This window comes from Salmo salar, chromosome 04, assembly GCF_965601325.2.
Source record: "Salmo salar chromosome 04, fSalSal1, whole genome shotgun sequence".
Classification (NCBI taxonomy): Eukaryota; Metazoa; Chordata; class Actinopteri; order Salmoniformes; family Salmonidae; genus Salmo; species Salmo salar.
In genome coordinates, this window is record NC_138294.1 from 16,374,107 (window position 1) to 16,609,106 (window position 235,000).

Below are 235,000 nucleotides of genomic sequence, written 5' to 3' on the forward strand. Positions count from 1 at the left end.
GGTGCTCCTATCCGCCAGTCAGGGTTGTGTATGTAAATACTGTATATTAACATTTGTATCAACACGCCCACACGATCAGACTGAGCATTTCAATGGCAAAAGGAGGCTCAGGAAAACTAATTATACAAAAATATATCTGGAGTTTTTTACATTTGAAAATAAAATTAAGAAGACTGCATCGGGGCTTTAAATTGTACTTCCTTGACCTTCCCTGGCACAATGCAACCAATGGAATAGTCCCAAAAGTTCAAATCCAACCAATCTAGCACCCTAGACAGACTCAAGCAAATGAGCAAACATTTCAAAAACTATTTGAACCCAGGTCTGCTAATAAGACGATAAGGTGACGGTGACAATGAAAGGACCAGGGAGAGAGGCGACCGTAGCTATACGTACTGAGGTCCAACATGGACGCAGGGTAGTTGCAGGCTCCGTGATAGGCGATCAGGTTGATCTCCCTCTGTCTCTGCTGCTGCTGGACACGCAGCTTGGCCCGCCTGTGGCGGTAGGCACAGCAACAGCTGAACAGAATCACAATGGTCCACAGCAGCCAGAACCCTGCAGAATACAGACACACAGAGACACTGTCAATACTGAATTGAATTCAAGCAACTTTATTAATCCCAATTATTGAACAGCCTCTGGTAGCTATACTGTTGCATAATCACCTTGAAAAAGCTTTTATAAATTGTAATTTATTATACCATAATAAGACAAACCGTATACAGTTTGATCGGAGGACCAGCCTTAAGGGCTTGCTCATGTTAAACTCCCGATCTGGTCTGGTTACATACCACAATGCATCAGTATAGCTGTGTGACAGCAAATGCTGACAAGACAAGCCTCTTGGCTGGTACTCGACTGGTTGTTACTCACACCACAGCTCGTAGTAGTAGGTGCAGCATCCTGTCTCCCCACAGCAGTGGCCGGTCTCACACAGGTAGCCTGGGTTATTGTTGACACCAGGGCAGTACTTATGACTGAGCATGGGCTGGCTGCCTGAGCCAGCTTGGTCCTTCACCCCCTAGTGGACAAGACATGACATGACAACAACGTACATGGTAAACAACAACAACGTGGTTGTTTAGCTTGAGCAGGGTGTTTCTCAAATTTCCAGTTGTGGGGTTGGAGACGAGTACCCCCCAGGGTTGCACTTTTTTGTTCCAGCCCAGCACCATGTCATCTGATTTAGCTACTTAACTAGTCATCAAACCCTTGAATAGTTGAGTGGGTCAGAAAAATGTATTCATTACCTTTACTTAACCAGGTATACACAGCGCATTCGGAAAGTATTCAGACCCATTCCGTTTTTCCACATTTTCATACGTTACAGCCTTATTCTAAAATGGATTAAATAAAAACATTTCCTCATCAATCTACACACAATACCTCATAATGACAAAGTGAAAACAGGTTTTTAGAAATGTTAGAAACGTATAAAAAATATAAAACAGAAATACCTTATTTACATAAGTATTCAGACACTTTGTTATGAGACTCGAAATTGAACTCCGGTGCATCCTGTTTCCATTGATCATCCTTGAGATGTTTCGACAACTTGATTGGAGTCCACCAGTGGAAAATTCAATTGATTGGACATGATTTGGAAAAGCACACACCTGTCTATATAAGATCCCACAGTTGACAGTGCATGTCAGAGCAAAAACCAAGCCATGAGGTCGAAGGAATTGTCTGTAGAGCTCAGAGACAGGATTGTGTCGAGGCACAGATCTGGGGAAGGGTACCAAAAGATGTCTGCAGCATTGAAGGTCGCCATAAACACAGTGGCCTCCATCATTCTTAAATCGAAGAAGTTTAGAACCACCAAGACTCTTCCTAGAGCTGACCGTCCAGCCAAACTGAGCAATCGGGGGAGAAGGGCCTTCGTCAGGGAGGTGACCAAGAACCCGATGGTCACTCTGATTATGGAGAGTGGCCAGACAGAAGCCACTCCTCAGTAAAAGGCACATGACAGCCCGTTTGGAGTTTGGCAAAAGGCACCTAAAGGACTCTCAGACCATGAGAAACAAGATTCTCTAGTCTAATGAAACCAAGATTGAACTCTTTGGCCTGAATGACAATCGTCACGTCTAGAGGAAACCTGGCACCATCCCTATGGTGAAGCATGTTGGTGGCAGCATCATGCTGTGGGGATGTGTCCTTGGGTGGCCCAGCCATAGCCCGGACTTGAAACCGATCAAACATCTCTGGAGAGACCTGAAAATAACTGTGCAGCGACGCTCCCCATCCAACCTGACAGAGCTTGAGAGTATCTGCAGAGAAGAATGGGAGAAACTCCCCAAATACAGGTGTACCAAGCTGGTAGCGTCATTCCCAGGAAGACTCGAGGCTGTAATCACTGACAACGGTGCTTCAACAAAGTACTGCGTAAAGGGTCTGAATACTTATGTAAATGTTTTTATTTTTAATAAATTAGCAAACATTTCTAAAAACCTGTTTTTGCTTTGTCATTATGGGGTGTTGTGTGTAGATTGACGAGGGGGAATAACTATTTAATCCATTTTAGAATATGGCTGTAACGTAATAAAATGTGGAAAAGGTCAAGGCGTCTGAATACTTTCCAAATGCACTGTTTATTTTATTGAGAAACAGGAGATAGCAGACATAAACAGAATACATCTCTAACCTTGTTGATGGTTCCCATGTCTGAACCCTTTGGAGACACAGTCGTCTGCAATGAGAAAATAAACATTATCTAGGAAATCTGGTCTTTCCACACATTCATCATCGTTGACGTGTAATGTAAAACCGCTGAATCACTAGGCTACTGGTTTGACCACTTTGACCAAAACATCCACATGACCGTGGGCTAACAGGAGTGAAGACTGTGGGCTAGAAGGAGTGAAGACTGTGGGCTAGCAGGAGTGAAGACTGTGGGCTAGCAGGAGTGAAGACTGTGGGCTAGCAGGAGTGAAGACTGTGGGCTAGCAGGAGTGAAAACTGTGGGCTAGCAGGAGTGAAGACTGTGGGCTAGCAGGAGTGAAGACTGTGGGCTAGCAGGAGTGAAGACTGTGGGCTAGCAGGAGTGAAGCACTTAAAGGGATACTTCAGGATTTTGGCAATGAGGCCTGTTAGCTAAACCATAGTGGATATCATGCTGAAGATGCTCGTTATAGGTACATAAGTCAGAGGCTGGTTTACGTGTTAATTCAAGGTTAGTTAGCGTGTTAGTGATACCAGGAGAGGGTTTTGCAGTATACACACCCACACCTTTTCACAGGAGCTGGACAAACAGCAGATCCAATATGTAGAAACCCTGCAGCTTTGAGAGCAGGTAGCAACACAGTGTGAGATGGACATTCCTTGTTTTTTCAGAATGCTTGTTAGCCCTCTAGTGTCCTCCCATATCCCTTTCTCTCTTCACCCCTCCCTCTCTCTCTCTCTCCATCCCCCTTTTTCTTCATTTTGCTTGTTAACCCCCTAGTTCTCTCCATCCTCCCTCTTTTTTTTGCACTCCCTCCCCCCCTCCCTTGTCTTCAGATTCCTAGTTCATCTTCAGTGTTGTACTGTTATTAGCCCCCTATAGTTCCCTCCCTCCCCTACCCCTTTCCACCTCCCTCTCTCTCCCTCTCTCTCCCTCTGTCTACCTCTCTCCCAACCCTTTTCTTGTTAATCGTTTTCCTTGTTTGCCTCCTACCGCTAGTTCCTTTCTATGTGCTGTGTTGGTTGTTGTGAATGAATGACTGGGGATTGAAAGGTTAGACTCCTCACCTTAGCTGCTGGTCCTTCCAGCCCCTGCAGGGAGATGGTCATCTGGAGAGAGAACAGAGGGGGGGCAGAGTTAATACAGCTGACATTTACACAGGCAGAGCCAGACTGACTGACAGACAGGCTGCACATCAGAGAAAGAGAGGAATGGGAGAGAGAGAGAGAGAGGCCAACCCTTCGTTCTGTATTTACAGTTTAGCTAATAAATCGAATAAAACCTTGTCCAGTTCACTTAACATCTGTAACGCCTATAAGCCAATATTTAGTAGTCTGTTTTTTGGGTATATGGTCCCCCCAGTGCCAATATTTAGTAGTCTGTTTTTTGGGTACACGGTCCCCCCAGTGCCAATATTTAGTAGTCTGTTTTTTGGGTATACGATCCCCCCAGTACCAATATTTAGTAGTCTGTTTTTTGGGTATACGGTCCCCTCAGTACCAATATTTAGTAGTCTGTTTTTTGGGTATACGGTCCCCCCAGTACCAATATTTAGTAGTCTGTTTTTTGGGTATACGGTCCCCCCAGTACCAATATTTAGTAGTCTGTTTTTTGGGTATACAGTCCCCCCAGTGCCAATATTTAGTAGTCTGTTTTTTGGGTATACGGTCCCCCCAGTACCAATATTTAGTAGCCTGTTTTTTGGGTATACGGTCCCCCCAGTACCAATATTTAGTAGTCTGTTTTTTGGGTATACGGTCCCCCCAGTACCAATATTTAGTAGTCTGTTTTTTGGGTATACGGTCCCCCCAGTGGTACTATACACACACATTGGTTTATGTTTTGTATGTCCATTCTGTGAGCCATGTGGTTTGTGATTTTGCATGCAAATGTCACATCCATAACGCTGGAATTGCCCGTACCTGACCCCAATTCACCTGTGGATGTTCACCCATCCAGACAGCCTGACTGTGGATGTTCACCTATCCAGAGCCTGACTGTGGATGTTCACCTATCCAGACAGCCTGACTGTGGATGTTCACCTATACAGACAGCCTGACTGTGGATGTTCACCTATACAGACAGCCTGACTGTGGATGTTCACCTATACAGACAGCCTGACTGTGGATGTTCACCTATCCAGACAGCCTGACTGTGGATGTTCATCTATACAGACAGCCTGACTGTGGATGTTCACCTATCCAGACAGCCTGACTGTGGATGTTCACCTATACAGACAGCCTGACTGTGGATGTTCACCTATACAGACAGCCTGACTGTGGATGTTCACCTATCCAGACAGCCTGACTGTGGATGTTCACCTATCCAGACAGCCTGACTGTGGATGTTCACCTATCCAGACAGCCTGACTGTGGATGTTCACCTATCCAGACAGCCTGACTGTGGATGTTCACCTATCCAGACAGCCTGACTGTGGATGTTCACCTATCCAGACAGTCTGACTGTGTCAGTCTCTGTGTTAAATGTGTGTTATTTCTGTTACTGGGAAGGGAGTCTGGTAGCAAGTGTACAAAGGTGGTATGTGGTCTCCAATCAGCAGGCAGTAATCAGTATGCCCTATTTTCACTAGGTTCTCAAGGATACTCGCAGGACAAAAACTTTGTAACAGAAACTCTCCCTCTCTCTGTTTCTCTCTTTCTTTATCTCTCTCTTTCTCCATCTTTCTCTCTCTCCATCTTTCTATCCCTCTCTCTCTTCTCTTTCTTTATCTCTCTCTCTCTCTGTCTCTCTCTCTCCATCTTTCTCTCTCTCTGCTCAATAGGCCCCTAGTGAGATCCCAGACAGACAGCGCCTAAAAGATAAACTCTACAGGGCCACCACAGTCAACCCCCGACACACTCTCAACCAGATACACACAAACAAACAACCACTCAGTGTCCCTGCAGTGAAAGGGGACAACAAGGTACCCTGAGTCCAAAACAACCGTGATGTAATTTTCAGGTTATCATTTATCAATTTCCCTGTCTGGCGCCTCCTTACAGACAGACAGACAGACAGACAGACAGACAGACAGACAGACAGACAGACAGACAGACAGGCCCTTACAGACAGACAGGCCCTTACAGACAGGGTTATGTTCAGTAGTAGAGCACATTTTGCAACGGAAAATGAAAATCTGTTCTTATTGAGCAAGTTTAGTTGGTACTAACTTCACTGATTGACTACAGTTAAAATATTTTATTCCTTACTGAACACGATCCAGCATTCACATGAACTGTGGAACAGGACAGTTCCTGTAAAAAGGATTAGTCCATAATCAAGTCAAAAGCACATATTGGCTAAAGGATTTGCATAACCAAAAAAGAGCAATGCGATTGTGATCACTTGTAAGCGTACTATCATCCCAGATACCAGAGTCCATCTGCAATTGAAATCAGTGAGCGAGCCCACTTCACGCTTACAATCCCCAGTTACAATACCTCCATTGTACTCGGCACGTCCACCTCAAACACACAACAGAATGCAACACAACACAACGCCTGTGTGTGTACATTTCAGACAGACAGGAGGACGGTTGCATAACAGTAAAAGAAAATGCCTACAGTGAGGGAAAAAAGTATTTGATCCCTGCTGATTTTGTACATTTGCCCAGTGACAAAGAAATGATCAGTCTATAATTTTAATGGTAGGTTTATTTGAACAGTGAGAGACAGAATAACAACAAAAAAATCCCGAAAAACGCATGTCAAAAATGTTATAAATTGATTTGCATTTTAACCTCTATGGGCTAGGCGGGACGAATTCATCCCACCTACGTAACAGCCACTTGAAGCCTGTGGCGCGATTTTCAAAACCTTAAAAATCCTATTACTTCAATTTCTCAAACATATGACTATTTTACAGCTATTTAAAGACAAGACTCTCGTTAATCTAACCACACTGTCCGATTTCAAAAAGGCTTTACAACGAAAGCAAAACATTAGATTATGTCAGCAGAGTACCAAGCCAGAAATAATCAGACACCCATTTTTCAAGCTAGCATATAACGTCACAAAAACCCAGAAGACAGCTAAATGCAGCACTAACCTTTGATGATCTTCATCAGATGACAACCCTAGGACATTATGTTATACAATACATGCATGTTTTGTTCAATCAAGTTCATATTTATATCAAAAACAGCTTTTTACATTAGCATGTGACGTTCAGAACTAGCATACTTCCGGGGAATTCGCTAACATTTAACTAAATTAGTCACGATAAACGTTCACAAAAAGCATAACAATTATTTTAAGAATTATAGATACAGACCTCCTCTATGCACTCGATATGTCCGATTTTAAAATAGCTTTTTGGTGAAAGCACATTTTGCAATATTCTAAGTACATAGCCCAGGCATCACGGGCTAGCTATTTAGACACCCGGCAAGTTTAGCACTCACCATAATCATATTTACTATTATAAAAGTTTGATTACCTTTTGTTGTCTTCGTCAGAATGCACTCCCAGGACTGCTACTTCAATAACAAATGTTGGTTTGGTCCAAAATAATCCATTGTTATATCCGAATAGCGGCGTTTTGTTTGTGCGTTCCAGACACTATCCAAAATGGTAAAGAAGGGTCGCGCGCATGGCGCAATTCGTGACAAAAAAATTCTAAATATTCCATTACCGTACTTCGAAGCATGTCAACCGCTGTTTAAAATCAATTTTTATGCCATTTTTCTCGTAGAAAAGCGATAATATTCCGACCGGGAATCTCCTTTTCGGCAAACAGAGGAAAAAATCACAAAGACGGGGGCGGTCAGGTCACGCGCCTAAGCCCAGAGTCCCTTGATCGGCCACTTGAGAAAGGCGATAATGTGTTTCAGCCTGGGGCTGGGATGACGACATTCAGGTTTTTCCCGGGCTCTGAGCGCCTATGGACGACGTAGGAAGTGTCACGTTAGAGCAGAGATCCTTAGTAAAAGATAGAGATGGCAAAGAAGTTCCAGAAATGTATGTAATAAGTATGTAATAAGTATATGCATATTCTAGTTACTGGGTAGGAGTGGTAACCAGATTAAATCGGGTACGTTTTTTATCCAGCCGTGTCAATACTGCCCCCTAGCCCTAACAGGTTAATGAGGGAAATAAGTATTTGACCCCCTCTCAATCAGAAAGATTTCTGGCTCCCAGTGTCACGATCTTCGTCGTCGGACGAAACAGAGAAATCATCGTCTGAGAAAGTGGACCAATACGCAGCGGGGTTATGTGTACTCATCTTCTTTATTTCTGGATAAGAAGGCAAACCGTAAACCAAAAACACGTACACAAGAAAATAACAAAAACAAGGACGAACAGTTTCACAGGCTATAATGACAACAGCAGTGTGAAATAAACAACAACCCACAAACCCCAGGTGAAAAACACACTCCTAATATATGACTCCCAATCAGGAACAACGATAACCAGCTGTTCCTGATCGGGAGCCACACAGACTAACAAAGAAACAGACATACTAGAAAAACCATACAACACAACCCTACTGCCACGTCCTGACCAAAATCTAATACAATTACTCCCTCTGCTGGTCAGGACGTGACACCCAGGTGTCTTTTATACAGGTAACGAGCTGAGATTGGGAGCACACTCTTAAAGGGAGTGCTCCTAATCGCAGCTTGTTTCCTGTATAAAAGACACCTGTCCACAGAAGCAATCAATCAATCAGATTCCAAACTCTCCACCATTGCCAAAACCAAAGAGCTCTCCAAGGATGTCAGGGACAAGATTGTAGACCTACACAAGGCTGGAATGGGCTACAAGACCATCGCCAAGCAGCTTGGTGAGAAGGTGACAACATTTGGTGCGATTATTCACAAATTGGAAGAAACACAAAAGAACTGTCAATCTCCCTCGGCCTGGGGCTCCATGCAAGATCTCACCTCGTGGAGTTGCAATGATCATGAGAACGGTGAGGAATCAGCCCAGAACTACACGGGAGGATCTTGTCAATGATCTCAAGGCAGCTGGGACCATAGTCACCAAGAAAACAATTGGTAACACACTACGCTGTGAAGGACTGAAATCCTGCAGCACCCGCAAGGTCCCCCTGCTCAAGAAAGCACATATACATGCCCATCTGAAGTTTGCCAATGAACATCTGAATGATTCAGAGTACAACTGGGTGAAAGTGTTGTAGTCAGATGAGACCAAAATGGAGCTCTTTGGCATCAACTCAACTCGCCGTGTTTGGAGGAGGATGAATGCTGCCTTATGACCCCAAGAACACCATCCCCACCGTCAAACATGGAGGTGGAAACATTATGCTTTGGGGGTGTTTTTCTGCTAAGGGGACAGGACAACTTCACCGCATCAAAGGGACGATGGACGGGGCCATGTACCGTCAAATCTTGGGTGAGTACCAACCTCCTTCCCTCAGCCAAGGCATTGAAAATGGGTCGTGGATGGGTATTCCAGCATAACAATGACCCAAAACACACGGCCAAGGCAACAAAGGAGTGGCTCAAGAAGAAGCACATTAAGGTCCTGGAGTGGCCTAGCCAGTCTCCAGACCTTAATCCCATAGAAAATCTGTGGAGGGAGCTGAAGGTTCGAGTTGCCAAACGTCAGCCTCGTAACCTTAATGACTTAATGAAGATCTGCAAACAGGATTGGGACAAAATCCCTCCTGAGATGTGTGCAAACCTGGTGGCCAACTACAAGAAACGTCTGACCTCTGTGATTGCCAACAAGGGTTTTGCCACCAAGTACTAAGTCATGTTTTGCAGAGGGGTCAAATACTTATTTCCCTCATTAAAATGCAAATCAATTTATAACATTTTTGACATGCGTTTTTCTGGATTTCTTTGTTGTTATTCTGTCGCTCACTGTTCAAATAAATCTACCACTAAAATTATAGACTGATCATTTCTTTGTCAGTGGGCAAACGTACAAAATCAGCAGGGGATCAAATACTTTTTTCCCTCACTGTATCTGTTTAGTGTTGCAGTGGGCTGCGTGGGTCCAGCCACAGAGGACACAATGCTCGCATGGATGGAGACAGTGGGCTTTTTTTTACACCCGACTCAGTCTGACCGGATGGCATGTCACCAAAAATGCAAATGAGCAGTCAGCCTTTTGTCAGCTGACGGTGGGTCTCTGTTGGCCAGGCTGCACTGGGCACTGCATCTCTCTCCCCAACACTGCATCTCTCTCCCTAATACTGCATATCTCTCCCCAACACTGCATCTCTCTCCCTAATACTGCATCTCTCTCCCCAACACTGCATCTCTCTCCCAACACTGCATCTGTCTCCCTAATACTGCATCTCTCTCCCCAACACTGCATCTCTCTCCCTAATACTGCATCTCTCTCCCTAATACTGCATCTCTCTCCCAACACTGCATCTCTCTCCCTAATACTGCATCTCTCTCCCCAACACTGCATCTCTCTCCCCGACACTGCATCTCTCTCCCTAATACTGCATCTCTCTCCCTAATACTGCATCTCTCTCCCTAATACTGCATCTCTCTCCCAACACTGCATCTCTCTCCCTAATACTGCATCTCTCTCCCAACACTGCATCTCCCTCCCCAACACTGCATCTCTCTCCCCAACACTGCATCTCTCTCCCCAACACTGCATCTCTCCCCAACACTGCATCTCTCTCCCCAACACTGCATCTCTCTCCCCGACACTGCATCTCTCTCCCTAATACTGCATCTCTCTCCCTAATACTGCATCTCTCTCCCAACACTGCATCTCTCTCCCTAATACTGCATCTCTCTCCCTAATACTGCATCTCTCTCCCAACACTGCATCTCCCTCCCCAACACTGCATCTCCCTCCCCAACACTGCATCTCCCTCCCCAACACTGCATCTCCCTCCCCAACACTGCATCTCTCTCCCCAACACTGCATCTCTCTCCCCAACATGGCATCTCTCTCCCTAATACTGCATCTCTCTCCCCAACACTGCATCTCTCTCCCCAACACTGCATCTCTCTCCCTAATACAGCATCTCTCTCCCCAACACTGCATCTCTCTCCCCAACACTGCATCTCTCTCCCCAACACTGCATCTCTCTCCCCAACACTGCATCTCTCTCCCCAACACTGTTTGAACTCACACATAGATTTGGTACTAGGCCTATCATCCGAGCCTGCACTGTATTGGAGTCATCCCATAATCACCCATAAGCACATTGCATAATGGAGCCCCAATCGCATACTAGATCAGGGTTATTCAACCTAAACGAGGTCCAGAGCCTGCTGGTTTTCTGTTCTACCTGATAATTAATTGCACCCACCTGGTGTCCCAGGATTAGAGGGGAACAATGAAAAAAAGCAGTGGAACTGTCTTGAAGGTCCAGAGTGTAGTTTGAGGGTACTAGTGCAGGCTAACAGAAACTAGTCAGTAGCGAAGGACAATGACTGATTTCAAATCAGTTAGTTAGGGAAATCCTCCATGTTAACCTTCACACAGTCAAAACTGTAGCTACTCTACATGTCTCACTACTACACTTAAATGTAAATGTACACCCTACTACACCCTACTACACCCTACTACACACTACTACACACTATTATAAACTACTACACACTAATACACACTACTGCACACTACTACACATTATTACAAACTACTACACACTATTACAAACTACTACACACTACTTCACACTATTACAAACTACTACACACTATTACAAATTATTACACACTATTACACCCTACTACACCCTACTACACACTATTATAAACTACTACACACTACTACACACTGCTGCACACTACTACACATTATTACAAACTACTACACACTATTACAAACTACTACACACTACTACACACTATTATAAACTACTACACACTATTACAAACTACTACACACTACTACACACTATTACAAACTACTACACACTACTACACACTATTATAAACTACTACACACTACTGCACACTACTACTACACATTATTACAAATTACTACACACTATTACAAACTACTACACACTACTTCACACTATTACAAACTACTACACACTACTACACACTATTACAAACTACTACACACTATTACACCCTACTACACACTACTACACACTATTACACACTACTACACACTATGACACACTATAACACACTACTACACACTATTACACACTACTACACACTACTACACACTATTACACCCTACTACACACTACTACACACTATTACACACTATTACCCACTACTACACACTATTACAAACTACTACACACTATTAAACACTATTACACATTACTACACACTATTACCCACTACTACACACTATTCCACACTATTTCAAACTACTACACACTACACACACTATTACACACTACTACACACTACTACACACTATTACACACAACTACACACAATTACAAAATACTACACACTACTACACACTACTACGCACTATTACACATTACTACGCACCTCGACAAACTACTACACACTATTATGCACTACTACACATTACTACACACTACTAAAAACTAGTACATACTACTACACATTACTACACACTACTACACACTACTACACACTATTACACCCTATCAGGGTTGACCCAGAGTCCTCCTAGTAGTCTCCATCCATCCAACTCCTGCTGCTCTCTAACAAAGTGAGGCACTGCAGCAGCAGTAGAGTACAGGGGGAGGACAAGCAGCTGGCATCTGTGCCAGGTATTGATCAAACAGTAGCAGAGCAACACACACACACACACACACACACACACACACACACACACACACACACACACACACACACACACACACACACACACACACACACACACACACACACACACACACACACACACACACACACACACACAGAGAGAGACACACACAGCAGTAGCAGAGGAGTGTGAGACTAGTTTGGGATAAACATTACACAGGCAGCTCCGGACTGGAAACCTCACTCCGTCAACGGCAGGACCACTAACAGCAGATGTCAGCCCGGTTAGAGGAGTGAAGATAGTAATGTACAGTTACTGGACAGTGTGAACGGAATACCAGAGATTTTACAAAACATCTAGATAATCTTGTATCCCGTTGTTTGGTCACACTTTATTTGGATAGTTCCCTATATGTGTTCTACAGATCTATCAACAAACTATCAACTGTAACTCTGTTGATGGTCAACAGTTTAAAAGTTATGGTTGGGGTCAGGTTCAGGGTTAGAGTAAGATGTATCCCAACACATTGGAAATTGTGATTGGCTGAGAGAGGGAAAAAGAAGAAGAAATGCTCTTTAGGCTGGTTGCAACTTATACCAGTCCATCTTGACACAACAAGGATGAAGACTGCAGTATTGACAGTTTGATGCGATTAGCACTGAGAGCAAGAGAGATGTTGTCAACAGTGTCAGCAGGACTGTCAACTGGTTGCTGTAGAATTGAGTATAAGACCTACTGTATCTGACTGGGAGTATGAGACCTACTGTATCTGACTGGGAGTATACGACCTACTGTATCTGACTGGGAGTATGAGACCTACTGTATCTGACTGGGAGTATGAGACCTACTGTATCTGACTGGGAGTATGAGACCTACTGTATCTGACTGGGAGTATAAGACCTACTGTATCTGACTGGGAGTATGAGACCTACTGTATCTGACTGGGAGTATGAGACCTACTGTATCTGACTGGGAGTATAAGACCTACTGTATCTGACTGGGAGTATGAGACCTACTGTATCTGACTGGGAGTATGAGACCTACTGTATCTGACTGGGAGTATGAGACCTACTGTATCTGACTGGGAGTATGAGACCTACTGTATCTGACTGGGAGTATACGACCTACTGTATCTGACTGGGAGTATAAGACCTACTGTATCTGACTGGGAGTATGAGACCTACTGTATCTGACTGGGAGTATGAGACCTACTGTATCTGACTGGGAGTATGAGACCTACTGTATCTGACTGGGAGTATGAGACCTACTGTATCTGACTGGGAGTATGAGACCTACTGTATCTGACTGGGAGTATGAGACCTACTGTATCTGACTGGGAGCATAATTCCTACTGTATCTGACTGTGAGTATGAGACCTACTGTATCTGACTGGGAGTATGAGACCTACTGTATCTGACTGGGAGTATGAGACCTACTGTATCTGACTGGGAGTATACGACCTACTGTATCTGACTGGGAGTATAAGACCTACTGTATCTGACTGGGAGTATGAGACCTACTGTATCTGACTGGGAGTATGAGACCTACTGTATCTGACTGGGAGTATGAGACCTACTGTATCTGACTGGGAGTATAAGACCTACTGTATCTGACTGGGAGTATAAGACCTACTGTATCTGACTGGGAGTATAATTCCTACTGTATCTGACTGGGAATATGAGTGCTACTGTATCTGACTGGGAGTATGAGACCTACTGTATCTGACTGGGAGTATGAGACCTACTGTATCTGACTGGGAGTATGAGACCTACTGTATCTGACTGGGAGTATGAGACCTACTGTATCTGACTGGGAGTATAAGACCTACTGTATCTGACTGGGAGTATGAGACCTACTGTATCTGACTGGGAGTATGAGACCTACTGTATCTGACTGGGAGTATGAGACCTACTGTATCTGACTGGGAGTATACGACCTACTGTATCTGACTGGGAGTATGAGACCTACTGTATCTGACTGGGAGTATGAGACCTACTGTATCTGACTGGGAGTGATCGGCAACAACAACTCAGTAAATGCATTTCACTGGCGAACGGAGGGGATTTCAGGCAGACAAACAGTCTTATCTACAGGAAGAGAAGTCTTGTAATATCACAGGCCTCCACTCTGCTGTAAAGTTGAGAGTCTGTGGTTTTGCCCACCACATCATACATCATACATTACTAGATCTGAAGAGGTCATTCAATCATCCCCCGAGACCATGTTAAAAACCACCAGACACCTCTACTACAAGTTGTAGATGTCTCCCACACTAACACCTAACCACGGCGCAAAGCCACAGACAGACAGCGAGACAAACAGCTTAACACACTTCCTCACTTCCTGCCTGTTCACCAGTGTGTGTGTGTGTGTGTGTGTGTGTGTGTGTGTGTGTGTGTGTGTGTGTGTGTGTGTGTGTGCGTGTGTGTGTGTGTGTGTGTGTGTGTGTGTGTGTGTGTGTGTGTGTGTGTGTGTGTGTGTGTGTGTGTGTGTGTGTGTGTGTTGCTGGGTTAGATAACGGCAGCGCTGGCCTTGTGAGATATGATGGTCCTGTAAAGAGAGTAAGAAAACAAGCCAGACTGAGGGGAGACACAGTTAACCCAGGCACCTCTTACACAATAGGCTATACACTCAGAAACAAAGGTGCTATCTAGAACCTGAAATGGTTCTCTGGCTGTCCCCATAGGAGAACCCTTTGAATCCATGTACAGAAAACCCTTTCCACAGAGGGTTCTACCTGGAACCAAAAAGGGTTCTCCTATGGGGACAGCCGAAGAACCCTTTTGGAACCCTTTTTTCTATTAGCTAAAGTGACCGCAGGAGCATCCTGGACAGATATAAAGGAGCTGGCAAAAGAGACCATTAGCTAAGACCACTTAAACAGTGACCAATGGAAGTTATGAAGAAACATTGTCCTCCTCAACAGATATATTATTATCATCAGAAGGTAAATGGTTAGGAACGTTCATAGCACAATGCCTGATGGACAGTCGACAGGGGGGGGGGGGGGGGGGGGGGGGGTGTGTGTGTGTGTGTGTGTGTGTGTGTGTGTGTGTGTGTGTGTGTGTGTGTGTGTGTGTGTGTGTGTGTGTGTGGGCAATTCAGCTATGATAGTAGACACCTACAATATCTGAGTTTTCTTCTTAGTGAGTGTATTCAATAGGATAACTTTTTTAACATACACACTAACAGATGAATAATACCCGCTACAACTAAGCCTACAATCAATGTAAAGATCATCTTGAGAACGGTAATTGCACATATTCTTGTAGCTGAATTGTTCTGTATATACAGTGTGTTTAGCCATGCAGGGAAGACCTCTAGGCCTATACAGGGCCGGATTAAAAAATCATAGGCCCCGCCGCCATCCTACCCATTGCCCTTCTATGGATTATATGTCTATGGTCACATAGCAACAAGCTGGAGCTGATATTTGGTGCGAATGTTGCCCATACTGTGGTTTCCCGACTGTAGGCATACCGGTAACTGCCAAAATAAAGGAAACACTTGAGTAAATAAGGGATACAGAATATATGTTATGGTGTTGGTTTAGGTCCACTTGTAGAATCTATGCCAAGGTGCATTGAAGCTGTTCTGGCTTGTGGTGGCCCAAAACCCTATTAAGACACTTTATGTGTCACGTCCTGACCATAGAAAGCTTTTATTTTCTATGGTAGAGTAGGTCAGGGCGTGACAGGGGATTTTGTCTAGTTTATTTTTTTCTATGTTGATTCTAGTTTATTTTTTCTATGTTGGGGGTTTTGTCTAGTTTATGTATTTCTATGTGGGGTTCTAGTTTCTGTATTTCTATGTTGTTTTTTGGGGGATGATCTCCAATTAGATGCAGCTGGTGATCGTTGTCTCTAATTGGGGATCATATTTAGGTTGTTGTTTTTCCCACTAGGTTTTGTGGGAGATTATTTTGAGTAAGTGAATGTTGCACCTCTTCGTCACGGTTTGTTGTTTTGTTTATTTGTATGTCTTGCATAGTTTCACAGTTATAATAAAATGTGGAACGATACACACGCTGCGCCTTGGTCCCATTCTTCAGACAGACGTGACAGAATCTCCCACCACCAACACAGGACCAAGCAGTGTACCCAGAAGGTAATGGCATCCTGGTCTTATGAGGAGATTAGGAGGAGTATATCCGGGGCTTGGGATGAAATAGTGGCAGGAGACAAGAGCCTGCCAGGGAAGCAGGTGGAAGCAGAGAAGGAGGGACAGCTACGAAGTCGGGAAGGAAGGCCACAGAAACTCCAATAATTTTTTTGGGGGGGGCACATGGAGCAGTCGGCGGAGCCGAGGAGTGAACCAGAGCCAATCCGGGAGAAGAGGGAGAATTTGGAGAAGAGAGAAATGGGAGAGTTGTTGAGTTGGTGGAGGATGCACACATTTTTCCCAAAGGAACGTGTTGTCAGTTTGGTGCCACCTGAGTCAGCTCCCCGTACTCGTCCTGAGAAGTGTGTTGAAGTTCCGGAAGAATTGATACCGGCTATACGCACCAGGTCTCCAGTACGTCTCAACAGCCCGGTACGTCCTGTGCCTGCTCCTCGCATTCGCCCTGAAATGTGTGTCACCAGTCTGGTGCCACCTGTCCCGGCTCCACGCACTAGGCCTTCAGTGCGCCTGCCCAGTCCGGTGTGTCCTGTTCCTGCTCTCCGCACTGGCCCTGAGGTGCGTGTTACCAGTCTGGCGCCACCTGTGCCAGCCCCACGCATCAGGCCTCCAGTGCACCTTCCCGTTCCAGAGCTTCTGGCGACAGTTCCCAGTCCAGAGCTTCCGGCGACAGTTCCCAGTCCAGAGCTTCCGGCGACAGTTCCCAGTCCAGAGCTTCCGGCGACAGTTCCCAGTCCAGAGCTTCCGGTGACAGTTCCCAGTCCAGAACCTCCTGAGACGGCGGCCTGCAGTCCGGAACCTCCTGAGACGGCGGCCTGCAGTCCGGAACCTCCTGAGACGGCGGCCTGCAGTCCGGAACCTCCTGAGATGGCCGCCTGCAGTCCAGAGTCTCCGGCGGCGGTCTGCATTCCAGAGTCTCCGGCGATGTTTCACGGTCCGGTGACACAAAAGCGGAGGGATCAGCTGGCGGAGCGGGGGCTACGCCCCGAACCGGAGCCACCTCCTATGCTGGCGGATAAGCAGGATGTGAGGGTTCTTCGTCCCGCACCAGAACCGCCTCCGATGCAGGAGGATCCGCGGGATGTGAAGGTTCTTCGTCCTGCACCAGAGCCGCCACCGACATTAGACACCGACCCTAACCCTCCCTGTTTTTTTGTTGTTGTTTAAGGTTGTGCGTTCGGAGTCCGCACCTTTGGGGGGGTACTGTCATGTTCTGACCATAGAAAGCTTTTATTTTCTATGGTAGAGTAGGTCAGGGCGTGACAGGGGGTTTTGTCTAGTTTATTTATTTCTATGTTGGTTCTAGTTTCTTCTTTCTATGTTTTTTTTGGGGGATGATCTCCAATTAGAGGCAGCTGGTCATCGTTGTCTCTAATTGGGGATCATATTTAAGTTGTTGTTTTTCCCACTAGGTTTTGTGGGAGATAATATTTTGAGTAAGTGTATGTTGCACCTCTTTGTCACGGTTTGTTGTTTTGTTTATTAGTTTATTTGTATGTCTTGCATAGTTTCACAGTTATAATAAAATGTGGAACGATACACATGCTGCGCCTTGGTCCCATTCTTCAGACAGATGTGACATTATGTTGGTGTTTCCTTCATTTTGGCAGATACCTGTATGTGCTTTATTGAGATAAACTGTTGATTCTCTGGGGCTAAATTATGCTCTCTGGTGTATTTTGAACATTGAGAGTAGGCTCCTGTGGTTGTATAAAAATGACATCATTTGTTTTTTGTTGCTGTTTGTTTTGCCTCTTGGGCCACCTATGATTTTGGGCCCAGACCATTATTCACACAATTGACCAGTCACATTTAATTATAATGCAGTTTACTTAAATGTACATAATAATCAGTTACCCAATCAAGGCAGGGCCCCCCAGTTACCCACGTGTCCCCCTACCTCCTGTCCTCCCCATCTGATGATTAGCAGAGTGGCAGCAGAATGCAGCAGGCTGTCCACACTCATTGAGAGTGGGCTCCTGAGTCTTCCTGTGGTTGGCGGTTTAAGAAATACACTACATATATAGTGTATACAGTGCATTCGGAAAGTATTCAGACCCCTTGACTTTTCCCACATTTTGTTAGGTTACAGCTTTACTCTACAATTGGTGATTTTTTTTCATCATAAATCTACACATAATACTCCATAATAACAAAGCAAAAACAGTTTATTTTGCTAATTTATAAAAAAATTAAAAACTGATTTACATAAGTATTCAGACCCTTTACTCAGTTCTTTGTTGAAGCACCTTTGGCAGCAAATACAGCCTCGAGTCTTCTTGGCTATGACTCTATAAGCTTGGCACACCTGTATTTGGGGAGTTTCTCCCATTCTTCAAGTCCCGGCTCTGGCTGGGTCTCTCAAGGATATTCAGAGACTTGTCCTGAAGCCACTCCTGCGTTGTCTTGGCTGTGTGCTTAAGGTCGTTGTCCTGTTGGAAGATGAACCTTCAGCACTGTCTGAGGTCCTGAGCACTCTGGAGCATGTTTTCATCAAGGATCTCTCTGTACTTTGCTCCGTTCATCTTTGCCTTGATCCTGACTAGTCTCCCAGTCCCTGCCCCTGAAAAACACCCCCACAGCATGATGCTGCCACCACCATGCTTCACCATAGAGATGGTGCCAGGTTTCCTCCAGATGTGACGCTTGGCATTCAGGCCAAAGAGTTCAATCTTGGTTTCATCAGACCAGAGAATCTTGTTTCTCATGGTCTGAGAGTCTTTAGGTGCCTTTTGGCAAACCCCAAGTGGGCTGTCATGTGCCTTTTACTGAGGAGTGGCTTCCATCTGGCCACTCTACCATAAAGGCCTGATTGGTGGAGTGCTGCAGAGATGGTTGTCCTTCTAGAAGGTTCTCCCATCTCCACAGAGGAACTCTAAAGCTCTGTCAGAGTGACCATCGGGTTCTTGGTCACCTCCCTGACCAAGGCCCGTCTCCCCTGATTGCTCAGTTTGGCCGGGCGGCCAGCTCTAGGAAGAGTCTTGGTGGTTCTAAACTTCTTCCATTTAAGAATGATGGAGGTCACTGTGTTCTTGGGGACCTTCAATGCTGCAGACATTTTATGGTAACCTTCCCCAGATCTGTGCCTTGACACAATCCTGTCTCTGAGCTCTACAGACAATTCCTTCGACCTCTTTGGTTTGATTTTGCTCTGACATGCACTGTCAACTGTGGGACCTTATATAGACAGGTGTGTGCCTTTTCAAATCATATCCAATCAATTGAATTTACCACAGGTGGACTCCAATCAAGTTGTAGAAACATCAAAAGGATGCACCTGACCTCAATTTTGAGTCTCATAGAAAAGGGTCTGAATACTTATATAAGTAAGGTATTTCTGTTTTTCATTTTAATAAATGTGCAAAAAAATATAAAAACCTGTTTTCGCGTTGCCATTATGGGGTATTGTGTGTAGATTGCTGTGGATTTTATTTTATTTTATGCATTTTCGAATAAGGCTGTAAAGTAACAAAATGTCAAGGGGTCTGAATACTTTCCGAAGGCACTGTATTTCCTTCATAGTTGTAGTTTTTTGTTGCCCCTGTGGCCCCCCACGGGCCTGGGCCCAGGGGCTTCAGCCCTGGTAAACCCCTACATTATCCCGGCCCTTGGCCTATAGCTCATTGAATCAGCACTATAGTATTTCACCATTGGCAGAGGGGTTATAAATTACCTTTATTATGCGGGGTCGGGAGCTAAAAGCACTTTTAATTATGGGCTGTGTAAAATTGAGGTCATTCTTTGGTGCATTACAGCAAATTAATTTCCAGACAAAGAGATGAGGAAATCAACTTTCAGATATCAGCAACACATCTTAAATTAAAACATAAATGAAAGGATAAGCATGTGTGCTGTACAACAAGTCTATTTATGCTCAAAAAGCCTGATTTAGAAAAACTTGAACTTCAGACTGCCCATAAAATCTTAGTCTTGTGAAGCCTAAATATTTGTTGCAATATCAATTGAATTATTTCCAACAATAACAGATATCCACTGAATCGACGGTATGACAACAAATCCGTGCAATCTAGGAACATTGCTTAGAAAACATCACAACGGCATACACAGTAGCATAATACCCCTGCAGTATAATATTGCCCAGTTGTTGACAAAATCACCATAACTCACAGCAATCATATCAAGCGAAGATGTTGATAATACAAAATCTGTAAGTCAACATACCGCCTCTGCTTTGAGTCCTAGGCAGAACGTCAACGTTTTCTCTGGATCCATGGCCAGGGGAAGCAGAGATTTAGAACGACAACAGAGAGAGAGAGAGAGAGAGAGAGTGGAAAACACAGAGGACTGGGATCTATTTTATTGTGCTAAGCCCCCATCTCTCTCCCACACTGAATCCACAGCACAGCAGCCTGCTGCTCCGCCATTCCCCGCGCGGAGAGAACGCCCCTCCCCGAATCCGATACTATCGGGGATACCGCCGCGGCCAATCCAAAAATGGTACAGGCAGCGCGATATCGACAAGGGAAGGGAAGCGTCCCAATGGCAAACGGCGCTCAGGTGTTTTCTCTTCCAGCTCGTGGGAAGATGGAGGAGTGAGGATTCAAGTTTTCTTTTTTTCCTCGTTAGTGGTACGGGGGCGCTCTTTAAATGATGTCATGTAATTCCAGCCCTCTCAAAGTAGGAAAAGAGGAGAGGGCTGTGCAGATGATTGGACGTCGCCGGTCTATCTCCGGTTCCTGGCAACAGCCGCAGAGGCTGAGAAAGCGATGGCTGCTTAGTAGAGCTCCGTTTTAAACGACTTTTATTCCAAATGCAATGTTCTTGCATTGTGTAGATTTGCAAGCAACGTATTTTCTATTTATTTTTATAGGGGCCTAATTGTTTCAGCCACCATGAGGGGTAGAGATGGGGTAGGGATGCTTGGCCAAGGTCATCCGATAAAGACATGCATGTTGAAATAGATAACGTTAGAGGGGGACGTACACATTTCATTCCGAGTGAGACAAGAAAACAGAAGTGAATATACACGCTGTACATTGACTGAGACAACAATGTGTTGCTTATTACTGTCATGTTACATACCCCTACACGTGTAAAGTGTACAAAACCCCTATGTGTGTGAACTGCAGCTGTTTTATGTAGGACAGGTTATCCTATCCTACCATCAAATCCATAAAAAGGAAGTACCTTACATAAGTACTTGGGGAAATCCACAGGACAAACGCTGCAACATTCCTATTGTCCACAAGGTGGGCGCAGACTATTGGAAATGTAATGTTGGTGCCCTACTTTTACAGCAGTGATGAAAACCTTTACAATTTGAAATAATCATGCTTGATTTGCGGTAAAATTCCCGAAGTGAATATTGACAGAAATAATTGTCAACATTTTCATCTCATGTAATGGATATCCATCATTGAGCTTAACGCTTTTATTTTCACACATTTCTACAATTATTTCTGCCAATATTCATTTCATTTTACAGCAAATCAAATGTTGCGGTAATTTGAAAGGTTTTTATGGTCTCAGCTAACGATGCTGTGTGCTATGTGCGCACCTGGGTATGTGTACATGCAAGAGTGTGTGTGTGTGCAGTATGTCATCTTCCTAGTGAGTCACTGGGTATTGGTGATTGGGCATGGCCCTGGTTAGCACGATGGGGTATTATGACACTCCGCATGGAAGAGTAGATGAGCAGAACAGGACTTACCACCGCCACTAATCTTGACATTAGCAACATTTATTATGCCGTAGGTTACCAGTTACCACACCCCAACCCTCACACACCCCTGCCCTCGCACACCCCTACCCTCACACACCCCTGCCCTCTCTCTGTCATCTCTGGTGTTAAAGCGTGATCGTGATGCATTGACTTCAGTTCTAAACAGGGATAGGCCGTGGCCTAAATCCTGAACTTTATATTTTAGAGGCAAATGTACTTGTTGTATGAGATGAGCCAGATTAAAGTTAGGAACATGGTGTGTCTCTACTATGAAGCGTTGGATGTAACCACCAATGGGTGTTAGTGAGACACAAGAGAGTCAAGAGGATGTTTTTTTAGGAGCCTGTTGAAATGTTGCGTAATGACCCTCTTTCGTACTGCGCCAATGAGTCGCGTGCAGCAGTCGTCTGTCTGGTATTTTGTGCGTGTGTGTGTGTTTGCCTTTTTAACTCAGTCTGTTTAATCATGAATGCACTTAGAAACTGATCCCAAATCAGTTGTTATGGGGAGATTAACACTGTCATGACATCTGAGTCACAAAACAAAGTGTTGTACACACCCAGAGAAGAGGGCCTGGTCAGCATGAACTAAACTCACACTCACACACACTCTATGTACTGGTGACACCCACACACACACATACACACACTGTATCCACTACATGTCGTCCCGGCACGTCCCTCTCTCTCTCTCTCTCTCTCTCTCTCTCTTTCTCTCTCTCTCTTTCTCTCTCTCTCTCTCTCTCTCTCTCTCTGTCTCTGTCTGTTTCTCTCTCTATGACTCAGCCAGAGGGAATGGGACTGTTCCAGGAGGGTGTAATGACAGCAGCCCTGCATTCCTCTCACAGTGTTCCTCTCTCACTCACACGCCAGGGTCATCCCCTCTCTCAGCCCCCACATTGGGAGTGTGGCTCCGAAACAGGAGCGGGGGGGGGGGGGGGGGTGGATTTCATAATCATTTCATAGGAGAACTTTATGAATCATTATTGTCATGAAGTATCCAGTAACATCCTAAAATACATGTGAGTAGGGAAATAACCAGGGGAAAAAAGCCACTAGTGCTGAGCAATTAAACGAAATGTAGGTTATTTTTCGGTTTTTAAACAACTAATTGACTGACTTCGGTTTAATTATTTGAATTCCATTTTATCCAGTTTATTTCTGTGAGCTCAGTGCACACATTGCACAGTTTCTCTAGAGATAAATCAGATGAAGCCCAAACTGTGCGATGTAGTAGGGAGTTGAAGTTTCCAACAGGCCAATATTCCACATAGTTTAGCTCAGAAAACATGGCAATTAACTACAACGACAATAACCCATTGCGCGCCTACTTTTCCGGTGTGTGTGTTTCTTTTACACCTGCTATGTAAAAGAGACAGAAGAATGTGCGATGGATAGAGCAAAAGAGAGCAGTTGCTTTTTGAGGTATCTCTACCTGAGAATACATGAAATAAATGATTGATAGTTGATATTCAGCAGTCATAAAAGTATTCCTTGTTTATTTTTGAAGAGCTACTAAAATTGTGATTTTGTCAGACAGGATATAGTGATGAGATGATGACTTAGAATGAAATAATAAAGTCATCTAATAAAACAAATGTACACAACAGCTGAAATATTTATAAAAGTCACCTTGTCTGAGAGAGATTTACATGGTTATCAAAACGTCACACCAGGGTAAGCCTACACAAAACACAGACCTTATTTTAAGTGTTCATAAAATACCCTATGGGAAAAATGAATGGTGGAAAAACAGTTGGAACCATTTCCCTGTTTGACCGCTAGGTTTTCTGGGTATTATGACACCCACTCTGGGGCTCTATTACAGCAGGGCACAACTCACACACAGGGAAGTAAATTCGGCCACGAATGCACACACACACACACACATCTCCAGAAAATGAGTGTGTCAGTCAGTCCATGCCAGCCGGTGACAGCAGTGTGAGGAATGACAAAATGTTGTCTTTGAGAGATGACATGGAGAGGCAGGCTACAGGTCTGTCTTTGAGAGATGACATGGAGAGGCAGGCTACAGGTCTGTCTTTGAGAGATGACATGGAGAGGCAGGCTACAGGTCTGTCTTTGAGAGATGACATGGAGAGGCAGGCTACAGGTCTGTCTTTGAGAGATGACATGGAGAGGCAGGCTACAGGTCTGTCTTTGAGAGATGACATGGAGAGGCAGGCTACAGGTCTGTCTTTGAGAGATGACATGGAGAGGCAGGCTACAGGTCTGTCTTTGAGAGATGACATGGAGAGGCAGGCTACAGGTCTGTCTTTGAGAGATGACATGGAGAGGCAGGCTACAGGTCTGTCTTTGAGAGATGACATGCAGAGGCAGGTTTGTAAATTGTCATAAAAAAAGCCCTCCAGATGACGTCGGAATGTTTCAGTTGCCATGCCGTTGCTATGATGTTATTTTGAAAAGCTGTCCTTCAAAAGTCATGAGCCTGACTGATGATGTCACTGTGGAAAAGAGAAGGAAAGGAAACCCAAACACTCACACACACAGACAAGGCGCAACGCTCTGAATTATGGACTTTCCATTTGACTCGAGGCATTTTCTAGTGACAGAAGGGCAACACTGTAGCGTGCTGTGCAACAGACGCAGGGTGTTGCAAATGACATTGTAGCCTAACACAAATGGCAAATTTGTATCTGCACTCAACACAACCTCACATCCTACACGTTATCAACATCGCTCTGACGTTTAGAAAAATGTCACATAAATACTGACAGTACATGGCAGCCCCAGGCCTGGCCCCTTGAAGGGCAGAGCTGATGGATGGAGCCCCAGAGAGGCACTCCCACGCTGGGCCCCCTCACCCCCCTCGGCCCCCTATAGCCCTGAAAGCCATGTGGAGGCCCGCGGGGCTTATCTGGTTCTCTGCCCCCAGGGTTGTCCATCATCATGGGGCCACTACAGCAGGCAACGGCAGAGAGGATGCTCCTCGTCCTCCACCCTTTCCTCCAACTTTCCTTCTCCAAGTCTGAACGTCCCATTGCCAGCCTCCCAGTCAGGCTACTCAGTTAACCAGTTTGTTGTATTCAGTTACTCAACAATACTACACAATCACATACAGCCATATGACTTTGCTGCCTAGCCCTAACGATTTTTTGTCACGCTATGGACAACAACTTCAGAAAGACTTGTCCATAGTGGTGTCTTTACTTGGAATGGTAAGAATGGTACCAGTACTGCCCTACCCACTAGAAGCCATACCATCCATCCCCTGGCTATCAGCCCTGTCTGTCTGGTCTACTGTACAGTCACCTAACCTGCTCTACTGTACAATCACCTGACCTGCTCGAATGTACAGTCACCTGTACCTCCCAGTCACGCCACTCAGAAGGAAACAAGGCAGGGCGAGCCAAAGGAGGAATCCCCGAGACTAGCAGAACCCTACCTACTAGATAGACAGATACTGACAGAGACAGACAGAGACATCCTGCTGTTGTCATTGGGCAACACAGATCTGAGTCACTGAACATGTTTGGTCACCACGACGACGCTGGCTGAAGAGTGCCCAGCACCTCTAAACATCACCATTAACCTGATTGTAATACATAGAGACGCGCATCAGTGTTTACCGTATGTTCATACCCTGAGTCGACAAAACATTAGGAACACCTTATGTGGCACACACACACAATCCATGTCTCGATTGGCCTTGTGGTTAGAGCGTTGGGCCAGTACCTGGAAGGTTGCTGGATCAAATCCCTGCGCCGACAAGGTAAAAATCTGTTGTTCTGCCACTGAGCAAGGCAGATAACCAGCTGTTCTCTGGGCGCCATGGATGTCGATTAAGGCAGCCCCCAGCACCTCTCTGATTAAGAGGGATTGGGTTAAATGGGGAAGACACATTTCAGTTGGACAACAGACTAGGTATTTTCCTTTCAATTGTCTTATGGCTTAAAAATCCTTCTTTAACCTGTTTCCACCCCTTTATCTAAGTGGATTCAACAAGTGGCATCAATAAAGGAACATAGCTTTCACCTGGATTCACCTGGTCAGTCCATGCCATGGAAATAACAGTTGTTATTAATGTTTTATACACTCAGGGTATATAAACTAAGGAATGCAGAAGAACGAGTCGTTCCAAGTTCAAATGTACTTCCTGATCGGGGAAACAGCCAGGCCGATAATATGGGTGTTCTTGTCATTGCCATCCTTTTAATACAGTTGCCATCCTTTTAATAAAACCAGTATAAAAGTCGAACAACACACACAAAGTCGAAAAATAAGTTTGAATTGTGCCGTCAGTCAGAAATAGAGTAAGTGAGTTGATTGTCAAATAATTCCTATTATGTTCAGTGTTTTGTCTTCCTTTAAATGAGCCACTAAAAGGATTGGTCCATATAAGAAAGAAATGGAGTCATATAAAGAAACATTTACAACTGGATGACTCCTCTCTCTAGATTATGTTTCCTGGTCATGTGATGTTGACAGGAGTGGAGCCTGCTGATCACAGTCTGTCTCCAGAGAGGTGTGTGTGTGTGTGTCTCCAGACAGGAGAGCAGAAACTGTGGTGTTTGTTATGAGTGAGTCATTCTCTATGGGGAGAAAAGTGTGTGACCACGTCTTCCTTATGAAGACTATGTGCTGAGTTAGTATTAGTGGGATCTCTCTACCTCGCTGAGTTAGTGTTAGTGGGATCTCTCTACCTCGCTGAGTTAGTATTAGTGGGATCTCTCTACCTCGCTGAGTTAGTATTAGTGGGATCTCTCTACCTCGCTGAGTTAGTGTGTGGGATCTCTCTACCTCGCTGAGTTAGTGTTAGTGGGATCTCTCTACCTCGCTGAGTTAGTATTAGTGGGATCTCTCTACCTCGCTGAGTTAGTGTTAGTGGGATCTCTCTACCTCGCTGAGTTAGTATTAGTGGGATCTCTCTACCTCGCTGAGTTAGTATTAGTGGGATCTCTCTACCTCGCTGAGTTAGTATTAGTGGGATCTCTCTACCTCGCTGAGTTAGTGTTAGTGGGATCTCTCTACCTCGCTGAGTTAGTATTAGTGGGATCTCTCTACCTCGCTGAGTTAGTGTTAGTGGGATCTCTCTACCTCGCTGAGTTAGTATTAGTGGGATCTCTCTACCTCGCTGAGTTAGTATTAGTGGGATCTCTCTACCTCGCTGAGTTAGTATTAGTGGGATCTCTCTACCTCGCTGAGTTAGTATTAGTGGGATCTCTCTACCTCGCTGAGTTAGTATTAGTGGGATCTCTCTACCTCGCTGAGTTAGTGTTAGTGGGATCTCTCTACCTCGCTGAGTTAGTATTAGTGGGATCTCTCTACCTCGCTGAGTTAGTGTTAGTGGGATCTCTCTACCTCGCTGAGTTAGTATTAGTGGGATCTCTCTACCTCGCTGAGTTAGTATTAGTGGGATCTCTCTACCTCGCTGAGTTAGTATTAGTGGGATCTCTCTACTCGCTGAGTTAGTATTAGAATATCACTTAGTAATGCCTCATGATGACAAACATAGACAACGGATGTGTATTTGTTACAATGCAAAGGGGAAGAAAATGTAACCAACCTTACCCATCTCCCATCTTCCCTAATGCAATATATACACACTACACACACACGCATACACGCACACATGCACCAACACGCACAAACACGCACACATGCACCAACACGCACACACAAACACACAAACACACATGTATTGACACACATGGGAGAGAAGGCACATGACTACTACCCCTACACTAACCTCTCCCCCTCTGCCACACACACAAACACACTGGCAGAAAAACATGAGTCTGGCACCTTAGGCCAGGTCTCGTGACAAGTCCTGGCAAGTCGTTCTCAGTTAACTCGATAAGGAGGGGAGAATAATGTACCTTTACGCATCATTCGCGCGCGCGCACACACACACACACACACACACACACACACACACACACACACACACACACACACACACACACACACACACACACACACACACACACACACACACACACACACACACACACAGTAATTACATTGTTGTGGAGTAAAACGTATTAAAGTCAAACATCTGGAGCTTCATGTCCTGTACTAAACAGTAGCACAACCAGCTGTCATACGGCACAGACTGGTTAGGTAAGTAGATTCATTAGGAACCAAGGCTATGTCCCAAACGCCACCCCTTCCCCTATATAGTGCACTATGTAGGAACAGGATGACATGTGGAATGCATTCCAAAAGGGCCCGACTTGTTCCGTTCTGTATTCTGGCAGCATGTCATTTCATATAGTTATACAGTGATTGTGTGGTTGGGTTGTGATGTCAGACTCGTCTAGATAAATGGTCTTCACATGATTAATGGAGGACAGGGAGGATCGGGCTTTTTCAGCAGCTCCCACCCCCACGCCACCCTCCCGGCCCTGGGAAGACACTCTCGAGATGCGTCCTGATGTTTAAGCGGGTTCACTATGTGTGTGTGTGTGTGTGTTTGTGTCTGTGTTAATCAGTTCCTCATGTGGGTCTTATTGCATTCCAGAGCCAGCACACTCCTCCGGGTTTAACCTCCGACCCCTTCTGATACGCTCACGCCAGATGAAAACACACATGTGCACACACACACACACACTCTCTCACACACATTACACATTCATACGCTCGAGCATGTGGAGTCACACACGGTCTTTTTCACAACAAAAACACACTGTGAACACGCACACACAACTCACCAATGTATTATGTGTATACACTATGTAAGAACCCTGGTGTATGACCAGCCCTGACAGTGACTAGTGGACCTTCCACCCACCATTACTGTAACATTCTCCTATTATCCCGTCCCAAATGAATTATGCAAGTTATGCAAGTCGATTCATTACGGAATTGTGTAGGCGGGAGGAGGCCTAACCAAGCCAGAGAGAAAGGGAGAGATGGGGGAGAGGGATAAATAAGAGACAGAGAGAGAGGGAGAGATAGAGAGCAAGACAGAGAGATACAGAGAGAGAGAAAGAGAGAGGGAAAGAGGGAGACCGAGAGAGAAAGAGAGCGAGGGAGGCCCTCTGTAATTCCAACCCTCTCTCTCCAAGTCTTCTCTCTTTCTCTCTCTGTGCTGCTGACACAAGGCCTTTGTCTCTGCCTCCACAAAGCAGGAGAGCCCCAAAGGAACCTGGGTAAAGCCCACTGAGGCCTGTATCACAAACAGGAAACCAGCTCCTCGGGGAGAACATCCGTCAGGACAGGCGGCACTCTTAACTTCAGCACAACATGCTACTGTAGTCACAGAGACAAACAGATGAGACACGCCAAGGAAGTTTCTCTGATTTTCTGTGAGAGGCTGATTTACAGGAGTGGAGGAGACGTGATGAATAAGCCCTGCGTTACACATGCAAGTGTTTTGGTTGTCAGTTTGAGACTGACAGTCAGTGATACACAGCCAGAGGCTTTGTGATAGCCAATCCAGACAACTCTAGATTCTATAGCTCAAACGTTGATTGACTTCAACTGCATGTGTCAACACTGTGTCAACCTGAATGTCAACACTGTGTCAACCTGAGTGTCAACATTGTGTCAACCTGAATGTCAACACTGTGTCAACCTGAGTGTCAACATTGTGTCAACCTGAGTGTCAACATTGTGTCAACCTTGTGTCAACCTGAATGTCAACACTGTGTCAACCTGAGTGTCAACATTGTGTCAACACTGTGTCAACATTGTGTCAACCTGATTGTCAACACTGTGTCAACCTGAGTATCAACATTGTGTCAACCTGAGTGTCAACACTGGGTCAACCTGAGTGTCAACATTGTGTCAACACTGTGTCAACATTGTGTCAACCTGAGTGTCACAATTGTGTCAACACTGTGTCAACCTGAGTATCAACATTGTGTCAACCTGAGTGTCAACATTGTGTCAACACTGTGTCAACATTGTGTCAACCTGAATGTCAACATTCTGTCAACACTGTGTCAACATTGTGTCAACCTGAATGTCAACACTGTGTCAACCTGAGTATCAACATGGTGTCAACCTGAGTGTCAACATTGTGTCAACCTGAGTGTTAACATTGTGTCAACCTGAGTGTCAACATTGTGTCAACACTGTGTCAACCTGAGTATCAACATTGTGTCAACCTGAGTGTCAACATTGTGTCAACCTGAGTGTCAACATTGTGTCAACCTGAGTGTCAACATTGTGTCAACACTGTGTCAACATTGTGTCAACCTGAGTGTCAACATTGTGTCAACACTGTGTCAACACTGTATCAACATTGTGTCAACACTGTGTCAACATTGTGTTTACAGAGTGGAATCTCAACTTGATATCTGGAACACAAGCGTCCTCTCTGCAGCACCACAGAAAAGCAGTTGAGTCGCGTGTCACACATGACACCTGCTTTTGATGACATGAAAGCCTGTGAAAGACAGACACGTCATGCAAAAAATGGGTTGCTCTCTCTCTCTCTTTCTCTCTCTCTCTGCTCTCAGTCTCCCTCTCTCTCCCTCTCTCTCTCTCTGACTCCTGAAACAGTTTCCCCTCGCATAACCCCGATCTCTGAATCCCCTGTCCTCCCTTTCCCTCCCCCTCCTTCCTCTTGATTTCTGGCTGCAGCACACTTCCATCCAATGAATTCCTAAGCAGTGGAGTAAAAAGCTGGACCATCTCTGCTGCCCCCCCCATCACTTTTCTCGTTTCACTCTCGTTCTCCCTCTTTCTCTCTCTCTCTCTCTCTCTCTCTCACACACTCTCACGCACATACACACTCTTTGTCTCTCTCTCTCTCTATCTCTCTCTCCCCGGGACACAGTGACCCACTTTCAGTTCCTTCTTCCCTCTGTAACGGAGCGGAGTGTGTGTGTGTGCTGAAGTTAAATAACGGCTGAACTTGCAGGTCTGTTGCCCTACCAGGCCTCTCCCCTTCTTCGGCTCTCCACTCAGCCGCCCTGTCCATCGTCCAGGCTGTGCCCAGGAAAGCAGCCTCCTTTGGAGGGAGAAGAAGGGAGGTTGGTGGGTCAGTACAATAAGATCCCTGCTTCTCTGTCTGCTGTTCCTCTCCTCTGCGTTTAAGGAATGCTGCCGCGGCACGCTAACTTTAATGAAAGGATCTGCTCATTGAAATGCAGACAGCAGAACTTTAGGAAAGTTTGAGTGACCGCAGGCAACAAATTTGGAAAATGTTGGATTTTCCAAGCCACTGGTGCAACACAAAGTCCATCCAGGAAGAATAGATGTTGGTCAGGAATTGTAGAGAGATCTCCATTCGTTCTTTTTCACTGCAGATGTGCACAGCTGCACTTGTGGGCTGTGGAAACACAATCGCAAGGCACGCCAAGGGCTGTGGCTGCCTCGCATTCTCTCTCAATCACACTCTCACTCTTTCCTCAATATTTAACGCTCTCTCTCTCTCTCCCTCTATCTCTCTCTCTCTCTCTCTCGCTCTCTCCCTCTCTCTTCTTCTCTCTCCCTCTCTCTCCTCTCCCTCTCTCTCCATCACTCTCTCTCTCTCCCTCCCTCTCCCTCTCTCTCTCTGTCTCACACACACACTCCGTCCTCTCTTTTTCTGCCTACCCCTTTCCCCCTCTCTGTCAACTCACATGTATTTCCTCCCTCCCTTTCCTTCCTTCCCTTGCTAACTCTTCATCTCCCTCCTGTACTTTTTCATAACAATATCACGCTCTTGTTTAGTTACCTGAATCGTAATTGTTAAGTCTCTTTCTATTCTCCCTTCTCATCTCTCTCCCTCCTTCTCTCTCTCCCTACTTCCTCCCTCCTCTTTCTCTATCCCTCTCTCTCTCACCCATTCTTCCTTTCTCTCTATCCTTCTTTCTACCTCTATCCTTCTTTCACTGAGGGATGAGAGAGTCTGACTCTGGCAGTCAGAAGGTCCGTGGTGGGTTCTCTCTCCCTCTCTCTCTCTCTCTCTCTCTCTCTCTATCTCTCCCTCTCTGTCTCCCCCCCCCCCTCTCTCTCTCTCTCTCTCTCTCTCTCTCTCTCTCTCTCTCTCTCTCTCTCTCTCTCTCCCTTTCTCTCTCCCCTCTCTCTATCCCTCTCTCTCTATCCCTCTCTCTCTCTCCCTCTTTTCCTCCTCCCTCCCTCTCTCTGAGAGAGTCTAAATGTGGCAGTCAGAAGGGCCCTGGTGGGTTCTCTCCCTCTCTCTGAGAGAGTCTAACTGTGGCAGTCAGATGGGCCCTGGTGGGTTCTCTCCCTCTCTCTGAGAGAATCTAACTGTGGCAGTCAGAAGGGCCCTGGTGGGTTCTCTCCCTCTCTCTGAGAGAGTCTAACTGTGGCAGTCAGAAGGGCCCTGGTGGGTTCTCTCCCTCTCTCTGAGAGAGTCTAACTGTGGCAGTCAGAAGGGCCCTGGTGTCACGTCCTGACCATAGTAAGTTGTTATTTTCTATGGTAGAGTAGGTCAGGGCGTGACAGGGGGTATTTGTCTATGTTTTGTATTTCTATGTTCAGTTTCTTAGGGTGTGCCAGCCCTAAGCTCCAGACCTCCAGTGCGCCTCCACGGCCCAGTATACCCTGTGCCTGCTCTGCGCACCCAGTCTCCTGTGCGTCTCCCCAGTCCGGTGAGACTGGTTCCAGCTCCACGTAGGAAGCCTCCAGTGATGATCAATGGTCCAAAGCCTCCAGTGATAATCCATGGCACGAAGCCTCCAGTGATGATCCATGGCCCGGAGCCTGTAGGGGTGATCCATGGCACGAAGCCTCCAGTGATGATCCATGGCCCGGAGCCTGTAGGGATAATCCATGGCACGAAGCCTCCAGTGATGATCCATGGCCCGGAGCCTCCAGTGATAGTCCATGGCACAAAGCCTCCAGTGATGATCCATGGCCCGGAGCCTCCAGTGATGGTCCATGGCACAAAGCCTCCAGTGATGATCCATGGCGTGGAACCTGTAGTGATGATCCATGGCCCGGAGCCTGCAGCGACGGTTCCCAGTCCGGAACCTACAGAGACGCTCTCCAGTCCGGAGCCTCCAGCGACGCTCTCCAGTCCGGAGCCTCCAGCGACGTTCCACAGTCCGGAGCCTCCAGCGACGCTCCCCAGTCCGGAGTCTTCAGCGACGTTCCACAGTTCGGAGTGTTCAGCGACGCTCCGCAGCCCGGAGTCTTCAGCGACGCTCCGCAGCCCGGAGTCTTCAGCGACGCTCCGCAGCCCGGAGTCTTCAGCGACGCTCCACAGCCCGGAGTCTTTAGCAGCGGCCCGCAGCCCCGAACCTCCAGCGAAGATCTACAGTCCAGTGGTACAGAAGCAGAGGGATCAGCGGGTGGAGCGGGGATTACGCCCCGGACACAAGCCGCCTCCTCCACGGGGGGATGCGCTGGATAAGAAGGTTCTGGGTACTGCACCTGAGCCGCCATAGACATTAGTCACCCACCCTACCCTCCCTTTGTGTTTTTTTGGGGGGGGGGGAGGGGGGGGGGGGGTGTTTGGGGGGTTTTTGTTGTTTTGTTGTTTTGTGTGTGTGTAAGTTGTTATTTTCTATGGTAGAGTAGGTCAGGGCGTGACAGGGGGTGTTTGTCTATGTTTTGTATTTCTATGTTCAGTTTCTAGTTTTGTATTTCTATGTTGGTTTTGTTTAGTATGATCTCCAATTAGAGGCAGCTGGTCGTCATTGTCTCTAATTGGAGCTCATATTTAAGCTGATGTTTGTCCCACCTGTTTTTGTGGGTGATTATTTGTGAGTAGTGTTTGTTTCTCCTCTGCGTCACGGTTTGTTGTTTTGTAAATTTCAGTTATTTGATGTATTGCATAGTTTCACGGATTAAATAAATATGTGGAACGAACACACGCTGCACTTTGGTCCGCTCCTTTTGACAGCCGTGACACCTGGTGGGTTCTCTTCCTCTCTCTGAGAGAGTCTAACTGTGGCAGTCAGAAGGGCCCTGGTGGGTTCTCTCCCTCTCTCTGAGAGAGTCTAACTGTGGCAGTCAGAAGGGCCCTGGTGGTTTTAAAGACGTCCAGTAGAATGTAGGCCATCAGCCGGTACTGAGTTACCAATGAGAAACAGCTGTGCTGCCGTTCCGCCATTCACTCATTGGTTCCTTAGCTGGCTGGCTGTCTAGTGGGGCCAGCCATCCCAGTTCTGAGATAACTCTTTATTGTTAGCAATAGCACTCACACACACACACATGCAAGCAAGAACTTACACATATGCACACACACACACATCACACAAACTCCTCCCCTTGTTCCCAAAAACCTCTCCACTCTACAGATGTATGATGTATGATCTTAATTTGAACCAGTTTGCTACAACAGGAAAATAATCCTGCAGCAGAAAATGTGAATTATTATGTGGATTTTAAATAATGGAAGGGTTTTATGTAGGGGTCGATGCAGTTTTCGTTAATGGAAATCAATCGATCATATTTATTTATAAAGCCCTTCTTACGTCAGTTGATGTCACAAAGTGCTGTACAGAAACCCAGCCTAAAACCCAAAACAGCAAGCAATGAATGTGTAGAAGCACGGTGGCTAGGAAAAACTCCCTAGAAAGGCCAGAACCTAGGAAGAAACCTAGAGAGGAACCAGGATATGAGGGGTGGCCAGTCCTCTTCTCGCTGTGCCGGGTGGAGTTTATAACAGAACATGGCCAAGATGTTCAAATGTTCATAGATGACCAGCAGGGTCAAATAATAATAATCACAGTGGTTGTCGAGGGTGCAACAGGTCAGCACCTCAGGAGTAAATGTCAGTTGGCTTTTCATAGCCGATCATTCTAGAGACAGCTCCTGCTGAAAACAGCAGGTCTGGGACAGGTAGCAGGCAGAACAGTTGAAACTGGAGCAGCAGCACGGCCAGGTGGGCTGGGGACAGCAAGGAGTCATCAGGCCAGGTAGTCTGAGGCATAGTCCTAGGGCTCAGGTCCTCCGAAAGAAAGAAAGAAAGAAAGAAAGAGAGAAAGAAAAAGAGAGAAAATGAGAGAGAATTAGAGAGAGCATACATAAATTCACACAGGACACCGGATAAGACAGGAGAAATACTCCAGATATAACAGACTGCCCTAGCCCCCCGACACATGAACTACTGCAGCATAAATACTGGAGGCTGAGACCGGAGGGGTTGGGAGACACTGTGGCCCCATCCGACAATACCCCCGGACAGGGCCAAACAGGCAGGATATAACCACACCCACTTTGCCAAAGCACAGTCCCCACTCCACTAAATCAAGTCTGAAATGTTATGGTGGATATTACAACATTAGAAGACTTTTTAAACCTCAAAAACACCACAATCTTGCATTTCCTGCTTTGCAGGAAAATCCCTGCAACAACAGGATGATCAAATTAAGATACGGCATCTGTACTCCACTCCACTCTACAAAAAGTGATGAATAAGGGAATAGCATGAGTTCTGTGGTCAGCTGTTTACCCAGCGTTGTGCGTTGTCTAGGGTCTCGATTCTTAATAAAGATATGCTACGATTCGTAAACTCGCTCGACCTGAGACAATCCCACTGGGTCTGGTGCAAGCGGTGAAGAAAAGCGTAGCTAGTGTTTTTATTTTCTTTCTTCCCTCCTTCTCCCTTGCTGTTTACTGTATGTGTCTGTTTCTCTTTCCCTCTTTAATAACACCCCAGGAGGTTCATTGCTTTTACACAGCCGTAAGACTGAAGTAGACTCAAATAAAATGTGCCATTTTTATCTGCGGTTGTGTTATTGTTTTAGAATGAAAACATTGCTCTACCTCAGCACGTGTTTCCCTCCTGCGGCTCCGAACACACCTCAGTGTTTGGTGTGTCTTTACTAATGAACGCCTGAGCTGAGTGTGTGTGAGGAGAGTGTGAGAGGTTTCAAAGCTCCTGAAGGTCACACACACCAATACTAGCATGTCTGGATTAGCCTTGGTTGCCCCCCCCCCCCCCCACCCACACACACACACACACACACACACACACACACACACACACACACACACACACACAAACACATACACATATGTCACAGACGTGTACACACATATATACACAGGCACAAAGGCATGCACAGAAACACACACACTCACACACACACTCACACTCACACAAACGAACGCACGCTCCCACCTGGGCGCAATTACCTGTGTGTTTGGACTGGAGGGGGAGAGCGGAGAAAAGGAGGAGGGGAAGAGAGGGGAAGAGAGGGGAAGAGGGAGAGAGGGAGAGAGGTGAAGAGGAGAAGAGGGAGAGAGGGGAAGAGGGCGAGAGGGGAAGAGAGGGGAAGAGAGAGGAAGAGGGAGAGAGGGGAAGAGGGCGAGAGGGGAAGAGAGGGGAAGAGAGAGGAAGAGGGAGAGAGGGGAAGAGGGCGAGAGGGGAAGAGAGGGGAAGAGAGGGGAAGAGAGGGGAAGAGGGAGAGAGGGAGAGAGGTGAAGAGGAGAAGAGGGAGAGAGGGGAAGAGGGCGAGAGGGGAAGAGAGGGGAAGAGGGAGAGAGGGGAAGAGGGCGAGAGGGGAAGAGAGGGGAAGAGAGAGGAAGAGGGAGAGAGGGGAAGAGGGCGAGAGGGGAAGAGAGGGGAAGAGAGAGGAAGAGGGAGAGAGGGGAAGAGGGCGAGAGGGGAAGAGGGAGAGAGGGGAAGAGGGGTAGTGCGAGTGAGGGGAAGAGAGGGGAAGAAGGAGAGAGGGTAAGAGAGGGGGACGGGGTAGATGGGGAGAGGGGGAGAAGGGGAGAGGGCAGCTCAGATAGCAGGACAGGGGCCCCATTTCTAGAACTGTAAGGATTCAGCAAGCATGCACAGACAAACGCAGTCTGTCCCACACACACATGCTCAGCAACTTCCTCGTATCTTTAACACTCATAATCCTATTCAGAGCTACGTATATACTGCTTTGATCCTATGTGAATGCATCACATTAACACAAAGAGACCTCTACAGACGTGTTGTCACGATGTCTTTGTCTCAGTGTTTCTGCTGGTGCATCAGGTGAGAAGAGTTTCCTAGACAGTGGAACAGTGGAAAACAAACAGGGGGAGGGGTGGACAGACAGCTCATCAGGGTCCAGACTTCCAACACAACATAAAAGCCCTTCTGTACTTTGCAGCTGTGTGTCGAAAATACCACACTATAAATGGTCCAGCTAAAACACACACACGGTCACGTACGCACACACACCCACACATACACACACACACACCCACACATACACACACATATACACACACACATACACAGTACACACACACGTATGCATGCACAGACAGACACACACACACACACACACACACACACAGACAAACACACACGCGTCACGTGCATCCGGGCGCCCCCCTAGGGACTCCAGTAATGACAGGGATGTTGTGTGGTATTTGGGACGGCCCCTTGATGACTTAGCAGCTAGTTGATGAAAATGTCCAGCCAGACGTTTGAGTAACGCAGGGCGAATGGCGTAAACATTCAACACACACACCAGACACACACACCACACACACACCTGACGCCCAAAACACAGGCAGATGGTGGTAAACACACACACAGCACATTCTGTCCGTGGCCTACTCACATAAGCATGCTCACACACACACACACACACACACACACACACACACACACACACACACATTTTTTACCTGTAACACTCATAAACCATAAAACTGAAAGTCATATGTGTATCTGTTGCTTAATTCACTGAACAGTCCATTAGTATGTAAATAGTAGGGGGCAGTCAGGTTAATATACAAGGGGTGTGTGTATGCAAATCACAGCATCTCCACATTGGGTCAAAAGAACCGGGCCTCGATTCAGAAAACGTCTCAGAGTGCTGATCTAGGATCAGTTTAGCCTTTCAGATCATAATGAATATGATTATATGGACAAGGGGGACCTGATCTTAGATCAACACTCCTACTCTATGAATACGGTCCAACATATGTAAAAAAATAAAAATAATCAGAAAGGCCTGAGTGTTTGTATTGATTCCAGGTGACTGAGAGCCACGGGGCTCTAACAGTTCATTCATCCGTCATCAGAGGAGAGCCATAATGGTGGGTGGTCCCCCCAGGCTACCCTCTCTGCTCCCCACTGCACACCCACCCACACTAGTCATCGGGATAGGCCTGGTTTACATATTTATAGGGAGGATGTTTGTTGTCAGAGAACTCACTGTTTGGGTCTGTAAATTGGCTTAGGTTTAGCAGTTGCCATGGCCACGGGTTTGGTCGTTTTATTTGAGTCTGGGGGCACCGGTCGTCCGCCCCCACACACATACCCCCGCCCCCTGTGGATGGTCCTTGTTTTTCCACCCCTGCATGGGTTTGCTGTAAAATGTGTGTGTGTGTGTGTGTGTGTGTGTATATGTCTTTACATGGGTGTTTATAACTCTGTGTGTGTGTGTGTGTGTGTGTGTGTGTGTGTGTGTGTGTGTGTGTGTGTGTGTGTGTGTGTGTGTGTGTGTGTGTGTGTGTGTGTGTGTGTGTGTGTGTGTGTGTGTGTGTGTATCTTCCTGTCCTGTCTAGCCAGCGCCTCTATACAACTAAATGAGACATAACACTTTACAGACCTAAACACAAAGCACAGGGGATGTCACAGTCACAGTCACTATGACAGGACAGGACACACACACACACACACACACGGCAGGACAGGACACACACACATACACGGCAGGACAGGACACACACACACGGCAGGACAGGGAAGGCAGGAAAGGTCCAGATACACCAACCTTACAGGGGGATATGGAACATAGAGCAGCATCCGTCAGGCCTTAAATATACATCCCAGTCCTCTGTTAAATAATGTCACTTCTTTTGTCTGTCGTGTCTGCAGGACTGGACAACATCTCAGATTCTCCAGTCCTCTTGGTCGACTGTTTTTTGGGGTGGATTTAGAGGAGCTACAACAAGAGCCATAGGTTTCTACATGGTTTCTACATGGTTTCTACAAGGTTTCTACATGGTTTCTACATGGTTTCTACAAGGTTTCTACATGGTTTCTACATGGTTTCTACAAGGTTTCTACATGGTTTCTACAAGGTTTCTACAAGGTTTCTATATGGTTTCTACAAGGTTTCTACATGGTTTCTACAAGGTTTCTACATGGTTTCTACAAGGTTTCTACAAGGTTTCTACATGGTTTCTACAAGGTTTCTACAAGGTTTCTACATGTTTTCTACAAGGTTTTTACATTTTTTCTACAAGGTTTCTACATGGTTTCTACATGGTTTCTACAAGGTTTCTACATGGTTTCTACATGGTTTCTACAAGGTTTCTACATGGTTTCTACAAGGTTTCTACATGGTTTCTACATGGTTTCTACAAGGTTTCTACAAGGTTTCTACATGGTTTCTACATGGTTTCTACAAGGTTTCTACATGGTTTCTACAAGGTTTCTACATGGTTTCTACATGGTTTCTACAAGGTTTCTACATGGTTTCTACAAGGTTTCTACAAGGTTTCTACATGGTTTCTACAAGGTTTCTACATGGGCCTTCAGTTAAATGAACTAGAGTTAAACATCTGGTGTCTGTCCCCTCTGCAGGACTGGACAACATTTGCCAGCCCTCTCGGTCCGCTCATGCATCCCTAAATACCGCTGGAGGTCCTGGAGGTCCTGGAGGTACGTGGAGAACATATGCTTCAGAAACATGGTGTCGTCATGTGTGCCCGGTTATGGTGGAGGGGTGGGCTGGGGCTACTTGAATCCCTCACGGTTACACGCACACATATACTTTCACATAGGTACACAAACACACACAAACACACACACAACCACAGAGTGGCCAAACCAGGAAACTGTCACCCAGGGGTCTGGAGGAGGGCCAGGTGGAACAGCACCTGACACAGCTTGCCTCCATCTCAACAGAAGCCTCCCTGGTCTATGTAAGGTGTCCATGTACGTCACTGGAGAGCCTGCCGCTGGTACCGCTACTGGTGCAGCAGGGGCTCAGGAACTGAACACAGACTGAAATATCACTGTCACTCTATGGCAGCCAGGGTTTACCCATGTAGGTCTAATTCCCCTTCTACCTCTGTGGTGTGAACAGCCGTGGGCTCCGTGGGTTTGGCTGCAGTGTGCTGGGTGTGGGGAGGGGGAGAGGGGGACACAGATGGGAGAGGTGGGGGGGAGGCGACCAGGAGGAGAGGTAGAGGGCAGAGCCAGATGCCCCTGGATCTGGAGAGGTTCCACACACTGCAGCAGGCAGGATGTCAGCCGGGCCCCCAGGGGCCACAGGAACTAACAGGACACTCGAGGTGGAGGAGACACACTTTAGTTTTTATTCGTTTCAAAGTCCCATTGAGGTCAAGTTGTAGAAACACACCAAGCAGTCTTCTAATATTCTCAATCTGTCACGTAAGGGTTACAAGGTACAGAATATCTAGAGTCCCAGAGATATACATCAACTACATGAACTATATATGTGAACATATATTGTGGTAGTGTGTATGGCTAACATGGAAAACCTCTGGACAGATGAAGCTGTTCTGTTAGTGCACATCTGACACCCCAAAACTGACTGAGCTAATAGGTCTTTATAATCCTATATTCACTCTCACACACACACACACACTCACACACAGACGCATACACAGACGCATACACACACAACAGCAATGGTAATGTCCCAGCCTCTGTCATGTCAGTGTTTTTATCAGTGTGTTGCAGCCTACCTTGCAGACACAGAGAGAGAAGATATGTCAGGGCTGTTATTAGCTTGACATCACAGCCCTGCCACATCAAGCTGTGTGTGTGTGTGTGTGTGTGTGTGTGTGTGTGTGTGTGTGTGTGTGTGTGTGTGTGTGTGTGTGTGTGTGTGTGTGTGTGTGTGTGTGTGTGTGTGTGTGTGTGTGTGTGTGTGTGTGTGTGTGTGTGTGTGGGAAGACCTGTTTGTCATCTTCGTGATACCAGTGTCGGGCTGAAAGAGAGCCCACAGACTTCTGAGGTTTGAAAGCAGAGCGGCATCAAAGGTCGTCTGCCTCATCACAGATATTCTCCCAGCATTCTCAGGCTCAGAGAGAACTTTCAGTACGAGCCACACATGCTCCCAACTCTGCAGCAAGAGCCGTCCTGAAATCATACATTTTATCCAAGCTAAACACGTCTAGCAAATTATCCTCAGGGGGCTTAGACAGACACAGACAAACAAGCATTCCATATTTTTGTCTGTTAATCACAAATAAAAGAAACACAGTAAAACACACTAGACTTGTGATCACTTCAAAGTGTTTCTGTGGTGGATGTTCACGTGGGTGGAAGTAACACAGCTATTGCATGCGATCTCCTGTTCAGTTCAGTTCCCATTAGCTGATGACTGGATCTTTCTTTCCTCTTCAACTACCTGTTAGTGCGTCAGATACACACTCTGCCGCACCCTCCCAGGGTTCCTTTCCAGTTAGTTACACCAAGCAGTCCTTTTTTGGGAAGATCACCAGTCATGGCACACAGGATGTGTAGGAAGCGCTTTTAACCACAGTGGGGGGAGGGTGGGGTGACGACATCGGGCATGTTCTGTCATTTCGTGCTAAGACGTTTGTGTTATTGTATAGCTATGCAATCAAGGGGGTGTCTTGCATGGCGACAGAGAGACAGACAGAGACAGACAGTGGATGGGGAGACTTGAAACTGCAGGTGTGTAGTTTGTCTTGTGAGAGAACAGAAGGTTGGCAGGGACCTCTGGAAGCACATGGGGAAATCTAGAAGTCACACACACACACACACACACACACACACACACACACACACACACACACACACACACACACACACACACACACACACACACACACACACACACACACACACACACACACGCACCAACACACACTCACACACATACACACACTCACTCACAGTCACGGGATGCAATTAGCCCAGTGAGCATGAGATCAGGGCAAGAGAGCAATCTAACGGTTATTCCAAGTCAGGATGAGGAGGCCGTTGTTGTAATAGCAGCTAGAACACTCTCATACCACTACATGGTGACTGAACAGTGGGACATAGGACAAATGCAGGCCCAATACAGATGTAGGATCTTAAATTGAGCCAGAAAAGAATCCTGCAGCAACAGGAAATGTGAGTTATTATGTGGATTATAATTCATGGACATTTTTGTAGGTATTGGTACATTTTTCATAAGGGAAAATCATGTCGGAAATTTCAAAGTGGAAATTACAAACTTCAGAAGCCGTTTTGAACCTCAAATACAGTATATGTTTTAACATTTCCTGCATTGCAGGAAAGTTCTCCTGCAACATGGTGATCAAATAAAGATCCTACATCTGTACGTGGTCGGCCAGTAGGCCGCAGAGATATGTGTGACTTGTGTACTAACTTTCTAGTGTTTTCCATAATGCATGTATGATGGTGTGTTGTGTTTGTGTATTTGTATGCTGGGTTCACAAAGTGAATAAAGTATACTGTATGGTACACTGGGTTGAACAAACAGAACCCTGATAGTTCATCTGGCTTGATAACGGGATTTAATGCTGGGCTATATGATCATGGTCTTAGAGGCTTGAATCGCAATCGACTTAAAAATCCACAGAGCTTGTGTGGCTCTGGCTTGAGATGTGCTGTGAAAAATGTCCCTTTTTTTTTTACAACCGCCCCCAACAATAATCTGATACATAGTCTGTTTATGGAAAACGCAGAATGTGTCTGTGGACTCTTGCCCTTTTTACAGATACACTGGAGTGTAGCAGCTGGATTAGCAGACATAATCCTGATTATTACATGGAGAACCTAAGTGCTGTGGTGGGCCGGACTATTGCGTGTGTGTGTACTATCTAGCAAACAGGAAGTAGGAGAGGCGACAACATCAATCAACTGTTAACAACAGACAAACCGTTCCGAGGCTGCTACCCTTCCTCATCTCTCATCACTGCTTTCAATTCTTCACTGACCGTGTCCAGAGCAATGTGAGGCGCTCTGTCATGTGCTGTACAACCACAACAGAGCTGATAGCCTGCCGTTGTCAGACGGGTAAACATACACTCTTACAAAGCTGCATTGTCTACACTCTCAGAAAAAAAGGTTTCCCGAAAGGGTTCTTCGGCTGTCCCCAAAGGAGAACCCTTTTAGGTTTCAGGTAGAACCCTTTTTTGTTCCAGGTAGAACCCTTTTGGGTTCCATGTACAACCCCCTCTGTGGAAAGGGAACCCAAAAGAGTTCTACCCATAAGCAAAAAGGGTTTTTCAATGGGCTATCCTATGGACACAGCTGAATAACCCTTTTACGTTCTAGATAGCACCGTAGAGTCATCTTGTCTAAGAGGATCCCTATTGAATTAGCCTTATCCCAGATCTGTTTGCGATGTCTTGCCAACTTCTTGGCACTCATGAGGCAGAAGTTCGAGAGGGGTGACTCAGACTACACAGTAAGGCTGCAGAATTGATTGAATTTTTATCGAAATTGCAATATTGACATGTGCAATATCCATATTGCGAGAAGCTGCAAAAAAATGTAAACGCCATGAATGTAACATTCAAACGTAATAAAGGTCCACTGGGAATCTCTTACCAACACTTTGGTTCCTACCCTGTCATTACAACTTGTACTGTACCTGGCTTTTTCATTAGTTGTCATGTCAAACATCACCAACCATAGGATCAGAATACAAATTTTATTTGTATGACCCCGAGTGTTTTGATCTAAATCCCAAGTAAAATCGCAATTAGATTATTTGCCTATATGGTGCAGCCCTACATCCCAGGGTTACTGTAAACACACCGGAGGGGCATCAAGTTCAACAGGCAACTTGGGAAATGCTACAATTTGCATATTAGATTGAATAAATAGACAGCGAATCCCTAAAGCGGAGCAACCGCGGTCCTCTGTCCCAGACTTTGGCATCCTGGCACTGCTCCAGCCCAGTGATTGTGCTCGGCTCCAGCGCTGCACCCCATTTAATGCAGAAAACACTTTTATGAGCAACTAACACGACTGTAAATGCTGTGAGACTGAGGTCTCCCTTGTGTCGAGAACCACAAATAGCTCCCAGCACACACACACACACACACACACACACACACACACACACACACACACACACACACACACACACACACACACACATTGAAAGAACGTAGTTAGTTATGTGCCGAGCATTGATTGGAGGATTATCTCTTTACGAAGAAGTGTTCTCTCCATTGCAGGAATTGCAAGACCAACATAATCTCATTAGAACATGTCAAAAATAGTGTCATAAAACAGTGTCTGTGATATGTCTGACAAGATACATGTTGCTGATATACTTAAAGGAGTCATCTGCAATCTGCAGCACAAGCAATAAAAAAGTGGTCACCCCGCCACTGATTTACAAACAATGGCGTATCAAATTAAAATGTCAAATGTCAAATGTCAAAATCAAATCTTATTGGTCCCGTACACATATATAGCAGGTGTTATTGCGGGCCTAGCGAAATGCTTGTATGACAGTTGAACTAAGCTCATGAGGCCTTTATCATTTAGATTCTTCATGAATCAATGGGCATGTATTAATCATTTGAAAGTCTTAAAATGGATGCAGCAATCACATATTGCCCCTTTAACAATAATTTTGTTTTTGTTTTTACCCTCTCAAACAGTGACTGAAAGATTAACGCTAGGCTAAGCATTTTTGAGGTTTAATTCGATGCAACTTCACATGGTGTTTTATGGTTTTATGACAATGGATAAAAACATAAAAATGGCGATGAATGACAGCTAATTATAGAGGCAAATGGTGCACTTTTCACCTTCCTCCCGTGACCATAAAAAAATAAAAATGAAGCCTTGGTTTCGCTGATACTAAACTCTGCACTGTGCTCACATACACACACACACACGATTTCTCTTGGAGGAGCTCGCTGGTTTCGTTGCCCAGGCATTGGTGAGCCATCCATAAAAATCTGATCCCCAAAACAAATGATCCTTCCACAGCAACACTAGTGATCAAGAGGAGAAGGAAAGATCAGAGGAGATTAGAAGTGCTAGTGCTGTAGCAGCCTCTCCTCAGAGAGAGCCAGAAGTTACATTATGGCCAGGCTGCACGGAGAAAAGCAGAAGCGGTGCTATTTGGAAACAAAAAAGCTAAGTGTCAACCTAGGATCCACATTTGCACAAAGATATTAGATATCTACTGATACACATGGGAAAACGCAGGCCTAGATAGTATTATAGTATAGGTGGACACAAGTGGACAGTCACAAAAAACACAAGCCCACTTTCATAACCTGTACAATGCAGCATAAAATAAACACAAACATAGGGGAATTTATCTCAGTCCAAACAACCATTTCCCTGTGTTGTGTTGTTGATATTCCCTCTCTCAGGAGAGGTGTTCTGGGTCACTGCTCTGGTTCCAGTCACTGATGGTGATGGCCCATGGCGCTTTGCATGAGGTCTGACTGAGGTTGGGACTGAGGATGAGGCTGGGGCTGGGGCTGAGGCTGAGGCATGGATGGCTGGTTATATGAAGTGGAGACAATATTGGAGATAAAGTGGAGATAATATTGGAGATAAAGTGGAGATACTATTTCTGTATGATTAACTGACACGTTAGAGCATTCCGTTAGAGCATCCAGACAAAAACGAAGAATAAAAACACTTTTTTTAGGGTAAATGTATCACCACAATGGTAGCATTACACACAATGTTATACACAATGTTGCCTCAAAACACGTATTATTTGAAGCACTTTCTATTTAGCTGTATGTACTGTAGGCCTTAGTCAGGTTGGCCACAGTACAGAAAAACACATTTTAGTCTCAGTAGGCTATGTGAATAACGGCTGTATTTGGTGTTGATCGCGGTAATTATTTGCAAACTTAACCAAAATTTAACAGAGGATTAACACTGATATCCACAGTACAGAATACAGCTGTATAGGCACTTTACAGAACCAGATGTTACTGTAGCTTACTCAGCAAGTTAATATTGCAGTCTGATTCACTTAGGGATGTGTTCCAAGTGGCACCATATTACCTACACTTTTGACCAGATCCCACTGGGCTACCCATAGGGCTCTGGCTAAACGTAGTGCACTAAATAGGGAATCGGGTGCCATTTGGGATGCACAGGACTATGTGTGTAGCATCATACCTCATTTGGCACCATTGCCCATGACAAAAAGGTATAACCTATTTAGCTTTTCTCAAATCATGACTTTTAAAGCGAAAGTTTGGATTTTGGCAATGAAGCCCTTTATCTCCTTCCCCAGAGTCAGATGAACTTGTGGATACCATTGTATCTCTGCGTCCAGTATGAAGTTAGAGGTAGTTTCTCAAGCCAGTGCTAACTAGTGTTAGCGCTAGCGAAGTGCAAAGACTGGAAGTATTTGGGTACAGCTAGCAGTCTTTGTGCTAAACTAGGTAGCATTGGTTCTTCGAAGCTACCTCTAACTTCCTTGGCAATTAAATAAAGGGCTTCATTGCCAAAATCCCAAACTATCAGTTAAACCTCTGTTATGTATCTAGGATTGAGGCCATGCATAATACACTTATCTGTCACGTCCTGACCATAGAAAGCTGTCAGGGCGTGAATGGGGGGTTTTCTAGTTTAGTTTTTCTATGTTGTTATGTTCTAGTTTTGTATTTCTATGTTGGGTTTTGTTTGGGATGATCTCCAATTAGAGGCAGCTGGCCATCATTGTCTCTAATTGGAGATCATACTTAAGTAGGTGTTTTCCCACCTGGGTTTGTGGGAGATTGTTTTTGTTTTTGAGTTAGTGTATGTTTCAACTCTGCGTCACGGTTTGTTGTTTTTTCATTCCTTAGTTTATGTGTATGTATTGCATAGTTTCACAGTGAAAATAAAATGTGGAATGACACACACGCTGCACTTTGGTCCGCTCCTTCCTACGACAACCGTCACATTATCGCATTTATCTTTAGCCAGCATGGAAAATACTGGGTTCAATCCATAGGGCTTGAAGAGGCCAATAATTTCACCTGGGACTCCAAGCAAGGTCAAGCCCTTCGTAATCTCTGTCACTGATAAAGGACGCACACACCACATACACACTGATAACAGACGCAGACGTACAGAGTTCAGTTCAGTTCAGTTCAGTGGAACAGCAGCTCAGTGAGTGAAGTCAGTACTGCATCGTGGGACCGCCTACAAGGATTTTAAAAAGTGCACCCATTGCAAAAATCTATCATTTCCACATAAATCGGCCTAATGAGGATGTGATGATCGTCAGGACTGAGGAAGTGTGGACGTAATAGAAGGTTTGTACGCCGGGCCTGCCTGGAAATGCAGTTGTAACAGTTGTTGTTGTGAAACAGACTGCAGCCTGGTCCCAGATCAGCTTGTGCTGTACAAATTGTTTGGCATGGCAACGACCATAGGAGTTGGCTACACAGCACAAACAGATCTGTGACCAGGCTACTATACGTGTATTTCGGCTATTACTACTACCATCTGCAATGATGGAACCAACTGCAGTATGTGGTATTGAAAGTATGAGTGGGTGGAGACAGTTGGGAGCGACATTATCAACTCAAATATCACACTGCATCATAGATGAGACTCGTCTTAGTTTCAAGTTGTATTACTTTCAGGTTCCTTGTCGACAATGCAACAACAATAAGAAATAATAACAGATAAGAATATGAACATAAAGTAAATAGCTGAGTAGAATAGAAGAAACATTTTAGCATAAGTATAATACAGGAAGGCACAATTAATAGTCCAATATTTATACGTGCATTTGAGATGGGGGGCAGTGTATAAACTGAGCAGTATAGTAATAGTCTGGAAGCAGCAGTTGTGATGTTTGTGTAACATGAATGTATACTGTGTGTGTGTGTGTGTGTGTGTGTGTGTGTGTGTGTGTGCGTGCGTGCGTGCGTGCGTGCGTGCGTGCGTGCGTGCGTGCGTGCGTGCGTGCGTGCGTGCCTGTGTCTGTGTCTGTGTCTGTGTGGGTGTGCTAAGGTGTGGAGAATCAGAGCAGGTGGTAGGTCCAATTCAAGTGTTCAGCAGACTGATAACTTGTAGATAGAAAATGTCTCTGAACCTGTTGGTATCAGACCTTATGCTCCAATACCATGTACCCGAAGGTAGGGGAGAGAACAGCTCGTGGCTGGGGTGTGTGGGGTCCTTGATGATGCTGCTGGCCTTCCTCAGGCACCGTTTTGAGTAGATGTCCTGGATGGGTGAGAGCATGGTCCCAGGGATGTACTGGGCGTCTTCACCACCCGCTGGAGGGCCTTGCAGTCGTGGATAGAGCAATGGATGGAGCAATTTCAGGCCGTGTTGCAACCGGTCAGGATGCTCTCGATGGTGCAGCGGTAGTATGTGGAGAGGACCCGGAGCTACATGCAGAACTTCTTCAGCCACCTTACGAAATAGAGATGCTCTTAGTGCCTGCTTGACAAGAGTGGTGTTGTTGGTCCATGACTAGTTCTCAGTGATGTGGACGCCGAGGAACTTAAAACTCGTGACTCTCTCTGCTGCAGTCCCGTTGATGTGGATCGGGGCATGATCACTCCTCTGCTTCCTGAAGTCAACAATCAACGTGTTTGTTTTGCTCACGTTGAGGGAGAGGTTGTTGTCATGACACCACAATGCCAGTTCACTTATCTCCTTCCTATAAGCTGACTCGTCGTTGTTGGTTATCAGGCCTACAACCGTGGTGTCGTCAGCAAACTTGATGAGGGAGTTGGTGTCGTGCAAATCCACACAGTCGTGGCTGAACAGGAAATAGCACACAGAAACACCACCTGCCTTTGGGTTAACACACACCGACCTACCAGTGTTTATATAGGCCTATAATATATCAATTGAAATATGAACATATATAATAAATGGTTTCATTAACACACATGCATGCACACACACACGCACGCACGCACGCACGCACGCACGCACGCACGCACACACACACACACACACACACACACACACACACACAGGGACAATGGAGAATTGGCTTGTTAATAATAGCGGTAGAAACATTCACAGAGGCAGAAGTGTACTGCAACAAACAAGTATCAGGAAACAATAAAAAAAAGGCATGCATATGAATTCAGCTAAACAAAGGGCAGGCCACTAGGGACAACTATTCTTGGAATTAAGTCCCCTGGTTTCAGTTGCAACTCAAGGTGATTCATTTAGATGGTTTCTATATTGTCTTTGATCTGTTTGGTAAAAGAGTGGTATTCAGTGATATTTGCAATATTCATTTAAACCATCAGTGTCATTAGATACACACAAACACACACACACACACACACACAAACACACACACCCAACCATAGCACATCTGGGGAATAATTCAAAATCCTGACAAACAGTCCTTTAGCTTAAAAATGATCAATAACTAGTTTATGTTGATCCCTACATGTTGCATCAGTCCAGTCTCACCCGTCTGTTGACATGAACTGTACACAGAGAGAGTCAGCATACGTATGGAGTGATTGTGCATACAGACATTTCTCTGATGTTTCAAACACAGCCAATGCTTTCTTGGTCACTAGAAGCATCTGGCAATCACTTTTATCATCTTTGTTTTTATCACTATCTTCCTGAGACCCTATATTACTTTCTCTTCCTTTCTTCTTCTCAGTACATTGCCCGGCTACACCTAAAGACTGAGCATTTTGGTGAGGTTTTAGATCAAGTTTATAACGCTGATTGCTTATCTTTACGTTTATCCTCGTTGATAATGTTGTCACGTAATAATGTCTTTGCCACTTCATTATCTCGGGTGTGTGTTCCTTTTGTGTTCTTTTATTTATCCACCACTGTGGTCTTATAGTGAGTGTGTGGGTGAGGTTGGTTGACTTTGGTAGCCAGCTGTAGCCTGGCAAAACCACCCTGAGCCATTGTGTCACCAGTGAGTGGAACATTCAGTCTGGTCTAACCAGGCTAAGCCAACTGGGCCATGTTTTACAGTCATCTGAAGACAGACTGACATATTGCCTATCATAAGGCTAGTGAGCTGAAAAATAATGATGTGCAATTACAATAAAACATAATAAAAGTTTACAAGATTACTATTAGGACATACAGGGCAACGTTTTACTGCCATAACTAGATTTGTATGTGATATAGCATGGTAATAATCATAAATATCACTTTATAACCAATTACTGTAAAATGCTTATAGTAACAGTGAGGTAAGTTTTGTTTAACAGTATGGCCTGGTTCTATGATGGTTACAACATAGCAGTGTGTTGTTGCCTTGAGGGACAGCAGCACAGCTAGGCCGACACACTGTGACCCTGCTGAGAGTGTGACCTCATCACCATAACAGACTACGGCAATGTGGAGAGGAAGCTATGGGCTTGTTGTGTGTAGTTTTTATTTTATCGTCTTGCTTTGCACCATTTTGGAGCAAAATGCACACTACCATAAAAAAAATTAATATTGTGTGTCCACAACAGAATTATATAATGACATTTAGCCAATTTATATTTACCCAAATTCTTGTTCAATATCTTTCTTCTACAATATCCACACAACCACCACCAACGTACATTTTCTGTTGATCTACCCTTCATGACACTTTAAGGTAAACACTGAGAAATGTCACCTGGAGAGTCATTTTGACACTCACTGACTGACATTGAGGGCTATTTCCATAAAATGTTGCAGTTGAGGGAATACTGGGCTATTTCCATAAAATGTTGCAGTTGAGGGAATACTGGGAAAATTACCCGTGGAAATGTGCAGACAGCTTGGTAAATACCCCCGGCACCAGGCATGCAGGCTCTCTCCTGAAGAAGGATTTGCAATACATTGTTCTTAATAATGGTCATGTATCTCATTCTAAAATGGTTAATTTTATAAAAAATGTATCTTTAGTATTTCATAATAATCCTGCCCCTTAGCCCCCCCCCCCCCCCTCTTAACTGCATCCTGTGGTTGCCAAATGCTATTATAAAAAAATCCCCCAAAGATGTTTGCTTTTACTTCAATCATGTGTAACTGCTGGATATTTAGCATGATAATAAAGTGTAAGTATAAAGTGTTAATATACCATTTTAAAAGTGAAAGTATCATATTTTATTAAAGTGAAAGTATCATTTTTTTTAGACAATGTCATGACAACATAATTGCAGTTTTCCTCTATTCTAAAGCACACCAGAGCTGAAACTTTTCTGAAATAAGTTGTCTAATTGAAGCAGTTGGCTCAACAAACACCAACGTGACTTCGAACACGATTCAAGATACACTTTTTGACTAAGAGCAAGCCCACTGGCAACCCAGACAACAGCCAAGTTCAACGTTCAAGAGGAAGGAAAAAGACACGCCCAAAAGTACCCCTCTGCCAATCAACTGCCAGTTATCTAGATATCCGACCAATGAACGATTACGGGGCTGGGTCACACGCGTTGTTGCTAGGGTATAGCTTCGACCTTGTTACTATCACTGTCAAGCCAATCACAAGGCAATTCGCAATGTATGAACGTGCTCCTGGTAAACCCGTCACTGAGCTTCCCTATTGGCCAAGGCACGTATTCAGGGACCGCCTATGTGGACGTTATTATTTTCTAATTGGCCAGAACAGCCGTCCTTTACTTCGCAGGTTTTTAGTTAGGTGCAGTTTATATGAATCTGGCTGGGAGTCCCAAAGACTCAGAACTGAACATAGACGTTCGTATCGACCTAACACAGTTTTAGTTTTTATTTCATTTTTGTCTCATATAATTTTTTTTTACATTAGCTGTACATTTGTGTATATAGATTTTATTTTATATTTTTATACAAGTCAACAAGATGGAACTTAATTCTCTTTTAATTCTCCTGGAGGCTGCAGAATACTTGGAAAGAAGAGACAGAGGTATTTCCCTGACAGAATGTCAAATGGCTTTGACTGGGTTAATGACCGTATTTAATGTTAGGAAAATGAAAACTGTTTATATTCTATCTTATGTGAAGTTGTGGACGTGCACTGCCATAGCGCAGCTATGATGTCACTTTATGAGCAATGAACATACTGTGCTGGTGCGGTGATGTTATTGCAGACCGACCGACCTAGATATAACTTGCATATAAACAAACTAGTCAACACATTAGGAAAAGTCTTTAAATATAACCTATTTGCATTTGTAGTTTTGCATTAGTATGACCAGTCAATGCTTATAACCTGTTTTATCTGATGGCTATAGCCTTGTTTAAAATTGGTTAAGATACAGTTTCTTATCAAAATACATGATGTATATCATGTTTATTATAAATGGTTATGTAGATAAACTCAATATTAGATTGTCCTGAATGTTGTGCTTTGCTCCAGCATTGTCAACGAGTTTATCTACGTAACCATAACCACTTTTATCAAATAACATGTTTTGCTTAGGCTACGTCATATATGGCATTGACAGTTCTATTATGTGATAGTCAGTTTATATCCCTTGTAACGTTTAATTTATTAGCCTACATGTGTAGATATTAACCCTGTTGTTTTTGTTTACTTTGTCAATAGAAGCAGAACATGGTTACGCGTCTGTTCTACCGTTCAATAGCGACTTTTCCCGAAAGAAAACGAAAGCTTCACCAATTTCAAGAAAAACTCAGAACAATAGGTAAATATACACATTTTTTCTATCGATATATCAATAGTTCAATCGATCTGTTTGTGTTTATTCGTCATTCATACAAACGCCATTTTTCTTTTCACTGTTTAGATGTCGTATAAACACTGCCACGCGTACAGCATCACTTTGGTGCTCACTTTCTTTTTCAACACCCATGCTTCATTCTGACATTAACCCCATTTTCTCCAATGCAGTAGCGCATTTATTTGAACATGCACACTTCTGCTGCATTTGCAACGTTTTGGAACTTGTATTATGTCACTCCCTCCCATGACCCATATGACACCGAGCGCGTCGTCATCTCGGTAGGCTACAGTACACGGCGTTCTGACATAGATAACACAAATATCATGTTAAATGTATCGATTCTCCTGTCGTGCTGAGCCTGCTTTGTACGGCTGTGCTTCAGGAGCATTTAACATTTTTGCAATTGATAAAAAGATTACACCACTTTTAAGAAATGTTTGTTGTTACTGCGCTAAATGTACTGTCCATTCTAGTTTTTTTATTGGTTGGTTGGCATATCATATGATAGGTCCTGTGCACTGCCCTCAAAACTCTTTTTTAGAAGCAGTCTCACGCTTTGATAATTAATTTTTCCTTCGTAAATTCAGCAAATTATTTTAATTTCCTTGTATGAAAAAAATATGCAGGATAGCAGCTAGTTCAAATTTGTAGGAATAACATCAACATATGAGATGTCATATGACCCCACCCTCACCAAAGAGGCTCATTTTATAAACCATATGTTGTGGGAGATATATAGGATCTGTCAGTGGCCTATATTTTCAAGTCTTGTGGTGCAGTCACAGTGTGTTTTCTTGGAGCAAAACAGTGGGGATGTGGCACACTCAGGTGGGTGTGGTGGCCAACTCAACTTAGCTCACACAGATGTCCACATAACACAGTGCCCCACAGACGCAGCCTTAGCAGACCCTGCCCCTGCCTGGGCGGAGGGCTCAGTTTACAGCTGGTCTGGCTGCAGCCTGAGTTTCTCTCTCTTTTCTGGTACCAGTTCATTGCTCTGCACACTACAGCTATTCTTTCTGGTACCAGTTCATTGCTCTGCAGACTACAGCAAGTCGTCAGTGCAACCCCATTTCTGCATTCAAATCAGTGGAAGTTAGTTGACACATGGAAACATGGTTTTTGATCATTTTATTTAGAAGCCCTCCATACATTTTTAGATTGAATGTATTAATATTGTAGTGCAATGTTATGCCTTTTACACGACACGTGACAGAGGCAAATCGGTATAATAGAAAGGAGAACCTTGGGGTGAGTTTCCCTGTTTACTTTGAAGCCCGAGGTTAAATCGGGACACAAACAGTAAATGCAACGGCCACTGTGTTGTAACCGATGTTCAGCAGTCCCCGGGCGTACATGCACACAATTATAACACTACATCCTTGAACATGTGCGTCCTCAAAACAACAAACGGATGCATAGAGCTCCTCATTTTGGTTTCACTGCGTTGCTACCAAACGAGGACATCCCAGGCCTTCATGTAATATGCATTTATAACCAGGCGACTGTTTTCATCCGTCCCCAAAATGGCGGCTGATGTAGGCCTTATTTACACACCAGTCCTGTCCCGACTCTAGTGATGATTTTTCAATCTTATACTGACAGTTTATATGACATTCAAAGTCATGTGTCTGTTGTTGCTGTATGAGGCAAGTCTGGTGTCGGACTGTGCCTCCCTGCCGGGCCTCTTTGGGCCTCTTTCACCCGTGCCTCGCTTAAGGAAACCATGGAGTGTCGCCTCGTGCTTTCCCTGTCCCCAATTTGCACATGTTTCAAATTTGAATAGGACTACTTCCTTATACAGGAGATAAAGCATTTCCTCTCCCGTGGCGTCGGATGGTGAAAAGGGCTTGTCAGCAGCGTCTGTAGGCCCGAGCCCCTCCCCCTTCCACTGAGCATGGCCAGTGAGAGGCCTAGGGGCAGCACACACAACACAGTGTTATGTGCAGATGGGTATCATCATTAGGCACCAAACGGAAGAAAACTGACTAAAACCAGGAGAGACTACCTGGACTTGTCCAGTCAAAAAGGCAAGTTGTTCATTGCAAAATGTTTTTCAAACGTTTTCGGTTGTGTGTCCTAGTGAACACCACCCTGGATACTATGACAATGGGTGACGGCGCACACAGGATAGGCTAGCATCAGCTCAAGCGTCTCATGCAGTGAGCAATGGGGCCTACGCAGATTCAGGTCATCTTCCCGTTCCCATCCCTCCACATCTGTGGGAACCACGGCTGAAGTCGCCAGTACAAGGGCACTTAAGAGGGATTGGCTGAAAAGAGTGGTGGACTCGACGGCAGGGGTCTTTGTGTTAGTGTCTTGGCTTGTTATTTCCTTGGCATCCTAGATGGTAGTTTCAGGGTATTATTGGGACAAGAACCAAGGGGTTTGTTTATAAAGATGAACTTCAGTGCTCTCATTCATTTCCATTGGCGGGTCGTCCTAATAGCCTTCCCAGCTCCCTGGCCTTAATGAGTATGCTGCAGGGTCTGCGCTGTAATGGAAAACTGTAAATTATACGGTAATTTGGGGTATCATCAACAGGAAAATATTTTAAACATTTTACTGCAGCATACTGTACATTATGGTGCATTGTGGGAAAATATTGTGGGCGGGGAAGTAATTGCTGTATTTGGAATGGTACTGTAAAACCTTTTGACCACTAGTGGGTGGCAGGTAGCCTAGTGGTTAGAGCATTGGGCCAGTGACAGAAAGGTCGCTAGTTTTAATATCGGAGCTGAAAAGGGGAAAAATATGTCGATGTGCCCTTGAGCACGCCTAAAAATATGTTAATGAGCCTGAAACAACAACATCATAGCATATAGTTTTTGTCAGATGCACCGGATAGGTGCAGTGAAATATGTTGTTTTACAGAGTCAGCCATAGTAGTACGATGCCCCTGGAGCAAATGAGGGTAGCATTTACTTTTTTACAGTATAATAAAGTCAATTTGATGGTATTGTCATTACACAGTACTTGCTTTGATACCATATTTATATTACTGTAGGTGCACTGTAATATGAAAGACAGAGTTGCCACCGAGCTGCCCGTAAGCTACTGTCAAATTCACAGTAACCCCTTTACAGTGTAGGACTGTTGACGTACACATACTGCTGTCCGGTCTAGTGTGTGTGCATGAGCGTGTGAGTGTGTGCGAGTGCGTGTGCGAGAGCGTGTGTGTATGTGTGTGTGTGTTTCTCCCTCTCACCATGGACGACCATTTTTGTCCTCCGTTGAGAGCTCTCTGACAGATTTCATACACACACACATCGAGGGAAGAGGATTTAGTTTTCCACACGATGACGAATGCAGAGCTTTGTACAATTTTTAAAAATAATAATATATCTATCTATCTGATAAACAGAAATGGAGGGGAGCGAGCGAAGGCCTTCTTCTTAGTATTTAGCCTTTTTTCTGAATTTCCATTGCATTGTCCCAGAATGCACAGGTTGTTAACCTTCCGGCTTATGTAAAATAAATGCTGTATAAGGCTGTATGCCTTATCTAATACCGGGAAATTTGTTTCACCATTTGTTACACAAGAGTGCTACAGCTCTCCCCTCTATTTTTGCATCCTTGCAGTGTTTGTTTGAGCGGCTGTTTTTACCTGACTGGCTCTCCTGGCTCTGCCTGGTGGTTTAGTCCAAGAGCACTTTGACGAGCTGAGTTGCAGTCAGACCACAAAGAGGGAAACTCTCTCTCTCTCTCTCTCTCTCTCTCTCTCTCTCTCTCTCTATATATATATATATATATATATATATATATATATATATATATATATATAATCACATTTTCCAAGCATCAGCCTCTTGAATCTCTCCAAGCCTGATTAGGCCTGCAGAGACGCTGTGTGTTATTTCCAACAAATACTAGATGAACATGCAGAAATAAACATGAAATTCCCAGGGGTCTGTAGCTAGTTTAGCTTATGAGACCTTGACACAATCAAGAACTCTATGACCCTGTTACGATATCCACACCAGCATGCCGCTTAGAATGAAGCAATGCATGTGGCCTGCAATTTAAGTAGAGTATGTTAGTAACATTGGAACTTATCCTACGTGTTCAAAGCTGCAGAGCCACACATATAACAGCAAAGGAAGGACAACTGGGAAAGGGCTTGGGGCTTTCATACTTTGGCCGACCAACATCCTCTTTTTAACACGTTATGTAGGTCACACGCTTCTTCTACCCTTTACGTGTCCATTTCATCTGTCCATCCGCTTTTCCAAACCGTTTACTAATATCAAGACGTCCTCTCTCTGTCTGTCTCCTGACCTTCACCATGGGTCATGTTCATTATGTACCAAAACGGAAGAAAACATACTGAAACTGGGAAACTCTCCATCAGAAACGCTCATCTTCATATCCCATTGAAAAAATGTTTTCAAGCGTTTTCCCAAATGAACACAACCCAAGTGCATATTCCCATCCTGCACCCTGGTCATGAGACGGTGTGTATTAATGACAGTGTCCAGAGTGTTACTACAGAGTGTTACTACAGAGTGTTACTACAGAGTGTAACTACAGAGTGTAACTACAGGGTGTAACTACAGGGTGTAACTGCAGTGTAACTACAGAGTAACTACAGTGTGTAACTACAGAGTGTAACTACAGAGTGTAACTACAGAGTGTAACTACAGGGTGTAACTACAGTGTGTAACTACAGAGTAACTACAGGGTGTAACTACAGGGTGTAACTGCAGTGTAACTACAGATTAACTACAGTGTGTAACTACAGAGTGTAACTACAGGGTGTAACTACAGGGTGTAACTACAGGGTGTAACTACAGGGTGTAACTGCAGTGTAACTACAGAGTAACTACAGTGTGTAACTACAGAGTGTAACTACAGAGTAACTACAGAGTGTAACTATCAGTTCCCAAGGCACTCATCCATGTCTTTGTGTATTTGCCCTTTCAGATCGTCACACAACGAGCTGGAGAAACACAGGTAAGATGACAGACAACACTGTGCTATATAGCCTGGTCCCAGATCAGTTCATAGCCAATTCCTATAGGTCTATTAGACTCAGCACTAGCCTGATCCCAGATCAATCAATCACATTTATTTATAAAGCCCTTTTTACATCAGCAGATGTCACAAAGTGCTTATACAGAAACCCAGCCTAAAACCTGAAAACAGCAAGTAATGCAGATGTAGAAGCACGGTGGTTAGGAAAAACTCCCTAGAAAGTAAGGAACCAGGCTCTGAGGGGGGGCCAGTCCTCTTCAGTTAATAGCCAATTCCTATAGGTCTATTAGACTAGGCGCTAGCCTGATCCCAGATCAGTTTATAGCCAATTCCTATAGGTCAATTAGACTCTGCTATACAACACAAACAGATCTGAGAGCAGGCTTCAACTTCCCCTACCCTTCTTCCTCCCCCTCTGTCTCTCTTGTTCATTTCCCTGGAGGAACTGTATGTCTCTCGCCCAGACAGTCCCATGGTTGGCTTGGAAGGACTCCCTGTTCCCTAATAAACAAGAGGTGATGGGGTGAGGACTGTTGGTAAATGTCAGATGTATTCTTGTGGAGCTGAAGTTTCAAAAGCACAGAGTGGACTGAAAATATCAAAATGTCCGGCCACTTGTTCGTACAGTCCCCTCCCTTCACCTCTCTCACTCCACCACCTCAGATAAAAGATAAAAGCACATCAAAGATGAGGAGCCACCCTCCTCCATGTGCCTTGGGCAGACGGATAATAATCGGATTTCCAAGGCAACCTCAACCTAGACTTTGTGTTAGATTTGTCTGTCCCTCCATGTCTGTTCATAGGGAGAAACTTGTTACCATGTATGGCAGGGGAATCCTGCCATTAATGTCATAATCCAGTGGCGGGTGGTGAAAGGAGGGGAAGGAGGCCTCGCCTGTCATGTCTCTCAGCTAGGCCTGTTGAGTCGCCCACTCACGTCCCAGAATGCATTGCGCCTTTCTATCTCTCTCTCTCTCTCCCTCTCTGTCTAATACTTATCTCTTCCCCCATTCCCTATGGTTCTCTGACTCTCTCTCTCTCACACACTCTTTCTCTCTCTCTCTCTCTCTCACACACACACACACACACACACACACACACACACACACACACACACACACACACACACACACACACACACACACACACACACACACACACACACACACACACACACACACACACACACACACACACTGGAGCCTGCATGGTACAACAAAGTGTCATATTGCAAAGTGAGGGATGTAGAGGGATGTTTGAGGAGGGTAGATTAAAGCAAAAAGAATAGTGTGTTTTTGGACCTCTGTGTTTAGTTTTTTTTTCTTCTCCGACCCAGCTGATTTAGTAGTGTGGTGTTTCTTCTGTTCTATATAGAAAACAGACTGACTGACTGCTGCCTGGGCTTAGGACAGGACCAATAGAAAACAGACTGACTGACTGGTTGCTGCCTGGGCTTAGGATAGGACCAATAGAAAACAGACTGACTGACTGGCTACTGCCTGGGCTTAGGACAGGACCAATAGAAAACAGACTGACTGACTGCTGCCTGGGCTTAGGATAGGACCAATAGAAAACAGACTGACTGGCTGCTGCCTGGGCTTAGGATAGGACCAATAGAAAACAGACTGACTGACTGACTGCTGCCTGGGCTTAGGACAGGACCAATAGAAAACAGACTGACTGACTACTGCCTGGGCTTAGGATAGGACCAATAGAAAACAGACTGACTGACTGCTGCCTGGGCTTAGGATAGGACCAATAGAAAACAGACTGACTGACTGCTGCCTGGGCTTAGGATAGGACCAATAGAAAACAGACTGACTGACTGCTGCCTGGGCTTAGGACAGGACCAATAGAAAACAGACTGACTGGCTGCTGCCTGGGCTTAGAACAGGACCAATAGAAAACAGACTGACTAGCTGCTGCCTGGGCTTAGGACAGGACCAATAGAAAACAGACTGACTGACTGCTGCCTGGGCTTAGGACAGGACCAATAGAAAACAGACAGACTGACTGCTGCCTGGGCTTAGGACAGGACCAATAGAAAACAGACTGACTGACTGCTGCCTGGGCTTAGGACAGGACCAATAGAAAACAGACTGACTGACTGGCTGCTGCCTGGGCTTAGGACAGGACCAATAGAAAACAGACTGACTGACTTGCTGCTGCCTAGGCTTAGGATAGGACCAATAGAAAACAGACTGACTGACTGGCTGCTGCCTGGGCTTAGGATAGGACCAATAGAAAACAGACTGACTGACTGGCTACTGCCTGGGCTTAGGACAGGACCAATAGAAAACAGACTGACTGACTGGCTGCTGCCTGGGCTTAGGACAGGACCAATAGAAAACAGACAGACTGACTGCTGCCTGGGCTTAGGACAGGACCAATAGAAAACAGACTGACTGACTGCTGCCTGGGCTTAGGACAGGACCAATAGAAAACAGACTGACTGACTGGCTGCTGCCTGGGCTTAGGACAGGACCAATAGAAAACAGACTGACTGACTTGCTGCTGCCTAGGCTTAGGATAGGACCAATAGAAAACAGACTGACTGACTGGCTGCTGCCTGGGCTTAGGATAGGACCAATAGAAAACAGACTGACTGACTGGCTGCTGCCTGGGCTTAGGATAGGACCAATAGAAAACAGACTGACTGACTGACTGGCTGCTGCCTGGGCTTAGGATAGGACCAATAGAAAACAGACTGACTGACTGGCTACTGCCTGGGCTTAGGATAGGACCAATAGAAAACAGACTGACTGACTGGCTGCTGCCTGGGCTTAGGATAGGACCAATAGAAAACAGACTGACTGGCTGCTGCCTGGGCTTAGGACAGGGCCAATAGAAAACAGACTGACTGGCTGCTGCCTGGGCTTAGGACAGGACCAATAGAAAACAGACTGACTGGCTGCTGCCTGGGCTTAGGACAGGACCAATAGAAAACAGACTGACTGGCTGCTGCCTGGGCTTAGGACAGGACCAATAGAAAACAGACAGACTGACTGCTGCCTGGGCTTAGGACAGGACCAATAGAAAACAGACTGACTGACTGCTGCCTGGGCTTAGGACAGGACCAATAGAAAACAGACTGACTGACTGCTGCCTGGGCTTAGGATAGGACCAATAGAAAACAGACTGACTGACTGCTGCCTGGGCTTAGGACAGGACCAATAGAAAACAGACTGACTGACTGGCTACTGCCTGGGCTTAGGATAGGACCAATAGAAAACAGACTGACTGACTGGCTGCTGCCTGGGCTTAGGATAGGACCAATAGAAAACAGACTGACTGACTGCTGCCTGGGCTTAGGACAGGACCAATAGAAAACAGACTGACTGGCTGCTGCCTGGGCTTAGAACAGGACCAATAGAAAACAGACTGACTAGCTGCTGCCTGGGCTTAGGACAGGACCAATAGAAAACAGACTGACTGGCTGCTGCCTGGCCTTAGGACAGGACCAATAGAAAACAGACTGACTGTGCCCTGTTAGAGTGTGCATGTAAGAGGTGGAGTGTGTGTGTGTGGGTGTGTGTGTGAGCTGTCACTCGTGCTGACTGCTGAGAGCCAGCTCGGTGTTTGCCGGTCACATGACTAATGTGAGCGAGTAATAATTGACCTCTGCCGACAGCTCAAAAACATGTAAAGACATATTCCTCTCTCAGAGAGAGAGAGAGAGAGAGAGAGAGAGAGAGAGAGAGAGAGCTGAACCTGAGTATAGGTCTCTTGTTGTTGAGATATTACTGGAGAAAGAGAGGGAGATGAACCTGAGTATAGGTCTCTTGTTGTTGAGATATTACTGGAGAAAGAGAGGGAGATGAACCTGAGTATAGGTCTCTTGTTGTTGAGATATTACCGGAGAAAGAGAGGGAGATGAACCTGAGTATAGGTCTCTTGTTGTTGAGATATTACTGGAGAAAGAGAGGGAGATGAACCTGAGTATAGGTCTCTTGTTGTTGAGATATTACTGGAGAAAGAGAGGGAGATGAACCTGAGTATAGGTCTCTTGTTGTTGAGATATTACTGGAGAAAGAGAGGGAGATGAACCTGAGTATAGGTCTCTTGTTGTTGAGATATTACTGGAGAAAGAGAGGGAGATGAACCTGAGTATAGGTCTCTTGTTGTTGAGATATTACTGGAGAAAGAGAGGGAGATGAACCTGAGTATAGGTCTCTTGTTGTTGAGATATTACTGGAGAAAGAGAGGGAGATGAACCTGAGTATAGGTCTCTTGTTGTTGAGATATTACTGGAGAAAGGGAGGGAGATGAACCTGACCATAGGTCTCTTGTTGTTGAGATATTACTGGAGAAAGAGAGGGAGATGAACCTGAGTATAGGTCTCTTGTTGTTGAGATATTACCGGAGAAAGAGAGGGAGATGAACCTGAGTATAGGTCTCTTGTTGTTGAGATATTACTGGAGAAAGAGAGGGAGATGAACCTGAGTATAGGTCTCTTGTTGTTGAGATATTACTGGAGAAAGAGAGGGAGATGAACCTGAGTATAGGTCTCTTGTTGTTGAGATATTACTGGAGAAAGAGAGGGAGATGAACCTGAGTATAGGTCTCTTGTTGTTGAGATATTACTGGAGAAAGAGAGGGAGATGAACCTGAGTATAGGTCTCTTGTTGTTGAGATATTACTGGAGAAAGAGAGGGAGATGAACCTGAGTATAGGTCTCTTGTTGTTGAGATATTACTGGAGAAAGAGAGGGAGATGAACCTGAGTATAGGTCTCTTGTTGTTGAGATATTACTGGAGAAAGGGAGGGAGATGAACCTGAGTATAGGTCTCTTGTTGTTGAGATATTACTGGAGAAAGAGAGGGAGATGAACCTGAGTATAGGTCTCTTGTTGTTGAGATATTACTGGAGAAAGAGAGGGAGATGAACCTGAGTATAGGTCTCTTGTTGTTGAGATATTACTGGAGAAAGAGAGGGAGATGAACCTGAGTATAGGTCTCTTGTTGTTGAGATATTACTGGAGAAAGAGAGGGAGATGAACCTGAGTATAGGTCTCTTGTTGTTGAGATATTACTGGAGAAAGAGAGGGAGATGAACCTGAGTATAGGTCTCTTGTTGTTGAGATATTACCGGAGAAAGAGAGGGAGATGAACCTGAGTATAGGTCTCTTGTTGTTGAGATATTACTGCATGGTTGTATCTAGTGGGGTTGGGTTACTAAAATAGTTGCAGTCAGTTTCACATGCTGAAATGATAGTTGCAGTCAGTTTCACATGCTGAAATGTGCGAGTGCTGGGAAGCTCTTCCATAATCACTGTACTCATTTCCCTTACGATCAAATGTGGCCACGAGTTTCTGAAAAGTTGTCTTTTTTGTTGTTGTTGAAGTGACGAACTTCCAGGTTTATGAATGCAACCTTCAATGTCACCGATGCAATAGATTAGAACAGGAGGATAAGTGGTTAAAGAATGGTCATTTAGTTACTTCCTCTTGAAATGCACACTGCAGGTGTCTTTTCTTTAAGTGAGGGTTTTTAAAACCTGTATAGCAGACTGCAAACATGGTTTAGTTGTAGATACAATCAGGGAAGCACTGCTAAGGTACACAATGACAGGTCGCTGTAGATAGAAGGTCCTCCTTGGTGAAGGGGTTAATTGGGCTTAAAAACAAAAAGGAGAACTAAGGAACTCTTCATATAACTAAAATGCCAACTAAAAGTTGCCGTGCCTTTCGACCTCTCTTGTCACAACGAGACAGTTGCCATAGAGAAGAAGAAGTGAACTCGGGGTCATAAAGGGGCGCCGCTGTTTTCTTTTGTAGCTGGCCGCTGACGCTGTTGACTAACTACCGTCCTGCAACGCTATGGCAGCGCTGTGGCACCGTGTCCCACAGGGGGAAGGCCTCGGGGACAGCGTCGAGACAACGTTGAAATGTCGTCTGTCGCGGTCCCAAAGCCTCAACTCTGGCTCACTCAACCTCATTTCCCTTCAAAAACAATCTCCTTTTTTCCCCTCCATTTTTGATTCCCTTGTTTTCCTGTTCCCATGTCAGGGGGAAAAGAGGCCTGTGTGTGTCTGTAATGACAGGCTTTCAGGGAGAGGGGAGATGTTGTGTGTGTATGAGGGTTGGCGATGCGTCGAGAACATAATGCACCGTGGATCCCCAAACCCTGTCCAGACTTGTGTCCTCAAATTACATTATGGGAACACATAGGTGTTAAAATGTGGAGGTGGTTCAGTTTCCTACTCCCTGCTGGAATAGCTCATTATTGTAGTGAAACTGTGGGCTCAAGGCATTGTCGTGTCTCCATTTCCTGTATCTTTGTTGATGTTACGGTGATACCCTATTTGAGGGTTTTGCAAAAAACTACAATACAATTATTTTTCATTCCGGGCCGTAGCCAAAGGAATTTAGCGAATGCTTGATTAATCCTGAACCTTTTCAATTATTCTCTGTGTTGGTGGATCTCTCTGGGAGGCTGATCCCTGTCGACCCACGATGGAAGGAACCCTATAGTGCTCAGCCTCTCAGCTGTCATCCTGGTCCAACCCTTTTAATGACAGTATGACTGGGACTTAATCTGAGACAATCCCTGTATCGGCATCCACATAGCTCAGTGCACACTCCCTCACGCCCTTAGGGTGAGGCTGTAATGGCACCCTATTCCCTATGGGCCAAAATGAGTGCACTATATAGGGAATAGGGAGCCTCGGCTGTGGCCAAAAGTAGTGCACTATGATAAAGGGAATAAGTTACCATTTTGGACAGAGCCTTAGACGCGATTTTATGTTTTGGTCTGTCCTGTACTCCTAGCTGGTACAGGCTGTTCTTCATTGCCCTACTCCTTCTCTCTCTCTCTGTGTGTGTGTGTGTGTGTGTGTGTGTGTGTGTGTGTGTGTGTGTGTGTGTGTGTGTGTGTGTGTGTGTGTGTGTGTGTGTGTGTGTGTGTGTGCCCTGGCTCTGTGACAGGGAGGCCCATGCAGTCTGTGCTGTTACCAGGACACTGTTGGCTGGGTGACAGCAGAACAGTCTCACTCAGACACACAACAACTCATCCCTGCCCTGAAACAACCTGCCATATAGGGCTCTGGTCAAAACAAGTACACTATATAGGGGATAATGTGCCATTTCAGACACTATCTATCTGTGTGGATAGATAGATAGATAGATAGATAGATAGATAGATAGATAGATAGATAGATAGATAGATAGATAGATAGATAGATAGATAGATAGATAGATAGATAGATAGATAGATAGATAGATAGATAGATAGATAGATAGATAGATAGATAGATAGATAGATAGATAGATAGATAGATAGATAGATAGATAGATAGATAGATAGATAGATAGATAGATAGATAGATAGATAGATAGATAGATAGATAGATAGATAGATAGATAGATAGATAGATAGATAGATAGATAGATAGATAGATAGATAGATAGATAGATAGATAGATAGATATGGGGGGATGGGTAGGTAGGTAGAATAGATAGATAGATAGATAGATAGATAGATAGATAGATAGATAGATAGATAGATAGATAGATAGATAGATAGATAGATAGATAGATAGATAGATAGATAGATAGATAGATAGATAGATAGATAGATAGATAGATAGATAGATAGATAGATAGATAGATAGATAGATAGATAGATAGATAGATAGATAGATAGATAGATAGATAGATAGATAGATAGATAGATAGATAGATAGATAGATAGATATGGGGGGATGGGCAGATAGGTAGATAGATATGGGGAGATGGGCAGGTAGGTAGATAGGTAGATAGATATGGGGAGATGGGCAGGTAGGTAGATCGATATGGGGGGATGGGCAGGTAGGTAGGTAGATAGGTAGATAGATATGGGGAGATGGGCAGGTAGGTAGATAGATATGGGGGGATGGGCAGGTAGGTAGGTAGATAGGTAGATAGATATGGGGAGATGGGCAGGTAGGTAGATAGATATGGGGGGGGGGGGCAGGTAGGTAGAAGCCTCCAGGGTTACACTGCTGTTTCCGTAATCTTCTCACAGGCCACTGACACTAGTATGCTGCTCTGCTAACCGCAGCGCTGCCGCGTGGTTGGTTGCTCGGTCGGCCTCTGTTGCCATCGGCTTTCTCTCTCTCTCTCTCTCTCTCTGTCTCTCTCTCTCTCTCTCTCTCTCCTCTGTCTCTCTCTCTCTCTCTCTCTCTCTCTGTCTCTCTCTCTCTCTGTCTCTCTCTCTCTCTCTCTCTCTCTCTCTCTCTCTCTCTCTCTGTCTCTCTCTCTCTCTCTCTCTCTCTCTGTCTCTCTCTCTCTCTCTCTCTCTCTCTCTGTCTCTCTCTCTCTCTCTCTCTCTCTCTCTCTCTCTCTCTCTCTGTCTCTCTCTCTCTCTTTGCCCTGTTCAGACTGACTACCAGTAGTTTCCTTTTCTAGGCAAGGCCCAGGAAACCAGTTTTTCCTTCATCCCCACATCATAGGCTTGCACACCACACACACACACACACACACACACACACACACACACACACACACACACACACACACACACACACACACACACACACACACACACACACACACACACACACACACACACCTGCTGACTGGAAAAGCCCATCTGACATTGCTGCTCTCTGCTCGTGATCAGACGTTCACATCCCATCACTTTGGGAGGAGTCCTGTGGTATGTTTGCCCTTCCTCGACTGAGAAAGGATCATCAGGTCTATTTATGGTCCTAGAGTATGTAGACAGAGACAGTCTACCTACCGGTGCCAGGCAGCTGTTGTTTTGTGTCCCTCCCTCTCAGTTTCATTTATCTGTTTCACATAAAGTGAGTCATTGATGGAAAATGATGACTAGGCATTGGTTAGAAGTGAAACACAAACCAATCTGGCCTGTTACTCAGTTCAGAGAATCACCTGGCTGATGGTTTGGTGATGAAGCACTTTAAAAGTATTATTGTAATGAAAAGTGTCATAGAAATAGACAAGTGAATGAATGATGATTATTATTGATAACATGTGGTCTGATTCTGATTGTGGCCCTCTTTGAAGTGTTCTCGTTGGCCAGGGGAAAACACCAGACGGCCGACGGTAATGTACAGATGGAGAAAAACAATGTTGCTTTTGAGTTAAGTTGATGTTTTCTGCTGTGTTGTGATTCAGCTGGTCAATTCACCAGTAACAAGGTTTTTGTAAAACCCCAACTAACTATATACTGAGTAATGTTCTGACAGTTGGAAATAAATAGACCTGTCATTATCACAGGGAGGTGTTGTGTGTGTGTGTGTGTGTGTGTGTGTGTGTGTGTGTGTGTGTGTGTGTGTGTGTGTGTGTGTGTGTGTGTGTGTGTGTGTGTGTGTGTGGTGTGTGTGTGTGTGTGTGTGTGTGTGTGTGTGTGTGTGTGTGTGTGTGTGTGTGCACGTAGATAGGCCTTACTACTCCCTGTCTGATCTCCTCTCCGATTCCATTCATCACAGTGTCCTCCTTATTTGGCTTATTCAGAATTTCCCCTCGATAGCCTGGCCCCAGATCTGTTTGTGCTGTATAGCCAACTCCTGCAATATAATATGTTTGGCATGATAACAACCATAGGAGTTGGCTATACAAACAGACCCGGGACCTGTTCTCCCATTGTAGCTAGAGGCCAGCCCCTGGCTGGGGCTGGAGCCAGAGTAGAAAGAAACACCAGTCTGTAGTGTGTGATATGTCAGACTGGATGGTAGGGGGGAGGGGGGGAGGCCAGGCCTGTTACTTCACCTCTTCTGCTCCCCTCTCTCCTTCTCTCTCTCCAAAGAGACCACATCTGTGTCTTTTGTTTTCATTCTTTTTTTTCTTCTTACTTTGTTTCTCTCTCTCTCTCTCTCTCTCTCTCTCTCTCTCGCTCTCTCTTACTGAGTCAGCAGAAAGCTGAGGAAAAGAGGAGGATGAAAGCAGATGGGGAGGAGGGGTACCTACAGAGCCCCTGCTCACAGTGGACCCTCCTCACTCTCTCTCTCTCCCTGCTAAAACGCCTCTCTCCTCCCTCCTTCCCTCCTACCTTTTATTTGGGTTAGGGGGGCTGAGTCTTTTGTGACAGGAAACTGTATGAGAGAGAGTCCCTGGCTGGCTTGCCCTGTCTGAAATGGATCTCGCATCTGAGTGAGAGGAAGTCATCTGATACAAAGACAACAGGGTTGTGGTCATTAGGCAGCGAACAGACAAAAACATACTGAAACAGGGAAGGACTACCAGGACTTGTCCAATAAGAAACTCTGGAAACGTTTTCCGTTGCATGCCCAAATGAACAAGACCCAGGCTATGTGGGGCCTGTGATGTGGAACATGATGAGGTTTTAAAGGCCCAGTGCAGTGAAAATGCTATGTTTTATATCATATTGTACAACAGCTGATGAAACTAACACTGTAAATGTATTAAGATATTTTATTTCTTGATAGTTTCTGGTTTGAAAATAAAATCTACACAGGATTTTCTAATCAGCAGGTTTGCATGGGCAAACCTCTCCACCAATAACAGCTCATTGTCAGTTTCCCCCTCCCCACTCGGACCATTCCCAGACAGTCCTAGCAAAAGTCTTGCTTGAGAATTATTTTTGTTGCTAAAAAGCACATTTTGCTCATTTGAATTGAAATGTATTACGTATTACTGTTTCCCAGAGAGATTTGATATTGATGTAAAACAGCTGTGTTGGATCTTTAACTATAACTATGATATACTGTAAGGTCATAGACACAGAAACACCACATTGAATTGATGACGGGATGTAATTGTTATGTTCAGTGCCTCTGTTATTGCCAACCATTTCTCTCTTTCTCTTTCTCTCTCTCTCTCATAACTTATTAATCCTGAGTAGGTAGATAGGACATGTTCTGTGTTGAGGACATGTGACCTTCATGGTTCTGGCCTAACCTTGGTCACACCGTGCTGCCAAGTCACTCTGTAACATTCCACATAATGAAATAGTGATCAGTGACTCATTGGGGATGATGGGGAAGGAAGGCGCCACATGTCAGTCTCTCAGTCTGTTGGACTGTGCTGTCATAATGTGTGTGTGTGTGTGTGTGTGTGTGTGTGTGTGTGTGTGTGTGTGTGTGTGTGTGTGTGTGTGTGTGTGTGTGTGTGTGTGGTGTGTGTGTGTGTGTGTGTGTGTGCGTTGACGTAATCGTAGGTGTGCATGTAAATGTATAGTAGGCGTGAAGGTAGGTTCACATGCATGCCAGTAAGCTGGACACCTTCAGTCATCTACAATACAGTACAATTCAATACAATACATTACAATACAATTCAATACAATACAACACATTACAATACAATACAAGTCAATACAATACATTACAATACAATTCAATACAATACAATTCAATACAATACCACACATTACAATACAATACAAGTCAATACAATACATTACAATACAATTCAATACAATACAACACATTACAATTTAATACAATACAATACAACACATTACAATACAATAAAATACATTACAATACAATACAATACAATACTGTACATGTGTGTATTCACATGTGTGTCCATGTCCTGGTGTGTCAGCATGCTTGTTGTTTATGTGGTACATGTCTGCTTTAGTGTGTGTTTGTTCATGTCCATGTGTGGTGTGTGTCCGTCTCACGGTATGTGTGTATGCTCACGTAGTCTATGTTATGCACATTTCATACGTATGTAGGTATACCCCTCCTATACCCACATCTCAAGGAGAAGGTAATCCCACCTCCATCTCAGGTGTTGAGCCTCCAGGTCCGTCGGTCCGGGCACAGTTCCCTCTGTCACTAAATCATTTTCAACTGACGCAAAGTAGCTGATCAAATCAAATCAACGTTTATTTGTCACGTGCGCCGAATACAACAGGTGTAGACCTTACACTGAAATGCTTATTTACAGGCTCTAACCAATAGTGCGAACAAAAGGTATGTGTGTGTGTGTGTGTGTGTGTGTGTGTGTGTGTGTGTGTGTGTAAGTAAAGAAATAAAAATACATTTGAAAATAACAGTAGTGAGGCTATATAGACACCGGTTAGTCAGGCTTATTGAGGTAGTATGTACATGTAGGTATGGTTAAAGTGACTATGCATATATGATGAACAGAGAGTAGCAGTAGTGTAAAACAGGGGTTGGCGGGTGGTGGGACACAATGCAGATAGCCCAGTTAGCCAATGAACAGAGAGTAGCAGCAGCGTAAAAGAGGGCTGGGGGGGGGGGCACACAATGCAAATAGTCCGGGTAACCATTGGTTACCTGTTCAGGAGTCTTATGGCTTGGGGGTAAAAACTGTTGAGAAGCCTTTTTGTCCTAGACTTGGCATTCCGGTACCGCTTGCCATACGGCAGTAGAGAGAACAGTCTATGACTGGGGTGGCTGGGGTCTTGGACAATTTTTAGGGCCTTCCTCTGACACCGCCTGGTGTAGAGGTCCTGGATGGCAGGCAGCTTTGCCCCAGAGATGTACTGGGCCGTACGCACTACCCTCTGAAGTGCCTTGCAGTTGGAGCCCGAGCAATTGCCGTACCAGGCAGTGATGCAACCGGTCGGTGATCAGGCCTACCACTGTTGTGTCGTCTGCAAACTTAATGATGGTGTTGGACTCGTGCCTGGACATGCAGTCGTGGGTGAACAGGGAATACAGGAGGGGACTGAGCACGCACCCCTGGGGGGCTCCAGCACCTCGTAAAAAAATAGATTTTAACAAGACATGAAATCACACTGTGCCTGGAGTGGACTATGGAGCTGTGTGGCCGTGAGATGGAGAGAGAGAGAGAAAGAGAGAGGGAGAGAGAGAGAGGAGAATAATAGCATGTTCTTTCTAGAAAGGTTGTTGTTTGAGTTGTGAAATATGACAGGACAGCCAGGGGCGCAACTTTCACTCAACATTTTGAAATTGCATTTTTGTTCCCCCCCTGGTTTTATCATTGGAATGTGATACAAAACGAGGCAACGGTGTGCTTTAGGACCATGTGGACGCCTCCGAGCAGTCGGGTAGGCTGTTTGGAGTGTTTATCCGACTAGATAAAAAAAGAGTTATGTCCCCCCACTTCTAAAACCGAAGCTGCGCCCCTGAGTACAGAAGCACACGGAAAACAAGTGAGGAACAGAAAGCGAGCGAGGCTGGGTCGACTTGACTCTGCCATTCCTAGAAAGTCAGGCAAGCACGGGTGTTGTTTGTGTTGTGGAGGGGGTGGGGGGCTGTGGGGGTTCCTCTGTGGCGCTGGAGGGTAGGGTGGGAGGGCCCCCTGACTTCTACTGGAGGACGCTGGAGGTTAGGGTGGGAGGCCCTCCCGACTGCTACTGGAGGACGTGGCTGGTGTGTCGAGCACAGCAGAGTAGAGCAGATTGAAAATGAGGTCAGCTCTGCACGTAACACACACTCACACACACACATACGCTGGAATGTTGAGTTGTGTAACAGAGGCGGGTAGGGGAAAGAGGAGGGTGACACTCCAGTAGAAATAGTCCTAGTAGTACTAGGAGAATGTTCTGCAGGCTAGCAAAGCCACGTCACCACTTCATGTAAGACTGGAGTTGTTTTGGTTTGGGAACGTGGATGGCTACCTACAGCTAGAGAGAGAAGTCTGTTTGAAGAGTTCATTTCATGCATGGTGTTGTGCACACACAACACACACAACTGAATCTGAATTCCATTTCAGATAGTCTCTCTGTTTCCATGTACACAAGGTTTGGTTCTGGGTGTTGAGATTCAGAGGAAAGAAAGTAAAACATTATGTTAAGCATTCTCTCTCTACCCTCCTCCCTCTCTCTCTCTCTACCGCCCCCTCTCTCTCTCTCTCTCTCTCTCTCTACCCTCTCTCTCTCTCTACCCCTCTCTTTCTCTCTCTCTCTCTCTCTCTCTCTCTCTCTCTCTCTCTACCGCCCTCTCTCTCTCTCTCTCTCTACCCCATCTCTCTCTCTCTCTCTCTCTCTGTCTCTCTCTCTCTCTCTCTCTCTACCCCCTCTCTCTCTACCCCTCTCTCTCTCCCTCTATCTCTCTCTACCCCACCTCTCTCTCTCTCTCTCTAGCTCTCTTTCTCTCTATCTCTGCCTCTGCCTGACATCGTAGGAGATTGTGTACCCATTGTGCAACCCACACAATACTAGTCCGATGATATAATATCCATGGAGCGCCCACCACCTCTTTCTCAGAAACCCATTCTTATACTGACGCTGAAGAGAGGAGAGAATTGGTGCTTTGTGCCAGTGGGTTATGTGTTATTGGGTGTTAATCATTGACATCGGTACAGTGTGTATGCAGACCTGTAGGCCCATTCCACCGTGTCCCTAGGTGGAATGTGTTTATTGAGTTCACACCGCCTGTCCCCACTAGTCTGTCTGTCTGTCCGACTCCAACCTTAGCTGTCATGCAACTCAGGACAGGAGGGACATTTCGAGCGTTTCCTTGCACTTCTTGTATAATTACATTACAGACTGTTGTTACAGCTTTCGAAAACGTGCATATTTAGTTTGGGCTATCCTAACTTTGAAATGATACAGAGATGCACACCAAACCGTTCTTTAACTTTTAGATGTGTGTATTGTTGTGTATTGTTAGATACTACTGCACTGGAGCGAGGAACACAAGCATTTCACCATAGACAAGCATTTCGCTAAGCCTACCATAACAACCGCTAACTATGTGTACGTGCGACCAATAGCATTTGATTTGATTTGAACCACATCATTTCATAGAACACACAACTGGCGATCGATCTCCAAGCTGACATTTGATTTCTCACACACCTTTACTCTCACTCGTCTCCTATTCTCTATTCTCACTCGTTCTTCTTTTCTGGCGCTTTGTACACTACGTCTGATTTGTACGCGACAGAGGTACACCACATGACCAAAAAGTATGTGGACACTTGCTCGTCGAACATCTCATCCACTTATTTAAAGGGGTGTCCATGAACTTTTGTAAATATATCGCGTGTTTTTAATGTGACATGCTTTAGTTTCAGTCACCCCAGGGCTAGTTTCAGTTTTGGAAAGAGACAAATGAAACTAATTGCAACAAGGCATTCCAATAGACATGGAAATTCCAGTTAGACATGGAAATACTACCAACGAGTGAACAACAATAAACCTGTTGTTTTCTATGGCAACAGAGACAAATCAAAAAGTGTGTGGAGACTTAGGCATTTCCTGCTGAAGTAGGCTAATTCAGCTAGCCACGTTGACCGTTGTCGCTCACTCCTTGGCGTACACTGTGTTGTTTTGCTAAGTTGCTGTGTTTGACGCAGGTTTAGGTCGCTTGCGTGCTAAAGACGGAGCCTCGTGACTCATAGCCCTTGTTTCTGTGGCCAGGTCTATGTGTGTGTGTGTGTGTTGATGGGGCCTATTGTGTCTCTGTCTCGCCTCACACAGTTGTCACCATACACTCCACACACACACATACATTCTCTCAGTGGGTGTGTCGTCCCTCGCTGACAGAAAACAAATAAAGCCTGACTGTCTGTTCCAGAGAACTGACATTTCATATCTGAAAGGAAATCATCTCCCTCGGTCTGCCGGGCTTTTATCTCTCTCCTTCTTTCTTTACATCTCCATTTCTCTTTCTTTCTTTCTTTCTTTCTTTCTTTCTTTCTTTCTTTCTTTCTTTCTTTCTTTCTTTCTTTCTTTCTTTCTTTCTTTCTTTCTTTCTTTCTTTCTTTCTTTCTTTCTCTCTCCTTTAGACACCCTCTCGCTCTCGCATTCTTCCCCTCTCTCTATCTCTCTCCCCTCTCTATCTCTCTCTCCCTCTCTATCTCTCTCCCTCTCTCTCCTTTCTCTCTATTATCATACAGTGCATTGCGTGCAGTGATGTTGTGGTAAAAAGTTGATGGGTAAACTCTTATCGCCAGTGGCAGTGAGTAAAGCAACACACCCTATACTTTCAATGTGTAAACTGTCAAGCAAAAGAAACAAGTGTGGAAACTGTGTTTACTTACGTCTGCCCTCCACTACACCACTGATGGCGTGGGCTGTGTATCTCACCACAAAGCCTGTTTCACATGGGGACGACTGTCTCTCTCTTCTTGTTTTTCTCTCCGTTCCGCTGTTTTTTGAGGACACTGCGGTCGGGCCCATCAGATCTCTTCTTCTCTTCTTTCTCGTTAATGTAAACATGTGTGCCTGGGCAGGGCTGAGGACCAGAGGGTGACAGAGAGAGAGACTGATGAGGAGAGGAGGGCTGTGTTCTGTGTTGTGTTCTGTTTCTGCTAGCCCCCAGGCTGAGACTGGATCCCTTCTTGTCCCACTTCCCCTCTCTCTCCTTTCCTCTCTCCTTTAGACCCCCTCTCTCTCTCTTTCTCTCTCTCCCCTCTTTCCCTCTCTCTTTCCCCTATTTCCCTCTCTCTCTCTCTCTCTCTCTCTCTCTCTCTCTCTCTCTCTCTCCCCCTCTTTCCTTCACTCTCTCTCCCCTCTTTCCCTCTCTCTCTCTCTGTCCCCTCTCCCTCCCCCTTCAGTCTGTCTGTCTGGTTGCCAGATGTGGAACCATTCACCATGCATGGCAACCCCAAAATTCCCACCAACCCACCATGGCGATACGATACAGGCGATCCAGCTCAGGCCCACTTTCACCACTTACCCCTACTTGAAGTAGAGTAGGCTAACACCACGGGGGCATTTAGAACTACTTAGGTTAAACGTTTTGCGGCTTTTAAATGAAGCTTTTAAGAGGTTTTTTTTTTCCAAAGTGCGTCGTAATGTCATGACCCATATCTGGTAAACAGCTTAGTATCAATTTAAAGGGAATGAGGCTTCCATTTTTTGTCACCAGATGAATCGGGGGTTCTGTTTTTTGAGTTGAAGTGGTCAGAATTAGGAACAAAGAGGATGGTGGAGTATATTTTCCAGAGGCAGTCAGACTATGTTCCCTCCTGTACTGGACGTTTAGCTCATGTCTTTCTCCTCCTCTCTTATCCTTTGAACAATGTGGGACGTCTCTCTCGGTCTCTGTTCGGAAGTCAAAACAGGCGCGTCAGGCACGGCAGGGTGGGTTTTTCTCCTTCGGCCAAACATGACGAACCGAGTTAGCCTGGCGAGCGAGGGGAAACATCGCAGCAGTGTTTCTGCTGACCCCTGACCTTTACTAGAACGAACTGGCTTGGTCCAGCGCCAGGCGCAGGCGGGCTGCTCGTTCCTCCGCATCCACGGGTCGGTGTGTGTACGTGTGTGTTGTAATTTATGGGCTGTTGTCATTAAAAAAGACATAACGTAAAGCAAGCAAAGTGAGAGGACCTACCAGCACGGTAGGGTTAGGCTAGTGGGGTTATGTTGAGTAGGACTGATTAGAATGTGGACACAGTGTTCTGAAGGAAGGGAGTAGGGTTAGGCTAGTGGGTTATGTTGAGTAGGACTGATTAGAATGTGGACACAGTGTTCTGAAGGAAGGGAGTAGGGTTTAGGCTAGTGGGTTATGTTGAGTAGGGACTGATTAGAATGTGGACACAGTGTTCTGAAGGAAGGGAGTAGGGTTAGGCTAGTGGGTTATGTTGAGTAGGACTCATTAGAATGTGGACACAGTGTTCTGAAGGAAGGGAGTAGGGTTAGGCTAGTGGGTTATGTTGAGTAGGACTGATTAGAATGTGGACACAGTGTTCTGAAGGAAGGGAGTAGGGTTAGGCTAGTGGGTTATGTTGAGTAGGACTGATTAGAATGTGGACACAGTGTTCTGAAGGAAGGGAGTAGGAGATCGCTTTTTCCCAGTGAGTGCTTTGTGTTTGGCATTAAGCCTATGCTTTGTGTTTGGCATTAAGCCTTTAAGTGTGTGTGTGTGTGTGTGTGGGAGTGTGTGTGTGTGTGGGGAGTGGACGGAAGGGGTTAGTAAAATTCACAAAATGAACCATCCGACTGAGCCCAATCTCAGCAGTCAATGACAGCGGTCAGGTGGCTTCCTCATGGACGTGACCATGAATGGACCGCGCCTCTCGCCGTCACAACAGTCCAGAGAGCCCAGCTTTACAGTCGTGTTACCTCAAACCCTTACAATCCACCAGGGCCCAACAGTAGAGGGACTATAGTCTATCCTAGAGACCTACAGCACTGCCTGGAGGCTAATAACCATTTATGAGCATTTATGAGTCTTTATAATCCATATTAGAGCCTTATGTCACAAGCCCTTAGACTCACTACAATGTCAACCATAGATATTTTGACATATATATATATATATATATATATATATATATATATATGTTTCTGATGTTAATACAGCCGTGTCTGTATGCTACCATACCTTGATATGTTTCCATTCATACAGGTCGTTAGGGGGAAGTGGTCCCAGACCGGTTTGGCCTTAGGTAAATATCAGCACCCTATAGTGTGTTCAGATCAACCAGTTCTCTGTCATGTCTGCTGTCTGGATCATCAAAGGGTCCTATTCACAGGAACATAAAAGGGGATACTATTTTCAACCCACCCTGATGAATTGGAATGAGAATTGTGAAGGGCATCCTTTTTCAAGGACACTATTGTGTGTGTGTGTGTGTGTGTGTGTGTGTGTGTGTGTGTGTGTGTGTGTGTGTGTGTGTGTGTGTGTGTGTGTGTGTGTGTGTGTGTGTGTGTGTGTGTGTGTGTGTGTGTGTGTGTGTGGTGTGTGTGTGTCAGTCAGCCAGGCAATCTTGATAAATATTGAGTGACCAGGGTCTGGTTTAATAACAAAACATAAGTAAGTAGCAGCAAGGATTTTTCAGGGAGGGGACACTCACACACACACACACACACACACACACACACACACACACACACACACACACACACACACACACACACACACACACAACACACAGCGAGGTTTCTGGAAGCGAGGAGACCAGGCATGAGAACAACTGGTTCATAGCCTCTGACATGCAAGGTTGGGGTCAGAAAGAGAGGGAGGAAAAGTAACATCTAATAATCATCTACTTTTTTAAATGGGGGGGGGGGGGGGTAAAATTAGACATTTATTTGAAGAATGACATAGCGGCAAACTCCATCCATCATCTCATCCTAAAATACTTTACTGATGTTTCTCTCCCCCTCCGAGCTAGGTCTGTGTTTGCCTGGTATGAGGTGTCCAAACAGAAAATCTCTCTGTTTCACTGCTGTTGTAATAGTGGTAAACAGAACCTGGTTTCAGTTCAGATCACTTAGGACAGTTAGGATACTAAAGGCCAGGTCTCTGTGCAGGTGTGGATCTGGAGCTGACTCCAGGTAAATAAACAGTGGTAAATCTCCAGAGGAGTGGCGGAGGGGAGTATGGAGGGGCTACGCCTTGTTTTTTGCTTTTTCATAGAGCCAAGATGGCCGCCCATTGGCTCGGGTTACGCTCGGATGATGTGTTCGCCGAGCCCTGCCTAGTGCAGCTGAGCACACTGAGCGGATTTTTCCAGCCAGAGGAGAAAGTAGTCTTACACCACCACCAGATCGGACCCCAGCCACGGCCCTCGGCCTCCTTCCTGCCCGCTTCCTCTGGCCTCCCCTGGCCTGGGTCCAGCTGCTTCATGTGGGCTGGGGAGTGGGGAGAGTGGGGTAGGTTGGAGGTGGTGGGGTGGAGGCACCCACCCCTGATCCTCCTCTGAAGACACTTGTTCTCATGTGGGGTGGAGGGTGAGGAGGGTGTGTTGGTGTTGGCAGCCAGGGTGGGGTAACGTATTAGGGGGGGAGACGAGGGGGGTAGGTGCCCCCTTGGGAGAAATAGGAATGAAAGCGCTGGAGCACTTTCACACGGCCCTTGTTTTCAGCTGAATTCCTGTCTGCACCTGCAAGATGTTTTTGCTCGACTATTTTTATAGAAATGTTGTACGTTTTTCTGAGGGTCTCTCTTCCTATAAAACACAGGCAACGCCCTGCCGTGAAAAAGAACAACTAGCTTGGGATAAGTACAAGGACCCCGTGTGTGTGTGTGTGTGTGTGTGTGTGTGTGTGTGTGTGTGTGTGTGTGTGTGTGTGTGTGTGTGTGTGTGTGTGTGTGTGTGTGTGTGTTTGCAAGCGTTCATGTGTGTGTGTGTGTGTGTGTGTCTGCGTGCGTGTACATGCACCTGTGTGTGCGTGCAGCTGTGTGTGCGTGTTCACAACAGACCCAGGTGTGCTGGGCTCCTCAGCCAGAGAGCTAGCAGCCTGTCTGTGATTAGACTGATTGTAATGGAGGGATGACCTGAGGACAGACTGGAGGCAGTCTGCAGTTAGAACCAGTTTATTGTTCACATGGAGAGAAGCCTGGAGCTGGAGGAGAGGAAGGAAGGATGCCTAGCTAGGACAAAGAAAGGCTTCATGCATTATCCTAGAAAACATAAGGCATTTTATTTATTTTTTATTTCACCTTTGTTTAACCAGGTAGGCCAGTTGAGAACAAGTTCTCATTTACAACTGCGACCTGGCCAAGATAAAGCAAAGCAGTGCAACACAAACAACATAGAGTTACACATGGAATAAACAAACGTACAGTCAATAACACAATAGAAAAGTCTATATACAAGTCTATATATTTTAAGGCCCCTTTTTGGACAAAATGGGATAAAAGTAGCTATGAAAAGAGTTACACAAACTGACTATAGGAGTAGTATAGGATAGGAGTGGAGGATCTGATCCCACTAGGACATAAACTGACTATAGGAGTAGTATAGGATAGGAGTGGAGGATCTGATTCCACTAGGACACAAACTGACTATAGGAGTAGTATAGGATAGGAGTGGAGGATCTGATCCCACTAGGACACAAACTGACTATAGGAGTAGTATAGGATAGGAGTGGAGGATCTGATTCCACTAGGACACAAACTGACTATAGGAGTAGTATAGGATAGGAGTGGAGGATCTGATCCCACTAGGACACAAACTGACTATAGGAGTAGTATAGGATAGGAGTAGAGGATCTGATCCCACTAGGACACAAACTGACTATAGGAGTAGTATAGGGTAGGAGTGGAGGATCTGATTCCACTAGGACATAAACTGACTATAGGAGTAGTATAGGATAGGAGTGGAGGATCTGATCCCACTAGGACACAAACTGACTATAGGAGTAGTATAGGATAGGAGTGGAGGGTTTGATCCCACTAGGACACAAACTGACTACAGAAGTAGTATAGGATAGGAGTGGAGGATCTGATCCCACTAGGACACAAACTGACTATAGGAGTAGTATAGGATAGGAGTGGAGGATCTGATCCCACTAGGACCCAAACTGACTATAGGAGTAGTACAGGATAGGAGTGGAGGATCTGATCCCACTAGGACCCAAACTGACTATAGGAGTATTACAAGATAGGAGTGGAGGATCTGATCCCACTGGGACGTAAACTGACTATAGGAGTAGTATAGGATAAGAGTGCTCGGATCTGATCCCACTAGGACATAACCAGTGTTGAGTCAATAACAGTAGGTTTATTCAATTTGCATCATGCAGAAACCTCATGCAACTGGTTTCTGTTCTCTTCTGCTGCAGTAACACGCCACGCTATCGGACACAGCCCATATCCAGTGTAGCATCAAGTAGTTTTACATTTGTTAATTCTACCACACATCACTCAAACGACTGTCATCAAATTATCGAGTGCTTTTCTGTGTTGACTGGTGTGGCTGTGGTTAGGTGGTCATTTTGGGGCGTTGGCATCTGGAGCCCCTTGGGTCAATGGTTTTTTCTCTCTGAAGGTCGTACACTGCAGTACAATATACACACAGAGCAGCCATTTTGGTTCTAAAGATGCCTTGGCCGTGTGACGTGCCCCTCAGTTTTTGGGGCGGTCGACTCACGTTACGACGTCTTTCTGAGAACACCTGTGTGGGTTTTTCTTGGCCAGCGTTGCCATGAGTCTGGCAGGAGGAGATATAGCCTGGAGAGAGTAGAGGAGACAGTAAAGGCATAGGCCCTGTGATATTTAGGTCAGTGTGTCAGGCTGTCAGGCCCTGGATATGTGTAGCCCATGTCGTGACTGGTTTGGGACCGACACTGTAATAGCAAACCAACCTGCAAATAAACTGGACATAGATTAGGCCAAGTCATTTGTAAGCTTACGACCGTAACATACATCAAGATACGATCTGTACTTCACTGTTGTTTAAAACATGCATCCGCCATTTCTTGGTTGCAAAAATTCTATAGGTTCGCCTAATTTCAGTTTATGTGACAAAACAACCTGGTATAGTGTAGGGAATCATTGTACCATCTAAACCGCTGTGAAATATATTTTCTATAACCAAAAATATTGTATTTCCAGCTGTTTGAAGCTGCTGTACAAAACCAAAAGGGAAGCATAGAAATAGTGCACATTGAACAAATTTACCGCTTCTTAGACTTGCTTTCAATGAGAATGACAGATTTATAACTCCCATTTCTAAGTGAATTTTGTCGGGGCGCCAAAAAAGTACAATTTTGCAGCTTTAACTGTTGATTAAAACATGCATCAAGATAATATCTCTCCTTAACTGTTGATTAAACATGCATCAAGATAATATCTCTCCTTAAATGTTGATTAAAACATGCATCAAGATAATATCTCTCCTTAAATGTTGATTAAAACATGCATCAAGATAATATCTCTCCTTAAATGTTGATTAAACATGCATCAAGATAATATCTCTCCTTAACCGTTGATTAAAACATGCATCAAGATAATATCTCTCCTTCAATGTTGATTAAACATGCATCAAGATAGTATCTCTCCTTAACTGTTGATTAAAACATGCATCAAGATAATATCTCTCCTTAACTGTTGATTAAAACATGCATCAAGATAATATCTCTCCTTAACTGTTGATTAAACATGCATCAAGATAGTATCTCCTTAACTGTTGATTAAAACATGCATCAAGATAATATCTCTCCTTAACTGTTGATTAAAACATGCATCAAGATAATATCTCTCCTTAACTGTTGATTAAAACATGCATCAAGATAATATCTCTCCTTAACTGTTGATTAAAACATGCATCAAGATAATATCTCTCCTTAACTGTTGATTAAAACATGCATCAAGATAATATCTCTCCTTAACTGTTGATTAAAACATGCATCAAGATAAATTCTCTCCTTAAATGTTGATTTCATGTTTTATGGTGGTGGAGCATCATCTCTAGCATATTGCCGAAGCCTCGTTCATTCATCCCTTTATCCCTCCATCCTCTCTTCATCACTTGCAGGTCATAAATGGTCAGCTTGTATTCCTGCACCACCTCTCCTCCTCTCCTCCCCCCATTGTGAGACCAAGGCCCCCACATTATTGATGTTTGATTACCCTTTTCAATTTGCAGTTTACAATTAATTTTGGTTGCTCGTAGCGCCACCGTTTGCTCACGGGTTGAAGTAAAAGGCCCCGGCCTGCATCCCAAAATGGCACCCTATTCCCTAGATAGTGCACAATGGGCTCTGAAAAAGTAGTGCACTATCTAGGGAATAGGGTGCCGATTGGGACGTAGCCCATCTCTTTGGCTCTCCTGCTACCAGAGGCAGTGCTCAACACAAGCATATTGTCCTCTCTCTCTCTCACTATCTCTCTCTCTCTATACAATGACATAATGTGACAGAAAGCACACTCACACACTGCGGCTGTCGGGGCTTATGCAACCTGCATGGCTGTGTTGTTTGGACAGGCCATTAAACCTGCAGGTGTGTGTGTGTGTGTGTGTGTGTGTGTGTGTGTGTGTGTGTGTGTGTGTGTGTGTGTGTGTGTGTGTGTGTGTGTGTGGTGTGTGTGTGTGTGTGTGTGTGTGTGTGTGTGTGTGTGTGTGTGTGTGTGTGTGTGTGTGTGTGTTAAGAGCAGTTGGGGAAGCTGGGTGTTATAGAGTATAGGACGTTCACCGTACAACGTAGAGAAAAAAGGAGCAATTCAAGAGGGTGCAACAAAATGAATGTCAAACACTAGTTTTCTTTTCCCTATGTCATTATACAGTACATAGAATGAATCATTAGATTGTTCCCTACAATATTAAAACATTAATATACTTGTTCTTGACAGTGTTGAAGAAGTAAGAGGGTTAATTTGCTGGGACAGTTGCTAGTTTAGACTGCGCCGCTCTTGGTTGTATCTCTTCCATATTTGGTGTTGTGGGGTGGTACCATTTGGAGGTGTTGCCGCTGGTTGGACCAATTAAAATCAACTTGATATCCTTGGCTTTCATTGTCTATATTGGCGATCAATCTATGTTGACAGGGGATGTTTCTATGTGTCACGAACGTTGTTGTAATGATCGGACCAAGGTGCAGCGTGGAATGGTTTCATCATCTTTATTCGAGTGAAACGCACAGAAAACAATAAAGAGCAAACCGAACCGTGACGCCAATGTAGTGCTCGCAGGCAACTATACATAGACAAGATCCCACAACAAACAGGTGGGAAAAGGCTGCCTAAATATGATCCCCAATCAGAGACAACGATAGACAGCTGTCTCTGATTGGGAACCATACCAGGCCAACATAGAAATACAAAAACTAGAGTACCCACCCTAGTCACACCCTGACCTAACCAAAATAGAGAATAAAAAGGCTCTCTAAGGTCAGGGCGTGACACTATGGAAATTTAAAGGGAAATACTCTTTGTAAATAAATATATATTTATTCCCTATTTAGTTTTGTATTCAGCGGGCTTCATGTAGAAAAAGCCCATGTTTTCACTCACGAACCTGCAGCCGCTAGTTAGCTTGTCAGTTGACGAGCAACGTTAGCGCGGTTCTGCCCTGGAGCAGCGCCACAGAGTTCTATGGAGCAGTGACCACTTGTTGATCATGCCTGTGCTGACATTCCCTTCACCGTAAACATGCTACATTCTCAGAGTGAATCGTCTGTAACGTTGGAACCACATATGGTAGAGACATGGGGTTTGGACTATTGTTTTTCTGACGGAATGAACATATTTGTATAAACCTTGAATGAATTGATTATTTTATGGGTGAACACCCTATAGAGTGCTTACGGAATATGAGACTCTGCCTTTTGTCATGCATATGGAAAGGGTTTGCATTGCCAATGCGCTAGGATGTCATTTCTCCGCCCCGGATTTGACAGTGGTTGCAACCAGGATGTGTATGCTCCCAGCGTGTTTCACTTTGACATGACCCCCCCCCCCCCCCCCCCCCCCCCCACACACCTGATAAGCATTGTGGTTGAGTTCCAGATGAAAGTCGGACATGAAAACCAACAGAACGGTCACGTGATTCGGATCGCTCTCTAGCGAACCTCTGCCATCTACTCTCCCTTCCCCATCTCCTCTCAGTCTCTGCGTGCATTTGTGCCCTTTGTGTTTCTACCACACAGATGACTTCAAAAGGATCTCTCTACTTCACCTGTGTTGACCCTGCAGTGTAGGAGCCTTTCCTGTACGTGTTGCTGACTCAACTCACCTCCTCACCACTCTCCACCTCTGGTTGTTTGTGTTACAGACGTGCCAAACTACGGCTGTACCTCGAGCAGCTGAAGGAGCTGGTTCCTTTGGGTCCGGACAGCACTAGACACACCACACTGAGCCTGCTGAAAAGGGCCAAGATGCACATCAAGGTACCACGACCACACAGAGACACAGCCACAACCAGAGCCACACTGAATGTTAAATGCAGCCTTCTAGAATTCTAGAATTGCCGTATCAGGGACATCAGTGTCGATGTACAATTACTAGAATGAACAAAATATGATGTCGCCAAACTTGGTGGTGTTTTGGAAGATCATTCTATCGTTTGTAATTCTACGGGCCACAGACATAATCTTATTCTGTAATTCCAGAACAACGGAAACTGAAAGTTCTTGAACGTCAAATCACAAAACCACAGGCCTTTGAAAGGGAGTACTGTAATCATAATAAGTCATAATTATGCCACTGGGCCCAGTCGGACTCCAGAGGTGAATAAATTATTGCATTGGAGCTTTTCCTTTTCTTTTTAAAGGACCCCAGAGAGTTACCCACTGGTAGACAGACAGACAGGAAGTAGGTCAGGAATGTCTCCCTGTCCTCAGGAAGTACCTCCTGATCCTACCTCAGAGGCTCAGAGCTCAGCTGCTGTTTCCTCAGAGAGTCTCCCTGCACCGCCAGGCACTTACTCTCTCTCTACATCTTTCTTTTTAAGTCTCTTTCTCTCTCTCTCTCTCTCTCTGTCTCTCTCTCTCTCTCTCTGTCTTTCTCTCTCTCTCTCTCTCTGTCTTTCTCTCTTTCTCTCTTTCTCTCTCTCTCTGTCTCTCTGTCTTTCTCTCTCTCTCCCTCTCTCTCTCTGTCTCTCGATCTCTCCTAAAATAAGAAAACATACTCTAATCTTTCAATCAGAGCCGTTAAGCCCTAAAAAAAATGGCTAGCGTGCAAAAAGTTGCATTCCCATTCCCCAGACCAGGGAAGAAAAAAAGCCCCCTTGCTCGTTACAAATGATAAGTCAACAAAGAGAAACTTTTAGAACATGGAAAAAAATCTGGAGTCAGATGGGGATGATTTTCAGATATGCGGTCGAACGTTATAATTGGATTTGGGGTTGGCTTTGGGTCAGCCCCCTCTACAGTTCATTACTTGTTGCAGCTCATGTACACCAAGTGACAACCCACTGGGCAAAAACGGATTGAATCAACATTGTTTCAATGTCCTTTCAACCAAAAAATGGTGATGACATTGAATCAGCATGGAAAACTGACTAGATTTGAAAAAAGAATTTAGTATTTTTCACCCAACTTTTAACCTAAATGCAATGACATGGGGACATTTTTGTTGATTTGACTTTAGTTGACAACTCAACCAAATGTAAACCAAAACTAGATGTTGAAATGGCGGTGGGAAGCTTAATACAGTCGGTAAACAGGACCGCAGAAGGACCGTTACAAAGGGTGGTGGATACTCTTTTTTTGAACCGCTACGAAACCGCAAGCGCTCCAACATTGTTTACTTCCTGCATTAAAGGTACAATCTGAAATTACAGCGGATTGAGTCTTAAAGAATATAACTTCATTGATGAATTTGGGATCGGTTACATTTCTCTAACCAGGTCCCTCAACTTTTTATCAAACGAAGTGGCAGGGCTGTACTTTAGTTGCAAAACGAATTCCAGTTTGTGTCTTTACCGTTGCGATGCAGTAGACGTCAGATGGTTACAGTCTAGTTCTCCACAGCTGTTGCACGGACTGTGTGGGTGAGAGCGTGTGGTCGGTGGAAAAACCCTCTTTTAACTCTTCACATCCTGTTTACGATACATAGGCCTGTCCTCTGGTGTACTGGTGTTCTAATATCTACGGTTTTAGTTTGGTTAGTAGGAATCTCTAAAAGCACGGGGTTACAGCGCTTGGTTCATTTTCTTGTTCTTGTTTAAAAATCCCTTGGTTGGAATTGTGTAGCAATCTGGGTAGTGTGTGAGTAATATCTGCCGTTGGGTCAGCTGAAGTCATGTTGTTGCTATGGTTTCACTTCCTTATTATAATCACTAATGTGAGAACATGCACGTGTGTGCGTATTGCTCAACCTCCAAACAGCTGAGTTTGAGCTATCAGAAGTAAATCTATATGATCATATGAAGAATGATTTCAGTTAAATCAATAACTCATGAGTGCAAGCACATAATGAACTCACAAATATTCTGTTTTTTTTGTATTGACAGTGTTTCATTGTTGTTCCTAATAAAAACTCCATCAAGGGTCAGATCGGGGTTCAAATACTATTTCAAATATCTCAATTACTTTCACATACATTTGAAATAAGTATTCTGAAACTTTTTATTTGAAAACACAAGTAGTTGAACATTTTTATGTATTTGGAAATACACTTGGATAGTATTTTAAAATTCTCAAAATACACTGACTAAAATACACTCTTGTGCATTTAACCCAGGTATTTGAAAACATTATTTGAAATAAGTATTTGAAAATACTGTCAAATAAAATTTGGTACACAATATATATATATATTTTTTTTTACAAATAACCATTCAAATACTTAAATAAAAGTACTTGTTTTGGTTTGTGTATTTGAAAATACTGAAATACACAGAAAAAGTATATTAAATACCAGATACTCAAATACACATGTATTTGAACACGTCTGTCAAGTATAAAATGTGTGTTTGCCCCAATGTCAGTCTAAATGTGTGTGTGTGCCCCAATACCATTCTAAATGTGTGTGTGTGAGTGTGTGTGCCCCAATGTCATTCTAAATATGTGTGTGTGTGTGTGTGTGTGTGTGTGTGTGTGTGTGTGTGTGTGTGTGTGTGTGTGTGTGTGTGTGTGTGTGTGTGTGTGTGTGTGTGTGTGTGCGCACGCCCCAATGTCATTCTAAATGTGTGTGTGTGTGTGTTCCCCCTGTAGAAGCTGGAGGAGGCGGACAGAAAGGCTCTGAACACCAAAGAGCAGCTCCAGAGAGAGCACCGCTACCTCAAACGACGTCTGGAACAGCTGGTGATGCCTGGAGGCGTGGAACGTACCCGAACCGACAGCCTAGGTTCCACCATCTCCACCGACTCAGAGCAAGGTACGCTGGGACACCCGCATGACACACAAGGTACTCAGAGCAAGGTACGCTGGGACATATGCATGACACACGACATACAAGGTATTCAGAGCAAGGTACGCTGGGACATACGCATGACACACACACGCTGCTCCCTGAAGCCTTTAGAAACCTATGAATGTGGTTTTCATTTATCCTTTGACCCCCCTTTGATTTAACAACTGATGTGGATCACTAGAACCAGGTGTGGGGATTCTTTAGGTCAAGTCAATGACCGTAAATGAACTAATTAGTGGTCGAGGGGAGCGAGAACTAGCAGCACTGCAGCTCTTGAGTAGAACACTCAGTATTTTCTAGCACAGAATTCATTTTTTCCACAAGATATAGTAAGTTACAAACAGCACCAAACAGCACCAAGCAGCACCAAACAGCACCAAACAGTACTAAACAGCACCAAACACTACTAAACAGCACCATGCAGTACCAAACAGCACCAAGCAGTACCAAACAGCACCAAACAGCATCAAACAGTACTAAACAGCACCAAACACTACCAAACAGTACCAAACAGTACTAAACAGCACCAAACAGTACCAAACAGTACCAAACAGTACTAAACAGCTCCAAACAGTACCAAACAGCACCAAACAGCACCAAGTAGTACCAAACAGTACCAAACAGTACCAAACAGCACCAAACAGCATCAAACAGTACTAAACAGCACCAAACAGTACCAAACAGCACCAAACAGCACCAAACAGTACCAAACAGCACCAAACAGAACCCCTATACACCACTGCATTACCTTAGCCAATGATCTACCAAGGATATGATCTCTATTTGAGCCAGTTTGCTACAGCAGGAAAATGTGAATTATTATGTGGATTATAATTAATTTATATTTTTGTAGGGGTTGATACAAAATAACAAACTTTAGAAGCCTTTTTAAACCTCAAATACACCACAAGTATTCTCCTGCAAAAGATAGTTCTCCTGCAACAGGGTGATCAAATTAAGATCTTACATCTGTACAGACACACAAATCACTATACTGTGTATAGCCACTGATCCATACATAATGTGAACAGGTCACCGACCCCATCTGTATATAACCAAGCCAAGTTATACAGACCAATTCTCTATATTGTTCACAGCTTCGTTAAAGCCACTGACCCCGCTTGAGGGGCCCAGACCTCTTCACTTGACCTGATATAACCGTTCCTTAAAACAGCTGAATAGTCCACTGAACCACTCCTTATCTAGCAGAAGCACTGATCCACATGTAATGGAGATCAATACTATCCACAGCTTCAGTGCAGGACTCTGCCTGACCTCCACCTCTACTACATAGAGTGGATACTGCCCTGAAGCCTCCAGGCCCTTGATACAACCTAGTTCCCTCTACCATGCTCTAGTCTATTGTGATGCCTCTCCTTCCCTGCCTGTTCTGGACACAGTGTTGACTTGATGGACTCCTATAGTGCTTTCGCCTACACCTCAATCTGTACAAAGCCTGAGAGAACTACAGGCCAGTCTATTGCTTTGTACACACCTGCAAACACACACACATACACACACACACGCACGGGCGCGCATGCACGCACGCACGCACACACACACACACACACCAGACACACACATACACACACCAGACACACACACATACACACACCAGACACACACACACACCAGAAACACACACACACACCAGAAACACACACACACACACACACACACACACACACACACACACACACACACACACACACACACACACACACACACACACACACACACACACACACACACAGACAACTACTGTCCACTTTATTGCTCTGTACACACACACACACACACACACACACACACACACACACACACACACACACTTGTAAACACACACAAACAATGCCCCTCTCGACCCCTGGTGAAGACCACACACTCCTGCTGAACCCGGCCTGGTTTTGAGGTCACGCCCGGGGGTCAAGGTCAAGCTACTCTGCTGCCACTCACACTATTACTAAACACAGAGGCTGTAGCTAGCTAGACTGGAGCCGGGCTGGAGCTAGACTGGAGCTAGACTGGAACTAGGCTGGAAGTAGGCTGGAGCCGGGCTGGAGCTAGATTGATGCTAGACTGGAACTAGACTGGAGCCGGGCTGGAGCTAGGCTGGAGCTAGACTGGAACTAGGCTGGAGCCGGGCTGGAGCTAGACTGATGCTAGACTGGAACTAGACTGGAGCCGGGCTGGAGCTAGACTGATGCTAGACTGGAGCTAGGCTGGAGCTAGACTGGAACTAGGCTGGAGCTAGACTGGAACTAGGCTGGAGCTAGACTGATGCTAAACTGGAACTAGACTGGAGCCGGGCTGGAGCTAGACTGATGCTAGACTGGAGCCGGGCTGGAGCTAGGCTGGAGCTAGACTGGAACTAGGCTGGAGCTAGACTGGAACTAGGCTGGAGCTAGACTGATGCTAGACTGGAACTAGGCTGGAGCTAGACTGGAGCCGGGCTGTAGCTAGACTGATGCTAGACTGGAACTAGACTGGAGCCGGGCTGGAGCTAGACTGGAACTAGACTGGAGCTAGACTGGAGCCGAGCTGGAGCTAGACTGATGCTAGACTGGAGCCGGGCTGGAGCTAGACTGGAACTAGACTGGAACTAGGCTGGAACTAGACTGGAACTAGACTGAAACTAGGCTGGAGCTAGACTGATGCTAGACTGGAACGAGACTGATGCTAGACTGGAACAAGACTGGAGCCGGGCTGGTGCTAGACTGGAACTAGAATGGAGCTAGACTGGAGCAGGGCTGGAGCTAGACTGGAGCTAGACTGGAGCCGGGCTGGAGCTAGACTGGAGCTAGACTGGAACTAGACTGGAGCCGGGCTGGAGCTAGACTGGAGCTAGACTGGAACTAGACTGGAGCCGGGCTGGAGCTAGACTGATGCTAGACTGGAACAAGACTGGAGCCGGGCTGGAGCTAGACTGGAACAAGACTGGAGCCAGGCTGGAGCTAGGCTGGAGCTAGACTGGAACTAGGCTGGAGCTAGGCTGGAACTAGACTGGAACTAGACTGGAGCTAGACTGATGCTAGACTGGAGCTAGGCTGGAGCTAGACTGGAACTAGACTGGAGCTAGGCTGAGCTATAAGGGGCTGGTGCAGTTAAGGATGCCATGTCTGCTCCTTCTGCTTATTCCAACTGAAGTTAATTTAAGTTAATCCCTCAAGGTTTTTGTAGGAAACTTTCAAAATGACCGTTTATTGGGCGATTACATGGATGGCTTCTCTTGAATCATATGACCACGTTCCAGCCATTTTTTTAAATGGGAACCGAGTTGACCAAGCTCGATGGCTGCGTTTGCACATGCAGTCTAATTCTGATATTTTCTTCACTAATTGGTCTTTTGACCAATCAGATCAGCTCTGAAAAATATATGATGTGAAAAAATCTGATGTGATTTGTCAAAATACCAATTAGTGGAAAAAATGTATACAGTATCTCTCCTACTTGGCTCCTGGAGGCCCCTGGGTAGGAGACGGGTGTTGTTGTTTACTGATCATGAGGGTGGTAAACACGTGGGGGATGTTTATCAGTAGGGGGAGAGATTACTGGAGGTAGTACAGAGACCTGCCTGTTATACAAAGTTAATGGCCGTCTAAATCCGGCCCTAATCCGCCCGGCGACACACAGAGAGGGCTCCTCAGTGTACATGCCCAAAGTTCAACACGAACAAAATACAACAACGCTGTTTTGTACCCCTCTCTCTGTCTCTCTCTCTCTCTCTCTCTCTCACACACACACACACACACACACACACACACACACACACACACACACACACACACACACACACACACACACACACACTCCATCTCCCTCTCTCTCTTTCTCTATTTATCTCCCTCTCTCCCTCCCTCTCTCTCTTTCCATCTCGCTCTCTTTGTTTTTGTTTCTATCTCTCTGAAAGTCCTGTTGTAGTTATTGATTTGATTCCATGAAATGTGGAGACTAACAGTTTGTCTGTCTCCCTCTCTCTCTATGCAGAGGTGGACATTGAAGGCATGGAGTCCCCCCTGGGCGAGGGTGAGCTTGGCGAGGGCGAGGGGGACAGCGTGGACGAGAGCATCAGTGACGACGGCCTCCTGGACGGCGAGGAGGAGGACTACAACCTGCAGAGCAGCTCCAGCGACGCCAGCTACACACAGCATTCCTCCCACAGACTGCAGCCGCACCACTGCTAGGGGCCACCAGGGGGCCCCTGAGGGCCACACCTCCAATCAGCCCTCTATGACCCCAGCCCCACGTACCCTCCTATTTCCTTCCTACCCTCCCTAACATTGCCCCAGCACGCAACCCCCCCAGCAAACAGCGGCTGTGGTCTTCCCCTCCCCCACCCCTCCCCAATGTCCCCATTGGCGCTTATTCCCTGGAACCAGGAAGTAGACTGTAGATGTTCCTGTCGTGGCTGACTTCCTGACTTTCTCTTGTCCTAACCCCTACACCACACCCTACCTCACCCCTATCCTATCACCCCTTGTCCCGCTTATCTTGCCTAACCTGACCCCCAGACCTCCCTCACCTCTACCTGTTGTTGTGGCTGCAGGCTCGGATATAGCAGAGCAGTTTGTGGTTTTGTTGGGGACCTCTGTGGTGTGGTGGCAGACAGCTTTGACTTGTCAATGGGAACTCAGCGTGTGTGTTTAACTGTGTGTGTGTGTGTGTGTGTGTGTGTGTGTGTGTGTGTGTGTGTGTGTGTGTGTGTGTGTGTGTGTGTGTGTGTGTGTGTGTGTGTGTGTTTGGACAGATGGAGAAAAAAAATAACGTTCTATTGGAACATATCTCTTGTTAATCTACAATCCCCAATCAATGTTACCAAATGTACTGGACATTAGGGTCAATATTTCTAAGGGCAGCACATTGATATCTCTCCCTCTGGCTGAGTTCCTTAACCACTACTCCACACTACCGAACACGACACTAGAAGTGGGTCTGAAATGGCACCCTATTCCCTATATGGTGCAAGTGTCTGAAATGGCACCCTATTCCCTAAATATTCACACACGGTGCATCCCCAGAATCGAAAACTATACTTTACTTTTCAGTAGCATATTGATGTAGCAATAAAACACGGAAAGGTACTGCTTTCTCAAGCATTGATTGATTGATGACCCTGTTTTACAACTGGGCATTGTGGAGTGGAAGACAGTGGATCAGCGGGATCAGGCTAACCGTTCTTGTTATTCACTAATAGGTCCATTTATTACCCTGCTGTCATCAGTCTACTCCTAGTTCCAACAGTTCTAGATGTGTGTGTATGCGGGTGTGTGTGTGTGTGTGTGTGTGTGTGTGTGTGTGTGTGTGTGTGTGTGTGTGTGTGTGTGTGTGTGTGTGTGTGTGTGTGTGTGTGTGTGTGTGTGTGTGTATGCAGGCGTGCATGCGTAAGTGTGTGTGTGCACGGTCGGTACACATTGACAAGTCAAAGCTGTAGAAGTGCATAAAAATAAAAAGCCAGCTCTAATGATCAGCTCTCTGTAGAGGAATAGGTATTGCATCAAAACTAATCATAACAATGCTTTCATTTCTCTAACTCAAAGGTAGATTAATGTATTTTCTCTGCTATATCTGTTAGCTTTGGGGACATTGTAAAAGACCAATGTAATGTATTAGAAATGTACAGCACTGTCTCCAAAGCCAAGCACACTAGTATAAAATATTGACGGAAGAGGCATATCTTTGGCCTTCTGAACATTTAACCGTTTAGGCCTGAGTTTCTCTCGTAATCCTTAGAGCTTGGCATTCCAACACATCAAAAAGGGCCAGTCCACAACTTGGCAGGTCTGACCAAAAAAATAACCAAAAAAAATCACAAAAGACTTAGAAAAACGTTGCAATGAAAAAAAATAAGCTATCAGTCACTGAAAGTGATAGTGTAGTCTATATTTTCTATTCTATTTTCCTAAATGTTCTCGTTTAACGAAAAGACAAAAAAGAAGAGTATATCGATATAAATATATGACAGACAGACAGACAGACAGACAGAAGGCCAGGCTAGTTGAAGGTAGAGAGAGTGTAGAACAGGGAAGCTAGGAACCTGGTTGCCCCCTTCTCTAGTACTCTCCCCAATGTCATTCTGTGCCTTGGTGAGCCTTGGTGACTGTTGTCGTGTGCCCCCCTCCCTCCTCCTCCCTCCATCCCTACTCAGGTCTTGACCCTGCTACACACTCCCCGAACATCCACCCCCTTGCCCCCCAGCTCCACCCCTTTTTGGAGTAGATGAACACTTTGTTTTAACCCCTTCCACCCCAAGCCAAATGGTAAATCTGACTCCTCCTTGAGTGAAGAAGGGGCACGTGAAGAACTGATTTTAGCCCCTTTTGCCTCCATCGAGTACTCCTCAAGGTGTACCCCTGGTGCGGTTGCCAGGTACGCCCTACCCACTTGACGCCTGCCTGCCTGCCCTGCCACGCAGCTTAAAGTCAACACTGACCATACTGGTAACTCCCGATGGCAGCTTCCATTCACTCGCACCTGGCTGGTCATTATTGGGGTTCAATCAGTCAACCTAATTAGGGGTTTAAACTGCTTATTTTGTTGTTGTGGCAGCCATTTTGTTTTGGCTCTGTTTATGAAATGCACTTGTCTTTGAACAGGAAACCATTGGGCGAGGAGAAGGGAGGAGAAATCCAATCAATGAAGGCAGCTCGTGGTGTTCTCCCTCCCTCCCTCCTCCCGGTGGCACCTTCCCTACTCTACTCTACTACCATAGTTTTACCGTGACCCTGGTGGTCATGGGGCGTCTCGAGACACAGCAATATGACCATCTTGTGCTTTTTAAAGAAGAAGTAGGCGGTTGGTTGGTAGGCAGGCTTGGGTTTTAAAGAAGAAAAAGCCAGATTCGTGCTTCGACTCTGTGGTTCATTTTGTGACCAACAATGTTAACATTTCTGTTGATGGATTTTACCTCTGAACTCTCTCCATACACTGAAGGAGGGCGAAAAGAAACTAACCGAGAAAGATAAAGTTCTTGAGTTTACATTCATGTCAACGACCTATGTACATGACTGTTAGGAGCACAGATGTACTACTCTTTCAGTTTGCGTTTGAAATGAACAACTGAGTAAAACTTGTCAAATGAAAACAAAATATTCTCTTGCACAGAACCTCCCATCAGCTAATGTGAGGCAATGATTAAGTAAGCGGAACACACGTGGGCCAGATATGAGATTTCTCATTTTCAGCGACATCATTTTCTAATGCACATAGCGCACGTTCAGAAAGACTGAGTGGTTGGAGGGCAGGTGTATTAGCAGGGGAGGATACTGATTCAGATACTGTTACAGATACTGAATGTAGGAGCAAAAGAAGTTGAAAAGACGTTAAGCAGACGTCTTTTTGGTTGAAAAGACGCCATCTCTTCAACGTCTCGTGCTCACTAGGTTTCAGGGAATGAGACTGCTGGATAGTGGTTATGGAATTTATTTCAATGATGTGCCTTGAAAATAACTTTGTTTTCTTTTAACCAGAGAGATTGTACTTACAGTGTGACAGAGATTGTTGAGCAAATCACTTGGCGATAGGCATTGAACACTAAATGTGTTGATTTGTGAATGGGTTTGGAAACACCTGGAAAAAGTCTCGATTGAAAGATGTGTGCACGACTCTCAACCCTGTCACAATGCAAAAACGACATTATTGTAAAATTAATCAATGGTGCTGTCCAACAAACTTCCTTTAAACGTCAGAGCGGAGCAGAACTGAAATCTCGATAGCTATGAGAGAGAGGGGGGGTGGGGGTTGACTTTTGTCGAAGCCGAGAGGTGGTTGATCCCTGCTTTAAAAATCATCTGGTCTGAAATGTATCCAAGTGTGTTTGATTTTTCTTTTCAAAGCACAAAAGCACAGCGAAATGATGATTGAGTCTGTCTGCCAGGCTATTGCTGCCAAGGGAGTCAGCGGGAGGGGAGGGAGGGAGGGAGGGAGATTGGGGTGAAATAAGGTTGAGGTTCAGACCAAACAAGCGAAGCCTGTATAGAGGCAAGGGAAAAGTCAACACATGGACATACACTCAAACCTGGGTTCAAATAGTATTGTGAAATCTCTGAAAACACTTTAGCTGTGTTTGATTGTGGCTGTCTGCCTGTTTTTAATGGAATGGGCCCAAAAGAGCAAATCCCACCCATCTGGCTGGCAGGCAGATTTAACAAGCAAAGTATTTGAAATCTTCCTATTTGAGCTCAGGTCTGACAGTTACTTTCAGAGACAAATAGAACCCATTCCTGTCCTCTGTAAGTGCAGCGCTATGAACAAACAATCGAATAATGCCGGAATGAAAACCCGATTCCTGCCAAATAACTAGTCACTATGATTTTCTTTCCACCCCCTTGCAGACAGTCATCAGCCACCTATGGAATCCCATCTTAAATTAGCTTTAATAGCAACATGAAATGTAGATTTTGGTCCAAGTGTATCATTGTCCCTCTTTTTAATCCCTCACTAACCCTTTACTGTCTTTTCGGTTTCTTTCTGTGTGACATTGCTAGAGCACCGTCTGAAGATAGGAATGATTTTTTTCCTCCTTTATGTTAAGAGTTCTGCGATCGTTCTCTTGTTGTCGTCTTGTTGTCGAGTTGGCATGAGAGAACTCTTAGTCCCGAGGGTGTTGTGTGTCTCGTTGATAGGCAGTTTAGGGGCTCCGGAACTTTGGCCAGAGGGGGGCTGGTTGAGATTAGGTTCAGAGGGAGGGAGGGAGAGGATGAAGGGGGCTGAGGGAGCTTGGCATCGTAGTCAGGCAAAACACTGAGTAGGGAGAGTTCTGTGCCAGAGACCTGTGAATATGTTCCTTTAATAGCAGATGTTGTAATATGCTTTCAAAAGATGTGCTATATTATATAAGTTCCTATGTATGGATACATGAGTTTACCTGGTGCTGGATAACATTTTGGCACACACTTGAAGGTATTACTGTGTATTCTTTAATTGTAATATAATTAAAAAAATGTTTTTTACACAAGGTTGTCGCAGCCTTCTTATTTGCATGATTTAAATATATTTGTGTTTTAATATTTATAGTGGTTCTGAGGTCTAGCTACCGTCTAGGCCAATGGAGGCTGCTGAGGGGAGGACAGCTCATAATAAGGGGTGGAACAGAGCGAATGGAATGGCATCAAACATGTATTTGCTACCATTCCACCTGTCCCGCTCCAGCCATTACCACGAGTCCCCTCCTTCCAAATGAAGGGTCCACCAACCTCCTGTGGTCTAGGCCAGCCGTTAAAAATATTTGATGTAGTTCTAACAGCCACACCTGAAAGTAGTCAACTAATCATCACGCTGCTGTTAATTTGAATCAGGTGTGCTGGTGTTACGTTACACCATCATTATGGAACGACTGGGGCGCAACGAGGATTGGGTTGAGAAAGGCTTGTCCAGGCTCTTGTAAGTACTTGAGGAATTCAATAGGAATTCAAATGATCCTATTACTATGCAATGATAACACAGGAAGATGAAGCGCTATATTATGTAAAATAACCTCAGTAGTCTGATGGAGACTGGAGAATGATAAACACAGGAAAGTGAAGTGATTTATGTAAAATAACCTGTCTGGTGGAGACTGGAGAATGAGGAAACAGGACGGTGAAGTGGTTTATGTAAAATAACCTCTGTCTGGTGGAGACTGGAGAGAATGGCCAAACAGTAATAAAAAGGTCCAATGCAGCTGTTTTTATCTCAATATCAAATCATTTCTGGGTAACAATTAAAACGGAGTTAAAAATCTAAGAAAAAATTGTTTCTTAGCAAAATGCAAGAAGTTCAGGCAGTCTTTTCCAACAGCTCTTATGCTAAAAGGACAATTTCACAGTATTATTCCAACCTCCTATATATAAAAACACAGAAATCACTGACTGCACTGCCCCTTTAAATAGTTGGCATGCTGAACTTCTACAGGCTCTTTTTAGGCCCCCTGTTGTCAGATTACTGCAATAGCATCACAACATCGACTAAGTTGTACATAGGAATATGAAAACCATGGCATTGAACGTTACAATTTCATGACAATATGCAGTAGTTTAGTTTACATAAAACTGAACCAAAACAAAATGAGAGCAACATAAGATTGATAAAGTTGTATCCCAAATAATATTAAATCACTTATTTAAGTGCAGTATTATTTCAATGTTAAGACTTATGACAATTTCCTCTAGTCTAAAAATCACAGCCAAAATGATTTCAAAATCATAATAGCTAGTTCTACCTTAAAGGAATGCAGCAAAAATATTAAGAGACAAACCAATGTTGGACTAATACATTATTAATGTACAATAAAACATGAAATACATCAACTGTCCCTGGTAAATGTCAAATTCCTAATTTGATATCGCTTGATATATCCAACAAATCAATCGTAGACCTCATTGACAAATTCAGTCGCACGACGCAGTTGGAAGGGTAATACAATAATTACTAATTATTTATATTATCTGATAAACTCTCAAACTCCAGCATACATCCAGTGTTGTGGAACATTATTATTTCTTCAGCTTGTCTTGGTACCTTTTACTGTTATTTGGCATGTCTGATTTGTCACGTTTTATGCTTTTCAAAACAGGCCTCACTGACAGTGCACAAGAGATATGTCCCAGAGCTTACTCAAGTCAGGGTTGTGTTCATTATGGCACACCATATAAAAACATTTTGCAACAGAAAGTGTTTCTATTGGACAAGTTCAGAAAGTACACTACATGACCAAAAGTATGTGGACACCTGCTCATCCAAAATCATGAGCATTAATATGGAGTTGGTCCCCCTTTACTGCTACAACAGCCTCCACTCTTCTGCGAAGGCTTTCCACTAGATGTTGGAACATTGCTGCGGGGACTTGCTTCCATTCAGCCAGTGAGGTCAGGCACTGATGTTGGGCAATTAGGCCTGGCTTGCAGTTGGCGTTCCAATTCATCCCAAAGGTGTTCGATGGGGTTGAGGTCAGGGCTCTGTGCAGGCCAGTGAAGTTCGACAGGCCGTTTCTGTATGAACTCGCTTTGTGCATGGGGGCATTGTCATGCTGAAACAGGAAAGGGCCTTCCCCAAACTGTTTGACAAAGTTGGAAGCACAGAATCATCTAGAATGTCATTGCATGCTGTAGAGTTAAGATTTCCCTTCACTGGAACTAAGGGGCCCGAACAATAAACCACCACAGACCATTATTCTTCCTCCATCAAACTTTACAGTTGGCACTCAGCATTGGGGCAGGTAGTGTTCTCCTGGCATCCGCCAAACCCAGATTCGTCCATCAGATCGTGAAGCGTGATTCATCACTCCAAAGAATGCATTTCCACTGCTCCAATGGCAGCGAGCTTTACACCACTCCAGCTGACGCTTTGCATTGCGTATGGTCATCTTAGGCTTTTGTGCGGCTGCTCAGCCATGGAAACCCATTTCATGAAGCTCCCGACGAACAGTTATTGCGCTTACGTTGCTTCCGGAGGCAGTTTGGAACTCGGCAGTCCCATTCTGTGAGCTTGTTGCCTACCACTTCACGGCTGAGTTGTTGTTGCTCCTAGACGTTTCCGCTTCACAATAACAGCACTTTGTTGACCAGGGCAGAAATGTGACACTGACTTGATGGAAAGGTGGCATCCTATGACGGTGCCACGTTAAATCACTGAGCTCTTCAGTAAGGCCATTCTACTGCCAATGTTTGTCTATGGAGATTGCATGACTGTGTGCTTGGTTTTATACACCTGTCAGCAACGTGTGTGGCTGAAATGGCCAAATCCACTAATTTGAAGGGCTGTCCACATACTTTTGTATCTCTGTTTCGCTCTGTTTGAGAACATTTTCTTGCGTTTGGTGCCTATTGATCATGCCCCTAAGTTGTGGCAGGCGGTCAGACAGGGGCTCAGTACATGAGATGTATTAATGCTAGGCTAATGAAAACAAGAGCAGAGCCTAACCCCAGAGGAGCAGAGCTGTTAGTTAGTGGTTTAGATGGACATATTGTACACCGAGACCTTGATACAAGCAAGCTTCCAGTCAATGAAAAGGCGTGTGCATGAGTGTGTGTGCATGCGCAGCTCAATTCTGATTTGTTTTTCCTCACAAATGGGTCTTTTGACCAATCAGATAAGCTCTGAAAAAGATCAGAATTGGCCAGCCTGTGTGTTGCATGTGAATGTGTTGCTTGTGCCTGCCCTGCGTGCACAGTGTCCCATTCCAGTCCTGGTTCCAGCCGGCAGCAGTGGATGTTCCCCTGTCGTCACACGTACTGCTGGGGCTGTTTCTGCGGGGCGGCGGCCGAGGCCAGGGTCTTGGCTTTCTCTGTAGCAGTCTTCACTGTGTCCCGGACGCAGGGCTGACGCTGGGGTGCCTCTCCTGTGGGCAGAAGACGAGAGAGACATGGGGTGAGTGTGTGTATACAGTAAACTAACCAACATGTAAACATGGAGTGAATGAATACAACTCCACATTACTTAGACTTGATATCCTGGGACTAAAAGTGTGTGTGTTGGAAAGACCACAAGGCTCAGGTAACAGGGATCTTGTCATGAGGCAGCCAGCAGGTCTTCTGCTCAGGGGTTTGTTCCTGGGTCAGCATTCTCTCTAACAGTGTGTGTGGTTGGGTTTCACTATTCTTGTGGGTACCAGAAGTCCTCACAAGGATAGCAAAACAAGGAACATTTTTGACAAGTGGGGATATTTCGCCGGTCCCCACAAGGAAAAAGGCTATTTTAGACTTAGAGTTAGAGTTAAGGTTAAAAAGTTTAGGGGAAATAGGATTTTGATTGGGAATACATTTTAAAACAAGTGTGTGTGTGTGTGTGATTGCCCTCTCTACAAGTGTGTGAAACAATATAACCTTTCCTCCATCTAAAAAAGGCTATTTTAGAAGTAGGGGTTAGAGTTAAGGTGACCTCTACCATCCCCAGAGGTCTCCTAGTCAACACACTACCACCGTCACAACAGAGACAAGCAGAGCATTCCTCTTCTTCAGTGTGAGTTGTGAACACTGAGGCCATCCAAATGCTTCTAACAGATACTTCAAACATCTGGAAAATATTTAGACTGCCAGAGAGGAGAGGAGCCAATCTTGGAGTGGTTGTTGAGGCTGAGCGATCCTATCTGGAGCGACCAGTAGGGAGGAGAGGGAGAAGGACACACACACACACACACACACACACACACACACACAGCAAGCACAATGGATCCAGTCACAGGCCAAGAAAGACAAAGATGAAAGTTAAGGAAAGAGATCCAAAGAGGGCGAGAGAAAGATACTCAGAAAAAGCTGCTGGGGACTCCAGCAAGAGAAACCTAGACAAAAGTGTCTTGGTCAGGCCCACTGAGTCTGGCCAGCCTCCAGGACATGGGGTCAGTGGCAGCATAGCGTGACGTGGCCCAGAGGAACCTTAGCTCAGGGGACAAACTGTACTGGGAACAGGGACAAGGAGAGATGGGACAGAGTGAGGAGGCTACTACAGTAACTGTACTGGGAACAGGGACAAGGAGAGAGGAGGAAGCTACAGTAACTGTACTGGGAACAGGGACAAGGAGAAAGCTACAGTAACTGTACTGGGAACAGGGATGAGGGGACAGAGGGGAGGAAGATGTTCTATGCTAGGCCAGGCTAAGACTTCATGGCACCACATGTACTGTTCTACTACAGACAATGGGGGGGAAACTATGACAACACTCTCTTCCTCCCTGTCTCCCTCTGACTGAACCCAGCCCAGCTGCAGGTCTGGAGCCACTGACCAGAATAACCACAGCCCTGGTCCCTTCCCAGGGCCGGCTGCCTTGGCTGACCCCCAGAGCACCCTCTCTCTGTGGGGGATGGAAGGCTTCTGAGGCCTCCATACAAAGCCACATCTTTCCTCTGGGCTCTTTGAGCTCAACCCTCGCTCTCTTTCTCTTCGCTTCTCTTTCTCGGACGCTGTCGCGAACCTCGTGGCTGGAGATGCAGGCAGGAGGGAAGATTAGTCGCTTCACACAAACGGATGTGTGTGTGCATGCAGTCGCAAACACACCGATGCAGTCGGATAGTCTCTAGCACACACACCAACAGAAATACGTGCAGTCTCACACTCCGTTATGAATAAAACCCCTTTGATGTTGGCCAACGACAGGAGGTGGTCCTGGTTGTTTCTACCACACTGTCTGAAATGGCACCCTACTCCCTATCGGTCCTGGTCAAAAGTAGTGCACTACATAGTGGATAGGGTGACGTTCCAGACGCACATGACTTTGATCAAACCTTGAATATCTGGTATGCTCGTTTGACGATTTCTCAGTTTTGTATCATCCTTGCTCCGACTCCTTTCACAGTACTGGAGCTACTGCCTGGCTGGCGGTGTGTGTCGGAGCTACTGCCTGGCTGGCGGTGTGTGTCGGGGCTACTGCCTGGCTGGCGGTGTGTGTCGGGGCTACTGCCTGGCTGGCGGTGTGTGTCGGGGCTACTGCCTGGCTGGCGGTGTGTGTCGGGGCTACTGCCTGGCTGGCGGTGTGTGTCGGGGCTACTGCCTGGCTGGCGGTGTGTGTCGGGGCTACTGCCTGGCTGGCGGTGTGTGTCGGGGCTACTGCCTGGCTGGCGGTGTGTGTCGGGGCTACTGCCTGGCTGGCGGTGTGTGTCGGGGCTACTGCCTGGCTGGCGGTGTGTGTCGGGGCTACTGCCTAGCTGGCGGTGTGTGTCGGGGCTACTGCCTAGCTGGCGGTGTGTGTCGGGGCTACTGCCTAGCTGGCGGTGTGTGTCGGGGCTACTGCCTAGCTGGCGGTGTGTGTCGGAGCTACTGCCTAGCTGGCGGTGTGTGTCGGAGCTACTGCCTAGCTGGCGGTGTGTGTCGGAGCTACTGCCTAGCTGGCGGTGGAGCCCAATTAACTGAAAAGTTGGGCACAGTGGGAGGTTGGGTAAGCAGAGCGGTGCGAAGTGTTAAGATAAAGGGACCCTGTAAAGCTTTAAACGCTAGGAACGATCCTCCACTATGTGTGAATGATCTGGCAGGGGGTCTGCACCCCGAGGAAATATTACATTCCCCAAGTAAGTGAATTAATGAAACGAGAAATTTCCTTTGTTCATGTCGCCTGAACAGGAGAATTAAATATCACAGAAGTGACATGAAATCAATTTAGAGTGGAATATTATGTGAATCATACCGACATGATTCACAGCTAAACTACATTTTTCATGAAAATAAATCCCCCTTGACATTCATCTCAAGTTAGAATTCCTTCAGCCAACATGCACTTGCATCAACCGGGGAAAAATGACAGTACACAATCTACAAAACATTATGAACACCCGCTCTTTCCATGAAACACACTGACAAGGTGAATCCCTTATTGATGTCACTTGTTAAATCAACTTCAATATCAGTATAGGTGAAGCCTTAAGAAACTGATTGTGTGTGTGCCATTCAGAGAGTGAATGGGCAAGACAAAAGATTGAAGTGCCTTTGAATGAGGTATGGTAGTATATGCCGGGTGCACAAGAACTGCAACGCTGCTGGGATTTTCCACTTTCAACAGTTTGCATTGGCGTCAACATGGGCCAGCATCCCTGTGGAATGCTTTCGACACCTTATAGTCCATGATCTGAAAAATTGAGGCTGTTCTGAGGGCAAAGGGGGTTGCAACTCAATATAAGGAAAGTGTTCCTAATGTTTTGTACACAGTATTTGCAGCAGCTACAGATAAGCACAATACAGGATCTAATGCTCTAGAATAGCTGGTGTCTGTCCACATTGATGCCAAAGGGAATTATGACTCGACTGCATTGTTCCTCAACTACTGTGGATACTAGAGATTGTTCTAGAAATGGCTGCCTAGTGGCTACAGAAGCTACTACCAGACAGACATGTGACATCCCCCAGCAAGGGGTTGGGACGAAGGTGTCACAGATCCATGGCTCTGATCCAATATCCACACCTGTTGTATTCGGCGCACATGACAAATAAACTTTGATTTGAAGCATACCATTTAGGAGGAAGCTATGGTTGTCTGAAATGGCATCTTATATACTACATAGTGCAGTGCAGTGCACTACTATTGACCAGGGCCCATAGGGCTAAAGTAGTGCACTCTATAGGGCACAGGGATCCACTTCAGACAGTCTGTATTGGACAAATGGTACAATAGTATGGATATTGGATCGTAGCCATGCCGTCACCATAGTGACAGACCCTAGTACTGTACTGACCACCATAATAAACCTGATACCTAGTCCAGCTGTAGTGACAGACCCTAGTACTGTACTGACCACCATAATAAACCTGATACCTAGTCCAGCTGTAGTGACAGACCCTAGTACTGTACTGACCACCATAATAAACCTGATACCTAGTCCAGCTGTAGTGACAGACCCTAGTACTGTACTGACCACCATAATAAACCTGATACCTAGTCCAGCTGTAGTGACAGACCCTAGTACTGTACTGACCACCATAATAAACCTGAGACCTAGTCCAGCTGTAGTGACAGACCCTAGTACTGTACTGACCACCATAATAAACCTGATACCTAGTCCAGCTGTAGTGACAGACCCTAGTACTGTACTGACCACCATAATAAACCTGATACCTAGTCCAGCTGTAGTGACAGACCCTAGTACTGTACTGACCACCATAATAAACCTGAGACCTAGTCCAGCTGTAGTGACAGACCCTAGTACTGTACTGACCACATAATAAACCTGAGACCTAGTCCAGCTGTAGTGACAGACCCTAGTACTGTACTGACCACCATAATAAACCTGAGACCTAGTCCAGCTGTAGTGACAGACCCTAGTACTGTACTGACCACCATAATAAACCTGATACCTAGTCCAGCTGTAGTGACAGACCCTAGTACTGTACTGACCACCATAATAAACCTGATACCTAGTCCAGCTGTAGTGACAGACCCTAGTACTGTACTGACCACCATAATAAACCTGACACCTAGTCCAGCTGTAGTGACAGACCCTAGTACTGTACTGACCACCATAATAAACCTGATACCTAGTCCAGCTGTAGTGACAGACCCTAGTACTGTACTGACCACCATAATAAACCTGAGACCTAGTCCAGCTGTAGTGACAGACCCTAGTACTGTACTGACCACCATAATAAACCTGATACCTAGTCCAGCTGTAGTGACAGACCCTAGTACTGTACTGACCACCATAATAAACCTGATACCTAGTCCAGCTGTAGTGACAGACCCTAGTACTGTACTGACCACCATAATAAACCTGATACCTAGTCCAGCTGTAGTGACAGACCCTAGTACTGTACTGACCACCATAATAAACCTGAGACCTAGTCCAGCTGTAGTGACAGACCCTAGTACTGTACTGACCACCATAATAAACCTGAGACCTAGTCCAGCTGTAGTGACAGACCCTAGTACTGTACTGACCACCATAATAAACCTGATACCTAGTCCAGCTGTAGTGCAGACCCTAGTACTGTACTGACCACCATAATAAACCTGATACCTAGTCCAGCTGTAGTGACAGACCCTAGTACTGTACTGACCACCATAATAAACCTGAGACCTAGTCCAGCTGTAGTGACAGACCCTAGTACTGTACTGACCACCATAATAAACCTGAGACCTAGTCCAGCTGTAGTGACAGACCCTAGTACTGTACTGACCACCATAATAAACCTGATACCTAGTCCAGCTGTAGTGACAGACCCTAGTACTGTACTGACCACCATAATAAACCTGATACCTAGTCCAGCTGTAGTGACAGACCCTAGTACTGTACTGACCACCATAATAAACCTGATACCTAGTCCAGCTGTAGTGACAGACCCTAGTACTGTACTGACCACCATAATAAACCTGATACCTAGTCCAGCTGTAGTGACAGACCCTAGTACTGTACTGACCACCATAATAAACCTGATACCTAGTCCAGCTGTAGTGACAGACCCTAGTACTGTACTGACCACCATAATAAACCTGAGACCTAGTCCAGCTGTAGTGACAGACCCTAGTACTGTACTGACCACCATAATAAACCTGATACCTAGTCCAGCTGTAGTGACAGACCCTAGTACTGTACTGACCACCATAATAAACCTGATACCTAGTCCAGCTGTAGTGACAGACCCTAGTACTGTACTGACCATCATAATAAACCTGATACCTATTCCAGCTGTAGTGACAGACCCTAGTACTGTACTGACCACCATAATAAACCTGATACCTAGTCCAGCTGCAGTGACAGACCCTAGTACTGTACTGACCATCATAATAAACCTGATACCTAGTCCAGCTGCAGTGACAGACCCTAGTACTGTACTGACCATCATAATAAACCTGAGACCTAGTCCAGCTGTAGTGACAGACCCTAGTACTGTACTGACCACCATAATAAACCTGATACCTAGTCCAGCTGTAGTGACAGACCCTAGTACTGTACTGACCACCATAATAAACCTGAGACCTAGTCCAGCTGTAGTGACAGACCCTAGTACTGTACTGACCATCATAATAAACCTGAGACCTAGTCCAGCTGTAGTGACAGACCCTAGTACTGTACTGACCACCATAATAAACCTGATACCTAGTCCAGCTGTAGTGACAGACCCTAGTACTGTACTGACCACCATAATAAACCTGATACCTAGTCCAGCTGTAGTGACAGACCCTAGTACTGTACTGACCACCATAATAAACCTGATACCTAGTCCAGCTGCAGTGACAGACCCTAGTACTGTACTGACCACCATAATAAACCTGATACCTAGTCCAGCTGTAGTGACAGACCCTAGTACTGTACTGACCACCATAATAAACCTGAGACCTAGTCCAGCTGTAGTGACAGACCCTAGTACTGTACTGACCCCATAATAAACCTGAGACCTAGTCCAGCTGTAGTGACAGACCCTAGTACTGTACTGACCACCATAATAAACCTGAGACCTAGTCCAGCTGTAGTGACAGACCCTAGTACTGTACTGACCACCATAATAAACCTGATACCTAGTCCAGCTGTAGTGACAGACCCTAGTACTGTACTGACCACCATAATAAACCTGAGACCTAGTCCAGCTGTAGTGACAGACCCTAGTACTGTACTGACCACCATAATAAACCTGATACCTAGTCCAGCTGTAGTGACAGACCCTAGTACTGTACTGACCACCATAATAAACCTGATACCTAGTCCAGCTGTAGTGACAGACCCTAGTACTGTACTGACCACCATAATAAACCTGATACCTAGTCCAGCTGTAGTGACAGACCCTAGTACTGTACTGACCACCATAATAAACCTGATACCTAGTCCAGCTGTAGTGACAGACCCTAGTACTGTACTTACCATCGCAATAAACCTGAGACCTAGTCCAGCTGTAGTGACGGCATGATGCACACAGAGGGGACAAAGACAACAATGGAAATATGTCCTATAAGTCTTTGAGGTGTGTGTCTAGTCTGCTGCCTTTGTGTGACACTAGGACAATGTCAGACAGAACGCAGGCCTCGCCACTGTCGTCATGGTTACCGTCGTCATGGTTACCGTCGGCATGGTTACCGTCGGCATGGTTACCGTCGGCATGGTTACCGTCGTCATGGTTACCGTCGTCATGGTTACCGTCGTCATGGTTACCGTCGTCATGGTTACCGTCGTCATGGCCAAACATTGGACAGCTGTGATTATCTGTTATGAACTGATGTTTGACATACAGGGCATTCACAGATTATTCACACCCCTTGACTTTTTCAAATGTTGTTGTTACAGCCTGAATTCAAATATTATTAAAATTGAGAGTTTGTCATTGGCCTACACACAATACCCCATAATGTCAAAGTGGAATTTTTACAAATAAAAGCTGAAATGTATTCAAATCATTTTTATTTTACCTTTATTTAACTAGGCAAGTCAGTTAAGAACAAATTCTTATTTTCAATGACGGCCTAGGAACAGTGGGTTACCTGCCTGTTCAGGGGGAGAACGACAGATTTGTACCTTGTCAGCTCAGGGATTTGAACTTGCAACCTCTTCGTTACTAGTCCAACGCTCTAACCACTAGGCTACCCTGCCGCCCCATTTATGACAAGCCCAACTAAGTTCAAGAGTAAAAATGTGCTTAACAAGTCATACAATAAATTGCATGGACTCACTCTTTGTGCAATAAGTGTATAACATGATTTTTTTTAATAACTACCTCATCTCTGTACCCCACACATACAATTATCTGTAAGGTTCCTCAGTAGAGTAGTGAATTTAAACATGGATTCAACCACAGACCAGGAAGGTTTTCTAATGACTCGCAAAGAAGGTCACCTATTGGTAGATCGCAAAAAAAAATAAAAAATCTGAATATCCTTTTGAGCATGGTGAAGTTATTAATTACACTTTGGATGGTGTATCAATACACCCAGTCACTGCAAAATCCTAGAGGAAAACCTGGTTCAGTCTGCCATGCACCAGACACCGGGAGAGGATTTCATCTTTCAGCAGGACAATAACCTAAAACAAGGCCAAATTCTACACTGGAGTTGCTTACCAAGAAGATAATGAATGTGGCCGAGTTACAGTTTCGACTTAAATCTGCAGAGAGACCTGAAAATGGTCAACAACTAATTCGACAGAGCTTGAAGAATTTTGAAAAGAATAATGGGCAAATGTTGCACAATCCAGGCGTAGAAAGCTCCTAGTGACTTACCCAGAAAGACTCACAGCTGTAATCGCTGCCAAAGGTGCTTCTACAAAGTATTGACCTCAGAGGTGTGAATACTTATGTAATTGAGATATGTATTTCATTTGTAATAAATTTGCAAAAACGTCTAAACATGTCTTCACTTTGTCATTATGGGGTATTGTGTGTAAATGGTTGAGGAAAAACTCAATCAATTTTGAATTCCATCTGTAACACAACAAAATGTGGAATAAATCAAGGGGTAATTAATACTTTCTGAAGGCCCTGTGGCATATGGCGCAGTCACGCAACGCGTGGGACAAAACACTGGTCTGTGACTATACGGCTTAAGCTAATCACATTGGATGTTTTCAGCCTCTGAACATAGACAAACGGTTGAATCATTGACTCAACCGGACTCGTTCAATTAAGAGAGTGGGAACTTGTAGGTGTCAATCTTTAGGGAGGGATATCTCCGAGACGAGAACATGGCCATACTCAGACATGCAGTAAATCAGTAATCATCATCGTCGTCGTATCACTCCACTCGGCGAAGGACTTCAAGAGACGCGTCCGTCTGGCGACGCTATCACGGCCTGATTATCCACGGACGATTGTGTGTGTGTTACACTTCAGGAGAGAGAGAAGGTATGATGGGAGGGTTAGTGTTGAGAGTTGATTGGTGGGTGGGAGCTGTGATTAATTTCACGACTTCACTTCAGACCACGGCAATCAGCCATGAGTAGACTTTGACAGACTTTTTGGTACTTTGTGTAATGTGGAAAACATGACGGAAAGCACCAATCTCCAAAAATATAACTTTTTCCCTCTAAAAAAAGTTTGCCCATCGCCTCCAACCACATAAATCCCAGAAATAAAGTTGTTTGGTTTCCTCCTTCTCCTACTTCAGTACGTACTGTGTAAGTTAGACAGAGCGTACTCCAGGCCCTTCATGGCCTTCACCTGGTTGCTCTTGAAGCGGGCCAAGCCAAACTCCTGGGGAACAGAACAGACGGACATGACAGGAAACAGCAGGGTTTAAATGGGGAGACATGAACAGCAGTGTACTTCCCCCCCCCCCTCTCTTTCTTTCTTTCTTTCTTTCTTTCTTTCTTTCATCTCTCTTGTTCTCTCTTTCCCATCATCTCGACTTCCATTTCTCTCTCTAGGGGTAGTCAAGGCTAGCACACACCGCTAATAATAATAATAACAAGCTAAAATAGTTTTCTACCCTTGCGTAGAAAACATTCCTGGTGGAAGATGACCATTTCTTTGTTTTGGCATCTGCAGACACACTTTTCCTCTTGTGCCATTATTCGTCCCTATAAACCATTTCTTTGTTTTGGCATCTGCAGACACACTTTTCCTCTTGTGCCATTATTCGTCCCTATAAACCCTCTCGTGTGTGTGTGTGTGTGTGTGTGTGTGTGTGTGTGAGAGAGAGACAGAATGCCTAGCTTGCTGAGGTGGAAAATACTTATGTGGGCCTCTTAGATTTGTCAACCAAATATCTGGGTCGGACTTAAGGGAAAATCTGTTTTTCAACTCAGACTGGGCTTTTGTTATAGATGGATTATATATGTATGTTCTCATAGGTGTCCAACAACGACCGCAAGCAGATCCTTCAAATTGATTTCCCAGGCTACAAATCCAAATGTACTGCTGCTTTGCAGACTGCTGCTATTCAATATCTGCTCCCATTAAACGGGTCATGGCTTTGGTGATGAAAAGGGGTCGTCTGTCCTGAGGTACTTGAACTATTTTGCTGTAGTGTAGTGGTCCTCTGAGCCTCGTATATGTGGATGTATTCAATAGCCATCAGACCTGGGTTCAAATAGTATTTGTTATCCATTCAAATAATTTAGCTGCACTTGTTTGAGCTTGATTGGCGCAATGTCACCAATGGAGTAGTCCCAAAACCAAACTCATTTGGCACCCCAGACAGGCTCAATCAAACTCTCAAAGTATTTGAAAGAAAGCAAACATTACTTGAACCTAAGTCTGCTTTGAACATTACTTTAGTCTTGGATGTAGACTCCATACAGGGCTGTGCCGTCCTATAGCTAGCTGGTCTGGGGCTGGGCTGTGCTGTCCTATAGCTAGCTGGTCTGGGGCTGGGCTGTGCCGTCCTATAGCTAGCTGGTCTGGGGCTGGGCTGTGCCGTCCTATAGCTAGCTGGTCTGGGGCTGGGCTGTGCCGTCCTATAGCTAGCTGGGCTGGGCTGTGCCGTCCTATAGCTAGCTGGGCTGGGCTGTGCCGTCCTATAGCTAGCTGGTCTGGGGCTGGGCTGTGCCGTCCTATAGCTAGCTGGGCTGGGCTGTGCCGTCCTATAGCTAGCTGGTCTGGGGCTGGGCTGTGCCGTCCTATAGCTAGCTGGTCTGGGGCTGGGCTGTGCCGTCCTATAGCTAGCTGGTCTGGGGCTGGGCTGTGCCGTCCTATAGCTAGCTGGTCTGGGGCTGGGCTGTGCCGTCCTATAGCTAGCTGGTCTGGGGCTGGGCTGTGCCGTCCTATAGCTAGCTGGTCTGGGGCTGGGCTGTGCCGTCCTATAGCTAGCTGGTCTGGGGCTGGGCTGTGCCGTCCTATAGCTAGCTGGTCTGGGGCTGGGCTGTGCCGTCCTATAGCTAGCTGGTCTGGGGCTGGGCTGTGCCGTCCTATAGCTAGCTGGTCTGGGGCTGGGCTGTGCCGTCCTATAGCTAGCTGGTCTGGGGCTGGGCTGTGCCGTCCTATAGCTAGCTGGTCTGGGGCTGGGCTGTGCCGTCCTATAGCTAGCTGGTCTGGGGCTGGGCTGTGCCGTCCTATAGCTAGCTGGTCTGGGGCTGGGCTGTGCCGTCCTATAGCTAGCTGGTCTGGGGCTGGGCTGTGCCGTCCTATAGCTAGCTGGTCTGGGGCTGGGCTGTGCCGTCCTATAGCTAGCTGGTCTGGGGCTGGGCTGTGCCGTCCTATAGCTAGCTGGTCTGGGGCTGGGCTGTGCCGTCCTATAGCTAGCTGGTCTGGGGCTGGGCTGTGCCGTCCTATAGCTAGCTGGTCTGGGCTGTGCCGTCCTATAGCTAGCTGGTCTGGGGCTGGGCTGTGCCGTCCTATAGCTAGCTGGTCTGGGGCTGGGCTGTGCCGTCCTATAACTAGCTGGTCTGGGGCTGTGCCGTCCTATAGCTAGCTGGTCTGGGGCTGTACCGTGGTGTGCTGTCCTATAGCTGGTCTGGGGCTGTGGTGTTTTCTGTTGCGCTGTGGCTGTTCTGTACGACATCTGTGCTGTACCTGGATAGGTCTGGAGAAGCCGTAGACTCCAGAAGAGATCCAGGCCTCTCGTCTGAGCAGCGTGAAGGCAGGCCGGTCCTCCTGGAATACGCAGCGCTCCTCCACCGTCTAGGAGAGGATGGGGGAAGAGAGGGTTGTTAACCAGGTGGTGTTGGTTTGCTGCCCTCAACTATAGGGCACAATACATAAAGAAGCAAACAACTTCAATGCAAAATGAACGAAGAACAAGTTATGAATTCCACTTCATTTTGAGTCACTGGTTGCGTGCGATAATAAATGTTTTATAAGAGTGACATTTTGTTCCGAAATATGATGTTGGAGATGATTACAAAGTTGTTCCATCTGTCTAGTGATATGAGTCATCCTCTCCTTCAGCTGCCGTCAAGTGGAATCAAAACAAGACAGCGCTCGCTAGCACGCCGCCACAACGCTTTGCGTTAACTAGACGGTGGGCATAATCTGGTGGGGTGTGGGTGGGTGTGTGTGTGTTCCTTATGGTGCTCCTCTCTGCTCATCCATCAAGTTGACAGCACCATATATCTTGATCGATAGACATCAAGTGTTGGCGATCTTGAGATGAATACAAAGTGGGAAGGGGATGAACAAAGTGCTGGTTGAATCATAAAAAGGTCTGTGCATGATTGCAGTGTAGGTCTAGTTGACATTGACCAGGTATGGTGAGATAAAGTGTCTCGTTTAGTCTCTCACATTAAAGCCTTGTTCTATTGCTAACCGTAGAATGGAGAGTGAACTCCGACTCTCGTAGAGACTTGAGACGTCATCTTTCTTATCCAACAAAGCAGGTCCCTGAGAAACAGAAAACCACCAACAATACATTTCACGTCTGTCTCTTTAGTCAAGGGTTTACCAGTCTGAACCAATATCCAGCCAGACTGCAGAATGTTGCCTTTCTCTCTCTTTTTTTTTTTTACAAAATGGCACAAATTATATACAATGGAAAACCTTGTGGGTATCAACATGAAGGAATTTCTCTGGGAAACAGTATATTCATTGTGCTGTAGGCTTGGAGACAGTCGGTTGCTAGAGAAAACAAACAAGCGCGACCAGTAAACAAGCCCGTCTCTCAGGGGGGCGGGGCAACGCAGAGGGCACTTTCTTGTCAATGTCTTGTGGCTGTAATATAGGTCAACCACTGGAGGTCATGAAGGGGCAGACACCAACCTAGCCTAAACCGTTGAGGAAAAGATCTTCCATTCCGTATCTAAAGATATGCAATAACACTTTATTTGGACAGCAGTTTTCATGTAGACGTGCATATCAAAGTCTCTGTTCAATAGTAGGCTGTGTGCTAATACGTAGATACATTCTTATCTTAGTCAATACTAATAGTGTCAGTCTTTCCTTTTTTTAGCTGCGCCGCAGCTAAACGCAGTAGGGGAAACCCAGCGTGTTCCTCTGTCTGGTGGCGGTGGTGCTGATACTATCTCCTAAAGATAGAATATGGATTTCTAACAAATACAAGATACTCCACGGTGTTGAGTCAGTGTACTGTAAAAGGACATGAGCGTCCACCAACCTAGTAAAACAGAGAGAAACCTACACGTACTAACAAACACATACATGAACTACATGTGACTGGCATGAGTGTCAAACCCACACGTTTGGTGTTGCAAGCACCATGCTCCAACCACTAAGCTGTGGGAACCAGTATCCCTGGGTTCCAAATTCGAAGCCTAGCCCCTACTCCCTAGCCACTTCTTGGTGTAGGGGCTAGGGGTCGATTCGGAATGGAGCATATGTCGGGGCGTACCTCACCATTAACGTAGTGTGGTTGAGGTTCCAGGTGTACGTGGTGAGGCTCTTGGTGACCGGGTCGACGACGGAGTCCTCGACAATGTAGACGGAGCGTGAGAGGTTGGAGGGGAAGAGGAACTCGGCCCAGCGAGGCATTCGATTGGTCTTGGTGAGCAGGCGTCTGGAGAGAAGCCGCTGGTCCACCGTCACCTCCCGGAACACCACGTCCTCCGTGAGAACATGGGTGCTGATGCACGGGAACACACACAATGTTGGCGGTATGCTATCAGTTGGTCCAATTACTAGTTGTTCAGACAACTGAAAATAACATTTGCATGACACTTGACATACTCCACAAACAAATTTGAACATTGTCAGTACTTCTGAATTTAACCTGCTAAATAGTTGCAGATTTGTACATTTCAAGTACTTGTATTTGATTATTAGCAATCGAATACAAACCTTGAATCAAGTACTCAAATAAAAGGAAAGATGTCTGGGTTCAAACAAAGAGGAGATATTAACAATACAAATAGAATGAAGCACTTGACTAAGTCACTTCCTTCTGATCTGACAAAGCTGGTATCACTTCTCCACGGTGGTCACTCTCAGTTCTCCATCTTAATAAAATCTTCTCACTGTTGTTTTATCTGAACTTGTGTAACAGTGTCAGACACCATAATCTCATTGTGAGTGAGAGTAGGGCAATTCCACAGTAACATAATGATCCTGAGACTTTAGAATGTATATCAAACAAAACAATGACTGCAAAGTTCAACTGTACAAGGACAAGCACAAGGACTACTTGTAACAATGTCCACTGAACATTTTACAAAAACACATTTGGTTATAGAGTGACGGTTGGTGCCGTTTGTGCAATAGTAGGAGAAAGCACACAGGTTTTCCATGGGTCTGGAGTTTGTGACTCAATGGAAAATAGGCATAGCCCTTCTCACCAAATCATTGAGGCATCCGCCATAAAAGCGGGTCAGCGCGAGGTCCTGTACCTGAATGGGTTGGGATACCTCTGCCAGAAGGCAGAGACAACATGGTCCCACGAGGTCCTGATGTCTACGTCGTTAGAGAAGTACTTGACCATTCTCCCCCTGCCTGCCGATGTGCAGCCTGCACTGGTCTGAACGCGGACTTCTTTGGATTGTCCTGTCTGTGATAACTATGCTGGGTGCTCTCAGATGCTACTGACTCCATCCACACACTGAACCCTGGTGAGGGAGAGAGGGGTATTTCAGGATAACAGGTATAATAGCACTGAGCCCTTTATCTCAGCTACATGTAGGTCTGATAACATCAGATACTGTATGTGTTCAAAACAGAACCAAAAATCTATGTTGCTCTGCTCTAGGTTTGTAGCTACTACTGGCTAGCTACAGCCCTCAGTGGTTATGTGCAGCTTCAATAATTTTAGTCATTTAGAAGACTCTTATGCAGTGCGACTTACAGGAGAAATTAGGGCTAAGTGCCTTGCTCAAGGGCAAATTGGCAGATTTTCACCTAGTCGGCTCCTGGATTCTAACCATTGACCTTACAGTTACTGACCCAATGTGCTTAACCGTTAGGCTACCTGCTGCCCGTCCCACAAAATAGGATGTACTGTGTAAAAGTACCCATCTTAGTATCTCCTGACAGCTGGGTCAAATACACACAGGTATCGTATACCATGTGGGGTATCATCATTCGCTTTAATAGACCTGTCACAGATTCAGTCACATACCGTACAAGGGGAGAAAGAACATTGCTCAGGTTGCATGGGAAATAACGTGGCCCCCTGCAACATGTGACAGTTGTGACGTTAGATGACGATTGGCACAAGAGGTCTTCACTAGTTACCACAGCTACAAAGTCATAATTATCGCTTAACCCCGCCTATTCCTACAAATTATCTTCTTAAAATCTAAGCTTTACCCTAAACTTAACCACACTGCTAACCTTAAGACTAACCTTAAATTTAAAGACCAAAAATCACATTTTTGCTTTCATAAATTTTTACGACATAGCCAATTTGACTTTGTGGCTGTGGTAACGAGTGACAACCATCATTCAATCGACAAAGCATACCGGTTTTAAAATTACTCTTGTTCAATGAATACCTAGTTACATTGCCAAGCACATAGTTCCCTTTACAATGTACTTGTCTGGATTGAGCGTGCTGGTCTTTGTGGAACATGTCACCTTGACTGAAGTGGCATGGCACGATCGTGCTATCAAGCAACCTAACTGGCAAAAACACTCAATTCATGCACAATTATGAAGGCTAGCTAAGTTAAGTTATTATCTAGGTAGTAATTAGCTACTATACGGGTTTGTCTAGCTTACTGACATAATTTTAGCAGTTTCACATGGTGAAATGTAGCTATCGTTTTGTTACTTGTTAGCATGAGTAGCTTAGCTAGCTAGCTAATTCCGCAAAAGACAGATTATATCAGGGTAACAAGTTATCAAACTGTGCTGGACTATGGCAAGTATTTACTGTTCACATACCTGATATACTATCGCAGCATTTATGGGGATTTTCAGTACACCAATAGTTACATTTCCTCCGTAATGTTCCCTATTTTGATAGTAGCGTAACAGCAGTCGTCATTGAATCAGAAGTTACCCAGTCCAAAAATGGCATGTGTAGTATCCAACAATGCACCGCTTTAAGAATGAATATTCATTATAGGACTACAACTCTCTTCTTCTATTGGACTTCATTGGTGAAAACCGTGCCCATGAAGATACATTATCATACTGTATACTTTTTATAACATGAATATCTTTCGTTATTTGTCTGTTCTTGGAGATGTTTACATTTTAAAATAATGCAAGGTAATAATTCACATCCAAACTGTTAATAATTTGTTTTTAGTAGCCTCAACAGGACATTGGCAGCGGTATTTCCCCTTCTAGTGGTCTCTGTAACAGGTTTGTAATGTGCAGATTGAACTATTTGCATGATTCACGTCGATTTGTGCATCATCTGGGCAGATGTAATCACAAAAACGTTTCATTATTTCTTCATTTAGTAACTATACCACAAACACAACAATGCATTAAATGGATTTTGTTGAATATGATACATAATAGATACTTGATCATTAAGACAACAATATATAAAATAGTGCAAATGTAAATGCCCATTTAGAGAAATATTTTAATGCCCATTTAGATTATTAAATATTTATACAATATGAAAGAAAAATCCAAAATAAATAGGCAACATACAATTCATTCAAGAAACTGCAAATGTCTTTCTTATGTTAACTGCTTCAACATTAGTACTGCAGTATTATTTATCTGTAAGATAAACAGGCTTACTATTCATGTCCCAGGTACACCTAAATAGATTTAGTAGTTTACAGTAATAGTTCCAGTAATAGGGTTTCCCCAGTAGGCTTCAGTATCCACACTTAGACCACAGTCTCTACGCCCCACATAAAATCTCTGGGTTTGATGTAGCAGTAACAGGGTCCGTACGGAGAGAAGCCTCCCTCGTAGTACACCACAAAACTGTCCTGCTGCTGCTGAGGCACATGATGCACCTTACTATTATAGGCCCCACAGTGACTGTCCATAGAGTAGGACTTACTATCATAGATACTGTAGTTAGAGACACCTGCCATGGCCATCAAGGCACTAGCTGGGTAGCGTCGCACCTCATCATGATTTTGGTTCGCTTTATTGATCAGATGACCAGACTCTTTCACTGTTGCAATGGTAATGGACGCAGAGTCTGCTCCAGCCCCAGATCTATACCCAGTCTCAGCCCCAGCCTCAGCCCTCTTGTCCCCATCAGGCTCCTCTGAGTCTCTGGCCATCCTGGTTGACTCTTTGGTTCTAGGCATCTGCTTCCTCCTCCTACACTTGCGACAGAGGCAGTTGAGACATTGGCGCCGGGTGGGGAACTTGGTGCAGCCGTTGGTTCGGTTAGCCAGAATGATAGCCACCACCCCTGGGAGGCAGATGGCAGGTCCAATGGCGATGAGAGGGATCCCGCCCAGGGTCTCTCCCTTCATGCCCGACATGGTGAACATGAAGCCGAAGAACAGTAAAGGGCTGCTGATGGCTACCACCATCCCAGTGCGGGGGTTCATGTCGTCGACCCTCATGGTGTCCAGCCCTCCACTTCACTGAGTTCGCTCACTTCGAGATGGTACACTCCTCACAGTCCTCTTGTAACACTGTATTCCAGAGTCTGTTGGTGTATACAAATCAATACAGAAATAAAGCTGGTAAAATCTACCATGATAGGTTAGGACATAATAGTAGAAAAGAGATCTCAATACAGCAATACATTCTCATCCCAAATCCAAGCCAAACCAATCTGTGACCTCCCCACATACAGGCAAGCCCCCTACTACAGAGGTGTCAACCCTCATTACAAGGATAAACTGTCCCAGCAGGAGATGATTGCTTTTATAGTGAATGAGCACACGTCACAACATCATGGTAAATGAATGCCGCAGTAACATGTGTAGCACCACAAGACTTCTGGAAGCCACTCACAAGACGGGATATGTCGGGCGCATGCAAGCTGTCGATCACTCAAATGGCATTGAGTATCTAATTAACACACTTTTCAAACAACCAGGCATGTCATGCCTTCAACTCTCTTTCTTAGCTATTACACAGCACTAGTTTGTGTTGTACTTACCTTCTCCACTTCATAACAAATAGTGGTAAGCAACTGCCATATTCACTGAAGTATGAACTTTCCCATGTCAAATAGTCAATTGCAGTTTTCCTTTGCAATTGTTAAAGGAATTTTATATCTTGATGATAATGATCAATAATCAATAAGCCTTGACTAATTCCCACAGTTTGTAAGACAATGGGTTAAATAATTAGGCAAGGACTCAGCTTTCTGTAAAAGGTTCCTTCGGCTTCAATTCTGTTCATATTTTATGAATTCTTCATTCAATGGAAAGGCTGGGTATAGTTGGTCTGTGTTGCATCGCCTGATGAAGTCTAGATATAACTGTGGTTGGTTGTGAGTTTGGAGACAGTCTAGGGAGGTTGAAGATGGACATGTACCCTTTAAAACGGGATCTGACTTACTAGAGGTGGAATGAAAGTCATCCCGAACACTTCCATCTGCTCTGTGGTTCTAGCCAAGAGACAAAGTGTGCCTTACCCAAACCACAAACAAATATATAGAGAAGGAGTTCAGCTCTCTGGGTCTAACCTTGGTCCAAGAGATGACGATACCTCCTATGAACCTAATTCTGGACTTTGATTTAAATGGCTTCCGGGTATGTCCTGACCCCCATTTCAAGGGAAGATGTTTGTTTTTTTACCGGAACCCCTGGCTGACCCAACAACACTGTAAAGGACATCGGTCAAGATTCTACTAGTGAGAGAGGAGAACGCCAGTTCCCCCAGTGCTGTCTGATGCATATGGGGGAGTCGGAGATGGTCCTTCAATGGTCTCGTATTTGAGTGATACTTGATAGGAGGGTGGTAGCAAAACCAGCCCCTTGCTGTAAATCAAAACTGGGTATGTCCCTTTGCTTGTGCATGGGGAGTCATCCTTGGGGTACCAAAATGTTCTGGAAAAATACACTGAAAGGGTCATGGGTTCATTGATTTTCATGCAACTAAATAGAGCCTGGTTTGATAGCCACTGTAATGTTTTCTTTATCATGTTTTACTCTGGTCAATGGCAGTATCGCTCTAACAACTCTGACCTACAGATGTAGGATCTTTAATTTGAGACAGTTTGCTACAGCAGGAAAATATCCTGCAGCAAGAGGAAATTAGAATTATTATGTGGATTATAATTAATGGACATTTTTGTAGGAGTTGACACATCAAGTCTGAAATTTCAAAGTGGAAATTACAAACTTCAGAAGACTTTTAAAACCTCACATACACCACAAGTTTTTAATTTCCTGCATTGCAGGAACGTTCTCCTGCAACAGGGTGATCAAATAAAGATCCTACATCTGCAGCAAACTTTTATTTTTTCACTTTATCCTAATATGCTGTAAGAGTCAAAGTCCAAAAGTAAGATATATATATATATATATATATATATATATATATATATATATATATATATATTCTCTATATATATAGAGAGAGAGAAGCTGTACACACACAGAGGAGACATACACTGATAAAGGTGGAGGGGCCATTCTCCTAATCTAACTGCTATTGGGGTTGTGTCCGCTCTCGTCAACCTTCTGTGGTTTCTTTGGCACTCACCGTGGCGAGTGCCAACTTCCTGCAAAGAACGGAACACTTGGGTTAGGTTGCACCACAGACATTTTATTAGTGTGTGGTTTAGATAGAAGCTGCAGGTTGGATTACTGTACACTTGGTGGCCTCGGAATTCCGCCTGATATAAGTCTATATTGTGCAAATCCTCATGGACTCTGATGAAAGGCTTATCAGTTTACGAAACTATCTCTGCAGATGACACTGTTAATGATGCATCATTTGGAGCCTGTGTAATTTAAATGTCTCTGGTTTAAAAACAATTCCCAATGCATTTCATAGACAGGACTGGTGCATATTTTTCGTTGGATGATGCCAATTCTTATGATATGCTACTAAAATAAATCACTATTGATTTATGCTTCGGCACGTTCTGTACACATGTAAAGCCGTCACAGCATATCTGATTTGGAGTAGATCTTATTTCAATCAGATCCAAATGCAAAGACAACACACATCAGTTTCAATGGGGAAAAGTCCACTTTAAACAGGGTTTACGTCAAGCCTTTATGTCCTCTGTACTTGGAATATATAAGCCAATGGTCAGTTGTAAATAAATTCATAATTATAATAAGAAAAGAGACATTTCAGATGGACATGTCAGTGGTTTTATTTGATGAGTGACATAAAACATCCGTATTTTTCATGTCTTGAATATTTCGACACTGTCCGTCATCAAAAAATATTAATGTTGTGAGCCAAAGACTGGGTGTTCATTTACAACCCAGTACGGGGAATGGAGGGAACACTCAAATATATTTGGCTGTAGTACTACTGTCAGGAGAACACACGATTTCTGTTCATTGATTTATGTATTGATGGCAACTTACACACTTTAGTTGATCTACTCTGTTACACTCTGCATCACATACGAATGAATGATTTTGTGGATGTGTTGATAAAGTCCACTATATTTCAGAAGACATTGATATAGTTTGCTTAACAAATTGATGATCAAGACAGTTGACTATACTGTATCACTAACTATTGATAATACATCAGATTATAACTATGTCAAACATTTCAGCTTGTATTTTAAGTGTAATGACTAATGATTGAAAAAGCCCTTTGAAGCAATAATGTTTGATGATAGCTAAGATTTCACACTTTACAGTTTTTCCTAGCCACTGTGCTTCTACATCTGCATTGTTTGCTCTTTGGGGTTTTAGGCTGGGTATCTGTAAGCGCTTTGTGACAACTGCTGGTGTAAAAAGCTCTTTATAAAATACAATTGATTGAGGACTTGCTTATGCCCTGGGGACAGTGGTAGAATGGCCATATGGTGACACCAGTTTATAATGCTGCAACCACATCCAAACAGAAAACTCATTATCATTTACTGTTTATGACATCTTAATAGTAATTCACAAGGCATTTACCATTATAGTAAAAAGCATATGGATACATAATACAGAGTTTCCTTAATTTTGGATGAATGTAAAACATTTAGTAAGCAATTGTGTGTAGCATATTTTGCACAATGTATCAGAGAAATCAGTGATCATAAATATTCCGTTTTGTTTCCTCCTCCAGTCCCGTAGATGTCACTCACACACTCAGCCAAGGGGGGAAATGTGTAGTTACAGTTGTCGTTGACTGTTTTCTTCTTCATGAGTTTTGGCTGTGCACTCCATGGCGGTGTCCTCCATGGTGTCATTGTAGTGAAGTTGAATATCAAGAAAATAAGAACTAGCTCTTCTTAATCATGACTGGTTACACAGCAGACGAAAAGCTCCGCGTAGAGCAGATTTCAAACCTCAGGAGGAAATGGCTGAAGGACCAAGAGCTCAGTCCCAGAGAGCCCGTGCTGCCAAAGACAGCCCCCGGGCCCGTGGCAAAATTCTGGGCTGGCTTTCTGGAACCGAAGACCCTGTGGAGGCTTTACGTGAGTTTATCATTTTGCAATTTCATTCTAATATATCTCAACGAACAACGCTGTGAGAATTGGATTACAATGACTAACTAGCTAGTATTTGTGATAGCTACGTACTATGTTTTTGTTTTGAGACGTCGGTGTTACTGTTTACTAGCTAGCCTAGCCAGTTGCATGGGTCGTCACTAGTTACCATAGCCACATAGTTGCATGTTGACGCTCGTGACAGACGGGTTGACTAGTATTCTCATGCTTGGTGTGATGCCAGTCATCTGTGTCACTGCCAACCTGAACGTAACATAGCTACTGGCATGTTGCTAACTAATAGTTGTACCGAAAAACTGAATCAACTGTTGTCAGCAAGAAATCAACAACACCTGTTAACATTTGTGACACACGTCCCCTTTGTGTTGCTCTCTTTCCAGACCTACAAAGCCTACACTGGTGGAGTGTTCGCCTTGACCCGGTTGCTGATCCCTGCCTGGGTTGTGCATTATTACGTGAAGTATCATGTTGCTGTAAGTTTAATCAATTCAACACCAACAATAATGTTGTCTTTTCATTCATGTAGTGATGTTGCTGTTAGGAAAACCTGTTCCCGGAGTGTAAGAGGATTTTGGCCCAACCAGACTCCACCTGGATTCTTCCAACCACCTCACAGGCCTAATTGGTTAAATTCATAACACCAGTCCTCCCAGCTCTAAATCAAACATGAAATGCCAGGCTGTGTCACTCAAAAATCAGCATTGCTAATGCTTTCCCCTGACCTACTGCCAAGACAGACTGGTCTTGATTTAAAAGTCTGAGACCTAATGTTCAAGAGGACTGATAATGTGTTTGACCCTGGCTGTTCAAAGTTTATTGTGCTCGGATTTATGAAATGTTATTATACAGTAGTGGATTGCAGTGTTTAGCCCTGTGTGTTGGTGTTCATTCACTATACCTGCTCTATTGAAAGTTGTATCATGCATGTGTCATAGAAGAGTCTTCAATTCAATCTAAAACATTGACCTGTCCTGCTTGTGTGTTTGTCACAGAAAAAGCCCTATGGCATCGTGGAGCTAAAGCCCAGACTGTTCCCTGTAAGTACATCTCATGTGTTGTTATAGGAACACGATTAAGCCTAGTCCTGGATGAAAAAGCACATACAATGAAGAATCTCTATTGTAAGTGCTTTTTAGTCCAGACTACGATTAATCTGTGTCTGTGAACTGTCTCTTAGTGTTACAGTGGATTCACTGCCCACTGGGCAAAAACAGGTTGAAACATACATTGTTTCCATGTCATTTCAATTGAAAAATGTAAATGTCAACAAGGAAAACTGATTGGTTTTGCAAAAGTCATTAACGTAAGGGTTGGGTTAAATACGGAAGACATTTCAGTTGAACACATTTCAGTTGAACACATTCAGTTGGATAACTGACTAGGTATCCCCCTTTCCTTTTGTCTTGATGATTGGACAAGATGGCGCTGACCAGAGGGTCGCCTCACTTCTAGTTCTTAGGAAACTTTGCAGTGTTTTGTTTTTTTATGTATTATTTCTTACATTGTTAGCCCAGAAAATCTTAAGTGTTATTACTTACAGCTGGGAAGAACTACTGGATATCAGACTTAGATGTGTGTATTAGGTAGTTGTTGTGGAATTGCTAGATTACTTGTTAGATATTGCTGCATTGTCGGAACTAGAAGCACAAGCATTTCGCTACATTCGCATTAACATCTGCTAAACATGTGTATATGTGACCAGTAAAATGTGATTTATTGCTTATAGATTTATTTACACATGCATGTGACACAATGGTGCACTTTGGCAGTTTACAGTAAAGCACTGAATTGCAGTGCAGCTTATATATAAACTGCACTGCAATTGTGGCCTACTACGGTAACACAAAATGTATTTTAGCAGATGCTTTTTCCCAAAGCGACTTAGTCATGCGTGCATAAAGTTTGCATATGCGCAGTCCAGACTGCTTTCCTAGACCTTGTAATGAAAGAGTAGGGACATCTAGCAACTGACTCTTTCATTATCTGTACATTTTCCCTGTCTGTGTTCAGGGCGACACCATCTTGGAGACGGGAGAGGTTGTTCCAGACCTCCCAGAGAGCCATGGTCACCACTGAAGAAGACACAGTTGAAAGAATTGCACAATGTCTTTTTGTCCCTGCCCTGTTGTAAAAACTTTATGTGTATGTCATTAAATAATATTTACAATACTAATACATGTCAGAGATGTATATTTGGACAAGAATGTGGGGGAAAGAGTGCTGCATTTATTTGAGTAATTCAAATTTTATTTGTCACATGCGTCGAATACAACAGGTGTAGACCTTACAGTGAAATGCTTACTTATGAGCCCTTAACCGACAATGCAGTTTTAAAAAATACGGATAAGAATAAGAAATAAAAGTAACAATTAATTAAAGAGCAGCAGTAAAATAACAATAGCGAGAATATACAGGGGGGTACTGGTTAGTTGAGGTAATATGTACATGTAGGTAGAGTTATTAAAGTGACTATGCGTAGATGATAACAACAGAGAGTAGCAGTGGTGTAAAAGAGGGGGGGCAATGCAAAAAGTCCAGGTAGTCATTTGATTAGGTGTTCAGGAGTGTTATGCAGTAGAAGCTGTTTAGAAGCTTCTTGTACCTAGACTTGGTGCTCTGGTACTGCTTGCTGTGCGAGAGCAGAGAGAACAGTCTGACTAGGGTGGCTGGAGTCGTTGACAATTTTTAGGGCCTTCCTGGTATAGAGGTCCTGGATGGCAGGAAGCTTGGCCTCAGTGATGTACTGGGCTGTTCGCACTACCCTCTGTTTAAACGTTTAAAATAATAGCTTTGCAAACGATTTGACACAAGTAACCGATAGTGTAACCAAACTCACAATCATAGTTGATGTTTGTATATTATGGATGGCTATGGTTTATTAGTACCCCACTGTCTAATTTATGTCCATATTACGTTTATTTCCAGCGAATTCATCCTCTGTGCTAAAAGTTACTGACAATAGGTGGCGCACGAGACCATAAAAAAAGTACTTCATTCCAAAGCGGAAGATAAACACCCTCCAGTATACCATAATCCTTTGCGTTTTTATTATTTTAAATGGAGCGTTACATCACGGTATGAAACAGGAGGCCAACGCCAAAGAGTGTGGTAAACAACAAAATTAATTTACTTCTCTTTAGTACACATGGAAATAATAAAATATGAAAAGATTATATGAGAGGTCTTGAGTGTTGTCGCCGACAGGATTCCTAGACATTTGCCTCAGATCCCCGGCTTTTTTTTTTTGGTAAGCAAATGGACGAAAGATGGCTAGCTGAAAGCTGGCTAGCTGAAAGCTATTTTGCCCTTTTTACCCAAGCTGTCATTCATCACAATTCAGACTCACAAACATGTCATGAATAAATCATTACTTGTCAGGATTATCGGTCAGAGATTGGGGCCAAAGTCAACCATTATGAGTGTTCACTGTCCAACCCTAGATGAGTCAGAACAGCTAACGTAGCTGCTAATGTTATCTATCGAGCTAGCTAACGTTAATCTTACCAAGTAAAAGACACGTTCAAGTAATAACATTACATGGGAAGTTATTGGGCTTTATTATAATTTCACAACTGTAGTGGGGTAATTGTAAGATTCTGTTGAAATTGGTTGACACTCATTTTGCCATCTATGGTCAATGTGGCTAAATGGCTCTGACACAGTCAGCTGTGACCCCTGTAACGTTCCAATCTTTATATTATCATAGTTTTCTGATTATGTAACACATTGGATAATGACAACATGTTTAGATGCTCGTCTTACAAAATTCTTACCTGTTTGCATTAATACCTTTAAAATGATTTGTAAGAGTGTGTTGATGAAAGAGTTGTCTCTGCATCTGCCAATGGGCCTAGCTAGTGACAGTATATTACAGAAAATAACGTTTGAACAAAGTCAGTGCTGTGTTGTGTCCCTTCTTTATTGAAAACACTGTTTAACACGGGGTAATATTTCCTTCCCTAGACCATCACTATGGCAGCAGCAAAGATGACCTTACGGCTACTCAAGAAGAGTGCCCCGGACAAGACCTCAGAGGTTTTGTCTGCCGAGGCGTCTCCAGACTCTAAGTGCCCCATCTGTCTGGACCGATTCAACAACATGTCCTACCTCGATCTCTGCTTGCACAAGTTCTGCTTCCGCTGCATCCACGAGTGGTCCAAGAACAAAGCCGAGTGCCCGCTATGCAAGCAGCCATTCAACTCTATCTATCACAGTATACAATCAGAGAAGGACTTCAAGAAGTATGACCTGCGGCCCACGGAGAACGGTTCCTTTGGGAGTTTCGCAGGGGAACGGTTCCGCTACCGCACCACGCTGACGGGGGCGCGTCGGCAGGACCAGAGAAGGACATCCCCTCCCCCCGACAACGGGGTCATGTTCGAGGCCCTAACGGGGGCTTCCCCCCCTCCTCGGCAGGACCGAGGCCTCCGTCGCATGATGGCGCGCCTGGCGGCCAGAAGGCAGGCAGAAAGCGAGGGCCGGACCGTGCGCAGCCTCCGTGAGCAGGAGATGATCAAGTTCAGACGGGCGCTCTACCGGCGAGGGGTGCGAGTGCGGAGCGTGCGGGACGGCGGCCGTTCCCGGGACATCTCGGCGGAGTTCTTCCAGAGGAACCCTGCCTGCCTGCACCGCCTGTTGCCCTGGCTGAAGAGAGAGCTGGTGGTGCTGTACGGTGCTCACGGCTCCCTGGTCAACATTGTGCAGCACATCATCATGTCCCGCATCACCCGCTATGACATGGAGGACCGGGCCATCCAGGAGGAGCTGCAGCCCTTCCTCCAGGCCCGCACCGATCACTTCCTGCACGAGTTTGTCAACTTCGCCCGAGCACCCTTCAACATGGAAGCCTACGACCAGCATGCCACCTACGACTGCCCTGCGCCGTCCTCGGACGAGGGCAGCAGCTCCAACTCCTCAGTGATCGCCATCTCCGAGGATGAGGAGGGGGGCGATTCTGTGGAGCTGGACCCCCCGGGGGACCCCGTGTCCGGGGTTGCCCTGAGCCAGTCAACATGGGACGACGAGACGCCCGGACCTTCGTACTCCACAACAGAACCCACCAGGGCCCTGCTGCTATCAATCAGAGTCTCAGACTCAGAGAGCAGTTTGGGGGAGGAGTGCGGAGCAGTGTCACAGCCAAAGGCCCCTCGCCTGACTGCAGGCTCTGCTCGGGTGAAAACCGACAAGGATGGACCGGCGTGTACCTCCTCTGGCGATGAGGATTGCATCATCGTGGGCTTTGTAAAGCCCCTAGCTGAAAGGACTCCAGAGCTGGTCAAACTGTCCTCTGACTCAGAGGAGTCTGTTCTGGAGGAGAGCAAAGACGAAGTGCCCAGGCTGCTTCAACACATCCGCTTCACCAGCCTTAGCCCTGCCTCCTCTCAAGGCCAATGTCCTGGGAGGGCAGAGGGGATGGAAAGGGAGCAAGATGTATCGTGCTCCAAGGAGAGACGTAACACCTCACCCTCAATTAGACGTGAGACATCCAGTAAGTCAGCAAGCAAAAACAGAGGACAAACTGAGAAAGATGGCAGGAGATGTCAAAGTCGCGATAGATCTAGAGAGAGGCCACGGTCGAGAAGCAGAGACCGGAGGAGGAGGTCCAGGAGTGCCGACCGCAGCCGCTCGACCAAGAGCCCGGCCATCTCCATCAACAGCGACAGCACTCTGTCCAGAGGCAGGAGGCAGTCGCGCTCCCAAAGCCGCGACCGCTCCCACACTAAAGGAGAGAAGAAGAGTGACAATAAAGATGGCAGCCGATCAGGCCGCAGCCACGACTCATCGTCGCACTCCTATCACTGGCACTATTACAGCCGGGAGAGTGAGAAGGACAGCAGCGCCACACTCTACACAGAGAGGAGGTCCTACTACTCCAGCTCACACAGGAACATCGATTGCAGGTCCCCATACCGGAGCCAGAGTCCTGATTCCCACCGGCGGGATAAGAGGCGCTCCAGAAGTCGTTCCAGCACGTGTTCGCCGTCCGGTGCTCACAGGAAGTCTCGTCACGAGAAGCCCAGCGGGAAGAGAAAGTACAAATCGAGACACCTGGAGGAACCTGACCCCAAAGACAAGTCTTCCAATGCCCTTGACGAGCCTCCCTCCTCCACCACCTCGTCCTGTATGAAAGACAAGAAGAAGAGCAAAGAGAAGCGTCACAGGAAGTCCAAGGAGAAGTCGGGGGGGAAAAGGAGCAGGAGCCTCAGCGTGGAGATCATCTATGAGGGCAGCTCCTCAGAGCAAACCAGGAAGCACCAGAAGAAGAAGAGGAAGAAGCACAAGAAGAAGGGCAAGAGGCACAAGAGCAAAGAGCGCACAGGGTCCGGGAAACACTCGCCCACTGTCATCACCATAGACAGCGACAGTGACCAACATACTGCCGCAGGCGCTAACGATGCTAACCACACCTGCCCGGTAAGCAGCAGCACTAGCAACTACGTGCTAGTACCTAGCACAACCACCACCACAGGCAACCCTGCAGACTCTGGCCTGCTGGAGTCCATGTTACAACACTGGGAACAGCAGATTCCACCTGTGGGTCTGGACAGTGGAGCGTTGGAGGTCAAGCCTCCTCTAACTGCTGCTGCTACTACTGACACACCTACACATAGTGAGGGGGTTCTGTCCCAATCTGCCTCTGCGGATGAGGTGAACTGTCATAGCCCTTCAAATGACAACACAAGTCATTCTTTGGAAGAATCATAATGCTGGTGGGTAGGAAGACATTTTATTTACCTTTAAAAGTTAGTTTTACACATCACTATGGAGGACATTTGATCAAAAAAATGATATGTACTGTTCTGCCAAAAAGTGCTCTTTCATTTGGGATGTGCCACTTTGGTGTATGAGGTAAAAAAATTAAAAAGGGGTCAAATATTGGGGTTTATTTGTCTGTCAGTGACTGTCTGTAAGGCCTACATTTAAAAGTATTTGTATAAAATACTTCAACTAATTTCTTATCAGTCATTCATTTCTATGCATCAATCTCAGGGATAACATGGGCTATAAAGCTGATGTAGCTTGTACCGTTGTGTTGAAAGAACACCTTTTCTACCTGCTGCTCATGTAGTCTGATGGAAAACTGCTCTTAATACTAGTTTATAAATCAATTTGGGAAAGACTGTTGTAACTGTGGAGTTGTAAATAGTAATAAACGTTTCTAAACTGAAATCAACAGCTGATATGACCTCCTGAATAAGTCAGCATTGGCCAGTAGCTCTTAGTTGGAGGCCACATATGTAATGGTTTCTGCCTGAGTGTGCATCCTTTCATGTGGATGGCATGACAGTTCTAGACCCTTACAGATGCTGCTACGATTAAGATGCTAACACATTACTCAAGCTGATTCTAGTGTGAAAAATGAACATCAACTTGCCAATGGTGCAATAACAAAATTATTGAAAGTAAGAAGTATCATGTGTTTATGTCCCCATTAGATTAGGCTTCTTATCTGAGTGGGTGCGGCTGCTTTTCATTTGAGATTTGATAAGATGATGCTAAACTGTAGGGTCAAGACTACAGTGGCGATTTTAGCATGTAAATCTTGGTGGGGCAAACTCTAAATATTTTTTTTTAGGTGCATGCCAGCAAAGTCACTACACTAAACAATACATTAATTGCACTATAACAGCGACAAGCGGTGCCCACAAACTGTTAGGGACTACATAAAGCTGTCCCAACAGCAGAGCTTTCTTTTCAGCACCATGAAATGAATCCTTACCACCGCTGCACCTGGCTATCAGCGGAGCCTTGTCTGGCAGCGAAACAGGGAGAATTGCTTGGGAAAGCTTGGCGAGTTAATGTTCCCATGGGATAGCGGTTACTGCTAAGGAGTACTGTCTGCATTGATAGCTGTGCTTGCTGTGGACCATGAGAGGAAAACCTGCACGGAACTGCCATACTTCGCTGAGGGAATATCTGCAAGTAGTGAGTAACCACAGCGGTGGGGTGCTTCGGGACTATATTGTGTGTCGTAATTTTTTTTTAGCGCCGACGGGTTAAGTAAGCTTGAAATAATTTGGACATGGGTTGTGCATCAATCATTGGGGTTTATTATTTTTTATTTATTTTGATGTGGTGCTTTGAAAATGTAATAATACACATTTTGAACCTTATGTATGTTGTCTTGGTGGAGTCATTTACTGTTTCAATTTAATTGAATGCATGTGAAAGCATATCCATATTCAATAACAGAAACCTATAATCATACCATCTGAAGTTAATACCCTAGTTGTCATCACCATAGATAGTTTACAATAGGGATTCTTATTGGAGATGTCCTTCTCACCGAACATCCGATGCGGTTGAGATATTCTATGTAAGGTAATATCGCGAGAGTCAAATTCGAACCTGGTGAGAGTGTTACATATGTTTTGCTAAAAATGTGATGCTCACCTTACCTGAATGACGTGTCGCCACTGCAAGACTAGAGCAGGAAACGAAACCGAAAGTGGCAAGATTGGCATGCAGTCAGGAATTGAAACCTACGCGCTAGGTTTCCTAAGCATACGGAGTATTCCTGCATTTGTCTGGCAGCAGCAGGTAAGAACAGTCTCATCTGTTTTTCGAGACACATGAACTTATTACTGGACACTTGGTTATCAAACAACCCCTGTTTACTTACTAAATAAGTATTTACATGATCGTGTTATAATTTTAGTGTAATAATTCAGCATATTTTGAAATATTATTCAGCCATAACAATTTAGTGTAACATTTTCAGCCGTAGGAATTTGCAATTATGTTAACTTACAAATTGTAATTGCAATGTATGAACTTAAATTACAGCTCATTTCAGCAGAGGTGTATTTAACAGCAGTTTCGTTACTATGGATGTTAACCCTGACTCCCCATACTACATCAACTTGCTTGACAGAAAGTCTCATCCTGAAGATCAAAGAGAATATGTGATGTTTCATGGCTGCTCAAAACAGGGCGCAGAGTTGATTAAAAGGGAAGGTTTCAAACCATCAAGTGCAGATAGAATGCTTGGTGCTGGTGTTTATGTTAGTCGGGACATCCGAAAAGCCTGTAAATACCCTCTTGATGTTCCTGACTCTGAGAAAAGAGTACTAAAAGTCAGAGTGGATGTCGGCAAGGTTAAGGTCATAGACATGCAGAACCACCCCATGCAGAAGACATGGCACACTGTGCATGGCTTTGACACTGCCTGGGTTCCTCCTAATGTTGGCATAGTACTGTGTAACGAGGAGGAGGACTGTGTCTATGACCCAAAGAGAATCAAAGTCATCGAGGTCATGAAGGTTACTGAAGATAACTTGTAAGTATGAAAAAGACTGCACTCTTTTCAAGAAACCTACAGGGATAATCCACCCCAAACCATTTAATTATTATGAGTGACAGTGTTAAACTGTTAAATAACACTAATATGTGAAAACATGTTTCATTTTGTCGTTATAACAAGGTTGGTATCAACATATAAAAATCGTTGTAGAAATCCGTTGCAGCTCAAGTCAACTGCAAAATCCACTGTGCAATGCTTTCTTTGGGCAGCTGGCTAGCTAGAAAACGTAGCTACACACAATACTAACAAAGATTTGTAAAACTAACCCAAGATAGACCAGAGCCTGTTGTTTCCAATGGGAGCAAATGAATCATAGTGGGCAGAAAAAGCAAGGTGGGCAGAGCCAAGCACGAGCTAGCGATTTCCTAAGGCGCGTTCTAGCATTTATTTGCATATTTACATTAGGGAACGCCTACTCTGAAGTGCCCTTGTGCAATAACGAAATTCGACCTTTCGCTCCTAAATATTTTCCGAAAATTCGGCAAAAGGTAAAGTCTACAAAAGGTAAAGTCTACAAAACTTAGTCCACAATGTTTGTTACAGAGTGTAGTTTTGGAAACCGAAAACTGTATTGAGTTCAAATGTTTAATCGATGAGAAAATGTGAAGAATGTCGTCCAAAATCCATCTCGCTCAATCTTCTCCCACTGCCGGCGACTGGTCTTCCTCTCTTCACCATATTTGGCAGTGAGTGGAAACCAACCGAACGCTTCACCTTTATTTTTTAACATTTATTTAACTAGTCAGTTAAGAACAAATTCTTATTTACAATTACAGCCAAACCCGGACGACGCTGGGCCAATTGTGCACCGCCCTATTAGACTCCCAATCACACATGTGATACAACCTGGATTCAAACCAGGGACTGTAGTGATGCCTTTTGCACTGAGATGCAGTCGTAGACCACTGCGCCACTCCGGATCATGTATACATCCAGTGAAATATCTGGCTCATTGTTCTATCTGTGATCATACAAAAGTCAATATCAGCGTGTAATGTAGCAAGCTAGCTGTAGAAATCGCCTAAACAAACTGCACTGTTAATTTAGGAGTCTCTCACCCAGTTCAATTTGCAGTTAATCTCTGCCCAGAGCAGTGCAGAGTACGTTGCTATGGCAACAATGGCTCTTTCCCACGTTTCCCACAGTCACACTCAGAAGAAACTTGAGTTAAATAATTTGGTACACTTTTTAGATTGAGCACATCTAAGTGAATTCTATACTTTGTCATGAGGATATAGACTAGTATGCCATATCATCTATAGGCTAATTTGGTGATCCGGAATGCAGGTCATTGTTTTAAAAGCGTTATGAAATGTGATAGTGTCTATCTGCAGTGAGGAGAACCATATGATGCGTTCCTACATGATTTCCTGATTTCACAGAAGGACCACTTAGAAAATATTTTTTTCACCCGCTGATAAAACAGGCTTTCACCAAATTGACATCAGTTTCATAATTTTTATTTCTGGGGGTGGATTATCCCTTTAAAGATAAAATATCTTACAATTTGAAATGATGTACATAGGCCTACTGAATCCAATATACTTTATGTAAACAAAATGTTCTCCCTGTCTTACAGATCTCAGTATGATCATCTTCAGAGTGGAGTCACCCCTGAGGACAGCCACGTCTACGTGATGTATCATGGAACATCAAAACAGATTGCTGTGGATATACAGAGAAATGGATTCAAACCTTCCAAAGATGGCATGCTTGGTGCCGGTGTCTACCTCAGTCGAGACATCAGAAAAGCCATCAAATACCCCATTGGTGCCGATGACTCAGACAGGATGGTTCTGAAAGTAAAGGTGAATGTTGGCAAGGTTAAGGTGATAAAATGTCAGAGACACCCCATGCAGAAGACCTGGCACACTGAGCATGGCTTCGACACTGCCTGGGTTCCACCTGGTGTTGGCATGGTGCCGAGCAACCAAGAGGAGGACTGTGTTTTCGACCCAAAGAGAATCAAAGTGTTGGCAATGCTGAAAGTGCCCAACTTAAAGAAGTAAGTGATATTGACACAGTCACCTATAACAACTAGACAAAAGTAGTACTATGCTTGCAGACATATAAAGCAATCATAAATCATTTTCCAAGAAAGGCTTGAAAGAGTTATTGATACCAGCACATACGGTATGCTTACCCCTCTATGCAGGTTTTGATTGAGACATTTTGTATTTAATTCTCTTTCCTCAGTGTAAACCCATGGTTGAAACATCTACTGCAAAACTGATGGTGTTCTGCATTCAGAGGGAGCATCAACTCATGGTCATCAGAAGAGGATGGTGTCAGGTTCACCTAGGGGTCATGATTGGGGCTGTACCAAATGATTGATGTATTAGAATAATTGATTATGCTTATGTTGTATTAATAGAAGGGGAGGGGTTATAAGACCCCTCTTTACATTTATAGGGTCCTAGACTACAGATTAACAATATATATACACATTGAGGTTTGAATGTTGTTCCACAGTTGTTTTCTAGTGTTCTCTCTCTCTCTCGCTCTCTCTCTCTCATAAAGAGACCCCTCTGAGAAATGTGTGACTGAGACTACTCAGACATTCCACTATAATCAATTTGGACATTTACTGCTAAGCTTTTAGATAACACACTAAAAGCCTTGTTTATATAGCTTTGTAGGCATGGTTTTGGTCTCAGGAGTAAAAGGTAATGACATAGGCAGTGACATCACTAAAGGCTGGACTTTGGGTTTGATAAAATAACATGGGACCTTTTCTTTGATGCAGAACTTACTCAGAAACATGCATGCTATGTTCCTGATTGTCAACTTCTGTCTGCAATTGCATTAATAAAGGTTTTTGCATGATTTAATTAAAGATATTGTCATAATGGTAATTTCACCAATGATTGACAAGGAACAAGGAAACGAACCCTAACATTTGGCGAGCTTGCCAGGAGTGAGTGTCACCCAGTTGGCGGACATTCCACACCACGGTGCCAGAGCTCATAGGAAGAAGACGCTATATTTCACAATGGGCCTACTGATGATTTGACATGGCAATCTATATGCAATCAATCATATGACCTTATCATATCAATTTTTTTTTAAATACAGTCAATCATATTTACTTTATGTCAATAATACATGTGTATCGATGATCATACGTTGTTTAAAAAAATATATCTTCCTATAATAAATCTATAACAATTAAGTTTATTTGGTAAATATTTTCTTAATTCTTTCTTGAACTGCACTGTTGGTTAAGGGCTTGTAAGTAAGCATTTCACGGTAAGGTCTACACGTTGTATTCGGTGCATGTGACAAATACAGTTTGATTTTATTTATTTTATTTCACCTTTATTTAACCAGGTAGGCCAGTTGAGAACAAGTTCTCATTTACAACTGCGACCTGGCCAAGATAGAGCAAATCAAATGTATTTATATAGCCCTTCTTACATCAGCTGATATTCTCAAAGTGCTGTACAGAAACCCAGCCTAAAACCCCAAACAGCAAGCAATGCAGGTGTAGAAGCACGGTGGCTAGGAAAAACTCCCTAGAAAGGCCAAAACCTAGGAAGAAACCTAGAGAGGAACCAGGCTATGAGGGGTGGCCAGTCCTCTTCTGGCTGTGCCGGGGTGGAGATTATGACAGAACATGGCCAAGATGTTCAAATGTTCATAAATGACCAGCATGGTCAAATAATAATAATAATCATAGTAGTTGTCGAGGGTGCAACAAGTCAGCAACTCAAGAGTAAGTGTCAGTTGGCTTTTTCATAGCCGATCTTTGAGAGTATCTCTACCGCTCCTGCTGTCTCTAGAGAGTTGAAAACAGCAGGTCTGGGACAGGTAGTATGTCCGGTAAACGGGTCAGGGTTCCAGCAGGTCTGGGACAGGTAGCACGTCCGGTGAACAGGTCAGGGTTCCATAGCCGCAGGCAGAACAGTTGGACACTGGAGCAGCAGCACGGCCAGGTGGACTGGGGACAGCAAGGAGTCATCATTCCAGGTAGTCCTGAGGCATTGTCCTAGGGCTCAGGTCCTCCGAGAGAGAAAAAGAAAGAGAATTAGAGAGAGTATATTTAAATTCACATAGGACACCGGATAAGACAAGAGAAATACTCCAGATGTAACAGACTGACCCTAGCCCCCCGACACATAAACTACTGCAGCATAAATACTGGAGGCTGAGACAGGAGGGGTCAGGAGACACTGTGGCCCCATCCGATGATACCCCCGGACAGGGCCAAACAGGCAGGATATAACCCCACCCACATTGCCAAAGCACAGCCCCACACCACAGCCCCACCAATGTAGTGCGACACAAACAACACAGAGTTACACATGGGATAAACAAACGTACAGTCAATAACACAATAGAAAAGTCTATATACAGTGTGTGCAAATGTAGTAAGATTAGGGAGGTAAGGCAATAAATATGCCATAGTGGCAAAATAATTACAATTTAGCAATTAAACACTGGAATGAAAGATGTGCAGAAGATGAATGTGCAAGTAGAGATACTGGGGTGCAAAGGAGCAAAAAAATAAATGACGATATGGGCATGAGGTAGTTGGGTGGGCTATTCACAGTTGGGCTGTGTACAGGTGCAATGATCAGTAAGCTGCTCTGACAGCTGATACTTAAAGTTAGTGAGGGAGATATAAGTCTCCAGCTTCAGTGATTTTTGCAATTCGTTCCAGTCATTGGCAGCAGAGAACTGTAAGGAAAGGCGGCCAAAGGAGGAGTTGGCTTTGGGGGTGACCAGTGAAATATACAGTTGAAGTCGGAAGTTTACATACACTTAGGTTGGAGTCATTAAAACTCGTTTTTCAACCACTCCACAAATTTCTTGTTAACAAACTATAGTTTTGGCAAGTCGGTTAGGACAGCGGTCCCCAACCCCCGGGCCGCGGACCGGTACCAGTCCGTGGGTTGTTTGGTACTGGGCCGCAGAGAAAGAATAAATAACTTACATTATTTCCGTTTTATTTATTATCTGAACAATGTTTTATTTTGAAAAATGAACGCGGAGCACAGACACCCCCGTGCTTCACGGTTGGGATGGTGTTCTTCGGCTTGTAAGCCTCCCCCTTTTTCCTCCAAATATAACGATGGTCATTATGGCCAAACAGTTCTATTTTTGTTTCATCAGACCAGAGGACATTTCTCCAAAAAGTACGACCTTTGTTCCCATGTGCAGTTGCAAACCGTAGTCTGGCTTTTTTATGGCGGTTTTGGATCAGTGGCTTCTTCCTTGCTGAGCGGCCTTTCAGGTTATGTTGATACAGGACTTGTTTTACTGTGGATATAGATACTTTTGTACCTGTTTCCTCCAGCATCTTCACAAGGTCCTTTGCTCTTGTTCTGGGATTGATTTGCACTTTTCGCACTAAAGTATGTTCATCTCTAGGAGACAGAACGCGTCTCCTTCCTGAGTTGTATGAATTTACGCAGCAGGTTAGGATCATTAAAGTAGAAGTTTAGGAAACTGAGGTTAAGGTTAGGAAAATGGTTAGTGTTTTGAGAAGGAGGTTAGGAGAGAGACTTTGAGTATGCTTTCCGCATGGTTTGTTCAAGACAACTGAGAACTCTGAAAAAACGAGCTCAGATTGGAATGTCAGTGATCTTCATGGCGGAGAAGTCGGAGAGCTAAAACGCTGCAGTCATTTCTAGATGGGATACAGTTTGTCAATTTGACTTAAAAAAATAATAATTGGGGGGCATTTAGCAAACCCCAACCCTAACACTTTCCCTAACCTGCTACGTTAATTCTCCTAACCTGCTGCTTAAGTTCTCCAAAACCTGCTATGAAAAGGGAATTTTGACGAAAGCTGTATCCCTTCTAGACAAAACCAGTTGATGCCCGAAATTCCGAGTTGGATGACCGTTCAAAATTATTTCCCAGTTGGAGCGCGTTTTTTCCTAGTTCCCAGTTGTCTTGAACGCACTAAAGTCGGATATTTCCTAGTTTCGAGGTACAGGTTGTCCTGAACAAACCAAGTAGCCTGGCCTATTCCGATCTGAGGTTTGAGTTGCGAGTGCTACACCGCTCTGTCACGGTTGTCGTCGGGAAAGGAGGACCAAAATGCAGCAGGATTGTGGATGCTCATCTTGACGTTTATTAAACTCAAAAGTGAACACCAAAATAATAAACACAACGAACTCATGATCAACAAAACAGTCTTGTCAGGCTCACACACGCTAAACAAGAAACAATCTCCCACCACTACAAACACACCCTAATATATAGGACTCTCAATTAAAGGCAAATAGACAACACCTGCCTTCAATTGAGAGTCCCTACCCCAATTAACTAAACATAGAAACAGATTCACTAGACTAAACATAGAAATACATAAACATAACACAGTGCCCAAAACCCCCGGAATACATAAATCAAATGCCCTACTAAATCAACCACCACCCCGAACCACATAAAACAAATACCCTCTGCCACGTCCTGACCAAACTACAATAACAATTAACCCTTATACTGGTCAGGACGTGACACGCTCTGAGTTGGCAGTGGCAGTCCAAACTTCATGTAAGGTCAACCATTTAAATAATTTATTTGAGCTAAACAGCATAACACATTTGATCGTAATAATGACAGAATTGCGTTTACTTTCATATTCGTTTTCTCTCAATTTTTTTATTTGTGGCCTTGTACCCGCAGTATATTTTAATGGCTTGATTAGGCTAAACATAATAAAACAATTCCAAATAAGGTAATGAGTTAGAATTGTATGTTTGACAACCTTATAAACGTCCAAAAGTCTTCTGCAAACAATTTGAACTATGTTAAATATGAGAGGCAGGTGGGTTCCGCTACCGCACCATGCTGACGGGGGCGCGTCGGCAGGACCAGAGAAGGACATCCCCTCCCCCCGACAACGGGGTCATGTTCGAGGCCCTAACGGGGGCTCCCCCCCCCCCCCCTCCTCGGCAGGACCGAGGCCTCCATGGCATGATGGCGCGCCTGGCGGCCAGAAGGCGGGCAGAAAGCGAGGGCTGGACCGTGCACAGCCTCCGTGAGCAAGAGATGATCAAGTTCAGACGGTCGCTCTACCGGCGAGGGGTGCGAGTGTGGAGCATGCGGGACGGCGGCCGTTCCCGGGACATCTCGGCGGAGTTCTTCCAGAGGAACCCGGCCTGCCTGCACCGCCTGTTGCCCTGGCTGAAGAGAGAGCTGGTGGTGCTGTACGGTGCTCACGGCTCTCTGGTCAACATTGTGCAGCACATCATCATGTCCCGCATCACCCGCTATGACATGGAGGACAGGGCCATTCAGGAGGAGCTGCAGCCGTTCCTCCAGGCCCGCACCGATCACTTCCTGCACGAGTTTGCCAACTTCGCCCGAGCACCCTTCAACATGGAAGCCTACGACAAGCATGCCGCCTACGACTGCCCTGCGCCATCCTCGGACGAGGGCAGCAGCTCCAACTCCTCAGTGATCGCCATCTCCGAGGATGAGGAGGGGGGCGATTCTGTGGAGCTGGACCCCCCGGGGGACCCCGTGTCCGGGGTTGCCCTGAGCCAGTCAACATGGGACGACGAGACGCCCGGACCTTCGTACTCCACAACAGAACCCACCAGGGCCCTGCTGCTATCAATCAGAGACTCAGACTCAGAGAGCAGTGTGGGTGAAGAGTGAAGAGCAGTGTCACAGCCAATGGCCCCTTGCCTGACTGCAGGCTCTGCTCGGGTGAAAACCGACAAGGATGGACCGGCGTGTACCTCCTCTGGCGATGAGGATTGCATCATCGTGGGCTTTGTAAAACCCCTAACTGAAAGGAATCCAGAGCTGGTCAAGCTGTCCTCTGACTCAGAGGAGTCTGTTCTGGAGGAGAGCAAAGACGAAGTGCCCAGGCTGCTTCAACACATCCGCTTCACCAGCCTTAGCCCCGCCTCCTCTCAAGGCCAATGTCCAGGGAGGGCAGAGGGGATGGAAAGGGAGCAAGATGTATCGTGCTCCAAGGAGAGACGTAACACCTCACCCTCAATTAGACGTGAGACATCCAGTAAGTCAGCAAGCAAAAACAGCGGACAAACTGAGAAAGACGGCAGGAGATGTCAAAGTCGCGATAGATCTAGAGAGAGGCCACGTTCGAGAAGCAGAGACCAGAGGAGGAGGTCCAGGAGTGCCGACCGCAGCCGCTCAACCAAGAGCATGGCCATCTCCATCAACAGCGATAGCACTCTGTCCAGAGGCAGGAGGCAGTCGCGCTCCCAAAGCCGCGACCACTCCCACACAAAAGGAGAGAAGAAGAGGGACAATAAAGATGGTACAGCCGATCAGGCCGCAGCCACGACTCATCGTCGCACTCCTATCACTGGCACTACTACAGCCGGGAGAGTGAGAAGGACAGCAGCGCCACACTCTACACAGAGAGGAGGTCCTACTACTCCAGCTCACACAGGAACATCGATTGCAGGTCCCCATCCTGGAGCCAGAGTCCTGATTTCCACCGGCGGGATAAGAGGCGCTCCAGAAGTCGTTCCAGCACGTGTTCGCCGTCCGGTGCTCACAGGAAGTCTCGTCACGAGAAGCCCAGCGGGAAGAGAAAGTACAAATCGAGACACCTGGAGGAACCTGACCCCAAAGACAAGTCTTCCAATGCCCTTGACGAGCCTCCCTCCTCCACCACCTCGTCCTGTATGAAAGACAAGAAGAAGAAGAAGAGCAAAGAGAAGCGTCACAGGAAGTCCAAGGAGAAGTCGGGGGGGAAAAGGAGCAGGAGCCTCAGCGTGGAGATCATCTATGAGGGCAGCTCCTCAGAGCAAACCAGGAAGCACCAGAAGAAGAAGAGGAAGAAGCACAAGAAGAAGGGCAAGAGGCACAAGAGCAAAGAGCGCACAGGGTCCGGGAAACACTCGCCCACTGTCATCACCATAGACAGCGACAGTGACCAACATACTGCCGCAGGCGCTAATGATGCTAACCACACCTGCCCGGTAAGCAGCAGCACTAGCAACTACGTGCTAGTACCTAGCACAACCACCACCACAGGCAACCCTGCAGACTCTGGCCTGCTGGAGTCCATGTTACAAGACTGGGAACAGCAGATTCCACCTGTGGGTCTGGACAGTGGAGTGTTGGAGGTCAAGCCTCCTCTAACTGCTACTGCTACTACTGACACACCCAGACATAGTGAGGGGGTTCTGTCCCAATCTGCCTCTGTGGATGAGGTGAACTCTCATAGCCCTTCAAATGACAACACAAGTCATTCTTTGGAAGAATCATAATGCTGGTGGGTAGGAAGACATTTTATTTACCTTTAAAAGTTAGTTTTACACATCACTATGCAGGCATGATCTTGATATGTACTGTTCTGCCAAAAGGTGCTCTTTCATTTGGGATGTGCCACTTTGCTGTATGAGGTAAAAAATATTGGGGTCTTATTGGTGTCTTATTGTCAGCAGTGGCTGTCTGTAAGGCCTACATTAAAAAGTATTTGTATAAAATACTTCAACTAATTTCTTATCAGTCATTCATTTCTATGCATCAATCTCAGGGATAACATGGGCTATAAAGCTGATGTACCTTGTACCGTTGTATTGAAACCAAACACCTTTTCTACCTGCTGCTCATGTAGTCTGATGGAAAACTGCTCTTAATACTAGCCAATAAATCAATATGGGAAAGACTGTTGTAACTGTGGAGTTGTAAATAGTAATAAACGTTTCTAAACTGAAATCAACAGCTGATATGACCTCCTGAATAAGTCAGCATTGGCCAGTAGCTCTTAGTTGGAGGCCACATATGTAATGGTTTCTGCCTGAGTGTGCATCCTTTCATGTGGATGGCATGAGAGTTCTAGACCCTTACAGATGCTGCTACGATTAAGATGCTAACACATTACTCATGCTGATTCTAGTGTGATAAATGAACATCAACTTGCCAATGGTGCAATAACAAAATGATTGAAAGTAAAACGTATCATGTGTTTATGTCCCCATTAGATTAGGCTTCTTATCTGAGTGGGCGCGGCTGCTTTTCATTTGAGATTTGATAAGATGATGCTAAACTGTAGGGTCAAGACTACAGTGGCGATTTTAGCATGTAAATCTTGGTGGGGCAAACTCTAAATATTTTTTTTAGGTGCATGCCAGCAAAGACACAACACTAAACAATACATGAATTGCACTATAACGGCAACAAGCGGTGCCCACAAACTGTTAGGGTCTATGTAACCGATGTGAAAAGGCTAGTTAGTTAGCGGTGGTGCGCGCTAATAGCGATTCAATCAGTGACGTCACTCGCTCTGAGACCTGAAGTGGTTGTTCCCCTTGCGTTGCAAGGGCCGTGGCTTTTGTGGTGTGATGGGTAACGATGCTTCGTGGGTGTCAGTTGTTGATGTGTGCAAGGGTCCCTGGTTCGAGCCCAGGTTGGGGCAAAGAGAGGGACTGAACCTACACAGTTACATCTACATAAATCTGTCCCAACAGCAGAGCTTTCTTTTCAGCACCATGAAGTGAATCCTTACCACCGCTGTACCTGGCTATCAGCGGAGCCTTGTCAAACAATTAATTCAGCCTCTTTTACTGCCTTTTTAAAAAATGTGACTGATATGGCTGACTTGCTTAAACAAATGTGGCTTCTACTGACAATTGAGATGTACAAACTATGGCATAAGGGAACGATGAGCGGATAAGAGGCATTAAGTAATTTAGAATAAGGCATTAATTAGCGACTTAAGATGGACGTGGTCAATATAACTATGTGTTCAGCACTTTTGAAATGTACAGCAACAGAATGCCAAACACGGCTTCTCTTACAGTATTTTCCCTGTACACCAAGTCAGAACCATAGTGTTAGGGTTGAACTGGCTATTTGTTTGCATAACTTATATAATATACTGGGGAAGCTATGCTACAATATTAAATATATAAACTACGGATAAGTCAACTGCTGAAGACAAGAACTACAATCGGCGACAGGAAGTGCGTCACGAGGCTGGGACCAGCCTGCACGCCGACGATAGGAGGAGCAAGTTTAAACCACGCTCCTCCTCCCTCTGACAGGCCAGCATTGAGCGGGAACTATCACTGTCAGAGTATATAAGAGAGAACAATAGGATGGGACGCTCTCTTCTCTGTCTGCCCTGCGTGGTGTAACAGCGAGACCGTATACGAATGACATATTTACCATACACGTGTTTGCATTAATTAAAGTACAAATAAATCAGAAGTTACTATGTGCTGACTATTTTGTTCTGATACCAGAATCGAATTGACGCAACTTAAACAATAGGATAAATAAAGGGGACATATAAGCAAACAATGAAACCTCTTACAATATTAGATGATAACATTTCTCAAAAACACGTTATAAGCTACATGTGCAGCACCACCGAGTCAGAACAGTAACATTAGGAGAAATTAAGAGGTGAAAATAGACCAAATTATTAGGGTGAGGCACATGGGCTACTAACAGCTTACTACACAACATACTTATTATTACTTTCTTAGCTACAGTATACATAACTCCCTTGCATATTACATCATTTATGCAGCAGCATACAAGACATTTTTGGACTCACCTTGGCTTGTGATGTGCTCACTTAAACATGAAGGTGGTGCGGCGGTCCTTTGTGGGCAAATTTTGTCATCAAAATCTGGCATTCTCTGGATTTATGGTAGGAACTCGGGGGGGAAAAAACACACAGCCGCTCCATTGAATAGCAGGCTAGTGGTTACTTTGCAATGCTTGCAGTTAGCCACTGATTCCTTCCAAATGAATCACTGTTGAATTTGCTATTTCCAACTTGTTGTGTAATCTTTATGCCCAATGGCCGATGAGCACCGATACATTTTATCTATAATTTCTCTTCATTATTTCTCTTCATATGACAAGGATTATAAAGGATTTGCCAGTAGATTGTCTACTTGATTCATGATGACTGCTAGTTAAGATTTTGAAAGTAAGATGTTGACATGATCAGTCCAAACAAAGCTACAGTACATATAACATGATTTGATGTCATTTTATCTGTGGCCAATGACCTTGAGCCTTCTTGGAAGGGCACTTGAAATATAACTCTATGGCAGGACCCAAAGGGCTGAAATTTTGGATGTCTACCCTTACTAAGGACTTAGACTTGGTGATGAAGTAGTGCCTCCATGAGTGACAGAACACTGAGCCAATCACAGCGCAATGCTCCTATTTCCTGCTGGCTCGCCCCACCACCACAGAAAACGCTGAGCTAGGCTGAAACACCTGCATTTTATAGCTGACTTACTCAAGAGAACTAAAAAGAGACCATGTGTGTATGCGGCTTTAGCAAATCAATTATATATATATATATATTTTACATTGTTTGCAAACTGATATGTGACACATATGAATGCCAAAATTACATGCAAAACAGACTAGAACCCCCCCCCCCAAAATTGTATTTTTTATCTTTGCAAAACATGTGGTGCTCACTTGTCCTGAATGACGGGTCAAGACTGCAAGACTAGACCAGGAAATGAAACCTAAATTGGCAAGATTGGCCTGCAGTCAGGAATTGAAACCTAAGTGCTAGGTTTCCTAAGCATAGGGAGTATTCCTGCATTTGTCTGGCAGCAGCAGGTAAGAACAGTCTCATCTGTTTTTCGAGACACGTTAACTTATTACTGGACACTTGGCTATCAAACAACCCCTGTTTACTTACTAAATAAGTCTTTACATGATCGTGTTATAATTTTTGTGTAATAATTCTGCATATTTTGAAATATTATTCAGCCATAACAATTTAGTGTAACAGTTTCAGCCTTAGGAATTTGCAATGATGTTAACTTACAAATTGTAATTGCAATGTATGAACTTAAATTACAGCTCATTTCAGCAGAGGTGTATTTAACAGCAGTTTCGTTACTATGGATGTTAACCCTGACTCCCCATACTACATCAACTTGCTTGACAGCAAGACTCACCCTGAAGATCACAGAGAATATGTGATGTTTCATGGCTGCTCAAAACAGGGCGCAGAGTTGATTAAAAGGGAAGGTTTCAAACCATCAAGTGCAGATAGAATGCTTGGTGCTGGTGTTTATGTTAGTCGGGACATCCGAAAAGCCTGTAAATACCCTCTTGATGTTCCTGACTCTGAGAAAAGAGTACTAAAAGTCAGAGTGGATGTCGGCAGGGTTAAGGAAATAGACAAGCGGAACCACCCCATGCAGAAGACATGGCACACTGTGCATGGCTTTGACACTGCCTGGGTTCCTCCTAATGTTGGCATGGTGCCGAGCAACCAACAGGAGAACTGTGTCTATGAACCGAAGAGAATCAAAGTCATTGAGGTGATGAAGGTTACCGAAGAGAACTTGTAAGTATGAAAAAGACTTAAAGTTTCATATACAACACTTTTTTTCAATAAATGTAAAGATATAATGTATCTTAAAAACAATTAACCTACTGAACACAATATAATTTCTTACATAGCTATAAACACAAATGATGTTCCTGTCTTACAGATCTCAGTATGATCATCTTCAGAGTGGAGTCACCCCTGAGGACAGTCACGTCTACGTGATGTATCATGGGACATCAAAGCAGGCTGCAGTAGAAATACAGAGAAATGGATTCACACCATCTAAAGTTGGCATGCTTGGTGCAGGTGTCTACCTCAGTCGAGACATCAGAAAAGTCATTAGATACCCCCTTGGTTCTTCTGACTCAGACAGGATGGTTCTGAAAGTGAAGGTGAATGTTGGCAGAGTTAAAGTCATCAACAAAAAAGGTCATGACAACCAATACAACTGGCACACTCGTGGCTTCGACACTGCCTGGGTTCCACCTGGTGTTGGCATGGTGCCGAGCAACCAAGAGGAAGACTGTGTCTATGACCCAAAGAGAATCAAAGTGATGGCAATGCTGGATGTCGCCAACTTAAAAAAGTAAATGATATCGAGTCACAGTCATATAACACAATCAGTAAAGTAATACTTTTTTCAAGAAAGACTTAAAAGACTACTTGATACTAGATCATATGCTATGCTTACCCCACTTCAGGTTTTGATTGAGGCGTTTCTATTTGATTCTTTCCCCAGGGTAAACCCATGGTTAACCCATGGTTAAACACTATGCAGTGGAACTGATGAACTCTGCATTCAGTGGGAGCATCCAGCATCACCTCATGGTCACCAGAAGAGGATGGTTAGAATCAGACGGTCCAACATGATACAGCTCATAGGAAGTAGAAGCTGATGATTTGACATGGCAATCTATATGCAATCAATCATATAACCTTATCATATCAAATATTTTCGAAATATAATCAATCATATTTACTTGATGTCAATAATGCATGTGTATCAATGATCATATGTTTAAAAAAATGTTTTTTTCTTCCTGATATACACCTCAAATAAATATGTAAAAGTTCCCCACATTGTCTGAGTGTGTTTCCCTTTTCCTCTTAGAATATCTAATCCGTTAATCAGCAAGATAAAAGGGAAAGTAGCCTTTACTTTTGATTGGTCGTGGCCATACCCTTGAGAAACTACATTTCGCCAGTACAGTTATGATTAGGTTTGTGCGCACTTCAAATTAATGATGGTGTTCCTGCCCTACTAATTCCAGCTCTTACAAAGGCAGGATAAGTCTTTAACATATCAGCTAACCCAGTGATGTATATATACACCATTGAGCTAACCAAATAATGTGATTTAGCAATTTGACCATTGGTTGATGCAATGCAACGTCTGTGGATCTATTCGGGCAGGAACACCACCAATACCCATGAGGGAGAGACTCTTCACTGCACTTCGATTCCGAAGTGACTTTTCAGTAGCAGGTTAGGATACGGAGGTTAGCGAAAATAATGTCCTAACCTGCTACGAAAATGTATTTGTATCGAAGTTCGGTGAAAAGTGTCCCATACCTGTGACATTGGATTAGAAGCTCAATTGTATACTTCTCACGTCCTCTCTCCTCGCCTCTTTCTCAAAACCAAAGTCAGAGGTCCCGCCTCTCTGACCTCATCCAATGGGGTTTGAAAAGGAGGCGAGAAGAGAGCTTGAGGAGAATGTATTGAGATAATTGCATGGTTTGTTCACGACACCTGGGATCTCTGAAAAAACGAGCTCAGACTGTGATCTTCAGAGCGGAGAAGTCGGAGCTCTAGGATGATGCCGTAATTACTAGATGGGATACAGTTGGTCAATTTGACTTAAACGTTTTGTTGTGCATTTAGCCAACCCTAACCCTTTTCCTAACCTTAACCTAATGATCATAACCTGCTACGTTAATTATCCTAACCTGCTGCTTAGGTTCTCCAAACCTGCTATGAAAAGTCAATTTTGAGAAAAGCTGTATCCCTTATAGACAAAACCGGTTGATGCTTGAGTTTCCGACTTCAAAATCCGAGTTGGATTACCATTCAAAACTATTTTCCCAATTGGAGTTCATTTTTTCCCTACTTTCCAGTTGTAGTTCCAGTTTTCCCTACTTTCCTAGTTCCGAGTTCCGGGATGTCTAGAACAAACCAAGTAGCCTAGCCTATTCCGATCTGACGTTTGAGTTGCGAGTGCGACACCGCTCTGAGTTGAACTGGCAGTCCAAACTTCATGTAAGGTCAACAATTAAAATCATTTATTTGAGCTAAACAGTATAATACATTTGATCGTAATAATGACAGAATTGCGTTTACTTTCATATTCGTTCTCTCTTATTTATTTGTGGCCTTTAACGTTACCTGCAGTATATCTTCATAGCTTGAGTAGGCTAAACAGAGTAAAACGATTTCGAATAAGGTATTGGGAAAGGGGATACCTAGTCAGTTGTACAAATGAATGCATTCAACTGAAATGTGTCTTTCGCATTTAACCCAACCCCTCTGAATCAGAGAGGTGCGGGGGGGCTGCCTTATTAAATCGATATCCAAGTCTTCGGCGCCCGGGGAACAGTGGGTTAACTGCCTTGCTCAGGGGCAGAACGAGATTTTTACCTTGTCAGCTCATGGGTCCTTTCGGTTACTGGCCCAACGCTCTAACCACTAGGCTACCTGCCGTAACGTATCGAGCTAGAAGTGTATGTTTGACAATCTTATAAACGTCATAAGTCTTATGTTAAATATGAGGGCCAGGTCGGTAGGAAACCTATAAATTACACAACACATTTAAAATTAAAGTCAAACGTAGGTTTTGCGAACATAACAAAGTCAGTAGTGTTGGACATACAATACAAAAAACACCATAAAATCATCTCCAAGTGATTTACATTTTGTAAATCTGTTCCAAAGTATTTCCCCGCATAATAGAGAGATATAGGCTACAATATGTGATCGTATACAAAAGTAGGCAAGGTTTGAAATTATAATGTTTTAGTAAAATATTATATCTGTTCTTGTTGTCAATTTTCAGTATACAAATGATTTGTAATCATGTTCAGGTCCCCTGACCAAAAATCGTTCCGCGGCTGAATCTAGTTTATGATCCCTGACCTAGGTCATAGTACATCCGAATGTATAACCATGATGGTGTTGGCTAATTACATTTTTATGTAATATAAAATTGGTTGCCTTCTAAACAACCGACCCATGGACAATGTGTGCTGCTAGAGAAGAGATATAGCCTAAGGGTTCAGTTGACAACATAAATGAAGGTTTAAGCGAGTTGCACCTGCTGTTTAGTTCAAACTTAACATTTTTTATGGGTATCTTGGCCTGCTTGTTTTCATTTAGCTATATTTCCCATGCACTGAAAGTGCAGGCACATGTTTCCCAGGTAATCCCCTACTCATACGCACTAAATGCTGCGTGTGATTTTCTGCTACTCTCTGACAGCAACCATCGAACCGAACCCCAGAGACTGGGCTTGGGTATTCAAGATTAGATGATATACCTTTTGTCATGAATATTCATATGGGATCTGTTTCATCTGACATTATGATATGGATTGTTTTAACCTATATTCAACAATAAATATCCATAGTCTGGAATACCTCCCTATGTTGTCAGTCATGATTGTGTTATAACTGCATTATTGTGCAGGCGGGCTGGAGCACCAGAAAGGACACATTTGTGTGGGTAGAACCATCATTGGATCTGTTAGGACAGGATCTAGTCAGAAAAGAAGTGTTTTTTTGTGGTATTATAATGTGTGCATTTTATCCTCAAACTTTTCAACTAACATGAACTTTGATATTAATCAGTGTGCTCAGTTTAGGTTACACTTTCTGGATGGTACCAGTAAGCCTATGTTAACTTCTTGATTTTATACACAAATAATGTAAATGCAATTTTCCTTTGATATTTAAGTGATCAATAATATGCTGGGAATTACACTGACAGTGATATTGTATTCCTGATAGCATAGAAAGGATTCTGCAGAGTTCTATCAGCTCTGCTATGTTGATAGTAATGACCAAGTGAGAGGAGCCAGCACCCCCCTCTGCTTTAAAACCCCAAAACACAGACTACAGCCTGGAAAACTACCTCTTGGTCATCACAACGCAGGAACAATACAATCCACAATATCTAAAATCCAAAGATTGTGTTTTGAAGACCATGCTTGAAATACTTGTCTTTAAAAGGCAGCACTCTGTTTGGATTGATGATGTTCCTCACAAGAACATATTAGCTAAAATGATCCATAGGAAAGGTTATGTACATGACATGCGTTTCTGAATCTAGGAACAGGTAGAGTAAAGTGAGAGAGAGAAAGAAGAGCTGGTCATGGAGATAGAGCAACTGAAAGAGCAACATGAGACTCTGAGAAGTGTCCTGAAGGAGCAACAGCAAGAGATTGATCGCCTCAAGGTTTGTTTTCAAGTTGTTTGTTCCAACAGCAGCTCCTTTCTCAAGCTGATCTCAGATCATTTTGTATTATTCTGTACGTTAATCCGAAACACCCCTTTTTGTATGATATGCTACGTTTCGCATGGTATGTATTAATTTGTGGAAGTCCATCACCCATTTTGTTTGATATGTTATGAATTACAATTTGTATTAAATGTTCAGAATTTGCAAAACGTGCAATATGTTACGAATTTGCAAAATGTACAATATGTTACAAATTTGCAAAACGTATGATATTTTACCAATTATAGATAGGTGGCTAACGTTAGCTAGCTGGCTAATGTTAACTCGGCTAGGGGTTGGGGTTAAGGTTAGGGTTAAGTTTAAGTTTAGGAGTTAGATTAAAGGGTTAAGGTTAGGGGAACGATTAGCTAAAAGGTTAAGGTTAGGGGAAGAGTTAGCTGCACAGTAACTAAAAAGTAGTAAGTAGTTGAAACGCTTCTAATTAGCTAAAATGCTAAAGTCATCTGTGATGAGATTTGAACTCACAACCTTTGGGTTACTAGACATTGCTAGACATCGCATTATACTCCCACCCCGACCAACAACCCCACTTAAATGTTTTGCCTTAAGTAACCATCTGTCTTGTCGTAATATATCATACTAATTTGAGTGTCCCGGATTTACATGCACTACGTTACGTCTAGTCTATGAGACCAGGCTGCCTTTATAGACCCTAGTCATGTGTCAGAATGGAAATGAGAATGTATGTTTTATGTATATGCACTACCAGTACTACTACAACTAATTATCATTGGTAGTAAAAAATAAAATACAATCTGACAGCTGTAGTCTCTACACTATACAGCTGAATACCATCAATGCTTTTCAATTGTCTCTCTTTCCTTGTCTTATTTCTAAATGTTTCTTTCCATGAATGGCTGCAGTCTCTGACATCTATTCATGAAAAATATTTGGTGAATATAGTGTCAAAACATGTGGCAGCTATATGTACTGTACACCATACATCTTTTCCAATGTATCTTCTACTCTTTATTCCACTTTCTCTGTTTCATTGTCGTGTATCTAACTTGCTATTTCTTGCGACAAATCACTGCAGTCTCTGACCACTATTCCTGAGAAAAATGAACGAGCGTTGATCAAGATCCAACAGCTGAAGAAGGAGCAAGAGGAGTTGAGAGGGAGGGTTGAGATCCAAAGTGTGGAGATTGCACAGTGAGTCATTCTTGTCTGAAGCAATCCATTAAATGCATGGGAACAAAGCTTTCTAGTGCATCACCTTTCCAGTCATATCATGATATCATCCTGTCTTGGATTTTTTTTACACTTGTATACCAAGGTGGTTCCTCATGCCCCCGTGTCTGTGTAAACAGGATGACCCCAAGGCTCAAATCTGAGCAGGAGACCCGCAGACTGAAAGATTACATTCAGCTTCTACAGGTCAGCACACTCAGCAGAGTAATCAATGAGAATTAATGCTTTTAACACACATACGCTCTTTAAAAGACTAGTTGGCCAATTCATTCAACGTCATGGAATCTGCAGGAGGCTCGGACACAGTTGCACCAGGAGCAGCAGGCTTCCCACAATACCCGCAGACGTGCAGAGAAAGCCGAGAGGGAACTGGAGGAGGTCTATGAGCGCATGGAGAGCATTTCCATGACGTCTGCTCAGACCAAGAAGAAGAGCAGCAAACCAGAGGTGCATTTATACAAACAAACCAAAAAGTTGTATATTACTCCCCTTTTTCTCCCCAATTTTGATCTTGTCTCATCGCTGCAACTCTCCAACGGCCTCGGGAGAGGCGAAGGTGGAGTCACGCGTCCTCCGAAACATGACCCGCCTAACCGCGCTCATTAACAACCACCAGCTTAATCCAGAAGCCAGCCACACCAACGTGTCGGAGGAAACACCGTTCAACTGGTGACCGGGGTCAGCCTGCAGACACCCGGCCCGGCACAAGGAGTTGCTAGAGCGCCATGAGCCAAGTAAAGCCCCCCCGGCCAAACTCTCCCCTAACCCGGACGACGCTGGGCCAATTGTGCGCCATCCTATGGGACTCCCGGCCATGGCCAGTTGTGGCCAGGGTTGGGGAGTAACGGATTATATGTAATCTGTTACATATAGGGGATTACAATGTAAAGATATAATTGAATCGTATTATTATATGTAGTAGAAAGCGATGGGTTAGAAGAAGCCTACATAACCAACCAATAAAGTAACATTTAACATCCATATATGGCCAGCTATGTAAACTTTAACATTGATTTATCCTGCAATAGATGTCGTTCAATTGGTAGAATACATTTTTGTATTCTTCTAATGCCTCTTAAGGGGAAAGTAATCTAAAACTAACGTAATGTAATCAGATTATGTTACTGAGTTTGGGTAATCGAAAGGTTATGTTACTGATTCCAATTTTGGACAGGTAACTAATGGATTACATTTAGAAAGTAACCTACCCAACCCTGGTTGTGGCACAGCCCGGGAATGAACCCGGGTCTGTAGTAACACCTACAGACCCGGGTTAGACCACTGCGCCACTCGGGAGGCCTAAACTAGAGGTGCTTTAAGGATATCTTAGACACTATTGAATTTTCCGATCCACCAAAAGGGATATCATTTTTGTTTATCAATATGTTGTTTGTTCTGTGAAGTTAGTCCACCTGTAAATGAATAGAGAACACACTAACCTTATTCTCCTGGCTGATCACGAGTTGCCTGTTCTCTCCTCTCAGATGCAACTTTTAGAGTTACGCAGAATCACTGAGGAGAAAGAAAACATAGCAGAGATGGCTAAAGTAGAAAATGAGGAGTTGTCCAGAGAAAATCAGGTGATTGCTATGAATTTTGCTACTATTTACTAGTCATTAAATCTTTTCTCTTTTTTTTACAGCAGAGTTAGGGAAGTTTTCTTATCATGGAGGTTTCCACTGTATTCTGTCAGGACCTCAGAAGAGATATTGAGAGACTTCGCAAGGAGTTCACTGACCTCCAGGCTGCACCAGTGTCCTTGGAGCATCCCAGTCCTTATGGATCTCCAACTGACCCCACCCCCACTGAGGAGCAGCAGCTAGATGTACTGTCTGCCTGTCTCCCCTCTGGGAACCACTATGAGACCCCAGGTAATCCCAATTCTCCAGCTGTTGGAAAACCTCACCTTAATATTCCTGAATGAGAAATGAACGCCACTGGTGCCTCATGAACACTCCTTCTTGAAAAATAACAAAACGTGTTCAGTTATGACTGACATATGATTCCGTTTGCAGACACTGCTCCAAACTTCGAGGTGGAAGAGGTATGTAGAGTCATTCCTATGGTATAAATCTGGGGTCCCCAATTACATTCAGCCCAATTTTTCTTTGAGCAGATGGTTAGGAAGCCGGAACATAGTTATAAATAATTTGTACACTTCAATTTGACCTAAAGAATCTCAAACAGATATAGAATTTGACAAAAACAGAATAATTTCAAACCTTGATTACATGGGGATACGATCACATATATCTATCTATTTATACGTGGGAATACTTGGGAACAGATTTCCTAAATTAAAATCACTTTGAGCTGATTTCCTGGTTTCCTGATTTCCTTCTTTTAAAGTCTTTTATGTATATTTGTGTTCTTTTTTTTGGGATCATAAAAATCATGGCCCGCCTATAGGGGAACCCTGTTATACATGGTATAAATGCAGTTTATACGTTTACAACAAGATACACTAGTGATTTGGGATCAAAGGATTGGTTTCATAATGCTTTATGTGTCACGTCTTTTGTAGGTATTGGACCAAGGCGCAGCGGGTTGAGTGCTCATATTTCACTTTTATTGAACACAAAACGTACGAACGAACAGGATGCAGGCTAAACACAAAGCTATGCAACTACAACTACCCACAATACCCCATACAAAACAACCCCTATACATAGGACCTTCAATCAGAGGCAACGAGAAACAGCTGCCTCCAATTGAAGGTCAAATCAATAAACTGAACATAGACGTAAACAACCTAGAACTAACATAGAATACACTAACCTAAACCTAAAACCCCGGTACACTCTAAACCAACACCCCTCTACATAAACACATAGCCCAATAAACCCCGAAACACTCTAAACAAATACCCCTTCTACATAAACACATAATATAACAAACCCCTAACACTCTAAACAAATACCCCCTGCCACGTCCTGACCAAACTACATTAACAAATAAGCCCTTTACTGGTCAGGACGTGACATTATGCACCACCATTTCTGTGCTACACTATAGTTAACTCTATCCATCTATTTGATGTTACCACTTACAGAGCCTTCAGAAAGTATTCACACTCCTTTACTTTTTCCACATTTTGTTTTGTTACAGCCTAAATTTAAAATGGATTATATAGAGATTTCCACTGGCCTACACGCAATACCCCATAATGTCAAAGTAGAATTGTGGTTTTTTACATTTGAACAAATTAGTTAAAACTGAAAAGCTGATATGTTTTGAGTCAATACGTATTCAACACCTTTGTTATGGCAATCTTAAATACGTTCAGGAGTAAAAATGTGCTTTACAAGGCACGTAATAATTTGCATGGACTCACTCTGCGTGCAATAACAGCGTTTAACATGATTTTTGAATGACTACCTCATCTCTGTACTCCACACATACAGATAATTGTAAGGTCCCTCAGTCAAGCAGTGAATTTCAAACAGACTCAACTACAAAGACCAGGGAAGTTTTTCAATGCCTCGCAAAGAAGGGCACCTACTGGTAGATGGGTTAAAAAAAAGTAGACATTGAATATCCCTTTGTGCATGGTGAAGTTATTAATTACACTTTGGATGCATCCAGTCACTAGAAAGTTACAGGCATCCTTTCTCAGTTGCCGGAGAGGAAGGAAACTGCTTAGGTATTTCACCATGAGGCCAATGGTGACTTTGATATTATTACCACTTAAGACCTGTACCTGTCCCATAGTTGTCCTTGCAGTGTCGTCACTGCCATGAGTGGTTCCCTGGCATCACCCAGGATGAGCTGGAGCTGCACGAGGACAGCCACAGACTGTGCCCCTTCTGCACCCTCATCTGTGACAGAATGGAGCATGCTATATTTGAAGACCACGTCTTCAGCCATGAGGTATAGAGATGCCACATCCTCACAACCATTCATACAGAGAGTTGCTGAGAGTAGACTAAATCTGATACTCTACGGATGATGTTCCTAACAACCCATCATACAGAGAGTTGCTGAGAGTAGACTAAATCTGATACTCTACGGATGATGTTCCTAACAACCCATCATACAGAGTTGCTGAGAGCAGACTAAATCTGATACTCTACGGATGATGTTCCTAACAACCCATCATACAGAGAGTTGCTGAGAGTAGACTAAATCTGATACTCTACGGATGATGTTCCTAACAACCCATCTAGAACATTCTAAAACAAACATTTATATCCCCCTGTTCGTAAATGTCTTCATGTCTTAGACTGTCCATTCTTAATTTCAGTCCTGGAGTAGAGATTTGCCTCCATTGCTGGTCAATAGGAATGTTATGCTTTGCTATTTAATGGTTTCTCTATTGATATAAACTACATTTAGTTTGGCTTATTGCACTACACTGTCACGGGCTGGCTCGAAGAACAACAGGAGAGGTAGAGTCAGGCACACGAGACAGAGAGTTTGTGACCACACTTCTTTATTTGAAGCAACTGGATGTGGTCGCCAAAAGTATAGGGGCGCAGCCCTTAAATATTCTGTGGTGGTGTACACAAAGAAAATAAACCACTGGCAGAGGGAAAACTCAGTACACGTTCTTTTAGCACAAAACCCCGGACAAGCAACACAATCACGTACAACCACATACATCCTACACTAACCTAAATAACCCCCCCTTACTAATGACTAACCCAAAACAGGTGCGTGCCTACCTAGACCTAACCAAACGAAAGTGAAACAAAAAGGCATCGATGGTAGCTAGTAGGCCGGCGACGACGACCGCCGAGCTCCGCCCGGCCGAGGAGGGGCTCCACCATCCGTCACTGTCGTGACAGTACTCCCCCCTGACGCGCGGCTCCCGCAGCGCGCCGACGCCGGCCTCGAGGACGCCCCGGAGGGCGAGGCGCAGGGCGATCCGGATGGAGGCTGTGGAACTCCCGGATGAGCGCTGGGTCCAGTATGTCCTCCACCGGTACCCAGCACCTCTCCTCCGGGCCGTACCCCTCCCAGTCCACGAGGTACTGCAGGCCCCTCGCCCGGCGTCTGGAGTCCAAGATGGACCGGACTGTGTACGCCGGGGCCCCCCCGATGTCCAGGGGGGGTGGAGGGACCTCCCGTACCTCATTTTCCTGCAGCGGACCAGCTACCACCGGCCTGAGGAGAGACACATGAAACGAGGGGTTAATACGATAATAAGAAGGAAGTTGTAATCTGTAACACACCTCGTTTATTCTCCTCAGGACTTTAAATGGCCCCACAAACCGCCGACCCAGCTTCCGGCAAGGCAGGCGGAGGGGCAGGTTCCGGGTCGAGAGCCAGACTCTCTCCCCTGGGGTGCCGGTCAGCGCTCGCTTTTTGTCGCTCCCTGGCTCGTTCCAGGGATTCCTGCACAGCGTTCCAGGTCTCCCTTGAGCGCTGAACCCATTCCTCCACCGCAGGGGCCTCCGTCTGGCTCTGATGCCATGGCCCCAGGACCGGCTGATAACCCAACACACATTGGAATGGTGACATGTTGGTGGAGGAGTGGCGCAAAGAGTTCTGAGCCATTTCGGCCCATGGCACGAACCTTGCCCACTCCCCTGGCCGGTCCTGGCAGTAGGACCGCAGGAACCTGCCCACCTCCTGGTTTACCCTTTCCACCTGCCCATTACTTTCGGGGTGAAACCCCGAGGTCAGACTGACCGAAACCCCCAGTCGCTCCATAAACGCCCGCCACACTCGGGACGTGAACTGGGGCCCTCGATCTGAGACGATATCCTCGGGCACCCCGTAGTGCCGGAAGACGTGGGTGAATAAGGCTGCAGGGCCGTAGGAAGACCGGGTAACGGAAGCAGACGGCAGGACTTAGAAAACCGGTCCACAACGACCAGGATCGTAGTGTTGCCCTGAGACGGCGGGAGATCGGTCAAGAAATCCACCGCCAGGTGGGACCATGGTCGTTGTGGAACCGGGAGGGGTTGTAATTTCCCTCTAGGCAGGTGCCTGGGAGCCTTACTCTGAGCGCACACCGAACAGGAGGAGACATAGTGCCTCACGTCCCTCACCAAGGTGGGCCACCAGTATCTCCCACTAAGACCACGCACTGTCCGCTCAACCCCTGGGTGACCCGAGGAGGGAAGCGTGTGAGCCCACCGAATCAGCCGATCGCGAACACCGAGCGGAACGTACTTACGACCCACTGACCACTGCGGAGGAGTAGGCTCCGTCCGTAACGCCCGCTCGATGTCCGCGTCCACCTCCTAGACCACCGGTGCCACCAGGCAGGAGGCTGGAAGTATGGGCGTGGGATCGGTGGACTGTTCCTCGGCGTCATGGAGACGAGACAGTGCGTCGGCCTTAGTGTTCCGGGAACCTGGGAAATACGAGATGTTAAACCGAAATCTCGTAAAGAACATCGCCCACCTGGCTTGACGCGGGTTCAGTCTCCTCGCCGCCCGGATGTACTCCAGATTGCGGTGGTCAGTCCAGATGAGAAAAGGGTGACACACCCCCTCAAGCCAATGTCTCCACACCTTCAGGGCTCTGACCACAGCCAACAGCTCCCTGTCCCCCACATCATAGTTACGCTCCGCCGGACTCAACTTCCTAGAGAAGAAGGCGTAGGGGCGGAGCTTGGGGGGGGCGCCCGAGCGCTGGGACAGCACGGCTCCTACCCCAGCCTCGGACGCGTCCACCTCCACTATGAAGGGCAAAGAGGGGTTCGGGTGCGCCAGCACCCGGAGCGTCGGTGAACAAAACCTTCAGACGACTAAAGGCCCTGTCCACCTCCGCGGACCACTGCAACCGCACCGGGCCCCCCTTCAACAGTGAGGTAATGGGAGCCGCCACCTGCCCAAAGCCCCGGAAAGACCTCCGGTAGTAATTGGCAAATCCCAAAAACCGCTGCACCTCCTTCACCGTGGTGGGAGTCGGCCAATTACGCACGGCTGAGACGCGGTCACATTCCATCACTACCCCTGATGAGGAAATGCGATACCCCAAGAAAGAGACGGCTGGTTTGGAAAACTCACATTTCTCAGCCTTGACGTATAGGTCATGCTCCACCAGTCGCCCAAGCACTTTACGCACCAGAGACACATGCTCGGCACGTGTAGCGGAGTAGACCAGAATGTCATCGATGTACACCACTACACCCTGACCGAGCAGGTCCCGGAGAATCTCGTCCACAAAGGATTGGAAGACTGCGGGAGCATTCTTTAACCCATACGGCATGACGAGGTACTCATAATGGCCAGATGTGGTACTAAATGCAGTTTTCCACTCGTCCCCTCCTCGGATACGCACCAGATTATATGCACTCCTGAGATCCAATTTCGTGAAGAAGCGCGCCCCGTGAAATGACTCCATCGCCGAGGCGATGAGAGGTAGTGGGTAACTGAAACCCACTGTGATGGCATTTAGACCTCTATAGTCAATGCACGGGCGCAGACCTCCCTCCTTCTTCTTCACGAAAAAGAAGCTCGAGAAGACGGGTGAGTGAGATGGCCGAATGTATCCCTGCCTCAAAGACTCAGTGACGTATGTCTCCATAGCCGCTGTTTCCTCCTGAGACAGGGGATAAACGTGACTACGAGGAAGGGCAGCGCCCACCTGGAGGTTTATCGCACAGTCTCCTCGTCAATGAGGTGGTAATTGGGTCGCCTTCGTTTTACTGAAGGCGATAGCCAAATCGGCATACTCTGAGGGAATGTGCACGGTGGAGACTTGGTCTGGACTCTCCACCGTAGTCGCACCGATGGAAACTCCTATGCACCTGCCCGAGCACTCATTTGACCACCCCTTAAGAGCCCTCTGTCCCCACGAAATCTTAGGGTTGTGAGTGGCTAGCCAGGGAATCCCTAGAACCACTGGAAACGCTGGGGAATCGATGAGGAAGAGACTAATCCGCTCCTCATGACCCCCCCGCATTACCATGACCAGAGGCACAGTGACCTCCCTGACCAGCCCTGACCCTAGTGGTCGACTGTCTAGGGCGTGCACGGGGAAGGGTTGGTCCAACTGGACCAGGGGAATTCCTAACTTAGCCGCGACCCCACGGTCCATAAAACTCCCCGCTGCGCCTGAATTGACTAGCGCCTTAAACCGGGAGTGAGGGGAGAAACCAGGAAAAGACACTGACACATACATGTGACAGACAGGGGGGTCTGGGTGAGGCTGGTGCTGACTCACCTGAGGTGTCAAAGGAGCGCTCTGCCTGCCTTCTGGACTCCTAGGGGAGTCTCCCCAGCACCGGTCCACAGTGTGCCCTCTGCGACCACATGAGGTGCAGGAGCGACCTCCCCCTCCAGTCTTCCTAGCTGCTGCCCCCCTATCTCCATAGGCGTGGGAGCAGGAGGGCTGGAGGGTGGAATGAGCAGGGCCCGGGTCGGACTTCCGCGGGCGGCCAGCAGATTGTCCAGTCGGATGGACAGATCCACCAGTTGGTCCAGTGTGTTGGTCGTGTCCCGACAGGCTAATTCCCGGCGGACGTCCTCCAGCAAACTACAACGGTAGTGATCTATAAGGGCCCTCTCATTCCAGCCTGCTCCCGCGGCCAGGGTCCAGAACTCGAGAGCGAAATCCTGCGCGCTCCTCGTCTTCTGCCTCAGGTGAAACAGCCGCTCACCCGCCGCTCTCCCCTCCGGGGGATGATCGAATACTGCCCGAAAGCGGCGGGTGAACTCTGGGTAGTTGTCCCTGGGTGAGTCCGGACTGTCCCACACGGCGTTTGCCCATTCCAGGGCCTTACCCGTGAGACAGGAGACGAGGACGCTGACGCTCTCCTCCCCCGAGGGAGAGGGACGAACGGTCGCCAGGTATAACTCCAACTGGAGTAAGAAGCCCTTACACCCAGCGGCCGTTCCATCGTACTCCCTGGGGGGAGCGAGTTTCACCCCACTGGTACTGGGTGCTGTGGGTGCTGGTGGGGGCGCAGGCTGTTGGCCTGCCGCGTTCAGGGGGCCGAGAGCGCGTCGGTCCCAGCTCTCCAGGCGCGCCAACACCTGATCCATGGCGTTCCCCAGCCGGTGGAGCAGGGTGGAGTGTTGGTCTACGGTTTCCTCCATGGACATGGCTGGCGCTGAAGCTCCTGCTGACTCCATTAAGTTGTGGTACGTGATTTCTGTCACGAGCTGGCTCGAAGAACAACAGGAGAGGTAGAGTCAGGCGCAGGAGACAGAGAGTTCGTGACCACACTTCTTTATTTGAAGCAACTGGATGTGGTCGCCAAAAGTATAGGGGCGCAACCCTTAAATATTCTGCGGTGGTGTACACAAAGAAAATAAACCACTGGCAGAAGGAAAACTCAGTACACGTTCTTTTAGCACAAAACCCCGGACAAGCAACACAATCACGTACAACCACATACATCCTACGCTAACCTAAATAACCCCCCCTTACTAATGACTAACCCAAAACAGGTGCGTGCCTACCTAGACCTAACCAAACGAAAGTGAAACAAAAAGGGATCGATGGTAGCTAGTAGGCCGGCGACGACGACCGCCGAGCTCCGCCCGGCCGAGGAGGGGCGCCACCATCCGTCACTGTCGTGACATACACTGACTCTCTCCCCTTAAACCTGCTGCTAATATATTTACTACGTGTTGCATATTAGAGTCAAATGATTCATTGCCAAATGATTCATGCCCAAAATGATTCACGGTCAAATGATTCACGGTCAAATGATGCCCTCTGATAATGCAACAGTTGAAATGGGATTCATCTGGGAAGTAAAAAAAATATTGTTACATTCACAGTTGTCATGACATGAAATAAACATTGTTTTGTATCATGAACTACAATATTCAAAGAATTACTATGCTATTTAAATAGGTTGTTGAATATAATGAATAATACAACAACAAAAAATCCATGAATGACAACTGCCACAGAACATAACATTTGTAACCTAGTTTTTATCTCCACAATCACTGATGGGAAGCAATATCATGTTTATCTACCCTTCAAGTTATAATACACAGCCACTACAATTCAGGACATTCCCAACATACACACATTGTTTAGCCATAATTATGACTTTGTAACTGTGGTAACTAGTGACGACCAGAGAGAAGGGTTCTGACTAGGTGGAATACAGCTATGTATTCCACCTAGTCAGAAGTGACTTTTTCGTAGCAGGTTAGGAGAACTTACGCAGCAGGTTAGGAGAATTAACGTAGAAGGTTAGGAGACTGAGGTTAAGGTTAGGGTTAGTTACATTGCTCTCCTAACCTGTAACGAAAAGTAACATCCGGTCGTAACTGTACTCCTTCTAGTCACAGCCAGAGAGGAGGGCTGACAGCAGCCAATACTGTGGCTCTGCAGATGCTTGGGAATCCAATGCATGTAGCCTGATCAGTCATTAATTAGGCTAAATTACTTGACAAAAATGTTTGTTAGCGGAATTTTGCAACCCTAATTTAACTGTAAAGAAACGCTCCACTTCACTAGAGGGTGCTTTTTGGCCCTGGTCAAAAGTAGTGCACTATAAAGGGAATAGGGTGCTATTTGGCATGCAGACCCGTGACATGTTTGTTTGCCATTATATCATTGAATAAGAACTAAGAGAATGTAGCATTTATGTCATTAATATATCAGAACTCAAGACTACAACATTAGTAGGTATGCATGGGGGGGCGGGGGATATCATGAGTTTTGTAAAAATAACCATAATATATGTGGACCACTAAGATGTTTGTTTGCGTTTGTTGAAAATGATATTGTACATTGGTTACACTGTCTGTCCTTCCTGTTCTCTTCAACCAGTGTCATGAGCCCCGTTTATACCTGGTTCTAACATGAGTCCTTTGTCCTAATCTTGTCCACATTCTGGCTGTGCGCACATTTTCAGACAGGTGTAGATGATTCACGCATTGTGATGTGATTGTGATCAGATCTTCTTGCCCACCTCTGAAGGTAGTTAGGCACGCATTGAATATGGACAAGATCAGGACACAGGTAACACCAGGTATAAATAGGGCCAAGATCTGCCTGTGTGATCATCATAATAATAATATCAGTAATAGTATTATGGGAAATAGCCATCAGAAATATAATAAAAGCATCATATTGAAGAAATATGTTTTTTAAACATTGTTGTCGAAGCACCCTCAAGTGCGTCCGAAATGGCACTATATTCCCTATGTCAAGGTAGGCAACCTGTTCCTGGAGTGCCTCAGGTACTGCAGGATTTTGTTCCAACTAGGCACCACACCTGACCAACTGAGCTAATTGATCAATTCAGTGATTGCCTAAATTCAACACACCTGTGTTGTGGATCGCAGGGGTGTCCAACCCACCATAGGGCCCTGGTCAAAAGTAGTGCACTCTAAAGGGAATAGGGTGCCATTTGGAATACACAGTCGGACATGTTATATAGAAAAGGAGGAATGAGGAGAAGAAAAAACAACCCTGGTTAATTTTTCTAAATGTTTGTATTGTAATAATTACTATCTAGTGGGGATTTCTGATAAGTTGGGTTTTAAACAAATGCAAACAGAGAAGAAAGGAGAGAGAGGAGAGGAAGGAGGGAGGAGAGAGGTCAAGAGAGAAAGGGATGAGAAGATGAGAGGAAAGAGAGAGGGGAGAAGAGGAGTGTTACCATGACGTCAGCATGTCTCCCTGGGGGACCAGTCAAATTTAGGGTAATCTAACTGTGGTCTGATACTGTCCATTTGTAGGCTGCTTCTGGCCCAACCCATCGGTTTCTGGAACCAATCAGAACAGTCAGAATGAGTTTGCATTCTAGAAATCACCAGGGAGGGTGGCAAATCCATACGCATCATGGAGAAGAAATGTCAGTTGGTCGGAGCGATGTGAATAGGTAGCCAGGCAAGGGTAGGTAGGCTATCCATCCTTCTTCAATGCACTGATCAGACATGACTGCTCTGGTGGAATCCGTACTGAAGAATTATTATGTTTAACTTGTATAGGAGAAGAAAAATACTTTATTATGGAAATGATGGAAATGTGTATTCTGCTGTACCCAACACACACACACACACACACACACACTAGGTTGGAGAGGCTGGATCTGTCATAGAGGAGGAAGGATGCATTTTTCTGAATACTTATGGCAGGTACCCTACACATAGCCTAGGTGTTGTCTTAGTTGGGCTACATATTAATGTTATCATGTAATTACATAATTGTCCAATTTAAATGCAATATTCAGCTCAGAATTCACTTTCAGGATATCTGGGTAGGCCTAATATACTGTCTATGGAGATTTGTTTTGACAAGCTCTTGAAATCGATGGGCTTTTTAGGACGTTGTTTTGATGTTCTACGCTCACTCGGCCGTTCGCTCACATTCCGGATTTAAACTGGGGTGTATTCATTAAGAACCAAACGGAAATAAACGAGCAGAAACGGGGAGGGACTAACCTGAGAAACGCTCGTTTTCGTTGCAAAACATTGTGCTACGCTATGCACTTGTGAAGTCAACCCTGGCAGGTACTGTTTTACTCTCTCTTTCCTCTCCTCTCTCATCCCCTTCTCTCTTCACCTCTTTTATCTACTCACCCCCCTATCTCCTTTCTTCTCTGCATTCGTTTTTAAAACCAAAGCGCCCAGTTTTAGTGATACAACAACACCACGTTTAGTAGCCAAACGTCGACGACATGAGTAGCTTAGAGCTGACGCTATTCCATGGTATCTCTATCTGAACGTTCCAAAACGTTCCATGCGGCTGAACTCGCCCAAATAATGTTTTTATACGCGGAAGTATAAGTGAAAGTAAAAATAGCTAAAGCTACTTAAGAAAGATAGATAGAAAGATTTTGGGGACAAGGTAAGGCTTTTCTAACAATCGATAACGGATTGTGAAACCAACACATGATGTGCTGTGCCCAGCCTTTGTCCTACTACTTATTTATTTTTCTTTTTTTACTATTAAATGCGAATTATTTGGCAAGTTTGTGACTATATACCCATGGAACATATACATTAAAGACAACTGCTCTTTCCATGAGTTGGTCCTGCTGCCCCCCTGGGTGCACGTTTTGGTTTTTGCCCTAACACTACACAGATGATTCATAAAACCAACTCATGATCAAACATAGATTATTTTAATAATCGTTTTTGCCGGAATTCTCAATTTCTAATATGTGTAAACACAAGTGCGGGATTTACTTCTGGGTTAACAGAGATTAACACATGCCCAATGACCATAGTTTAACTGTCATACATCATTTGTCGAACCCAATCAGAACCCCAAGTATAAGCTTGTTTTAACCAATTGTCATAGATACATTGACATTCAGTTGGTGTATGTTTTTTCAAAATATAATATTTTTTAAAGAAAAATAAACATACTCATTATTTGACTGTTCTACTATTGACTGACTATATACTATCTTCTAGATATCCTTCATGTTGGGACATACCAGTGATGGGGCAGAATCCCACCCTGTGACATGGCTTGTACAAGGCAATCTGCTTTAGAGTACATTCAAAATGGAAGGAGACTTCTTGTTGAAAGGCTCCGGAATCTGTCCCTCATTGTGGAAAACCTGTTCCAGCGCAAGGTTCTTCACGAGGAGGAAGTCAGTAAAATTCAGGCAGAAGTTGATCGTTTTGACCAAAACAGAAAAATACTGGACTGGGTCACGGCCAAAGGAGAAGCTGCATGCTACGAATTACTGATGATTCTAGACATCACAAGGAAGAGGACCTTAGACAATGCTGACTTACAGCAATGGATAAGCTGCTTCCCCTTCAAGGAAGACCCAAAGATGACAGACTACCTTGTTTGCAAGTGATATATTAGTGATATATTATATTATACAATTAGTATCCAGTACGTAGTATACATTTTTTTTAGTTGCGTTTCATTTAGCTTACTGTGTGCATCGGGTGGACAGGGTTTCTGTTGGCACAGTGCATTTACTCTCTCTTTTCCTTTGTATCATTATTTTAGGTTCAAAACCGTGTCACAGATATCAGTCACAGCTGAAATGTAAAGCTCGAAGGATCACAGAGGGTGCATGGAAACAAACCTGTAGTCTCCTACCAGAGAGATGTAGAAAGGAGGTGACTTTCTCTTACACTCCGCTTGTGTTAGATACAGACGTGCCTTCATCTCTCTCTAAAATCAAAATGAAGAGCAAAAGATGCAAGAAAGCTCGCCCTAAAGAGCTTCATCCCCATGGCCAAACAGGAAACATCCCCGGCTGACCTGCTTAAAACACCCAAGAGAAGGATAGTCTTAGTTGGAAAACCTGGAATTGGAAAGACAGCAGTCGCCCATCAAATGTTGAACCTCTGGGCAGAGGAAGATCATAGAGAACTAAATTACATGTTTTATTTTGATGTGAGAGACATTTCACCCAGCACGAATCCCATGAGACTGGAGGACCTTCTCTTTAACATGTACAGTGAGCCAGAAGAAAGTAGAGAAGAAGTGTTACAGGATATTAAGAAGAACTCTGAAAATGTTGTCATCATTTTTGATGGAATCACAGACCTCTCCTTTCATTCAGTAATAAAGAAACTTGTCGACAAGGACCTCCTCCCTGATGCAAAGATTGTGATCACATGCAGACCAGAGGTTCCATCAGGAGACTTCCTGACAGACTGGCCCTCGTTCCGAGTGGAGGTGAAAGGGTTTAGTAATGAGTCCATCCGGGCTTACTTAACAAAGATGCTAAGTGCTGAGCCTAACCCTACGCCAAACCATGACTCCTTGAGCAGTGTGTTAAACAACCTAGAGTTGTTCAGTCTGTGCCATGTCCCGATGTATGCATTGATGGTGGTTGCCTGCATTTATTATTCTACCCCAGAGGCTTCTAAGCAGCCATGGCCTACAACTAAGATGTACATCAACATCCTCCGTTACTGCATCCTAAAACACAGTGGCAAACAGATGAATGATCTTGACAAGTGTCTCATAGAAAACAGAGAAAAAATATTGTCTTTAGCAAAAATTGCTTTTTATGCAACACAGCAAAAAACAATGAACTTGACAGAACTGAGCTGCGAAGTAAGCAGTGTCCAGTTTTCTTTCTTGGGGGCGCTTATGATTATGGTCGAGCCCACAGTATCGGACACTTACTCTGCATTTCTCCATTACACAATGCAGGAGTTCGTTGGTGCCCTTTGGCTCTTACAGAATCCAGACAAAATCAGAGAGTTTCTACAGAAGTGCCAGACAGAAGAATGGAAACACACAAAACACATGGTTCCTTTCATGTGTGGGCTTCTGAATGAGAGGAATATTCGATTGGTAAATGGTCTTGTTCCAGCTCAACAGATCAAGATGACGTCAGATTGGTTCTTCAAGGAAGTGGTGAACACATTTCTTCCACTTCAAACAAACCAAGATCATGCAGAAGGTGGTGCTCCTGAGTTTGAGGTAGATCTTTTGTTTTTATGTCAGTGCTTGTATGAATCTCAGTCTACTGAGGCCTGTTTGCTTCTTCTGGACAAACTGGACTACAATCTAGACCTGGATGAAGAACATCTTGATCCTCACCAGTGCTGTGCAGTCTCCTATATGATCAGTCAGTCTGCAGAGAGAAAGGTTGACTTGGACCTGAACAGCTGCACTGTGTCAGACCTAGGACTAAGGCTGATACTGGGCTCTCTGAAGAATGTCCAATATCTCAGGTAATATTTGTGTAATTTAGTTATCTAATGCACCAATTTATTTCCAATTAACTAGTCAAGAAATAAAAATTAGGATAAGGCAAACCTTATCCTAAAGTTTTTACATTTATATGTTGTATTCTCCTCCACTCAGATACTGAGTTATAAACACCTCTGTTTCATGCTACTTTGAAACTTTTGACGAATTTAATTATAATATACTCTTTTCTGATCATAGATCTGACCCCTCAATGCTGTGTCAACTCTGGACAACTTTGCTGAGCGGTGAGGCAGACATTGACTTCACCAGCTTACTTGGTCTCTGTGGAAATGAGTTGCGCCTTCCATTCCTGGGTGAAAGACGAGTGTTTGAGAGAGCAGAAGAAGTGATGAAGCAGAGCCTAGAGAGGGTTAACCTCTGTCTCCACTGGGATCGGAGACCTCTTCTCAGTGAAACTCTCAGCAAGACCATTTTAAAGTGTTTACCACATATCAACAAACTCAAGTGAGTGTTTACACTGCCAGTATGTATTTATTCAATGTCTTTGTGACTATTAATTAATTTAACTCAATTAAAAACATAGGTTGTGAATGTAAATAGGAACAATATCAAGAGGTTAATATCTAGACAAAGAAGACACTGCAACAATACAACAAGAGACACATGGCAACAGTATTTAGTCTGTAAAAGTGGCAGTCACTTTCTCCCTGTATTTACAGTATCTAAATGTAGACTTTCTTATGCTTTATGGTTCCCAGTTTTACCCCACTACCAGATCAGAGAGAATCCCCTGAAAAACTAGAGAAAGAAGAGAAAGCAGTCCTACTAGATTTGTGTCTACAAGCAGGATTAAATCACAGAGAAACATTCAAGGGTACTGTGAACACACTGCTGTCACTGTTCTCTGTGTATCAAACTGAAAGGTATGACATCCTGCTGGATCTGTACTCACATGTGAAGTACAATAGGAAACAAACAGGCAGAAGTATCCTTCCATCATTGGGACCACTTTACCAGCCAGCTCCTGCAGTCTGGTTCATAGACCTCTCAGAGAGAAAGGTCTCCCTCCTACGAGAAGTGCTGAAACTCCAACCAGAGAAAAAATCCATAGAGCTGAAAGGCTGGTCAGATGAAGAGAGTGAAGTGAGGAGTTTCCTTCAGTGTCTGCCCTACATCTCACAGCTCAGGTGAGTTGAATCAGTACAGTTCAGGGATTGTAGTTGTCTGTCCCTTTATTTCCCTTTAGAGAGGTTTGTTTGTAGCTTTCTGCATTAGCCTAATATGCTAAGTATACACATACTGTTTTGAAAAGATGCAATCTTACTTTGTAGTCTACGGAACAATTCAAGTGCATGATGAGTGTAGAGAGATAGTTGTACTTTATCTACTATAATGTAACAATTAGAAATTCATATCATCCCTCCAACACTTTCTTCACCTCTTTAATGTTAAACTGTTTGTGTAGGATTTCTCCACCACAGGATCAGATCGGATCCCCTGAAGAGTGGAGAAAGAGAGAGAAGACATTCCTACTGAATCTGTGTCTTCAAGCAGCCATCCATGAGAGAGAAACCATACAAACAACTGTAGAGAAAGTGTTGTCACTGTCTGAAGTTTATCACGATCGGAAATGGGATTTCCTGCTGGATCTGTACTCACATGTGAAGGACTATGAGACTCAAACAGGCAGGAGTGTCCTTCCAGCATTACAGCCAGTTTACCAGTCAGCTCCTGCAGTCTGGTCCATAGACCTCTCAGAGAGAAAGGCCTCCCTCCTCCAAGAAGTGCTGAAACTCCAACCAGAGAAGAAACCAGTAGAGCTGCGTGACTGGTCAGATGAAGAGAGTGAAGTGAGGAGTTTCCTTCAGTGTCTGCCCTACATCTCACAGCTGAGGTGAGTCTGATCAGTACAGTTGAAGGATTGTTGTAATGAGTATGATGGGAGACAGAGAGCGCAGCAGTTGTTTATTTAGTAAAGGACCACAGGAGGACAGGTAGAAGTTCATAGACAGGGAATCCAAAAAGGTAACAGTACAGGGGAAAAAGGATAATAGCGTAGTCCGGGAGATCAGACAAGAGGTTGATGACAGGAAATCTGACAGGCAAAAATACAGGCAGGGAATAGGCAAAAAAAAACATTGTTAGTGAGGATGGGCTAAAACTACGATACACTGGAGGACTAATATGGAACTAAACAGAACTCCAAATAGAATGTGTACAAAAACAAACCATACCTCACAATGATGGGGTGCAATGAACTGAACTAAATAGTGTGTGTAAATGACATACAGGTGTGTGAACAGGTGATCAGAATTCAGGTGATTGGGATCTGGAGAGTGAGCTGTGTTCAGGGGACTATGTGTTTGAGAGTGTGAGCTGGAAGCAGACGTTACAATTGTTGTCTGTCCCTGTATTTCCCTTTTAAAAAGGAAGTTTGTTCGTAACAACCTAATATGCTAAACATACACATACTGTTTTGAAAAGATGCAGTCTTACTTTGTGGTCATGATTATAAGGAACGATTGAAGTGGATGAGTTTAGAAAGAGAGTCATGTTATTTTACCCACCGTAATGTGACCATCGGTAATGCATATTATATCTCACATATATTCATCTATTTGTTGTGAAACTCTTCATGCAGTTTTACTTCACCACAATATCAGAGAAGATTCCCTGAAGAGTGGAGAAAAAGAGAGAAGATATTCCTACTGAATCTGTGTCTTCAAGCAGCCCTCCATGAGAGAGAAACCATACAAATAACTGTAGAGAAAGTGTTTTCATTGTCTGAAGTTTATCACGATCAGAAATGTGATTTCCTGCTGGATCTGTACTCGCATGTGAAGGACTATGAGACTCAAACAGGCAGGAGTGTCCTTCCAGCATTACAGCCAGTTTACCAGTCAGCTCCTGCAGTCTGGTCCATAGACCTCTCAGAGAGAAAGGCCTCCCTCCTCCTAGAAGTGCTGAAACTCCAACCAGAGAAGAAACCAGTAGAGCTGCGTGACTGGTCAGATGAAGAGAGTGAAGTGAGGAGTTTCCTTCAGTGTCTGCCCTACATCTCACTGCTGAGGTGAGTCTGAACATGTGTGGTGGTTAGTGATTATGTGATACTAATAGTGATGTGTCTTTATGAAATCTTGTAACATTAAACCTCAATGTTTACTCAGAATACCTGATCTATAAAACTCAGATCACGTTATGTCATGGCATATTATGGAACTTTCTCTGTAACATCACATGGTTTTACTTTTCCATATGACAGTTCAATATTCATGTATTCTAAATGTCGTTTGATTAAATGTGTCCCTCATGTTTTGCTGTTTCAGCTGTGATTCTGACAGGTTCTTCCAGCGTGTGTGTGAATCCATCCCTGTGAGGTCCAGAGAGGATGCCCAGCAGTTGGCCTCTCTCCTCCAGGCCTTGGGCTCCACCCTATCACTGGGAGGACAGTTACCCAGGAAAACATGCAGGTCTGTGGGGAGAGTCCTAGGCCTCTGTGCCTCCAGAGTGGACCTCACTCTCACCCCCAGCAAGATCTCTCTGAAAGGAGCCTCGCTTCTCTTCACACATGTGTCACAGCTACACAAGCTCAGGTATGTTTTGTAAGCTAGATTTTACAGGTCTATTAATTAGTTTGATTTCTTTTTGAGCATTTTATCTGAGAAGGTTTCTCTGTTTAAAAGTGGCTTGAGTTTGTTTTTTTCATTCCAGGCTGAATGTGGGCATGGCAGTGAGACTGGCCAGACTGGTTAGGAGGACAGGGAGAGGGGGTACTCCACTGACTGTCCCAGAACTCTCCCTGGTCCTGAAGAGCAGCCAGCCACCAGAGAGAGTGTTATCCAGAGCTCTGAGTAGTGTGGCGTCCCTGCTGAGACTCTGGACGGTGCAGTGTCTGGACCTGACTGACTTCTGCATCCAGGGTCACTCTCTCATCACACTGCTGTGTCACCAGGACCCTCTCACTCTCAGGTCAGTTTGAAGCTGTTGTTTTTTTACTAGTAGAAATAGGTAGAACTTATACTTGTGTTTTTATTTATATCTGTGTTCATTTCTGACTGCCTATATTTTCCAACCTCCTAGACTGCACTCAGACACTCTGCAGCAGCTGGCTGTAGCTGTGTATGAAGCTCAGGACAAGGACTTGACTCAGTGGTTCCTGGAGAAGGTTGGTGGAGACCTGACCTCCTGCAGGCTGGACTGGGACGTGCTTCTCTCTCTGCTGCAGCATTCAACCCACAACATCACAGTGGACCTCAGGAAGAACAGGCTTCTAGAGAAGAACATCTCAGATCTTCTCCCCTTTCTGGGAAGGGTTATATTCAAGAGGTGAGTGAACTTAATTTTATATTTAAAGACTTTTTTAGAAAGAAGAAAACAAATATTTTACCCAGTGACATTGTTTTGAGTTATACCCTGTATTATCATTAGGGTTATATGCAAGAGGTGTTTGATCTTTATTTATTAATATTGATATTGATGTTGATAGACTGTTAATGTTCTACCCAGCTAGTTGTTGCTATGTGAGTTGTCCTTTTTAAAACCTTAACATAACCATGACAATCCATTCTACATCCAATCTTCTTTCAGAAGGCTCAGTTCCAGCTTTGTGAAGTCCACCATCAGACAGATCTATGACAGTAGAGACAGTGACTGTGTGTCCAGTTTGTTGAGGTCTTCAGACCATTGGATCAACCTGAGCAGCAGAGAGCTGGACAGAGTGGACTGTACTGCTCTGTGTTTCACCCTGCAGCACAGCCACCAAGTCAAAGTCAACCTGCTGTGGACCTCCATACCACCGGGGGAGATAGAGAGCATCCTGCCTCTTCTGGACAGAGTCTCCCAACTCAGGTTTAGTTGGCACTCTTTTGACCATTTTAGAATGGATAGAACTATGGTGCTTTACACTGTCTGACTCTGATTTTAACCACTAACCCTAACCTTAGTGTAATGCACTTACCTTCCCCTTCAATTCCACCCCTGAGGGTAACACATGGGAGTTGACATGATACACAGAGTTGTAGTGTGTTTTATCAGTGTTTTATTGTGTGCTGGTGTGTAAATAAGCCTGTCTCTGTCTCTCTCTCTCTCCTGCTGTAGTGTTGACAGGAAGCTGTTGCTGAGTTTCCTCCACTCCTGCACTGCCTCTCAGATCCTGCAGGGGGCACTATCACCACCACCAACGATAACAACAACAGCAGCAGAGCTGCTCAGGGCTCTGCAGCACAGGCTGGACTTCTCCTGCTCCTCCTCTGTGGACCTGTCAGCTCACGACCAGGGGGAGGCGCTGTGTCTGACCACTGACCACTGTAGGGCCATAAACTCTGTTCTGAAGCAGAGCCAACACAGCACACGGGTGGTTCAGAACCCGACCCGAAACCAGCCCCGACCCCAGCCCCAGGTGCAGCTCATCCTAAAAGACTGTGAGGTGGAGCACGGAGCACTGAGAGAGCTGCTTCCCATCTTGCATATTGTCAAGCTGAGGTTAGACACACAAGGACAAACTAGTTTATAAAAGTAGGAGTTAGAGCTGTCTCATAATGTTATCTCTGGTTATTGTTCCCTCAGCCCCAGCAAAGCTCTGCTACTTCAGCTGCTGGACCATGTGTGTGAAGGGATTGAAGAGGGGGTTCTGAAGCACACAGAGTCCCTGTGCAGAGCCCTGGATGGGGAGCTGGACCTCAGTAAGACCAGGCTGAACCAGAAGGCCTGTGGATCTCTGGGCCTGGTTCTGGAACACTCAGAGGGGCTGTCAGAACTGGACCTCAGCCACTGCCAACTCACAGACTGCCATCTACAGCCCCTGCTCACACACCTACACAAAGTTGAAGTCCTGGAGTGAGTGGGTTTCACTGTGTGTGTGTGTGTGTGTGTGTGTGTGTGTGTGTGTGTGTGTGTGTGTGTGTGTGTGTGTGTGTGTGTGTGTGTGTGTGTGTGTGTGTGTGTGTGTGTGTGTGTGTGTGTGTGTGTGTGTGTGTGTGTCCATGTGACTACATGACAAATGTCTGATCCTTCATTCTCTTCCTGTCTCTGTATTGTAGCCTGAGTCACAATGACATCACTGATGCTCTGACCGACAGAATACTCCAATTGGTCTCTACCAACACTTCAATACGCACCGTACGGTGAGTGTGTGTGACGTCAGTTTGTGTGTACACGTGAGATCATATGGTCTCTTTTTCTGGGTGCAACTATTTAATGATGTTGATCTGTAGTTTAATGTTCTAAAAATAATAATAGTGATGATGATGATGATGATGATAGTGCTCTTCTCTACAGGCTCTTCAACAACAGAATCAACGACAGAAGTCCGTTCCTGACAGACAAGAGGTTTGAGATCTGGTGAAGCAGCATCAGGTCCAAGTCCAGACAGAGGAAGAGAAGATGGATGTTGAGCAAGAGAAGATGGATGTTGAGCAAGAGAAGATGGATGTTGGAGATGGGTGTAGTAGCTACGAAGCCTCGGCAGGGTGAGACTAGAGGGACTTTTCTGACCAGCATCTCATCAACCTTGACCCTAACTGTAACCTAATTTTAACCAATTCTTAAATATTGATTTGCATGTCAGCCACATCCCCTTAGTTTTTAGCTGACCTCATCATGGTGTCAGACGAACGGCAAGTGATTTTGGGACTAAGGTATTGTAAAAATAGTCGAGACTCCAGAACTCTGGAATGTTCTGAGTGTAATGGATAGGAATGTGTAGTTTTATGTACCTCTTACATGGTTCTTAAAAACACAGGAACATGTGTAGTATAACGTTTTTGGAGCTTTACTTAACTTGATGATTTTTGTGATCAGTCAATTTGTGAAATTCCTTCAGAAGGAATAGATTGTATATGCATTTCTATAGTCTAGTATTTATCAGGTGGATGGGAACGTGTTCTACAGTTGCAGTGGGAGACTTAATACATGAGTGTTTTGTTGCAGGTCAACTGCATGGTATTGTGTTACTCAGGCTAGCCTTGTTGTGGACCAAGCTTCCCTATTCAGGAAGCAAGAGGTGTGTTGAGTTCGCTTGAACGTTTGCTACGTTGTGCAACGGTTTGTACTGAATGACACGTTTCCCCAAAATGTTCTTGAACAGACTTCGAGGTACATTTGGTGGGTGTGGCGAGGTGTGGCTTGAAGCAATGAGTGACGTATTTTTATTTTTAAAGGGCAGTGGCCATGCTGACAGCATTCTCCAACCCACAACCCAACCCTTCCCCATTTTTCAACTGGTTGTTCAGTACAGCACCGTTTCCGTACAATTGAACCTTTTCAGAACGTAAAAACATACTGATCGCAGCCCTGGTGAAGTCCATGGCAGAAAGTAACTACAAGTGTGGTGGAAACCATTGATGCCTCGCAACACGTCAAACCAATCAATTGCCTTGCTTATGCGGAGCACTAAAGGTGCCCACTAGTGTAGTAGGAGCAACAGTGTGAGAGGATGCCCAGGAAATTGCTGATGTATAACATAGCCTTTATGTACACACACCATAACAAAATGTATTTAGTAGAGCAGTTGTAATACCTTCATCGACGTGTGAAGAACATTACACGCAGCTTCCTTTTTAGGGGCATGTGGGGGAGGTTTCTTAAAATATAACATCCAATCAAAATGTAGCTGCTGGAACCCAGCAAACCATTCTAACTGTTTTGGCTAATACAAAATTCTCCAGACCTCCAAAGGAGGCATGACAACAATGTGATTTTGGAGGTATGGCTACATGAGACTAGTACAAGCCTTTCTCATATCAAAACAAACTATAAGAAATAATACATGAATATTTTGTGTTTTTAATAAATGTACCTTGAGGCCCATGATTGGTTTTTGACTGTGTTCTCTTCAGGTTGAAATCATTACTAGTAAATCCTAAATAATCTTTTTCGAGTTAATGCTGGTATTAAAGCGATCCCATCCCATGTGTATTTATTTTCATGAGAATTTAAGTTGAGAGCTTAGCACTATGGACCAGCAGACGGGGTTGATTCAGAGAGCCTTGACTGGGGTTGGAACCTACAACCATGCTTCAGAGAGCCTTGACTGGGGTTGGAACCTACAACCATGCTTCAGAGAGCCTTGACTGGGGTTGGAACCTACAACCATGCTTCAGAGAGCCTTGACTGGGGTTGGAACCTACAACCATGCTTCAGAGAGCCTTGACTGGGGTTGGAACCTACAACCATGCTTCAGAGAGCCTTGACTGGGGTTGGAACCTACAACCATGCTTCAGAGAGCCTTGACTGGGGTTGGAACCTACAACCATGCTTCAGAGAGCCTTGGCTGGGGTTGGAACCTACAACCATGCTTCAGAGAGCCTTGACTGGGGTTGGAACCTACAACCATGCTTCACAGAGCCTTCACTGGGGTTGGAACCTACAACCATGCTTCAGAGAGCCTTGACTGCGGTTAGAACCTTCACAATGCTCTTCTAGAGCCTTGACCAACTCCTTTCTTTATTAAGCCCACAGACAGAATCCTGAGGCTATGACTCACTCTCCAGCTAGGGGCCGCTGTTGGTCGAAGTCTTTAGCTTATTCTTTTAGACAGATTCAAGCCTGGACTGGTCAATGTGGTTTTGGTAGCACTAACCTGATGGTGATAGAAGCATTGGGTTCCTTCTCCGGTTAATCCTGTCTCTACTTTTTCCTCCATAACCACTGCTGGTTACTGTTCCATATCCGTCGGGGGGAATCCCAGGATGAACCACTTATCGCTTCCTTCCGGCCAACAAGGCACAACCCTCCAGCCATCTTACGTGTCACAGCTACTCCCAGCAACCTTTACCTCCAGCAGCCTTTACCTCCAGCAGCCTTTACCCCCAGCAGCCTTTACCCCCAGCAGCCTTTACCTCCAGCAGGCTTTCACCCCCAGCAGCCTTTACCCCCAGCAGCCTTTACCCCCAGCAGCCTTTACCCCCAACAGCCTTTTTATCCCCAGCAGCCTTTTATCCACAGCAGCCTTTTATCCCCAGCAGCCTTTACCCCCAGCAGCCTTTACCCCCAGCAGCCTTTACCCCCAGCAGCCTTTACCCCCAGCAGCCTTTATCCCCAACAGCCTTTTATTCCCAGCAGCCTTTTATTCCCAGCAGCCTTTATCCCCAGCAGCCTTTACCCACAGCAGCCTTTCCCCCAGCAGCCTTTACCCCCAGCAGCCTTTACCCCCAGCAGCCTTTACCCCCAGCAGCCTTTATCCCCAGCAGCCTTTACCTCCAGCAGCCTTTACCTCCAGCAGCCTTTACCCCCAGCAGCCTTTTATCCCCAGCAGCCTTTACCCCCAGCAGCCTTTACCCCCAGCAGCCTTTACTTGCTCAGCTTTAAGGCAACCAGGATAGAGAGCCAGCACTGGTTTCGAACCTACAACGCTGTGCTTTGGGGGTGAGATCCTTACGCCAGAGCCACAGACTTACACTTATCTTCGGATTCCGACATCAATGTTTATCACCTAAAGCAGCATCGTTGAGTTTTGAACCTATAACCTCTTGGATGAAAGGCAAGTACTCAAAAAAATCAATTCTAGCTCTTAAATTAAATGGCAGTAGCCTACATTCGCTGTATGATTTTCAATTACAGCATTATTTAATCTGCAGTTATTCTTCTGATATTTATTCTGTTACCAATAATATTTACATGTTAATATTATCTTCTGATTACAATTATTATGTCTCATATTTTAACTAAATGTAATCTATTAGCTTTCATAATATAAGTAGGTATATCTAGCTGTCAGATACGTTCTGAATTTCTAATGGAATGGCTTGTCATGCACTTTGTAAAAACCCACAGTGAATGTTTGAAAAATATGCACACATTTTGCAAGCCAAAGGTTGTGTTTTCGAATCTCATCAAAGATGACTTTAACTAATTAGCAATTTTGCAACTAGTTAACATGTTAGCTAACCCTTCCCCTAACCCCTAACCTTAACTCTTTAAACTAGCTCCTAATCCTAACTTTAACTATAGCCTAGCTAGCGTTAGCCACCAAGCCACCTAGCTAACGTTAGCCACAACAAATTGTAATTCGTAATATATCATACAAAATGGATGGACTTTCACAAATTATAATGAACAAAAATATAAATTCAACATGCAACAATTTCAAAGATTTTACTGAGTGTCACAAGCGTCGATGAAAGGGGACCAAAGCGCAGCGGTTAAAGTGCTCATCTTCCTTTAATTATTTAATAAAGTGAACACTTAAAACAAAAATAACAAACCGACAATCAACAGTTCCGTAAGGCACATAGGCTATACCGAAAACAACCACCCACCAACCCAAAGGAAAAAACAGGATGCCTAAGTATGGCTTCCAATCAGAGACAACGAAAGACACCTGCCTCTGATTGGAAACCAAACTCGCCCACACATAGAAAATGAACATAGAAAAAGAAAACTAGAACATATCCCCTGGAAACAAACAAACCCCAAAACACACAGAAACAACACCCCCCTGCCACGCCCTGACCATACTACAATGACAAATGACCCCTTTACTGGTCAGGACATGACACTGAGTTACAGTTCATATAAGGAAATCAATCAATTTAAATAAATTCATTAGGTCCTAATCTATGGATTTCACATGACTGGGAACACAGATATGCATCTGTTGGTCACAGATACCAATGTAACCTTAAATAAAGGTAGGTGTGTGGATCAGCAAACCAGTCTGTATCTGGTGTGACCACCATTTGCCTCATGCAGAGTGATACACATCTCCTCACATAGAGTTGATCAGGCTGTTGATTATGGCCTGTGGAATGTTGTCCCACTCCTCTTAAATGGCTGTCCGAAGTTGCTGGATATTGGCGTGAACTGGAACATGCTGTCGTACACGTTGATCCAGAGCATCCCACACATGCTCAATGAGTGACATATCTGGTGAGTATGTAGGCCATGGAAGAACTGGGACATTTTCAGCTTCCAGGAATTGTGTACAGATCCTTGCGACATGGGGCCGTGCATTATCATGCAGAAACATGAGGTGATGGCGGCAGATGAATGGCACAACAATGGGCCTCAAGATCTCGTCACAGTATCTCTGTGCATTCAAATTGCCATTGATAAGATACAATTATGTTCGTTGTCTATAGCTTAAGCTTGTCCATACCATAACCCCACCACATACCATTGGGCACTGTGTTCACAACGTTGACATCAGCAAACCGCTCGGCCACACAACACCATACACAAGGTCTGCGGTTGTGGGGCGGGTTGGACGTACTGCCAAATTCGCTAAAATTACATTGGAGGTGGCTTTTGGTAGAGAAATTAACATTAAATTCTCTGGCAACAGCTCTGGTGTACATTCCTGCAGTCAGCATACCAATTGCACGCTACCTCAAAACTTGAGACATCTGTGGCATTGTGTTGTGTGACAAAACTGCACATTTTAGATTTGTCCTTTTATTGTACACAGCACAAGGTGCACCTGTGTGATGATCATGCTGTTTAATCAGCTTCTTGATATGCCACACCTTTCAGGTGGATGGATTATGTCAGCAAAGAAGAAATGCTTGCTAACAGGGATGTAAACAAATTTGTGCACAACATTTTAGAGAAATAAGCTTTTTGTGTGTATGGAACATTTCTGTAATCTTAAATTTCAGCTCATGAAACATTGGACTAACACTTTACGTGTTGCGTTTACATTTTTGTTCAATGTAATACATACCATATGAAACGTAACATATCATACTGTATGGAGTGTCTCGGATTTACATTTACCAAACTACATCTACCCCTGAGTACAGATTGAGTTCACCGGCAGGGAATTCGTAACAGCCACCCCTAAGTATGAGTATCATATTTACAAAAATAAATAATTCCCTGCTGGAATGTCAATATGAAGCCCATTGGGCCAAGGCAGGTCCACCCCATGTGGCCACCCCATCAGCAGCAGGCAAGGAGTAGCCAGGGGACAGGGCTGAAAGTACCCATGTGACAAGTACTCCATGGCATGGCTAGCCCACAGCTGCACTGTGGAGGCAACAGGTGTCCAGTCAGGTACTCGGGGCCACGACCCACAGAGGAGAGCAGGCCAGAGGTGTGCTGTCCCACTAGTGCTGGAACTGGAGGACCCCGGTTGAGGATAGATGACGCTGCTGAGGCTGCCGGGTGGACTGGAGGACCGACGAATGCTGGGTCAGCCAGGTTTCTGGTTGCAGCTGGCCTAGTGAAGGGGCTTGCGGCCCTTGGCTAGGCGGGGGTGCTGACTGGGGCACCAGCTGGATTGCTATCTTGGCTGTCAGATGAAGGGTCGTCCATTTTACTCTTCAACGGCCACAATCTTCACAGGAATCGTCAAAAGGTCATCCAGTGATTGTGTGGTAAAAATGGAGGTGAATAGGGCCATTCCACATCATAGGGGGACAGGTTATTTCTATGGGCTAATAGCACAGTAATGCCAAATTCAATGTTTCAACAAATATTTTTGTATATATTTGTTTTATACCTACAGGGTATAAAGCAAATACCAAGCTAAATGATCCTTGGTATGACCATCTTAAAGGCCCAGTGAAGTCAAAAACGGGATTCTTCTGTGTTTTATACACTGAGTATATAAAACATTAAGAACACCTTCCTAATATTGAGTTCCACCCCCCTTTTTCCCCGCAGAACAGCCTCAATTCGCCATGGCATGGACTCTACAAGGTGTCGAAAGCATTCCACTGGGATGCTGGCCGATGTTGACTCCAATCCCGCAGTTGTGTTAAATTGGCTGGTGGACCATTCTTGATACACACTGGAAACGGTTGATCCTGAAAAATTCAGCAGCATTACAGTTATTAAGAACAAATTCTTATTTACAAAGACTGCCTACCAGGGAACAGTGTATTAACTGCCTTGTTCAGGGGCAGAACGACAGATTTTTACCTTGTCAGCTCAGGGATTCGATCCAGCAACCTTTCAGGTTACTGGCCCAACGCTCTAACAACTAGGCTACCTGCCACCCCTAAAGAACTGTTTGAAAAGACTATTTTGATGGGATGGAGTTTTGGCCTTCCATGGTGACATCACCATGCAGTTAATTAGTTAATAGACCAATAATAAAGAGTTCCAAACCTCTCTGCCAATAACAGCACATTTTCAGTTTTCCTCTTCCCACTCAGACCACTCCCAGACAGTCCTAGCTAAATTCAATCCCCGAAAACAGTCACTGTAAGGTTCTTAATTGTCACTGAGAATTTATTCGATTTTGAAATAAAAATGGCTGCATTGGACCTTTAAAACAATTCCATACGCTATCTTAGTAGATATCGCCATCTAGAGGCTTAGACACTAGGCAGTTAAAAAGGTAAGCGAGAAGGAGTCACACATCACAACTACTGAAGATCAAAGCACCATTGAATTTCAAGCAGCAGTGTGAAAGAGCTCTTGATACATTGTCAGCCCCACTACAATACATGAAGGTTTTGATATACATTTTGTATTTGTTTCTCTTTCCCCCGGTTAAAAACCTGTCACTGAATTAAAGGCCTTCTGTATTTAGGAAGCATAAAGCATCACTTCAACTTCATGTTCATGAGAAGAGAATGGCAAAATCAGTATGATGCAGTTTAGGTGTACATTATGGTTGTATTTGTATTTATTGCGGATCCCCTTTAGCTGCTTCCAAGACAGTCCTCCTCTTCCATGCCAGCCTCAGGTGGTACCCAGCCAGTGTCATAGCCATGCACAGTGTGCCAGGTCTTCTGCTTGGGGTGGTTCTTCTCCTCTATGATAATAACCTTCCCCACATCCACTCTGACTTGAAGTACTCTTTTCTCCCAGTAGGGGACACCAGGAGAATGTCCCAACTAACATAGACACCAGTTCCAAGAACACTTTAGTCTGCACTTGGTGTGAAACCATTGTTCTTAATCAACTCTGTTGTGGTGCCGTGGAACATCACATATTCTGTCTGGTCTTCAGGAAGTGTTGCTGTCTAGAAAGGTAATGTAGTGTGGGGAGTTAGCAATAAGCTAGTAACCAAACTGCAACTGAATACACCTCTGCTGAGGTGAACTGTATTATAAGTCAATATCATGCACAATTACACATTGCAATAGCAAGCCATATTAAATAGTCATTTAACGGAAACTGTTACACCAAATAGTGATGTTTATACAATAACAATATGCTGAATCACTATTGTTACAGTAACAGTGTTTGATATATATATATATCAGTGAAATGGTAAATAACAAAACTGTTAATTTGTCTAGAATTACAGGAGATTGTTCTTACCTGCTATTGCTTGACAAATGCAGGATTATTATACTGTATTCTTAGGAAACCTACAGTAGTGCTTCATACAGAGTGCTTTTGTAACGCCCTGGCCATAGAGAGGGGTTTTTGTTCTTTATTTTGGTTAGGCCAGGGTGTTACATTGGGTGGGCGTTCTATGTTCATTTTTCTATGTTTTTGTATTTCTTTGTTTTGGGCCGTGTGTGGCTCCCAATCAGGCACAGCTGTAGTTCGTTGTTGCTGATTGGGAGTCACACATAAGTAGCCTGTTTTTCCTTTGGGTTTTTGTGGGTGGCCCACATAAAAGACTGTACAAACACCAACAAATCAGCTCCAAGTGATTTTAATTTGGGAAATCTGTTCCAAAGTATTCCCACGCATAATATAGGTTTGAAATTATGATGTTTTAGTCTAATATTATATATGTTTCGGCTTCTTGCGGTCAATTTGCAGTCTACGAATGATTTGTAATTATGTTCCGGCCCCCTGACCATCCGTTCATGAAAGAAATCGGACCTGCGGCTGAATCTAGTTGATGATCCCTGACCTAGAGCATAGTAGTCCCTCAGAATGTAGAACCATGATCCCTCTATGTAAGGGAAAAGCAACAACACCCACTCAGATAGTAGAGGTAGTCTAATAAATACAGAACCATAAACATGTATGGTATCCCAATCTGAGCATTTCAAAATGGCTGACACCTTCCGCAAACAGTGAGAACTCAGCTGCCACCTGTCTATGGAAGTCTATGGAAGACACACAACATTGACTAAATTAATTCATATATTTCCGCAGCACAGATACTTCAATAGATTAACTGATTGGAATTCGGAGGGGGGAAAACACAACAAACAATGTGGGAAACGTTTTTATTTGAGATTTATTATAGGAACAAGGATCATTGTTACACACGCATTATTTACATCAAGTAAATATGAATATTTGATAAGGTTATATGATTGATTGCATATAGATTGCCATGTGAAATCATCTTGTGGGCCTGCAAAATATAGCTTCTTCTTCCTATGAACTGCATCATGTTGGACCGTCTGATTCTAACCATCCTCTTCTGGTGACCATGAGTTGATGCTGGATGCTCCCTGAATGCAGAACGCCATCAGTTCTACAGTGACGGGTTTAACCTGCAGGAAAGAGAATAGAATACAAACGGTCTCAATTAAAACCTGCATGTGTGTATAGTGGGGCTCACACTAAGTGCCCTTCAAGCCTTCTACTGTAGGGGTACTTCCATTGTGATAAGATACTGACTGTGGCTCAATATCACTCACATTTTCATGGTGGACAGTTTCAGCATTGTCATTGTCTATAAATTTATTGACTGTAATTCTCTTTGGGTCATAGACACAGTCTTCCTCTTGTTTGCTCGTCACCATGTCAACACCAGGTGGAACCCGGCAGTGTCATACCCATGTGTGTGCCAGTCGTATTGCCTGTCGTGACCCTGCACATCAATGATCTTAACCTTGCCAACATCCACCTTTACTTTCAGAACCATCCTGTCTGAGTCATCGGCACCAATGGGGTATTTGATGGCTTTTCTGATGTCTCGACTGAGGTAGACACCGGCACCAAGCATGCCATCTTTGGAAGGTTTGAATCCATTTCTCTGTATATCCACAGCAATCTGTTTTGATGTCCCATGATACATCACGTAGACGTGGCTGTCCTCAGGGGAGACTCCACTCTGAAGATGACGGTGTCTAGATCTGTAAGACAGGGAGACAGTTTTTGCTTCAATATGATATTATATTAGCTTCTATACTTTACATAGTTTATTTAAAATAATTATTTGTTAAAGGAGACTTGATTTTTAGGCCATTGGGGAAATGTAGATTTTTTTGAATTCCTGGTCGTCTGACCTCCCACCTCTAAAAACAAATCAGTTAGAAAGCTCTAGAATGTACTGTGAGGGAAAAAAGTATTTGATCCCCTGCTGATTTTGTGCGTTTGCCCACTTACAAAGAAATTATCAGTCTATAATTTTAACGGTAGGTTTATTTGAACAGTGAGAGACAGAATAACAACAAAAAAATCCAGAAAAACGCATGTCAAAAATGTTATAAAATGATTTGCATTTTAATGGGGGAAATAAGTATTTGACCCCCTCTGCAAAACATGACTTAGTACTTGGTGGCAAAACCCTTGTTGGCAATCAGAGGTCAGACGTTTCTTGTAGTTGGCCACCAGGTTTGCACACATCTCAGGAGGGATTTTGTCCCAGTCCTCTTTGCAGATCTTCTCCAAGTCATTAAGGTTTCGAGGCTGACGTTGTGCAACTCGAACCTTCAGCTCCCTCCACAGATTTTCTATGGGATTAAGTTCTGGAGACTGGCTAGGCCACTCCAGGACCTTAATGTGCTTCTTCTTGAGCCACTCCTTTGTTGCCTTGGCCGTGTGTTTTGGGTCATTGTCATGCTGGAATACCCATCCACGACCCATTTTCAATGCCCTGGCTGAGGGAAGGAGGTTCTCACCCAAGATTTGACGGTACATGGCCCCTGTCCATCGTCCCTTTGATGTGGTGAAGTTGTCCTGTCCCCTTAGCAGAAAAACACCCCCAAAGCATAATGTTTCCACCTCCATGTTTGACGGTGGAGATGGTGTTCTTGGGGTCATAGGCAGCATTCCTCCTCCTCCAAACACGGCGAGTTGAGTTGATGTCAAAGAGCTCCATTTTGGTCTCATCTGACCACAACACTTTCACCCAGTTGTCCTCTGAGTCATTCAGATGTTCATTGGCAAACTTCAGACGGGCATGTATATGTATTCTTGAGCAGGGGGACCTTGCGGGTGCTGCAGGATTTCAGTCCTTCACGGCGTAGTGTGTTACCAATTGTTTTCTTGGTGACTATGGTCCCAGCTGCCTTGAGATCATTGACAAGATCCTCCCGTGTAGTTCTGGGCTGACTCCTTACCGTTCTCATGATCATTGCAACTCCACGTGGTGAGATCTTGCATGGAGCCCCAGGCCGAGGGAGATTGACAGTTATTTTGTGTTTCTTCCATTTGCGAATAATCGCACCAAATGTTGTCACCTTCTCACCAAGCTGCTTGGCGATGGTCTTGTAGCCCATGCCAGCCTTGTGTAGGTCTACAATCTTGTCCCTGACATCCTTGGAGAGCTCTTTGGTCTTGGCTATGGTGGAAAGTTTGGAATCTGATTGATTGCTTCTGTGGACAGGTGTCTTTTTTACAGGTAACAAGCTGCGGTTAGGAGCACTCCCTTTAAGAGTGTGCTCCTAATCTCAGCTCGTTACCTGTATAAAAGACACCTGGGACCCAGAAATCTTTCTGATTGAGAGGGGGTCAAATACTTATTTCCCTCCTTAAAATGCAAATCAATTTATAACATTTCTGACATGCGTTTTTCTGGATATTTGTGTTGTTATTCTGTCTCTCACTGTTCAAATAAACCTACCATTAAAACTATAGACTGATCCTTTTTTTGTCAGTGGGCAAACATACAAAATCAGCAGGGGATCAAATACTTTTTCCCCCACTGTATCTATTGCATCATCACAGGTAAAACCAATCAGAGGGTTTGCACTACAACAGTCTCTTTCATACTTACATGGTCGTTTTGTTTACTTTCATGACCTCCATGACTTTGATTCTTTTTGGGTCGTAGACACAGTTCTCCTGTCGGTTGCTTTCTACCGTATCGACCCCTGGTGGAACCCAGGCGGTGTCATATCCATACTCGCTATGCCAGGTCTTCCGCATGGGGTGACTCTGCTGGTCTATGATCTTAACCTTCCCAACATCCACTCTGACTTTTAGTACTCTTCTCTTAGAGTTGGAAACACCAGGAGGGTATTTACAGGCTTTTTGAATGTCCCGTGTAACATAAACATCAGCACCAAGCATGCTGCTATCTGCTCTTGATGGTGTGAAGCCATTCTTCTTAATCATCTCTGCAGCCTCTATTGAGGTGCCATGGAACATCACATATGTTCTTTGATCCTCAGGATGTTCACCAGTGTCGAGAAAGTTGTCTAAGTATGGAGAGTTTGGTTTCATTTTCCTCAGGCAAGCCCTAGTCAACATGATGACTCTGGCTGTGAGAACCTGTGGCAAAGTATGCTTTTATGAATAGACAAACTTCTGCAATCCTGTAGTAACGATTTAGATCTGCTACAGGGCCTTCAGAAAGTATTCATACCTCTTGACTTATTCCACATTTGTTGTGTTACAGCCTGAATTCAAAATGAATTAAATCTTTTTTTTTCCCTCACCCATCTACACACACAATACGCCATAATGACGAAGTGAAAACATGTTTTTAGACATTTTAGCAAACTTATTGAAAATATTTTAAATATCCAATTTACATAAGTATTCGCACCCCTTTGCCTTGATATTCCAAATGGATTTTTTTATTTATTTAATTGATTTTGAATTCAGTCTGAAACACAACAAAATGTGGAATAAATCAAGAGGTATGAATACTTTCTGAAGGCACTGTACATGTGGAAGTAACCTGAAGTGTAATAAAAGGGGAGTCTGCCTGCACATTGTAATACTTGCCAAATAAATATGAATAGGGCAACATGGCAACCACAAATAGACTTTATCCAGACTACTAATTCAGAAAAGTCACATGCTATTGCCAACTACTGTGTTGCCTTAGTATATTTCTTTGGCTCACATGAATAATACTTCAATAGTGCACAATATACTTGGTATGTTACAAGCACTTGTTTGTAATGTTATAAATACATTATAATTCAGATAATCTCTGTTGTATCATTCACTTTTATAGAAAATACTATATATTGGATTATATCCTCTGGCTTGTGATTTACATTTTGCAATGCGATGTTAACATTCGTGAAGGAGCTAATAAGCAACTTTCTAAAAAGTCTAATTAGAATTTGGTCATCCTTACCTGCTACTGTGGAATCAGATTCAACCAACCTGTCAGACTAATTCAGGATTATATGACAGAGTTTAGTTCTCGTTTCTCCTCTGTTTCCTCTCCCTTGCTCTCTCCCCTCTTTCTCTCAAATTCTAATTCGAGAGCAAAGTCCATCCATATTTATGACCAGGATATCTATTTGCTAGTGAAAAGCAACCACACCAACTCAGATGAGAAGGAAGCCTAATCTAATGGGTACATAAACATGTATGATACATCTTATTATTGCAAGACCTCTGGAGCATTTTGAAATTGCAATGCTGACACCTTTGACCAGTAAATTGATGTCCGTAGTGTTTATACATCAGTCTAAGATCAGTTGTTGAGTCATTCTGAACAGTGAGTAGTACACAGCTGTCATTTGCGACTAAATCGAAGATACTATTAGTCTATAAAAGACACCTATTGACTAATATTATACATTTTGTCCAGTAGGTACATTATTTTAAGGTGCATTATATATTTAAATGCAGTATTGTACAGGTAAGTGCCAAAATAAAGGAAACACCAACATAAAGTGTCTTAAGGCGGTGGGCCGCCACGATCCAGAACAGCTTCAATGCATCTTGGCATAGATTCTACAAGTGTCTGGAACTCTACTGGAGGGATGCGACACCATTCTTCCATGAAGAATTCCATAATTTGGTGTTTTGATTATGGTGGTGGAGGAAAACGCTCTCTCTGGCGTTGCTCCAGAATCTCCCATAAGTGTTCGATTGGGTTGAGATCTGGTGGCTGAGACGGCCAGGGCATATGGTTTACATCGTTTTCATGCTCATCAAACCATTACGTCACCACTCGTGCCCTGTGGATGGGGGCATTATCATCCTATGGGGGCATCGCCATGGTAGCCAAAATAATGGCCTGCCCAGCATTTTTATACTGTACATGACCCTAAGCATGATGGAATGTTAAGTGATTAATTAACTCAGGGATCACACCTGTGTGGAAGCACCTAGTTTCAATATACTTTGTACCCCTCATTTACTCAACTGTTTCCATTATTTTGGCAGTTACCTGTATTTTGCACTTCAACAGGATTATTCATAGTTACAAGTTCTCTTCGGTTCCCTTCATGATTATTGTTGGGTCATAAACACAGTCTTCCTCTTGGTTGCTCGTCACCATGCCAACACCAGGTGGAACCCAGGCAGTGTCATACTCAGGGTGCCAGGTCTTCCCCTTGGGGTGGTACTGCATCCACTCTGACTCTAATGGGCGACGTCAAAATGTTTCAACTTCATCATCTCCAGCACTACCCCAACATCAACAACATATGAGAAAATGGCGTGTTTCTACGTTTTGTAGTAAAAAGATGACGGCATCGGTGTGCATTGTGTGATTTTAACAAATGATGAGTAGACGTTGCCTAATAATTGGTAGATTTTTTTGTACTGCAAAACATAGAAATGCGCAATTTTCACACACTGTATGTTGATGTTGGGGAGGTGCTGGAGATGATGAATGTGAAGTTGAAACACTTTTAAACGTCCCTTAAGCTACTCTTGTCTTAGTGTCTGGAACACCAAGAGGGTTTTCTACTGGATTTTCGTTGCCCGAAGTGGATGGTTCAACAGTCCAGCATGATGCAGCAACAGTAAGGAGCTAAATAGGCTCACAATAGGCTGAGGATTTGATATGGGATTAATGTGCTATCAACCATATATTTTAGAAATATAATCAATCATATTTACTTGATAATGAATGTGTATCAATGATCATACGTTGTTTAAAGAAGGGTTTTCTTCCTATAATAAATCTCAACTAAACTGTAGAAGTTCCCGAGACTGTTTGAGTGTTTTACCTCCACAAAATTCAATCAGGTTTCATTAATCTACAGCATCTGTGGTGCAGAAATATATTGATAATATTGGTCAATGTTGTGTCTTCCATAGACGTATCAACGGTGTCTTCCTGTTAGTCGCAGACAGCAGTTGTGTGATCACTGTTTAGATTGACAACACATTACTGATTCTGAACCTAGTCTGATATACAAGGCAAAGGGTGGCTACTTTGAAGAATCTCAAATATAACATATATTTTGATTTGTATAACACTTCTTTGGTTACTACATGATTCCATGTGTTATTTAATAGTTTTGATGTCTTCGCTACTTTTTTACAATGTAGAAAATAGTAAAAATAAAGAAAAACCCTTGAATGAGTAGGTGTGTCCAAACTTTTGACTGGTGCTGTATAAAGACTAAAAACGTCAATGTATTTGTCAAAGTTGTCCGCATTGCAATTTTGAAACGCTCCAGAAGTCTTAATACGGCATGACGTCTCAAATATGTTTATGATCATGTACCCATTAGACTAGATTCTAACGTGAGTGGGCGTGGTTTTTACTTACAAAGAAACAGAAAACCAAACGTTTTTCTCAAGAACCAGGAAATGAAACTTGAGTGGAAGGAAACCCTCACATACGGTATAATCCTGCATTCGTCTGTTAGTATAGCGGGTGAGAATAATGTTATTTGAAACACTAGACAAGCTAGCTGTCTTATTATTGAACACTTGATATAAATCAAATACTGTTTTGTTCACCAGTCTTTACTTGAGAATGTTATAATGCTATTCTAATACTATTGTAACATTGATTCTGGATACGTTGAATAGTTCTTTAAACATTACAATTTGCTTTAACGGTTTTAGCCTAAATAATTTGCAAGATGGCTAGCCCTTAAAAATAGTTTTTGGGATTACAGCTCATTTGTGAGAGGTGTATTCAGTTGCAGTTTGATTACTATGGCTTTGAAGGGGTACACCAAGCAGAAAAACAAAACAAATTCACCATACTACTTAGAGAACATTCTTGAGACCAATGAGCATCCAGAGGATCACAGAGAATATGTGATGTTCCACGGCACCACAAAAGAGGCTACAGAGTTGATAAAGAAGAATGGCTTCACACCATCAAGAGAAGAACTTGGGCCTGGTGTGTATGTCAGTCGAGACATCGGGAAAGCAATTAAATACCCCCTTGGTGTTTCCAACAATAAGAGAAGAGTACTAAAAGTCAGAGTGGATGTAGGGAAGGTTAAAATCATCGATCAACAGAACCACCCCATGCAGGAGACCTGGCATACCGAGCATGGATATGACACCGCCTGGGTTCCCCCAGGGGTCAGTATGGTGCTGAGCAACCAACAGGGGAACTGTATCTACGACCCAAAGAGAATCAAAGTCATGCAGGTCATGAAAGTGAAAGAAAACAACATGTAAGTATAAAATAAACTGTTGTAAAGCACTGCTAACTTTCTCTTGGTTTTACCTGTCATGAACAATTGAACTTCACAGCAGTCAATTGTGTTTTGAGCTTTCCATTGGCATTGTTTTATAGTCTATTTGTGGAGGTCTTACAAATTCGTTTGAGATATTTTGCCTCAAATTGAAAATACTGCAACTGTAGAAGGTTGTACTTTTATCACATTTCTGCAAAAACGGTCTCCCTGTCTTACAGATCTAGACACCGTCATCTTCAGAGTGGAGTCACCCCTGAGGACAGCCACGTCTACGTGATGTATCATGGAACATCAAAACAGGCTGCAGTAGAAATACAGAGACATGGCTTCACACCATCCACAGATGGTATGCTTGGTGCAGGTGTCTATGTCAGTCGAGACATCAGAAAAGCAATTAAATACCCCATTGGTGCCGATGACTCAGACAGGATGGTTCTGAAAGTAAAGGTGGATGTTGGCAAGGTTAAGATCATTGATGTGCAGGGTCACGACAGGCAATACGACTGGCACACACATGGGTATGACACTGCCTGGGTTCCACCTGGTGTTGACATGGTGCCGAGCAACCAACAGGAGAACTGTGTCTACGACCCAAAGAGAATCAAAGTCATGGCATTGCTGAAAGTGGCCATCTTGAAAAAGTATGTAATATTGAACTCCTCTCACCAATCACTAGATGGAAGATTTCATTTTCCTAGAAGGCTTGCACTTGAAATATGAACTCCACTACTTGCAGGTTCTAACATGTTGTATTTGGTTCTCTATCCTCAGGTTAAACCCGTCACTGGAGGTTGAGTCTTGAAGGTGTATTCAAGGAGCATTACACTTCATGTTCATCGAGATAAGAGGATGTAGCATGCTGCTATAGCTACACATTCAATATTGCATAGGAAGAAGCTATATTTTGCCAAAGGCTTACTGATTATTGGCAATATTCCTACTGTATATGCAATTAATATAACCTTATCACATTTTAAAACGATTCAATGCTATTCACTTGACGTAAACAAGGTGTGTATCAATGATCATAATTGTTCAGAATAATTGTCTTCCAATAATACATCTCAAATAAACCTCTAAAAGTCACCAATTGTTTGAGTGTGTTCATTTCATCTGTAGCATCTTTACTGTGGAAACATTGGCAATATTTAGTCAATGTTGTGTGTCTGCCATAGGTTTATAAGGTGTCTTCCAGTTTGACGCTGGTGGCAGCTGAATGCTCACTACTGTTTGCAAAAGGTGTCAGCAGCTTTCAATGTCAGGTTGGTGGCATACTACTTAACCATAAACCTATTGTATTAAAATGTTTATGTATTTATTATACTACCTCTACTACCTGTGTGGGATGGTTGCTTTTCACTTACATAGAGGTATCATGGTTCTACATTCTGATGGACTACTATGCTCTCTAGAGACATAGAGAAATAGTTATTTGTGGCAATTGTGCCCTCTATCCATCTCTATGTATAGTGACGAGTGGAGACCTGGAAACGAAACCTAAGCACGGTAGTGAGTCGTCACTAGTTACCTCAGCCGCAAAGTCTTCAACCTCGCCTATTTCTTATTAAAGTGATGCTCTAAACCTAACCTTAACCCTAGCCGTAACCTCACTGTTAACCCTTGTGACTAACCCTAACCTTAAATGAAGACCAAAAAGCTCATTTTTCTTTTCATGCATTTGTGGCTGTGGCAGTGGTAACTAGTGGAAAGCACAGTAGCGAGATCAGTAAGAAGTACTGTTTCCTAAGCATACAAAGTATAATAAACAACAGTCTTTATTAAACAGTCTTGTTATTGGACACTTAACTTCGATATATCAAACAATCCCTGTTTACAAAGTACATTTATATGTTAAGCATGATAATGTTACAACACTTGTAATATTATTGTAACAATAGTGATTCGGGATATTGTTACTGTATAAATATCACTATTTGGTGTAACAGTTTTAGCCAAAGGACTGTTTAATATTACAAAGTGTAATTGTGCATTGTATTGACTTATAATACAGTTCACCTCAGCAGAGGTGTATTCAGTTGCAGTTTGGTTACTAGCTTATGGCTAACTCCCCACACTACATTACCTTTCTAGACAGCAACACTTCCTGAAGACCAGACAGAATATGTGATGTTCCACGGCACCACAACAGAGTTGATTAAGAACAATGGTTTCACACCAAGTGCAGACTAAAGTGTTCTTGGAACTGGTGTCTATGTTAGTTGGGACATTCTCCTAGTGTCCCCTACTGGGAGAAAAGAGTACTTCAAGTCAGAGTGGATGTGGGGAAGGTTATTATCATAGAGGAGAAGAACCACCCCAAGCAGAAGACCTGGCACACTGTTCATGGCTATGCCACTGGCTGGGTACCACCTGAGGCTGGCATGGAAGAGGAGGACTGTGTCTACGATCCAAATATAGTGAAAGGTCATGGCGATAACTGGAGAGAACTTGTAAGTATGAAAAACTGTTGAAATACATTGCAAACCATTTTTCTTGTCATTACCTGCGATGGTATGGGATGGTACGTGACAACTTCACAGTAGAGCAGTGATTCCATTTGGTGATGAATTCTACAAAATCAAACAAACACACTCAAAAAACATGTAAATCATTTGCCTACAATTTCGAATAATGTATCCTACCTACGAATGCAATATCGTATATTTCAGCAATTGTCCTACAGATGTAAAAACAGCCATCTTAAGAGTAAAGTCGCCCCAGGAGGGATTGGCCCAGGCACGTCTAGGAATCAGGACACCAACAGGCAGGTAGAAGGGGGCCAGGAGGGATTGGCCCAGGCACGTCTAGGAATCAGGACACCAACAGGCAGGTAGAAGGGGGCCAGGAGGGATTGGCCCAGGCACGTCTAGGAATCAGGACACCAACAGGCAGGTAGAAGGGGGCCAGGAGGGATTGGCCCAGGCACGTCTAGGAATCAGGACACCAACAGGCAGGTAGAAGGGGGCCAGGAGGGATTGGCCCAGGCACGTCTAGGAATCAGGACACCAACAGGCAGGTAGAAGGGGGCCAGGTGGGATTGGGCCAGGCACGTCTAGGAATCAGGACACCAACAGGCAGGTAGAAGGGGGCCAGGAGGGATTGGCCCAGGCACGTCTAGGAATCAGGACACCAACAGGCAGGTAGAAGGGGGCCAGGAGGGATTGGCCCAGGCACGTCTAGGAATCAGGACACCAACAGGCAGGTAGAAGGGGGCCAGGAGGGATTGGGCCAGGCATGTCTAGGAATCAGGACACCAACAGGCAGGTAGAAGGGGGCAGGTGGGATTGGCCCAGGCACGTCTAGGAATCAGGCCAGGGTGTCCTCAGTTGCGGTCCAAGAGCCTCCGTAAGGGGAGAAAGAGAAAAGATGAGGGTTAGTGAGAGCATGGCTAAAACCACAGTACACATCACAGTAGGGAATAATCAATTATGTTGCTGTGGACACTGGATAATCTGACACAAACACACACTCACACTTGTTTGACCTCGCTGTGATACTGTAGGCCTATTTATGTTACTTTTCTGAGTCAATTCAGGTAGCATTCAATGTCCTGCGTTTTTGTTAACCATGACAGCCAGCATTGTAAATAAAGAGATGTGCAGAAAGATAATCAGCCGCTGTGTCTCTTGATCCTTTCCCCTAATGTATTTTTGTGTCAGCCAGGCCCATCTTTTAAAATCAATACAATTTATATCAATCTCTAGTTGAGTCAAATAAATGGTTTTGTTCCGTTAACAAGATAATCCGGACAATTGCGGTAAACAGCGCCCCACTCAGGCAGAAAACGGAATGTTCTATTTGAGCAAAATAAGTAGTCTTGTTGTGATCACAAGACAATCCTAATCATTCAGGGGGGGGGGGGGGGGGGGGGCGGGGTTAGAAGGATTACTATATCCTATCCCAGGTATTCCTTAAAGAGGTGGGGTTTCAGGTGTCTACGGAAGGTGGTGATTGACTCCGCTGTCCTGGCGTCGTGAGGGAGCTTGTTCCACCATTGGGGTGCCAGAGCAGCGAACAGTTTTGACTGGGCTGAGCGGGAACTGTGCTTCCGCAGAGGTAGGGGGGCCAGCAGGCCAGAGGTGGATGAACGCGGTGCCCTTGTTTGGGTGTAGGGCCTGATCAGAGCCTGAAGGTACGGAGGTGCCGTTCCCCTCACAGCTCCGTAGGCAAGCACAATCCTGTCTTGCAGGAAATCACGTACAGAATGAGCAGTATGGCTGGTGGCATTGTCATGCTGGGGGGTCATGTCAGGATGAGCCTGCAGGAAGGGTACCACATGAGGGAGGAGGATGTCTTCCCTGTAACGCACAGCTTTGAGATTGCCTGCAATGACAACAAGCTCAGTCCGATGATGCTGTGACACAGCGCCCCAGACCATGACGGACCCTCCACCTCCAAATCGATCCCGTTCCAGAGTACAGGCCTCGGTCTAACGCTCATTCCTTAAACACGAATATGACCATCAGTTGTGCGTGGCCACACAGTCATGGGTGAACAGGGAGTACAGGAGGGGACTAAGCACACACCCCTGAGGGGCCCCCGTGTTGAGGGTCAGCGTGGCAGATGTGTAGTAATTTACATTTTTTTCTCATTTTAAAACATACAATCTACCTGCAGTGAAGCCGCTCAACATCTACATTACATTCAGTCCTCCAGCAGACACTCCCATCCAGAGCGACCCACAGGAGCAACCAGGCTCAAGGGCCCCGCCCAAGGCCACAAGGATCGAATCTCCACCAAGTCGAACTGGGGACCCAAACCAGCAACCTCTTGGCCACTGGCACTAGCTCCCAATCACCAGGCCACCAACCATCCAAGATCCCCCCCCCCCCCCCCCCCCCCCCCCCCGGAAAAAACTCCCCCGCCACTCTCCAACCCCAAACCCCTCCCATCCCCCCCAAGACACTGTCCCCTCCGACCCAACCAAAACCACCACCCACCCAATGCACCAACAAAAATAACTAAAGAGAAAAAAGAGAAAAACAACAGAAAACAACAATGCTAAAACAAAAGACATCGAGGAAAACAAACATCTAAACAGCAAGGCCAACTGTATACGTTTGAGTGCATGTGTGACACTATTTACTTGTGTGTATGTGTGGGTCCGTGTGTATGCATGTTTGTGTGTTTGAATGCGAGTGTGTGTATGCATGTGCAGATGGGTTGATACCTACCCTCACTACCTGGGGGTGGCCCGTCAGAAAGTTCAGGATCCAGTTGTAGAGGGAGGTATTCAGTCCCAGGGTCCCGAGCTTGAGTGGACTGTGAATGCTGAGCTGTAGTCAATGAACAGCACTCACATAGGTATTCCTCTTGTCCAGGTGGGAGAGAGCAGTGTAGCGTGCAATAGAGATTGCATCAACTGTGGATCTGTTGGGGCGGTATGCGAATTGGAGTGGGTCCAGAGTGTCTGGGATGATGGTGTTGACATTCACCATTACTAGCCTTTCAACGCATTTCATGTTTACAGATGTGAGTGCTACCGGACAATAGTTGTTTAGGAAGGCTGCCTTTGAGCTCTCAGGAACAGGGACAATGGTGGTCCGCTTGAAACATGCCAGCTGGTCTGAGCATGCTCTGAAAATGCGCCCTGGTATTGATCTGTCCCTCTGCCATGTGCGTGTTAACCAATTATGTGTATAAACTCTGGATTGCTAATGCTATGTATTGTCCATTGAGAGGCTTTGAAGCCACCGGTCGGCCATATTGGCTCTCACCAGTAGGAGCAGCCCTCCATAGGAATAAATGGAATTCTACAGTATTTCAATTAAATGTATCATGGACAAAATTACACGCATTTAATACGTTTGTTGTTGTTGTAGCGGGAGCAGTAACATTAGCAATCTCAAAAACGTATACTTTAAGGAAAATGTTTTTATATATTTTGTCATGTTTTATTTTTATGTTTAACTCACATAATATAAGGTGTCTGTAATACAAAAAACGAATGTAGGCATTAATAGTTAAACTACTGTTCCCCGGGCGCGGATGACGTGGATGTTGATGCACCTCTCTGATTTAGAGGGGTTGGGTTAAATTCGGAAGAAACGTTTCAGTTGAATGCGTTCAGTTGTACAACTGACTAGGTATCCCGCTTTCCCTTGCCCATAATGAATCCATTCCTGTGCTTCCAAAATATTAGTCTTTACAACCGTGGGGGAGTGCGGATGGTTTCAACACAGTGCCCCCTAACAGTCATCTAGTGTTTATAGAAATAATTGGCGTTAACTTAATAATTGCCGCAATGGTACAAATAAAGTTTGTTTTATGGATTAATTATAATGAATCTCAAAGTCTACAATCCATAACAAATTAGCCTCAAAGTTTCCCGACATTGTTTGAGTGAGAGTATTGTTCTGATACGAGAGACTAACGGTACACGTACTGTACAACTCATCGTATGACACAGGAGGAAGTGAAGGTAGCAGTTGCAAGATATAGTAATTTAGCCAGCTAATCTCAGAAACATTTTTTTATCCGAGAAGATATGTCAGCAAGCATGCAAATTAAGGTAATAACGTTCTCTTGTTGAAATGTTTGATTTCTCGTGACATTATGCACTAGCTAGAATGTTACAATTCTACAGCGATACGTGTCACATTATGCTAGCTGTTAGTTACCCAGCATATAGCTAGCAAGCTATATCTACATGGACAACGTTAAACTAAAATGTCTGAAGTATACACGTTACAGCTTGCAGAACTCGTCAGTGCACTAGCAGCTAGCTAACATCGTGCTAGTAGGCATCCGCTAGCAGTCGAACTGTATCACGTATTTCACCATAGATAGCTACTGTAGAATGGTCATTGACATTACTCCACTCCAATGCACCTACCTAGCTATTAATTTATGTGACAGGTCATAGTCAAGAGTGTGACTAATGACATGTATATTCTTGCTAGATTGGAATCATTGGAGGCTCTGGCCTTGATGACCCAGACATATTGGAGGGAAGGACCGAGAAATATGTAGACACACCTTATGGAAAGGTAAGTTCAAATTCTAAATATCCTATGTGGTAGGCAGGCTGTCTCTGCTATGAACAAACAATCATGTGCACCTTTAAATGACCCCGAAATCGCCGCCATTTTCTGGTTGTTAAAATTAAAATAGTTCTCCTAATTTCAGTGTGACAAAACTAGCATGTATAGTGTTGAGAATCATTGTACCATCCAAACCGCTGTGAAATATATTTTCCATAACCAAAAACATTTGATTTTCAGCAGTTTTGAAACTGGTGTACAACACCGAAGTAAAAGACTCAAACGAAATTTAAACTCGAAGCATAGAAATAGAACACATAGAACATATGTACCGCTTCTTAGACTTGCTTTCAATGAGAATGATGAATCCATTTATATGTGAATTTGGTTGGGTAGCACAACAATTACATATTGCAGCTTTAAAATTACAAGCACCACCAATCTTAGTCCTGAATGTGGCAATGCTTTCGATTGTGTACAGCATAGCCTAATATTGGACGAAAGGAGCCTAACATTACACCATAGGCCAAGGACCTTGTGTCAGGGTTCCCCAACTGACAGGCCGAATTTAGCTCTTGGGTGTAACGTTAGGCTCTGAGCAACAACAAAAAAGTTTAGAAATTATGTTGTAATCAAATATATGTTTGGTCAATTTGCAGTCTACAAATGATTTGTCCTTTAGGGAATGAGATGCCTAGTCAGTTGCACAACTGAACGCATTCAACCGAAATGTCTTTCTCATTTAACCCAACTCCTCTGAATCAGACGTCCACTTCAGATTTTTCAACCTTGCTGGCTTGGGATTTCAAACAACAACCTTTCGATTACTGGTCCGACACCCTTAACCGGTAGGCTACCTGCCGCGGTTATGTTCCGGCCCCCTGGCTATCCGCTAAAGAAAGAAATTGGCCCGCGGCTTGATCTAGTTGATGGTCCCTGATATACATGTTCTGTTTAAAGGGCGAATTAGCCCTGGAAGCAAAAACAGCTAAATACACCATCTAAATGTGAGCCAAGGAAAGCCCCCCAGCCAAACCCTTCCCTAACCCGGATGGCGCTGGGCCAACTGTGCGCCTCCCTATGGGGCTCCCTGTCACAGCTGGCAGTGAACCCCAGGCTGTAGTGGCAGTCTACAGTAAGTGTATATTTTCCATTTGTGAAATAATTTGATGTGATATGAAAGGAGGGATTTATGTTCCTGTAACCGTACTGCAATTGAGCCTCCTGAGTCTTAGATTGCTGCGCCACTCGGGAGGCTCAACTGCGGTATGGTTCTAGAAACATAAATCCCTCTACTTGCATGTCACATGAAAATATACACTTACTGTTTTAACACAGTTGCAGCAGACAGTATTTTTCAGTGACAACACATTTGTGGTGTCTGTCTTCCATTTACACACAGGTGTTCGGAGACACCGATAGTTAATTAGCACAGGTAGTCCACTCTGTCTTCTGTCTGTTTTCAGTAAACATGGAAATATGGCCGTGTGGGAACCCTATAAAGTTGTGTATCAATTTTATCTTTTGTTTTATGCTTCCAAAACCGTACCGCAAGCGATGCGTGTTAATTTTCAGACCGAGCGTAGTGGCTCTTAACAAAACTCCCCTCTACAGAAGACGCCTTCGTCCAGTGATTCCTATGTGTAATGGAACTGAAAGTCATTACACATGTCATTGGCTATCTAGTGTGTGTAAGCGTAACTGTTAAGGAAGTGTAGTTTGTCAACTGGAGGCACACACAGTGTGTTGGTACTGTGCAAAACTTATACAAAATGTGTAGCTTGTTTATTTGAAAGATTTTTCTTGCTGTTATGAAAGATAAAGGGAATATCGGCATAGGTTTCGAAAACCAGTTTGAAAGTGATGTTTATTGACTTTTCTAAACATTAAAACACAGTGACTGTAGTTCACACGGTGCCAAATGTGGACAAATGTAACTGAGAAGGGTTTTCCAGAGCTACATAGCCACTCACATTTACATAAAACAAAATGTCCCTTGTCTCACGATTGTTGATTAAAATTATATTTGAATTGACTCTGCCGATTGTCAATGGGGTTGGTCCTTCAGCTGGTCAAACTTTTTGACAAAATATCCACTGGAAAGTTTTCTTAAACAGACTTCAAAACGGGGGTCTCAGAGAATGTGTGCGGCAATCAAGATGTTTGCTCATGCATGTGACACATGTATGTTAACCAAAGTCTTGCAGGTGTTTACAGGGTTTTGCGCATGTGCCAGGGGATCGAAATTTCAACGGCAGTAGCCTGGTATAACATTTTGACCGGCTGACGGACCAACCGCACAGATAAGCAGTAGGATTATGGAAAATCTATTTCACAGGGTTTAGATGCTACAATGATTCTCTACACTATACATTGCTTGTTTTTCCACAAACTAAAATTAGGCAAATTATTAGAATTTTAGCAACCAGGAAACGGCGGTGTGATTTCCGCATAGTGCATCTTTAAACTTAGAAATGTTTACTTGACTTTTATACTCCTATAAATTGACTGCTTGAAATAATTTAGTCTGTCAAGTTTGCCACCGGCGTGCTGCCCTAGGGAAGTAAAGCGGAAGTCGAATCCATCACTTCCGTTATTTGGCAGTGTCCATAGCAACATTTTGAAAATGAGGTGGATACCAATAGTTGGTATAACAGTCTGGTTTATTAGGCAACACCAATCTCTGCGTTCCAGTGTAATACCAATGTTTTTTTATCAGCTGAAAACTGTGCTTTAGATTCTACCTAAGGCCATCTTTTCTATTTTTCCCCCGACAACCCAACCAGCCTTCAGATGCCCTTATAATGGGGAAGATCCAAAATGTTGAATGTGTGCTCCTTGCAAGGTAAGCAGTGGAATGAATTAGAGAATCTCAATTGCATTCTATGTGCGTCCTCTCTCCCCGCCTCCTTCTCAAAACCCATTGGAGGAGGACGAGGCGAGGAGTAAGCAATTGAGATTCACCCGTGGAGAGATCCTAGGTGTACTGAACCAGATGAACTCCACCTCTGTTTCTTATGAATTTGCCCCATCTAGTGGCTGTGCGGTGCAATTGTAAAACATATTTGATCTCTCTTCTCCAACACCCTATAGGCTAAACATTCCCCCAATACCAAATCCACCACTAGCCCTCGAGCTACCTTTTGTAGATGTCTAATAATCAGATAGGTATACTTAGAGTGATTTAAATGAAACAGCTTGCCCTTTTTATAAGTGGCGTTTGTAAACATATTGCTTAGCCTACACATACAAATCCTTTCAGAGATACAAAAGTTTATAGGGGATTAGGTGCTATTGGAGTCGATTTTAGAGATTCATTTTCAGCCTTTTCACTGTCCTTCGGTAAATACTGAGAACTATTCACACTCCCCATCATACTGGTCCCTAGGCATGGGAGACAGCACACCATCATGCCAACCGACGTCAACTACCAGGCTAACATCTGGGCGTTGCGAGAGGAGGGCTGCACACATCTCCTGGTCACCACGGCCTGTGGTTCCCTCCGGGAAGAGATCCAACCAGGAGACATCGTTATCATCGACCAGTTCATAGACAGGTGAGTGACAGAGTTTCCTAGGCCTGGAATCCAGGACCCACCGAAGGTTGAATCCATGATTGAAATGAGAATGAAAGCAGTCTGTTGGACATGGTGGTTGCCAGTTGTTGTTGTCTATTGAGTGAGTCCAAATCCAATTATTCCCTGGTATATGTACTGTTATGTACACTGAACAAAAATACAAACACAACATATAAAGTGTTGGTCCCATGTTTCACGAGCTGAAATAAAAAATCTCAGAAATTGTCCTTACTCAACAAAAAGCTTATTCCTCTCAAATGTTGTGCACAAATTTGGTTACATCCCTGTTTTCCTTAGCCAAGATAATCAGCAGGATTGTCCACCAGAGCTGTTGCCAGAGAATCGAATGGTAATTTCTCTAATAAGCTGCCTCCAACTTCGTTTTAGAGGATTTGGCAGTACGTCCAACCGGCCTCACAAACGCAGACCACATGTAACCACACCAGCCCAGGCAGGGCCTGGCTGCCAAGTGGGTGGGCCTATGCCCTCCAAGGCCCACTCATGGCTGCACCCCTGCCCAGTCATGTGAAAGCCATAGATTAGGGCTTAATGAATTTATTTCAATTGACTGATTCCCTTATATGAACTGTAACTCAGTAAAATCTTTGAAATTGTTGCATGTTGCGTTTTATATTTTTGTTCAGTGTATATATATATATATATATATATATATATATATATGGCCAGTCTGTAGTTGCTATCAATTGATAAGTCTAGATATGGTTTAGGTTTCTACCGACTACATACCTGATGGAGTATAAATAGAACGGTACATGTGTCATGGCAAACAGAATGTTTGTAAAGCCATGGGGGTAGAATTACAGTAGGAATGAGAAGTCATCAAGAGAATCTCAGTTATTTGAAGAATTATTCCCAAGTCACTATCTCTGAAATGGGCCGGTCTGGCTCAGACAAGGATTTCTCCATCTCTCAACCATCTTTCTCCTGTTTTAAGTTCAACTGATAACATTCAAAAGAACTTGCAAGTAGTCCATTATTTCCCCTTCCTAACAGTGACTGATGCTGAGTGTGTGTACAGTATTCCTGCCTGGGGCAAGGCAACAACAAAGGCAACGGTGTCAAACAGAAACAGATGGTGGCATCCAGGCTCACATTACTCATCTCTGAAGACCACGTTCTCTGACTGGTATTTCTGATAGTCAACGACTCAACTATCATCCCACTCTCATTTCCTCATTCCCTAAGAGAACCAATAAGAGAAGGAAAGCGATTGTGTCTCATGACTGGTGGATAGGCGATGCTCTGAAACAGACTCTGTACTGAGGGCCCGGGACTTGTCTGTGTGGCGGAGTACAGCTGCCACGTGTGTCACGTTGTGGCTAGAGCTGCGTCCTGAGGAAACCAAGAACAAACAGGACTCGTCGGGTTTTAAGGGCTGCTGGTTTGAAACGGGGGTTTCTGTTTTTCTTCTTCAATATGTGGTTTTCTAGTTTCTTGTGAATGAGGTCAGTGAGAGGTTTTGAATGAACTGAGACCTAGGATCTGATGAGGTCGTTCTGTTGACTGGCTGTTTGATACCTTTTGGTAGGAAGTGGTTGTATTACCTGAAGCGTTGTGGAATGTGCTTAGGGCGTGAATTGTGACATACCGAAAGTTCAGTGGGTCTATCTTCCATGTCGTAGCTGTGTATAAGGTTCGGCTGTGTTTGTGTTTGAGCGAAAGCGATGAACTCAAGAGAAAGAGAAATAGGCCTATGTGGAAGGTATTTGCATCACAAATTGATCTCATCTGAATAAGGATGCAGTGAGGGGATCACGGGGAGTAAAACCATCAGGACTGTTCAGTTTTGAATGTTATCACCTTTGTGTCAGTCTATGGGAATACATTTCAGTAACAGGTTGTTTTAATACTTCAGCGTGAGTCATGTTTCCCACGGTTAGGATGGACCTCTGGACGGCCTTCAGTTGAGCAGCATTGTTTAGTAAACTGTGGCCAGATATGATATCATTTCAGCTCTAGGGCCGGACAGGCAACAGCAGGGTCCCAACAGTCAGCAAAGCTGATTAGCATCTTGTTACTGTACATAAGTAGGCCTACACCACACCTAGGAATCAACACACCATTCACAAGTGTATCCTCTCTGGCCGTTCTCAGTTTCATTAATAATGAAACAGAAATTAGACGCAGCAAGTTCTTCAGTTCTCAGTAAGTTTGTCAGAAGTCTCTGTGGGATGATTCCCAGTTGAAGAATTCCCTCCGTGCTTGTTCCCTCCTGGTTCAAGGGAAGCTCCAACCAGGATTTCAGAAGAACTCTATCTGGAAATGTTGCTTCCCAAAACAGATGTGATGGCCATCAGTTGTAGCACTGATAAAACGTGCTGAATTTGAAGTTGTTTGGTCGCCCAGTTCTCTCTACTAGTAATAGACTATTCTTTCTAAAGTGCACAAGCGTTTTGATTGGATGGTATTTTTAGGACGATTATCCAATGTGTTTGCCTTGGCAAAGAAATACTGAATAAATGTAAGAAATAATGCATGCTCACCTATTTCCCCCCCATCTCTAGATTCCAAGTTACCACACACAACTCTACCCATTATTCTATCAGAGTGGAACATAACTCTTCTCATTGTCCTGAGGGTGCATTGCTGCATTGAATTGAATTATCAGTAGAATTCTATGCAATGGACCGTAAATTGAGAATGTGTTCATGAGGCAGTCTTGTTGATTTGAGAGTGCAGTGCACACAAACAGCTTTGTCTCCAAGCTCTGTCCGTTGTCCAGTAAGTCAAAACGTAGTGCCTTGAATGAAAAATAACTGATCATTTCTGCACCCCTCCCTCGGGATTGACACCTGACATTGACTCCACATCCTCTGTGCCTGACACCTGACATTGACTCCACATCCTCTGTGCCTGACACCTGACATTGACTCCACATCCTCTGTGCCTGACACCTGACATTGACTCCACATCCTCTGTGCCTGACACCTGACATTGACTCCACATCCTCTGTGCCTGACACCTGACATTGACTCCACATCCTCTGTGCCTGACACCTGACATTGACTCCACATCCTCTGTGCCTGACACCTGACATTGACTCCACATCCTCTGTGCCTGACACCTGACATTGACTCCACATCCTCTGTGCCTGACACCTGACATTGACTCCACATCCTCTGTGCCTGACACCTGACATTGACTCCACATCCTCTGTGCCTGACACCTGACATTGACTCCACATCCTCTGTGCCTGACACCTGACATTGACTCCACATCCTCTGTGCCTGACACCTGACATTGACTCCACATCCTCTGTGCCTGACACCTGACATTGACTCCACATCCTCTGTGCCTGACACCTGACGTTGACTCCACATCCTCTGTGCCTGACACCTGACATTGACTCCACATCCTCTGTGCCTGACACCTGACATTGACTCCACATCCTCTGTGCCTGACACCTGACATTGACTCCACATCCTCTGTGCCTGACACCTGACATTGACTCCACATCCTCTGTGCGGCTCTCAGAGAAACTATTCGTCATCACCTCCAATCCACCCATATGTGTTGTCTATTGATAGCCTACTGTTACAACAAGCAGGGGCAGTCTCTGTTGGGCAGAATGGGGAACTAACATGTTAGGACTTGTTCAGTCTTGTCCCGCTGCGAAGCATGTGACCCATCCGGCATATTTCTGAAGGGTTTACTTGATGATTATCTTAGTCAGCCAGTTTTTATTTGTTTTGCCCCCTGCTCCCGTTCCAAACACTGTTGGCCTGTCTAGGTTAGCTAGGGTTTCTCTGCTCCGCCGGTCTGCTGTGAGCATTAACGGATCACCAAGCCTCAAAGACAGTCTCTGGTCTCCCCAGTTCTCTCTCTCCCTCACCACTGGAGCTTTGCACCACATTACAGTATGTGGTACTGGACAGTTGTGTAGTGTTAAGGATGAGGTATATTTTCCAAACTACAATGAGTGAGCGATACAATACATAGCCTAAATATAGTCTCTCTGCTTTAACTGACAGTAGCCAATGTTCCTCCTCGGGAGTCTTGTTGACATTGACAACAGTAGGTTATTTCTCAATCGTGGCATTTCTGGAAGATTCTACGCTTACGTTTTAGTTGGGAGGGGTGGGTCACCACACATTTCCTGTATAGAATGGTCTTGGAATGCTATGCTGCCTCAGCATTTCTGGAACGTAAGGTCACTCTGTATGGTAAACAAACCTCACCGTTTAGTAGTCGGCTCATGCGCACTCACTCTGACTACAATGTACCGGTTCTTCTCTCAATGTTCTCTATAACAGCTGATTTACTCTGTTGATGATGTGGACACTAGAGAGGCCTGTTAGCAGAGCTTCACTGAGCTCTCACTGTGACACCCAAGGCAGAAATGGGTCATTGTCTGTGTTGTGTAACTTCAAGCCTCAGTAAGAAATGTCCCAGGCCATCTCCCTTTACTGGTGTGACCAAATGACTCATTGGCTCCTGTCACTGTCCGTACAGTCTAAATATGTGTTCCTCCTGTCAGTGTCCGTAGAGTCTAAATATGTGTTCCTCCTGTCAGTGTCCGTACAGTCTAAATCTGTGTTCCTCCTGTCAGTGTCCCTACAGTCTAAATATGTGTTCCTCCTGTCAGTGTCCCTACAGTCTAAATATGTGTTCCTCCTGTCAGTGTCCTTACAGTCTAAATCTGTGTTCCTCCTGTCAGTGTCCTTACAGTCTAAATCTGTGTTCCTCCTGTCAGTGTCCCTACAGTCTAAATATGTGTTCCTCCTGTCAGTGTCCTTACAGTCTAAATCTGTGTTCCTCCTGTCAGTGTCCCTACAGTCTAAATATTCCTAGTAACATGAGGAGAAGGAGTTGTCTTTCTAAGCTTGCCTTTTCTCAGTGTAACGTTTTGGCGGTAGGTAGCTTCAGGCCCTGGGGTAGCACCTCGCAGCAGCCGGTTTCTGGGCTTGCTCATTTGAGCAGAGACTGGGTAGAGAGAGAGAGTGTGTGTGAGGGAGGGGCATGTAGAACTGGCATGTTGCCTGGGTGGAACCCTGACTCAGCGCTACAGCTCTGGAATCTGGAGGGCAGCTGCCTGTCGGCATGGCGACAAATGTTAAATGCTGGCTCAGCCCATCCTCACCACCCCTTTGAATATGAAATGCATAACCATGGTAGCAATTGAAATGAAACAGTTTAAAAATGATGGGGAAATTATTAGACCAAAGTTGAGGACACGAGACGTTGATGTTATGTGCATTTTACATTTACTGTACTTTTCGCCACATTTGTTGATAACGAAATCTGATCATATTCTGGATACATTCAGTAACATGATAAGAATATTCCAGGAAAATGTGGGGAAGGTGCAACATAAGACCCCCAAAAATGACAAGGGTTTGAGTGAGCGGCCTAACTGGTTTCTCCAAGTGGACACACACCTTTCCAAAGTGTACACACTTCATATGTAATTTCAATGCACTTTATGACAAGTCTTTTTTGAGCTCTTCTAGCTGTGCTGTTGAGGAACTAGAGCAAGCACACTTGTAGTTGTTTTGTTTGGAACTCAGCCCTGCATCCCCGTCATCACACAGTTACTGTTTACGCAATCAAAAAACGGCCTGTTATAAATCGCATCTGGGACAGGTCGGCATCATTTAAAAGCTGTTCTATTGCCAACATGGCTAGCTAAGTTTGTACATCAAACAGTGGTCATAAATGTTGACACTGTATATGACGTGTTTTTATGATATGGACATGTGATGTTTATGATATGGACATGTGAAGTGCACATTTGGATGGGTGTTTTGGATTGCTTGTATGACATCAAAGCGGTATTTATTATAATCCTCAACGTCTCATCTTTCAAAATACATTGAGTTCTCTTATCTACACCATTTCCCTCACTCAAGACAACAAAACATGTGCAAAAGTTTCCCAATTAGCAGGGGGGATGGGGACAACTTATTGTCGCGTGTCAGTCAAACCCATACAGTGCTGAGCTCTGTCATTTTATAGCATGTTATTTGTACAGCCACTCTGATCTAATTTAGGCATTTATCAGTGCCCAAATCTGCAATTTTCAATCTGTATACGGGTGTGAGTGTAAAGGGTTAATAACTAGCCTCCTCCTCATAAGGGGTTTGGGGGATTCCATGCAGTAATTCCCAGATTTAGTCCACATTGCTAAACAGTTTGGCTCGTTTCAATGTATCCAGCCATGAAATATCTTATTTTATTCTCAGTTTCTATGGGGATCTGTTTGTCATATGTATTGTGAGGGCCAACTGTTGCAAAGCACCGGCTTGTTACTAAAAGACCCTGATCATTCCGCATGTATTAGTCATTGTGATGATGACTACTTGTGGCTGAGAAACACTTTGTTTTCGCTACAGTGACAGGATGAAGGCCTTTCACATTCAGACACCGTTTTTGCCACATTGCACAACTCAAACCTTGAAAGAGAGAAGAATACCAACATTTGCCGTAGAATTTAGTCACTCTGGGCCCACCCTGTAAGAATGTAGTCTGTCTATAGTATCTTAGAATGTATTTGATGAGGTATTTTGTGCACTGCGAGGAAACTAAAAAGTCAGACACAAAGTGAAGTGTTAAACGGAAGAGAGAAAATCTCCAAGTTCTCATTTTTATCACCAGAATAACTGCCAGCAGGTACATGTTGTTCTTGTTTTGCCCCTGAGTCAGACGAGCCATGGTAGCAGAGTTGTTGAACCCAACCCTTGTCACTGACCTGTCATTTCCTGTGTGTCCTCCCTCCCTCCCAGGACGACAAAGAGGGCCCAGACGCTGTACGACGGGCGGCCCACCAGTCCTCCAGGCGTGTCTCACATCCCCATGGCTGAGCCCTTCTGCACCCGGACCAGGGAGGTCAGTGTCCACAGCCCCGTTCCAAATCAACCACTAGCACCTAGACCGGTGTCTGTGGCCTGGTTCCAAATCAACAATGTAAATGTTGTAGTGGCGGGTGTTGCCTGCTGGGGAGTGAGTGAATGTTATGTCATTGGAACACAGGATGCTCGTGAGGGGAGGACGGAGTAAATGGAATGGTATCAAATACCTGGAAACCATGGAAACTGTGTTTTGACGTTTGATACTGTTTCATTCATTCCGTTCCAGCCATTACTATGAGCCTGTCCTTCCCAATGTAAGGTGCTACCAGCTGCCTGTGTATTGGAACTTTTTGTTGCTGTGTTGTTTGTGTAGTGAGGCTTTGCATAGTTAGTTATTTCCTTCTTTCTAAGTGTTCATAAAACACAAAAACATGGGCGTTGACAGAAACACTGACCACTCTGTCCTAGAAAATGGCGTCACCCCTCTCCCTCCCCATGCCCAGGTGCTGCTGGAGGTGGCGCGCGGCCTGGGGGTGAAGTGCCACCCGCAGGGTACGGTGCTCACCATCGAGGGCCCTCGCTTCTCCTCGCGCGCCGAGAGCCTGATGTTCCGCCAGTGGGGGGCCGACGTTATTAACATGACCAGCGTGCCCGAGGTGGTCCTCGCCAAGGAGGCGGGCCTTTGCTACGCCAGCATCGCCATGGCCACCGACTACGACTGCTGGAAAGAGCATGAGGAGGCTGTGAGTTTTTTTTGTTTTGTGTGGAAATTCCCTCCCCTATTGTATATTCTATTGATTGTATGCTCTGATGAAGGTCTTGACTGAACGCTTAGCCTTATTCAATGAAATGTGTGCATTGATTCTGAGTGCGTGGAGACTTTGTTCCATTACATATTTTATTGATAGGAAAGTTAATGAGAGGACAGGGAAGACAGGAGGAGAGTGTCGAACACGCAGTGGGATGGATACGCATCGACGCCCAACGCCGACAGTGGCGTGCAGCCGCTAGTCAGCAGCCCAGGCCACAGGGAAGAAGCGTTTACACAGTGTGTGTGAGGTTCTGTAACTGTTTCGAGGAGAGATGTTTTGTAATGTCTTCAATTTTCATTTGTACCACAACATAGGTTATCTGGAAAATTGTTATGCAAATGCAGCCGTTTCACAAAGATGACACATTCATGTACTGCATGTGGTCAATTGTCTTGTTACTTGGTCATATGTCTTACATCCGCTTTCACAGAAGTTGGACATTTCCAACTGCAATATTAGGTAAAAAATGAGTGGCTAAGAACTGAAATGCGTCAGAGCTTTTTAATTTTACCATCGTAAAACACTTACTGCTTTCATTGTTTCAATTTCTCAGAGCTCCGGTCTTTCCCACCACATTCTTGACAAGGTGACATGACATTTTGCCTCACGTGGTATTTAGAGTGAAATCAAATGTAGGTTAGAGGTCACTGTCAGTGAATTCCATGAACACTTTTCATAGAATGATTTCTCCCTGAATTTTGAGAACTAGCCTTTTTTTCTTAATATCCTGTGTGTGTAGTTAGTCACTTCCCCATCAGTGAGAGACATTGTTTGGTAGTGTGTCTAAAACGTCCGTGACATGAGGGCTGAAGTGACCGTTCCGTTTCTAAAACGGCTCCCAACGTGTACTCCAGCTGTCACACTGACCTAGAAGGCAACTCAATCTGATTTAAATGCATTTATATTCGTACATAAGCAAAGCAGGAATTCAAAATGTGTCTATCAAGTTAATAACTAAATAGTCACATGCCTTTGTCACAAAGCTGTAGCAAAACAAATGCAAATAGTATTTTTTCGGGATTTGAAATTGCACAATGACATTTTGTCTGGTATAAATTTCCTCCTCGTCAGCGTTTTACAGGCAACTGTTTACGTTTCTAATTCTTCCGCCTGATTATTATATCACTCTGAAGTACCTCATATACACACACACACACACACACACACACACACACACACACACACACACACACACACACAACAGCTTCCGAGTGAGTGACTGTCACCCACCATCCAGTTGATAAATTATGTCTGGGGGAGGCTCGGCTTCCGTGCCCTTACCCGACTTCCCCTTCCTAGTTCCTGCAGCTGACCTCCTGGCTACCCTTCCCCCTCCTGTTGCACACCCTCACGCCACATCCTTCCGCCCTGTCTACGCCTTCCCTCCCTCGCTGTGAGCCTGCCAGCCTCCGGTGTGAGTCCTGCCAGCTGAGGTTGAGTCACCGGTATACAGTTGTCCACAGGGCCTGAGAGATCACAACAAAACAGACCCTCAGTTCAGGGGTGTGTTCATTAGGGAACACACAAAAAATGTTTTTGCTGGTCACATGTTGTGGTCACTGTGCTACATTTCACAAAGTAACCTTGTCTCATGCATCAACATGTCATTAAAAGGTTGTGTAAGTGAATGTCCCTTGAGTACCATGGTAACATACAATCTTGGGTGGCACACCCCAACTGTATTGTGTTATAAACGGCATGCTGTCTGGAGCTGCATGGCATTTAGCCTAGTCGACAGTGAGTTTAGGAACAATTTCTCTGAATTCATCATAGTAATTATCTCCAATGTAGCCAATAATACATGTATGATTAGATCAAATTCTTTACATGTTTTGCTCCAATCTAAATGCTGTTAATAGTGAAAAGGATTGCCTTAACCTGCATTGCCTTTCCATAGGATAAGATCAACATGGTTATCATGGCTTTATAGCCATATATATTATAATGGGTTTCTATCATTACTTACTGTACTGTATGTAGCAATATGTATCACATCTTGATGCAGCCCATGCTTGGTCAAAAGTAGTGCACTAAATAGGTGACCAGGTGCTATTTGGGACACAATCTTGATGTTGTTGGAGCTGCTGTTGTCCAAAGTCTTGGACACATCACTCTGTCTGACCGAGAAATGGATACCACTCCCTAATGTGTTTCAGTTATTGTCATGTGTTGTCATTACCACTGATGACTAGGCGGTAATGTAATGGAGTGAAGGACCACTGATGACTAGGCGATAATGTAATGGAGTGAAGGACCACTGATGACTAGGCGGTAATGTAATGGAGTGAAGGACCACTGATGACTAGGCGGTAATGTAATGGAGTGAAGGACACAGGTAGGTAATTACACAACAAGCAAGGGTTTAACAGACCATTAGATTATCTTTAGTGATTTTCATACTCTCTTTTACTTGAGCTGTTAGCTATACCATGCTGTAAGGAGTACAGGTGTTTTTCACACGGTCTTATTTTATAGTCTTATCTAAGCAAACAGTCCTATAGAAATCACTCCACGGGCTAGCTGCCAATGTTTACAGAGGATGAGTCTACGTTTCAGAGCACCCCGTATTACACCCTGCAAGGTGTAAATCCTAAAACGCATGAAGGCGCAAAACACATGGGAAACGTAGTATGAAATAAATGCCTGCTATTGAACCATGCTCATTGCGCACTCAAACTGAACCTGTAGACTACAGTACAGTGTAGGATGTCTGTGTGAACTGGGCAAAAGAGGAGCTTTAATTCACAGATGTGTTTATTTTGTACCTCACTATTTCAACTGAGGCTTGGGTTGAACAAAAATATATTTTATTTGCGCTCAAGTTCGAATGCGGTTGCCTGGAGACAATCACGAGACGGGTAAGAAAGGAAAGTGAAAGTAATATTGACAGTAGCTGCAGGTCTTAACGTGTCCAACCGGCTCTGTGACTGGTCAGGCGTGGCACTACGATCTGTCACGATGACTTGTCAGATTACTGAGGTGTGAATTTTCATCAGCAATAGAAATGGGCGATAATATCATGGAGTAAGCAAACGCATGTAATTACACAACAAGCAAGGTATTTGTGTGTGTTCAGGTGGGCGTTTTTGTTGTCAGTTTCCACAGAAGTATTATTTTTATTCACCGCCTGCTTCGAACAGCCTTGGTTATACTGTAAAAACAAACTTGAGATATATAAACCCGTTATTTAACTAGGGAAGTAAGTTATTATTATTTACAAGGACGGCCAAACCCAGACAACACTGGGCCAATTGTGCACTGCCCTATGGGACTCCCAATCACGGCTTGGATTTGAACCAGGCACTGCAGTGAAGCCTCTTGCACAGAGATGCAGTGTCTAAGACCACTGCGCCACTCGGGAGCAACTATCACTCTTCTTAAAATGAAAGAGAAAAAAAAAATGGTGTAGCAGCCCGGATATTGACAAGAAGAAATGTACTAATTTATTAAAAACCTAACACGTTTTGACAGTGCCTTTGGTCTTGCAGGTGTTTAAGGCTGTCAGTCGCCATCTTTCTCCATATTCAGAAGGTGACTAGACTTTACAGAGATCAGCACCTCAATCCCACAAAAAAAAAAAGTATTCATTAAATGTATTTCCTGGTTGTCCCAGGTCTGCGTCGACAACGTCCTGAAGACTATGAAGGAGAATGCCAACAAGGCCAGCAGTATCCTGCTCACTGCTATCCCCCTGATCTGCACCCAGGAGGACTGGACCCACACCATAAAAGCTCTGAAGGTAAGATTTACCATTGTAATGTGCCCAGGTTCATCTCTACAGGGGGGGTTTGAATAAAATTAAGTATAATTAAACTTTATTTATCCTCAGGCAATTAAGTGCTTTATTTTTTTTCTTCCATCTTACTGAATATTTTGCCCTGCTCATCAACCTCACCAAGTCAACACGGCAACGTACAACACAAAACGTGTAACCATATGGGAATTTAGGAGAGCTGGTGCTGTTCAGTGTCTTTCTACTAGGTCAAGCGCTCAGTAAGCACATTCTTACCGAGTTACTCACTGCTGAGTGGCCTGCATCCACATTGGATAGTTGTTGGGGATAAAATGATGACCTGTCCTGATGCCTCCATGTCAGGCTTCTGGTCTGTATTTAACGGGGATGTATTTTAGGACGTCTAGCTCTGAACCTACTAAATCCGGCTTATAGAACTAATGGAATAGTCCCAAAAGTGATAAGAAATAAATGCTATTTGAACCCAGGTCTGGTGTTCAAGGTGATTTCCCTCAGGACACCTGGCTCTGAACCCAATGAGCCATAATGTGAAGGCCCTTAGGCTTACCCTCGCTTCGTTATTCATCCTCGATGACACTTCAGTCAGTGAGATGGTGACTGCAATTTGACCGCTAAACAGAAATTCCAGTATGGCATGCTTCGTGACGCAAACACTCAAAACTAACGTATTAGTTTGTTTTACTAACAGATTGCAATATGTACATTTTCTAAACTGTTTTTGTTAGTACCTCTGCTACTATTTAGTGTTTCTGTGTTTTGGTTTCTTTCAGACAACAGCCCAATCCTCAATAATGCTACCAAAGCAACACCGAGAACCACCGAAAAGCCCCTCTCCACCCCTGTATATCAGAGAATGACTTGCAACACACCAGCCACCAATACCAACAATGGATTCATCTCTCTCGATTCCTCATCAGTGAATCACAAGAAAGTGCCTGATATGCATGTTTTCAGTACTGTACATTTGCCAGGATTTCACAACACATTTGAGTAACATTACATCGTTTGCCAGAAGCATACCATTCTGCATCCCACTGCTGGCTTGCCTCTGAAGCTCAGCAGGGTTGTTCCTGGTTGTTCATGGATGGGAGACCAGATGCTGCTGGAAGTGGTGTTGGAGGCAGAATAGGAGGCATTCTTTCTTCTGGTCCAAAAAAAAAAAGGTCCCAATGCCCCAGGGCAGTGATTGGGGAAATTTCTCTGTGTAGGGTGCCGTCTTTCAGATGGGATGTTAAATAGGTGTCCTGACTCTGTGGTCACCTAAAAGATCCCTGCTAAAATAAGGGAAACATTTCGCTATATATATTTGTATACTGTTCATTTCAGCCATGTTTTCATACTGTAGATACTTTAATGCGTAATTACATTCTAAAATGTATGTCGTCTGAAAGAAAGGTTAAATGAGTTAGTGGGTTGTTTTCATGGATTGTTTGTAGCCGGTATGGTCTGTACATGTAGGTCTATGACAAACAAGACTTTTGCACCGAGTATATTTGGATCAGGACATTCAATCAAAAGCAACTGCCACTTCCGTTGATAAAGCCTCAAGCCTGTTTATCCGGCTCGAAGTTTCGTTTAGGTACATGTCTAGGATCAGCCTCCCCAATCCTAACCATTTAGTGGAGAAAATGCTAAACTGACTGAAGACCAGTGACTAGGACCAACTTCACCATACTCTGGTTATCTACTTTGTTGCCCTGAGACAAGGTCAAACTACATTGTTGATAGATTCGTGGCTCTTTACTCCTAATTATTAGGTGAGGGAATAGTGGATTCATGGCTCATATCCTTTCCATTCAATAAAATGCCTTGTTTCATTAAGAAATACTTCCACTGAGGGCATTATCGATCTGTCTCATATCATGTGACGGGATAATCTAAAACTATCTTAAACACTTCATGTTAACCTAGCATTTATTTTTACATGGATTCATAGCTGCAGTATTATAATGTGCTAATAGGGTTCACTTCAGGAAGTAGGCTTAACAGTCAACATGATGGTTGATATTCAGTTATGATTGTGTTCGACTGCATGTACAGGTTAAATATGTTTGCAAGTGTGACAAAATCAATAAAGTTATGTAGATTGGAAATGTGCTTGTATTTTTTTTAAATCAGGAAGTTAGCTAGAATCTTAAAACCTTAACCTAACACTTGTTTGTGAAGTAACAACTGCATATGCGCTCAACTTTGGACTTCCTGTCATTATGTTTGCATAATGTCACTCTTCTGTTACAAGTGAAATGATAGGTACTTTTGCAGAATGCGTGTGCAATCATGCCAGATGCTTATAAGATTCTCCCTTTATCTCATCTTGCTACTGTACCTTTAGTGACAAGTTGTCACCATTCAAATACGTTTGACTCGGAGAAAGATGAAGTTCAGGAAGTAGACTGACTAGAGGTAGTAAACATGATGCAACTTAACGCAAGCAAATAAATACTTTTAAATGACAAACTTCAAGAAGCGTACATGGTTTAAATATAGCCTCATTTCAAAATACACTAATGTATATTTTACTATTTAATTATTAGGCTTCTTGTGAAATTTGCTTCAAAATGTCCAATAACAAACATTGTGTTGGTCTACTAAACGTTTCCAATAAAAAAAAATGCCACTGCTAAAATGTATCCTCATGACAAATGTGATACTTTAATGACTGCTAGTGTTACAGCGGTCCAATAACATGATTTCAGTCAGACTGAGTACGAATGACGGGGTTCTAAGCATTCATTCCTGCCTTGTTGATCGTGCATGCAACATTTTGCACCAGTGTTCCAAAGTTATTTGTGGCTTCCCGCTGGCCTGGTGCGAAATGATAAGAGAGACTGCATGGGGCGTCATACGTCGACATCCATGCTTTGGTTATGCTTCTCTCATACACAAAACAAGTGTTTTGACCCCAAAGAGAGCGCTTTCTTTTGCTTTATTACCGTGGTCTAGTTTATATTGACCTTTCAAATAAAAGGTAGCAAAATGGCGGAACAATAAATAACATTTATATTCAAGCTAAAAGTAGGCCTATTAGGCCCATGAACCAAAATCTTACATTATTCGTACAATGTACTATTTGAATTGTCAGGTGACGCCCACTTTGCTATCTCCTCTTGTACAGTAAGTTACACACACAGTCTCGTGTTTGTTCCACAGTGAAAAATAAATACGTTTAATGATATTGATTTTGAAATAACTGGGCTATTGTGTAGGGCCAGGGGCATTCAACTCCCTACGAGGACCGGAGCCTGCCGGTTTTCTGTTCTACCTGATAATAAATTGAACCCACCTTGTGACCCAGGACTAAATCAGTCCCTGATTAGAGGGGAACAATGAAAAACTTAGTGGCACTGGCTTCGAGGTCCAGAGTTGAGTTTGAGGGGTATGATCTATGTTAAATAAACACAATAGTCTCGCAGCCTATCCAAACATTCGTTTCAACAGAACATTATAGTAGGCCTAAATAAAAGGTATGTTTAAGTTGTAAAAATAATTAATAAGTAAATAGTTGGTTATCGAGCTGAAGGGGGACACCTTATCTCACGAATGGACACGCTAGTTCAATGTCGATGCATTGTAGCGAAACTTATGGTTTTCAAATTGAGCTCCATAAATACTTAATTATAGCCTAAATTAATACATATTTAAGTAGGTAGATCTACTTAAATAATTCAGAATCGAAGTGAACCAACTTTAGGTTTGACATGAAACAATGTTCTCGGAATTATTCAAAATTCAAACATAATCAGCTTTATATACAGGAAGTCCAGACCCATTTCCAATAACACTTGTCTTAATATAAACGATTATGGATTATTATCAAAATACACAAATCCATACCCCACATACATTTTTACTTTTGGATTTCTAATAATTCGTTATTTTAGAAGAGTTCAATTCTAAAATAAGATACAAACTCATCATATAGGCCTAATGCAATTTGAGAAAAACAATTATTTCTCCAATCAAAAGTTCAAACGGGTGTATTGAATGTGTGCTTTTATTTTTGGTTCGGTAAATTCCTCACCTTATCAATATTGCAGAGTATATATTTTCCTATAGCAACGCCAAAGCAATCTATCTGTGATTATTACATGATTTAATATAAAAAACAACTTAACACTAAAAATATTTTTTTTTTACATGTACTTATAAATCTTAAGCCTAATTAACAAACCGTTGATTAAGTGCATAAGTGCAATACTCGTTGAGAGGCATAAATAAAGCATTTTTTTTTATCGAGAAAAAAAGTATTTAAGAAATGAATGGGTCTAGAATATACATCCGTATTCTATACAATAAAATCGTCACACAAATAAATACAACGTATCTTTGATTTCACAAAGCCTGCAGAAACGCAACGACATTACGATGTCCACTTTCTATTGCCAAATCGATTGGCCGGCAGTTCCTATTGTCCCGGCTATTCGGATCGGCGTGGAATTGGACAAGGATCTCTACCGTGTCCAAAAAGCCCATCCTGGCGGCATCGTGTAACGGCGTTGTCCCAGTGTGTCGGTCTGCGATATTGGGATCCGCTCCTTGCATTAGTAACAACTGCGCCACTGGTGAACTGCCCATCATCATCACCTAGGAAATACAAATCCAGTTGATTTTACTTACAGACCTTCTGCTAGAATATTTAATAAATATGCCTATATTTACGAGGCAAATAATGTTGCCATTGTGTGTAATACGTTATTTAGAGGGGCATTTGAATAACACAAAATAATACAGTACGCCTATAGTTCTATCAGACCATAAAAGCGCATGCTTTCGTTTCAGATTGCTTAAAGTGTTTTAATTATCCAACAATATCGGTGCTGTTATTCACTTAACAATTTAATAACAATATAATAATGGATCTAAATTACAAAAAAAGCAATTAGGCCCAACTGATGCTATAACATTGTTAAAGGGTATACGTCGGCCTACAATTTATCTTATGATTTCGATTTTACTTATTTTAATTGCAGCCACACCTTTCGCATTGTTGCAAACCTAAAGAGCATCTAAATGCAAGGCTATCAAAGTTAAGGCCAAATATAGATAGGAAGAGTCAGACATGGCATTTTGATAGCAGCCCAAGGAAATGGGCTTTTAGAGTAAGTCATTAAATTTGAACATATTCATAATTTAAAATAAGATAGATCATGTATATGGAGAACTTTGGCCATTTTTTGGGAGAGCAATTTTGAGTTTGGAAGGTTGGGTGTGGTGACCTGCATGCATCCTCCATTGCCCCGATAGAGCTTACATTGGTATTGCCATGGACCATTTTGATAGAGTATAATATCGAATTATTTCTATGTTTATTTGAAAGACAAACTCATGGAAATATTTCCAACAATAGAAGTAACAATTTGGACTTAATAAATGTTAATGGCAGGCCTATAGAAACCACGGGCAATTGCACACAATTCCCATCACTCGGTTCCTGAGGCGCAACAGACTAAACTATGACGTAAATAAAGCACATTCAAATATATAGAATATATAACAAAGGTAATATAGCTCCCATGCAAATTTATTTCACAGTATGACATGCTATTCTAGTAATTTGTTAAGACAGTTTGTTTTCAACCTAAAACAGTCGATTTTTTTTTAAACAAAGCGGCATGGGCCGTCTCTGCAACGTTAAAATATTGATGACACCGTTGAACATTTACTCTCTTTTACAATAATCACGACACGATCTTCACCGATGAGCACGACGACTAGAGCGTAGCGCGAGACACTTACCTGCAGAGGTGTCCGTCCAAAGCAGTTTACGCCGTTGACGTCCACTCCTCTTCCTAATAGAATTTTAACACGGTCGGTGTTGCCAGTCGCCGCTGCTGAAGCTAGATCATCCTCGAGAGGCATCGTCATGAGCAGAGATAACACCGCTCGGCTCGTGTCAATAACAGTCCAGCACTTCAGATTCCTTTGACAGGTAGCTTCACAATGTCAATATCCGGACATCTCGCGCAAAATTATATTCCTTTGAAATAAACCAAAACAGTCGTTGACGTTACCTCTTTCAGGCTTCATTCGCATGTAACCTGATAGAAAGATCCTCGGTCAGTTGGCTAGAATAAATTAAAGCGTACATCGTATGACCGATCAGACGGTAGTGTGTCTGGACTTGCCTGTGTTTTGAATTGCTGACGTCATTCTGCAGCAGAACTAACCAAGTCGCGCATGCTCTTTTGGAGCTCTAAAGAACACAGTACCAGGAAGAGAGCGAGGTTGTTGACTGTAGAGTTTACAGTGGGACAAATGTTTCGTCAAATCGTCTAAAACCAAGGTGTTGAATATGAGCTTTTGGATATCAATATGAAACCTATGCTGCTACAATGTCGCCACATTTGTTGTTTCAAAATAACTGTATGCGCTGCAATCTACTGCTACAATGTATCACCGTCTCTGTTGCAGCGTGTGCCTCTCTATACGCTCCGATTGTACAGAATGCTGGTTACACCCGCATTATGACACAGAAGGTGGCAATCACCATAGAACTCAGCTGCTTTCTGCGTGTAGACCTATAGCCTCAATGTCAATGCTATTGAGGAACATGTCTGTTTGCTATGCACCTATTGGTGTATTCAATAATGTAGGCTAAAGCAATTGTGCACGTTATATACTGAACGAAAATATAAACGCAACATGCGACTATTTCAAAGTTTTTACTGAGTTACAGTTCATCTAAGGAAATCAGTCAATTGAAATAAATAAATTAGGCCCTAATCTATGGATTTCACGAATGGGCAGGGCGCAGCCATGGGTGGGCCTTGGAGGGCATAGGCCCACCCACTTAGCAGCCAGGCCCACCCACTGGGGAGCAAGGCCCAGCCAATCAGAATGAGTTTTTCCCCACAAAAGGGCTTTATTGCAGACAGAAATGCTCCTCCGTTTCATCAGCTGCCCGGCTGGGTGGTCTCAGACGATTAGGTAGGTGAAGAAGCAGGATGTGGAGGTCCTAGGCATTCAAAGGTTTTACAGTGCCTTCAGAAAGTATTCACAACGCTTGACTTTTCCCACATTTTGTTGTGTTACAGAGAGAATTTGTGTCACTGGCCTACACATAATACCCCATAATGTCAACGTGGAATTATGTTTTTTCGAAAATGTTGCTAATAAATTAGAAATGAAAAGTTGAAATGTCTTGAGTCAATAAGTATTCAACCGCTTTGTAATGGCAAGCCTAAATAAGGTCAGAAGTAACAATGTGCTTAACAAGTCACATAATAAGTTAGGGTTAGGACTCAGTCTGTGTGCAATATAGTGTTTAACATGATTTTTGAATAACTACCTCATCTCTGTACCCAACACATACAATTATCTGTAAGGTTCCTCAGTCGAGCAGTGAATTTCAAACACAGATTCTACCACAAAGACCAGGGAGGTTTTCCAATGGGGCAAGCTATTGGTAGTTGGGTAAATAAAAAAAGCAGATGTTAAATATCATCTTAAGCATGGTGAAGTTATTAATTACACTTTGGATGGTGTATCAATGCACCCAGTCACTATAAATATACAGGTGTCCTTACTAACTGGAGAGGAAGGAAACCAATCAGGGATTTCACCATGAGGCCAATGGTGACTTTAAAAAAGTTACAGATTTTAATGGCTGTGATAGGAGAAAATTGAGGATGTATCAACAACATTGTAGTTACTCTACAATACTAGAGCGAGAAGAAGGAAGCCTTACAGAAATAAAATATTATAAAAACCTGCATCCTGTTTGCAACAAGGCACTGAAGTAATACTGCAAAAAAAATAAAAACTTTTGTCCTGAATACAAAATGTTATATTCAGGACAAATCCAATACAACACATTACTGAGTACCACTCTCCATATTTTAAAGCATAGTGGTGGCTGCATCATGTTATGGGTAGGCTTGCAATCGTTAAGGACTGGGGAGTTTTTCAGGATAAAAAATAAATGGAATAGAGCAAAACACAGGCAAAATTGCAAAATCTACACTGGAGTTGCTTACCAATAAGACAGTGAATGTTCCTGAGTGGCCAACTTGCAGTTTTGAATAAAATGTGTTTGAAAATCTATGGCAAGACCTGAAAATGGTTGTCTATCAATGATCAACAACCAATTTGACAGAGCTTGAAGAATTTTTTTAAGAATAATGGGCAAATGTTGCACAATCCAGGTGTGGAAAGGTCTTAGAGACATACCCAGAAAGACTCACAGCTGTAATCGTTGCCAAAGGTGATTCTAACATGTGTTGACTCAGTGGGTTGAATAATTATCGGATCAAGATATATTAAGGTTTTATTTTCATATTTATTTTTATATGTTAGAATATTTCTTCCACTTTGACATTACAGAGTATTTTGTGTAGATTGTTGACAAAAAAATTACAATTTAATCAATCCATTTGAATCCCACTTTGTAACACAACAAAATGTAGAAAAAGTCAAGGAGTGTGAATACTTTCTGAAGGCACTGTATATGCTATTTTATTCATTTAGAAGAAGCAAGACCAAAAACAAAGTTTTGGCTGTTAGTGTGTGTGATTCCACGTTCTCCAGAAGGACCGGAAGCAATTTAAAGGACTTGACTTAGGGAATTTGCATTCACTAAATAAATAAAATCCATATGCAGCTAATCAAACGCAAAAGGGAAAATGTTTGTTCTTATTCGTCTAAGGCCAAAGTGGAATCTCTCAATCTTGAGAAGATTCTATGGTAGCGAGATTATTTTAACTGAGGATGATGATGATGAAGAAGAGTACGCGTGTGTCAAGGCGCTCCCTGCCGTGTTGTCAGGTCTGTCTGGGTAAATGTACATTATGTGTTCTGTGTGGAATGCCATTGTGTTAATAGTCTGAGGGTTCGTGGCCTGTCGTGATTGAGGTTTGGCGTGGGTGGAGGTGAGTTGGTTTGGAAGTCCCCCTTCACTATTGATGCCGCGTGTGAGTTAAAAAAGGACTCCTCCGTACAATAAGGCCAAATAAAGTGTATAGGTCAAGTCCATTTGTGTACTGTAAACATCCAAACTACAGCAGGGTACACAACAGACATTTTTACACAGTCAGGAATGTGCTTTGAAGACAGTTAAACATTGAAGATCAGTTTTAATAACAGGCCCAGCCCCTCATCAAAGCACTCTGACTGACTCGGCGGTTTTTCTCTATGGGGCTTGGATGCACGATGATGACATCAGAGGGCTTTGAACTCCATGGTTAGAAAAATCTCCTGCTCAGTGCTAAAATGAACACATTTGCTTAGACAGGAGGACTTTAGATAGAAGCCTCTGTAATCGTTTGAGAGAAACTGCTTTTAAAGTGATAACTAGGTTGTCTTCCTCCAGTATAGGAGTATTTGGACTTGCACGGTGGCCTTAGCAATGAATGAAGAAATGTAAAAAATGTGAACCCCCCTCCTGCAAATCCAATGTCCTGAACTCTATTTAAACCACGGCTGTGCTGAATATCCCCTAACATTCCCCTAACATCTTAGTGCTGCCTACTGCCCAATGATCCAACACTTCCCAGACAAGCCAACAAGGGGAATACCTCCATTCTGATTCCAGATGAATGATGTCACCTTGTCTGGGCTGTTTTCTTGAAAGCCCCTTTTCTATTGACCGTTTCACACCCTTCCATCACTTCCATCCTTTACCACTTCAAAATAATCTCGAGCATTCGAGAGCCTTAAATGTTGAGTAATTGTCTATCAACCCCTATGGAGTCATATGTGACAGATCATGAACCACATCTTTATGAATTCTGAACATTTGTACAGGAAAAGGGATTAGTAGTTGATTTCAGTTCTCAGTTTCAGTAATAGGTATAGTTTCTGTTTTCTGGGGGGGGGGGGTTCAGTTTGAATTGATCACAATATAGTTCTGTAACAAACACGTAAGAGTGTGCAGTATGTGCATTATTGTTTCAGTCGAATAGAAGTGTTGTCAGAGATGCTTGTCTTACTGCATATGCTTGGCTTTGCCTCCACCCTGTGGGATCCCATGCTTCTACAAGCAGACAGAGACGGTATGAGCCAGCCAGCTCTCCCACTCACCCTGACGAAACACACTGACGATATTAATAACCTCTGGTTTCTGGCGTATTAACCGTACCAACATGTGGTATTTCACTATGCTCCGATGAGAGGGAGCCACTGTGCCCTAGTTCTACTTTCACATTGTTTTCATTTCTCATACAGTCTCTGGAGCTTGTAGCCCACCCTGACTGATAGGAGTCATCCACAGACTAATCCTTTTACATTTGTGCCTTGCTCAAGGGCACATCGGCATATTTTTCACCTAGTCACCATTCACCACTGACGTTTTGGTTACTGGCTCAATGATCTTAAGCGCTAGGCTACCTGCCACCCCTAATCCTAAGGACTCCCTTGTCCTCACCTAGGCTTAAAAAAATGGTTGAAAATGCATTCATTGTGTTACAATGTAATTCAATACATTTCAAGCCTAACACAAACAAATCTGGTTTGGAATGCATTTTCAGTTTTGCAAGTTTGTTCATAATCATGTTCTTAGCTCTTGTGTGAAACTTCCAGTACAGGGTTTACCTGTGTGCTTCATGGCTGCTCTCTTCAGCACTTCAACGTCTCTCCCAGCTGTGTGTAATTTACTTCTGCCAGATAGGGTTTGACTGAGTCATGTGTCCTGAGCAGACTTTGTGAACTACAGTACACAGACACACCCTCCTCTGCTATCTATAGTTAGAACAGATTACATCAAAGGAGAAAACACACACCATGACTTGGGTCAGGCACTCAGGGACGGTCTCTGACATGACATGAGCATTCAAATTCCAATTTATGGGTGATAAAGCCTCGGTCATGTTGGCTTTGGAATGCTGTAAGTCTGTTCAGTGGGTTAGTTTCCATGGGGGAAAAAATAACAGCAGACATGCATTAAATGCTTCTTGAATAGAATGTCAGTACAGTAGGTATGTTTCCATTGAAGGAGGTATCAAAGACAATTTATTGTTTCGTTGAGATAAAAAACTGATTTCACTAGAGAGACCTGTTCAAATGTCGTTTGAGGATGATGTTGTATAGAAAGAAAGACACTATATATTTTTCCAACAATTTAATGGGTAAACCTCATAACCAACGTTTCGGCAACGCAGTGCCTTCTTCCTGGGTTGAAGACAATGCTGAACAGTGTTTGTGGGTAAACTCTACTGTGAGTCACTGACTGTACTGTATCACTGGGCCAGAGGCCTGTTCTGCTGACTGGACTATTGTTAATGGTAGCGTTGTAGATTTTTTAGGTGTGCAGCTGTCATATCGAAACTACCGTTTTTTCCGACTGCTTACACACGTTTTCACAACTGTCTCCTTTTTTCAAAACTCTACACACAATTCCCAAAACTGCACACACAAAATGCAAAATGCCTCACATCTCCTTCAAAATGTAACACTGCATTCAAAATGCCATAAACACATGTCAGAATGAAGCATTTGCATCAAATGGCAAACACTGCTTTCATAATAGTACATTTTTGGATATACCAATGTAAACACTGTTGTTCTAAATCTAAAGCTCTTTGGTCTTTCATAGGCTTATATCTACATTTCAATACAATGTTCTACAGTGATAGTAATCTGCTGAGAGGGGGTAACAAGTACACTGTAAACACCAATGCAATGTAGAAACAGAAAATATTTATTAGGCCAAACATTACTGTTGTATACAGTAGCATACAACAAAACCATAAACATATGTAAACCAAAAGTATATTCTTTAGAATACAGTAAAGAACACAATTGTGTGTGTGGGGTCCCAGGGGGGCAGTCCAGGAATTGGTGGCGGGGGGGGGGGGGGGGCAGTCACCTGTGCTTAGCTGCGCTTCATCTCTTCTCCGGGCTGGGTCTGGCCACAATACTTCGTCCACATCACAAGATACGTTTTCTCTTGCCAAACGTCGAGGGAAGTATCTCCTAGCATGGCGTATCCAACCTTGGACAGAGGCAACCTCTATGTCCCCACATGCATCCTCCATTGCCTGGAGAAGCGCCATGCGGGCATAGGGTTGGCGATCATACACTTTCCAGCGCCAGGCTGAGAAGAATTCCTCTATGGGATTTAGAAAAGGTGAATATGGGGGTAGGCACAAAACTACAAATTGTGGATGGGTGGCAAACCAGTTTTGGACCAGAACAGCCCGGTGAAAACTAACATTGTCCCATAAAACCACAAATCTATCAGGCTCCTGATCTGGATCAGGGACAAGCATTGTGTAAATTGCATCCAGAAAAGTGAGTATATGGCCGGTGTGGCATTGTGATGGAGGACCCTGTTTTGAGTGATGGCAGCACACACAGTTATATTACCCCCATGCTGTCCAGGGACATTGGTAATTGCCCTCTGTCCTATTACATTTCTTCCGCGGCGCCTGGTTTTGGTGAGGTTGAAGCCAACCTCATCCACATAAATAAATTCATCCAGCTCCAATACTCTCTGTAACAGACAAAAGGATATACAGATGAGTAAATATGGTATGTCTGAAGTACTGGAAGTAGTGTTGCATACATACCTCTACAAAGTCATGTCGCATATTCTTGACTCTGTCAGAGTTTCTCTCAAATGGCACCTTGTAAAGTTGTTTCATCGTCACTCGGTGCCGTTGGAGGATGTGTTGTATGGTCGACAGGCTTACAGCATTGATGTTGTTAAATATGGTGTCATTATTCAAGATATGCTCTCTTATCTCTCGAATCCTAATTGCATTGTTGGCCAAAACCATATTTATAATTGCAGTCTCTTGTACATCTGTAAACAAGCGTCCTCGTCCTCCATGATGTCTTTGCCTTTCCACTCTGTACAGAATTCAAACACAGTATGTGTTCAGCATAGGAACTGTAAACAATGTACAAAAAAAGGTAGTACAGCATGATAACCAACCTCATTCATTCAATGCAGTGCAGTAAATGGATGGCTTAGAGTTACAAATGTTTATGCAATACTATGCAGTCATACGTATTTTACAGTACATTACTGTAATGCTAAAATAGTCATTAGATAGTTGCATACCTGTTCTCATTTCTGAAGGTTCGAATTATGGACGCCACTGTAAATCGACTCAAGTTGATTGGTCAAACCGTGGTTGATCACATGATCAACAAGTGTTGCCCTAATCTCATCAGAGATGGCTCTCCTTCCTTCTCTTCTTTGCCCTCGTCCTCTTCTTCCTCTTCCTCCTACTCCTCCTCCTCTTCCAACTCTTCATCTTTGAATTTGTCCTCGTTGTTGTCCCCTGCCTCTCCCTCTTACTTCTCTTGCTCTATGTCCATTGTTGGCATCCATTGTTCAAAACAGGTAATCTGACCTTAGTGATCAGTTAAGCAATTAGTGTTTGTACATGTGAGGAGTGTGTGTGTGACCTGGTGAATAAGTGTAGCATTTTGATTGGTTGTGTTTGGAAAAGGAAAGCAAGTCACTTCCTGTTAGATTTTTTGTGTTTTAGGTAGAGAATTGTGTGTAGTGTTTTGAAAAAAGTGTTTTATGCAATTGACAACTGAGTCAAAGGCTGAGAAATAGCTTATGGTTTTGGATATTTGGTGTGTAGTTTTGCACTTTGAGTGAGAGGTTTCAAAAATCGTGTGACATGAAAAGATTTTGTGTGTAAGCAGTTGGAAAAAACTGTAAGTCAGGGGAAGCAGCCAGTATAGTATCCAAACTCAGAGACCTGTGTCTTTATAAAAAATGTTTTTAAAAAACCCTGTATACTACGTTAGGATAGAGTAATTATGTTAGACACCAAGTTTTCTCAAAGGAAGCGGTCTATGTAGATCAGTGAATGCTTTGTCTGTCTTGTTCACAGAGTGAGATACTTGACCTTGGCAATGAACCCTAAAATAGGACCAGGAGACAGCCAGTGTGTTGGAAAAAGACCAAACGTGAGGCATCATCGGCTGGATCAAAGGAGGTAAAAATATACAGAAATCACATAATAGAGCAAGATGTTAAAGTCTAGCAACAGACAACAGGAGCCTACTTCCCTTCCATCTAGGAATAGTCATCGCTGACGTAAACTCCTGTTTTAGCAGCGTTAACGGGAAGAAGCTCCGCTCACACAAACATTCCTGAATCCTAACTTCCTGGCTAATAAACAAGTAAACCGATAGACATTTTTTTGTATTTATATTTTACCGGTTTGCTTCCACCCCCCTTCTCAAAGTTCTCTATGCTTAGAAAAGTCTGGTGCTTTGGATTACTGTTAAAATATTTTGGATTACTGTTACTATTTTGGATCAATGGAAATTCAGTTATACCACTCCAAATAATTTGTTTGGGTGTGTGTGTGTGTGTGTGTGTGTGTGTGTGTGTGTGTGTGTGTGTGTGTGTGTGTGTGTGTGTGTGTGTGTGTGTGTGTGTGTGTGTGCGTGTGCGCGTGTGTGTGTGTGCGTGCGTGCGATGATGAGGAGGCTGATGTGGATACATACATACATACATACATACATACATACATACACACATACATACATACATACATACATACATACATACATACATACATACATACATACATACATACATACATACATACATACATACATACATACATACATACATACTATGGGTCAGTCTGAGGTGAGACACAGAGAATAAGCTCTGTTCCAGAATGGAATTCATCTCTCTAACCTTGCATTGACCCTGACTATGTTGACGCATCATCACACATTCACTCTATGGCCATTCCAGATGTCTTTGTTGACCTACTCTATGCACCGAATGTCGAACACAAAGGGAAATACATCCGAGGCCCATATCTTTAATGAACAACACACACACTCAGGCAACATGTTTGTCATGGTAACATGTTTTGTCACCTTTTTTAATATTTTTTAAACTTTTTTAGTTAACCTTTATTTTCCTAGGCAAGTCAGTTAAGAACAAATTCTTATTTATAATGACGGCCTAGGAACATTGGGCAGAACGACATATTTTTACCTTCTCAGCTCGGGGATTCAATCGAGCAACCTTTCTGTTACTGGCCCAATGCTCTAACCACTAGGCTACCTGCCACCCTACCTGACCTTTTGAAGCAGACATACTTGAACCCCTTTCGTCTATGATCACGTACATCAGAAATTATAGAGCTTTGATGAGACACAGTGGGAACCAAATCAATTCCGTGTCTGCTATTCAAAGTCCTTAGTCTGTTTGTCTGGCTTAATATTACATTAATAGAACACTGTAATTAGTAGAATAGCTGTATAAGTGATATTAATAGAACACTGTGATTAGTAGAATAGATGTATAAGTGATATTAATAGAACACTGTGATTAGTAGAATAGCTGTATAAGTGATATTAATAGAACACTGTGATTAGTAAAATAGCTGTAGATGTGATATTAATAGAACACTGTGATTAGTAGAATAGATGTATAGCTGATATAGAACACTGTGATTAGTAGAATAGCTGTATAAGTGATATTAATAGAACACTGTGATTAGTAGAATAGCTGTAGAGGTGATATAGAACACTGTGATTAGTAGAATAGCTGTATAGCTGATATAGGACACTGTGATTAGTAGAATAGCTGTATAAGTGATATTAATAGAACACTGTGATTAGTAAAATAGCTGTAGATGTGATATTAATAGAACACTGTGATTAGTAGAACAGCTGTAGAGGTGATATAGAACACTGTGATTAGTAGAATAGCTGTAGAGGTGATATAGAACACTGTGATTAGTAGAATAGCTGTAGATGTGATATAGAACACTGATTAGGAGAATAGCTGTAGAGGTGATATAGAACACTGTGATTAGTAGAATAGCTGTAGAGGTGATATAGAACACTGTGATTAGTAGAATAGCTGTAGAGGTGATATAGAACACTGTGATTAGTAGAATAGCTGTAGAGGTGATATAGAACACTGTGATTAGTAGAATAGCTGTAGAGGTGATATAGAACACTGTGATTAGTAGAATAGCTGTAGAGGTGATATAGAACACTGTGATTAGTAGAATAGCTGTAGAGGTGATATAGAACACTGTGATTAGTAGAATAGCTGTAGAAGTGATATAGAACACTGTGATTAGTAGAATAGCTGTAGAAGTGATATAGAACACTGTGATTAGTAGAATAGCTGTAGAGGTGATATAGAACACTGTGATTAGTAGAATAGCTGTAGAGGTGATATAGAACACTGATTAGTAAAATAGCTGTAGAGGTGATATAGAACACTGATTAGTAAAATAGCTGTAGAGGTGATATAGAACACTGATTAGTAAAATAGCTGTAGAGGTGATATAGAACACTGTGATTAGTAGAATAGCTGTAGAGATGATATAGAACACTGATTAGTAAAATAGCTGTAGAGGTGATATAGAACACTGATTAGTAAAATAGCTGTAGAGGTGATATATAACACTGATTAGTAAAATAGCTGTAGAGGTGATATAGAACACTGATTAGTAAAATAGCTGTAGAGGTGATATAGAACACTGATTAGTAAAATAGCTGTAGAGGTGATATAGAACACTGTGATTAGTAGAATAGCTGTTTAAGTGATATTAATAGAACACTGTGATTAGTAGAATAGCTGTAGAGGTGATATAGAACACTGATTAGTAAAATAGCTGTAGAGGTGATATAGAACACTGTGATTAGTAGAATAGCTGTTTAAGTGATATTAATAGAACACTGTGATTAGTAGAATAGCTGTAGAGGTGATATAGAACACTGTGATTAGTAGAATAGCTGTATAAGTGATATTAATAGAACACTGTGATTAGTAGAATAGCTGTAGAGGTGATATAGAACACTGTGATTAGTAGAATAGCTGTAGAGGTGAAATAGAACACTGTGATTAGTAGAATAGCTGTTGAGTTGATATTAATAGTGTTGTAATAGCAATAGAAGTAGAAGTAGAGCAAAGCATCTCTGACGTGCTTAAAGATACTGACATAGTGAAAGATACTGACATTCTTAAAGATACTGACATACTGAATAATACTGACATTCTTAAAGATACTGACATACTGAATAATACTGACATTCTTAAAGATACTGACGTACTGAAAGATACTGACGTATTGAAAGATACTGACGTACTGAAAGATACTGACATTCTTAAAGATACTGACATACTGAAAGATACTGACGTGATTAATAGATACTGACATGCTTAAAGATCTTGACATACTGAAGATACTGACATACTGAAAGATACTGACATTCTTTGAGATAAGGACATTCTGAAAGATACTGACATACTGAAAGATACTGACATTCTTAAAGATACTGATGTACTGAACGATACTGACATGCTTAAAGAAACTGAAGTAGTTAAAGATACTGACATTCTGAAAGATACTGACATACTGAAAGATACTGACATTCTTAAAGATACTGACGTGCTTAAAGAAACTGAAGTAGTTAAAGACACTGAAGTACTGAAAGACACTGAAGTACTGAAAGATACTGACGTACTGAAAGAATGAAAGATACTGACGTACTGAAAGATACTGACGTACTGAAAGAATGAAAGATACTGACGTACTGAAAGATACTGACGTGCTGAAAGATACTGACGTACTGAAAGATACTGACATTCTTAAAGATACTGACATACTTAAAGATACTGACGTACTGAAAGATACTGACATGCTGAAAGATACTGACGTACTGAAAGATACTGACCTACTTAAAGATACTGACATACTGAAAGATACTGACATACTGAAAGATACTGACATGCTGAAAGATACTGACATACTGAAAGATATTGACCTACTTAAAGATACTGACATACAGTGCCTTCAAGCTTCAGACAGTATTCACATCCCTTGACTTTTTCCACATTTTGTTGTGTTACAATGTGGGATTAAAATTGATTTAATTGTCATTGTTGGTCAACGATCGACACAAAATACTCTAATGTCAAAGTGGAAGGAAAATTCTAACTTACATTTAAAAAAAGAAAAGAAAAATATAACACTAATATAAACTCAGCAAAAAAAGAAACTCACTGTCATCCGAGTTTATTTTCAGCAAACTTAACGTGTAAATATTTGTATGAAAATAACAAGATTCAACAACTGAGACATAAACTGAACAAGTTCCACAGACATGTGACTAACATAAATGGAATAATGTGTCCCTGAACAAAGGTGTGGTCAAAATCAAAAGTAACAGTCAGTATCTGGTGTGGCCACCAGCTGCATTAAGTACTGCAGTGCATCTCCTCCTCATGGACTGCACCAGATTTGCCAGTTCTTGCTGTGAGATTTGACCCCACTCTTCCACCAAGGCACCTGCAATTTCCCGGACATTTCTGGGGGGAATGGCCCTAGCCCTCACCCTCCGATCCAACAGGTCCCAGACGTGCTCAATGGGATTGAGATCCGGGCTGTTCGCTGGCCATGGCAGGACACTGACATTCCTGTCTTGTAGGAAATCATGCACAGAACAAGCAGTATGGCTGGGGGCATTGTCATGCTGGAGGGTCATGTCAGGATGAGCCTGCAGGAAGGGTACCACATGAGGGAGGAGGATGTCTTCCCTGTAACGCACAGCATTGAGATTGCCTGCAATGACAACAAGCTCAGTCCGATGATGCTATGACACACCGCCCCAGGCCATGATGGACCCTCCATCTCCAAATCGATCCCGTTCCAGAGTACAGGCCTCGGTGTAACGCTCATTTCTTCGACGATAAACGCGAATCCGACCATCACCCCTGATGAGACAAAACCGCGACTCGTCAGTGAAGAGCACTTTTTGCCAGTCCTGTCTGGTCCAGGTACGGTGGGTTTGTGCCCATAGGCAATGTTGTTGCCGGTGATGTCTGGTGAGGACCTGCCTTACAGCAGGCCTACAAGCCCTCAGTCCAGCCTCTCTCAGCCTATTGCGGACAGCCTAAGCACTGATGCAGGGATTGTTTTGTTCCTGGTGTAACTCGGGCAGTAGTTGTTGCCATCCTGTACCTATCTCACAGGTGTGATGTTCAGATGTACCGATCCTGTACAGGTGTTGTTACACGTGGTCTGCAACTGTGAGGACGATCAGCTGTCCGTCCTGTCTCCCTGTAGTGCTGTCTTAGGCGTCTCACAGTACGGACATTGCAATTTTTTGCCCTGGCCACATCTGCAGTCCTCATGCCTCTTTGCAGTATGCCAAAGGCACGTTCACTCAGAGGAGCAGGGACCCTGGGCATCTTTCTTTTGGTGTTTTTCAGAGTCAGTAGAAAGGCCTCTTTAGTGTCCTAAGTTTTCATAACTGTGACCTTAATTGCCTACCGTCTGTAAGCTGTTAGTGTCTTAACGACCGTTCCACAGGTGAATGTTCATTAATTGTTTATGGGTCATTGAACAAGCATGGGAAACAGTATTTAAACCCTTTACAATGAAGATCTGTGAAGTTATTTGGATTTTTACAAATTATCTTTGAAAGACAGGGTCCTGAAAAAGGGACTTTTCTTTTTTTTGCTGAGTTTATCTTGATTCGGTAAGTATTCAAACCACTTAGTCAATACATGTTAGAATCACTTTTGGCAGCCATTACATTTGTGAGTTTTTCTGGGTAAGTCTATAAGAGCTTTGCATACCTGGATTGTACCATATTTGCCCATTATTCTTTTTAAAATACTTCAAACTCTTTCAAGTTGGTTGTTGATCATTGCTAGAAAGCTAAGTCTTGTCATCGATTTTCAAGCCATTTTAAGTAAAAACTGTAACTAGGCCACTTGGGAACATTCAATGTCGTCTTGCTAAGCAACTCCAGTGTAGATTTGGCCTTGTCTTTTAGGTTATTTTTCCTGCTGAAAGGTGAATTCGTCTCCCTGTGTCTTTTGGAAAGAAAACTGAACCTGGTTTTCCTCTAGGATTTTGCCTGTGCTTAGCTGTATTCTGTTTCTGTTTATAAAAAAAACCCATCTCCTCTCATTGATGATGACAAGCATACCCATAACATGATTTATGCTTGAAAATATACAATGTTTAACCATTAAACTCTGTAACTGTTTTAAAATCCCCATTGGCCTCATGGTGAAATCTCTGAGCAATTTCCTTCCTCTCCGGCAACTGAGTTAGGAAGGAGGCCTGTATCTTGATAATGACTGTGTCACGTCCTGACCAGTAAAGGGGTTATTTGTTCTTGTAGTTTGGTCAGGACGTGGCAGGGGGTATTTGTTTTATGTGGTTCAGGGTGTGTTTGTGTATGTGTTCATGTAGAGGGGATATTTGGTTTATATGGTTCGGGGTGGTTACGTATGTAGAGGGGTATTTGATTTATTAGTCCAGGGTTTTGGTTATTGTTCTATGTTAGTTTTGTTCTATGTTCAGTCTAGTCATTTGTATTTCTATGTTTAGTTAATTGGTGTTGGGGCCTTCAGTTGGAGGCAGCTGTCTATACTTGCCTCTGATTGAAGGTCCTATAAATAGGTGTGTATTTGTCATGGGATTTTTGTGGGAGATTGTTGCTGTGTATAGCTTTGTGCCTTACCGGCCTGTTCTTTGTCGTCGTGTTTTTTTGTATACGTGTTTTGTTTTGTTTTTCCTTCTTTGTCCTTAAATAAAAGAAGATGAGTATACATTTTCCCGCTGCGTTTTGGTCTACACCCTACGACACCCATGACAGACTGGGTGTATTGATATACCATCCAAAGTGTAATTAATAACTTCATCATGCTCAAAGGGATATTCAGCGTCTGCTTTTTAAAATTTTTACACATCTACCAACTCGGGCCCTTCTTTGTGAGTCATTGAAAAACCTCCTTGGTCTTTGTGGTTGAATCTGTACTTGAAATTCACTACTTGATTGAGGGACTTTAGAGATAATTGTATGTGTGGGTTCAGAGATGGGGTAGTCATAAAAAAATGATGTTAACCACTATTATTGAACACAGAATGAGTCCATGCAACTTATTATGTGATTTGCTAAAAACATTTTTTACTCCTGAACTTATTTAAGCTTGCCATAACAAAGGGGTTGAATACTTATTGACTCAAGACATTTCAACGTTTAATTTTTTATACATTTCAGAAATTCCACTTTGAAATGATGGGGCATTGTGTGTAGATCAGTGACACAATATATCAAATTGATCATTTTTTTATTCAGGCTGTAACACAACAAGATGTGGAACAAGTAAAGGGGTGAGAATACTCTCTGAAGGCATTTTACTTAAAGACACTGACATACTTAAAGATACTGACGTACTTAGATACTTTGTCTGTAATCCGTAAGAAGATAGGCCTCAAGTTTTGCTGCTTTGAAAACTGATGACTTATTCCTTAAATGTGGTTGAGCCGTCTGGACTGGAAACTGTATACTTAAAAATCTAGTCGTACAACATTCTTCACTCAACAACTTTCAAGTCAAATCCAATACATTTTTATTTGTCACATGCGCGGAATACAACAGCTGTAGACCTTACAGTGAAACGCATACTTACAAGCCCTTAACCAACAATGCAGTTTTAAGAAAATACCCCCCCCCCCCCCCAAAAGTAAGAGAATAACAAATAATTCAAGAGCAGCCGTAAATAACAATAGCGGGGCTATAAACAGGGGGTACCGGTACAATGTGTCAATTTGCGGGGGCACCGGTGTCGAGGTAATTGAGGTAATTATGTACATGTAGGTATGCATAGATAATAACAAAAAGTAGCAGCAGCGTGGGGGGGGGGGGGGGGGGGGGGCAATGCAAATAGTCTGTGTAGCCATTTGATTAGCTGTTCAGGAGTCTTATGGCTTGGGGGGTAGAAGCTGTTTAGAAGCCTCTTGGACCTAGACTTGGCACTTCGGTACCGCTTGCCGTGCAGTAGCACAGAGAACAGTCTATGACTAGGGTGGCTGGAGTCTTTGATGCTCTCAATGGTGCAGCTGTAAAACCTTTTGAGGATCTGAGGACCCATTTTTTTATTTTTTGTACATTTCTTTGCAAATTGCTCCCTCCTTCTTCCGCTGTTTGTATTTTGTATAATGTAAGATTCATTTAAATAAATAAAAAAAGTTTCCTAACAGTAATTAGAATAGTAGTTGGATAATAACAGCATTTTGAGTGTTCTCTCTGCTAAACACACTTCACATTCTGCTTAGTAGATGGGCACGAGTGGATTAGAGTGTGCCTCTCTCCACTTGATCTCATTGCATCACACACACATGACATGACTGGGTACAATGGCCTGTTTGTCAGGGCTGTCCCAGGTTGGACACAGCTGTTCCAGGGCTGGCTCATAGTGGAGAGCTGAGAGCACACGGCTTGCTCCCCAGTCACATGCACAGGGACGGAGCAACCACCAACCACCAGTCACTTATGACTGGCCCCGGGGGCCATGAGACACACACAGGGAGAGAGAGAGAAGAGAGAGAGTTTTCATTTATTATCTGTTTCACTTGCTTTGGCAATGTAAACATGTGTTTCCCATGCCAAGGAAGCACTTTGAATTCAATTCAATTGAATTGAGTGAGAGAGAAAGAGAAAGAGAAAGAAAGGGAGAGAGAGACTAACACTTCACACTACACAGAACAGTATTCATCCTCATTGGCCCACGCCCCACCCTACCTAGCACGCACATCATTTTATTGCACACAAACTCTTATCACACAGAAGAGACCATGTCATTTTTAGTAAACGCCGTACAATGACAATCATTTATCTTGTGGCCTGTTATTAGTGGTAACCGACTGATTTAAGAAGAGAAAGGCCAGTGTCGTTGTTGGAAGAATAATTTAGTGGAATCTAAAGTTGAGTTTGCTGTTTTCTGTGACAAGAAAACTGATGTTTTTTCACATTATCTGGGTGGTTCGAGCCGTAAATGCTGATTGGCTGACAGCCATAGTATATCAAATCAAATCAAATCAAATGTTATTGGTCACATACACATGGTTAGCAGATGTTAATGCGAGTGTAGCGAAATGCTTGTGCTTCTAGTTCCGACAGTGCAGTAATATCTAACAAGTAATCTAACAAATTCACAACGACTACCTTATACACACAAATGTAAAGGGATGAATAAGAATATGTACATATAAATATATGGATGAGCGATGGCCGTGCGGCATAGGCAAGATGTAGTAGATGGCATAGAATACTGCTCTAATTACGTTGGTGACCAGCTTATAAAAGCAATAAGGCACCTCGGGGCTTAATGACGAGTTGCGTTGTGTATAAGAACAGCCCTTAGCCGTAGTATATTGGCCATATACCACACCCCCTCGGGCCTTATTGCTTAAAAATACGGGTGGGTCTAATCCTGAATGCTGATTGGTTAAAATCGTATTCCAGACAGCTAAATCTATGACGTTAAAATGCCTGTTTACTCTGTTCCATCTGACCGCACAATCCACTGTCTCATCTCCTTCCAGAACTCCTTATTTACTAGACTATACAGGGAGTCAGCACCACGGACATAACCTTTTACATTACATTATTCTCTCTCTGCTCTTTGATCCTGTAGTTCAGTGGTTAACAATTGGCTTATTGTTCAAACGGTGAACCTCTTCGATGAAGAGTGAAAACTAGCTCTACAAACACTTGCAGCTGTTTGTGTTTCCTGGTTGAAACAAGGCACGGACATGAAGATAAACTCTTACTTCCAGAGTGAAAGGTGCATTGAAGTTGCATACTTTGCTTTTCCACCTGTGGGACAATGATTAACCCCACAGTCAGGTGACATCATTTCCCTTCCTCATTGCCTGCTGACTCCTGGCACTCCATTTGATATTCTGCTTACACAAACATAAAACCATTGGCTTCATGTGCCCATAAAAGCCCCTATAGGGATATCTCATTGAGATGTTATAGCTTCTGTGTGTGTGTGTGTGTGTGTGTGTGTGTGTGTGTGTGTGTGTGTGTGTGTGTGTGTGTGTGTGTGTGTGTGTCGTGTGCGTGTGCGTGTGTGTGTGTGTGTGCGTGTGCGTGCGTGCGTGCGTGACACAGGTGGCATGAGGTCATTTAGTCTCCTCCCAGCTACAATCTAAGACTGTTAATCAACATGGAAAGCAAGGCTGTAAAGATAGAGGCAGGAGCACGACTCCCACGCGTGGCTCACCAGGTAAATGTCATTACAATAAGGCTATTGTCAACAACTCTTAGTAATGGTAGGTCTATACCCCTGTTAGTTATATTGTGTTACCATGTCATTACAATAAGGTTTTTGTGAACAACTCTTAGTAATGGTGGTCTATACCCCTGTTAGTTATCTTGTGTTATCATCAGGGTGGGAAAGACTGGTTCATGACTACAGTCCTTTATAGTAGGCCTATTGGCTGCATATTGATACTGCAGTAAATTAAACTGGACCTATACCATTTTTTTTAGCAGTGCTTGGTTTGATATTCATCGCTCAAACACGAATAGACAGGAACATCAGGCCAGGTTATCCTGAGGCATGGTCTTAGGGAGAGGGAGGGAGAAAAGGGGAGAGAGGGAGAGAGAGGAAGAGAGAGAAAGGGAGAGAGAGGGAAATAGAGAGAGGAAGAGAGAGAAAGGGAGAGAGAGGAAGAGAGAGAAAGGGAGAGAGAGGGAAATAGAGAGAGAGATTAAGAGAGAAAGGGAGAGAGAGGAAGAGAGAGAAGGGAGAGAGAGGGAAAAGAGAGAGAGAGAGAGAGAAGGAGAGAGAGGAGGAGAGAAAGGAGAGAGAGGAAAGGAGAGAGAGAGGAGAGAGAGAGAGCAGAGAGAGAAAGGTAGAGAGAGAAAGGGAGAGAAAGGAAGAGAGAGAAAGGGAGAGAGAGGGAAATAGAGAGAGAGATTAAGAGAGAGAAAGGGAGAGAGAGGAAGAGAGAGAAAGGGAGAGAGAGGGAAAGAGAGAGAGATGAAGAGAGAGAAAGGGAGAGAGAGAGAAAGAGAGAGAGAGAGCGTGGAATAGAGAGACAGGGAGAGAGAGAGAAAGAGAGAGAGAGAGAGAAAGGGAGAGATAGGAAGAGAGAAAGGTAGAAAGAGAAAGGGAGAGAGAGGGAAATAGAGAGAGGAAGAGAGAGAAAGGTAGAGAGAAGAAGAGAGAGAAAGGTGAGAGAGAAGAAGAGAGAGAAAGGGAGAGAGAGGGAAAGAGAGAGAGAGAGGGAGAGAGAGAGAGAGAGGAGAGAGAGAAAGGTAGAGAGAGAAAGGGAGAGAGAGAGGAAGAGAGAGAAAGGGAAGAGAGAGAAGGGAGAGAGAGGTGAAAGAGAGAGAGGAAGAGAGAGAAAGGTAGAGAGAAGAAGAGAGGAGAAAGGGAGAGGAGGAGGGAAAGAGAGAGAGGGGAGAGAGAAAGAGAGAGAGAAAGGGAGAGAAAGAGAGAGAGAGAGCGCAGAAGAGAGAAAAAGGGAGAGAGAGTAAGAGAGAGAGAGAGAGAAAGAGAAAGGGAGAGAGAAAGAGAAAGGGAGAGAGAGAGAGAAAGAGAAAGGGAGAGAGAGAGAGAAAGAGAAAGGGAGAGAGAGAGACACACAGAGAGAAAGAAAACGAAACAGAGGAGAAACAAGACCTAAGCACTCTCCTATAATCCTGAATTAATCTGACTGGTTGGTTGAATCTGATTCCACAGTAGGATAACCAAATTATAATTTGACTTTTCAGAAAGTAGCTGATTAGCTACTTCATGTATGATAAAATCACATTGAAAAGATAAGACAGGCTGACTCTAGCCCCCAGGCACGTACAGGGGGGTCGTGAGACACTGTGGCCCCTTCCAGAGTCACCCCCGGCCTGGGTCAACCAGGCAGGAGTTAACACCACTCACCCTGCCAATGCACAGCCCCCACACCATTTAAGGGATGTCAACAGACCACTAACTTACTACCCTGAGAGAAGGCCGAGTAGAGCCCTGAAGATCTCCATTATACATGTCAAAACCATTACCATAATACAATATTATTCAGATTCAGATTGTCCTCAAAGAGGCCATTCATTTTGCTGCATTCACAGTACATACGGATGAAATCACATATTAGAAAATGACAACATCAAAATAGCAAAGGATATTTACAAGCTAGAAGACTGGATGCAATTTCATAATACAAATGCCAGAAAAGGGGCTGCATGTACATGTTCATTAAAGTGCAGGTTATTTAGACTAGAGGAGCTAGAGGTGGTCCTGTGTGGCTCAGTTGGTAGAGCATGGTGCTTTCACCGCCGGTGTCCATTCCCGGGGCCACCCATATGTAAAATGTATGCAAGCATGACTGTACGTCGCTTTGGATTAAAGCCTCTGCTAAATAACATATATTATTATTCCATATATAGGAGATAAGGTGAGAGAAGATGGAGTAAGTAGGGAAAGATAAAGTCAGTAGGGAAAAGATAAAGTCAGTAGGGCAAAGATAAAGTAAGTAGGGAAAAGATAAAGTAAGTAGGGAAAAGATAAAGTAAGTAGGGAAAAGATAAAGTAAGTAGGGAAAAGATAAAGTAAGTAGGGGGAAGATAAAGTAAGTAGGGAAAAGATAAAGTAAGTAGGGCAAAGATAAAGTAAGTAGGGAAAAGATAAAGTAAGAGGGGGACGATAAAGTAAGTAGGGAAAAGATAAAGTAAGTAGGAAAAAGATAAAGTAAGTAGGGAAAGATAAAGTAAGTAGTGAAAAAATAAAGTAAGTAGGGAAAGATAAAGTAAGTAGGGAAAGATAAAGTAAGTAGGGAAAAGATAAAGTAAGTAGGGGGAAGATAAAGTAAGTAGGGGGAAGATAAAGTAAGTAGGGCAAAGATAAAGTAAGTAGGGCAAAGATAAAGTAGGTAGGGCAAAGATAAAGTAAGTAGGGGAACGATAAAGTAAGTAGGGGAACGATAAAGTAAGTAGGGCAAAGATAAAGTAAGTAGGGAAAAGATAAAGTAAGTAGGGAAAAGATAAAGTAAGTAGAGAAAAGATAAAGTAAGTAGGAAAAGATAAAGTAAGTAGGGCAAGATAAAGTAAGTAGGGCAAAGATAAAGTAAGTAGGGAAAATATAAAGTAAGTAGGGAAAAGATAAAGTAAGTAGGGTTAGCTATCCTCTCCCTTAGACAGTAGAGGACGTTCCAAACCGGTTCATCTCTTCTCAGCTGCCGCATCACATTATTTCCTCCATTGGATCTGCTCTTGCCAAAACCAGTCATGGCCACTTTTGGTTGTGTGGGCGGCCAAAGCCTCCTTCCGCTCAGCTCAGGATGATGTTGGTGGTTGAAAAGAGAGCTATTATACACCCCAGGAAGCTGAGGAAATTTAATGAGAATGACAGGGAGACAATGACATGAAATCAGGATTTGGAAGGAACCTGGCAGTATTGACGATGTATTGATGTATCTGAAATAGGAGAACAGTGACTTTGTTATGAGGGAATGGCATTGCTTAAACCTTCCAAAAACATGAGGTCATTTAGTTTGAAGACAAATCGCTGGCTCCTATGTCAGTTAGCGTTTCTTTGTCCA

General features: G+C 44.1%; 13 protein-coding genes and 2 pseudogenes across 20 annotated transcripts in view; 10 read left to right on the top strand and 5 right to left on the bottom strand.

Moving 5' to 3' along the window:
* Window positions 1-21,056, bottom strand: part of LOC106602296 (uncharacterized) — a 25,554-nt gene extending 4,498 nt beyond the window's left edge. The window contains exons 1-6 of one of the 2 annotated variants that reach the window (XM_014194832.3): window positions 20,617-21,054; window positions 3,733-3,774; window positions 3,232-3,283; window positions 2,648-2,692; window positions 877-1,024; window positions 397-558 (exon numbers count right to left, since the gene is read on the bottom strand). In XM_014194832.3, the coding sequence (XP_014050307.1) occupies window positions 397-558; window positions 877-1,024; window positions 2,648-2,665 (328 nt within the window). In that variant the 5' untranslated portion in view covers window positions 2,666-2,692; window positions 3,232-3,283; window positions 3,733-3,774; window positions 20,617-21,054. Of the gene's footprint in view, window positions 1-396; window positions 559-876; window positions 1,025-2,647; window positions 2,693-3,231; window positions 3,284-3,732; window positions 3,775-20,616 lie in introns of both variants that reach the window. The other variant, XM_014194831.3, reaches the window with a different exon arrangement.
* Window positions 21,057-51,443: 30,387 nt separating this feature from the next.
* LOC106602277 (max dimerization protein 4) lies at window positions 51,444-94,826 on the top strand. The gene is made up of 6 exons (XM_082974139.1): window positions 51,444-51,740; window positions 52,383-52,482; window positions 57,445-57,474; window positions 82,791-82,905; window positions 85,675-85,837; window positions 89,861-94,826. The coding sequence occupies exons 1-6, from the start codon at window positions 51,677-51,679 to the stop codon at window positions 90,055-90,057; spliced, it is 669 nt and encodes a 222-aa protein (XP_082830265.1). The 5' UTR covers window positions 51,444-51,676; the 3' UTR covers window positions 90,058-94,826.
* Window positions 94,827-95,521: 695 nt separating this feature from the next.
* LOC106602274 (PRELI domain-containing protein 1, mitochondrial) lies at window positions 95,522-114,099 on the bottom strand. The gene is made up of 6 exons (XM_082974140.1): window positions 113,951-114,099; window positions 112,459-112,674; window positions 111,473-111,698; window positions 109,697-109,804; window positions 107,359-107,437; window positions 95,522-98,186 (listed from the first exon to the last, which is right to left on the bottom strand). The coding sequence occupies exons 2-6, from the start codon at window positions 112,548-112,550 to the stop codon at window positions 98,071-98,073; spliced, it is 621 nt and encodes a 206-aa protein (XP_082830266.1). The 5' UTR covers window positions 112,551-112,674; window positions 113,951-114,099; the 3' UTR covers window positions 95,522-98,070.
* A 762-nt stretch (window positions 114,100-114,861) lies between these two features.
* On the bottom strand, window positions 114,862-115,560 carry LOC106602270 (transmembrane protein 215). Its single transcript, XM_014194795.1, has one exon. The coding sequence runs from the start codon at window positions 115,558-115,560 to the stop codon at window positions 114,862-114,864; it is 699 nt and encodes a 232-aa protein (XP_014050270.1).
* A 3,704-nt stretch (window positions 115,561-119,264) lies between these two features.
* ndub6 (NADH dehydrogenase 1 beta subcomplex subunit 6) lies at window positions 119,265-121,759 on the top strand. The gene is given in 4 exon segments (NM_001140996.2): window positions 119,265-119,555; window positions 119,969-120,061; window positions 120,581-120,625; window positions 121,599-121,759. Coding segments are annotated over 4 exon segments (384 nt in total). The 5' UTR covers window positions 119,265-119,375; the 3' UTR covers window positions 121,665-121,759.
* A 761-nt stretch (window positions 121,760-122,520) lies between these two features.
* LOC106602278 (uncharacterized) lies at window positions 122,521-127,702 on the top strand. 2 transcript variants are annotated; one of them, XM_014194807.3, is made up of 2 exons: window positions 122,521-122,835; window positions 123,552-127,702. In XM_014194807.3, exon 2 carries the CDS (start codon window positions 123,561-123,563, stop codon window positions 126,291-126,293), a length of 2,733 nt encoding a protein of 910 aa, XP_014050282.3. In that variant the 5' UTR covers window positions 122,521-122,835; window positions 123,552-123,560; the 3' UTR covers window positions 126,294-127,702. The 2 variants fall into 2 exon arrangements, with proteins under 2 accessions (XP_014050282.3, XP_014050281.3); XM_014194806.3 differs by having other exon boundaries at window positions 122,523-122,696.
* A 263-nt stretch (window positions 127,703-127,965) lies between these two features.
* Window positions 127,966-132,069, top strand: LOC100196683 (uncharacterized). Its single transcript, XM_014194809.3, has 4 exons — window positions 127,966-128,129; window positions 128,376-128,868; window positions 130,472-130,897; window positions 131,089-132,069. Exons 2-4 carry the CDS (start codon window positions 128,417-128,419, stop codon window positions 131,123-131,125), a joined length of 915 nt encoding a protein of 304 aa, XP_014050284.1. The 5' UTR covers window positions 127,966-128,129; window positions 128,376-128,416; the 3' UTR covers window positions 131,126-132,069.
* Window positions 132,070-135,466: 3,397 nt separating this feature from the next.
* On the top strand, window positions 135,467-138,158 carry LOC106602276 (uncharacterized; annotated as a pseudogene).
* A 2,037-nt stretch (window positions 138,159-140,195) lies between these two features.
* On the top strand, window positions 140,196-143,230 carry LOC100194720 (uncharacterized). Its single transcript, XM_014194811.3, has 5 exons — window positions 140,196-140,221; window positions 141,401-141,432; window positions 141,679-142,171; window positions 142,320-142,742; window positions 142,896-143,230. The coding sequence occupies exons 1-5, from the start codon at window positions 140,196-140,198 to the stop codon at window positions 142,921-142,923; spliced, it is 1,002 nt and encodes a 333-aa protein (XP_014050286.2). The 3' UTR covers window positions 142,924-143,230.
* A 3,255-nt stretch (window positions 143,231-146,485) lies between these two features.
* On the top strand, window positions 146,486-156,204 carry LOC106602279 (uncharacterized). The gene is given in 7 exon segments (XM_014194808.3): window positions 146,486-146,605; window positions 147,705-147,820; window positions 147,979-148,306; window positions 149,344-149,439; window positions 149,553-149,730; window positions 149,875-149,903; window positions 151,571-156,204. Coding segments are annotated over 7 exon segments (996 nt in total). The 5' UTR covers window positions 146,486-146,521; the 3' UTR covers window positions 151,736-156,204.
* Window positions 156,205-161,628: 5,424 nt separating this feature from the next.
* Window positions 161,629-171,184, top strand: LOC106610364 (uncharacterized). 2 transcript variants are annotated; one of them, XM_045716452.2, is made up of 13 exons: window positions 161,629-163,395; window positions 163,613-163,879; window positions 164,134-164,562; window positions 164,841-165,269; window positions 166,017-166,445; window positions 166,702-166,968; window positions 167,087-167,344; window positions 167,456-167,701; window positions 167,963-168,223; window positions 168,473-168,856; window positions 168,941-169,210; window positions 169,414-169,497; window positions 169,652-171,184. In XM_045716452.2, exons 1-13 carry the CDS (start codon window positions 161,936-161,938, stop codon window positions 169,716-169,718), a joined length of 4,851 nt encoding a protein of 1,616 aa, XP_045572408.1. In that variant the 5' UTR covers window positions 161,629-161,935; the 3' UTR covers window positions 169,719-171,184. The 2 variants fall into 2 exon arrangements, with proteins under 2 accessions (XP_045572408.1, XP_045572410.1); XM_045716454.2 differs by having other exon boundaries at window positions 167,966-168,223.
* Window positions 171,185-175,419: 4,235 nt separating this feature from the next.
* Window positions 175,420-189,511, bottom strand: LOC106610312 (uncharacterized; annotated as a pseudogene). The gene is made up of 5 exons (XR_014392005.1): window positions 187,856-189,511; window positions 181,182-181,678; window positions 178,879-179,316; window positions 178,650-178,731; window positions 175,420-175,604 (listed from the first exon to the last, which is right to left on the bottom strand). The product of XR_014392005.1 is annotated as an uncharacterized LOC106610312 (transcript).
* On the top strand, window positions 184,900-186,858 carry LOC106610327 (uncharacterized). Its single transcript, XM_045716456.2, has 3 exons — window positions 184,900-185,748; window positions 185,991-186,413; window positions 186,544-186,858. Exons 1-3 carry the CDS (start codon window positions 185,276-185,278, stop codon window positions 186,572-186,574), a joined length of 927 nt encoding a protein of 308 aa, XP_045572412.1. The 5' UTR covers window positions 184,900-185,275; the 3' UTR covers window positions 186,575-186,858.
* A 2,483-nt stretch (window positions 189,512-191,994) lies between the features above and the next one.
* Window positions 191,995-209,800, top strand: LOC106610326 (S-methyl-5'-thioadenosine phosphorylase). Of its 4 annotated transcripts, XM_014209616.3 has the most exons (9): window positions 191,995-192,283; window positions 192,675-192,761; window positions 195,542-195,600; window positions 196,144-196,311; window positions 203,076-203,178; window positions 203,645-203,884; window positions 207,442-207,484; window positions 207,567-207,692; window positions 208,478-209,800. In XM_014209616.3, the coding sequence occupies exons 1-9, from the start codon at window positions 192,260-192,262 to the stop codon at window positions 208,699-208,701; spliced, it is 1,074 nt and encodes a 357-aa protein (XP_014065091.1). In that variant the 5' UTR covers window positions 191,995-192,259; the 3' UTR covers window positions 208,702-209,800. The 4 variants fall into 4 exon arrangements, 3 of the variants coding, with proteins under 3 accessions (XP_014065091.1, XP_014065092.1, XP_045572413.1); XR_014392093.1 differs by lacking the exons at window positions 207,442-207,484; window positions 208,478-209,800 and adding an exon at window positions 205,253-206,977 and having other exon boundaries at window positions 192,000-192,283; XM_014209617.3 differs by lacking the exon at window positions 207,442-207,484 and having other exon boundaries at window positions 192,011-192,283.
* Window positions 209,801-212,006: 2,206 nt separating this feature from the next.
* Window positions 212,007-214,129, bottom strand: cdn2b (Cyclin-dependent kinase 4 inhibitor B). Its single transcript, NM_001141176.1, has 2 exons — window positions 213,444-214,129; window positions 212,007-212,291 (listed from the first exon to the last, which is right to left on the bottom strand). Exons 1-2 carry the CDS (start codon window positions 213,570-213,572, stop codon window positions 212,040-212,042), a joined length of 381 nt encoding a protein of 126 aa, NP_001134648.1. The 5' UTR covers window positions 213,573-214,129; the 3' UTR covers window positions 212,007-212,039.
* Between the last annotated feature and the right edge of the window lie 20,871 nt (window positions 214,130-235,000).

Excerpts from the sequence above, each read along its gene's own strand:
- LOC106602277 (XM_082974139.1), top strand. The coding sequence starts at position 51,677 with ATGGAACTTAATTCTCTTTTAATTCTCCTGGAGGCTGCAGAATACTTG. Across the intron at positions 57,475-82,790 it reads AACGAGCTGGAGAAACACAG|ACGTGCCAAACTACGGCTGT; the intron begins GTAAGATGACAG and ends TTTGTGTTACAG. Across the intron at positions 82,906-85,674 it reads GGGCCAAGATGCACATCAAG|AAGCTGGAGGAGGCGGACAG; the intron begins GTACCACGACCA and ends TTCCCCCTGTAG.
- LOC106602274 (XM_082974140.1), bottom strand. The coding sequence starts at position 112,550 with ATGGTCAAGTACTTCTCTAACGACGTAGACATCAGGACCTCGTGGGAC. Across the intron at positions 109,805-111,472 it reads TCAACCACACTACGTTAATG|ACGGTGGAGGAGCGCTGCGT; the intron begins GTGAGGTACGCC and ends ATCCTCTCCTAG. Across the intron at positions 107,438-109,696 it reads GCTTCTCCAGACCTATCCAG|GAGTTTGGCTTGGCCCGCTT; the intron begins GTACAGCACAGA and ends TCTGTTCCCCAG.
- LOC106602270 (XM_014194795.1), bottom strand. The coding sequence starts at position 115,560 with ATGAGGGTCGACGACATGAACCCCCGCACTGGGATGGTGGTAGCCATC.
- LOC106602278 (XM_014194807.3), top strand. The coding sequence starts at position 123,561 with ATGGCAGCAGCAAAGATGACCTTACGGCTACTCAAGAAGAGTGCCCCG.
- LOC100196683 (XM_014194809.3), top strand. The coding sequence starts at position 128,417 with ATGGATGTTAACCCTGACTCCCCATACTACATCAACTTGCTTGACAGA. Across the intron at positions 128,869-130,471 it reads AAGGTTACTGAAGATAACTT|ATCTCAGTATGATCATCTTC; the intron begins GTAAGTATGAAA and ends CCTGTCTTACAG. Across the intron at positions 130,898-131,088 it reads AAAGTGCCCAACTTAAAGAA|TGTAAACCCATGGTTGAAAC; the intron begins GTAAGTGATATT and ends CTCTTTCCTCAG.
- LOC100194720 (XM_014194811.3), top strand. The coding sequence starts at position 140,196 with ATGTGCAGCACCACCGAGTCAGAACA. Across the intron at positions 142,172-142,319 it reads AAGGTTACCGAAGAGAACTT|ATCTCAGTATGATCATCTTC; the intron begins GTAAGTATGAAA and ends CCTGTCTTACAG. Across the intron at positions 142,743-142,895 it reads GATGTCGCCAACTTAAAAAA|GGTAAACCCATGGTTAACCC; the intron begins GTAAATGATATC and ends TTCTTTCCCCAG.
- LOC106610364 (XM_045716452.2), top strand. The coding sequence starts at position 161,936 with ATGGCCAAACAGGAAACATCCCCGGCTGACCTGCTTAAAACACCCAAG. Across the intron at positions 168,224-168,472 it reads GACAGAGTCTCCCAACTCAG|TGTTGACAGGAAGCTGTTGC; the intron begins GTTTAGTTGGCA and ends CTCCTGCTGTAG. Across the intron at positions 169,498-169,651 it reads ACTTCAATACGCACCGTACG|GCTCTTCAACAACAGAATCA; the intron begins GTGAGTGTGTGT and ends TCTTCTCTACAG.
- LOC106610327 (XM_045716456.2), top strand. The coding sequence starts at position 185,276 with ATGGCTTTGAAGGGGTACACCAAGCAGAAAAACAAAACAAATTCACCA. Across the intron at positions 185,749-185,990 it reads AAAGTGAAAGAAAACAACAT|ATCTAGACACCGTCATCTTC; the intron begins GTAAGTATAAAA and ends CCTGTCTTACAG. Across the intron at positions 186,414-186,543 it reads AAAGTGGCCATCTTGAAAAA|GTTAAACCCGTCACTGGAGG; the intron begins GTATGTAATATT and ends CTCTATCCTCAG.
- LOC106610326 (XM_014209616.3), top strand. The coding sequence starts at position 192,260 with ATGTCAGCAAGCATGCAAATTAAG. Across the intron at positions 196,312-203,075 it reads ATCGACCAGTTCATAGACAG|GACGACAAAGAGGGCCCAGA; the intron begins GTGAGTGACAGA and ends CCTCCCTCCCAG. Across the intron at positions 203,179-203,644 it reads TCTGCACCCGGACCAGGGAG|GTGCTGCTGGAGGTGGCGCG; the intron begins GTCAGTGTCCAC and ends CCCCATGCCCAG.
- cdn2b (NM_001141176.1), bottom strand. The coding sequence starts at position 213,572 with ATGACGATGCCTCTCGAGGATGATCTAGCTTCAGCAGCGGCGACTGGC. Across the intron at positions 212,292-213,443 it reads TTGGACGGACACCTCTGCAG|GTGATGATGATGGGCAGTTC; the intron begins GTAAGTGTCTCG and ends TGTATTTCCTAG.